The sequence below is a fragment of the Corvus cornix genome, chromosome 6 (genome assembly GCF_000738735.6).
Source record: "Corvus cornix cornix isolate S_Up_H32 chromosome 6, ASM73873v5, whole genome shotgun sequence".
Taxonomy (NCBI): Eukaryota; Metazoa; Chordata; class Aves; order Passeriformes; family Corvidae; genus Corvus; species Corvus cornix.
This window is the reverse complement of record NC_046336.1, coordinates 28,941,797-29,185,712: the sequence shown is the minus strand read 5'-3', so window position 1 is coordinate 29,185,712 and position 243,916 is coordinate 28,941,797. Positions and strand designations below refer to the sequence as shown.

Sequence of the window (243,916 nt, the reverse complement as noted above, 5' to 3'; positions counted from 1 at the left end):
GTGTTGCAACTGTATTATTTAGGGAAAATGGTAGCATATGGTGCCAGAGATAATTGCTGCAGCAAGAGATTCATACGCCATGAGCTGTCTGGAGCCGAAGCTGGAAGCTGAGTTTCGCTTCAGCTGTGGGAAGGTGTCAGAAACCAGCAGCAGTTTGTGCATGGAGCCTCCTGGGAGGTCTGTCTTCCCAGGAGGATGATTTGGGATGCAGAAACTGGCCCGGTACTTGCAACTTTTGCTGAAAGTAATCCAACATTTCAAATTCCCTTTGAAAATGAGCAGACAGGGAACAAACCATGATTGCAGAAATTTTGTGTTCCTTTGTGTTTTTCTTTTCATCTTCCTGTTTCTTGGAGAAGTAAACCTGGAGTCAGCAAATTTCATGATATAGACTGAAATATAATAGAAACATAGACTTTAAATAATTTGCAGGGCCTGAAAAAGAGCTCTACTTACTTCATTACAATAGTTTTCAGCTTGTGGCTCTTTTTGCTGATGTTCTGCTCTTTAGCAACAACAGCAAGGTAGTGCCTTTAGATAATGAAGCAATACTGCATTTTGAATGCTGACTTGTTTTCCCTGGAACAGCATCAAGAAAATGAAGAGGTTTAAGTGCCAGGTGGAGATTAGAGGAAGAAAATGAAATTCAAAACAGGAAGCAGAGAGAGGCAGGCTGCAAAACAACCTTCATGAGATTTCACTCCAAGAGAGGAATATTGACAGTTATTGATCTGTTGCCTGCCAGTCACTTTCAGTTCCACAAAACTGCCAAGGAATTGTGCAGCTTTCTGCAGGCTTTTCAAAAGCCTTTAAAAGAAAGATGATGCTAGAGGGTTTAATGGACTGGGAAGACTAAAAAAAAAAGGCCAGCAAGCAGTCTGAGCATTTGCCTCCCACTGTTTCATTGGGCAGTTCTCCACATGCCTGTAATTCAGCTGCCTGGAAACAGGCTCTGCTGAGCCACCTCAGGACACCAACACATCCCTTGCCAAAGATGGGCTCAGATAGAGCGAAGCAGCTCCAAGCCTGCCAGGTGCTGTGTCTGCAGCAGGAAGGAGCCTTGCCGTGACTCAGGGAATATCTGCTCAGGCACAGCTCTGGGCTCGTGTGTGCCTGGCTGCTGGAGAAGGAGCAGCTCCTGTGTGCCTGGCTGGCACTGGCTTGCAGACATACCCATCTCTGTCCCCAGAGCAGACCACCTGAGCAGCTGTGAGCAGAAACAGAGTTAGAGGGGACGCTGCTCAGCTGACAAGGGCTTGCCTGGCAGGAGATGTTGGGGCCTGTGTGCTCTTCCCATAGGCACAGCAAAAAGCAATGCAAGTAGCAGCAGGGGAGAGCTGCTTTCTTGTCAGGACAGCAACTCTTCCTCGCTGATAATTTAACTTGGCAAGTAGGCATGGTTGGCAATCAGATTGTTGTGATGAGGGATGTGTGGCAACCAGTCCTTATGTCTGTGCTATGACTTTTACCAGCTAAAATGCAGGAAAACTTACAGTGATACCGTAGCAATCAAGAAAGAGATGCTTCATTTCTTGCCAATGATTACCTAATATGAGATGCATTTTTCCATGTCTACTCTGTCTTGGTTGTAGCTCTTATTGCCATTTTTTCCTTTTGTTTGAGAAGCCCTATAGTTTATCTACCAAGTCCATATACTATAAAATGTGCAAATTTTCAGAACTTACTGAATTTATTGTTTAGAGAGGCTCATGATGAATTGGAATAAAATATACAGATGCTGTGTGTGAGATTAATACCTGCTTTGAAAGCCAGTAAGACAGGTTTGTGTGATGGAATCGCAGCCATGTGTATCAGCCCTGACTGTTTTTCGTGATAATTCAGGGATGCTTTTATGGGCTTAGCTCCCAAGGGTTCTCAAGGCTGAGGTGGTGCAACTGATGTATCACAGTATGACAGTGCCTTCTCAAAGCCTGCAGCTGGCATCAGCAGGGCTGCTTGCCCCGGTGCTTGCTTCTAATCCAGAGCCACCAGCGCCTCTCCAGCTGGATGTGGGCCACGGCAGGTCTGCCCACACCACACCCCACCGCAGCCTCCCGGAGGGGCACATGCTCCCTGCTTGGCTCTTGCCCACCAGAACGGGCTTTCTTGCCTGCTTAGCTGGGTGCTTGCAGACTCCTGAAGCTGAGACACAGATCACCAAGTTAGCAGAGCAGGCTGCTTGCAGCTTTGAAGGAAAACTTCAATGAACTCTGAAGCCTCAGTTAATTATTTTTCTTGCTGCTATTGTTTTTTACTGCTGCCGACAGTGGATTTACCTCTGCCCTCTCTCGGAGGGATCCTGCTGTTCCTAATGCTGCTGTAAAAAACCTTGTTTCTAAGGAGTAAAACTAAACTTTTCTGTTTTCCTTTCATGTTTATCCTTTCTCAGTCTTATTGAAACATCAGCAACCCTCACAAGTAGCCCATTCAGCAGCTGGAGGCCACGGCCCCAGTGAAGAGAGTACAAAGGGAGCCCCTGGTGCTGGTCCAGCCCCTCACACGCTCAGGCTGGGGCACTGCCTTTCCTCACGGCCCTTCCCCTGGGCCGCAGGGTGCTGGCAGACCAAAAGCTTTGGTTTTAATTTAGACGTGGCCCTTGAAGTCAGGCTGGCTTCTCAAAGCACCACACATCCTTGTCATATATCTCAAGTCCTGCTTTGATCCAGAGGTTGTGAAGGAAGGGTTGGAATTTCAGCTACACAGTATGAGCAGTTATCTGTTGAATTTGCGCTACCAGCAGCCTCCTGCTCTTTGTACAACTGCGATGCGAGGAGAAATCATCCCTCCGACCCGTGTTGTTCGGTACAAAAGGAAAACCCTGCCCGGGGCTTGGGGCTCCTCGCCGTGTCCGCGGTGGGGCTTGCAGGACCACCTCTCTGGCAAGCCTCGTGTGCCCTCTAGCTGCTGCGGGCTCCCAGGGAGCGGCGGCGTCCGCGTCCTCCCTGAGCCTCGCTGGAGCCGGCGGGCAGGACTTGAGAGCGAATTCCTCAATAATTGGAGTCAGAGGAGCAGTTGAGACCGAGAGGTTGATTGCAGTGGCTGCTGCCTTGTTTGCCCTGTGATGAGCCAACAGATAAAATTTGTGTTTGCTGCTCAGGTGCAGAATTAGTTGCTTTGGAAGGTATTTACCTACAGGTTACGTGTTCAGCTGAAGTGGGGAGAGTGATATATCGGCAGGATGACTCCCGTGGCATCTAGTGAGATGGAAAATGGAAATGTGCTGTGGGGCAGGGAGCAAAGAGTTAGAGAGTTGACAATTTTTTGTTTTAATTTTGTAATTTTCGCACAGGCCCTTTTGTGATGTGTTTCTCTGCAGAAGGAGATTGCTGCAGGCTCACCGGTGTGGTTAGCTACGGTGACTGAATGTGTCGTGCTTCTGTCTGTCCCAAAGAGACCCAGCAGAAGTGGGGGAGCTGCTCGTTCTCCAGCCGCCTTGCAGACACAGCGATAAAGGGTGTGAAGGCAGGGAGGGTGGGGAAGCACCGCTTATAGTGGCTGGAGGGCAGAGGATGTGAATGGAGCAGGGAGGGGATGTCACACCAAAATGCCCCCGGACCCTCTCAGCCGCGAGCACTGAACACCACGCTGCTGTGAGAGGGCACTCACACTGCTGATATAGGAGGGAACACATTTTCTTCTCTTTTAGCAGTCAGTGTTGGGGGCACAGCACCATCAGGCCCAGGAGCTCCTGTAAGTGCAGCAGCTTGAACAGGCTGAGCAGCCACAGCTGTGGTGAGGGGCACAGGTGGAGCTTGTCTGCAGAGATGAGGCCAGGCTGAGCCTGTGGGGTGGTGAGGAGATGCTGACCCTGCTGGAGCCAGCTTAGTAGGTAAAGAAAGCTCTAAACCACAGCATTATTCAGACCTCATAGTGGGATCTTGTGGAGAGGTAAGTGGGCTAAAATTCTGCACTAGTTTTTAAGTGATATTCCTTCTGGTGAGGAAGAGGGAATTATCTCTGCTATCTGTGCTGCACCAGTGTGGTGTTGGAGTAGCTGCTGCTTTTCTAGTGCTCCACCAAGGGGGTCTGCCTCAGCACCTCTACATTTTTTTGCCTTGTGTGTTTTGCTTTTGTTTCATGTGTACCTACTAAGTTTGTGTTAAAATCTCCCCCAATTACATTTTACTGCAACATTACTTTCTTCTTTAAGGCTTATTTCCCAGGACAGGCTTTATATATGAAAGAATTATAAAAGGTGTTGGGCTGAATTGCATCTTTGTATTCTAAGAACTGGATGGGTCCTTGCCCATATGTTGGCCAAAATAATTGTGTGTGTGTTACATAAACAAGCAGCTATAATGTGTACACTGAGGGCCACCTCATAGTATTTTCCTTGCTGCTGTGGCAGGCGGGATGGACGGCAGGTAGTAGGAATATCTGCAAACCTGCACTGCAAAAACCCACTCGAAAGCAAATATCGGGCCCAGGATCAGCGTGCCTCAGGAAGCCGTGGCATTGTGTCTGCTAGGTGCCATGGAAACATCTCCTGGTGGTAACACAGCCCTCAGCTTGTGTACGGTGCCTCCAGAGGGAAGTGCTGGCTGGAAGGAATCCACTTTTACTAGGAGTTAATTTCTACCTTCCACCAACTCTGGAGGGAAACCACTGATTAAGATGATGCCTAGCAATTATACTACGATAAGTTAAATACAGAGTGGCTGCTGTTAGCTTTGGCCAGGCTGCACGGATTTGTGGAGGGGAAGAAAGGTGATGGTGTCTTGCAAGCTGAAATACTGGCACTCTGCTGCAGTCTAACATGGGAGCAGGCGCCTCCCTTTCCATCTGCGTAAGTGAACTTAAATCTGGCTTCTTCAGTCCTTTCTCACACCCTTCCTCCTTCCTGAGAAGGCTGACTGTCTGCTGCATCTGAAAAGGGAAAGGGGAGGGATTTAGAGTAATGGTGCACAAAGATTTTAGAGGTTTTTTGTAACACCTTGCAGCTAATATATAAAAACGCTGTAAAACATGTTTGGTACATGCTGATATTAGTTCCTTTTAGGTAATTATTTATGCTTTAACACTAACATCAAATTCTAAGCTTGCCTGTGTACCGAAAGAGCAAAATGGGCTCGGGTGTTTCGAGTGCTGTGTGTGCTTTTGCCATGGCAGCAGGGCCGGCCTGGAGCTCCAGCTCATGGCTTTGCTGCAGGCGTGTGTGAAAAGCAGCTTCACTACAGCAGTTCAGCTTCAAACCCATAGGAAAACCTTTCCTCTTCCTGTCTGAAAACATAGTAGTAAAAACATTTAAGAAGAGGCTGGTTTCACAGTGCAGTGACATAGTGCTACAAAATAAAAAAAATTAAAAATTCCCCCCTTCAAATGAGATGTAGGTACTGTTTAAATAGTCCTAGTGCAGAAATGGTCAATTCAGGTGCTCCTGGTTTGGGCTTCTGCTCTCATTGCCTGGTAGGAACATGAGGACAAAAGGCAGCAGGCGCTGTGGGCCATGTCAGCCGCCTGTAAGGCGAGCAGGGGCCTCAGGGGAGGCGGGGAAGAGGCTGGGGCAGCCGCGAGTCCTTTCGGAGTGCCGGGCAGAGTTTCCCCTTTCCTTAAATATCCCTGAGGGATATCATTCTTAAATACATATTTAATATATATATTCTAAATGTACCTAAGCATATATTTAGATAGATATTCCTAAACACCCGCCCCAGGCAGCCCTGCTGGGCTGAGGGGCTGCAGAGCCGGCTGTCCCCACCTGGGGCAGCGCCCTGTCCTCACAGGGCCCCTCAGCCGCCCTCAGGGACAGGCACCCCCCGCCAGAGCCCACAAACTTCCCAGCTCGTGCTCTGCATCCTGGCAGGATGACAAAACAGCTTCCTTCATCAGACAGGATGAAAAGTGTAGGTTGTTTGTGATTTCTTATGTTTTTGCGTCTGTTGTTGGGGTAAGAAATTTGGAATAACTGGGTGAGCAGGCAGGACCCCCTTCTGATGCTTGTAACACGGCTGCTGCTTAAGTTCTTCTTCTGGTTCCTTCATGAACATTGCATTTTCTATCCTCAGGAATTAGGTAGAAATTCACAAATTTCATGGGGTTGGAAGGCTGTGCACCAGCACAGGGTAAGCTTTTTCCTGATTTCTGGGGCTTCTTTGAGGTGTAGTGACCCCTCCCTTTCCTGAACAGCACATCTGCCTCAACATGAGGCCCTATTTTCCCTGACTGTAGGTGTGAGGGGGCTTTACAGGAGTTTACCCCATCACAGGTTTTGTCTCAGCTAAACAGAAGAATATTAGTATTTTAAGAATATACAGTAGAAATAAAATTTATACGAAGATGCTACGAGGAAGACAAGAATTTTACTGAAGCAGTAGATCTTTGGAGGGTAAAATAATAAACCAGTCACTGTTTATCACTTGTCTGTTTTTATTTCCCAGAAATCATTCTCTTCTATTCAAGTTAGGCACACAACAAATAAAATTTCACCAGATCTACAGTTTAGTGGAGAAAGAAGCACATTTGGTGTTCCTCTGGAAACCCTTGTACAGGATGCAAATCAATGTGGGGTTCCTTCTCTCGTGACACAGATGGTGGAGTACCTAGAGGCGTTTGGTAAGTTCATATTTTTCCTGCTTGGCTTCTGAAAGCTGGTATTCTTTGCTTAAGCTGTACTTTTCAGCTGTAAATGCTGAAAACATTACAATTGTTACAATTGTTACAATTATTGTGCCTTCTTAAAGGGGCTCTTGCTTTTTGAACTCCAGTTCTCATCACAAAGATGTGGTAAAGCAACCACTGTTTACTGTTCTGCATTTCTTACACAGGTCTGGAGCGAGTCGGTATATTTCGAATTGGTGGCCCAGCAAATAAAATCAAGGAATTGAGGCAGAAGTACAATCAAGGGGAAAAAGTCGACCTTATTAATGATGGAGATGTTGATTCTGTGGCCAGTCTCCTGAAGCTCTTCCTGAAAGAACTACCAGTGGCTGTTTTTCCAGACAATATTTGTTCTGGCTTGCTACAAACTTTCCAAGGTACAGAACAGGCACCTTCCAAGCTTCTGTCCTTTCTCTGACAGTGACAGATAATGTGTTCATTGCACCTTCTATAAACAAGGTTTTGTGTTTCCTTAACCTGAGACTGATGTTTAATTGCTTTGGAGGGACCAGGCATCTATGACCTTGCCTTTTTTTGATTTAGTTAAGTCTTTTGGATTCCCTTCCTTCTCGTGGCAATGCATCCTGCAATCCAATCCTGCATTCTTTGAGAAAGCTCCTCTTCTGCATGCTGTCTTCTTAAAATTGTATACCTTACTAGTTCCTGGGATAACATTTTTGCTTTTAATGTACTCCCCACCTTAAAGCTGCTTGTGTCTTTATATAGCCACTGCCTCAGTTCTCTCTTTTCCAAGCTGAAGCCCTCTTTTTTATTTAACCTTCCCTGGCACAGGAGGTTTTCTGTACATCCCCGTTCTTATTTAGAACTTCATTTTTAGTTAGCATTTATTTCACCAGTCCTCCTATAATCTTCTTGGACAGCAGTGTGTGGAGCAGCACGACGCTTTCAAAATGCAGAGCCAAGATGTGTACCCACAGCCGTTCACTGCCTGGTTCCCCATCCATGCCTGTAATGGCCGAGCTAATGCTCTCGGTCTGCCCGGTGATTTTGACTGATAACTAATTCACGTGTTTGCATACAAATAAGTGGGTTTTGTGGGTTACTTTGCAGGCTGCTTTTGTTCAAAATGCCTGTGTAGGAGTTTACAAAGAAAGAGAAAGGAAGCAGTTTCACGAACTGTGAAAGTCTCCGAAGAAAGACCTACGGGGCTTTTGCAAGCACCTTTTTTTTTTTCTCCCCTGAACAGTCTTGCTGTCCTTTTTTAAAATTATTTTTTCCTCTCCATCCCCGTTTCCATTTCTCTCATTAATCAGTTGTGCACCACGGGCCTCGAGCCGCACAGAATGTATTTTTTAGGGCTAAAATTACCCTTAAGGGCATGATTTACTTACAAACAATGTCAAAGCTACGCAGATGTGTCCTGGTGATCTACGGCAAATTTGAGCATCAGCTGCCAATTATTGAGCAGTACTGTCATGTCAATTCTAATAGCCAGGAGACTTTACCCTACTGATACTGAACTGCTGATCAAACCGAGTTGCTTGTGAACCCCTTTTCTGCCTTTTTACCCTTCTCTGAAGAATGAGAACCAAGAAAATGTTAAGTATCCCCAATTTAGGTTTTTAAGCATCTCTTGTGTAACTACAGCTGCATATTTATAGAGCAAAGATGTTTTGAGTCTGAGAGCTACCAATTAGTCAGGAAATGAAGATGATGTGGGGCTGAAAGGGTACAATTTCTCGTTCCTCTTAATGAAAGCCATAGAGCATGTGTAAAATCTCTTGGGAGAGTCAAGGCTGATAACCTTGTACCATCTTTAAAGGCAGTTTTGAGGATTCAGGTACATGACTCCTGCCTGCAATTTCACTAAGAAAGCAGCTAGTGCTGGATGATTTTTCCATAACAGGAAGTATATCAGAAACAGTGTGTGTAAAACTTGATATCCAGAAAATCCATGGTCCTTAAATATTCATATGTGAAAACTTTTGTCAAAATTTAGTGTATAAAATCCTTGTTTGGGACGTATTTATTCTTCAATTTGCTCTAATATATTTTAAAACTTCCCTTCTTTCTTATATCTAATGGTTATGATGAAATTGTGTTGGTATGAGGAATATCTGTGTCATAAGTTTGGGTTTGGTGTTCCCCCCCCCCAGAGCACAAAGTCAACACAACAGAATGCATAGAGAACCTGAGACAATTGCTCAACTGCCTGCCCAAAGCCCATCAAAACCTTCTTCAGTTCCTGTCTGCTTTCCTGCTGAAGGTAGCAACCCACAGTGCAGTGAATTTCATGACTCTGGAAAACCTGGCCATCGTGTTTGGACCTGCTCTGTTCAAGTGAGTCCTCTCTATTTAGCTACCTCAAACAGCACAGCAAGATCACACCTCACAGTGAGGTTTTCTGTTGTAACTGTGTGTCCAATAGTCAGTGGAACATTTTAAAAGTTAAATGTTTATATGGTAAGTTATGGGCAGATGACAAGTGACAGGTTCTGAGCTGGCTGATCACTTTCATTCTGTTGGGCACTGACTAGACAGGTCCAGCCTCAAGTAAGAAACCATATGAAGAGGCATGAGGGATGGAGAGCTGTTTAAGGAGAACTGCTTCTCTTTTCTTAGCCAAGATAAGTGCTGGCTGTGGAGGCTACTTAGTTGTTGGATTTGATTCTGAAAAGCTCACCCTCACTTTGAGTTTGTAATAGCATTTGATATCAGAGAAATGAATCCCTGTTATCAAGAAAGAGAAGCAACTCATTCTGCCCTTGCCACTGAAATTCAAGTTGACATCCAAGTTGCCAGCTGAGCTTGCAAGCAGTGAGTGCCTGGCTGGAGCTAGAGAAGGCATGCTTGGGGTGGGTGATGGTGAGTGGGCACAAAACTGGAACCTAAAAGGGGAGTGGGACAGCATGTCATGCAAGTCAACGTGGTAAGAAAGAACAGCCTAGTGTGATCAGATAATAGGGGATTTCCCCCCTTCACTGTTGACATTAGAGGGTGTTAAAATATTTATACCTGTTACAATTTGTAAAGCTTTGTTTTAATGGATCATAGCCATGCCAGCTTAATATGAACTATAAGCCAATGTCACTTTGCAAAATGTGTATGCTAGCAATTAATATCTTCTATGCAGTAAAAAAGCCTTGTTATTCAGTTGGGTGGGGTTTTTTTTGTTTGTTTGTGGCAAGCCAAGTTCATTTTAAAAGTAGATATTCAACAAATTTGATCAGCATCAATGACAGGCTTTGTTTTGGGGAACTGTAATTTTAAACCTTGCTGCTGTTTCATAGGTCTCTGTATGTGGTCTCTGTTTTCCTGCACTGTGGGTTTATTACCAGGTGTACCAGCATTTGACCTTTGCAGGTGATAAAAGTTTATATCTTTAGCAAAAGTACAGCAAGGGAAACGAATCTAACAAGATGTGGTGTGGTTGGAGTGATGCCACTCTGTCCTCTGGGAAGAGGCCTCACCATGAAGGGTATTCAGCACTGGAACAAAACAGTTTTGCAACCAGACCCCAGGTTCCTTAATACCTTCATACTAAAGTTAGTAAATGAGTGGAGACAGAGGAGGTTTATTTATCAGTGTTTGGATTACTTGTGTGGTGACACTTATCAACATCGGCTGATGCTTAAAGGCCTTCACCAAGAATCTGTCCCTTGGCCCCCACACGAATTCAGAAAGCACTTCACCGACTGTCTCTCTTCTGCCATCAGGGGATATTTGCTGTCACCTGGGGCTTTAGTGCATGCACACCCATGCAAGGAGACTTTGTTCCTTTATCTCCACTCCCCAATTATCCCAACGCATGCCCAGCGATTCCTGTATCTGCACATAAGAGTCCCATATGCTCTCTTACTGATTGATGAACTGCTTCAGTTTTTAAATGTCCCACTCTGCTGGGACATGGCTCAGCTGCTTCTGAACATGTGCCTTTGCCTGGTTTTTAAAGTACATTCAGTGCTAAACTGAGTGCTTGTGGCAATGATCTGTCTGAGAAGCCTTGAAAGCAATCAGCATCGGGTTTCCCTGCCAGTGACCTGTCAAGACAACAGCTACCATAAATAGAAGTATGTCTGCACTATAAATGTTATCTTCACCTTTTTACAGTCATTCGGATTTCACCAGCTCTGGGAGACAACCCAGTAAATCTGGAGCTCATTTTTTCTTTGTAAAATATTTAACTGGTGCTGTGCTTGGTGAGTTATCTCCTAGGCTTATGAAAAATCGCCTTTTCGGTAGTTGGGCAGAGAGGAGGGCCTTGCAATTTTGGCACTGTCAGTGAGATTGCTCTATACCACTTCCTGCTGAGTGACCTGAGGCCTTCAGTGTTTCAGAATAAATCATTTGTGTTATCCTGTACAGCAGTGAAATTCAAGGTAGTCAGCTGTGGCAAATCATATCTGCTGACACAGGGAAAAAGCCATAAATATCCTTTATGTCTTTCAGAGCAAGAATTAGTGCAATTATCTGGCACATTATGAAACGTTTGGCAGCCAGAGCGAAGGAAATTGAGACATGTTGGGTAGTACTTGCTGTAGTTGTTCAGTGTAAATGTGAAGGTTATGGAAAAAAACACTTCTAATCTGCAGAAATGTGTGCTCTGTGCAATTGCTGGAATTAACCTTCTGGAGGTAATGTCAGCTCCACTTATGGCACAAATTCATAGCAGGTGTTAAAACTGTTCTTCATATATTCTGGCAATCTGCATTTTTGTGAAATTGCATCTTCCCTCTTTGACATTAAACAACTAAACTAAGTTGTTCATGAGCCTTTTCATATCTATTTATATTTGAGTGTAAATTCTGTTTATGATTATCACCTATCTCAATCTTTTGGCACTTTTATTTGTGGAAACCTGTCATACTTATAGTTCCACTGAAGTGACCAAGTAGGAATATTCAGTAGTTGGAACATGGAACCAATATGAGCCTTGGGAACACAAAAGAAGAATATTAAACTTTGTACATTGTAAGCCTAAACTGCACATACTTGGTGATTAGTAGCTGTTGTTATTGTAACACAAAAATTGTAAGGCTTAGCACAGGTATTATATTGAAAGTCTAGTTAGAGGATCATGGAAAACTCCTGGTTTTGTCCTCCTAGTATATATAAATGCCTAGGAGAAGCTATTGCTATACTTTTGTCAGAGATTCAACTGATGTTATTTAAATTTCCATGGATACTTTGTTATGCTTCATCTTGGTAAAGAGATTTTTGGTACTGGTCTCAGAAAGCAATTCTTGCATGAGTGCACAAGGTCTCCAGCCAGCCAGCTGTTTGCTTCTACTCACTTTGACTCATTCTTTCTGTAAATTTGCAGCAAGCCTGTGGCAGCAGGGAACCTTGGCAGACCTCCTGGACAGAGCCAAGGCAGGGGACTGTGTGGACTTTTTAGCCTGTGCTATGTGGCAAAGCAACTTTGAAAGGTTCAGGCTCACTCAAGAAAACCAGTAGCTAATTCCTGATGGTCAAGTTTTACTCGTTTCTTATTCATAGTGAGTGTTCTCCTGTGATTTGTAATACAACAGATTACAGGGCTTTTATGGGGAAGTGCAGAATATGCCTCAGTAGCTCTGCTCTTCCTGGGATCATGCGCCTGGATTTAGTAGTGTGGGAACCTGGTTCCCCTTTGCTGTCACCCCAATAATGCAGTTTCTGCTAGTGGCAGAAGTATCTGAGGAGGCAGGAAGTGATTATTTTACAAAATGAATTGAAAATCATTGTGGAAGGTGGCTGCAGAGAAAACCAAAAGTGTATTCTCTATATTTGGAATGCACAACTGTTGCCACCCATTAATGTCTGCTGATGAGACATTGATATTTGGAGTCAGCTGTCTCATCCCAGTCTATAGCTTAGATCTGTTTTAGGATGAAATGGGAACTGGGCACCCAAACACAGGCTGCTAATCAGGGAAAGGAGGACTCAATGAGTGGGCTGAGAACCATTTATCTTCCTGAACAGCTTGTGCAGTGGTAAGGAGTTAACAGCTGGTAGAGGTGGATTTGGGAGCAGATGTCTAAGCTAAAGAAAGAAGCTGAAAAAGAAGACAAAGCACTAAAAGTATTGCTTGTCTGGCCTGTGAGCTGAGGGTGTTGATGTTTGGATAAGCAATGAATAATCTCTTAGGACTGTTGTATGCAGCAAAGGCTATTGCTCAGTCAACCAGGTTTTACAAGCAGCCTTGTTCTTTGTGGAGAAACTGAGTCTGTCCCAAGAAAAATAGGAATCCAAGAAAGAGAAATGTTAGCTAATCCTAAAGAAGGAGCTGATGACACAGTGGTTCATCCTGTAATTCTTTCTACATTGTACCTAGCTATAACTCTGCTTAAACCTTCTGCTTTCAAAAGGAGCCTAAACTCAAGTTCTTACAGAAACAACAGTAAGTTTACAAAAGAGGAACATGAATGAAAGCAATTGGACTGGGTCCAATGTGTATATTTGTATTTTACAATTGCAAATGAATAATGAATGTACTCATTTGGCAAACAGAAGACTGGTGTATTTATGCTTCACATTAGTCTCCAGAGTTTTTGAATCTCTTGTTTAAATATTAATATTGTGCTGGGTGGACCTGAGTTGGTGCAGCATGGCTAGAGAAGCTCCATTAAGGCCACAGCATTTATGTAAATTCTCTCCAAGCTTCCAAACTGTTGTCACAGGTCCTTCAGGGGTTGAGATTAGAGTCCTGTATAAAGAATCCCTTCAATTAAATTATTCTGACTTGACAGGGATAGTACAAATTCAACTATTATTTATAAAAAAAAACCCCAAAAAATCTGGGGAGAGCAAGCAAGAAAGAAAAAACCCAACCCAAACTGAACGTGGTTAATGGGAATATCTGGAATTTCCACTGCATGATATGTCTGTGGATTTATAAGTTAATACACTGAAGCAGTTTGTTAACTAGGTTTTTTTCCCAGAGAGTTCTGGTAATAAGACATTCTAGTCATCAAAGTTCACCTTCATAAATGAAGGTAGAACAAAACCACTCTTTCCATCCCAATGCCAGTGAGCAGTGGCAGATGGGGCTTTTTTTTGTCTGTCCTTTTCATCCTTGATTTGGAGAACCTCATGTCCAAGCTACTGTCAGGTTCTAACTATTGTGCTGTGCTGCCACAAAGAGTCATTGTGTTGTGAACCATTGCAGCAAAGCTGGGGCTCTGTCACTGTGGAGGTCCCGGTGTTGTGAACACGCCAAACTCTGGTGGTCACTGTCCCAGCAATTTCTGCTTTGCTGAATTGTCTTGGGTACTGGGAGGGTTCCCTGTGTGACTCATGATTAGCCCCTGATCTGAGAGCTCCTAATCTTAATCCATCTCCTCTTCCCTCAGGATTCCTGTCAGTCCCTTGGCTTGTGAAGAACAAAGGCTTTACAATGGCCTCCTGCTGTATTTGCTTCAACACCAGGAGATGCTTTTTGTTGACCTGAACCCTTGTTTCTCACAGAGACACGCAGCTGGCCTTCAGGTAAGAAAGTTACAATAATTGATTCAGCAAGTAATCAAAGTGTTTCATTAGGTTGAAAACCAGAACTGGGAAAGTATTTGCTTATACACAGTGTAATTAATGACTTCAGCTTGTAGCCAGCAAGGTAAATATTCATGATATACCTAAGCTGGAGAGGAAACATGCGTGTTAAAATTCTAATTATGAAAAAAATGCAAGTGCAAAAGCAAAAGGTCAAGAAGAAAATCCCAAGCTGTTCCACTTTAAATATATTAATGTCAGGCTGTGTTAGATCAAAGCTACTGGATTTTTCCCCAAGTGAAGCACTTTTTATTTTATGTGTGTGTGTTTGTCTATACATTGGTGATGCAGGAAAGCAAAATCAGAGGTTTGAAACCCCTTTCTTCTTTTTTAGAACTCACTGTATATGTTCCAGCCTCTCCTTGAGCATTTTTTTTTCTAAAACATTGTTAGCACTTTGATTCCTTTTTTGCCTCTTTGCTGAAAACCTCCTGGTGGAAGAAACACGACAGACAAATCCTGGTTTAGAGAGAGGGTCAATATAAATCTTATTTTCACTATGTGATGTGGTGTATCATTGCTGCTTAACTTGAAATTGATTTTTGGAAAAAGACATGAAGGAAATGTTATAGCAAACCCTGCAGTTTAATACTGCACAGTGCAGTTTTGTGATCCTTGTGGCTCACGACGAGGCTGGCAGCAGTGTGCCAGGTCAAGGGATGGACTGTGGAGGAGATTTGCACTGCATGTAAATGTGGATGATGCTGTTTGTGTTTATGACTCCTTAATTTTCTAGCTTCTTTCTCCAAGTATCCCTGTTAAGGAAAACTAGCAGACTTCTAATACAAAGTCAGATTCAGTATTTAGAACACATTACATATCCCAAACAGAATATTGGGGCTGTAATGCTCCTTGGAAGCTTTCTTGGAAAATAAAACCCATACTGATGCAGGTAAAAAGAACAGAATATACTGATACAAGGATATTTCTAAAATATTGCTTCAATGCCACAAGACACAGCTCCAAATCTAACTGTAGGATTGTTTCATACTAAGACAGTGTTGGAGCCCACACTCCCAGCTCCCCTTTCTCTCTGAAGAAGTCCCATGTCACTACCACCTCTGGGAGTTTCTGAAACCAGTATTTTAACGAGCACACAAAATCAAAATATTAACTGTCCCAATAGATCTGCTTCTGTTTGCAAAGCTAGAGGAAGCATCAGCAGCTAAAAGAAATTGGAAAGGTATTAAAGAAGCCAGGAAACCTGGCTTTCACTTGCAGTGCTTTTGTTTTAGAACCAGCTTCACTCCCTGTTAATTCTGCAAAATGTCACAGTCTGTCTGGAATTGTGGTGATGTGGGAAAGAATTCTGCTGAAAAGCTCCTTTCAAGTTCTTTAATAAAACCTCAGACAAGGCATAGCCATGGGGCACTCTCCTGCTCTGAGGTAAGCTTATGAAAGAAGTCCCATCTGTGGGTGAGCAGGGAATTCAGTATTCTGTGGCTGATCTTGTTTATGTAATTTTTGGCAGGAAACGTAGCACACTGGATAGGTACCCTTCATCTTTCATAATGTAATAATTGCTCAAGGTCCACTAAACTAGAAACATCAAAGTTAGGTTTACAAACTAAACATATTAAAAGTCCATGTTTTTCTTCCAGTAAAACAAGCAAAAAGTGAAATGGCAAACCTGGCTCAGATCCCTTGTTGCATCCTGGAAATGAAACTTGTTTTCATTGGCTTTTACACAGATACTTGCATTTGGACTACTTAATCTTAATTGCTCTGATTTTGTTGTTGGGGTGTCTTTTTTTTTGTTGTTGTTTTTTTTTTTTTTTGTTTTCCACTTCAACATTTTAAGTTAACCTGAGCTCTGTCAAATTAAAGCCACGCCAATCTGGCAGGCATGCCATACAGCTGGCAAGATCTAACCTTCAGTTGTGTTGTTTGTGGGCTGAAGTGGGCAGATTGATTGTTCTGAGCAGAGTTCTTAGTGTCTCAAAGTGCCAGGAGCCATCCCACTTACTCTGTGTGTGCTGGCTTATTCAGACCAACAGAAGAATTCAGACTGGGAGAAGAATTTGCAAGTTTTTGAAAGGCACCAGTTTAATAGCTCAGAACTATTACCCTGGTCTGGATAGCAGACTATTCACAGCCACCAATTCTATCTAAAGATAGTGATTAAAAAGTTATATCCAAGCCATGACGTATTTTAACATGTCCTATTTTCCTGTATGTTGTATATATTTCTTTTGTCCTTTAAAAGAGAGTCAGAATGCTGTAAAATCCTGCCAGGCTGGGGTTTTGTGTCTGTATTTTTTTCTTAATGCATTTTATTTGAATTTTAATTTTATCCCCCCTCCACTCCACCACTCCTGAGAGTTCACTAGCATTAAAGCTGTCCTATAACCTGTCCTAGCTCAAAAGCTGCACTGGTACTAACCTGATTTTCATGTTTGGCTTAAATAATTCTTTAAAAATAGGTTAGGCACTGTGTTGTTTGTTTTTACCTGAGGCCTCTCTAGATAACTGTTTAACCTAAGGAATATCACCAACTGTGTTGGAGGTGTGCAAGATTATCTTAACTTCTGTAGTATAATTTAATTATGAACCTTGCTAATAGCAATTTGTCATCTCTGAATTTTACATTCCAGATAAAAGTTGAACATGGATTTTTTTTTTTTTTTGCATCTAGTCCAAGAATGTTGTTCTGTATCTTTTCTTTGTACAGAAGTCATAGATAAATCCTTCCTGATTTATGCACAGTACCTTTGTCTTGCAAACAAACAGGAGCACGACTTTCTGGGTGCCTACAAGCCACTGCTTGTCTCCATATTAAAGCATGGGTTTGGTTAGAAGAAATGCCTACACCCTGAGGAAAGGAGTCTCATTTCTTGTTCTCTTCTCTTCCTTTGTCCTCTTATGCATACTTCACTATGTATCAGCAAGGCTGCTCTCTACAATCTTGGAGCCCTTTCATGAAGGGATTGCAGAGATCCAGGGGGATGGGGAAGTGGAGCTGGACAGTATCCTGGACTTGCAGGTTGACCACAGACAACTCAGAATGAAATTCTGAAACTGTAGTGTGGTTTGGAGCTGGTCAGAAGAGTGCAACTAAATATTTCATGGATACTTTATCTACTCAATTTATGGCTTTATTGGGAAGGCTTTTGTGGTCTGGAGAGTTTTGTCAATCTTCTGGGTTTAGCTTTTTTCCAAGACAAAATGGATGTTTCAGCATTAACTCTGTTCTGTGAAAGAAATGTGGTGCCTCACTCGCATGTGAAGTTGTCATAAAATAGAATTGTGGTCTCTCAGCTGGAATCTCCTCAATGTGGAGGACAGCAATAATTTAACTGAAGTTTTACTTTGCTAATCCCATGACAATTCGTGTTGAATTAACTGAAACCTTTCAGAACAAATGAACAACCACCCAACCAGACATTATCTCATTATCTGAAGTTTCCAGGTTAGACTAAATTGTCTCGTCAAAATACTTTTTCCTGGATAGGGGAACATAGTTCCACTTCCTATTTGTGCTCTTAACAATTTTTCCTAAATTTAAAGTGGTAGAAATGTTGATTACTTTCTTTCATTTAAGTTTTTTCCTTAGCAATGGTATGTTTTAGTTGGTTTTATGTGTGAACATAGCAAGTTCTGCATGTACCATGTGAAGTGCCAGGAGATTTGTCAGTGTTTCTGTAGGGGTTGCTGTTACATTATAGAAGGACTTCTTAATATTTCCAATTCCACAGAAAAACTCTTTCCCCTAATCTTCGTAAATTTGCTAAAATATGGACCCATTAAACATTACATTTTAATTTTCTATTTGGGTACTGACCAAACCAGAAGACTGGATGAAAAATGCCGTTCTTAGAGATCAAAGTAGGACCTATACCCCCAAAAACATTGTGGCCAATAAATTGTAAAGATGTATTTCTTCTCTACTGGAAAAGCAGAGAAGAGTATGTTACTGACTGTAGGTATAAGGATTTGATGAAAATCTGCTGTAGGCTGGGGAAGTTTGACTTGAAACAGCTCAACTAGATGTGGCTGGAGTACTCATTACTCCTTCTAGGTGTTCAGTGCCAGAGCCTTGCTGCCTGTGGGTGGAAGGAGTAGAGCTTTTCTGTGCTGTGCCTGTGATCTGCAGCAGCCCGGCCTTTGTACTGGAGATCTGTAACTTGGAAAGGACAAATGTGCCTGCTCTCCCTTTGTGGGCAACTGCAGGGTGTGGAGGAAATGTCACTGGTTTAGTGTTTGCTCCAGCATTGCTGGGGCTTTCTCTTGGTTTGCTGAACCAGTGCTCTGGGACACTGCTGTCACACTTCAGCCCCCCAGGTGGGTTGTGCTGCCCTCTTTCCCTTTTCTCTCTTTCCCCTCCCCAGTACATGGAAGCTTTGGGGTTTTTTTTGCCTGGGTAAGGCTGCACTAGGAGGGTAGCTCGGCAGGAGAGGGTGTGCACTGTGTGACAAATGAGGACACCGCTGGCTGTGCTTTACTGTAACAAGCAGCATGAGCACAGGGGAGGGGAGCTGGTCAAGCTGAAATGCTGAGGCTTTACTTCAGTCAGTGGCACAAGAGCAGAGCTTGGGCAGTCCCACGAGCTGCTTACGCTGATCACTGGCTGTTATTTGATAAGGATATAAAGTGTGGGAGAAGGGAAGGTCTTTCTAAAACTGGTGACTGATACAGGACTTTCCTGGCTTGGAACATGGTTTTGAAGGCAGTGTGGGTGCAGAAACCAGCTCAGTGGGCTCTCACCTTTGTTACTTAGTCTGTGAATGTCCATTTTCAGTTTGGCTGAGAATGGAGCATATCAAAAGCTCCTGCCATAGACTCACAGAACTTGTATAGATTACAGATTAAGGATGTTTATCTGCAGTTTGTGAAGGGCAGCAATACCTGATGTGTTCACAGCAGCAGCCAGTTGCTTTGCTTACAAGCATCAGCTACACTACAAGGAAGAGGATTGTAATTAATCTGCTGGTGCACCCACCAGAATAACACGAATCTCTGCTTTGAGAGGATCTGTGTGGTCTTCCTCTGATGCTTAAAACATTTACCACAACGCCTGACCCAACTCTTAAGGTTTTCAGGCATCTCAAGGTAGCAGCAGAGGAAGGAGCCAGCAGCGTTTTCTTCCACGTGGTGTCAGCATTGTTCTCTCTCACTCCAGAGCTGTTCTTTCCTTTGAGCGTAACCCTTTAATATGTTCTGAGAACCTGTCTTAAAATTAGGTAGTACATTTCTATTTTTGTAGTGTATCAGAGCATCAACCTGTTCCTTCCTCAGATAATTAATTGATATCAGAGAGGCATGAAGGAAGGGTATGAATTCACCTCCAAGCCATTATGAAATGCAAGCCTTTTTTATTTTATGCTTGTGTCACCTTCCTTACCTGAGCAGGACTGCCAATAAAATCTCTTACCACTCTTGTGTTCCTTTTCTTTGGTGAGCCTGGGAAATTTGATTTGTTTGCTGATGATAAAGACTTACTGAAGAAAACATCAGAAGTGAAGTCTTTGACAGGAATATCAGCCCTTGGGAAATAAGCCTTTCAGTACAAATACTTCTTATGATACATAAGCATCAAATATTTCAGCATTTCGACTTGTCTTTGGCCATAACAGTAGGGTTATTTTAAACCCTTAGTGTCTTTTCATTTCATGCAAGGTTGGGTCTGAAGTGAGAAATGTTTTCAGAAAAAAAGGCAAGAAATGTAGAGTAAAATAAAAGCCTGAAAAAATATTCACTGCCAAAAAAAAAAAAGAAAATCCAACTTTTCTTTTAACAGTAGTTAACTGTGTTCATTTAACTCTAGTTAGTTCCAGAGCTGTGCAACAGTGAATTTAATATGCATGTTCTGAAAGCACAGTTTCCCCTCACGCTGCCTCTCCCACACCCGCCAGTTCCTAGACCGCTTTGTTCCTCTTTAATTAGTTTATTTCACCTACTCGAGCAAATACGCAAACATCCTTAAGCACTTAACGCCAATTGAGAGAAGAATAAGGCTGGCACTTATCGCCTTGCATGCAGAAAGGCTCGGCTGAATCTTGAAAGGATATTAGCATGTTAGAGCCTAATGCAGTTTCCCTCTCTCCCAGTTTATTTGGTTTTCTGCTGTAGAGTGGAGCCTGCAGGGTTTAATTTATTTGCTTCAAGTAAAAATGGAAATGTATGTTCGTGAGTCAGCGTTTTTGCTATATAGTTTCCAGAACTATCAAATGCTGGGTACCCCTTTATTCTGTTATGAGAAGGAAAGGGATGAAATATGCCTGTAGTAAAAATACAAGTGCAATTGAGCCAAAAACAAGGAAATGTGTGGTGAAGTTGTGTGCTACACCTGTTCTCTGGGGTCTGTAGTTAGAAAAGTTAAGTCCAAGTTGCTTTGATTTACTGATACATCTTCTTAAAAGAAACTGTGGAAAAAAACTGGGGAGGAATAAGTGAAAAAAGCATTCCAAGACCATTTTTAATTTAAGGGAACATTATTGCAGTTGGCTTTGCATGGGTTGGCTTCTGTGGCTGGTAATTCAGATGGATGCTTGAAGCCGAGGTTCTGCCAGCAATTTTAATCCTGACCTTTGAATTTTCACTGACCATCTGCTTTAATTAGATGTTGCCCTATTCCCTGGGGACTGCAGATGTGCTCACAAGGATTCTGGCTGGTAAAGGAATCATAGTGTGGGCCTTAGGCTGTTCTGCCAGGCGCTGGGGTAGTCAGCTGTGCCTGGAGATGGTTTTGCAAAGAATGCTGCTCAGGACTGAGATTTTCTGGAAGCTGCTAGGAAAACGAAATTCTTGAGGGGTTGATGCTGTTTGATCCACTGTTGCTTCCAGTATGCAACTGGAACTTTGCCTGGGAGCTGCTGGTGTCACTGGGTGCATGAGAGAGCAGCCACGGGAGCTCAGCTTTTGGGTAGCTCTTATGCATGGGAAGCTGAGCAGGGCAGAGAGCCAGATCTTCTACAGCTTCAAACTGGCCTCTGCTCCTTCTTGCCTGTGGAGGGGCTGAGAAAGGCTGAGGTTTGCCAAGGTGGACAGTGTTGGGACCTCTCTTCTGCCTATGCCAGGCAGGGGTCAGGGAAAGGCTGGTCCCTGTGCAAAACCTGCAGGCAGGGCAGTGGGAAAGCTGCACAAGTAGAGGTCTAGGTAGAGGAGGGCAGAAGATGTCATAGGGAGTCCTCTACAGGCCCTAAGCACTGTAACTTTAGGAGTTTTGTGTGTGTTCTTTCACTTCACCGAAGCCATTAAGCTGAATGGGACTACACTGAAAGAAAAAAAATTACTTTAAAGTAGAAAAAAAGAGAAAAGAAATAAAAAAAGAAGTATTTTGGTCTATTAGTGATTTATACAATAGCTTTAGTACTTTTGTAGAGTTGTAGTGGAGATCAAGTGAAGAAATTGTGACACATTTTAGTTCCCTGATTTTGAATTTTATTTCCAGACTCTCTGGGAATTCCATGGATAGCTTTGAGCGCCATAACTTTTTCCTTGGTCAATACAAGAGGACCACACAGCAACAATAGAGAGTGGGCTGGATTTGGGTATAGGGAGAACACTGCATCTCAAAATCATAGAGAAGCTATAAAAATATGTTTGTCTTCTGCATATTTTCACTAGGAAAGTATAGCAAGCAATCTACCACTTAATTACAAGAAATGATGGATGAACAAAATATTTTCTTGGTTAAACATCTGATCTGCTGCTTTACTTTTCTTCCAACTCTTGCTTTGATGTTGTTAATGTTTAGTTTAATTCCTGGCTATTTTGCTGATCATTTATATTCCATGATGCCTTCCAAGCTCAACCAAAATGCTGGTTAGGGTGGAAGATGGGAGAAGACAAAGACAAACTCTGTTTAAAATTAGTAATTAATGGACTGCAGAACAGTAAAGAGCTGTATCTGTTTAATTATCCTTTGCAACCACCAAGCACAGTTCATGTTGGAAGCCTAAAGAACTTGTGAAAGCTGGTGTTTACAGATCTGCAAGTTGTGTTCTAGATAATCAGCGAGTTGAGCCTTTCTCTCCTCAGTAATTTGTGTATTTTACCAAAATCTCCTTCTGGATCTGTCCAGAGCATGCGTTAAATATTAGCAGCAGCAAACACTGTTGACTTCTTTCCCAGTGTTTCTTATTCCCTGCATTCTCATGGTAACAGCCATTGCACTTGCTGACCAGGGAGAGCATAAGTAGATGAAGTCTAAAGCCAGATCCATGAAAATGTCATTCCTTATAAAGTCTCTTTGTTTCTGATGTCTTCAGCAAATCCAGATCCATGTAATTGTCATTCTTTATGAAATCAGTTTGCTTCATTATAGCAAAACAGGGAGGCGCCTAGTTCATTTGTACACTTAAAATTCACAGGTATGCTGTTTCTGAGAAGTGTGCTTAGGGATCTGCTAAACCATGATTTAGAAAAAACCCAAATCAACCAACCAAACAAAACCCCAACAAAACAACCAACCAAAACCCCCACACAAGTAACTTTGTGAAGCTTTGCTCTGATTTCTGTTTTCAAACCCTTTGCTGAGAACTTCTACCTGAGACACACATTTCTAAGTTATGCTGATGTTTTCCTCCAGTGAAGCCTGCTTTACTTCTTTAATGTAGAGAAGTTCATATTGAGTCAAAATCAAAGAAAAAAATAAAGAGACATTTATGTGCAGCAAAGCAGGGCAGCACTTTTTATACTCTTATTAAGCTGTCTCTCCCCAGGAGCTTGGCACTGCCACAAACACTCCAGAAAGAGAAAAGAAACTCTTCAAAGTGGGATATGGTAACTTCAATTACAGGACAGGTCAGCTCCTAAGAATACTGAGGGGAATGATGGATCTCTTCAACTTCTTCCCACTTAATGGATTCTACAATATGTAATCTTTCCTACTTTGAAATCTTTGTATAGCTTTGGATTTCTTTTTTTTAGTCAAAATTCACTTCAGAGTTAAAGGGTTGCTGCTGTCCCTGTATACTTTTCAATTGTGGCTTTTCAATTATTGAAAGGGAGAAAAAATGGAAAGTAATGGAAAACAGATGGAAAAATTAATTCTTTGACACCAACCTACACTTCAGTGAAGAAGCTGAGAGTGGCGTCCTCATCTCACCCTGATGCAGCTTTTCCACTCTGAACAAAATAGTAATTCTGGAAACAAGGTTTTTAGGTATTCCCTTTTCCTTTTCTCTTTTGCCCCCTCTAGCAATCCTTCTTCTTGAAGCTCAGTGTGTTATATACCTCTTAGAAACCACTGATGTTACAAAGTAGAACAAATGCTTGGCACTGGGGACATTCTTCATTTTTATTCAGAGAGGTTTTTATTTCCCGTTCCTTGTTATATTAAAACCAATGGGAGGAAATTTTAACTACTCCTACTCACTTCACACATCATAAACTATTGGTTCTTGGTCTAAAATGACACTAAAGCAAGGAGAAGTCACCTGCCTCTAAATTAGGTTTTATACTGATGGAGGTGATGTATATTGCTCCTTATAGAGAGGGATGGCAAAATTTCTTCCCTACTTCAACGCATCTCAAACTGATTCTGCAGGTCTTGTTGCAAAGCATGGGTTTTTCTTTTGGTTTTGATTTTTTTTTGTGTTTTGGTTTTTTTCCCTAGGAAGGGAAGCCTGTTCCCTTCCACTTTGAAGCCATTCCCCCTTCTGCCTTGCTCTTGTAAAAAGGTTCTGTCCGTTTCTCCTGTGGGCTCCCTTCAGGTACTGGAAGGCCGTAATTGGGTCACTGCAAAGCCTTCTCTTGGCAAAAAATAACAGATTACTGCTTTCTTCTGCTCAGCACATTCCACAGGGAAATTCCCACCGCAGCAGAAGCAGAGCACAGGTTCCATTGTGAATAGAATCACAGAACCATTAGGTTTGGAAAAGACCTCCAAGACCATAGAGTCCAGCCTTTAATAATGCTATGCCTGCCTCACCACTCTAGGTGGTGCTTAGATATTATCATGGGCAGGTTGGAATGTCTTCAGTGAAGTGGAACACGTATTTGAATCACATAACAGTGACTTTTTGACATTTTCACAGGGTGTCTGCATTCTTTCCTTGAGTAGACAACAAGTCAACAAATCCCAACCAAAAATGCTCACCGTCCAAGCAGAACTGCATGAGGGCATGGTCGGGCCAGCCCAAGAGCTGTGTGTAGGGGTGGTGCTGTTTTTCTTTCACGAATCTGATGCTCACAGATGCTGTGCAGAGCAGCCCTAAGCTGGGCAGCGGTGCCAGTGTGAGATCTGTGTTACTCAGGAGAGGGTTAAATCATGTCAGACTAGCTATTTTGTTAATGTGGCTGCTAATTAAACTAATTTAGCTAATGTAACGGCTTTCAGTTGTTCTGATAGGGTTCTCCTCACACTGGATACATACGTGTTCCTCAATGCGCTATGCAAGTACCAGTTGTTTTTAAATGATGAAGTAAAACAAATTCAGAGCAACCAACTGCACTGGAGATGTGGCCTCTCTTTAATGACTTTTTAAAAATTATTTGTAAGTAAGGTGGACAGGAGTTCAAAAGGGTGACTGCAGTCTCAGCTGAACCTTTGAATAAAAGCTCCAAAGTGCCAGGAAAAATATTGGATGAGGTTTCTTTGATATATTCTTTCTTACTGAAGAAAATATTTAAAAGAGAAAAGGAAAGACAAAAGGTCTGTAGTGCTTAAAAAATTCTTCTTAATCTTGCCCTCCCTCTTTTGGAGACTTATAACATGATCTGAGGCATAATCCAGAAAAACACGTCAAGAGTTGTTCATAAGCCTACAGCGTGTTGACATCAGCAAACTCTTATTATGGCTGTCATGTTCTCTATCCTGAAGCCTCGTTCTAATCTCCTGGCAGCATTCAAGCTCAGTGCTTTCCATTTTGATTGAATTAATTAGTGGAGTTTAGATGATTGCCCGATTCTGAAATTGTCAGAATTTTTATAGCAGGGTGTTTTTAAAGGCTATTTTTGCCCTAGTTAATAGCAAGTAGGACATCTGACTGCATATCTGTATTGTCTAAATTGAAAATACATGGCCCATTTGGAAGCAGAGAAAATGGTAAACAAGAGCTATATTTATGTACTTATCTTGCCTTTAAGTTAATCTCCTGTTACTAGTCTTGAGCCTTTCAGGTTGCCATAGAAACTGCCACAGCCTCCAACTGTGCTTCTCCCAAGACTTAATTGCATTCTGAGTTTCATGTGCTCTCTATTAACTGCAGCACCAGCAGACACAGGCACGCTGCAGAATGGGCTGAATTAATGGTTCAATATGATGTATGCGGTTTTTAATACTTTGTTTCTATATCCCTTTTCAAGTTTTTCTTCACCAGCTGGTTAAATTCTTCTGTAACGTGTAGTGATACCACAGGGATGGATTCTCTTTGCTGCCACTGTATTCTGTGTTTTCCAGTCTTTGATGCCATCAAAGTTAGCTGCAAGAGTCATTAGCTTTAAGGACTGGTTTCTTTTTCCCCTTGGAGAAGTCAGATATTCCTGAACTACTTTATCTCTGCTGAAGTTTTTCTGAGTCTTCTCCTTCACCTCTGAAGGCAGCATTGGAGTGCATACCTGCTGTCTCAATAGCTCTGGTAAGCTTTTCCTGACTCAGTGCTCTTTACCACATGATTTTTGCTTGTTCAGTGTGGGTCAAAGGCAGTTGTTCAGCCAGGCTTGATTTTAAGTGAGGAATACAAACTCATTAAAGTAGGAAATGAGTATGTCTGTATACAAGGTTTGATAAGGCTTTTCTGGGAATTACTTATTATTCTTGATGAAACTTCTTATCAGAATTGGACTGATAATGTGCCTCATTCAACTAGCAGAACAACATCTCAGAGATTTGGTTTCCTGCTTGGCTCTCAGCACAATGATGCTCTCAGTGCAAGTACAGTGTTCTTACAGATGCCATTCTGCTTTCAGTGAGCATGAACTCGGGGAACCAGTGGTTAATATCACTTTGTGCTCATTGGATTTAAATCCAGAACTGCATAACTAAAAAAGCAATCCCCACTGTTCTTGTCTTGTGAAAAAAGAGGAGAGAAAATGTTAAGCCCTCTGCCTCAGCTCTGCTTTGCTTGTGTCTGGTGGGTAAGAGATGGGGAAAAGGACTGACATCCCCGTGCACTGTTGCTCTTGGACCCAGGATGTTTCTTTACTTGTATTAATGCAGGCTCAGAGATGTGCTTTTATCCTCAGTAGAAAACACCCCACAGCTGGTGAAAGAACAAAAGCAGTGATGCTGAGAAACACGGCAAAGTGAAGATTTCACCAACACGTCACTTGAAAATGCTCATGCACGTTAAGTTATGCTTTTAGACACTGGCCTTCTGAACACAGCTCAGATATACCCATTGTAACTTTTAAATGTTATAAATATCCTTTAAAATCTGACCCTTTTGCTTATGTGTTTCATGTGGTTCATATTTCTTATTATTTTTGTAATTCTCCATAAGTGCTACTTTTCTTGAATTAAGTATTGGTGGTCCCCCATAAAAATTTTTGTAATGAAGTAAGCCAAGCTAGCTTGTCTGGCCTCAGCCTTACTACCAGTATTTCTCTGTGAATTTGTGGGGTAATTTTAGCTTTTTCAACCAGAAAGAAGAATTGGGTAAAAGATGAAATTATGACAATATTGCCAGGATCAATCTGAAAGCGTGAAGACAGTTTTCCAGCACTTCCCCCCCCGCATTCTCTTTGTTTTTTTCCCCAGATTCCTTTTTACATTAGCTACCTATTTTACGCTTCTTGCCACAACAGAGTGCACATTCTGTCTCAGAATTTAAATCTCTTCCAACCCATCTCATCTTTTCTTTTTATCTGCTCTGTGAGCTTGCATGTAAAAGAGTGCTGGGTTTCCCTGCCAGCTCTGCTCAAGTTACGTTTCCTGGATTGCCCTACAGAATGCCAACATACATTCTTAAAATCTGTGTGTGCTGGAGAGCTTCCTCAAACATTCTAAAAACACTTGCTTTGGGATGGGATTCATTTGGATTTGAATATAAAATAAGTATTGTTTGTTGGCTTCTTGTCATTCTTGAGAAGCCGAAGAGTTGCCGTGTCTCCAAGTTGTCTGTCTCAATGAGCTGCTTTCCAGGCAGTGACAGTGCTTCCTCTGCAGGAAGCACTACTCGCACTGTCTCTGCAGGCATTCAGAACAAAGACCTTGCCCATCAGCTGGACAGCCCAATGTGTGAGCACGTGGAAGGCTTGACACCAGTTACATGCAGCTCCTAGAAATCCCAGAAGAGAGAAAAGACTCATTAAAAGTGAGATGTGACAATAGCAGCTTGGTTTACTCCACTGTGGAGTGTGTTGCAAAAGCTTTTTCACATGAGCCCTAATTTCTTCTGATTTCTGTAGTTCCCAGTAATTTTAGGATGCTCCCAGAGTGTAGTGTGTTGGTAGGCTTTTCTACAGGCACGTGGCATCTTTGGAGTACAGGTGGCTGGATGTTTAGAGTATCCCTGGGGCCACATCAGCTCATGCAGTTGCGGTTAGGGATTGCTGCACTTTGTTGCAGAGTTGCGCTTACTGTTGTACTTTGCTTCTCCTGCCTTGCCAAAACTTTTCTTCAGGTACCTCTTGCTCATCCTTCCTTTCCTCTCTTGAGTTTGTATCACTTTATTTTTTGCTTTGTTTAGTGCAGCAAATATAGATTTCCTCCAGCTTGTACTGAGCAAGATGGGAGGTGATGCTGCATAGAATGTAGGCTCTGTAGGGCTAAACTTTTAAAATTCTTGAAATTTAGACCTATTATTCACTTTCAGTGTGATTTATGTCTCTCTACTCCTCATTTGTGCCTCCAGAATCAATCCCCAGTGAAAATTCTGCTTTCTGCTTTACCCCTGCTCACCTCAGTGGCCACTTAGCAGAAGGTTTCACCTATGAGTTAACTAAATGGGGCATTTTGTGTGTCCTTGCATGGCATGCAGTGGAAACATGCATGGGCCCTATTAATATCTGTTCTTACATAAACAGAACCAATTTTATTCAGTTCTGCAGCTAAGGAAGCACTGTGGGAACAAGACAGCCAAAAGCTTGGGAATTACTCTACAAGGAAGGATCTCAGTGTTTCTTGGCAAAAGCTGCTTATGCTCAAGGCTTTCTTGGTAAGAGCCAACAGTAACAAGGTCTTATTCTGAATAGGAGTCTAAATAGAATTTTTCTGCCTTTTTTGAAAGCTCACACACAGAAATCACAAAGTTTATTTCAAAGAAGGGTGATTTTTTATCTAGTTATAGCCAGATACTCAATTTTGAGGAGGGATTCTAATGAAAGAAAAGAGGAGTTGGAGTCCCAAATGGGGACTTATGGAAAATTCTCTTTTCTTTATTTACTTCCAAATACTGACAGGATGGAAATTTTTTTTCCTCCATTCTCTGTCTGTTGGTTTCCTTAACATAGAAAGACAAAACTGAAAGGCATATGGTGGCTTACTTAGCAATAATTGGATTACTAGCATCAGTTGCTATCAGAATTTTATTACAATAGCTACAGAGGTGGCTGAATTGTTGTAGATGGTCATATATAGAATGCCTTTTTGGGGGGTGTTGGAGACTGTAATAGAGGCATTAGATGGCATTAGATTCACAATGTCATAACTTCTAAATGCCTTCGAATTTTTTTTTTTTGCACATGTATATTGAATTTAAATGTGAAATGAGAACCTGTGCCTGGAAGGTCAGTATCTGCAATGCTGTGTCGTGCACACAGGTGCACCAGGGAATGTGGGGAACTCTCTTTGATAATGGTTTCTTAGCTGGGCTGAACACTGATAGCTCTGTGACTCTGATACCAGCACCGGAGACTCTGCCTGTTAAGCTGGTACCAGCACAAATGCCATTTGATGCTGGTGCTTTGTCTCAAGGGGTGCTGCTTCAAAGGTGTCTCTGGTCTCCAAAGACTGCCTCTGGCTGGATAATATTTCAGTGTAAAGATAACATCGTCAGAGATAAGAATAAGGAAAAGATGAATGATACTGTTTGTTCTTGGGTTATTGCTGTTTGTTTTCCCTGGGCTGGAAGATAGAATTAGGAGGAAATTCAGAACGAAATCTTGCATACTGAAAGCTGCTGCAGAGCTGGCAGGAACTGATATGAGAGGGCAGGGCTCTGCCTTATATCCTTCTCCTTTGTGCATTATTCTCCCCCTTCCTTCATGAAATCCTGTCTTCAGCCACCTCTAGCTTTCTGTTCTAATAACATGCTGCAGTGGGAACCTCAGACTGATGGGGAACGTGTGACCCAGTGTATCTGTGCACTGCAGAGGAAGAAGGAGCCTGTTCCCCTTGGCCTGTTTTCCAATTGCCCGTTCCCAATATGTCTTCATGTTATCAGTGGAAATATTTGTAGGAAACCAAGCAATCACTACTGAATGCACTGATCTTCAAATAAATCAGGATAGCTGCTCAATCTTTTGCATTCAGTGCACACTGCAACAGCTGATGTGCAACAAGGCTATTTGCTGAGACCTGCATACAAATGCAACAGTAAGGAGACACCAATCTGCAGAACAAAACTGAAAAAATTCACACCATATGTTCAGCACCACTGATAAAAATGAGCCATTTATTCCCAGGTCCAAAAATAAGTTTGTAACTCTATTTATGAACTTGTTTTTCTGGATCCAAACATAATAGAATGCAACCCATAATTTCTTAACTGCTCACAATTGCACCTGACCATCTGAAAGATATTTCTGAGGTCTTGGAAAAGCCTGTAAGAATCAGAGAAGGACCAAAAAAGCACAGAGAAAATCACAATAGTAAAACAATTAAAAGGCAATAACTTTTAAAATAATTGAGGAAGTATTTAAATTAAGAAATAATCTTGATTCCCATTTCCTGGGAATGTGCACTGTGCAAGGAAATAGAAGGTAATTATGCTAAGAAGACCTGTGGTAAAATCTTTAATTATAATCATTCAGAGAGAAGTTAATTAAAAGCACATCTTTAATGTAGCAGAATGGTTTTCCCTACATGCCACCATTTGGGACTGACTCTCTTCTGCCCTCTCTGTTATTTAGCTTAAATAGTAACAAATAGCTGTGAATGCAGTTCTAATTTTCTCTTATGTGCTGAACAATGGCTTGTGTTCCAGGAGGGGTTGTGCAGAAGGCTGTAGTCTTTCTGCAGGAGAAGAAATAGCCCCTCTCAGTCCCTATTGCTGTGTAAAGAAGTTACAAGAGTAACTGCAAAATTTGAATTTATGAGTTTCCTGGGAGGTGGCTTTGGCCATGCTTCCTTTTTTGCTCCTGTTTTCCACCACCAAGTGGGTCCCAGGTGTGCAGTATTGATATCCCTGTTGGTGGTCAATCTCCATAAGCTGCTGGTCTGGTACTGCACTCACAGCAGCTGCCAGCCTGCCTGAGCTCCATGGGGTGGGATGATTGGCCATGGAAATAATGTAAGGAAGTAGGAAGTGGAGATGTAAACACAGCCATGCAGTTGAAGTCTGGTGATGAAGGTGGTTTTTCAAATGCCCAGCAGGTTGACACTGCTTTTCTTTAAAGAGGGAACTTTGTGCCTACCTGAATGCCGAGCACTGTCAGGCTGCCACAGCCTTATGGTAATTAATCACAGCTTAGGAAGGAGAGCAGAGAGGGTTTTCTCCAGATTTTTTTTCCAGAAGTGATTTAAAAGTTTCTCAAAAGGTGAGGAAATTGACCTTGATATGAAAAATCTGTGGGGTAGGAACACACTCCTATTCCAGACTCTCTTCTCTATGACATGTCAGTGCCCAAATACTTGGCGTGTATGTTTTGGTGTTTGGTGGTTTTTTATTTTTAAGCCATGAAATTTGTTTCCAAATAATTTCTATGTCTCTTTCCCCAGCTAGGCTGCACTAAATGATTGCTAACAGGGGTAATATTTCATTTGGCTGCAGGCTTCCCAAATTAGAGTTTAGTTTATGGTGTTCAAAACCAAATCAGCCCCAACACTGTTGTAGATGTCCATGTTTCTGGCTTACAAACCCCACACCAGCAGTGAAATGCATCCTCTTTCTGCACCTTGCCCCCAAAAAGTCAATGCTAATGGACACAGTAAGGCAAATCAGTTCTGAAGCTTCTAGGTGAGACATTAAGAAGAACTTTTGAAAAGAGACTGGCTGAAAGAGAAGGGCTAGAACTCCTGCGTCTTCAAAATGTTTGTCTATCTGGCAGGCAGTGTTCCAAAGCAATTGTGTGCTCTGAGGCCATGTGTCAGCTGAAATTTGAGATGGGTGGAAAGCTGACTGTGAGGCTGGCTTGAACGGTAAGTGAACAGGACAAACACTTCCACCCTGCACAAGTTCTATGTTCAAGCTATTGTGCAGCAGATGCTTGAAAGCTGCTCATGAGAAGTCTGTGAAGAGCTGGAGGTGCTGGGATGATACAATCCATTGATTTTTTTTTTGGCAAAGCAAACCCTCTGAAGATGCTTTCTGAGCACCAGAGTGAAGTGCCATTACAGGGCTTTGTGTGGCAGGTCTGAGATGGGACAGAGAGGGAGGAACCAGGCCAAAGCAGTAAGGTAACATGTCTAAACTGAGGTTTTAATATGCATCAAACAGCACAAATTGAAAAATGGCTATAGACACATTTAATCAGGGTAATTGGAAAGCCTTTTTAGGAGTTTAGTTTGTATTACCCAGCTCAGTGTACAGAAATGATGAGTTCACATTGTATCAGTTTCAAGAGTTGATAATGCAGTGAGTGATTGCCTAGTTTTTATCAGCTCTGAGTGAAATTTTTCAATTTAAAAGTTGCTGTTTCTGTTAAAAGAACAAACATTTAAACATTTAGGCAGGTGGCAGGTTCTACAAACTGTCCACAAAATTAAAAATAACAGTATGTCATCAAAATTCTATCAACTGAGATAACCTCAGGCTGCTGGAAATTTCTGATCTAGAAAAGCTGGACTAATATGTTCTGGCCATAGGAAGAGAGAGAAGGCCCAGTCAAAACCTAACGTTTCTGCTTCTACTAATTTTTAATATTCTGTACAAAAGATCCATTAATAAATTTTGAGATTAAAGACTTAACTAATTGTGATAGTGAATACTTAAATATCTTCCATTTCAAGATATTTTTTTACTAATCTGTTTCTATCATAGGGTTTTCCTTTGGTAAAATAATGTTTATCAATATTATATATATTCCTTAAGGGTAAAATCATGGATATCTCTGCTCCAAATCTCCTAGGTTCTGTCTACAAGGTGAACTCTCAACAGCAAATGGCACACTAATTTTTCATTCTGCTTAAAATGCAGATAAAATATTGCCATTGAGTAATAAAGGTATAGGTTACATTTGTAAGATATACCTTAGTTCCTTTCATGCTAAAACAATTCAGCTCAAAGCATCTTGCTGGTGCACCAGCAAGATATTTATTACCATGGCAAATTTACTTACTACCTTCTTGATGTTACATGACCTCAGATTATTAAATGACTATCAAACATAATAATAGCTTTCAAAGAGCATAATAAAACTAAACATCTCTACAGTGCTGTGGAGTACTGCAATATAATCTCAATTAAAAAAAGTAAAACTGAAGTCTACAGGGATTCCTGTATGTTGTATACTCAGAGAAGATGCATTATTAAAATTAATGCATATATTGTTGAGCTCTGTTCCTCTTTGGAATGCAAATTCCTAGATCTTGGAAGTGCCAAGGTAGCTGCAGAGTAGCTGAACCTATCAGTGCCAGATATTGACTCAGATTTGCTGTACCTATAAGAAGCCTGTCTCTAGCAGGTGATCTCTCAAAAGCTGTGTTTTAATAAATTATCTCACAGCAGTTCATTTTGCTGTGAATTTTGAGATACTATATTCAGAAATGTGTGCAGCCTTTCTTCAAGACTTGGTGTTATATCTTCTCTCCCAACAGTGCTTTTATAATTACTTTCTTTAATAGGAAGCCAGAAAAATATTTGCCATAGCAAAGTTTAGCAGAACGAATTCAAGGTGTTATGTCCAAAACACCATTGGGAAGATTTTGGGTTATAAGGGTGTGCACTTTTAAAAAGTACTGGCTTTTCTTTAAATATTCCTGCCACTGAAGATGATGACTTTGAGGCTACAAGCTGGTGTTTTTGTATAAGTAGATGCTGGAAAAAAGTGTCCTCAATGCACTGTACTGATTTAAGTCCTCCCCTTGCCTTGCAGTTTTTTACTTAAAACTGTACTGTCAAACAAACGGCTTTTCTTCAGCATATTTTACCCTCCGTTCAAACAGCAGTTTGGCTAAATGCAATATGCAATAGCTTTGTGAACCACCCTGCAGTGGATTAACCATTGGTGAAAGAAGTAAAAAAAATTAGACCCAAAGCCCAACTTTAAAATGGAAAGAAAAAAAATCGATGTGTTTGTGCGTCTTTATCAGACACAAAATGTTTATTTTGCAGACTTGTTCTATTCTGTGGCTCCAGATTCTTTGGCTACAAGGGATGTATTTTTAAATTTTGAATGAGTTGTTAATTAGAGCAATTTCTTACACTAATTAACTGCAAAGATCCCTGGAGAAGTCTCTGTTCTTATGCAGAAATCCATGTGAGATTAAAAAACTGTGATGTGTATTTAGGGTGCAGTGACAGAAGCAATGAAGCTGTGAGTGCTGTGTGTTCATAGCTGCACCACTTCCACAGAGAGTTCATTTTCTTTGTTAGTACTGTAAAGTTCAGGAAGCAAATGCTTAGTGCCTCTTGTTGAAAAGGTTCCAGTGAAGACCATGCAATAATTAAAGCTGATTTTTCTAAAGGGAATTTGAACAAAAATAATGCTGACTCTTTAACCTAGGGGCACTGCAGGGGAAAGGGGAAGCCTAGGTTAAATCCCAGATGTTTAACAAAATATTGGAGCAAGCCCAGAATAAAATAAGGCAGCTGGATGGGATGGGATTAAATGTACTCACTCACTGGAGTTTGCAGGGGACGTTCCTAGGTTTATGACTGTAGAATAACTCAAGATAGAAGAGACCTCAGGAATTCCTGAGGAGGAGTTTTCCTTGCCCCAGAGTGTCTGCAGTGCTCAGACAGGTGTATTGGCTGGTAAATCCAGTGCACTGGGATGCTGGAAAGTGAGAAGTAGTACTTTTGAGCAACAGATTTAAAAAATTGCAATTTCTTATTTACAGTCAGGAAATTTATAGTGAAACTGGAATTTTTTAGCAGTATTAGGGCAGGAGATCAAAGAAAGCACGTGAAGAGACTTGGGGTCACAGGTGGGCATTCTCACGTGCCAACCCATTGATCTGAGAGCTCTTGAGCGCATTATCTTCCTTTTCAGCTGAGCATTATCAGCATTAGGGTTGTAAGTGAACGGAAATTGTGTAGTTCAGCACTGTGCATGAAATTCCTCTTGGCAGGCACGGAGTGCTTTGTGTGTGTGTAAGATTTGGGTCTTGCTTTATTTAACAAGGCACTTCAGTGCTTGCCAGCCTGCTTAGCATATAGAAGCTCTTGGAACTAAGCACATGCATGTTTTCCTCACTTGGGACTAAACCAGAAGTTTTGCATTTTCATTATAATTATTCTAAGGTTACTTGAGGCTTGATCAAGGTTACTTGATCACTTTTTGTGCTTGACAAGTTCCTCCTGAGTAGCTCTGATTAGGTAAGTAGCGGCTGTTTCACTGCTGTGCGATAAACACATGACAGATGTAATTGCAATAACACTTTTGTGTCTGTACTAAAAACTGGTGAATATTTGGAATTTTCTAATTTTCTAGTTGACGCAGGAAAAAATCACAAGGAACAAAAGGATAAAAAGTGAAAAGGGTATCAAAACTAGAACAGTTTTTCCAGTTTCCATTTTACATCGTTAACTGTCTGGGGTCCAGATAACACAAGATCTGATTCAAACCTCTATTATCTCTAAAATTTAAAATAGCACCACTGAGGTCTTTCAAAGGTAAAATGTAGTTCAATTTTAAATGGCAAAAGCTCCAGCTGGTTTGGGGAGAGACTTTTAAAATCCTTCCCATTTGGCTACTTTGGTGTTTCTTGTAAATGTCTCCTGTATTCAACTACGAACTCCTGCTGTTTTGTATTTGTATCTTCCATTTCTCATAATATTTACCAATTACAGGGTTGTCGCAGCTCTTATATTGTGTAAAACTGTGGGTGCCCTGCACAGAAGGGAATTTAATACATGGAATACATGACATTTTTGATGACCTCTGAGCCTTTGGATGCCTTTGAGTGACCGCTTGACCTTTTCTGTTACCTCTGACCACATGGGTGACCTTTGAGCTCTGGAAGACCTGTGACCTTTTGGCAACATTTTGAGCTCATCATGACCTTTCAGTGACCTTTGACCCTGCAAGACCATTTGTCCTTTTGCAATGACCTGTGTCCCAGGATGACATCAGAACTTTGGGAATGACCTCTGGTGTGTTTTCTGTTCGAATTTTGTTAGCATTTGTAGCTCCCTCACCAGGGCTATGCTGAGGTCTTGACTACAAGAACATTGCAAATGCTTAGAAGAGCCAGAAGTGCTGTTTATCCTCCCAAAAATAGCCCAGAAAGCACAAGTGAGCAGTGATCAAACTGGTCTGGAATTGCAATTCAGCCTTGTACATTCTGTTTCTTCTCTCCACAGGCAAGCAACAAAGAGGATGCAGAAAGAGACAGACTCACATTGCTAAGGTAGGATGAAAACATCCCTTATTCAACTGCTTCACGGAAACTTTTGATATCTCAAGAGAAATTTGTGTACTATACTACTCTAATGTAATGACAGTTGGTTTGTTGGAGATTTGCTGGAGGAATAACCTAAAGAGTGAAACTTCTCAAAGTCTTAATGCTGATGTGTATCAGCTGTAGACAGATAAATGCAGGCCATTGTCACCAGCTAACTCCCAAACAAATGTATTGTTGACTCCTGGGTGGGTGGTTTGTGTGGGTTTTTCCTCAGTATTCCTCTAAAGTTTTATTTTGCTTGTAAATCCCTACATCGTGGGTCATGCATTGGTATGACCTGAGGGGCCAGGAGGAACTGCCTGGTGTCAGAAACCATTTAACTCGTGTGGAGTTGCACCAGTTGGCAGATTTACAATCAGTAAATATAACAATAATTGAAATCCTTTGCTGTGTTTCTGTCCGAAAGACTTGGCTTTTATGAGACTGGCATTTCTCTAAGCAAACAGCATTATGTTATGCCCCAAGACTAGATTTCCTTGCATCATTTCTCCAGCACACTTGTCTGATTTACCACAAGGCCATAGCTTAGCAAAACAATTTCTTATGAGGAATATTTTTACTCATAAAATTCTAGAACCACAGTAATATCTTCCACCCCATTTGCATTTTGGACTAAAAATACGTGGACTAAGCTAATAGCCACTGGAAAATCATGGTACACATTCCAGTCTTTAAGATATTGAGATGTTGTGAGACCAAGTTTATTGAATTCTACAGTAAAACAGCTGAGGAACAATGTCATGGTTCAGAACAACTTCAAGTATTTCCCAAATATTTTGCACTGCCAGACGCTGCTGAAGTATCCCACTTAATATTCTGTTTGCTTTGCCAGTAATGCAGCAGATTAATAAACCACATTAGGTAGGAAATAGCTTTTTGAGAGAACTAGGAAAGATAATTCAAGGTTTTAGACAAAGCTATTGAAGCAGAAACAGGCTGGCATTTCCCAGAAGCTAATCAAATACTAGCAGAGCAACAAGGGAGCGTAACACATCATTTGTAAGTCAAAAGTCAAGAGAGAAGATTTAAAAAGATACTTTAGAAAAATACTGTTTCCATTTGCCAGCAGACAGTACCTCTCAAAGTCAAGCCTCTATCACTATAGAAATCACCAAGCCCCGTTGAAACAATCATCTGTTCTGTGAGGGAGAATCTTCTAAATCACAGTGATGGTTTAGGACTGGTGGAGGACCTGCACAGGCTCCTTACTCACTCCTGGATCTGGGACATGCGGTCAGGTTCAGTAGATAATAGAAATTCTGGGTGTTTTATTTCTACATTTTTTGATCACAGTCAAACTACTGGCAATTGTTTTTTTCTGGTCACACTGAATTTCAGTTCTTCCTGCCATGCACTGTTGATACGTAATGCTTTGGATGTCCATCTGGGTTATAGACAACTGAATTTCAGTAGCTGCAGTGAAAGGAGAAAAAAACCAAACCAAAACTGTGTGTGTAAATGTTTTTGATAAATGCTGGAGTATACCATCAGGGAGACAGTGAACACTCAGCTTCAACTCTAGTGGACCTAGGGCATTCTTCTCAGGGATTTAAGATCAAATCCCTTTGGATACAGAGTAGAATTAAAGCCAAATTTTCTGTCTTGAGTTTGTGCCCTATTTTGGATTTTAAAAAATCCTTTAATTCTCAAATATTTTTTGGTAAATTTGTGCACTATGATTTTGTCTCCCTAACTGAAATTTGTGCAGGACCCTAAGTTCTGTATTCTTGAGACATCCAGATTCACATTTCTCAGAGAACTTCATGTTCACTGGTGTGCATTCTTTTACAACCAAGATCTGGTGAAGGTCAGCAAAAGGCTTTTTTTTTCCTGGAACTCAACTTGAATATGCCATTCTTGAAAGCAATGCTTTTTTATTTGTTTAAGAAGTACTGTCAAGTGGGCTAATTGCTGATGTGAACTTCCTGACTTGTTTGTATTCATTTCAACAAAACTAAGTAAATGCCGTTGGTAAATACTCACTTGGCAAACCCTTAGGCCAGTCAATAAAGCTGTATCCCCAATCATTTGTTACTGTCACTCTGCTGAAGTGAAAATGCACAGTAATTTGTTTCTAGCAAAATAGGATGAACCAATCACTTGGCCATTTAGTTTGAGGTAGTGTCTTGTCTGAGCAGAGAAGGGAGCCCTTGAATGAAGTGAGCTCACCTCCAGCAAGCAGGGGCATTATTTGCCTTGAGATCCCACTGCTGGTCTAAAAGTATTATCCAATGCCAAGGTCACTTCTGAGAACAGCTTTTAGATGTGACAGTCTGCTCCCTGAAAGGTGTGTACTGCACAAAGACCAAAACCCATGGAATAAATGTGTAGGAGAGAGAGCTGTAGCCTCAGTCTGCTGTGATGGGAATAAGTATTGCAATCAAGAAGCTGCTGGGCGTATTGTGAAGCCTCCTGGTTCTAAAGCAAAATGTTGGTGTTTGGTTGCCATAAAATTACCTTTTCCTTAAGTCTAAGCACAAGGAATTGCTGCCCAGTTTCTCAGTAAATACATAAGTAAAGAATGATGCTCTCAAGAGTACATGATTGGGAAAGGACAGGAAGTCTACTTTACCTTTCCCAAATTGATGGCTAGTTCTGAACTGAGAGCAAGGCTAATTACCATGCACCTTCTTTCACGTCCCTGACGTGGAATATATTCTTTGTTGTTTGAAATGCATTTGTGCTGCTGCTTTTATAATACAGCAGTTTCAGAGCAAACGGGATGATGCTTCCCTTTTTCAGTTACTTCATGTGCTCTTGTATTCCAGAACTGAAACTTGTCCCAGTAATTTAACATTTATCAAATTCCTTTTATCATGAAAAAGTGAGGACAACTCACAGTTTAGGCTAGCAAGTTACGGACTTCTGTGACTTTAATTTTGTGTAACGATTGTTGTTTTTCATTTAGTGTTACACCCTTTTAAAGCAAATTAGTGTGATACCACAAGATCCCTGTCAACTGATTTTCTGCTTTGTTTCATAGAGGCTTAAGTTCATGGCATATACAAATCTCTTATCTTAGGAATCTGACATACAGAAGTGTGTTTGATACACGTCTATCTGTGTGCTTAGCAGGCAGTTTTAATCCCTACATTAAGTCAGTTATTAAGGGCAAATAAAAGTGCTTGTCTTGGGGGGCAGACTATTAACATATACAGGAATCTCAAAATGTTGCAGGATATTTTTCTTTTGGAAAAAAATAATTAAGGCAGATCCATCCTGTTGGGCTTTGGTTTTTATTGTTTCAGTGTAAAAGCTAATTATTAAATCTAATTAGATTTACCTGCTCTGCTGGCTAAATTTGAGAGTAACTGGAGGTACACCCTGTGTCTCTGTAACCAGGACAGTGTCACCAGGCTGGCTGTGCACTCTGCTAAACGCTGCTGAATCCAGCAGGCACAAATAGCACTGTTGTTGTTATGGGAAACTGGTCTTTTGTCCTGCCTGTTCCAATGCCAGTACAATCCTGCTGCCTTTTGGAAAGAGAAGTGCAGAGTAGCCAGAGGCCTTAGAATATAAAATATTTGTGATACAAAGCTGACATACCTTGTCACATCTATCAAGGATGTTTTGTCAGAAAGTGCCTAGGGATTAACAAACTAGCAGGTCCACAAGACAAGTCTGAAATGGATGAAGTGTGTTTTGAAGGAAGGGATCACAAGGCTGATGTTTCACTTCTCCTCCTTTGCTCTCCAGATACTCTTTTCATAAAATATGCAGAGGCACAATGGTAATTTGTAGTGAAGACCAAACATGGTAAAAATGACAAGCAATGGCAAGTGTGTGATAAAGCTTTTCAGGGTAGTTTTTCCTCTGATCTGATATTTCGTCTGTTCACACTTTGTATTTTAAACAGCTTTTTAATTTTTCCTCGATTCAGAAGAGTTGACCAAGGTTTGGAAATCTGTGGTTACACAGTAAGCTTGAGATACTAATGCCTCCCTACAATGGGATTACTTTTAGGGTTTTGCTTGGTTTATTTTGGTTTTTCTAATTTTTTTGATCTTCTCACAAAATATAGTAAATTAAAAATCTGGTTTTCAGATTTTTCTTGGTAGTGAGGTCAGTGGGGAAGACTTATTAATCAGTAAAAGCTCTCGGCTTTGCTTTAGTCTCCCAAAACCACTTTTTAAATTTTCTAGGTGAGAATTTTAGAGAAATTCACTGTTTTGTATGTTTGTCCACATGCATAGTCATGTCCACGGGATTACCTTGGTGTTGGTTGAACTGATGTAAAATTCTATGTGGAGCTTTCTTTCCTTTGGTTTTAAGAGTAGGTTATTTGACTTTTTTTCTGCTTGATACGAATTTAACTAAAGTAAACCTGATTAAAGGGCAATACATCCACATTATTTTGCACTAGCTTGACTAAATCGGCTTAATATTCCTTCCCCATGGTGTGCCAGCACTGCAGAGTGATGTGTAATGTGGTGTGATAACACTCTGTTGGCTCCCTCACATCCATTTAGGATGACCTGTTTCTATCACTGCCACTGCTACTCCACTGCTTACATTGACCTTTTGAAGTTTTGGGACTTTGTTTGTTTGTATTTGTTGTGTGGTGGTTTTGTTTTTCCCACAGTAATGTTTGTAACAGGATTTCTTTCTGTTTATGCAATCAGGCTGGTCAGGAGAAAGCGAGTGCAGTCATTTTGGGCACTGCCTGTGGGCATGGAGGGACAGATCCAGGCTAAGCAGACACAGTCACATCTCCTCTGATAGAGCCCATGAATGATTACAGGGAATGTGATCCACTGTCCAGAGCCAACACAGCTCTGCTGGGTACTGATACAGGGAATTTTTCAAGTGGTTTCAATGGGGATGCAGACTGAAACTATGGAACTACACTTTCTAAGTAGGCATTGTGCCAAAGGTCAAGGTTTCATTTCTAACTTTCATGTTAGGATAGAAATTAGAAAATAAATATTAGAAAGGAAAGAACTTTTGAGTATTTTTCAACCAAAGAGAATAGTTTCCATCCAGTAACAAGTGACATGTGCAAAATCCTTGCAAAGTGTTGCTGGCAATCATTGTAAATTGTAGCTCAGTGGAATTTTTTTCCAGCTTTGAGAGTTTGAGAGTAAAACCCTGCAGAAATTTTAGGTTACCATATTTTAATCTGCAAGTACAGTTCTCTGAATTTCCCCCATTTTCCCTTAACAGCAATCATTAACATTTGCTAACATCTCACCCTTTCTTCAGGGAGCATGACAGACTGAGGAAATAGCAGTTTTCCAGACTTTATGCCAGAGCAAAGTTTTACCTTAATTGCTGTCAAGCAGTTTGTTTCTCTCCCAGCAGTAAAGCAGGTGTCTGTATCTCAGTAGAGCAGTGCCATGGTAAATTGAACAAGGCAGGCACTAAAATATATCCCTGAGAGCTGAAACTGCTTTGAACATCCTGAGTCATTTCAGCTGTGTGGCTGGAACTGAAGAAATAGAATTACAGAACCTGTTTTCTTATTGATTTCTTATGAAAATAGAACTTATGTAACTTAAGATCTTTGGGTAGTCTATATAAAAAGAGAAGTCAGTCCAGTTTACACCAGGGACTATTTTGAGCTAGAAGATTCATAATTTCTCCTGTGTCTGCGGTTGGGCTTGCTTTGCTTTGTACTTAGAGTCTGTCTCTCCTATCAAACAGCAAGGTTTCATTGCTGGCATAGCCGTGCACCTGCCTAAACTGCTCCGGAATAACAGGGCTGCATTTCTGATCCAGCTGGTGATGTATCTTGACTTGGGCAGTAGATACTTCAGGGGTGAAAGGTGTATAAAGCACCACAGGGAAGCATTCTGTAGTGTGGCTGTCCCTCAGGCAGTGTTCTTTCACCCAGTGTGCAAGAAGCAATCAACCACTGAGCTGTTTGGTTTCCTTCCCATTCTGCAGAAAGGATGCCAGGAATCACTCATTTCTGGATGCAAGCACTGCCTTTTATACAAAAAGCTACCAAATAATGATACAGAAATGGGATTCTCAGAATCCAGAAATGGTCACTCACGCTTACACAACAAAATTCACAATGTGTATGCAGTGGTCTGGGTCCAGTTCATAATACTATCATTTGCATATACAAATTTCCCTAGGAGTGTAATTTTTAGCTTTATAAATGTCTAGGGTAACTTGAGATCATATTTTCATCCTATCTGCTCCCACGAAGTTATTATTTAACCTTATGCTCTATTAGAGTTTTGGCTTGAATCAATTGTCAATGAAATAAAGATTTCCAGTACTCTGTGCCTGGGGGCTCTTCATTGCTCTGTTGCTCTGGCGCCTTGTTCTCATGGTTTCAAGACCAGCTCACAGTCCCTGTGAACTTTTTGTGCATTTTTTAACATCATGTGACATCAGTATAAACCCAGGGGTTTTCCTAACTGGAGTTAGTTGGCAACTCTCATTTGAGTTTTACTTTTGCCAAGTGTAGCTGCTGATCGTATTTCTGTTCAGAAATATTTTATGATGGCATGCAACTTGCTAAGATAAAGCTGCATTTGCTCTTAGCTCTTCATAGTTCCTATGGGATAAAATTCTCCTCCAGAGAAACCATAAGCCAGTTATGTCAATGAGGGAAAAAAATCCAGAGGAACGGGGTCAAGAAGCACATTTCCAAGTCGGAGACCTTGTTGAGGAGAATATATTTCAAACACGTGTTAAATACACCCTAAATTACAGACTTGGATTCGTCTGGAACTTCAAATACCTTTGAGCCTTTTTTTCTTCTAAATTTTTCTTTCTTTTACTGCTGCTGAATCAAACAAAATCTGCCCATGGTGGGAGAATTGCTAATTGGGATTTTCAATTACTATAAAATTTGTCAGTGCTTTATGAAGTGTGCTGCTGTTATGTGCTGTAGTGACAGAGTAATTAAAGCAGATGCAAAATATACAAGAAGCCATCTCTTCCTGCATGTGCCATTGCTATGGGCTGTGTGTGGAGCAGCCCTTGGCTCCAGGGAACGGGGTCACTCTGATGTTAATGGAGGCACATTGTGCCAGCGTAAGCAGCTGTGGGAATGCAGCCTGGTACTGGGCTCCGCTTTTGGAGCTTTTCCTCAGCTTCAGAGGGAGTTAACAAGCAAATCGTTCTTCACACACAGAGGGGATGAAAGAAAGCGTCTCAAAGCTGATTTTATTTGCTGCTGAAACAAAGTTAAAAAGAAGAACTCTTCAACTACTTGAATTCATTTTAGCTTTCTACCCTAAATTTAGCATTTAGCATTTTTCATGACTCAGACTGCATGGGAAAGATGGAATGCAAAGATTGTTTCCTCAAATGAGAGCTGTCATATGGAATATTTTAGGTTTTGGGTTTGTTTTTGTTTTTATAGTCAAATAGGTTTTTATTTTGCTCTTTGTGGGATATATTATTGTAAGCAGTATTGAAGAGCTGTGTTGTCCATTGACTTTGCTGCTCTCCTGCAGATACATCTTTTAAAATGGTCTAGCCTGGGAAATAACAGATAACGATTTTACAAACTCCTTTCTCAGAAATGGCACTTAAGATCTGTGGTTCTCTTCTAGTGTGACATTAATGCTGTTTGTGGCACAGGAGGACTGTCAAGAGAATTTGAAAATTAGAGATATGAATCATCATAAAAACAGTGGTAATGATGTTTTCCATGACTGCTGGTCTGTGATGTAACTCTGGATCAGAGCATGCTTTATTACTGAGAATAGAAATTCAGTGGGATGGGAAAGAAGTTCCCTGATCCTCCTTGATGATTTCTTTGATACCACAAGCCATCTAGCTGTTTAATTCCATTTAATTATTTCAGAGTAAATTAGTAATTGAGAGTAATGGCACAAAAGCCTCTCTGCACAGGAGGATGAGAATGCCAGTTATTTATTGCAAAAAATTGCAAAATATTTCCAGAGAGGATGGACATGGCCAGAAAGGTGGTTCTGTTATTTCTCTCAGATTGCTGAAGAGGGAATTATTAGGCCAATAAATGAATTGCCAAGTTTCATGAAATATTCTGAATCTAGAGTCCGAAGGCACTTTTACAACACTAGCAATATACAAAGCCTCTGATTTTGCCTTATATTTTATTAAATAATTAATAATTTGCTCTAATATTTCAATGTCCCTGTATCTCCAGCATACTGGTTGGAAATGCTGTCTGTTTTGCTTTGGCTTTCTTGTGATCTGAAGATTCAGATATGGTTCACTTGAATGAACTAACTTAATTAAGTTTTTGGCTCTTTATGAAGTAATGAAATAATTTTGGTGGCCAACAAAAATAATATTTGGCATTGCTTTTCACGGTACACAATACTGTGAATATGTGATAAAATATTTTTGGGGGTAATTAAACGGATGAAGTCTATAAGGTTTTGGTATGACCAGTGGGGAATGCTATAGAGGCCCTTTCTAATTAACAGGGCAACATTTTGCTTTACCACTCAGCTGGTTTGAAGGCAAAGGGTTTACTCTGCAGAGAAGGCTCAGAAAATTTTTGTTACTAAGTAAAAGTCTCAATAACCTTTCCTCACATACCACAGGCTTATGCCTGGATGGAATAAGGGAAAGCATTAGTAAAAGCCCAGACTCCTGGTGAGGAAGAAGGAATTCTTTCTTTCAATATGACTTGTGCATGAAATATTTTAAGTGTTGTTTTAATATTTATGGTCAAATGCGTTTTGCATTTTAGGTAGTCTATAATTCTGAGAAACAGCTGTGAAACCTTTCTCACATATTGCCAATATCATCAATTCACTAGAAACTGCTCCCTTAGATACCATCCAACATCTGAGTCCTGCCTGTGCCACTCCAGTTGGAGCGGGTTGTCGTGTAAAGTCACACCAGCATAGACCTGTAATGGTGGACAAGTATACACTAAAAATACCCTTTCCAGTTTGTTGGCAACAGGAGGAAGATTTGGTTTTGGTTTAGAAGGGCAATTTTGTTTACTGCTTGGATTCTGAAAATGTTAGTGCTCTGTGGTTTTTCCTTGAGGCACATTGCCACTGAGGAAGCAAACATGGACTGCAGGCTCCAAAGTGGCACCTGGGCTGCTGGTGGGCAAGGCAGACACATCCCTGGCAGGGCAGCTGTGGCTGATGAAGGCTCTGGGTGTGGGGGTGGTGTGTTCAGGGCCCTGGACCTGAAAGGGGTTCAGACCTTGTGTCCAGGGCAGGAGGGGCACCAAAGCATTCAGTGGTCACACCTGGCTCAGAATGCTTTGTGTGTGGAGGGTGGGTGATGTATCTTGGTCCATCAGCAATTTAGTAGTTTAGGTTCTCATTTTTTTCCACGAGTGCTTGTTATTTTCTCTGATACTCTGATGATTTCTGTATGAAACACTGACACTCATTTGCTGCCACGTTTCCCAAAGAATGTTCCATTTTCATTCAGGGCTTCCCAAAGCTTTGGCATTTTTTTGTCATATATGTTGCATATAATTTTTTTCCAAGTAATACAGGGTTGTAATGAAACTAGAGTATCTCTCAAAAACAAAGATTATTTGCCTTCCATGTCCTATAACCAGGGCTTCATAAGGAATAACATCTTTTTAAAAACACCCCCAAAATGGTCTTCTTCCTACTACTTCACACTATAGCTGCCATAAAAGTGAACTTTCTGAATTTCTGTTTTGGTTTTAGTGTAATATGATGAAATTGGTATGTCAGCAATGGCATTTTTCTTCCTAGGTTTGAAGTCCAGTAGTTTTCCAGACAAATAGGATATTCCTGAGTTATTGGAAAATTCATGCTGAGCTACTTCATACTGGCTAACTTTGCATGTCACCTCTCATGTTTCTGTTGGCTGGCAAAAAATGGCTGTTATTTGCTCTTTCTATTTTCTATGCTATTATTTCTACTTCTTTTGACTCTTTCTCTGCAAAACACTAACTCTAGTAGCCTGCAAGTGGGAGACTTTAAATATTAAGAGGAAAAGACAGCTGATAATGTTCAATGCAGGCAAACATCCAATCATGCTCCTAAGATGTTTAAAATCAATTGTGATATCTAACTCGTTTTACGATTTTGAGAAATATTTTTATCTCCTTAAGACTGATAAGTGGATAATTTTTTCTTTTGTGAGCACAAATGAACAAATGCATTTTGTATTTTTTATCTTGGCAGTTCTATGAAGCAGAAAACACATGATTACAATCTTGTTGGGGTTTAGATTCAGCGTGAAAAACCTAAGGTGTCTTCAGAGAAAGCTCTGAAAAGTTTGCTGCTTATGCTTTTGACTTGTTTGTTCTAGAGACTGTAATAAACTGGTTACAGAAAAGAAAATATCCTCACTGAAATTCAGATCCTAGGTTTATTTTTGCTGGCTTATGACTACGTATTTTTTCTTCACAAAATAAAATCTGAGAAAGAGTTTTAGTTAAGCCCTTACAACTGTCAGCTTTCATCCTTTACCATTTGCAGGTTAAAAACGTAATTTAGTGACACAGAATCTTATTAAAACTGCATGCTGCAGATGTTTTCTCACGGCTAAATCTTTCCAGTAAAATCCTCAATGTGCCAAAATATTGCTTTTTTAAAGCTCCTCCCTTAAAAAATGAAATCAGTGACTCCTTCACCATCTGTCCTGAAGAGAATTAAATTGACAGAGGTTTTCAGAGCAGTAGCCAGAATGCCCTTCTCTCCCCCAGTTGTGTTTTGAATTCTGTATATTGTACTTCTTTTTAATTCTTTGCTGCAGAAAGTTTGCTACTTTTTTCAAAATTACAACTTTGTATAAAAAGTACTTCAATTTTTCTCAGCTGTTCAAACAACTGCGTCCCTTCATAGTCCATAGCACCCTGTGGGAATGGTCTGCATCACGGTTTCCAGTTTTTCTTGTGAGTTTTATTTTAAAGGGTTTGTTCAGATGAGCAAGGACTGCCCTGAAAGGTGGTAACAGAGTTTTAAATAAGCTGTATATAATTAAAATGGTAAATGGGAAAATTTGATGCAATGTTTTTTGAGAATATTTTCAGGCCTCAGTCTGGTCATATCTGAGCACCTAGGAAGACTTTACCAGGCTTGTAAAAGTGTAACGTGGCTCTGCTGGGAAAGCAGATGGTGCAGGAACGCAGTGGGTGGGCTCCTGGATAATATCCACCCAAAGCACCCAGCCTCAGGTGGCATGGAGCTCTAGGGAAAACACAGGGTGGTTTTGCAGTCATACTGGTGGATATTTTTGGGCTGCCAGGGAAGGGGTAAGTTTGCACCTCGCTCCTGCCAGGGCTGAGATGAGGTCAAGGAAAGGCTGCATGAGCCAGAGGTGCATCGAATTTATGGGTCCTCTAAGCACACATGCTCCAGGAGGAGAGGAGGTACCCTTGTCCTGCAATTTAATGTGTGATGGACAACTTGTTTAGTCTCCCATCAGTGGAACTGAAAGGTGTGAGGCAAGTTAATGAAAATATTATGAAGGGGTCACCAAGGAAATATGATCTTCTTCATACTTCATTTTCCCTCTTTGAATTAGATTCATTTGTCCATTTCAGTCTTTTTCCAATGAGTTTGCTCAGATTGATGACAAAACAAGCTTTATTTTAAAATACACCTTGAAAGCAGCAAGGCATTTTTCTTATTATATATTTGTAGAGTGCATCCATGACTTGATTTACATGAGATTTTTGTTCTAAAGGTTTCTGTTCTACGTGTCCACTTGTCTGCTGCTGTCTGGTAACTGGAACTGCTGTGAAATGAAAGGAAAAGGGCAGTTTAGGATTAGTGCAGCTGTAGAGACCCACATAAGTTATAAATATCAAGTTAGGAGCTGATTAAATACTGAGGAAAGCAGCCCATGCTGAGCTCTGGCCCCACTACAGCAAAGAACGAAGTGACTGCGGTTGTGTTGACCAGTTTAAAATTAACTTTATCTACACACTGCATTAGAGTTGCAGCAGTGACCACAGCAGATGTGGTCGCAAGTTTCCAGGTATGCTAGGAATACTTGGAAATGACCAAATTATAAATCTTTATGTTTATTTTTTTGTGTTTTTTCTTTAAAAATTGACTTCTTGTGTCAGTCTACAAATATTTTCATATTAATTGAGCTAAAGTCACACAAAGCTAATTGAGCTAATTAATTGAGCTAAAGTAACACAATTTTCTCTGCTTCACAATGCTAATACTGAATTGAAAGCAGCACTCTGACAACACTTGAGAGGGTGGTAAACTTTCATTTTGAGAAAGCTAATTACTTATATGTTGTTTATTTTGTTAGCCGCAGTCTCTCCCAGTTCAATTTTAAATTGGCCAAATTATATTAGCTCTTTATTGCCTGGTCATCAGGCTGAGATATTCATGTTTATCTGAAAGCGAGTACTCATGTGAATATCCACATCTAGAAAAATATACTTTAATGAGAAGGTTGCTATTTTTGCTTAATTTTAGGTGGACATTTGAGACATTTGATGCCCAGGCTGTTCTTTGTCATCTGAAATGCTACTGGAATACCCCTTATGTGCATCTTACTGTCCTGGTCAGCACAGGCATCTGAGCCGGTCACTGACTGCTGCTTTTCTCCCTCTGTGCTTCAAACAAGGATGTTCAGGGGAATTAAAATTTCTCATGAGCAGATGGCATTTTTGTTGCTCAATAGCCAGACATTTCAAAATTCTACTCAATCTTTCTTTCTGACTGCAGGGGAGCTCTGGGCTCTTTCTAAAGTCTCCCTTTCATATCCTGACAGAGAGCACAGCGATAGATTTATCCATCTGTGTCTACCTTGGACTTCTTGTTTTGTGTGTTCTTAATGTTATTACATCTTGCTGGTCAGGACAAAAAAATTTTTTTTTTGCAGAGAGATTCTTTCTCATGTTCCTGCAGACAAGGAAAGAACTGTTTTATTGGGGAGGGAGACGTTTTCATTGTCTTTTTTGCCTAATTTGAGGGATGATATTGACATTTCTGTGTATTGATCAGTTCTGGCATTTGTTATACTATTTTCCTAATGTTAAATACTGGTATTTAGACATATGTCAATACCTTCAGTTTATTTGCAGCTTTCTCTTGTGTATGTTAAGATGGACATAATATTTCAGCTTTTAGTGAAGCCTTAAAAACAATTGTTTAGTTGTTCAAGCCATGTTTTACTGTAGCATCTTTTCTAACACTATTAACATTGTTGTGGTTAGCTGAAGTACAAATTCCATTAAGAATAACAGCAGAGTCTCCCCCAGCAAAGAGTCTCTCTGTACTGTTCCAACCTCAAGGAGCTTACAACCTTCTGAAAGTTTCTAAAGTGATATCTAAAACTAAGGCAATAAAACAGGTTCTCATTAAAAAAATAGACGTAGTAACACGATGGGGCCGGAATGCCTTATATTATAAAGGTCTGTCAATTAGAGGCTGTTAAATCTCTCTTGATATCAAAAGGTGCCCAAAATCACTGAATTAATGAGAATCATCTCAGTATCACCAGGCCACACACTCAGGAAATAAGTGTCCCTCACTGAGCCAGGCTGGTGAGTGGCAATGATTTACCCGTGCACATTATTCTCTGACTCCCTGCCAATGCAATTTAAAGAATTATTTAGTACATGCTATCAATTATTGTATTTCTGTCTTGCTTAAAAAGGAAATACAGAGGCCAACTTAATTTAGCCCATGAATTGCCCAAGACAAGCAATGAAAATGATATCCCAGCTTGCAAATAAATAAATAGAAAACAGGAGGCTGAAGCCACAGGGGTTGTCAGCACCTTCAGGGGAGCCTGCATAAACCCATGGCTGGTTGTGGGCTGCTTTGCTGAAGGGTTGAGGTGCTGCAGATACATTGGTTGGGGTACTTATTGGGAGATATTCCACAGAAACAAAATGAAAAATTTTTATAGTAACTTTCTTTAAAGATTACTGGTTCAACATTGTCATATGAAGTTTTTTTCTATAATATCAAATATAGCGATAACTACAAAGATTCTCAAAAGAAACATGAGTGAGAAGGTAATTTTGTATACTTTTCAAAAAGCAAGAGTCAAAATGCATTGAAATATTGTAGTAAATTTCAGTATGATGTGCGGGATGTAATAAGCAGATTAATACTTAAGAATTAAGCTAAAATAAATTAACACGTGTAGGCAAAATAAATAAATAAAACCACCCAAACTTTCAGACTTGAATTCTGTCAAAGCTAGGACTGCCAAAAGTTCTGTTACACATACATATATTTTATCTGTACGTTACTTTTTCTTAGTGGTTGCTCCTCTTTGATTCTTTTCTTGATTTGAACATGAGGCAAATTGAATTACAGGTTTTTGACATAAGAACTCTTTTCTTATTTCCTTGACCCAGTACTGCCTTGGGTTAATGGCGGTTTTTTTTATATGCTAACTTCACTGTAAATCTCACTCTTTCTTGAGATGAGGTGGGTATAAGTTGGCTGAATCATAATTAATGAGCTGTAAAATTAACAAACTATAAATTGCTTCTTTAAATTTGGGATGCAATAAACCCCTCAATTTATCTATAATAAATATAAGGAAAAATGCATACCTGTACACATGTTGTCCTGGCTTGTCCTCAAACAGTGCATGATTTCTAGTTTTGGTAAAACTAAAATACCATCAAGGCGTGTGCTTTTTACTGAGAATCACAAGTGCTGTCACTGAACGACAGATAATTCACGTTGGGATTGTTTCCTTTGTCGTTTTATGCTCCTTTTCTACTGATTTCTGAACACTTCAGTGTCTTGCCAGATGCATTACTCACATAGAGACAGCAGCCTGTGCAGGGGACTAATGGAAAAATCTAGAGTGGTAGTGATGGCATGGGAGAGTCTTTGCCCTGGAAACAGGAGGGCACAACTCCTGTAGGAATTGTATCTGTAGGTGGTAATTTTGCACAAAGAACACATGAAAAACAAACTGGTATCAACAAATGATTCTATAGTTATTGTAAACATATTTTGTGCATACACTTGCACTCCTGTATTTACACAGAAATGAAATTGATAAGGGCCAGAATGGGAACATGTAAAAGTAAAATTCAGAAAATGTCAGTTTTCAGAAACTGCAAGGAAGAAGAAATTTCTCAAATAGTTTAGGACAGCTCGTTTTGCTTGGCAGAGGGAGTTATTTTAAAGTGTGTTTATTGTTTTGTCTCATGGTAGAATTGGTGAGACTGTAATTGTATGACTGCCACCATTCTGGCTTCCACTTAAAGCAGAAAACATTTACTTTCTTCATGGTGCTGGTAATAGAGAATGAGACACTTTTTGAAGTGTTTCACATTTTGAATATGGCAGTGATTTTTCTTCTACACAAAAGAAAGTGATTTATTTCTAGTGTCACATTTCACGTTCTCTGGTACAAATATGAACACTAACAAGCTGAGGGGTGCATGCAAGACTATCACAAAGTATCAGTGAGATATAAGTAAAGCCTGATTTTATTAGGTCAGCCAGAGATAAATGACTCCAGGACAACTGCAGAGGTCTCAAGATGTCAATACTTATTCTTTAAAAAAAAAAAAAAGAATAGAAAAAACTCCAACACCAAACCATAAAAGACAGCACGGCTGCAGTTCAAATGTTTTTCTTTGTCTACTTTTAAGGAGAGGCATTGTGGCAATGCTTATAAATGTGCAAAACAAATATCTGCATAATTCTGGATGTAGATTTAGACAATTGAGATACTCTAGGAGTCCCATTATTTTGCTTTGTTATTATCTTTGGCATAAACCCTAACATCTGAGTTGTGTGACAACAGGACCTCCTTGGAGTGTGTCCCTATTGCTTAGGAAGTCTCAGATTATTTTGCCACTCATCATGAATATTGATGTGCTATAGAAATAACCGTACTTTTCCCCCTATAGGGTTTAGCTCCACTGATCAGCAGCACAATGTTTTCCCAGATGTTATCGAATACAGTCAGGTAGAAAACTGTTGCCTTGTGCCTGAAGAGCTTTCCAAGGTCTGAAGTACTTAAAAAGGCACTGGTGATCTCTTGAGATCTTCTTTCATTTGGTTTGCATGAAGTCCATTAAAATAATTCTTTTTTGCTGAGAATGTGATGTCTGTTGTGAGGTAGCTTCATGCAGTCAGAGAACAGTTTAGGTTGGAAGAGACCTTTAAAGATTATCATGTCCAACTGTTAACCCAGCACTGCCAAGTCCACCACTAAGCCATGTCCCTAAGCACCACATCTGCACGTCTTTTGAACACCTCCAGAGTGGTGCCCCCACCACTGCCCTGGGCAGCCTGTGCCACTGCTTGACAATCCCTTCTGTGAAGAAATTTTTCCTAATGTCCAATCTAAACCTCCCCCGGGGCAACTTGAGGTCGTTTTCCCCTTGTCCTGTCACCTGTTACTTGAGAAAAGGAACTGAATCCCCCTGGCTACGCCCTCCTTCCAGGGAGCTGCAGAGAGCCAAAAGGGCCCCCCCTCTGAGCCTCCTTTTCTCCAGGCTAAACACCCCCAGCTCCCTCAGTCACTCCCCACCACACTTGTGCTCCAGACCCTTCCCCAGCTTCATTGCCCTTCTCTGGACACACCCCAGCCTCTCAGTGTCTTTCTTGTAGTGAGGGGCCCAGAACTAAACACAGGATTTGAGGTGCCTCACCAGTGCTGAGTACAGGGGGGCAATCAGTGCCCTGGTCCTGCTGGCCACACTGTCTCTGATACAAGCCAGGATGCCATTGGCCTTCTTGGCCACCTGGGCACACGCTGGCTCATGTTGAGCCACTGTCCTGTGGATGTTTGCTCTCAGGTTGCCTTAGGACTCTGGTGTGCACAGTGACATACTATAGCAGGTCATTTCTTTCAACATTTTCCAAAGTACTACTGTAAAATGTTACATATGGAGGTATTTAGAATCCAAAATCTTAAAGATAGACCAAGAGATCTGAAAATTTTGCTCACTCATGAGCTACTATATTTTATGTCACCTGCTGTGAAGCTCTTTGACCCTAAAGGTACTCATCACTTGAATAATTTTCTATCCTGAATTCACTTTTATGCTCCAGTGATGCAAAACTCTATGAGAAATAAATTTTATTCCAGCTGCAGTGAGGTAGCACAGGTCCTACTGGTGATCATTGTAGCTTTAAATGAAAAATTAGGGAATAAGTAAGCAGACTAGAGCTCTGAAGTTCTGCTTTATCAGTGGGGTTAAAAAAAGAACATCAAAAAAGCAGGGAGAATACATATAAGAAACCTAAATATATATGTGTGTGTACACATAAAAAAAAGAATCTAAACTTTTGGCTTATTAATATGATGCCAAAGATACTGTGATGAATTTCCCGAGTAATAAAATAATTTTGGTCATTTTCTTGCAGTCTTAGGAACTTGCATTCTGTTTTCGTTTGGCATTATGCTTTTAGGCGTTTTATTTCATGGTGTTGAAAGAATTACCTTATATTACTGTCTGTTAGAATGCCATCTATGTTCCTTTTCTAAAGTGAATGTTCTGCATTTTATATGTCTCTTCAGATGAGAGAGATCTTAAATATTGCTGAAAACAATTGCTCCTAAAGCATTTTTGCCTTTTATTGCATTTATAGTAATAGTGACTGTCCAGATATGATGCTGGTCACAGATTTTGCAACCCAATCTATGCCAAAAACTCCCTAATTTTTTCAAAGAGCTTTTATGAAGCTTTGAAATTCTTGGGAATCAATTGACCTAAGTCTTGAAAATGTGAAAAGTAATAAAACCTTTTTAATATTCATATTAATGAAACGTAAATTGCACAATAGATTTTGCATCTGTTGGTTTGACAGCCACAGCTGTGGCTTTGACCTCTGCTGCCCACTCTGAAGCATGTCAGGACTTCCCTTAGTGCAGCATGTGCTGTTGTCTTCTTCCTCCAGCATTTGGGACTAATCAGCTCTTACAAACAGAAACAGGACTCTCCTAACACAAAGGAAATGTACACTGCTGCTCTGATCTGACAGTTCATAATGTTTCAGGCAAGTGCTCACTTGAAAGCCAAAAGAGTAAAATGCAAGTACAATCTTGTTTTCTTCTCTCTGAATTGCTCCCTGTTTACTTCTCTCGATCTGTCAGGCTATTTTTCTGTTACATCAGCTGCTGTTTATTTGAGGTGTATGGTAAAAGAGGGAAAAAAACCTCCGGAAATACTTTATCCTGTAGTTTTCCTATACATTTCAAGCCATATTTTAGGTATAATTGAATGAATAGTTTCAGGATAAGAAATTACTTAAAAACTTTCCCATTTTCCCCCAAAGTGCACAAGGATTTCAGTATCAGTTTCTGTCTGCCTGCTCCCCAAAGACACTGCCTGTCTGTGTCTCTGGATTTCTTGCTTGCACAGAGCTGTATGTTCCTGTAGCAGGTCTGCTGTGGGTGCCAAAAGGGAAATTGAAAACCTGTTTCTGACCTGGAAATACTGGGCAGTGAGGAGGTGATAAAAATGAATGCCTGGCTTTCATGGAGTTATTACCATCCTTTAGCTTCTACTAAGGGAACTTTAAAATAGAAAACATTATTTTAGTTTGTATGGTGACAGGTTTTTGAGAAAAAGTGTAAGTGCCCCAAAGCAGAACAGAACAGAAAAAAAGATTTAATACATTGAATATCTAAATCTCTCCTTCCCACAGGTTTTTGCACAGATGGTCTTGGGGCAGTGCCAGGAACCTGCAGGTGCAGAAGGCCTTCCCTTAGTCCTCATTGCCTTCAAGCAGCTCTCAAACTCACAACTTTTTGAACCCTGAAAGTACATTGCTTTTTCCTTCTCAACAGATGAGGTACAAAGGTTTTGCCAGCCAACTAGAAAGCCTGTTGCTTGAAATGCTTTGGAACACTTTGTCTTACCCTGTAAGATACAGCCAGCTGAAGAAAAAGATGTACAAGTTATAGCAAGACTCAGAGCTGTTACCAATTGCCAGTGCTCTGCCCTACGGAAGGAGGTGAAGCAGCTCTGTGGTGTTGCTATAGAAGCTGCAGTTCTTGAGCATCATCCTGAGAGATACAAGGGCCAGGAAGGCTACTGTAAGACAGTGATTAATGCTGCTGTGTTTGTAAACTGATTCCTCACTGATCCCAAGGAAGCCTCTGGAGGTCATCTAATCCATACCTTTGCCTGAAGGAAAGGTAAACTACACTTAAACCATTCCTTACAGACATTTGCCTAACCTGATCTCCCCACCACAGATGGAGATTGGGCAACATCCCTGAAGGATTTACTCCAGCACTTAGCTAATTTGTGTCTCTCTCTCTTTAATCTTCAATTGCACATTGCCTTTTGTCATCTGTCATAGTTCCTTAGCTTTTGTGATGTCCTTATTTATAAGGCTTGAACTGAAAGTAAAACAGGGTGATTTGGACCTCCTAGATTAATATATGAAAGTGAGGGGCAAAAGAAAATACTTATTTCTTTTGCTTAATATTAACCAAATGATTTCTGCTAGTGTGTGGAATGGGTTAAATAGAGCTACTGTATTTCCAACTACCTAAATACATATGAAAAAATTCTGCTTCTGAAGCACATCATGCTGAATAATTTAGGGACTCTGGGACTGCATACTGTACATAAAGGTATTGCAGGGCATAATATATCATTAGCATGTATAGAGTCTGTAATTTGAAATAGAAAATATGTACAGTATCCTAGCAGGAAATACTGTATGCTTGATGAAAATTTCCTCTCTGAGAATTAGGGTCTTTGTCAAAATGACAGATCAAAACTCCAATGTGAAATTTGTGTTTCAATAAAATTAATGGGGCACGTCACTAGGACTCGAGAAAGCAGCTCCTGATGCTCTGATGGTGTAGTGGTCATAAATAAGTTGGATCAATTTCCCAGGGAACATCTAGACAGGCAGAACAAGTCTGCATTGCAGCACCTGGCAGCCTGGAGTGTGCTGGGCACGCTGGAGCCAAGGGGCCTGGCAGCAGCTCTGCTGTGGCTCTGGGGGATGTGCAGGCACACATTGCATGTGGGATGCAGCTCTTAATGCACAGAGCTGCACAGCTTTGGGCCTGAGCAGCTTCAGCTACCCTGCCATGGCCCACTGTGGCTGTGCTGGGCACAGCTTGCTGGAACTTCAAGTGTTTTTAGGCCATGCTGCTTATGGTTTTGTTATTTTCAACAAATATTCAGTCAAAAATCTTTATATCTATTAATAAGCAAGTCAATTTTGTGTTTCTCAGTGCTCATTGCTTGTAAGAGTGTTTTGTTAAGGCTTTTAGTAGGAGCTGGGAAGATGAGTCAAGGTTTTCCATGAGGGAAAAATCAATATGTGATTCATGTGATTCATCCATCTCAGAGGAATTATGAGTGAAATATTGAGTGAAAATGTGTATGGGACATCAGGTAGGCAGAACATCTCATTTATTTAACTCACTGGGAATAAACCATTCACCAGCACTTCTGACTTACGTCTGTTAAAACTAAACTTCCATCCTGAGCTGGATCTCACTTTATGGCCCTTCTGTTCATTGATCTATGCTGGATTTGCCCTAAGGTTCTTTATGCACACTGTATTATTCAGTGCTACTGAGCTCCATTAGAATTCTAATGAATACTGTAAAATTACTGGTAAAATGATGTTGGTCCTGAAAGTTACTGCAAGTAGTCAGAATATTAAACTCATTGCCACTGAGTTCTGGTACCAGTTTAAATCTTTGATGCTTTTAATGGTGAATATTAGAAAAACTGGATGCATCTATATTCATACCTATTTTTGTGACATTCTCTGTGCTTATGCAATGAACTGAGCAGAAGCAACACAATTCCACTGGTAACCTGGGCTTATTACTACTTTCTATGTCACACCAATCTAAATAAAGTATTTCACTCAAATGAAATTATAGTGCAGGATTTCTGTGCAAAATACCGTACAAATATCTGTTTAATAACCTGCTGAGGGAGGGCATTGGCTGCTTTGTGCTGTCTCTGTTGAATGGCACTGGGCTTTTCATTTTGTCTGACAAAGTTGCTGTGGAAAAAGGTTGGCACGTTTTTGCCTCATCCTCCAGAAGAGTATCTACTTGTTTCACGGGTGTGGTAAGACTAGGATGGGAGCTCAGGGCATGACTTTCCCCGCCCCCCCCCCCCCCCCATGAGTGATGAACACATTTATTGAACACACTTATACGTCAGGCTGCCTTCAGAAAGCAGGAACAGCACCTGAGCTCCTGAATAACTCTTTCAGTTCTAGGTCATCTCCAGCCAGGGGATGACTTGGCTGTGTTTCTGTTCAGCAATGTCTGTCTTAGAGCTCGACTGTGCCTTGTAAAAAGAATGAGAGACTGACTGAAAAGTGCAGATTTATGCATATTGCATTTGGTGAAAAAATGAGCCCCTAACTTCCCAAGTAATTTTTCTTTTACAAGATCATTGAAGCATTTCTGTAGTGTTTGTGGGCAATTGGGTGTCGCTAAACCAAGAGATGCATCTAGAGCCCTAATCCTCCCTTGTGTTGAATTAGGTTACAAACTGGAGCAGTTTAACAGGAGAGGTCAGGAGAGATGAAATCTCTGCAGCCCAGAGTTTGGGGTGAATTTGGAGTTAAACAGCTGAAGTTTGTATCCACACTCCAGGACAGACAGATTGAACTGTGGCTCCTGGTATAATTTGTGCATGAATTATGGGAATGGTAGGAGGTTGAGGGGCTGAAAGAGAGGGGGAGAGGGTAAGAATATATTTTCTTACTTTTTCCTTGTAAATCCCTGCATGGACAATTTCTTATTTTTTTCTCTTTAAAAAAATCTGCAAATGGAAATGTTTTATTTTGGATAAAAATAGGTACTGTGTTGGTACTTTTCACTTCTTTTTTCATCAGTTTGTCACTGATGACTAAGTGATAGAGTTCTGAGAAGTGTGGTTTTAGTTTAGCTCTAGAAACCCATGCAAGGTTTTCTCTTAAGCAGGTAACATCAAGGCATGATTTATTTCTGTCCCCTGGTTTCATCTGCCCATCTGTCCTATCTGTTTAGCCTCTATCATTGCAGATATGAATTTCTTCCAAACATTGAACATGCCAGAATTTCTGCTTCTGTTTTAAACTGAAAGCCTACAACATCTGCAAATTAGAGCTGGCAATAGGAGAGAATGAATTAAAATGAAATTCTCTCTGTGGCTGATATAAATCACAGTATAAATCTTATACCCATCTGAGGTAGTTGTACATGAAAAAGTCTTCATACAATCCTGTTAAGAAATGACTTTTTTTTTTTTTTTAAGTCAAACTAGTTTTTATCACATCCAGAAAGGAAAATGGGTGCCCAAAAAAAAAAACCTGTGGTAATTTTAATTTTAATCTGAATTCTTATCAGTGCTGTAATTATTTCTAATTGTTTCAAACTCTCAGAGGTTGTTATAAACTGTACTCCATAGAATATTCTCAACCCTAGAGTACTAGCAAACTGCCAGAAGATCAAAATAGGCACAAGAAAATAAGTCAGTTTCCCATACAATTAGCATTAGTTTTATCATGATTTGATGCAAATAAGAACGGCATACATAATTATACATACATTATACAACCAACTGATCATTTGCACATGCAGAAATGCACTTTGATGAAAATAAAAACAAAGGAGAAATGCAGATTGTGTTTTCTTGTTTGCATTCGTTGCTGTCTGTGTATCTATTTCCTAGGCTTGGAGTCCTCACTCTTTGGGGTGCTGAGGTTAAAGAGCAGTCCCTGGGCTTGGCTCCATGGTTGGAATTTCCAGATGGCTTTTTATGGTCGAGCATCAATTCAACGAAAAAGATGGCATAACATCCCTGATTTTTTTGAATGGAAGGCAAAATAAATCAAGCATATTTGCCAGCCCAAACCTCTGCTTGGAATAATTAGTTTGCAAATTTTCAGAGATCCTGCAGCCTATTTTTAAATATAGCTGGAAATGATGTCAAGCAGGGCAGTGTCTTTACACTGCACAGTAAGAAGGGGTCACTCACAATATGTCTCCTCTAAACAGTTTGGTTTGCAGGACTTTATTACAGGTTTTGGAAAAAAAATGGATTTCTCTGTGTCTATAAATACTGGAAAGATAAATTACCCTGGCTCTTATCAGTACTTCTTATTCTAGTCTAGTATTTCTGTTATCATAATTAATTCAGTCTGTGCTTATGGGAAACTTATCAAGATTCAGTCTTTTCGTTTCTCTGTCTTCTCTTTTTCAAGCTCAACACCAGACTGATTTCCCTCTCCTCTGTTTTCTTTCAGTGCCTCTTCTCACCCCACTTGACCAATTCAGGTTCCATCAGCCTTCTTGACAACCATGACCTGAGGTACTCGTGCTCTTTTCAATCTTTCAATGGGTTTTATTTCCGCTCACGCTCAACAATTCATTAACTTTTAATTTTTTTCAGGTGTAAGAGCAGTGCTATTTCTCCTTTTTTTATCTTGTCCTTAGCCTGGCTTTGATTCCACAAGTCAAAAGGCTTTTTAACATGCATGGTGTGTGGAACAAGGGGCGCTTTAGCAGGTTGTTGACCTGGTATCAGTAAACCAGAGAGCATCAGCACGTCCCTGCCAGGCAGCCACCTTTTTTTTTGTCCCCTTCAGTATTCTTAGACTGATTTTAAAGGAAGCAACACCACTTTCTTCATCCTTTCATTTATGACTCCAGTTCTTTTCATTTTGATCTTACTTTGAATAGCAACTGGAAAAAAATCTTCAAGCTCATATTCAATGTCTAGGGATTTAGCAAAGTCATGTTAGAAACAGTTCAAAGCAGCTCTATATGAAGTTGAATTCAAATAGTGCTGATATATTTTTGTGTCTGTGTGAGTAATAGAAGGAAGGCACTTTGCTATGCAGATGCTGGTATCTGAAATGGATTTACATGGATGTTTTATTAGATTAATGACAGGTTTTGAGATACTCGTAGCTGTGTGGTTGTTTTTAATCTTACAACTGGGTGAATTCTGAGGTCTTGCTGACCTAAGCAGTAGCAACAATTATATTCTGAAAACTGTGCACTGTGGAACCTTATATAGAAACACAGATGTCTGGATGGTGGTTGGAGTTATGGGAACTATGTGGTTCTTCAGATTCCTAGGGTGTTTCATGGCTTAGATGGCTGTTCTGCACCAAGAAATGGACTGTGCTGTCTACATCAATGCTGCAATGACAATTTAAAATGATGGCAGTGGTCCTACACAGGAAGCAGACTTCGTGTTTGTCTCCTTATCACTTGTGGAAGAACCAGGCAGTCTGCTTATAGATGAGAAGTTTTGAGCCTATTTCCTTAAAATCTTTAATTACGGAGGAGACACCTTAAGTAACAACTTCTAAGATTTGTCCTTCTGAGTGCCTGAGGAGACCAGCAACTTTGCAAGTGGGAGATGAGGTGGGTGAAGAAAATACGATGACTGTGTAGGAGACAGCAAGGCAAATTCAGGGTATCTGTACAGAACAGCAGAACTTTCTGTCGCAGAAGGTTAATTCAGCTCTGCGTCTCCTGGGAGCTCCATGGTGAGGAGTCTCCCATCTATTACGTGGATGACTCGGCAGCTTTCCAGGGAAATGCCTGGATGAGGCCTGGGACTGAGTGTTTCTGGATATTCTGTGCACATCTCAGGCCTGTGCCGTGGGAGCAGGGGAGCTGCACTGCTGATGGTGAATTCCTGTGTAACTCTCTGTATGACAGAGATCAAGAATTAAGAGCAAGGGTAGCTGCTGTGACTTTTCCTTTGCACGTTTGCACACTGTTGCAATGCAGCCAGGTAATAAAAGCCTGTCTGGGTAGTTGGCTGAGGTCTGCAGGAATTCCTCGTTATCTCTCTGAAATTCGTAGTAATTCTTTCATATGTATGTACAAAGTGTTCTGTGTGTAATTTCACTGCCATGGGAGGGAGCGTGTCCCGACCTTACTCTGGTTCTGCACTTGTGTTGCTGTGAAAAGAGATTGCTGCTGATAATAAATATTTCATTTTGTTAAGACTACTTTTAAACAACATCTGAAAAGGTCACTATTTTTGAGATTATATCTTAGACATGTGCTTCCAGTTTTGTCAAACTTTTCCTATTTAAGTGGAAAGTTATTTTTTGCACAGAGCAGAGGACATTATGAAAAATGTTGGTGATTACTCATTTCAAGTGGCATCAATGTTGTGACTCACTCTTTCATGGGCATCCTTCCCTACATTCATAATGGATTTTGAAAATTGGAACTGGCTTCTGCCAACAAAATGAAATATTAATGAATGCAGGGTTGCATAATACAGTTTTTGCATAGTGTAATTTTTCCCAGGAAATGAAATGACCACCTCTTAAAAATAAACTGGGGGAAATGCTTTATAGTCTTATTTTGCTGTGAGCCAAAAGGTATTTGGGTGAAACCTTGAATATCTGTGCATTGGCGTATTTGTTGTATACAGAGGCTCTGCATCAGATTTGATGCATCAGATTAAATGGTTCATGACAATGACTGCTGCATTAGCTGTAATCATTTAATCATCCTTTTGAGTATGGAACAGTTCCAGATCTGTCTAAAAGTATACACTGCACAAGCAAGGGAGTGAGGATGCTGAGGACAGTGGAAAACCAGGAGTCCATCAGCACATGTAAGTAAACAATTTCTGAAAAAAATGACATGGAAACATTCTTCCAGACAGCAGACAGAGATGCTTGACTGATCCCTCAGCTCTTGTCAATCAATCCATGAATCAGTCAAATTGTACTTTATGTATGGATTAAATTTAATCTGCCCTTGGTTACTGCCTAACCCTTGAAATGACAGCACGAACCTTTTGTTGTTACCTAAGGCTGTAAGTAGGGATTTGGGTCAAGGCCTTCAGCAACAACTTGGGGAAAACAACTGGATTTTCCACAATCAAGGGAAGGGTAACAAATAATAGCAAAGCCCATTAATCCTCTTTTCCATTAGTGGCAATGTCAGATAAAGCAGCTTAGTGACTCTTGAGGAATGTTACATGGATGATTTATTGCATGTGTAGTTTTAGATGTAGTGTAATTTTGAAACATGGTACCTCTACAGACTCACCAAGAGATAGAGTAGAATAGCAGATGAATTACAGCACCATATAATGGGCAGTTTCTGTACCTCTCTTCAGCTGATTTCCCAGCCTTTTCAGTTAGTTCTGGCTCCTTTGGGTGGATATGAGCCTCATTTGCTGCAGAGGCTGACAGGACACTTTGTGGTAACTGATGAAATTAAAAAAACCCTTTCTTTGATGATGCACTTGGAGAATGGGTTTCATTTGGTTACTTTTCTCCTGCCTGTTTCCTGTTTGCTATATGACTGTTTACAAGAATGAGCTAGTAATAAATTAGTCTACACCACAGCACAGATGTCAAGAGTAGTTATGGTTTTATAAACATTTTTAATACTGGGGATTCATTTTAATGGCGTATAAGGAGGAGTACTTACCCTGTATTGAAGAGTGGGCTGATAATGAATGAACTCTAAACTTCCGTCTCTATTACAAATTTAACATCCCTATTGATTTAAAGATGCACACTGCTTTATGCCAGGAGATGACTGTTCCTCAAGTTCTCCTTAAAAGCACTGCTGTTCCTGACCCCAGCTGCATTTGCTTCTGGGAGAGGCCTCAGCTACTTTTTTATTCTGCTGGAAATTCACTGCGCAAAACGAGAATGTGATGGAGCGATGAGCGTTGTGCACCTGCAGGCCTGGTGCAGGCACTTGACAGCAGCATGACTCAACCCTCCATCCTCCCAGCTTGGCATTCAGCTGGATCTGCCTTATGTTTGACTAAGAAATAATCTTCTAGGTTCTAGACAAATGCATCTTCCTAACACTTATTTACTACGTTTTATTTAAAGCTTTAAGATACATTTATGCATCGTTGTGGTTTGCTTAGACCTGCACTGTGATTGTGCTTTGGTACTCACTTTAAAACAGTGCAGTGCAAGGCAATTGAGGAAGAACACGCAGAAAGGATTTCAAAACTGGTTCTTTTTAAAAAGAGAGCTGTTAAACAGGTTAGTCAGAACTGTGAGTCACCCCAATTGAGTCATGCTTACTTTTTGGTGGCTATAGATTATCTGGTTTTCCTGTTTCTCCACGAAGCTGTGAGTAATGCTGTGGTAAGAACTGTACTGCTTTGGAGAATGGGTTTTCCCTGCTCTGCCAGAACACATTTATGCACTGGGCAGTTTATAAAGTCATTCTTTGGCCCATTCTCTCAAAACACTTGAGGGGCTGGTTGCATGATACAAGTGATGACAAATGGGCCAAGTGTACCATTGAGGGGAGAGAAAAGAGAGCAAGGGCCCTCACTACCAATCCATGATTGCCACCACTTCTGTGGGGTTAGTAGGAAATACTAATAGTTATCCTGGTTGGCATTATCCCTTTTGCACCCACAGGAACTTTGGGGTAGTTAATCAGAACAGAGGAGATCTGTGAGGACCAGAAAGAACGAGGGGGTGGGAGACAAGAACAAATATGCCCTGAGATGGTAACTGGGTTGGTGCCTCAATAACTGTTGGAGCCGAGTTTGGGTATGTTGGAGGATTTTTTTTCTATATTTGTAGTGAGCATGCATCAACACAGCTGTAGTGTTAGGCATAATCCCAGAGCCTTTACAACCATCATCCCAGACACTGAATTAGCAGTGTATGTATTGGCCAAGTGCTTTCAGCTTGGTGGCTACCTAAAATTAGTCTTAAACTGTGTAGGTGCTTAAATGTGGGTTTGAGAGCCTGGATTTGGGTTAGAGAGTGTAGGCTGTAGTTCTTCAAACTTCAGCATAGAGAGGGAAGATATTGTAGCTCTGAATATTCCTGAATATGCCTACATTTAGACTACAGTATTCATTGCTCTTTTTTAATAAGTACTGTCAGCATTTTTGTTAACATAAAAGCAAGATATCCTTTCCTTGTAACCTTTTAAAAAAAAGATATTACAGTCAGATTTTAAAGGATTATTTATTATTTTTCACTGGCTCTGCTTCTGAGAATTTTTATAAAGACTCTAATTCTCTCTAAAGATGGATAGCTCACCTAGAAATAGAACTTTTTTCCATGATTGGTATGTTTCTGATTGATGCTGCAGAACTGCTAGATGGAAAATATTATTAAAATTAGAATGAAAATGTCTTTCTTGTATTTACAACTCTCTCTGAGTAGTGTAAAACCAAACCCAATTTTCTCTAGTTTATCAAAGGGTCAGGGGACTTACAATTTGAGATAGAAGATGTGATCATGTCATTAAGAACACTCAATGTGCTTTACAAGAAAGGATTTAAATGCTTTAAAAGGGAAAAGTAATTTACTCTGCCCTTTTGAGAAAGATAGCAAAGTGGTAAAGCTGCTTTCTGCATAAATTTCTTTCCTACATGGTTCTGCTTCCTTTCAGCAGATCTATACTGGAAATATTCAAGTCACAAATAGTTTGCATTGGAACCAAATTTATGTGAACAAGGTCATTTGTTTGGTGTCAGCAGTTGTTGTGAAGTTGCACAAGGTCTTCCCAGAGAAAATGATTGCCTTCAGATTCTTTTTGAATCTTAAAAGCTGTTGCTAACCTGGGATGAGAACATATTCAAACAAATAACCGACTGAAAGGGAGAACAGTGCATTTTATAACTGAAGGGCTGAGTGCTGCCCTCTGTGTGCGCTGCAGCCCTTCAGTGAGCTGATTCTGGACACCCCTGTGAGATGTTCTGAGTCAGGAGAAGAAAGGTCTTCTGCTAAGTCTTGTTAAGTCAGGTTTGTCCTGGTCCTTGGAAGAGGACCTCCTCTTAGGAGTTGGAAACAAATACTGAATTAGTCACTGGGAAGAGAAGTGGCTGTTGTAGAAGCTTTCTGTGCTGCCAAGGACAGTAAATGCCCTGTGGCCTGGCTATGTCAGGACTCAGATCCTGGGATCTGGGGCAAGAGACTCCATTGCCTGAGGAAAGGGGATGTCCCAGTGGTCCTGGCACAGGACGTGTCTGCAGACAGGCTTGGGCTTGGTGCTATCTCAGGACGCCCCTGAGCAAGGGAGCCAAGCCAGCCCACAGGATAAACACACACACACACTTTAGCAGGAGGCAGTGCAGCAGGAGAAAAAAAAGGCAAGAGCACAGATGGTGTGTGGTTATGGGGATATTTCCTCGGCTTTGTGCAGAAATTAGGTCCAGTGTTCCAGTGACTGCCACAGGTTCATCTCCTCCCCAAAGTACCACTATACAAAAGAAAATCCTTCTAAGTAATGAGAAAATAAATTTGAATATGTGTATAAGACATTTATGCTTCATAACATGTGCCATTTTCTTGTATTTTCACTAGGGTTCTGGTTTTATGCCACAAAGTTGAATATTATGTAAGAGGATTTTATTATTTAATTTCTGTAGAGTGTTGTGACCAGTCCTGGATGTTTTACTGTGTTGAAAAACACAATGTGCTGAGAATGTACATTTGGGTGAAATACAATTTCCTCTGTCTTTCCCTCAATATAAAAGAAAAAAATACTTGGCTTACTGGAAAAAAAAAACCAACCCAAAACCAAATCCAACAAAACCAAAGCAACCTAAAATATATTGAAACTTAAACATATTCTCAGCCTTTGGAAGAACAAACTTATATTTATGCTGAGGAGCTATGGATTGCCCTGTTAAATTAGAATGGTACATGGTAGGACACAAGCACAGATCATAAGCCTGGATAGAAATAGAAGCCAAACAGAGGAGGACTACTTGCTAGGAGAAGAAATTAAAACAGCAAGGTAGAAGCTGAGCAGGAATTGACCACTGACTGTGGCTGCTAATATTTGGTGGCTTATTCACTGCATTTTGGTGAAATACAAGTGCAGGGGAATATAGTATAACTGCTGAGACTTTTCTGATGTCAATGGATGATGATATTAGAAAAGATAATGGCCTGAATCAGTGGGTTTCAAATGTCACTGCCTACACATTTTAGTAAATAGTAATTCAGAAAACAGCTTGGAAAAAAAAGTAGGATTTGTTACCATGCACTTTTCATGGCAGAAAGGAGAATGAGCAACTGGAGATTTATAAACCCCCACAAAAATGGATGAGCTAATGCCCAGAAGACCTCCCTCAGCTGCCCATCATAACTGTGTTTTACATTGGGACTGTTTGCTTATATTTGATGGATTTATTCTGGATTTTTCTTGTACCTTCCTATTATGTTCCCCAACATGAGTTTCCTTTCTTTTGTCTACCACATTATTTTCTTTTCTGACTTGTGGGCAGCTTTTCCTCTCTATGAGATTAAGATGGCTGGGAAGAAATATTATGTCTGAATTGACAGCCAGGAGTAAGTTGACTAAATTCAGCTCTTTGTAGGATTTTTCCATGGCTCAGAATGAACTCCAGAGGGGCCTGTGAGAAGCTGGATCTGTCTCGGGTTTATGTTTATATGATGTGTGTAGCAAGTTCAGAAAAGAGCATATAAATAAACACATTACATCAATTTTGACTTAATGACATCAGCTTCTTCTCTGACCATACTTGCCCTTGAAATTAATAAGCATTTGGCAAAGAAGTAACCAGATTCAAATGTATAAAAATACTGACTGCAGTGAATGGGGTTAAAAACCTCTCTGTGGGATCCCATGTCTTGTATAGTTGCATCTGATGTGTGCAAATGGAGATTCCTTGCTTTTCCCTGTTTCTGATGGAGGAAGTTAAATTCACTGCTAATCATCCCTGTGTTACTGTTCTTTTTCCAAAAGAAAAGTAGTTTTGGTTATTTATTATGACACAGGATACTTAAGTTACAGGTTTTACTTTTGTAACTGCATTTATTGCTATTCTCTTTCTGAATTTCAGTCAGCATTCCCAGTGTCACACAAACAGTAGTGGGTATTCAGAGTTCTCTAAATGTGATCTAAATACATAAATAGAAAGTAGTTTGTTAAGTGGCATAAGCATCATATAATGGTGTAGTTTTACATTTCATGTTTTGGGTTATTTTATACATTAATACTTCATAATCCGTCTGTATCAGTTAGATTTTCCTGCAGTGCAACAGAAATAGAAAATAGGAAGTAAGCTCTTGAGAAAGAAATATTCAAGGGCTTGGATGTTCTGTCTTCATACCCAAAATTCAGGCACATCAGGTCACAGGGGCCAGTCCTATTGGGCTATAAATACTGTGGGCAACAGGCCCTCTGGTACAGCTGTCCAGCCCTCTGAGAGCAGCCTGTGGGTGTTTCCTGCTCGTGGTCAGAGGGTAGAAACACCCATGAAGGTTTTGTAAACTAGAAAGAGGCAGACAGATTGCAAATCTGTCTTTCATGTTAGCTGACCTGTCCCTTAGATATCAGTAGGACTAATCAGTGAGGGTCATGTGGTGCACAGTAATGCCTAGGGGGAAGGTCAGGTGTCCTCTGAAAGCACGTAATTGCTGATAATGGAACTCTTTGACAAAGCTAATTAAAGAGGTTCTCCTATATGTCACTAAGATCTGAAATTAGACAGCAGTTGCTTTAGGTTGGTTTTGATACATGTCTTCTAGATTGGTATTGATTTTGTTTTGTATCATTCTGGCTTCTCTGCTGCTGGGAAGATAAAGCTCCAGGTGAGGCAAGGTAGTATGAGCTGGTCTGCTAGTTACATGGAGGAGAGTGAGCAAGATCTGCAAAGTACCTCGTAGGTGAGTGCATTACTACAGGCAGATGTGCAAAAACACAAATACTGAAGCCTTTGAGGTTTATGATTCTGTGAATGGATGTTTGGAATGAACATAAACATAAAAATTAAAGATATGTGTGTATTTTTCCTCATCTTGCAATGTTCAGAGGAAAAACTGGTTATGAATTAGTTCTGTATTGAGTCTAGCCTGACTGGTGTAAACCTGCTGGAAATAGTTTTGTCATCTGTGACGGTATTAAACTCACTGCAGCTGAGTAGTAGCTCAGTCAGTAGCACCACTTAGGCTGGTACAGCTGGGCTTATCATGCAGCCTTGTGAGTGCTGGATAATGATCCTTGGGCATCTTTACAGCGATTTTCAGCAGAGCTGATGGGACTCCATAAAACAACTTGTTATTTAATAACAAAATTAGAGGCACGGTTCTGTATTTCCAGCTTAGCACTCTTCCTCAGACCAGAGGCCTGTATGGAATCAGCTGATACTGGTTAAGCAGGAAACCAGGAGTGGTGTAGCCTTCCAGCAGAGCTTGGTGTGGGCTCCCTGCCCCAGCAGTTGGCTGTGCTGGTGGCAGCTCTCCCACTGCCACTGTTGGTGCTTGCTCAGGTATGTGCACCTGGGCTGCAGAAATGTAATCCAGTGATGGGACTGTAGTAGTCCACAATCTGCACAAAACTGTGTAGCTCCATGGTAATTTTCCCTTTAAAAGAGCAGGGATCTGTACCTTTTGAGCTACAGGGTAGATGGGCCCCCCTCAGTGCAAACTTGGGTGTGCTATGGGAGTGTGTATGGGATTCATGGGCCTGCTGCTTAGGAGGCTTGAGCCAGGAATTCTGTGCAGTTTGATTGCTCACTGAAATCTCTTCAGAAAATACACATATTCACAGACCTGAAGGTCTGTGCAGGTGCTCAAAGTTTTACCCAGCCCAACAGAAAGGCACCTTATGGGTCTTCCCTGGATTTCATTATGACAACTGTGTCTGCACCTACGCTCAGCTGGAGTCTCTTCCTGTGTGAGCCTGTCGGCTCATTTTAAGACACACAGCAAGATCAACTGAGTGCTCTTTCCCCCAGGCTCCCCCCTCTCAGATGATGTCCTAATTAGGTCACTAAGAAAATCAAAGATGTAGAAACTGGATTGAGGGCTCACAATCGGCTCCTACATATAATTGCTGTATTTTAGTTTAATTTCTCCTGAGATGTTTGCTGATGTTTCAGAGAATGTTGCCCATTAAAAGGCAGGCTGCTCATCAAGAAAGCAAGTCGGTGAACACATGGGTATTTTGAGCCGCAGCATGTAGCACTCAGTATTTATCACTACAGGAGAGAGCATGTGACTCCTCTCTCACATGGCAGCTCCTTGGTTTATGTCTTACAGATTGGAAAATAGCAAAATATCCTGCAGGATCGCTTTTGAAGAAAGGGAGAGGCACTGGAGCGATCCACAGTGCTAATGTTTTGCTGTGGAATGATTCCTGCCCTTATCCCTCAAGCAAATCCTGTGTGTGGGAAGACAACAGACTTGCTGAAGTCCGAACTGAGTTCCTGCTAAACAAAAGTCAGGAGTGGTGGCCTCAGAAGTAGCAGTGTGACCTGCCAAGGAGGCATATTCAATCTTTTCCTCAGAGCAGTGGAGCTGTGTTCTGTCCATGGCAGCAAATGCTGTGCATGCCAACAGGCGGGACTCAGTGCACCTCCTGGTTGGTACAACTGGAGAGAGGTGAAGGACAGCTGGAGCACTTCAGGGTATTGTTTCTTGGCAGGAGCACACATGATCCAAGAAAAACAAATTTGCTCAATATTTTTATGAGTCTCTGAGCTCAGCTAGGTCTGGCAGGGATGACTTGACTTCATCCAGAAAGACAGTAGTGGGGAGATCATTCCAAGTTTCCCTTTATTTGGGTAGTGGAACATGAGTAACTTCTTCCCCGAGCTGGAGGGCGTTGCCCTGGGCTCCTCATCCTGCAGTGTGCGTCACACTGCGCCTCTCACATCCCTCCAGGGTGCCCGGGGCAGCTCCCTTGTATGGCCTGACTGCACTGTAAATTATAATTGCCTTTGATGCAGCAATTCCAGCACAGGCACTCTGGACTCTGTGGAATAACAAATAATAATAATAAAAAATAGTCTGGCAATAAATGCTAATCACACCCTGTAGGCTTGCACTGAGTTTGTCATTAGGTAGTAGATATTACATGCAGAAATACTAACTTTCCCAGAACATTAGAGAGTGTAGGGTTCTTTGTAAATGTGTAATTTCCCCTTTAAAATACAGTTTATTTCCCAGTACAAATTCTTCATTATTCTGTAGTTCTGAGGTTGAAAGGCCTCATCATTTGTCTGAGTCAGAAATGCCCTTGAGAGAAAACAGTCATTTAGTGAAATGAGCAAATTCTGGAAACTGAGGCAAAGGTTCTGTTCTGCAGGTGAACCCAAAAAGCCACAAAACCTGCCGGGATGTGGGCGTGGGAGGTGGGTTTAGACACTTTTTAGACAACTGCAGCTTGGAGAGCTTCTTATTCCTCCTTTTTTAATGACATTTTGCTTGTTGTGCTCTCCTGTTCTGCTGAAGCCAGAACTGTTTCTGCCCACTTTTGTCTCACTACCTCTCTCTCCTTTTGCAGTCTTTGTAGGGCACTCACTGCCAGCTAATGCTGTTCTGAGCTTGTGAACATATAATTTATGTTGAATATTGTGTCTGTAACTTGCAAAACCAAGCTGGATGATGTGATTCCTGTTTCATTCTTCTTCCTGACCTAGCAGTACTTCTCCTGATGATACCAACCAAATAAAGAATGGAATTTCTATGACAATCTATTTGTCAGCCATAAATAGGCAATATATTAGTCAAACTTCCAATCTTAGTGAACAGCAACATATTTCTGAATCTTGGTATCTCCAAAATGTAGGTAGATGTTTTCTTTGGGGATCTCTGACATTTTTGTTGTTAGCTAAGGGCTGTCATGTGATGTTTACATTGGCTTGATCAACATTTGGCAAAAGAGGGTAAGAATAAAACTGGGTATAAAATGGGAAGCTTTTCCACAGAAAAAGTGTTTTTTCATAGACAGGATTTGCAAAAATATGAATCACTAAAACTGTTCAGTAGAAATAAGGAAAAACTGATTTTAAAGCCTTTATTTTCAAAATTTCAGAAATATGTATTCTAATGAATTTAAAATAAAAAAATCCTTAAAAGTTTATCTGCTATTCAGTGGGGAATTTCAAAGCTTACTTCACACATAGGTGTAGCTTTATTTTCATTGAGACTTCATGATGATGACAAGCCTGGCATGTCATCTGAATGTGGTGATGAAATACATCTGGCACTGAGAATTTCAGTGTGTTAAAGAGTGATGTTTCACAGCATTACAGCCCTAAATGGCTTGAATGTCATTACTGAAGAAAAGGAGGTAACAGCAGTTTTAGGTTTTCTCCGTGCATGGGACTTAGAAGGAAGCAGAGATGAAGGCTCAAGTATCTTTGGCTCTCCCTTGTGAGGCCAGAGGCTCTTTGCCTGCTCTGGTCTCACCCCAAGTATGTGGATGGGAAGCAGGTGGAAGAAGCTGGGGTCAGCCAATAGGGCCCAAGTCAACATCGCTGTTGAAATGAGTGTTTGCCCCTAAAGACAAATTATTTCCTTCTGGTAAAGGAAGAAAAGTAAAGTTATTGTGAGTCTACTGCAGTTCCTCTCTTGTGTTCCCCAGGAGCAGGGTGGCTCCATTTATCTGACTGGGACATTGTTCTGAAACAGGTTCCTGAGCTTGTCTGGACTTTACTTATGAGCATTTGTTAGTATTATTCCTGTTTGACACGAAATTTGGTTTTTGTTGAATGGTTTCACACCCTCACAAGAAGAGACTCTTCATTTACACTGATCAAGTGCTATCTTTAAAACTAGTGGAAGTCTGTGTAAAGAGCTTCCCTAAAGATATAGCAATCGCTGCTCAGCACCAAAGTCTAGACAAACAACAGAAAAGTGATGATGCTTTAAACTTGGTCTCAGTCCAAAGCATCCCTGTCTTACAAACTAATCTTCAATCATGTTATCTTATCAGTAATAACATCAAAGCCCCGCAGTGTGTTTGCAGTGAATTTGCAGAGGAATAGACCTTAACTTATGCACCCACAAATGGAGAAGTCCTGTTTGTAAGAGCACTCTCCATTCACTCCCTTTCTTCTGTGGGTGAGTGTAGGTACCCAGTCCTTCTTTAAATTCTACTCTAGCCAAGCTGTGATGCTTATCAGTGTGATTTTGTGATAAAATGTAGTGATTCCTCCATTACACGCTTGAAGTGCTAGCTGTGAACCTAGCCTGACCATTGAAAATCAATGGCCAAGAGTCAAGCACTTAAGCATTCTGGAATATATTCATTAAAAATAATATCACTTATTTTTAATGACACTACTTATTGACCATGTAAACTGAGCTTTTGAGTCCCACAACCTCTAGAAGCATACCTTTGTTCAGTTGCTGTCCTGCAAATAGAATAGCAATAAAGAAATTTATATTTGTATGGTCAGAGCAAAGGAACTGGAAACAGGAGGAGAAAAAAAATTTGAAATTTAAGTTTTAAAGCAGGATTTATCTGCTAACCATTAAATTTAGCTTTTCTGTTCACTCTTCTCTCACAAACCCTGCTCTCTGTAGGGCAGAAGTCCCTGCAGACTGGCTGTGATATTCTGATCCCCAGGTAATTCATGTCATTAAACACATTGACAAATGTGTACCAATATAAGAAAGAAAATAGCAAGCAGTGTGTGCGAGCAGGTAGGGAGGCTGGGACGAGGTGAAGATGCTTTGTTAGTGCTGTTGGTGAAAGAAAAGCGATTGTCAGGGCTGTGATTCCTGGCTGCCACTGCTGCCTGGGAATGTGTGTCAACACCACGCAGAGGCACAAGCTGCTGCTGCGGGGAGGAGGAGGAGGTGCCTCTCTTTATCCCCGCTCTGCTTGATGCTGGCGTCTCAGAGATGCCTTTGTCACAAACAGGAGTGCTCACAAGGCGTTGTTGTCTGCATTGCTTTCTCTCCCCCAGCCCAAACAACAACAAAATCCCATCTCTGCTATGTAGCAGTGAGATTATTTGCTGGTTGGGGTTGTTTTTTTTTTTTATTTTTGCCGCTGTAAGATTTCAGGATGATCCAAGATTGTATTCACTGGATTTGAGGGGTGTTGTTCCAGGGGGAATTCCACTGCTGCCTCAAACCCAGCAGTTTGCAATATCCTGAGCTGACCCTGCTGAATGTATTACGTCAGGTCAGAAACACTTTGTTGCAGGAGCACAGCAGCTATTCCTTTCACAGGAATGGTTTTATCTACTGCTTGCTGTTAGCTTCATAACCTTTTCCTACTTGAACCGTCCTTTCCGCCAGATTTTTTTTTGTAGAATCTCTTGGGGTTTGCCCATGAGCTGAGTATGCAAGAGACCACTAAACAAGAAAACCTCCAGACAACTTAGCTGGGCAACCCTATTTAAGTAATAAAACCCCCCGTGTTTGATGAGCCAATTACACAGAGCAAGCATTTAAAGGATAGAATGCCAAATGCTTGTTTGTAAACCTAAGCTTTTATTAGCAGCATTGTTACAGCTGTCAAAGATTGTGATCTGAGGTCTACCTGCACCCCTGCCTGAATTCTGAGTGCTGCTGGATGGGCTTTGTGAGTGTTGTAGGACTAATCCCTGTGGTTCCTTGATTATGAGCATGTGCAGAGCAGCCCAAGGTAGAGCTGTGCATGTAGAGCGAGCACACAGAGACGTGCTTAGCAATGCCATGTTTGTGCATGTGTTCCTACAACTGAGGAAGATACAGGGAGCCTGCCTGCCTTGCTGATTTATCTGATGTTTTCTTGTTTCTGTTTCAGCATTCAGGATAAGTCCTTCAACACGACAGCTTTAGCAGAGTAAGTGAACACTTTAAAAATGTCCTTATTTTTAAACAAGAATGATGAGTTTAGGTACCGTACAGAATAATTGTAAGTGGTATGTGAGAAGTCCCAAGCTATCTGTCATATATTTTGATTGTGTTTTCAGTAATCTAAATATATTATTGACTGTATGGGAAGGATTGCATAAAGCAGCTGTCTTTAAATGCTCTGTGACCATTTAGCAGTGAAATACCTTTCTTGGGAGAATATGTACTGGGTGCACATCACACATGTTTAAATGCATGATTTTCAGTGTGGGATAAACCTCCTGTTAAAATATTGCTCCTTGCTAGTACTGATGATCCCATCAAACACAAGCACGTCTGTTTTCTAAGGACACATGGTCTCTACTTACCACAAGCAGTTTTAGGAAAAAAAATTATCAGCAAATATTTAAAAATATATTATTTACACAGGCCAAGTACCAAAGACGTCATTTCTTTGTAATCAATTACATAAACTCCTTAGAAGGCCTTTTGTATATATCATAATCATAAGGATGTATGTGTTGATTTTTCTTGCTGTTTTACAGAGACAACAGAACAAGGGAGGACATTAGAAAGTTAGAAAGGCAAAGGCTCTAGGAACTATTGCACATGAAATAGTCTTTGTCTTATTTTAGTCTAAACCACTTCAATATTGGTGTTCTGTATATTATTGTTTTGCATGCTTTTGATTGTTTCAAAAGCTTTTGGGGAGGATTCTGCAGCAGTAAGGTGCCAAGCTGTTTTTCAGGAGGAAAATGATGTATGGATTTGTTTGTATATTAGGTGAGTTTTACACTGCTAAAATGCTCATAATTTAAACCACTCTGGCTGGACAGTGAGCTGTTTGCTGAGTGCTGTGGGAACAGGGTACATTCTGAAAGCAGGCCAAGTTGTAATCATCTGAGCCATCCCTAAGTGTTGTCATAACCACTACAGGAAAAGTAATATTTCAAAGGGATCTAAGGAATTTCCCTCCCTTATGCTGCTTTGCTTTATTTTCTTATATTTCCTTGCTTTATTTAATATTTAAATTTAGTCACACTTCTTGTGGGACTTGTGATTGGGGCAGATATGGAAAGATTGCACTGAAACTAATAAATCATGGAGGGGTTTTTGTTTGCTTGTATGCTTGTTTGTTTTCATTCCCTGTGTTCCTGTTAGTTAAGTGATGAATTGTGGTCTGTAAAATTCTGGGTTGCTCCCCCTTCACAGAGAAATAGCCAGACAACAGGTAATACATTTTTCATATTTTTTTCTTCTTCCCTTTTCTCTGCCCCAAAGTATATCCATTGTTTCCTGTAGAGATTCCGCTGGAGCGACCCCCAGGCCTGCCTCACCCCTGAGGTTTCTGGGACCTGGGGGTGATGGCTTTTCTCTGTGGGGGCTTCATGTTAAACCCAGGAGGGTATAAAAGCTGGGAGTGTGATGCCAGCCCTGCCCATGGGGAGATGGAGAGGGGTGCAGGGTGAGAGCCAGCAGAGTGGCAGAGCTGGGCTGGGCCAGGCCTGAGGGCTGGATCTCCCTCATTTCAGCTGTTGTTGGTTCTGGTTTGTGGGGTTTTGTGTTCAATCTTATATTTCCAAACAAAGGGGTAGAAACGTGCTTTTAGAAAACAAAGCGAGTGAACAATGACATCTGAAAAGCATTGTCCACTTGAACAAACTTGGTTTCCAGAGTTGCCCTTCCTAGGACTCGTTTGGAGCCTTCCCCCAAATCTTGTTTTTGAGAGCTGCTGAGGATACACAATTCTTACTGATTTCAGCACTCATTGTTTGTGTTGGCCATCTCTGAACACAGATGAAAATAGATTTACTTTTATTTAGCAGAAGAAAGAGAGAGCTTGCCATGCAAATTTAGACATCGTCATTTAACAGTTTCTGTCTTTATTTGTGGCAAAGGCAGGGCTTCCTGAATGATGTAAAGCCAGTGGCACAGCACTTTCAGGAGCATTTCTCCAGCCAAGGCGAGCGCCTGGGGGTGTGAAGCTCCCAGCAAGCCATGCATGCAGCCTGGTTTGGGAGCTGTTCACGTGAGCAGCTGAAAGGTCAAATCAGCAAAAGCAAGCAGCTTCCACACTGCTCTGAAATGGCTCCTATGGGAAGGTGAAAATGGAAGAAAGTTAAAGAAGCTGATCCCAGTAACCCAGAGACCCTGGAAGAGACACAGAGGCAGTACTATCCAGAGGCAGAGCAACACTCCGTCTAGGCTGGGATCCCACCTCTGACCCAGCTCTGGCCCATGCCATAAGATGGATAATGGATGTACTTACTTTTAAGAGTCATATCCATCAGTCAGTAGCTGGATTGGGCACTGAAGGGAAAGGATTATCATCACTGGTTTTGTCAAAAGACAGCTCCTACCCCATGTAAGCTTCAACCCATTTGGATTTCTGACCTGAAGCTGTTGTGGCATATTCTTGGATGGTTTAGGAGTGAGGAAGATGCTGCTGCAGTTTTTTGGTTGGTGGGAACTCTCTCTGCTACACAGCCACACACTATCAAAAAACCTACCAAACTCTTGAACATCACCCTATCAATTAAATACAGCTACAGCTGGACAACAAGACAAGTTATTGGTGAGAGGAAAGGAAGGTGTGCATGTTTGTTGTGGTATGTGCAGACAAGTGGCATGAACACAGAAGGTGCATTTCTTTAAGAAACCAAGGTAAAACCACTCCATGTTTTAATGATGGCTATTTGCACTATATCAAAAATTCATCTTTTTAAAAGTCCTGCTGTGGTCCTAGCCTCAAGCACTCTTGTGTGAGTGAGCTCTCAGCCTCCTGGTTATTATTTATTCTTGCACAGACAAAAATGTCTGTTGGAAATTTTAGAGTGTGTTGCTTCTGAACTTCCTCATGATCTTTTAAATTTTGTGATGGTCATTGTATTCTCTGACTCATTATTGCTTATCTTTCCTATCTACTGCCATCCAGTTACTCAAATACATTTTGTCACACTCACTTATGTTGTTTACAAGTTGTGTCTTGTTTTATGACTTCTATCAGTTGCTGGATGCTGAGTTAGGACTTCAGCTTCTCGAGATCACCTCCTTACAGTCAGCTCAGCTCCCCCAGTTAAGGAGTGTGCTCACACAGACTGGGCTGCTGGACTTGTGCTCAGCCATCCCTTGTCCCTCCAGAGAGTGTTCCCCATTGCCAAGGTGGTCCTTCAGCACTGAAGTCTGCCAAGTGAGGTGACTGGTGAGAGGAGGGGGGAGTGAAACTGGTGGCAGAGCTGCTTCCTCCCACTTCCTCTCTCTGAGGCACACGCAGGAGGGAGACTCTGTCCCTTTAGGGGATCCCTGGACTTTGCTGGCCATGGCTTGGCCCATGGTGCACACCCCACCTGGTGGCACCTTCTCCTTCTCCTGTGTCTGTGGTGGGAGCTCTGTCCATCCAGCTCCGACCTCGGCACTGTCTCCTCACAGTGCATTTTCTTTCTATTGTTTCCTGCCTCTGAAATATCCCATCTAGTTCTACAGCCAGGATCCTGGTTCCTTCCACCCTGGGCTTCCTTATTCATACCCCAGTGTGTCCTGTGCTCACACCTTACAGGGATAGGCCAGAGGGGAAGGTGTGACTGACATCCAGAGGCAACCAGATTTCTACAGGGAGTTTATACATTTTGCACATCAACCCCTGTCTTCCACCCATCACCCCACTTTGCCATGTGGGGAAAGCTGCACTCATGGCAGGAATATTGTGTGATTAGAGGGATCTGCCACTGTTGTTCTGTGCTCCAGTTGTGAGCAGCAAATTCTTTCATGCATATGCTGATGTATTCAGGAAGTGTAAACACTTGAGTGGCCCTTTAAATATTTTCTGCTGCAGTCTGGCTTTTGATATAGACACCAGCAGAAGACTGGTGGGAAAGAGGAATATATTAAAACTCTTGCCATCAAATTGTAATGCAGAGCTATGAATGTGTCACTTAATGTACTCTTCTAAGTGGGGCAGTTCTCCCAAAATTTAACAAGTCAGCGAAAGTACAGGCTGCTTCGCCCATAATGAAGAGATTCCTCTGCCAGAAAACTTCAAGGGATCCAGGCCTCCTTAGTGTCTGTGCCCTGTGAGTATGAACTGAGGGTGAGGAGAGGGCCCCAAATTTACCCCAGCAATATCAGGCTGGGTGTTGGCATATTTTAGGAGTGCATGCTTAAGGATGCATGTTTGATTGAAGAAAGACTGCTTGTGGGCTTTGCAGGTAAATCATCCTGCAAAGTTCAGCCATGCAGCCACAGTGTCATGTTCAGCCCTCACTGCTCGTACTTTAGCATATTTACTCCGACTTCTTTTGATTAGGCAGCCTTAGGACAATTCTGTTGTTTGTAACTTAAGGGGATGTAATTGATTATGATTGTTCAGGCATCTTAAAAAGTACTGCTAATTCACTTTTTAAGACTAGCTCTCACTTCATAATTTACTTGGGAATTCTTTTTCCTGCTGCACAAAGGGTGACTGCTCTATGATAGTTAATATTTTTGTGAGTTTGAGAGAAAAACATCCTTATTTGTATCTAATTATTTTTGGGATTAATGTGAAGTATACTATAAGCAATTAGAATACAGAATTTCTCGTAATTTTCCCATACTTTTTATGGTAACATCTGAACTCCTTGTAATTATTTCCATTTGTCTGAAAATGTTATACCAAACTGTGCACACTTAACATCTCAAACCCTCTTCTTCCTCTGAGATTTAGACTATCATGGAGCAGCTATGGCATTAAATGACCCTAACTAAGCTGTGAGGAGAAGAAGAAATGTGTTTATACTTTGAGCTGCACTGTCATGCTATTAAAAGCTACATTTCTGCAGCTGGCAGAAAATGAGCAATTATCTTGTATTCATTTTCAAGGTGTGACGGGTATTCAGACTCTGTGCATGAAGATCAAGCAGGCAGTTCCAGTCCCAGGTATTCTCCTATAAACTTTGTCTGAAATCCATTGGCAGCAAATGCAGCTGTGACTGCTTCTGTTAAATCATTAGAAAGAAGCCTTTCTTCTCAAATGAATGCAGAATTTCTGGGGTATTGCTGCAAAAGCTGTTAGTATTTCTGGGGAATGCATAGTTATCTTGTATACTTTTGTGTGATCAATATGATTAATTACTGTTGTTATTATATAAGTAAATATATTATGATCTTTATTCTTAACTTCATATACTCCTGTCATTCAGATGCAGCTCTTATGTTTATACACTGGATTTTACTGTACAGCAGCTGATACAAAGCAGTAATAAGCAGAGTTTTGCAACTGTGCAAGGATATGCTCATTGCTGAATGTGTCTGGGAAAACAAATCCTTCCAATTGTAATTTAACTGAAGTATTCTTGAGGCATGCCTCTCTCATGGCTATGTTAGCACATATTGATTTCTAGGGTATGCAGCTTAACCTTTCAGGAAGATTTTAATATCAGATTATACCTTAACATTAGCAGCACTTTTGCACATTGTTGGAGTGCCGATGGGCTTTAAAGCTGTAACTCTAACAACTGCCTTGGGGCACACTTGGAGAAGGCATGGGCAGCAATGGTGTTCAACTCCATAGGCACCCTGCAAGCATCCATCTGGATGCTGATGGGCCACAGATGGAAAGTGAGTTTGGCAGCTCAAAATCGTTAGGAGAAAACATTGAACTAACAAGTTATGCTTTCTGAAAAAAAAAAAAATCTCTGGGGGATTTAATTCAATGGCCCTTGACTCCCTCAGCTGTGGAAGTTTCACACCAGGAGAGCTAACCCTTAGGATGTTACCAGCTGAAGCTAACATCTGAAATCCCACCTGGAAACTGAGCTATGGCCAGGGATTTTGGAGCAGCAAAGCAGCCCAGCTCGTGCTGCCAACTCATCAGGCAGCCTTGCCTTCTGCATTGCGGTAACTTCATGGCGCCGTGGAGATGCTCCCGGCGGAAGGCACGAGACCAGGCTAAGGCTGGAGTGACTGGGTGTGGATGAGTCCCCCTGGAAAGAGCTTGTACCTTGTAGTCTGGGTGGGGATTGAAAATACCTGTCCCAGATCCCCGACTAAGCATCCATGAGTAACAGTGTCTGTTTAAGCCACCAGGTGTGCTCTTACACAGGAGGAGGTTTTCTCCAAACTGGGAGCACGATATTTGTCCCTTCCAGCCAAGCACATCTCCGGCTGTTCAGACCGTACTTTGAACGGCTTGCACCCTCCTTTTGTCCGAGGGCCCTCAAAGCCAGAGACTGTCCAAAGGGAAGTGTGCTGTAGGGACGATTATTGTATGTGATGATATTTTTGTGAGATTACAGTTTACTGTGAATCATTGGGTGGGGGAAGTCTTGTGCATGAAGAAGACAGTTTCAGATTTTATTTGGGGAATGTGTACTGTGGGGCTGAAGCCCAAGAGTGCCTCTAAAGCTAACATTTAAGTAGCTCCACAGTTGAGTGTGTAATAATGCTAACAGTAGTTTAGATCCGTTACTGATGTGCAGACCACTAAACTTAGTAAAAGCAATACGCCATGAATAGCTAGGAACTTGTTGCTCTTCTTCTTTCATAATGTTTTGACAGGTGTCTGAAATCCTGCCTGATGCATTTCAATTTTATTTTCTTACAGAGACGATGATAACAAAGAAAATTACCCGGACAACTCTGCTGTCTTAGAGGAAAGACAGCTGCCTTTGCAAGATACCCAGCAGCACAAGCAGCAGGTTGTAATTGACTGCGCTCTAAAGCCTGAAATGGGCAACTTAAAGCTGAGGAAACCTAAGCCCATTGCAAAGCTAGAAAATGGAAAAAGCCATGAGGAAAGTCAGGTAAAGAATTAAACTTACCAGGGATCAGTTTGTGGCACAATGTCTGAACAACTTTTGAAATGCAAAGATGGACTCCCTAGTAATTCATGTGATTTGAGACCCCACAATAATCTACCCTGATTTCCAGGGACCTGCAGTCTGGAACCTTCCTGTAATACCAGACAATTTCTTCCAGCCAGGGAATTGCAGGGAGGGTTGTGTTGCAACTGCTTTCAGCAGTGAGTGGAGAGCCTAGCTGAAGATGTGCAAATATTTCTCTTTAGTTTTCCTGTGTTTCCTTGCACCAAATATAAAAACTTGGTAGCTGCAGCACTTGATTAGATAGCTTCTGTTTTGTTTGTTTGATCAAGGATCTCTTGCACTGGCATTTTGGCTGCCAGTAGAGAGATTTCATAGTTTCCCTTCATCTTCTATTTTCTCATATTTAAATAGTAAGTCTGTAGCAGTGCTCCCCGCCCCCCATCTGCCTAGGCTGAGTTGTGGGGAGCAGAACCATAACTTTTGTAAAGGGTGTAAAGGAAGAGTAGAAATGAGGAAGCTTCTGCTGCTGTCTCTGGAAACACATTTGCAGTGTTGACTCTAGAATTACCCCTCTCAGCAACTGCTGAAAATGCCTCTGTTCTTCCCTGGTGCTTCCCAAGTCACGTTGGATGTGTGGTGTAAGGGGTAGAGCTCTGGTGCAGATTTAACCCCTCAGCTGGAAACATTTCATATCCAATATTAGTGTTGGTAGATTTGTTGTTCTGCAGTAGGCACAAGGCCTGACATCTGTAAATACAGATGTCTGTGTTTACATAAAATTGTGCATACCCAAATACAGATGTCTGTGTTTCCAGCTCTTCTTTGATGTATGATGTATGTGGCTACTTTTTGTCTCTCCTCCCGTCCAGGTTGTGGATAGAAATTTACAAAGCTCTTTCTGAAGTGCTTCAAAGCCATCATAGACTAGGATTTATTTTGGACCAAGTTTAGAATGGGATTTCATCATTTTAGACAGAATGTCTTACCTTCTAAGTGAGAGCTATCCTTCTGAATCCCTGAAGGAAAATGAAAAGCAAATGGCATCCCAATGGCATCACAGTCCCTTTCAGAATATCATATCAGACTCTTGCCCTAACCTTCCTGCCTGTTCTTCTGGAGCTCGTCCCAGAGACAAAGCAGTAACTGGGGGTTTTTTTTGCAACTGTACTGCATTACTAGGAAATATTATTTAACCTGCAGAGAGATGAGGTGTGCATGTTTATCAGCTGAACAGAAAAAATGATGGGAATTTTGCCCTGTGAAGAGCAAGTGGAAGCAGATCAGGAAGAACAGTCATGAAGAAGCAGTAAACAGGGCAAGGTCTGTCTCATAGGTCATCTGTTGCTTTTTCAGCCTCTTCAGAGCCCCCTGTGTGTGTCCTGCCTGTACCCCTCACCCAATGAAAGCCAACACAGCACAGATTTGCTGCTCTGTGACATTTTACAGGGCCCCAAGGGGTTAACTGGAGATGGTGATATTCTTTCATGGGAAACTTTTTGAGTATATAATTAGACTGCCATAAAATACTAGTGCAACTTAGGTATGCAGCCTCTGGAAGGAAAAACGGTGCCAGGCAGATAATTTTCACGTGACTCAAGGGCTTGAATTAGGAAGGACAGAAGTGATGGAACCCTGTAACTGCATGAACCTTCCTTGGTGAAACCCCTTGCCACCAAGCCATTTGCAGGGATAAATGATGTGCTCCCAAGCAGCTGATGCCCATGTGACAAACAGCATTTTATGAGCACATGCATTTATGAAAGAAAAGCATGATGCACTGTACATCATGATTAAACTGTTCATCCTTGTTTTCGTGGGATTATTGACAGAGCGCTTTTCCAGCAGTCTCCTACTTCCCCAGCCGGACTTCTCTGTGGCATCAGAAACAGGGACACCAGAGCAGTGACAGAGTCTCTGATAAAGGTGTTGCTGATAAGCCAAGGAACTGTTTGCTATTCACTCCTATGTGTTACAAGCCCATGAGTTGCTTTTACAGAGAATTGTCCCTTTAAAATTAGAAGAGGCTATGGGGAGATGAGTAAGTTTGCTGCATGTGTTGGAAGGATTAAAGTCTGTTTGGATGGGAACCATTTTCCTGTGCCTTTCAGTTGTGAGAATCCAAGGGGTTTCCATTGCAGAAAGGTCCCTGAGGGAACAGACCACTGTGATCAAGTACAGGAAAGATGGCCTTCTTGGGGATTTTGAGCTTCACAAGGCTCTCAGTCAGCTGAAGTGTGATTCCTGATATTTTTGGCACAAGTACAGCACTGTGCTCATGTGCCCTAGGTCTTCATGAAGAAAAGGTTATTAGATTTACACTGATGATTAACAAACCCGAGTGTAATAAAAGAGCAGCATCAGGTGACTTCACTTGACCACTCATCAGATGACAAAATGCCAGCAGAGTAAAGCTGTACTTTGCATGTTGCCTGCAGTTATTTCCATGGGGGCAGGAGCTGGCTCTGGAAGCACCTGTAACCTTTCCAAACAAAGGGGAAGAGAGGGAGCTGCTGGAATGCGGCTGCACCGCTGCACTCCAGCTCTTTGGTTTCCTCTTTCCCATGGTTCCAGGAGCTTCCTTAGCAATTCTGTAACACTAATCTATAGAAAATCAAATTAATTAGGATTTATTTGACTTCAAGAGGTGAGGAAGCATATGTCCAGAACATACTCCAGGGAGTCAGGGTGAAAACAGATGGTAAGAAATAGGAAGTCTTGGTCAGGAACAGAAAATCTGCTTTCCTTGCCCAATCCTTTCTCCTGTCACTCACCTTTGGTGCACAGTCATGAATATAGATTCTTAAATGAGTCATCCTCAAATTCCCTATTGATACTGAGACATATTTATAAAAGGACACTAAACTAATAGCTAATAGGCAGAGACAGTAAAAGTTCAGTTTTAAGGTCTTATAATCAAGGTAAATACAAAAATGAAATGGTGGCTTGACAATCAGTGCCTAGAGATGAGAATGCTGAAAAGTGCTGAGTTAAGTTTAGTGTTTTGAGTATAAATGAAGTGGGAAAATTGCTTGGGTGTCAAAGAACTTCCAATAACTTGATACTAAAACTGTGATTTTAAGTGCACAGTAATCAAAAACTGGAGGTGATGTTGACACACCAGCTGCACAAACCTGTGAACTCATCAGGCAGTCTGCAAGTTTTGCTTCGGATTCTGGGTATACTCTGTTTATGTTTGTTATGATGCAACTTCATTGTAGAAGTCACCCTCTTTAGTGAAAAAGAAACAGAAATGCAGTAGAAGATGGGACTCTGCTGCTGGTGCCTGTGACACATCAGGATTTCACTGCTCTTTAGAAAGAGGTTCCATCGAGGGTGTTTCCCTGGTGTTACTGGTTAACACACTAATGACATGATTTATCAGCAGCAACAGGGACATAAAAGAGAAAAAAAAATACATAAGCAACCCGAAACCACCCAAGTCCTCAAGCATCAAGCCTGCAAGCAAGGGTTTATTGCCAGCACATGTTCTTGTCCTCAGCTTTCCCCATCATCCAGCAGAAAGCACCTGGAATTGCCCTGTTCTCTCTGCCCTGCAAGTTCCCATCTGAACAATCCTATCCAAACTTCTGACTTCCATGCATCCAGCAAAGCTTTGGAACTGCAGCAAGGTCAGGTACATTGCTTTACCAGGGAAGGGAACTCTGTTGTTTCGCAGAGCACATTGTATTTTAATTTTTAACTATTAGACTAAAATATTGGATTACAAAAGCTAATAAGGACGTAGGGAAAAAGCCTCACTTTGATTATCACATTTTCAAAGATCTCCATTAACTTATTTCATTGCAATGCAAGGGAAATATTACAACCCATTTTATAGGTAAGGAAATTAGGATGTGTCAAACACATCTTGCCACAGCCCTACAACTGGTTTTCAAAAGCTTCGAGTTAAATGGATACTTTTTGCATTCCTATTCTTTTACTCAGTTTTTTGGACTAAATTGCCTTTTTTATTTTCTGTGTAGCAGATTGGGTGATGTGACTTTTTTCCCCCTCACTGCCTTTCTCTCCTCCCAGAGTAACACTCCATTCACAAAGCTACACATATTCTAGGGAAGGGAAAGAGGAAAATGGTTAAAATTTACAAATCTTATTTAAGTGAACTGCATTTGCCTTTGTCAGCCAGAATTTTTTTGATGATACCCAAGTAATAAAATCTTACTGACATGTGAGTAAATAATTTCTAATGTATTCTGTGTATAGAACCTCTTAGCTCTGAAGCTGACATCTGTTATTTAAGTAATAAACAGAAAATGGGCTACAGTCTGCTTTTGTTTTCCAGTGAAATAACATACTACTTTGCTTAGAACCTTTTATCCTCTGTGTTTTCCAGTTGTTTCCAGATTATTACCAAAAACAGCAAGGATCCACAATCAACATCTGGTCTCACAGAACAATTTTTTTCTGAAGCAAAATATTCAGCTAAGATTGGATTGGTACTGACAGGGCGCATTCAATTTTTGGTTTTTTTCCTCTTTGTGCAGGAGCTGGAGTGTGCATTGCCAGGCCTCTCAGAGTGGCAGGGGAAGGCTGCATCCTCAGCTAATAACTATGCACAGAACGTGGCTTTAAAATGCCAGGAAGCAGTCGTGAGATTCCAACCAAGGTAAGCCTTGGGATAACACAGCACATTTCACTTCTGATTAACTGTAGGAAAGGCTAATTCATTTGCTGCATTTTGCATAAAATATTCAGACTCCTGGCTCTCCTTGGCACTTGTATTCTATATTTATATGTCTAGGACTGTTAGGAGAAAGGGGAAGGGATAAAGATAAGAATGCAAATTTCATCATTCTTTAAACCCCTTACATCTGAAGCAGAAAGAACATCCTCAGTTCAGAAACTTCAGTTCCTCTGTGCCAAGTTTCAAAAATACTTCTCCACATCTTTTCTTTTCCCCCCAGTGCTCAATTGCCTCTGTTTCTCAGAGCTGCATTCCCATTGTGAAATGGGAATGGGAACCTTCACACCTGATTATATCAAGGGTGTCTATTGATGTGTAGTTTAGACTCTGGGTGCTTTGGCAACTGTGCTCAGTTCCAGGGCTGGGAAGGGCACTGTGTGTTCAGGTCAGGCATTAACCAAGCCCTGATGGCAGGTAACACAGCTGGTGATGAAGTAACTCAGTTCTGGTAAATATTGGAAGTCAGAATTTCTATCCTCATCCTTCATGGCCATGCAAAAGGCTAAAAATGGGGTTTCAAATCACTCAGCTGACCAGTGAAGGTGCGTCCTAAAAAATCTGGGGGCACTGCTTTACAAATTGCCCATGCTCAGGTGCTGGTTTGGCTCTGCTTTTCTGTGCACAGAGTTTTTGTCAGGTGAGCCAGGTCTCTGCTCTTTGTCCTCTGTCTTGTGGTGCATGACAGCCTTGGTACTCTGTGGCAGAGTCTCTGGCTCCCTTTGGAGGGTCTGGAGCAGCAGCAGTCCATCCCAGGGATGCTCAGTGGCTCAGGGCACAGCTGGTTGATAGCTAAAACTCGCTGGCTCCAAGGTTTGTTTGCAGTCAGGACTGGGACAGCAGTGACAGCTGCTGTCCAATGGCACTTTGGTGCCTTATGTGACATGTACTGGTTGCCTTCACCACAGCTTTTAGGAGGCAACATTGTAAATGATCTTAATTTGTGCTCTCAAAGGAAGGTCTAGCAGAATGAAAAAGCATTTAATTAGCTTGGACAACGAAGTGCTTTTGCCCTCCAATGCTTGTATGTGCAGTGGGGACTGCAACTCAGGAAGTGTTTCTAATTAGGAAGCCTGCCTTCTCTTTTTTTTGGCATTCCTCATGCGAGGAAAGAATCCCATGGATTTCTTGTGAAGAGGAGCTTACTGAGCGTGGTATCAGAGAGTCAGACCTCCCCAGTGGCTCTGCTGGTGGGATGTTGGTGTACAGGTAGGTAATAAAATAACTGGTTAATTTTGAAAGGAATGTGATGAAAGCACAGAGGCTTAAACGATAAGAACCAGAGTGGGGCGTGCATGAGTAAAACAGCAACCACAGCAAAGCTCCCCTGTCCACTTCAACAGTTTGGCCTTTGCAGTTTGCCCAGTATTAAACTACTGTTCACTATGCTGTTTACTCTTGTTCGACGCCACAGTAGCTCCTTAGAAAGCCTGCTATCCACAAGGGCGAAATCTGCTAAATAAGGAACTTTAAACATAGAGTAAACAAGCAGTAACGCGTGGTCTCTGGCCTCACGTACACAATGCACTCTTTATTTATTTCAACTGTCTTAACTGTCCTTGAAAGGACACTCCCACCACCCAGCTGTGGCAGGGCACTTCCACGTACCTGTGCTGAAGTTCCCAGTTTCAGTCTGAGGGTCGCTGTGTCTGCTGACTCCTCCTAAGGGTCACCACCAGCTGCCCCCTGCCTGTGCTGTCAAAGGAGAGGAGGAGAGGGGGACACTGCTGCAGGGGTGCCCCTGGGCAGGCTCTCTCTGTATATCAGATGTGTAGGCAGAGGACAGGAGAAGAAGGATTTATTTCTGTCTCAGATGAAGGATCAAGGTTGATTGTTTCTAGTGCAGCCTGTTGGTACTTCTGCTTTAACTTAGTTTCTGCAGGGGGCTACAACCTCTGCCATTTGTCTCATTGGGTCTAAAGGTCTCAATACCTCCAGACTCTACAGAGGTTTTTAAGAAATCTGTTCTGGTGAGTGTGAGGCAGCTAAAAACCAAATCATTTTAACTTGTCTAAATATGGATTCAAGACTGCTGAAATCTGAAAAACCTTTCAGTACAGTCCCTGTTAAGCAGAGAAATCTAAGTTTAGGGTATTCTAACAAGGGATGCTAATAAACAGATGTGTGACAGAGAACAGAACAGGCCATGTAAGAGCAACAATCCACAAAAATATGACGTAGAAGTGTGGATTGTTTCTTTGAGGGGTTAGTTTGATTTTGTGGTAACCACTGAAATAATAAAGGAAAGATTTTGTGACATTTGAGGAAAATGGAAGAGTAGACTTGGTGAGGAGATTTGCAGTCAGAAGAATGAGGGAATAGTGTCTTGTTTTTGGCTAAGCTGTACCTGGCCTGTGAAGCAAGGATTTCAATCTCAAGAGGTGTTTATCATGTATCAGCATCAATTTAGTAGATGAAACGTCATCTGCATGGAAGGAAACATTTTCATTTTATTTCCAGAACATGAATTTCTAATACTATTGCCAGTGATTACACTGAATACCGCTCTGGTCATTGTGTGTAGCTGGGTTTGGATGGGAGAGCAGTATAATCTGCACCTTTGGTAGATAAAAGCTATATGCAGGTCCTGGGAACAAATAAAGGAATTGCATTTTTTTTAAAGAGACTAGAAAAGCTGGTATGGAACAATACACATGATTACAAACAGCTGCTCCTGCCAACTGCCTTCTCAAAGGCAATCAGCAAAACTGGAGTGGGCTGCAGGCTGTGTGCAGTTACCTGAGCAGAGCCTGGTGCTTTCCTCAGATGCCTGTTACAGAGAGAGGAGGCTGAAACAAGGCACTCCTGGGCAGTGGGAAGGTCAATGCTTCAGCAAAGGCTGCATTTCAAGTCAGTGTGGAATTCAGAACTACACTATGGGGTGAAGTTTTCTGCCAAAGAAAAATTCCTGCAAGTTCCCCATCTTCACCATTCCCCAAATAAATTGGGAATGAAGTGGTTTCACTTAACAGGAATTATCTGGTCCCAGGGTTGATCCCTATTCTGTGATTCTATAATTCTATTTTTGGCAGAGGCTATAGAGTGGCAATTGTCAGACCTATGATTGTTCTTAGAAGTGGAAATGCTGGTAGCTCTGGGCTGCCCTGGATCTTGGGGTCAGCCAGAGTCTCCCGAGGTTTCTGTGCTTCCCTGAGGGGAGGCCAAGCTCTAGCAAGGCTTTCAGTATTTAAGTTTGCAACTCAAGTATCGTTTGAGACCACAGTTCAGGTGGGAACTCTTGTGGTTTCCAGGCTTTTTGCTGAACAGCTACAACTCAGGGATGAGTGGGAGGCAGCAGGGAAGCAGCAGAAGTGCTGATGTTCCCATGCAGACCTGCATGGGTGAGGCAGAGCCTGAGAGGCTGCATTTCCTCACCTGCACAGGCAGCCAGGTGAGCAGGGAGAAAGCTGGGAAATGATTGACTGGCTCCTAAGAACAATTTCTTCAGAAATGTTGGCATTAAAATACTGGTTCCAATGTTACTTGTATCAAGGCGTGGAAAAGTCTCTGAGCAAGCTTTTGGGTTGAAACGCAATTAAAGAAAAAAAAGCAAAAGGGGGGATGGGGAGAGGATAGAGGAGCAAGAAAAGAGCAGCTCTTGCTGCAGCCCCAGTAAGGACTGTGCCTGCTGAGTACGAGAGCTGCTCGTAGTAAGAATAACAAGTGCTGGCTGGGTTACATAAGGGCTGGGGCTGATGGGACAGACACTGCCACACTGGCTCTCTGTCTGACTTCCTATTCCAGCATCCAGGGACTGCCCAGGGAGTAGCCCTGGGCCCTTCAAGGTGGATTTTTCATTCCTTGCAGGTGTGGACTTTATGTTCACCCCAAAGACTGTTGCAGTTCTGCATTGCTTTCTGAGGAGTCATAGGTGTGCTTTTGAAGCATCCACCTGCAGCCGTGTATTGAGGTGTTTGTAGTTCATAATGCTTTTTGCCATTTGGGAAGGCCTCAGTTTTCCTGGTGCTGAGATGTGCTGTTGTGAACTCGTGTGGCGTAACTCTGGACAGGCTGAATCAGTCCCCTGGGAGGGAACTGAGACTTCCATTTATGAGCTGTTAACCTTCTAGGTCACCCTCATGGTGGAAAGGGTGGAACTGACTCCTAGACTGGACACATGGGAGGAGTATTGGGCCAGGATAGACTGAAGGTGAATCTGGAAAAGGAGTTTCATCCCACAGAATAGTGTGAGGTTGACGGGCAGGAGCACTTGTGGCATTGTGGTGCATGAACACATAAATTTCATGGGGTTGGGGTTAGCGTGATCACAGCTGGACTGGAGTGAGATTTGCAAATTGCAGAATGCAGTGCTCCTTTCTGGGCTTCGCAGAGGAAATGGGATGTGAATCTGCTTATGTTATCTTCAAACATTTTTCCTAGCTTTTAAAATGATGTGGTTTTATTTGCATTTTATACAACTTTAAAAGTGGTGTTGTGCATAATTCAAAAATTCACGTCCTGGTCTGTTTTTTAAACAGCACAGTGCTCATGCAAATTGATCTCCCCATTGAAGTCTGGTAGGAGCTCTGTTATGATAATTAGTATTTAGATGGGGTTTTTTTGTTATGTCCACAAGCCTCAAATGTGCATATTGCTTATTGCATCTTTGCCATCTCTGTCATGGAGAAAAGGATAATTCTGCCAAAGCCAGAGTCTATAAAGGAGGGTGAGAGACATATATTTGAGTAGTAGCCACAGAGAGAATTTAATTTTCATTAATTTACAGGATGTAAATTATACAAAATAAGGGTGCCTGCAATTATTCAAAATTTCATCTAAGGCCTGAAATAATTTTAATGTACTCAGCACAGATGGAAAACTAGGGCTTGTTCCTGCTGCTTTTGAAGTTAATGGATATTTTGTGATTGACTTTTAATGAGAGTAGGATCCGAACCATAGTTATTAATTTGTAAGCCCTGTGTTTCCTGGTGACAATCAGAAAACCTGCATTTGCCTAGCAGAGCAATTAATCTTGGTGAAAATGAAAAAGCACACCCCAAAACTCTCTGTATAGAGTAAGATCAGCTCAGCACATGAGACTGAAAATGTAAATGCTTGTCACACAGAAATACGAAAGCCATTACTCACCTTAATGATTTCAGTATCTCCAGAATCCAATGAATGCAGAAAGAAGAGCATCTTACTCCAGTGTTTTTAGTGTGAAAGGAACAGTAAACTGAAAGTTTAAATGCATCCTTAAAACAGCAAGCAAAAACATCAACCTGAACAAGAGAGAGGTGGTACTTCATGGCTGCTGTAAACCTTTCTCTCCAGAGTGTCAGACTCATGATTGATACAGCTGTGAAAGATGTAGAACTTAGTACAGTTCCTGTACAAAGTGTTGCTAGCATTTACTGTTTCTTTTTGTCTTTTTTAAAAATTAGTTTTGTTTTTATTTTATTAAGGAGAGTTTTTGCTGTGTTATGCACCCTGGAAGGTGTCATCCAAATGAGTACTAGAAGTGTACAAATCTGACACGTGTTGTTTTCATCCTTTCCTTCCTGTCTAGCTCCAGTTCAATGCAATAAATCACCCTAAATATTTTTTAGTCATTAGTGAATTAGTTCTTCAGCTGTTTGTAGCCTTGCAGCTGCCTCCTTACATGCTATCAAACCAAACTACAAATACTTCACTCTTTCCTATTAAATTAGTCCTTTTGTTGTTCTCATGACTCATTTCTGTTCCTATGTGAATTGCACATCTTGGATCAGATTTGGAGCCAAGTGGTTGTTCACCCTGGTGTAGCCGTGTCTGGTTTGCTGAGAGAAGTGGCATAGCCATCATTTCAGTCTTTAAATTTCTCATAAATCCAGGAAGAACTACAAAAAACACCTGTGCATTTGTCTGTACTGGTTTTGAGGTCTCTAGAGGCATTTACAGCTACTTGTTTTTGCTGGGATGACTCTGAGCCTGGTAAAATATGAATTATTTTGTGCAGAGGAGTCTGGGTTTTGTGTTGGGTTTGACCACGTCTCTGAGTGAGTCTCTAGGGGCCACAAACTTCACCACCTTTTCAGCACTGAGAAATCTCATTCTCTGAGACAGGTGCAGTTTTCTTGCTTCCCGTGAGTTGAGAGTCAGCTTGTGGTACACCCGTGTCAGGCTCTGACATCACGTGTGGAAAGCCTCAGCTCGTTTTGGGGAAGCACAGAGCAGTGGTGGGAGGCTATGGAGGTTGCTCACTTAATCTGTGGGAAGCTGATTTTAGACTTCAGTTTCATTCCTTGGGGTAGTGAATAATACTAATACTGACACTGGGAGCTGTGTGGGCCACATCTGCCTGGATGGGGCACAGCTCCTTGGTGGCCACAGTCAGAGGGAAGATATTTGCCCCTTACTCATGCAGGGCCTTCCTTTCCTCTTCCCACGTGGAGAAGCAGCAATACACTGAGAGAAAACCAGGGATGTGGACATCTCTGATGGCAGCAAAGTGACAATCACTAGAAAGTGGGGACATCTCTCTTGCAGGATTTCCAGGCACCTGGGGCCCTTCTGAAATTTGCAAAAGCAGAAAGCTGAAGACTGGGAACCTGAGATACCATCAAATTGAAATATGAAAAGATTTATTCTTTATGGCTGTGATATGGGAAAACTCTTGTTCCTGATTTAAAGCATGTGGGACACATTCTGCTTAGATTTAAGCATATGTTTGAGTTTTTCTTGGCTTTAACCCTGTTAGCTCACCAAGACACTGATCATGCATCTGTAGAACTTTTTGACATGACAGAGTGAGCCCAGATATTAATGTCATAGTTTCCAGGACTTCATTAACAGTTTAAATGTATTATTTAGGATTCCTGTAAAATCACTCTTGTTTTGAACGGGCTAGAAAATAGAGATGTTACTTTAATAGAAATGCTATTTTTTTACTAAAACAAACTTATTCTGTAATTTGTAAATTATATACACACATAATGAAAAGTTTGAGATATTTGCAGCACAGATAAGCAATCTATTGAATTAATTTTTTAAAATTTTGTTTTGTAGAATAGATCAGAACACAAGCATTTCACCAAAAGAAGCAACTGATCAATTTAACAGCTTAAATGAGGTAAGCTTAACCAAAAATTGAAATATGATGTTATAAATTTTGAGTAGATTTAAAAAAAAAATTTTTTAGGTCTTGGAATAATGTAATTGCTTAATAATCCTAGGTTAGCTTTTCAATGGATCATTGTAGTCATGTTTTTGGAGAGAAGCTTAAAAATGTGATATGAGACTGCTAGAATGGTTTAAAATCTTGAAGCAAGTTATTTTAAAACTTTTTAAAGCCAGCTTTAGACTGCTTTCTGTTTGTGCTCAGAAAAGAATCAAACAGTCAGTATTGACTGAGTGAAAGAACGTCTTTCAAGAACGTTTGATTTTTTCCTCGTATTACAGCTCAAAAGGGTTCATCCGTTAAATATGTTTTGTTTAAAAATAAGGAGTTCTCAAGGTTGCTACATCCTCCATAAATAAACTATGAACAGCGCAATGGAGGCTGAAAGGTGCTCAGGTTGTAAGATGGAAGGAGGGGAGAACTGAAGAGGGGAAGCAAGAGAAGCCAAATAATACCTGAGACACTTGAAACAAGCTGCTTTCACAGGGATTGTGCCAGGAGCACAGTGTGAGGGAAGCACAACAAAGCTGTTTGTGTGATTAGGTTGAACAATGGATGAGCCTGGGCGAGGTCCCCGAAGTCAGCAGTATCGTGGGAGGGGCAGGGGGTAAAGCCAAGCTTTGCAGTTATGCAAAGTGGGAAACCCTATAAAGCATCTCCCCGCACCTGAGGAATCTGCACCCCAGCACAGAGTCCACTCACACTGCAAGGGCAGTGGAGGACACCGGACTTACGCAGGGAGCAGTAGAGATTTTTAGTGTGGGCAAAGACAACACAACAGAAGCAGTGGGAGAAGAGAGCTGGGTGAAGAGAAGCCCATTTCTGACAAATCCTGGGAAAGAAAGCTTTGTTTCCATAATGAGCCAGAGAGCATCTGTGTCTATTAATAGATGCCTGACTTTCATTAGGGGAAGACCACAATGCGTCCTTTCAAAGCAATTCAGACCTAATCTTCTCCTTGCAATAAATTGTTTCCTCTGCATTTGTGTCACTGTTGTGCAGCTCACTGTAGCAGATCTCAATGCTGACAGGCAGGGCACATTCAGTGACCAGTACAAGGGAGTACACTCAGCCTCTGCCGAGCCACCTCAGGCCCTGGGAGAAATCATGAAGTTATTGTTTCTTTTGAGAAGCCCCACTCAAATATTCACAGAAGTTTCTGCTTGAAAGCTTCCATTTAAAATCCTTGCAAAAGATTCCTTAAAGGCTAAGATAAAATACTATGGTAAATAAATCAGTGTAAAATATTAAAACCGAGGATTAGATCAGAAATTAAAATAAATTGTTAATAACCAATGAGGAATAAGCAAGGGTTACAACCTGGTGCTTTCTTTTGCAAAATCTTAGATTGTATTGTGTCTCAGGTCTGCTGCAAACCCAAATGGACCTGTGCCATAAGAAAATAAATCCTCTTTCTGGAGTAGAGAAAATGGTGTCTCTCTTCACTGCTCACCCGTGGCATTATGCAGACCCAGGGCATATCTTGTTCTATCTTATTGTTGCTTGTTTGTTCCCCATAAAGGAAGTTCTGAATTGAAAATGTCACATGCCTCAAGGCACAAATATTGCCTTAACGGCTACTGCAGAGATTTATTTATGTCCGCATAAAATGTGCCTATCTTATTTTAACCTGAACTCTCGGATTAAAAAGCTGTTCCAGTGTGACATATAAAAGCATTAATTTCCTTAGAGTGAAAAAACTGAAGGGGGTGAAATTTGCTCAGTTTCTTTCCAATATGAATCACTTCAAAGGCTATTAAATGCTGAAAGCTTGGATTATTCTCCTTCTCTGCCCCAGCCTATTTCATAAATCCAGTAAATCCATCAATAAACTATAATAGAATAGCTGCCTTCCTGTCTGGGAGGCACAGGAGCAGGCCCAAGGGCAGGGTACAGGCATCCTTTTTATTCAGGAACACTGTGTGTGGGTCAGGATGAGATCAGTTTATGCAGAAAGCACCAAGCCTGGGCTTTGCTCCTCATCTCTGCTGTCAGCCTCCTGCCTGAGACTGGGCAGAGCTCAGGGGCACACCTGGGCCTTTTCCCTTTCCCTCAGTTCTTACATTTATCAAACCTTTGGATGTCCACAAGGATGAAACAAAGGATGCTGATAATAGCAATGCTTTATCAGGGAAACAAATTCCTTCTAAGGGCAGGGTCTCTCATTCGTCACATTGTCTTCTGTCAGGCTGTGGCCTCCTGAACATGCTGACCAACACATCCCACAGTGTTGATCCTGCTGGGCATGGCCCCATGCCATGTCAGGGTACTGCCTCTCATTGCCACAGCATTTTGGTGATGAACTGGGAGAATTTGTTCTGTCAGTGTCCCCTTCTCCAGGGGGATTTAACAGTGTGTGGCATTCATCTCTAGATGTAAGAGGTTATCTGTTATCTCAGTAATTCCTTACCCTGAGGCCTCCCCTCTTCATTTTCAATAATCACCGGTTCGAAGGAGCAATGGTCAGTGGAGCCCAGGCTTAGCTGTTTGTGGAGAAGGTGTCTCTATTATAGGTTGAGCTTCCTCTGGGAGTGGCAGTCCTTCTGTACTCCACTTTCTCCAGCAGCCAAAGCTATGACACTTCAGTGACTGTGTTTTCTTAAAGCATTATCAAAAATAATAAATAGGTGAGAAGGACCACACTGTTTCTCTTCCCATCTTCCTCCAGCTTCCTATGAATATCCTTATTTTACTATTGTTTGGAATAATGTACAGTGCTTTTTCTCTAGTGGAATTGGCTTAGCTGAAGATCTGTGAATTGTCAGTTGCTCTAAGAGGACATGAGAAGAGATAAGAAACCTTCGTTCAAGACAATTGTAATTGCTTCTTTTTCACACTTTCAGGATACCCTTCTTAAGAGAAAACAATATGGTTATTTTTCCAAGGCAATTTATGCATCCATTTTAGATATTAATATGTCCTTTCATTTGCATTAGCATGGATCAGGAATTACTACATCAGAAACACTCGTGCTAGGCACCAGAGTGAAGCTGGAATGAGCACCAAATCTGAAGTATTTGAACTGAGCTCTTTAGCTGATATAGAATGCCATAGCTTAAATTACTTCAGTTATACTGGATTTCCATGAGGAGCTTTCTCAAATTGATGATGGTGCCCACCACAGCCTAACTGTTCCCTCTGTGTATTTCAGCTGCTTGCACTGGCTTCTAACATGTTTAGCAACTTCTTTTGACCAGCCACGAGCAGAGGTGGCCCAGTTGGGATCAGGTCTGGCCATGGGAGAGTTGTGAGCAGTGTGTGCTGGTTCTGCCCCAGTGCAGATGTGCTGGCCTTTGTGCTTGGCCTTTGCTCTAAGCCATGTCTCCTGCCATGTTTTCCTGTAAATTTGTGGTGACTTTTCCTGGATAGTGCAACGTGGCAGTGCCATAACACTCAGATGTGGTTTAGGAGTAAGATGGGGTTGGTGGCACCCTCCACATTAATCCTCTCCCTGGTGACATCAAAATGATCAAATCTACTTAGTGTTTTTCTCCCTACATTAAATCCCTGTCAAGGGCACACTCATAAAAATAGATAAGGTATTTCTATTATTATTATTATAATAAAATGATTTTTTAAATGTTTTGGCAGTGGCTGGAAATTTGCTATCCATTCACCTTCCCCAGATGGGTGAAAAATATCATTCAGAGCAATCGAATATAAACCAGCTGGTGAATTACAGCATAAGCATTACTGAAGTATAATGCTTAACAGTGTAGTCTCTCAGAATGCTTTTACACTGAACTTCCCATAAATATTAATGTATCATAAGGAATACTGATACAAAGTGAATGTATTTTCTTGAAATGGGATTTTTCTTGTCAAATGCTTGAAGTAACAGTCCGTGAAGGTCAAGTCCTTTTGTCAGATATTCACTTATGTTTTCCTTATTGGCACATTCTTATGGTTTGTCATCTGTGTTCTCCCTAATTTTCATCAGCTGTTCTCATGGTAAGGTCCAGGCTGGGACCAGAGTCCTCACTGATTTGTAACTGGCATAGTCATTGTTTGCTAGATGACATTGATGACTGTAAAATTCTGAATTCTGCCTGTCTGTGATAATTCCACAGCTGCTTTGTTTGGGTTCAGCTGGGATGAGATACAGTGAGAAATGAGGCCTTCCCAAAACAGTGCCATGTGTATGATGCAAGCCAGCACCCTCCCCTTGACAAGGAAATTCACTGCTGTCTGAAAGATTTTTAGGGGCGAGAAGGTTTCTTTAATTTTCCTGAATTCTATAAAAGGAATGAAAATATAAAGGCAGAAAGTCTTCTCTGCTGTTCTTAGACAAACTGGTTTCTTTTTCTTTTTTCTTTTTTTTTTTTTTTTTTTTACCTAAAGTTATCCTTGGGTTTATAAAAGGAATGCCTTACAACAAAAATAATGCAAAGATGTATTAAACCACTCATTACATAGGTAATATATTGTTACACAAAGGAAATCAGGCCAATAAATGAATTTATTTTTCATTAAATGAATCAATACATTCGTTTCAGGTATTTGACAGAGTGGGGAAAGGAGTTTTCAAGGTATAAATTTGAGGAATTTTTTTTCTCTTGCAACGCAGATTATTTTCTTCAGAAAATGCCCTTCATAAATATGTACCACTAGAATGACTTAATGTTATACGTACATTCTGTGTGTGTCAGCTGTGTGGTTATTAGGACTGCCTTGTGTGGTTTTGTTTTATGTTTTAAGCTGTATTTCCCTTGAGATGGGGGAGCTGAATTCGTGGGGTGTGGGGAGTGACTCATTTTGCCCAGTCAGATGGTGATTAGGGCTTTCACAGCATTTACATCACAGCGAGATGCTTGTGTCAAATCGTGCAGCTCAGTACTGCATGCAGCATTCAAAATTCAAATCAGAGATGGACCACGCATGGCACAGAGGCTGGAAGGGATGTGATAGATAAGTGTCACTGTCACTGACTTGCCTGCAGCCAGTGACAATGATGTGTTGATATCACCTTTGCAGCCAGTGACAATGGTGTGTTGATTTCACCTTTGCAGCAGATCACAACTGATCTACTGCCCTGTAGAATCGGCAGCAGCCTACATAAAAGCCGTGTCTACATAACGAAGTATCTCTAAAGCAGCCAATTAAAAGATCTCTCTCCCAAGAATCCCATGAGTGAGCGTGTTCTCAGTAACTCTTTGTTCACTGCTGTGTACTGCTCTCACAGGCTGGAGAGGGAGATTTGATTTTTTATGAATGGTAAATGGGGAGGGACATAATGTCATCAGATCGTGATGTCAGCCCAATGAATGAAATACTTCCTTAATGTATTGCTTCAAGCCCAAGAAGAGGGACACCATCTCAGTTTGGCTTTCTAGAATAAATCGTCTTTTGCTGACAAAGTCGTCTTTCCCACGTGCCATGAATAATCCATGTAAATTGGGACTTAAATAACCAGGAGTCAAGAAACTCGTGGAATAGTGCACGTTTGTTCTCCCCACGTCCTCCTGGAGCTGGCAGTGGAACACCCCTTTGCCGGCGCTGCCGATGGGCTCCAGGAGTTGAAGAGCAATTGCTGATCCCTGTTGTTCTCTACCCAGCCCAATGTTCTGCTTTTGTCTGCAGAATTCTTTGTTGAAGCTGCAAGCCCTGGAAACCGATCTGTGCTCTGCGTTTCTGCCAGCCCAGGAGGAAACTCCCCAGCTGCCGGCACCCAAGGACACAGCCCTTTCTCCAGCCCAGAGCAGCGTGCAAGCTGATGGGGCCAGTTGTGGAGGTAAGCGAGCGTGCCATGATGTGTTCTCATTTGCAATTATAAAAAAGCCTTGTGACTTGCACTTTAAAATCAGGCTTGCAGCCCTCTGGGAAACAGTGCAGAGCTAATGCAAAGCACCATTTCCTCCTGCAAACGCTGTGTAATGTAAAAAGGGGTGATACCTGATAAAAGAACGGAAATTAATGGCTGTAACCCTCTGATTTTCTGAGAGGGAATTTTCCTTTTCAGACAGGTTTTAAGAATCCCAATTCTTTTATTTTTAGTTTTAATCTGTTATTTTTTCCCAAGTAAATTTACGCTCTTTACTTCCTATGTCTGTATTGTGTGAGATCACCTGCCATATCATGTAATTCTATTTTTGTCATTCTTTTTGTCAGAGCAATATCACTTCATTTCTCCTATTATTGATTTTAATTTAATGCATCAGCAGAGAGATAGCGAAGGTGAGTTTTACAGCATGTGGATTTTAATCATTCATGATCCTGTATTATTACCCAGCTGGGGAAACTGTGGTGTGTTATCTCTCCCTCTTCCCTCAATATGGAAATAAATAGCCCTAAGGCTCAGCACTATTTTTGTCAATTCATAGCTTGTAGTCACAGGGCTGGCAGAGTCGTGATGCTCAATAGAAGAGGAGTCACTGCTCGTGAAAAATAGGTCAGAGACAGTATGACTAATACATCTCACAGACAAGTGACATGAATACACAAATACCTAAATCGTGCACCATGTATGGTTCAAATGAAGGCAGGTAGGTCAGTAATCCCTTCACAACTGATGTTTCATATAACATATAAATAATAATAATAAGAAGAATAAAATGTGGGTTCAGAAGAACTTATTTTAGGAGCTGCTTGCTCAGCGTTTTCAGCAAGAAATAAGATTGAGTTATGTATCAAAAAGAAAAAATCTCACAGATGATACTGTTCTACTAAAAAATTCCAAAGTTTGAGGCTGGCATTGCAAAATTAAGGAACAATGTATGGAGAAGTCAGATTATTATAAAGATGAAGGATTGTAAAAATGCTCACTGTCCTGGGTTTTAGTTAACAAAAGAGAATGCCAGGCAAATACCTTAATAGCTCTTGGATACAGGTATGGAGCCTGGACTGGGGCTAACCTTGGTGTGGATCTGAAGCAGAGACAGGTCTCATTTGTGTGCTGCATAGGCAGAGACGTTCTGCAGCTCATCCAAAATCTGCACTGATTCCTTTCCTTTGTGGCAGGGTGGGGTTTTACTCCTTTCCCAGTAGTTTGCTGCATTATTTTGTTCTGGTGGTTTCATAGGTCATTGTTAGGATGGTTCCTAATTGTTCCCCTTACTTACTTTTTGCTGTTTTGATTGGAGATTTTCTTTTTATTCATGCTGGTAGTGACCCCTGCTTCCAATGCCCTCTCTACTCCTATTTCCCCTCTGCAGCCACATGGGGAAATGTTGCATGATGTAGCATTTCTCTCACACAGTTTTAGAGCATGCTCTGCCACTCCAGCAGTCCAAATTCGTGCTTCAGTTAAAGCTTATCTATTTAATGGGTTTTAATCTGCCCTCATTCCTGCTAACATCTGCTTTGTGGTTTGTGGCATTTTTACTAACTTGCCATTTTGCACAGACAGAGCTGGTCCTAATTCTGTCTCTTAAATTACTACTGAAATCTTCTGATGCGTTGAGCTGTCACATGGGACTACTGGCTGTTTGAGCTCCACCTCGGATGGAAGTCCAGGGTTTGTACCAGGCTGAGAAGAGAGTTTCTAGAGGATGTACCATATATGCTCCATCTCTAGTTACCAGCCTTTCCTCAGTGAATCAGGCAAAACAAACACAATTCTTTCGTTTGCCTCCCAGTCAACAAAAATTAGAAAAGTGTACATCATATGTATAGAGAATGAAGACAGAACAGCCCAGTAAGATGACAGGGTGCTTCAGGATGCAGATTTTAAGGGGATGAACAGTAACTTATCTCTGAGCAAAGTCAGTTTACTTTTGAATATGTGAAAACTGAATTAAAGTTGCCAAAGTGAGATCATAAAGAATTGTGAGGGGTGCATAAGCAAGTTTTTTAAAAGGGTAAATATAGAAAATTAGGGTGTAATTTCTGTAACTTTTGGTTATGAAATTACATCAAATATGTGCCTGCAGCAGTGAGCAGCTGAACCCGACTACAGGAAGTTTTAAATTACTTTTAAATTAAAAATCCTGATAGAAGCAATCATGTAATGCATTTAGGGCTGAACACACTCTATCTACTTATTATTTTTTCTATACAAGAAATTTGTGTGTATTATTGTTTTACTTGAACAATATCACAGGCATAAGTACAGACTTGTGCCATAGGACTTGCTATCATATGAAGTCCACCTGCTGAACCATGCTGCAGATCATCAGATACTAGAAGTTGACTTTAATTCATGTGGTGGTCCCCTGTCAGTACTAAGCTGGGTGGAGTAGATGAGATGGAATAGATGCTATGGGGCAACCCAGTGGCTTGGGTAGAGGTGGCTTTAATTTCCAGTTTTGGCAAAAAATAGAGGCTAAAATTAGACCAGGCACATGAAGACAGGTAGAACTTTGGTCTGTTCATGGGCTACTTGTAGGATAATGTTGAGTGTCTTGTTTGGGATCTACACAGAACTGGAATCAGGATGATGGCCTTAAGTGTTAATAAAAATGGGGTTTGTTAGAACTTGTCATCACCCTGAGATGTCCCACTAGAATGGTAATTGTGCCACTGAAAAGAATCAGTCTGAATTATTTGCTGACCACTTCTGACCATTTGGTAGTAAATTAACGCACTTCTAGTAGGTTTGGAACGAAACCCTTTCCTGGGCTACACCAAAATTGCACCAGTGTTCAAGCCTTGCAGAGCTTTCTGTCAGAAGGCCCTGGTGCCAAGGAAATGGAAGTGCCCTGCCCTTTGAGAAATATTCCCAAATTTATACGTCATGCAGGTTTTCTCCCTTTCATTTGCTAGGAGAATAAATGAACTTCCTTGAACTTTGTGTGCTTGGTTTTACACTGGAGCTGCAGCAGCCACTACTTGTCCTTTGCATTTAACTTCCAGGAGTGCTTAATCTTGAATGTGTGCATTTCTTCCATTTCTGAGACTGGGCTGAGCCTATAAAATTGTCTGGTTGTAGATGTCAGGGGGAGCAAATACCTGTGACCATATGGTTTATCAGTGATACAGCCTGTCTCCTGCAAGAAGAGCATTTCTAGGAAATCAGAGTTCAAATGTTGGAAAGTTATTTCCTTCACCTATCACACACAGACTGCCTGATCTTTTTATCACATTGTTTTCCTTTCACAGTGAGGGCACTGTTACTGAATACGACTATAAAATAATTTATTCCTTGTAATAACAGAACATGAAAAACTCTGCAACTGTTCTTAGTCAACCTATTTCACAGTGATTATGTGTTTCTTGAAGTTCAGAGATGGTGAAATTAAAGCAAGGGAAGCCAGGTTCTTCTCACTGACAATACTGTTCTTCAGAAAAAACCAACCCAGCAACAACAGATCAAAACCCAATCAAAGGTATTCATTTTTAAAAGTCTTACAGGGTAAGGAAAGAGTACTTTCCAAAAAGAGAGAACACTTTTGTTTGCAGAACATCAATTATTCTAGCCATTGTCACTCCCAGGACTTGTCAGTGCTCTACCTGTGCTTCTCCCTGGTGCCTGCCTGGGGGTCTCTCTGTGGGAGGATTTGAATCTCATACAAGATTTAGGAGATTTGGGTGCTGCTCTGGTATTTTGGAGAGCTGAATTTGACCTACAGAGTATGAAGTACTCAGAGGAAGGATGCAAGGTTAGAATTAATAATCAACTAGATTGTCTCATTGTGAAAATGCTTAATGTAATTATAATTGATGATGCTGTTAAAAGTAGATGAACTTATAAATACAAGAGTCACGTGTAACTTTTGCTTGACAGACTAAACTGTGATTATACAATATACAATAGGATTTTTTTTGTTGTCTGTAAAGCAAAAGCAGTTGGATAGTGCCCAATAAAATTAAATTTAAGCCATCGTAACTACTATTTTTTAGATAAACAATGGGTTTTTTGTTGCCATTCAGAGCTGGTTTTTCCCCACCGTCCCAGTGCACCAGTAGGGATTTGCAGTTTTGGTATCTGTTGGGAAGAGGGCAAATAAAATGTACTAAAAGGTTCCATTAAAATCCTGAAAGAAATACTCACTCAGCATGGGAATGTCATGTCCCAGGTGCAAAGGAGAAAATCGAAAGAAAGTGAAGGTGAAAGAACTTACCTAAACTTGCCAGTTCTTCTGAGACTAAATCCATGTACAGTTGTTTTTCCGTGCAGTTTTAGACTTCCAGTGAATAAAAAGATTCTGTGAAATGTATTAGGATGCATGACATACAGCAAATATAATACTGGTTAGAACTGACACACATGCTGCCTGGAAATGTGAAATAATAGATATAAATTAAAAGGCTGTATATATGAATGGGTTTAGAAAAAACCAATAACCTAGCTGGTGTAAAATATTATGTACCGTGGAAACTGCTGTAAGGGAACCTGAGTCAGAGCACAAACTTTGCTTTAGCAAAGCAAGAGAGAGAACTTTTGGAAAAGAATTTTTATGAGATTGTGGAGTTTCTCCCTAGAAAGTTTAATCTGTTTTAAATCCCAATCATCTGATGGCAAAAATATTGATTAGGTTAGATCATCCTCATCCATTTCAACTACTGAGGGTGAGGAAGAAGATTCAATGAATATTCTCTTCAGTGTGCTCAGGTACAGCACAGTGAAGATGAACCCCTGATATTCTGTAGGTAGGCAATGTAATGTGCCTTTTTTTTCCATGCTACCCATAAACAGAACCTGTGCAATGAGGCTCATCAATTCCTACCTTTTCTAGCTTGACCATTACTATAAAACAGATGTTGCCTTTTGAGGCACCTGAGGTGAGGTTTGTATTTGCAGTCTAAGACATTGTTGACATTGTACCACTCCTCCAAGGAGCAGCCACTGCCCACGACCTCGAGTAAATAAATTGAATGTTCTTGGTGGTGGTTGTTATTTTCATAATTTGTGTTCTTTGAGCCAAGGGTCTGTTACTGCAAAGCTGAAAAAAATCCTGCAGGATGCTGCAAGCAGCCCTGGAGGTTCTTAGCACCAGGACATATTATGTTTTTGACCTTCCTTTCTCTTCACCAAGGGAATAAATAATAAATCACAAAATTAAACTTATTGTGGACACTCATTGTCTTCTTCAGGAATGTGGCTTTCAAAAGCAAACAGATCTATGAAAATATAAGTAATGCTTCTATTCTGGGAAACTCTCCATCTTTACTTCATAGTTTATAAATACACCCACCCACCTCCTCCTGTGGAACTCAAAAAGGATTTATGTTAAGCCAGTGACAGTACTTCTATTTTCTCATCCTCAGTGCTATGTCCACCCTGCATGCAACACTTTGCTGATCTGTTTGCTGTTCACTTTGAATACTTATGCTTGGAATACTTTTGTAAGGATAGATTTTTATTGACCTAGGGAGCTCAACCCCATGTGAGTGACCCTCAGTCCACACTGATTTATACTTTCTTTCTAGAGCCTGTGCCAGCCCACAGGGACTGGCAGAATGACATGGAGAGCAGCCCACAGGAGCATCACTCCCTAGGGACCAGCCGACTGCTGTATCACATCACAGATGGAGACAATCCTCTCTTGTCACCACGCTGCTCTATCTTTAGCCAAAGCCAGAGATTTAATCTAGACACAGAGTCTGCCCCTTCTCCACCAAGTGCTCAACCTTTCATGATGTAAGAAAATCTATTTTAATTCCTATGTATTTTTAAACCTTTTTCTGCAATCCACAACCTTTGACTCTACGTGGGGCATTTTTAGTCATTGTTGCTTCATAAAAAGGAAATTTTCATATTGTGGCATATTTTGACACAGATAATTTGCAGCATCAGAAATAGCAACAAGTCTTTCCTCAGTTATAACAGTGTATAATATTGTTTGAAGTCTTCGTTAATTATAGTTAGCAAAGACAGTTTTAAATGTCAGTTAGTAATTAGTCTGACGAGTGAACAGAAGATAGACAGGGCTATCAAGGTATGATATTGAAAAATTCAGCTGTAATTGAACTAGAGCTCGAGTGACTGATGAGAGGTGACAGTGTCATAAATCATATGAACAGTCCATGTATGCGATTTCCAGAAACCAAGCTTGAGTTTCAGAGAGAAATCAAACTTCCTTAAAAGCTCATATACAGAGCTTTAGCTTCAGCTGCATACGGATAATAATCAGCTCTATTGACTTGCAACTGTAAATAATCAGAAACCAAACTGTCTTCAAAATGATAATGTTTATTCCCAGTAATAAAAAACTCCCTGAGCTTACTTCTACAAATCATGTCACCACAGTCTCCTGTTGTACTTGGAAGACTTGTGAATAAAGGTGTGGGTGTTAAATGAAAATACTGGATCAGGCTTTTGCCTACTAGATTAATTTTTTGAAATATATTCATAGATCCCAAGTTTAATTAAAAAAAAAGAGAAAATGAAAGACAGATGGTGAACCCATTAGAATACCCTAGGGGTACCTTCAAGCAAAAGCAATTATTTTATGCTTACTTTGTAAAACTAAGCTGTCTCTATCCTGTGAAAGAATAGAATAGCCATGAATTCTGCAGTGCTAACTAAGTGTTAAGCGTGTCTGAAAACAAGGCATGGTCCATTACAGCCAGCTCTTAGATCCCACAGCTTTGCTTTCGGCTTTTGCAGGCCAAGAAGTTCTTCTAGATGTAGCTGTGAAGACTGCAAAGAACCACAGACAGTAACACAACTTACCAAGCATCTTCAGAGCCTCAAAAGAAAAATTAGGAAGTATGAAGAAAAGTTTGAGCAAGAAAAAAAATACCTGGTAAGACAATAATTGAAAAGGAAAATACTCCAAAAGGGAGGCAAGGATCCCAGTGTATTTAAACATTCAAAACAATGTGAGATAGGGTATTTCTGATAAAATGAAATAGGAAAAACTTCAGCGAGGGAATAACTTTTCAGCATCTTTCAGTGTATGCAGTAGTTCTGAGACTAATTTACATTTTCTTTGGATTACCCTTGTTGTAAAATACCCATCTTTGAGAAGTGTGAATCAGTGAAACACGGCTGACCGGCTTGTGAAATAAAATGGTGCAAAAGATGAAAAGCTACTTATTCACTTTGTAGGAGTCATTTGGTTGGAAACTTGTTCTGCTGTGCAGATTCCTTCATTCAGGCAGACTCCTGTAAACCTCCAAAGCCTGGGGCTCAGTTGAAGCTGATGGCAAAAATCGGAGAAATAAAACTTGTGGGGGTTATCTGAGGTCAGTGGTGAGCACTGTGCTGGGAATTGTGCAGTATAAGAATATCAAAATGTGCCTGATGCTCAGGATGTGTACAACATGAAACAGGGAAGTTTGTGACATTTTCTGACTCTATTAAAATTAAGCAAATTATGTATTACCTTGTAATCCCATTAATAACTGAAAACTTAAACTTGTGAACTGTATGGCCCTGTGGTCATCTATGCTCCTAGGAGCACAATTTCATACCTAAACAACCCTCTAACTATGGCCAGAAAAGAAATTATTTCAGAAGCTTGATTTTACAAAACTGTTTTGCCATTTTAATTATCTGAGTTCTGAAGATTCAGTGTAAATTCACTTTAATTTGGAGGCAATTTCTAAATGCAAAAAACCCCCCTGATATACAAAGCCTTTGTTGTTTGTTTCTTTTGAAATCACTCTTGCACGGGATTTTTCATTTGATTAATTAAGCAGGTCAGTTGAAATTTTTAAAATGCTGTTTCCCAAGAGAATCCCTGTCCTGAAGCAAGGGCTTATTCCTGCAGGGGACAGAGAGCTTCAGTTACCCTCCTGGAAATCACTTAGGAACTTGACTAAAATTAGGTATTTGATCAATCCTTTTGAAGTCACTGAGATTATTTATCCAATTAGTCAGAGATTGAAACGTTCATTGCTGGGTTTTTTTGGGGATCAGAGACATGACACTGAGATCCTTGTAGCACTGTGTCACAACGGGGAGAGCTAAGCCATGACAAATTAATGCCATGATCAAGCCAGATGCTCTGCATGACACTGATAGAGTGCAGTCGGAACTCCGGACATTTTGTAGCATACTGGGGGTAGGGAGGGTTTTATCTGTGTGATCCTTTTACTGTCAGCTCCTTCTGTTTCTTTACATTCTTTCCATTTTCCTTTGCGTTCAGCCTTCGCATGGTGACAAGACTTCCAATCCTGAAGTTCTGAAGTGGATGAATGCTTTGGCCAAAGGTCGGAAGCAGCTCAAAGGTACATAATAGCTGGTTGTGTCCCTTTGTTGCTGAAGCTTTTGGAAGTGGGAGTGTACCTGGAACATTTTAAAGTCAGCTTTGTAACCTCACTGCTCTGCTTATTTTTCACAGTGTGCGGCAATAAGTGTCCCAATGGCAACAAAGATATTATGTGATATGACTTACCTTGATTCCTGAAAGCAGGGATTAAAGTGAGCCAGTTCAACCTTCATACCAAGGCTAGAAAGGGGAAGGGGGAAAAGCCATCGTCTCTCCCTCATCATTACAAACATTCATGCAAAGGGTGATGCTATTCTGTCTACTTTTATGAGAGTCTGAAACACAGAAGTTAAAAGTTTCCTTCTAATAGCACAAATGTAGGTGCAAATCTTTCTTTAAAACTGAGGATACACATCTTTAAGGATTTTATTTATTTTGATCATAAAACCAGGTCTTTCCTTGATATTAAATTTGGCCTTGAGGGTCAGGTTTTGCCCTTGACTGTCTGCATACCAGTCCATTAATGTCTGTGGGTGTATCACATGCTTTCCCTTGGGGAGTCTGTAGTCAAGACTGATTGATTATTTTTAAAGGCTATTTATAATTTATCTAATTTTTTTTTTGCCCTGTTATAAATGGATTCTCACTACTAAATAAATTGTATTATTATCTTTCATTTCTGTTCTGGATATAGCTAATAATATAGATATAGAGGACGTGATTGTGGTAAATAAAGAAATAGAAACCCATCTTTCAGTAAATTTCTTCTGGAAAGTTCTCCCTTGAGTACTATCCTGTATGATTACTAGACGAAGATGATGATTATTATTGTCACAAGTATTATATCCCCTTGAACTCTGAGTTGCAAATTGAGGAAGGGCAAATGAGAAGAAATGGCCAATACACATGGTTACATTTCTGAAAATTGTAGCTCTGACTCAACCCTTGCTTCTCCTATCCAGAGGGTCTGGCTTTCATAGATCTGCCTCACTTTCACACCCCAAATGCCTCAATCCTGTGACAACCCTTGATTTTTATTATCCTGAATAATGGCACTGCTTTCAAGTGAAGCCAGATCCATGAGGTTAACATGATAAGTACAATTGCAATGGAAAACACTCAAATGCTTGTAGGTCCTTCTTCAAGTATGCAAGGCTTGTCTATCCTTTCTAACTCTATGGGTTTACTAAAAATTACTGGTTTTCACCACAAAACTGGCCTATATCCTCAGACTGTCACAGCTAAAAAATTATGTTACTGTTTCTGCATGGATTTCAACAAATTTAACACACTTGGAGACATCAATCTCCTGCCTTGCCCAAGGTCCTTCACCAGACAGGCGTATGCTTGGAACGAAGTCTGGTTTTATGGGAGCTAATTCAGATTTTAATTCAATTTCCTTGTTGCTCTGTGCAGGTCCCTCGAGCTCCAGGGGCTTTGGCTGGGTGTCAAGTTAATACAGTCACACACTTTATCACATCCACGCAGGCGGCTGACTGGGAAGCTTCTGTCTTCTGCTGGGGTGCTCAGGTGTTCTTCTGCCAAGGAAAGTCATTTAAGAAAGTGGCTGCTTCTCCTTGTGAGGGCCACTTGAGCAACCTGGCTGGCATGGCAGTGTGGCCTCTGGAAGGGGAAGGGACAGTTTAAATTGCTCTAGGGAGCAAAAGATGTTACATGCTAAAGGGAGGCAGAATTACTTTCCTACATGTGTGTGGTACGATAATAATTGTGTGCAAGAAGCAGGAAAGTTTTGGTGTGTTTTTTCCTAGTAGTGTCAGAGGAAACTGCTTTGCAAATATTTCTATTCTATTTATTTGCCATGCAATTTGCCTTTCAGAGCTGAAACTCAGAATGTCGGAAGAGCAAAACTGTAGCTCCACAGCGCCCCAAAGAAATGAGCACAGTGAAAGCAGTGGGACCTCTAAAGAGGCTGGCACACAGGAGGCCACAAGCATGGAACCAGCTCCCTCCGTGGAGGAAACCATGGACAGTGTGTTGAGACGACTGAAGGAGAAAAGGCAACACTTCAACCTTCCTGAGACTATTAAGGTATTTAAGAAGCATGGCTGTTCCCTCAGAACTTTCTCACCTGAGGCAGATACTGGTGTGTGGCTGGCTCAGGGTGTGCACATCCTCTGTCTGCTGGCGCTGCAGTGCATTTTCTCTGTAGTGAGGTGGGAGCTCTAGTGCAGCTTCCTGAAGTGACTCTTCTGAGAAGAGTTGCTCAGGTGCAGAGGTGCAGAAGGCTTTTTCAAGCAGTGCTAATCATTTTTTGCTCAGAGATGCACATGTGAATCTGTTTGCCAGGCACTGCTGGACCCTGCCAGCAGTGTGAGAGACTTGAGGCTGTGTGCCCAGAACTGCATATCCTGGTGTACTGAAGATGGTGACAGCACAGGCACCCTGAGTCCACAGAAACTGTGTGACTAAAAACATTCCTGAAGATATTTTGATGATAAAGGTCCCCTCTCAGCTGAGAAATGCTAAAGCCTCTGCACAGTCAGTAGCATGCACTGAGGTGACAGGGACAGCACAACCACCCAGACTGCTTTGCTCTCCTGACCTTGTATGTTTGTGCTGATCCTGACTCTGCTCTTCCACGTTCTCAATTTCTCTTCTGAATGTAGGAGTAATAGTCTGTGAAACGTGATTGCTTGGCTGGGAAATTAGTTTTTGTTTTAAAATTAGTACATATATTAAAATTTAGCTGTGCCTTCACATTCCTGGCACACTATAGGGTTCTCTAAAACAATACGTACCCCCCAAACCCCCACTTTTCAGGGGGCTGTTTTTGCTGTCAGATGATGTTGCTGTTCTGATGCCATTACAGCCAAGCAAGACAATTCTGCCCTCAAAGGTACCTAAAATCCAAATGTTGACAGTAAGGTCTAGACTTTGGCTGGTGAACAAAAAAGGGGAAGGGGTGAGAGGGTGAAGAATTAAATGCTAAACTATGTGAGAGCTAAGAAATTATTCGGAGTGGATTTCAGTAGCAGAGCGTACCCAGCAGAGATAATTTTTAATTTTTGTTTTGCTTCTATTCTTGGTTCTTAAACAACCAGTTGCTAAATAAAAACCAGGACTGTGCATAACAATGCCATGCTTCTCAGATCTTGAGCTCTGCATACATGACTGATTTTTCAATTGTTTCTTTTTATATGCTACTTTTTTATAAAGAAAAATTAAATTGAAAAAGAGTTTCATAACCAGAAAACAAAAAAAGGCAACAAAACCTTGCTGTTCTGCATATAGTCCTAAAATACCAACAGTGCAGACTGTAGGATAATATTTTCAGTCATTAATTTTTTTTTATTAATGGAGTGAGATCAGATGACACCAAAACAGATGCCTGTGAGGAAATCCTGTCCAAAAAACTTTCTTATAAAAGTAAGTTGGGTGTGGGTATCTGTCCCACTCATTTTTCAATTTTTTGGACTTCTGATTTTCCAAGAAAACCTTCTAAATCTGTGATATAGCAGCGCTGACTTGAAATGTTCTCACAGACAATGAAGCAATGTAAATTAAATGTTTGCACATGACAATATATTTTTTTTTAAAAATCTTATTAATTTTCTTCTTGTTTTCTTGTGGAGAGAACTTGTGTTGTGAAAACTATCTGTTAGCAAAGGTGCTTGGTAATAGTTATCCAAAAGTGCTGGGGAACAGAGGCTTGAGCAGGAATAACATGAAATCAATTTGATCTATTTCAAAATGGTATATTTTAGTAGCTCCCTAAGCATAACATTAAAAAGATTGGATTTTGATTATGAGTCATCCTGGACTTTTGGGGGAGAGTGAGATTTGTGGCACTAACGATGTGAAATGAATCAAGGATATCTGTGGTAACAGCAAAGATCAAAGGCTTCATTTCAGCTACAAACAACTTTGTTGTTACTGTAGATATATTTTATGTGCAACATTTTGTTTTCTATATAACATTTAGATCCTGCACTAGAATCTGAGCTAGATTAATAGTAAGCTAAATAGCAGCTAAACGTTTCTTTTTTGATATGTAGTTATTTTGAGCAAAGATAGCATTTCCATAACAGCCTGCCAAGTTCTCCCCTGAAGGTCACTGTGGAAAGCCTCTAAAGCCTTGCTGAAACACAAATGAGAGAATGTGTGTCCTTAGAAAGGTGCAGAGTAAAATCCCAGTATGTCTAAAGAGCACAAACCACAAGATCTGAATAGGAAACAGCAGAATGTGGTTTCCAGAACAAAACACCCCTCTTGCAAACAAGCCTGTGAGTAAAGGTATTGAATGAGAAGGCACAGAGAAAATTGGGGTTGGCCTGTGAATGGCTCAGTAACCCACAAAGGAGTGAGCACTTGTTACACCTGTTTGTGTCACTAGCTCCTTGTGCAGGGAGATGGTGATTTATGTAATAGCTCACCTTGGGTTTAGGTACAAGGCTTTAGAAAAAAATAAAGATTAAGAGCATGAATGTAGGAGTTCAGGAGACAAAAGGCAAACAAACACACTTCGAATCGTAGTACTCAAAAAGGTGCACCAAATCCCCCCAAAAACAAACCCAAGACCCAGCTCCCAACTTTGAATCCAGTCCGAGTGTTCGGTGGCTGGGCTGCGATTGCTGCCTCGGTGCCCTGGGCGGGCAGCAGCTCCGTGCTGCCCAGCTCTGGCTCACCAGCCCTTCCCAGCGGGATAGGCTCGGAGCTGGCCTGACCTCGGCTGACGGGAACTGGCACCGCTCTATGGAGGTGTCATGGCACTCGTCGCCTTTCTTTAAACTTTTTCTTTCTAATTTTGTGTTAAATGCTGCTTTGTTATGAGCCACCACACATCCCCTAGTGGCAGACTAAGGCCCTGGGAACCTGACTCTGTGCCTGCAGGGAAACAAAGCACTGCCTTTGACAGGGTCCAGGCAGGCCCAGCCCTCACTGGACTGTCTGTTCTTCTGTCCCCAGAGTTTGTATTTTCTGTCTGGAAAAACAACACTGAGCTTGAAGGCATAAGCATGCAGGGAACAGAACAGACTAGTAAAGGAGATAACTGTATACAGCATTTTGTGTGCCTCTGTTCCAAGTTATGAAAACCAAACTACTACCTTATCTTTAGGTGAAGTCCCCCTTTTCTTTCTTCATATGTGGCAAACTTTTGCCTTCTGTTTGAATGTTTGCAGCCTGTCCCCCAAGGCTTTTTTCAGACTGGTTCCCTTTATGTATCTGTTTTCTCATCACTGACCCACTTCACTTCATCTTCTCCTTGGCTATGAAGCAGTGTTTCTATTTAATTATCATTGAATTTTCTGCTGCTGTATGTAGCCTAAAGTCCTAAGATGTCTCAGACAATTCTGCAGTTTGTGACTCCAGCTGCCTTCTCTGATTTTGAAATTATCAGCTGTTTCAAACTTAGCTGAATACCAACCTGTCTTGAGATTGCTAATAAAAGGAGCTAATGAAATAGGCTCAAATGCTAAGCCCTGTTGAGATCGTTTCTCTTGCGTAAAATCAATATTAATGATCGCCCCATTTCTTCCTAACCATTCAGCTGCTCCAGCCTTAATAGTTTTTGAAAGAATTAACCTTGTATTAATTGCAGAACTAGCAATAAATAAACAAATTAGCTAATTTATAATACTCCTGCATTCTAGTTAGCAGCTCATCTTTTAACATGAATGACAGACGATTTTACAGTGATTAACTCATGCAGACCTTTTAGGAAAATGTGGTTAGCAGTTCTGATTAATGGCTCTGTGCTGTTTTTGCGTTTGAGCATCAAACAAAATAGGTTTTGCTCCTCTTGAAGTTAATAGCAAGGTGCTCTAATATTAGAAGGGTGTCACTTCTTCAAGGCTCGATATATTTTTAAAAGTAGGGTCCAATTAGTGAAAGCATTTCTCCAAGTTGTCACTAAAAGCTGCCTCGTCATCAGCTTTCTGCAGAAAGGTCCCCTGTATGTGTGTGCCCCCGAGTCCAGGGTTCTTCACATCACTTCATCTCCCCCACACCTCTGAACACTGGGCCCTAGTTCAGGCAGCTCCATTGTGATCTGGCAGAGACTGTGGGAAATGACATTCACTTCATGTGCTCCTTCCTTGGTGTTCTGGCCCAGGTGAAATTACGCAGGTGTCAGGAGCAGATCTTGCTGGGGAAAGGGAGGAGACAAATACCTGTTACATGGTGTGCTCCCCACAGCAGACACCTGTACAAATACTGGTCATTCACCAACACTGAGAAATCAGTGTTCTTTTGGTACCAGTGATTCATATTGCAATTTTTGAACAGATATAAGCTATTTACCATGAATGGGTTGGGTTTGCATTGCTGAATCTTTCTGTTCTATATTCCTTATCAGCCAAGGCAAATCTATCTCTCTTTCTTAATGAATAATTAAAAAGTTGAGGAATGTCCTCTCTGCATTCTTCCATGTTTCTGAGTACTTTATCTAGAATGGTGGTTGTTCTCATTTTTTGCAACTAAACATATTTAATATATACGTAATGTAATTTTGGACTCTTTTCTTGCTAAATTAATGCCAAATCCCCATTGACCTCAGTGCAGACAGAAATAGAATTCATTATTAATGTTTATCTGGGAAGAAGAGATTATTAAACAGATATGTACCTGTACCCATGTCATGAAATCCTGACTCACAATCTTATAAATAACTTTTTCAAATAGGATATGACAAAAAAGCAAATGGCTTTGGAAAAAATCAATCTTCAGAAATGTCTACTATATTTTGAGAGTATTCATGGACAACCTGTAAGTATGCCATGGAAAAATAGATAAATTAAAAATTATCTAACATCTCTAACCAATATTTTTGGACTGGTATATTAAATATATTTAGATGAATTTTACACAGTTAACATAATTTTAGTTATTTCAAACTAATTTTCAGGTTTAAATGTTATTGCCTGATACTGATGAATTTGGTTTATATGTCAGAAATTAAAGTAAAATAAAAAGTGGCTCTGTATCTCTCTTCATGATTGAAAAATGCAGGATTTGATGATTAAGTTGGAAGATTACATATTCACAGCAGATTGGCTCTGCTATCATGTATGATTAGAATGCTTATCAGCTGAGGAAGGTTTTATATAGGGCACCATCCGAGACATGAACTACAAAATCACATGACCTGACATATGTGTTTTGCCTTTACTACACAGCAGGACTTAAACTCTTAATTAAAACCACTTCAAGGGACTCCTTTGCTGAATGTAGATGCAAACCAAAAAAATGCCTTAGTTGGTGAGATGATGATTTGAAAATTTGTCTACACAGCTCAGGAACTTCTTTTTGATATCACTGTCTGTATTCTTGTGACTGTCTCTGTTTCTGGATAGTAGTAGTTGTGGTAGAGGAAAAGGGAACTGGACCAGCATTTGTCCAAAAATATGTCAGCTGTTAAAAGTATGATCTGATTCTGATCCCATTTTTGTTCATCTTCTTTGGGCTTGGAATGAGAGCTGAGGGATGGAGTGAGTATACAAGAAGGGTATGAAGAACTTATGCTTCCTAAGAAGGAAAACAAAAAAGAAATTATTTGTGCTATGTAGAGGTAAGAGACTTGATTCAGAGACAGAAAAGAGAGTACCAGGGCACCTTTGTAGCACAGGGTTCAGAGAGGATGTTTTTTCTCAGGGCTGAAGCAGCTCTCTAACAGCAGCACTGAAACACAGTGGAATGTGCTGGGGCTGATACGTGCCCAGCTGATGTCTGGTGTGGCTCAGCACCATCTTTATCCAGACTTGCCTGAACAAGGCCAGAAAGAGGCCACTGACCAGGTTTAAAGCAAAACCCGATCTATTCTGGCTTGTTTGGCATTCCCTGGAGCCCTTATGTGTAGTAGTTAAATGGAACATGACGCCTGGGGAAGAGAAGTGGCCTGGCTGGAATGGGCAAGCCCTAACACTCTGCAGTGAAGTGTGGCTCTAGAAGTGGTCCCTAAGCACTCCATCAGCCAGACACGTGCAGTGACACCACTCTGGGTTTGCCTACTGTCCCCCTTGCTCCTGCTCACCAGGCATTTGTCTGTCTGAGCAGCTCTGGGCTATTGTCTGTGCTGTCAGCCAGTATGTGTCTCTTCAGACCTGCCATGTGTTCACTCATCTGAGCGGGTACACCTGGGCCTCTCTGCAGTGCCAAGAATCAGTGAAATTGCACCCAGAGGGTGCTCATAGGTGTGGGAGCTGATGAGCAGAGGCTGATGGTGGACAAGTGTGCACATGACCCTGTCTGGACATTTCATCAGGGAGGAAAATGTTACTTTGGCGGGGGGAGGGGTGTGGTGGTGTGGTTGGTTGGTTGCAGGGGTGTTGTCTTGTTTTCTTTTCCTTGAGGAATTTGCTAATTTTTTTTCCCCCCTTAATGCAGTAAGTCAACCTAGACCACAGCTAGTTTCCCTAAGGTTTATTTTTGTATTTTTGAACATTTGTGGCTGGACCAGGCTCTTAACACCTGATTTAAAATAATATTCTCTTCCAAATCCATGCTTCAAGTGCTCATGGAAGACTTAGAACAAAGTAAATGAGCAGATGGTAAATCCCAGCTGTGGAAGGCAGCTCTGGTGAGGAATGCATGGAGCAATCCTGCGTGGAGCCAGCCCCATGTGCAGGCTGCAGAGCCGTGTTCTTGGCACTCTCCATCCCGCTGGGCCCATGAGTGTATTGTCCCAGGCAGGCTGAGGCACTCCTGCTGCTGTCATCACAGCTAAGGAGGTGAGCTGGCAACGCAAGGCACAGCAGCAGCACATCTGAACTCCCACTGCTCTAGCAGCAGCCTCAGGGAGAGAATAATTTACCCTCTGCCTAGGCAGTGTGGCTCAAGAAAGTGAGGAAACCACACTGGGTATTCTCCATTAGAAAACAGATTATCATTTTCTTTTTTAGAAATTGTATGGATTAAATTACAGTTCCCATGGAATATCTATGGAAGCAAAATACACATCTGTTCATAGTCTTCTAATACCTTTTTCACTTTTACAGGAGAAATTAAGAACCTTTAAAATTTACTTTTTTTTTTTTTTAATTTTTGAGGGCAGTGTTTTGTTATGATTTCTCTTTAGGTAACTAAGCAAGAAAAGAGTCTCATGAAGCCTCTTTATGACAGATACAGAATTATCAAGAAACTTCTTGCTGCTCCATCTTTGATCACAACAATTGTAAGTTGGAAAAATTCACCCATTGTCAAGGAAACATACAAAACACTGTGTTTGATTTGTACCTGTATGTCACTTTGGCAGCAATAGAACTACTGATGTCCAAAAAACTGCTCATAGGCTAACACAGGGTATTGATATTTCAAACAGAGCAAATGTTCTGTAAAATGCAACTTCTATGCATGCCAGAAGTTCCAATGTACAGCAGCAGTTTCTGAGGCACAAACTTCAGTGGGCTGGGTAAGACACCAAAGGCTGGCATTAGTTTTCCATCGTGGCAAACATCTGCAATACAGAAGGAAGCCTCTCTCTTTCCTTGAAGGACTCTGCTGTCAATATATCTAACTTCTATATCTTATCAACAATGCTTTTATCAATTATGTAGCATGTAAATGCAATTTGTAGTACTTTAATAATATATTGGTGTAATGGAATAGTACTGGTCTCATAGTGGGTGAAGGCAGTGGAATCCGGCTACTTGGAAGTTAATTAGCACGTCTACCAAAAATACTAATTTAATAGTAAGTGGGGCTAGGTTGATTTTAAAAATTATTATTATTTTTTTAGATGACAGTGTAACTTTACATTTCTTTGAAAAATCCCAGTGCAAAGCTTTACACATTTACAGATGGGTATTTAATTGAAAAATTTCTCTGAAATTCCTTAGTGTTACTTGTGAGGAGCTTTGCCCTATGGCATTTTTATGTTTAAGCTTTCGTTTCAATAGCTCAAATTTTCTTCTGAGGATGGAGGAATGTGAGCAAGACACCAATATCAGTCTATTTTAGTAGTTAACGTTAGTAGCTATAAAATTGTGGAATGTCTCCCTCCAACTCTTTTTGCAGCCAGAACATCTGGATACAATGCACGCTGTAGATGGTATATAAGAGGAGTGCACGTTCCAGCCAGACTGCACTGCTTACATAAATACAGAATGTTAGTTAAATCTTTGCCATGTATAAGGGCTTTTGGGCAGACAGAAATAAGTTGTTGGCTGGAGATACTCGGGAGCAGGGCCAACTTCCATCCTTTTTACTCCTGGTGGGCAACACACAGTAACCCAGTGACCCCAGGAGTGCTTTCATGAACAACCTCAAGTAGACCTAGTATAATCTGTTTCAATTAATACATCCAGGAAGTCAGATCCTAATTCTTTATGTTGTCATACTATTAGCTGTAAGTGTTGTAATTTAAACAATTAATTTAATAATGTTTTGCATTTCCCAAGCAGGAGGAGGAAGACTCAGATGAGGACCATTCTCAAAGCAGCCACGAGTTATCGTCTGGTCCAATGTCTTGCTTCCCTGTTGAAGAGCACCTGTGTTACTCTCAGGAGGAGAGTGAGCCTGTACATATTTCACCTCTCGATGAAAAGAAAGTTTACAGGCAGACAGCCTTGTCTATGTCCAATTTACATGAGGCAACAATGTAAGTTCTCTCTTTTTTTTCTCGAAATGTTTTAAAACATTTCATGTATACTTTGTAAGTGAAATATGAGCCATACCTGTTGCATAAGAATATTCTATACCAAAGGAGTGATTCAGTGTTTTCTTATGGGAGAAGGAGATTCATTGTTTGGGCAGCATACCAGTGCTTTGAGCTGTTTATTCAAAAAGCTTTGTGCCAGCTCTAGGAAGAGAAAGGTAACTTGTTGAAGATTGTGCCTTCCAGGAACAGATATGTTCTCAAAGCTTAGGGGATGGTATCTTTCTTTTGTGTTTTGATTGGGATGTCTTAGATGCATAAATGAAGCTAACTAGAGTCTAACACAATTGAGAGTAAATAAAAATTACTTAGATTCCTATGTAACTCAACTATGTGTGCAATAGTTTGCTCATAAATAGTGGGAAGATATTTTCCATGCATTTTGTTACTATGCAAAAAAAAAAAAAAATTACCAGGAGCAAATGTCATAACAGAATTCTTTCTTTGCTTAAAATCCTTTTTCTCTGAACACTAGCTAAAACATGGCCTCCAAAAATGATGCTTCTGGGTACCACTAGCCTTTCCACTGCATCACAGTAATGATTGGGAACAGCTGCAAACAGGAGCAGGGCTTGGATGTTGACTTTAATTCAGTTACAGTATTTCCTCCTGTGAGATGCTGAGCCTGTCAACTCCATTAATTCCACAGAGATTTAAAGCCACTAGCACGACTCGGTCCTAAATGCTTCTCCTCCCCTGTAGACCAGAGTCTCTGCCTTCACTTTATTAGAAGGGCTGGAATACCAGTAAAACGGAAGGAGCACAGCTGTGTGTGGAGTGTGGTGGAATGTCTCAGGGCTCTGGTCAGTGCCTGCCATGGCCCCAGAGCAGAAACTCTTTGCTACCCAAATCCAAGGCTTTTGCAATCCTTCCAAGCAAAATGGGGCTTCATGTTCTTGTCTCTGTTTCACAGGCCTGTTCTGCTCGAACATCTCAGAGAAACAAGAGCTGATAAGAAGAGACTTCGCAAGGCTCTTCGAGAGTTTGAGGAGCAGTTCTACAAACAGACAGGAAGGTAACTCAGCAGCTCAACAGAGCCCTCTCTTATCCCCTTTGGGTCCTGGGCAGGGGTGTTTGTCTCTGCGAGGGTGAGCTGGCCAAAGGGGCTTGCGCACCTAAGGGCTGGAAAATACCCTGGAGCTGTCTGGTCTCTGGAGATGTCCATCTGTCTCCCTGCTTAGTCCCTTCAGAATGTGGTCATCCGTGAGGAAAGCCTGGATTTGGGGATCTTTCAGGACATGCCTGCAGTGGGTATAAACTCTACCCCAGCACAGGATATTCCCTGAGCTGAAGGGAGGCTGCTAAAAGACTCTTTCTGAGGATGTCAGTCTGCAGGGAATACACTTGGCAGTTGGGCCATTTTTGAACAGGAGATTTTAAAAACAGAAGCCTCTGTTTCTTTTACCCAGAATAAATACTGGCCATTTTTCACTCTGTTTTTTCTCCTCTTCATTTGGCAAACCTTTTTTGTTGAAAACCGTGGAGGATATGGGCACGGATAACAGTGGTAACTGGTAACAGTTTTCAAAGCACTGTTATGATTTCTCTGCATATTTGAGAATCAAGTAGTTATGCTTCCACAGCTGTCAGGAAAGTTGTCTTGTATATGAAAACTCAGTATTTTAAATATTATTTTATTTCTGTATATTAGAGCTTTTTGGCCCTGTCAAATTATCTTTAGTCATTTAAAGTCAGTAAAAAAAATCCAATCCTTATCAGTTGTTGCAGAATTAATTTTTAAGACTGTTTCTCTTCTTACTCATAGAAAGTGATGGTGCTTTTATTTGCTTTTCATAGGAGTCCTCAGAAAGAAGATCGGGTGCCAATGGCTGAGGAATACTCTGAATACAAGCACACAAAAGCCAAAATCAGGCTCCTGGAGGTTCTCATCAGTAAGCATGATATTTCCAAAACGATTTGAAGTGAATGCAATGCTGTGATATTATTCTCTAGGGGAAAAAAAAAAAAATCCAAACAAACAAACAAATGTTGAAAAAGAGAAAGTAATTTTACAGGTCTTGGTCTGCTGCACAGTTATTTGACACACTGAGATTTTTGATGCACTTTACCAATTATAATAGCTGGGATGAGAGAGGACAGCAATATGCAAGAATATTAAGCACGGGTGAGTGGACTATAGTATATATTTTTCCTTTTGAAAAAGCTTTGAAGTGCACTGTGAGAATGTTAAGAAATTAAAAGGACATTGAAGTAATGTAGATTCTCAGTTTTACCTGCCCCAAAAGTGTGAGGAAGTGCTCTACAGGTTTTTAGTACTTCTTAGTACATGATAATGTGCTACACTTCGTTTCCAGAATTAACATGCACTATAATTAATTAGTAATGTTGGCTCTCAAGGTCTTGATTCACTAGATTAAAAGAAATGACTTGAAGTGAGTGAAGGAAAAACTCAGAACATACTCTAGCTTTCAAGACAAAGTTGCCATTCAATTCCAGTGGCTTCAAAGAAAGGTGCACAGGAAGAACCAGTGCCAGGGCTGGGAGTAGAGCAGACTGATGCTGCTTATGCAAGAAAAGGCCAGAACACAACTGCCACATGGAACTATTTTATGTTTTAGAAATGAGAGAAAGTGCTTGACTAAATGAAATAGCTACAGGTTGCTGAGAAGAGATAGAACAGAGGTACTGGCTGCTGTCCTTTTCAGTTGTTCACAGAACCTGGCTCACAGAACTTAAAAGTCAGTAAAAATAGATCAACTGCGTGCTAGTTTTGATTTCTCTATTAACCTTTGCACTTTGGTTTGCCTGACGCTATAACATTCGCTTCTCTAACTACCAAAGCTTGTTTAGGCGCATGCACTTTGTAAAATGTTGAAGTACTTCTTGTGTTATAAATTGCCACATATATATATAAAAACAGGACTAGATTACTGCATTATGCTAAGATATTTTGGATAGATGAAGTACATGGTATATAAGTGAGTGTCACAGTTAACTGATGAGGACTGCTAAACTTCTTGTTTACTGAAAATAAGGTTATAAATAGTTATTTTTCCATTGGAATTACGCATCTTTCTTAACTTTCAGAGCACCACACTTCGTAATATTAAGGAGAATTGTCACTGTTTGTGATAGGCCATTGGTGTGAAAAGTGGACTAGTAATACAAGGACTATCAGCAGGTTTTGTACTAGAAATGAAAAGCAGGGATTCTGGGAAATACCTAGCCCAGACAGAAAGGAGGGAAGAATTACTTAGAGAAGAAAAAAAAAAAGGGGAGCAGAACCAGTTGAATCATGTTTAGTGTTTTGCTCTACCTGCCATTTTGTATTGACCACATAGTATAAGCAACCTGTTTTCTATCTTGGTAAGAAGATTTTGATTTTATAAAGCCTATTATGTACCATGTTTGTATTTATGTATGTAATGGCATGATTTGGAAGATGTACACATCTTCAAGTAGTTTGGAGGAAAAAATATGAACACTAAAAAAAGGAATTTTTTATTTTGCAGCTATTTGTTGTTTCAGTGTACTGACTTAATAATTTATAACTTAACTTTTATGAATCAGAAATGGTCTTCATAAATCTGTTTTAATTAAAGTCATCTAGAGCAACAGGAACAGATACAGAGCTATTTGAAGTTTACAAACTACATCTTTGATAAGGGAAAATGATTTAATGACATATGTATACAATTGATATTAAAATGTAATCTATATATTCTATATGATTGTATAATATTTTATACAATGGTACAAATAAAATATTTTTCTATTATATTTATTATGTCAAGACACAGTTTCTGTTTTCAGTTAGCTAATATAAATAACATAAATAACACTGTCAAACAACACGTTGGAAGTGCTGACATTTCTAGGCTCTGAAATTCAAATCATGCTGCAATTACAACCTTTCATGCTCTTCAGTTATCCCAGTACTTGTTCAGTAGTTAAAATGAATGCATATTTAAACACCATTTATAAGCCGTTATTTTTATTTCGCTAAAGCAGTTTATATAGGATTTTGTTATGTTTGGCAAGAAACAGAAAACAATTTTTGCAGCATCTAGGTATAAATGGTTGCCAGAAGGAAATCCAGGATTTCTAATCATTTAAAGCATTGGGGGAACAGAAGGGAGAGAGGGAGAGAAGAAGTACTAAGAAGGCTATTGGAGATTTTGAAGACTGGTGGTTGCTTTTGGTGACAGCGGCATGTGCATGCTTCCGACAGAACCCTCTGACTATGGAAATGGGCAACAGAGGCTTGAAGGCTCCTAAGGAAGGAGGGAAGTTTTAGCGTCCAACACTGATATTGCAGGTCTTGCAGCTGGGATCTTTCTTTGCATTTGCAGTAGACAAGCTCATTAGTTGGTGACCAGTAATTTCTGCAACTGTGCCAAGGGAGAGATCCACAGGATCAGTGTAAATTACTTCCAAAATAACATCCTGGGCATGATGGTAAACCATGACCCCGTCTTCTTCATCACAGGTCAGAAATTTGTTATCTTTTATATTTAGCTGAGGAAGGCGCTGCTTACAGAACTCGTCTCCTGGTGACCCCACGGGGGCGATCACGAGGATGACGTAGTGGTAGGCTGTGTACATGCAGTAGAAGTCTCCAAAGTACAAGTTAGTATTTGGGTTGAAGAGTTTTTCAGCTGCAATCTCATACCTGTATCTTCCATAGGGTGAATCTTGGGGTGGCTTCCCAGTGTTAAACTCAGTGTTGCAGCTAAAGAAGATGCCTTCCAGCTTCCCACTGATTGGAGAGCCATGGCTGCCACTGTTATCCTTAACAGAGGGCTGCATAGCATTCCCATGATGCTCTCTACAAATGAAGGACTGGTATTGATTATTTTGTAACACATGGTAAAGAAAAAGTGGGAAGTTAGGACATCATGCTGTTTGGAAATAGGACTGGAGGGACACAAAGGAAAACCATTAAACTGAAGGCTGTGGTTAGTGTCATGGTCTTAAGACCAAGAAAATCAAGTGACATCAGACTTGGGAAGAGTGAGAATCACTCCTGCTCAAGGGGAAAATCTGCTTTTCTAGGCTGCCTTCTCTGTCAGCTGTCTGGGTATTACATGCAGGCGAAAAAAAGCACAAACAAAAAAGCCCCCAAACCACAGATATCTTTAATTAGCTGATTTGTTCAGTCTTACACTTCATTTCTAACAATAAACATATGTTGAATATTGCAAGTCAGTCTCCATATGTTGAATATACTGTTTGTTAATATGTATTTTTAGCATAGGCAGTATATAGCTCATGTAGAAAACTGCCAGTGAAAGTTATTTCTGAAGGATGCTTTTCAGAGAGATAATAGGAAGGAATGTACTGTCTGCCACTGTCTTTTTTCTCCTCAAATGATCATTTCAATTCTAATTGGTCTACTGCTGACTTCAATCAGAGCAGAGCTGGGCACAGAGAATTAGGCAATTTGGTTAGTTTCCACTTTGGTTGGTATCCAGCTTCTGCAGTCGCTAATCCTAAGGGGAAAGAAAGACTAACTTCTTTTTTTTTTTTTTGCAAACTTAGCTCAATTTCATTCCAGTGAAAAGAAATGTACAATGCACAAGTGAATTTTTAAAACCCCAAATCCCAAAGTGCACTCAGCAGCATTAGACTGCTAAATTTAGGAGACCACTCCAAAACACCCTATCTAATCCTCCTTAGCACCTGAGATTTTACGTATAGCAGGGTGTTCCCCAGGACTTGTGCCCCACACATCTCTGGAAGTGCCCCAGTGGCAGCTTTGGCTCTCTTTGCACCTGCAACCACATGATACCTGAAAGGCAACCATCCCCTTTTGCAAGCCCTGCAAACACTGTATTTGCTAGGCACCCTTAGAACAATGCCTTTAAACTCACTGATATGACAGACTAAAAATGCATGAGGCTGTGGGGCTGGAGATTCTTATATCCTTCTCTTGCTTTGCTTTTACGTTTTTTTTTTTTTTTTCTTCTTTTCCTTATTTCCTTCTTTTAGGAGAGGGGAAACTACCCAAGGAAAGACTGTTCTCTCTCTGCTTTTAACTTGCACCAGGTCCATGTAAAATGGTGCTGTGTGGAAGAAGGTTTTGCTTGGTAGCAGTCAAAGCAAACAAACTCAGTGTGTGCGTACAAAACAGCTCTAAATCAATTCAATAATATCTCCAACTGTGATTATTTTTTTTCCATTATTTGTAATCTCCTCAGCAGCACATCTTTATTTTACTCTAAGATACATTTCAAAAGTTTTCTGGGCCAGTCAAATACTACCTAGTTTTGCCTCAAGCCCTATTTCATATGCCATTGATTGGAGTGGGGGGTATAATCAGTATTTTATGACTGAAGAGATTACTAGGGAGAGAAAAACCAAAACCAAAAAACCAAAAAAAAAAAAAAAAAAGAAAAAAGTTGAATGAGCTTAAATAACCACCTGGAACCTCGGTAAACTGAAAAGTCAGGCTTCCTTCCGAGAAAGTCTGTTCCATTTCTGTGGCAAGATACTGACATCCAGTGGCCAATTAGGCTAATTATAGGTCACCCTTTCAGGGGATCTGAGCTGCTTTGTGGCACTCCCAGCCCAGGTAAGCTGCAGTGACACGAACACCCCTTCTGAGCTCACATCTCAAACCCTCCATTTAGGGGCTGCTCCTTTAGCACCGGGAACAGCTGCCTGCATGCCGATGCTACCAGAGCTTTTCCAGGCTGGGTACTAGTGATGACACCGCAGAGACCATTGGCAGGCATGCTGACAAGGAATTTTCCCTAATAGGAAGCATGTGGTTAGGGTTTTTAACATAACATGCAGAAGGGTGTTTTGTGGAAGGATTAGCCCTTGTGACTGTATTAGCCAATTTCCAATCAAAAGAGGTAACCACCAGCCAGTTACTGGTAGTGTAGCTTCCCACTGGCCTGGTAAAACACAGCTTTTTGTCTCCAGCTCACTGAAACAAACTCATCTCTATTCGTGTCGAACCAAGAAAGACCTTAACAGGAAGAAGGGGAAAAGATACAGTGTGCAATCAATTAGAGTCACATTTGGCAGAACAAAGCCAAACCCACAGCTATAAATGTACCTCAGTGGCAATTTTCAGCACTAATGAACACAAAGGCAGATACACTATGATTATACAGCTGAAAACAACGCAACAAGAGAATCAAAACAGCACAGGCATTTCCCTTCTGTGGTATGTGGTATCTAGCCCAGGACGGCAGCAGTGGTTTATGAAGTCCTCAAAGAGCCTCAACAACTGCAATTCATTCTCTACCTCCACTGAGTTTTGCACTCACTTTGAGTTTTTGTCACTATGTGCAATAAAATAATCCTTCCAAAACACAGAAGGGGAAGAGCAAGCCCATGCCCTGCAATATACAATACACTCTTGGAATAAATCAGATACCCATGAGTACAAAGTAGGAATGTTGCCAAGGATGGTGGAGTCTGTTCTTTGAAGCTGAATTGCCTGGAGTTGTTTTAAAACCTTTCCATTCTAGGCAGGTACTAGTGTGACACTCACAGAAAACTGAAATTACATGGCCCAGCAGGAGCCCCATCTCCTGATGAATATTAAAGGATAGTCAGTGCAGCAGCCTTCCAACACACTGCTTACCTCTCATCCATGTTCTTCTAACAGGGGAAGGTTACCCTGTGTGGCTGCTCCTGCTCACTCAACACATGAGCTTTGACCCCTTCTATCAAAAAGTCTGCTTTTCTCTTGTACTGACACTTCTGGCCGTGTGTGGGAGGGCACACTGGGTCTCCAACAGGAACAGGGAACCTACCTCCAGCTCTCCTGCTTTTTCATTCCAACTGAAGCATGGTGTTGCAACACTGTCTAAACATCACTCCCTCTCCCTCCTCCCATGATCTATAAATTAACATTCAGATTGCAGAGTCTATATAATTGCATTTGGCTATGGAAATGAGATGGTTGTACGTGGAGAGCAAATATTTGAGATGGAACTCATGCAGGCAAATGCCTATGCACACCATTGTACACTCCCACTCTCAGTCACCTCACTCTCAATTTCTCAGTACAATAGAAATATTTGGCTACTAAACTATCCATTATGATTACAGATACTTTAATCAGGCTGGAGGCCCTATGAGTACCTCAGTTTCTGTTTCAAAACACAGACTTTTTTTGCCTAATGGAAGTTCTGCTTTAAGCAAGGTAAAAGAAATGAGTTGTATTTTATTCTTTTCTTTCTGAATGGGCTATAAAGCATACAGACATTCTGCCCTAGCTTTAGCACAGCTGTCTCCATTTACCTGTTTTCATTACTCCGCTAATTTGCCAAAGGACTATGTTTAGTTTCTTACCTGATATAATCAAAGTATTCTTTGTGCTGATTCCGATAAAAAACAGACAGTTTGAGCATACGGCCTGCAATCACTTCAGCTTTTTCCAATAGCTGTGTTAGGTGAACTTTTGAATAATCTGGAAAGGAAAGACAAACTGCTAGCACAGGGGGCAGGAAAAACCACAACACTCTCCAAAAGCCACAGAGACATGCAGGCTGAAAATTGGGAACTTTATTACTCTTACTGAGTAATACACATCACATAATGCCCCCAGTTTTCAACAGTGGCAACAAGCAAATCAAAGGGCAGGAGCAGGCATTTGTGATTCTCCCCACTCCTTCCCCCATGAAGACTCTGCAAGCCTACAGCAACTTTCAGCTCAGGAATTCCTATGCTAGAGCTGGTTTCCCTCTATTTGGGACTGCAGCAGAGCTCAGGACTGCCCTCTCTGGCTCCTATCAGTTGACAAACTGTTTGCTACAACATACCTTGTTGTGAGCCAACAACCAATGACAGAATGAACAAAGATTGCTCAGGAACCAGCTTAAATGGCTTCCCAACCAACATGGGATTCATACTGAGCTTGCCTCAAGTCTTCAGCTTTCAGACAGGCATGCACAGTGGCAGCAGATCATGAGCATTCAAAGGAAGCCTTATAAATCAAAGGCAGGCCAAAGTGACCCTTGGGACGGGGTGTGGATGGTGCTGAGGCTTTGCAGCATGCAGAGAAGACAGAGCAGCAGAATGTCTTAAGCTGTCAGGGAGCTGCTGTTCTACCTTTTCCCCACAGGTGCTGGTAGCCAGCAACAGGCACACAAGTGGCCCTTTCCTAGCCTGGGACAAGCAGTGGTGCTAGGCACAGCACTTTGGGACAGCCAAGTTTTGCGCAAGAAAAGGGCAGTCCAGCTGCCTCTGCTTGATGTGCAAACCTTGGCACAGACAAAGCCTAAAGTTCGAATTCCAGTCTCCAGGGGTGACTATTAGAGGCTACCAGCACAGTTGGCACTGGCAGGTGACCAGCCCAGCCTGGCAGCAGAGCCAGCATTCATTGACTCCAGCCTGTGGAGATCCCTCAGCAATGTTACCTGCGGTGCAGAACTCGATGATTTCACTCCACTCCGAAACGACGTAATCGCCATCGACCTGCTTGGAGGCCGTCTGCACTGCTACCGTGTACTCTGTCCTGGGGCTCAGGAACCAGTGCCCGCGCACGGTCATGGGCAGAGGAACAGCTTTGGCCACCAGCTTCGTGGGTACATCCTGACGCAAACGGAAGGACAGAACGACACACGAGTCAGCAGTGCAGCCAAACCAATCTGCCACCCCTTCCTCCACTGTTTTTGCAGTGTAGTCCCCAGCCCCAGGCTCTTCTCTGCAAACCCGAGTTACTGCCCACAGTTTGTTGGTGCAGCAAAGTGAGCAGGGGCAGAGGACAGTGGTGTAAGGCCTGTTCTAAGAGACATGGGGATACCTTGTATGTACAAATTAATGATTTGTTCAGTGACTGTAGCATAACACTATTATATATAGCCCTAATAAATAATTCAGACTAGGGCCTTTCATGCTTAAGCATGCAAACAAAGAAAGACATGCTACGAAGAACAAAGGTATCTTAATTTAAGAGCTTCTTGTGCTCTCATTGTTTTCTTTCAGCCAACATAAACAAAATTCCTCCTGCTGTCAATCAGTCCATCTACACTGCTGCTGCTATCTTCCAAACTAAATATCAACAGAGAAAATTAAAGACATTGCAGAGTAACTACAGCTGGTTTACATCTATCAAAATACCTTTCTGTACAGGAATAGCCAGAAGAAGCCAAACAGCTTGTGCCTATCACTGAACCTCTTGCTTTCTCCCCCACTGCCCTTTCAGATCCTCTGTTTTGCTCTTCCAATATATCATAGCCCCAGGATGCAACATAGAAAAATAGCTGCTTGTTGGAATTGAAATAGTTGATTTCTGCAGTACCAAAGACTTTGGTACAGACCACCAAGGGACAGAAAAAATTGAAGAACTGGACAGTCTATGCTAAAACTGTGGGTGAAAGGACTCAGGATGGACTTGAATGATTCTCTGTAGTGTACCTGAGGAGCTGAGATAGAATGAGAAATATTTATTATTGAATATTCACCAGTAATAACAGAACGGTAAGATGGCTGCCATGTGAAAAGTGGGCACTTAAAATGACATCCATAACTGCCCACCTATAAATACCAGTCCATGATCATCTACCTATGAATACAAGCATAGCAGTCCTTTAAGGAAAAAAGGAATAGAAGAGAGATATTTTCTGGTCATGATCTCTAAGCAAGGTCTGAAGGATTTTTTTCCTTGTCTTCTATTATGGAAAAAGATCTTTCTCCTTTTGTTTACCTATCAACAAAAAATATTCTTCAGTTTCTGTATTAAGAAACTGTAAAATTAGCAGCTTGGGATATTACAAGAACTGATGTAATTGAGTGATAATCAAGGGTAAAATTTTGTTGTCATGATTTCTCTTTTGTCAATTCTCATTTAAATCAGATAATAGTTAGGAGAAAACTTTATCTGAAAAGGAGACAGTTCTGCATGCTACAATGAATAATATGTAGAGAAAAACTACAAAGAAAAGAAAGGAAACAAATGACATTTAAAGCTACCACCCTGAAAGGCATCCCACTGGACTGAGTCTGCTACTGCTAAGGCAGCCAGCAGGTGCTACAGTTAACATCATTGGTCTTCCTGTCACCTCTTCTTTGGTTGTGGTAAAAACAGCTTCCACCTGGGTCAGATCTCTGTGCTCACACCTCAGTGGTGGCTTTTCCCCCATTAATTTTGTCAGTTTTCATGTAACATTAAAAGCCTTGTTGCCCCCAGGTGTCAAAGCCTTGCCTTCCAGCTGTGCATCAGGAACCTCTTTTAACTGTATCAAAAAAAAGGGGATGTCTACCAAAAAGAAAAGGGTAGAAAGAAGCAGGCAGACCACCACATTAAACTGAGGGGTTTATGTCTTGCACAGCTGGAGAGGAGGGGCAGGTGTGCTGCTTCTCATAGCTCTAATCTTCTGGTTTTTTTCTAAGCAAACACCTTTTTTTTTTTTTAAAGGCCACTATACAGAGAAAATGTTCACATTGAGATCCCTCTGGGAATTCTCCACTTCTCCCTTTCACATCTCTTCTGCTCAGCTCTCATTCCTGGCTGATCCACCAAAGAAGTGCAAAGTAAGTACTATGCCAGCTCAAGGAGAGCCAGGATTCTGGAGTGGCAGATGGCTGCTCCACTAGCAGCACCCACCAGACAGCTCTAAAGGTACCTAGCTGGCAATAATTTCTAAGAACAGCCTGCAAGCTTTGAATAACTAAGCGTCAAGGTGTATGAGCCACTCTACTCTCCTTTTTGGGAAAAGAGGCACCTTTCAGTCTTCAACTTTCTCCCATTTCACGTTACCCTTCTCTTTGCCAGGTCTGCTCATAGAACACATTTTGTGAACTCAGCACACCCAAATTCTAGTCCTAGTTTTGCTAAATATTTGAGCATTTTTCTTATTACATGGGAGTAGTCATATTTCCATATTTTAAAAAAGACAGGAGGTATACAAAATGAATTGAAAAGAAGATAAAATCTTATTACAGTTCTAGACTGTGCACACCACTACCAATACAAACCTTCTCCTTCACAGAGATGATGACAATAGGCATAAATAATAAGACTTTATACTCCCTAAGTATGCTGAATATACTTTATATATTTACCAACAGAAACAGTATTGAAAGGAGGAATCACTCACAGATGCTCTCCCAGGTACACAAGAAAACAAACAACTCCCTTTCCTGAGGAACAGCATGGATGTACCTATCACATTAAGTCTGTATCCCAAGTCACTTACAGCCCTCTGAGCAAACTGGTATTTAATGTTAATTCTGTATAAGTTAGAAAATGAGCTGGTCCTTTGGGTTATCACCTCTGAGAGAGATGGGCACTTGTAGTGCTTTACCCTACCTGTAAGCTATGTAAGGATGAATTCTCCTTGGACAGCCATCTTCAGGGTGCTGGATGACTCCTAGGAGTAAATCCCAATGCTCTTTTTTATATCTAGGCAGTAGGGCTCACTCTTTTCTCTCCAAAAAGCTCTGCTAGGAGAAAGGGCAGTGCTGTCCCTCACCTTCATGCAAAAGCTTTGTTAGGAAGTCAACGGATGGGTGGAGACTGAAGTCCCTGCTGTGAGGACTCAGCCCCGAGTGCTGCAGCTGCTGGGATATCAGCTCCTGCTGCTGAGCTTCAGCTGGGAAACTCCTATGGCCGACCTTAGAGGGAGGAAGGATGCTTGTCTCTAACCACACCTGGGCTATGCATTTGGAATTCGAGCATTTCAATTATCAACAAAAGTTCGTTCTAGAAGGTGTGTTAAAAACTGCTTAGTACAAAAGATGCATGAAAGCAAACACTCAAGTGCTGTGGCACAGAGTTGGAGTATTCAGTCTGTGCTTCACTACTGACCACCCTCTCTGCTCTCTGGATCTCTGTCATTCAGGCTTGGGAATAAAACCACCCAAAAATTACGCAAAAAAAATCTTAACCAATGCACTAACAAAATTAGTAGCAAGCAATTTTTAGTTAATTCTGACAAGACATCCAACTTATTAATAATTTTAATTGATAGATTTTAATCTCCTGTTCTTACAAAACCAATGACCTCTGTCCTTTGACTAAACATCACTGCACAGTAAAAAGCTAGGGAATTGCTGAGAAACACAAAATAAATCTAATAGCTTATCTTTATTATACTACAAATACAGTTTTCCCCATCCTCTCCATTTCAAGTCTAGTCTCATCACTGTGATAAAGATTTTGAAGTGTATGTGGTGTTTGCTCTACTAGGATGGCTCTAGTTTTCACAAAAATATATGTTCCAATTTTACACCAGTTTGCACGTGAATGAAAAAACATGTAGAATAATAAAATGAGTGAAATTAAAGAGAATCCATCGCAGGAAGCATTTACATTAGAAGGTATATTTCTTCCTGCAGTGTAAAATGGGAATTTCAATTCAAAGGCTGTCAGTCCAAAATTAGTAAGAGTAAGGAAAAAGCAAACGTACCCTACTTTATTTGCTATTACAGTTAAAAATGGGGCATAATACATGCCTATTAGAACATTAGGTTTAGTAGTGCTTCACACACTGGTTCCTAGCAACTGCAACACCCTGGCCAAACGTGCAAAATTCTCAATTTCAAGCAATAGTAAGTGATTTTTTGCTACTCTTAATGCACATATTACTTACAAAAAAAAAAAAAAGGTCAAATAAGAAAATTATACACCTGCTATTAACAGAAATCTCATGAAAAATACTCTCACAATAAAAACCCTCAGAGAAATTGGTGGGGGTATTTTCTGTTTATCCCACAGGCTTAGAAACCAACAGTTATTTAGGTGCTGATAAAATTACAGCCCTTGTATTTGTTTGGATGGCTGTTTGTACCTCGGCAAACCTTATCTTTTAGATAATGCCAACATTATTTTTAAGTTTGCAGAATGTTCTATCACATTCCATGTTTCTCTAGACATCTCAGTATTTCAACTGTTCTGAGGTCAAAGCAAATTTTGTTGGATTTGGTAAGTACAGATTCTGCAATGCCTTCAATATGTTCCTGCACCAGAGGCTTGAGGAAAGAGGCCAGATGAATATTCAGGTCACAGTGCTGAATGCTGCAAACTAGAATTGCTGGAAGCCTTCCTGAAGTGCATTAGAATTTGTGGCTCTTCTGTTGAAATGGCATGTGTTGCTCTCAGGAGTCTGTCACTGAACAAGGACAGGCAGAGAATACATACATTTTATAAATAATGATGAAAAACTAGTCAGGAATAAAAATGGCTGTCTTGCACTACATTGTCCAGGTTCCAAAGGTGCTTTGAAACGAAACAGAAAAGGTAATGTGCAGTTCTCTGCAAAACAAATGTATTTGTGTGTACATGCACATAGGCTGGAGGCAGAAGGTACTTTGAGTAAACCAAAATTCCATCAGATTAATCAAAACCCACCTTTGCTGGGTGTCCAATTCCTGTTTTGCATGGCTTGGCTTTGAAAGGTTAATAAAACATGGAGATTCCTCTGTTTAAAATCAAGTATTTGTGCCCTGATTTTTTAATGAAAATTACCTTGTGTTTGAATTTGTTGGAATTCTTGTTTTCTTTCTTGTTGAGATCGATGAAGTAATGAGTAATGCGATCCTTGGATTTAGAATCCATGTCCCAAGAAATCTTGAAGGAATCACACGTGATGTTACTTATTTTGATGTTGTGTGGGACTGGAAGCTCCTCCATCTCTGCAATCCCACTATCTTGTGATTTATTCCCTGCATAGAAAATAAGCACGGTTCGTTCAGTGAAGGACCCATTTGAGCACTGTTTTGTGTGCTCCAGTACAAGCACATCCCTGAACAGCCTTTCTCAAAGGCTCACAGGGAGTACTCTGGAGCCAGTGAGGTACAATTAGGCAAGTCTGGATGTCAGTGATGGAAAGCATTGGAAAGGGATGAAATTTCTCAGGTGAATAAGCACTAATAACATGTAAGCAGGGTGCACAGAGTGGCTGGCATCACCACCTGTGTGTGTTTGCAGGCTGACAGTACAAACCAGCTGAAGCTATCAAGTGCTCCAAGGTTCAGTTAAGAAGCCAGCAATGTCCACAGTTAACATCATGGCCCTATCCATATGTGTCAGCGAAATGAACACAAGCAGAAATCATATTCATCCTTAAACCATTTTTCAAGCACAAAGCACAGCCAATCTCTGCAAGGTTTATAGATGGTGGATGCATATGCACGTATGTATACACATATTTAAAACAGCAACTCCTTTGAAATGAAACAATTAACATTTTGATGAGCCACAGCAAAAGGTACACACAAGCAAACTTCATTTTCTGTTCTTTATTCTTCCCGTTTTCCCAGCTGAGACCCTGCAGTTTTCTTGGAAAGTTCTTTTTTAATGTCTCTAAGTACATATGGGAGATGAACAAATGACCATTGACTCCAGAAAGAATCACTGGTTTTAAATTTAGGTCTCCCCTTAGTTCCCAAGGCAACTTTATAGCTCAGCATCCCGTGAACATTAGAACTCAGAAATTTTAGGTGTTCTTGCACTTACATAAGACCCAAGCTATAAGTGAACAAATAGAAAAAAACCCAGAAAGCTGAGAAAAAATACTGGGTAAAAAAGAAAAAAATCTCAGTGATGTAAGAGAAGAAGTGAAGAAACAGAACAGAAAAAAAATGAATACTGAACATAGATAAGGACAGATAGAAACAAAGGAGAAAAAAAAAGCTAATGTCTATATGAGAAAGACATGAAAGCTCCCAAATTCTGGCCAGATGAGGAAGAGGGGAAACTCATGCAAGGATGTGGGGCAATGCATTGTCAGAATTATTCATAGTCACACCTAATTATAGAAAAAGATAGTATTTATACTTTCATCGTAACTGGTAAAAAAATGACAAAAAACTAAACTCAGACGTGTTTGGGCAGTAATAAAAGTAAAAAATTTACTTGGAAACATTAGGAACATTTCAGCCTCTCAACATACTCTGCCAAAGAATTATTCCAACCCTTCAATGCAGGAATATTACGGTTGGCCTGATTGTTCAAAATTCTCCTCATAGATATGTGAAGTTCAATCACAGAGTCTGCAAAATTCATAGATCTCCAGCTAGTATTGTGAATAATGTATTTTTACTGATGACTTCAAGAACTAATAAAACTATTTTTTATTTTTGTTTTATTTTATGCATTTACATCCAAAAGGTTGTCTCTTCTTCAAATATTCTATTGCTTTTTTTTTTTTTTTCTTTTTCACCTAATACCGAAATCAGTTAGTTCATGGTCTTGCTCAAAATGCCCCCCTATTTGTGCCATACACAATGACATTTCCAACAGCTGCACTGGCTGCAACAGACTCAGAAATACCAGTCATTACTGAAAGCTTTCTCTTCATATGAAAGATGTGGTAAGTGCTTTTCCCAACATGACATTTCAGAAAGCCAGCAGGGAGAAAATGGCACTGCTTTCTTTTGCAAGCAATTTGTATTTGAAAGATGACTGAAAGCTCTGCCAGGTACACTGAAAAGGCTTCGTGTGATCAGCTCTTCCAAGAGTGAGGCTCTGTGTTTAAGCAGAACATGGAGTGTTGCTGCTGAGGTTCTCAGAGCTGGAGAGCTGAACAGACTGAGACCCCAGCACACTGAACACTGTATAACGTCCTAAACATACATGTAGCCAGGAAACCCAAGCCATAAATCCACAATTCCTTAATGTGCAAATTATTTGCCTAAAATGAGCTTCTGTGTTCCAAACCCAGCCAGGGTGGTTTAAGCCTCGGGGCACGTGCAAAGTAGGAACGACCATTCACACAAAGTAACAGAGAGAAGAAAACATTTTGGAGAACACCAATGGCAAAGAGCAAAAGTACTCCTGGAAATAGGTATTGTTTTCTGTGCATTTCTTGGTATTAATATCTGGCACACATCTTCAGAAATCCGAACTCCCATTCCTTTCAATTTCCTTGCTTTTGAAGTGAAAAAATAGCTTAAGTAAATGTCAAGCAGAAAATCTCCGGATAATTCTTAGGGTTAGGGTAGGGGTTAGGGCTAGGATTAGGATTGAGAGAGTCAAAGAGCCTACAGCTCCAGGAACACTGGGGCATGCCAAGGCCATCCTGGCAGGGTCCCAACATTGCTGCTCCTACATCTTTCTGGTCTGGACCATCCATGGTGCTGGGGTTAGGGTTAGGGTAGGTAGTGGTTAGGGGCAATTGTTAGGTAGCGGGTAGTGGTAGTGGCTATGGGTAGTGGCTGGATAGAAAATTAGGTGATACAACACACATATTTTAGGGGAAGTACAAAGACAACAAAGAAAACTAAGCACACCTAACGTGATAAGCACCTGAAGAACCTCCACGTCTAACACTGGCTTTTTTCCCAGGACTGAAAGTTTGCTACAGAAGAGAAAGCCCAGATTCAGTGGTAATTGCTCTGTTCATCCAAACCATGTCTGTCTCTGCTCAAGCACCTCAAGGCAGCCTCTAGGTTGCTGGTATCTTTTTATGGGTGGGTGAGACACCCAGAAGCCACTGAATTAATTGGGAAAGACAAAAGCAGAGGGAAGCCCTGGTGATATCCCACAACCAGCGACTGGGAGGAAAGTCAGGGTAACCGTGGTGATGCCACTTCTGTGTCACCTCAATATTCCCCTCCACTGATGTAATTTCACTCATCTGAGCTGCTGTCACACAGAAGACGGTGCACCACGTGCTGGGTGTACTGTCTCTGGGAAGACACACAAGACATTAATCCCTGCAGTTACTTCTGTGAGGTGTCAGCTCCACGAAAACCTAGCAATGTGATAAGGGAAACGTGACTCAGGTTCGTGAGCCAGAAATAAGCAAGGCGAGACTGTACTCACTTAGTACAAAATTAAAAGCTAATGCTAGATTCTTTATATATTCTGGGAAGATACCTGACAATCAAAAGATGTGTAGATGAGAATGAGAAGCAATTTCTGAGACCCTGAAATATGAGGTTTATATATATACAGATACCAACAGCACATGTAATAAATACACTAAAGGCCACACAATATTATAACACTAATCATTTTTTTTTTAAAAATCTCACCTTATTCAGATCTTAAAATGCACGCACTGGGGAAATCAGAATGCGGTTTTCTCAAGTTAACACTTTCAATACAATGAGAGATATTAGCTATGGTATTTTGAAGTAGAAATGTTTGATGAGACAAGATCAACTTCTTAAGAGCACACAGATACCATGACATAAGAAATCCTCTTATGAGATGTGAATGTTAACAACTGAGAACAACTCATTTACAAACAGGAACTCCCATAACATGAACAGAGAAACCCTTACACCTTCTGAAATACAAAAGTTTCTACCTTTTCTTGTCTTGATAATTCAGCTGATAGGTTATATATCAGATCTGTAAAATATTGTAATTACAGAAATCTGATACAGACTGACAATATTTAAGTGCTGTAATTGAGACTGAATTCTCCAATTTACTGAGAAGGTATTTAATTTCCTCAAAAATTCCATAGAAGGAAGAAAACTTCATTCTGTATAACCATCAAAAATGACAGGGAAGTGCCAGGAAATTACATATTTTCATACTTTAAATTTAACTAAGCAAAAATACAGCCTCACATTTTTCTCCTGAGCTCTGGAATCAATGGCTCCCTGTCCAACTGCTGCTTATATAGAATTGTTTTACAGAGCCAGGACAATATGTCCTCACCAAGCAAATAATTAACCACAATACCAACAACGTCAATGATCATGGCAACACCTTGTTCAAGAGAGACACCGAAAGCACACAGAGCAAATACAAATGCAACGACATTCAAAAAATTATTAAATTGCTGCTGTTATTTGTTAGGCTGCGTATGTGCACTTCTCTAGGATAGCTATTCTATTTCAAAGCTCAGTCTTTTATCTGTAACCACAGAAGTAATGCTGATGTTTTGTTTGTGCCTCTTTTCATGTACAAAAGGAGGAGTGAAGAGTGTCAGACTCTTAAGTATCTCTCTCTCCTCTCCCCCAGAATCCTGGCAAACTACCTCCTGACAGAGATTTTATATTTATATAAGCATATTTAGGAATATTTTCTAAATAAGTAACCTTGTAAAACCAATTCCTAAATTAGATAAAGAGAGAATGCTTGACCCTAGAAATCCTGTTAGAGGGATAAACCCCTCTAAACCTTCTCCTCATTTCCTCCCCACTGTCTGATACTACTGTTGTGTATTTTCTAGTAAGAAATGTGCACTGTATCCAAAATTTTTAAAAATAGTTTCAAAAACAAAGCATTACTTAACTATAACATGAATATTTGTATTTACTGAGTGTTTTTGAAATGTTCATATACATTCAGATTCTCTTATCACTTGGTTTTAACAGCTTAATTTAGCTGTTTCCTGCTAGTCTAGGACATTGACTTCAGCAGGAATATTCCACATGCAAACGAAGAGAACACAACTGGACTCTGTGAGTAGAAATGTGCCTTCAGTACAGGCATCTTCCTCAGCTGAGAATGCCCCCAAAGTGTGCCCACATAAACAAAGCACTGAGCAATCTCTGGATTTCCTGGTTTCTGTGCTGAAAAATTTCTCTCAGCCCCTTACAAAGAACTCGATTCTTCCTCCTTCTCACATGGAGGATGAACGTACTCTACAAGTGGTGCCGTGATTCCGATTAGAGCAGCCCAATCTCTCACTCCTGCCATGACAGCGAGAGATGTGCGGGCTCAGTTCCCAGCGAGCAGGTCCCTCTCTCTCGCAGCCTGGTTCCTCAGTGCCAGCCTGAAGCCTGGCTCTGCAGGCAGCTCCCTGTGTCCCGGCAGCTCGCTGTGTCCCGGCACCCCCTGTGTCCCGGCACCCCCTGTGTCCCGGCCGGAGGTGCAGCACAGCGGTCAGGGGACAGTGCGTGCCCGCAGGAAACCACTGGGCACGGGCTGCGAGCCGGGCCGTGAGCTCCGACACCGACCCGGCCGAGTGCTCACGTGCCCTTGAACAAAAGCAGGGCTTCGTTTCCTCAAATGTGTGTTTTCCACCAACACCAGTGTGTCAAACCTGCCAGCTAGCAGCAGCAAACACAGGTACCATGGTACAGTTTGGAACATGGTTGTGCTGTCAGAACTGAAGGGCTTTGGCTCACAGCTCAGTCATTCCCTCAGCGGGCACCAAACGCAACATTATGTTCAATAGGAAATTAAGTGTATCTTTACAGAGAAGGTTACTATAATTAGTAAGCAGAAATTAAATAGCCCCATTATAACATTTCTGTGGAATATTAATTTTGGCATAGATACTAAATTCTTAACAGTGGATTTGTGGGCCATATGTATTCCTCCTAAGTTAATAATAAAACCCAAATATATCTTAAACATGACAGCAGAAACAGTAGCAAGAAAAAATCTGACAATATTCACTCCTGCAATAAGACCATAGATATCTGGAATGACACCTGGAATAAATTTGATACAAAATATGCATCTGCTAATCCCAAAGCAAAGGCTACTGCCCAAAAGATTTGATGCCTATGACTTGCAATGATGTTCAGGTACAATTTTCATATGATGTATGTGAAATATATATATATATACACACAGATATAGATATATGAATTTTCCAGACCACTGTGGAAACCACTAATACTTTTGCTATGCTAAGAAAGACAAAAACACTAACAAAAAACCTCACCCTTGGGCAGTGAGTCTCCTCAGGCTCACTTTGCATCCAGTGAAGAAAGGCAGTTTCCTAGATGGGATAATCTGAGTACCTACAGGTAGCTCTCACATTCAGCTTTGCCCTGGAGGATTCTAATTCTCTCCAGAGACTAGAGAGGGAGGTCACAGAAGTTAAGAGATAGCTGAAGTTACCCTTTACAATTACTTCCTAAATTACATTTGTCAATTCTACTGATTCTCATGGTGTAACAGCAATTTGCAAGATTTCTGACAGACAAAAAAGAAAAAGAACACGGGGATAAAAGGTATGTTTTACACTGTAGCCAATTTCTGAACTCTTTAGCAAAGAAATCTACATGTCACTGACTCAGAAATATCCTTTGGACTCACACTTAAAAAGGGATAAACTTTTCAAGAATAATTTCTCTGAATTTTTGTGTCAAATACATCAGAGTTCAACACTTATCCCCACAATATCTTTTCTGAAAGCACTGATAGGATCAACATCTCAGGACCATTTAAGCTTGAATGTGGATGAATTTATAGCTTGCTAACTGCAATCATAGATAAATTATTTAATAACTGTAATTTAATTAATTTTAAATAAAAATAAATAATGCATTTAATTGCATCATTAAACTAATTCCTCAGAATAATTGTTTCCTCTCTTGCTATTACCATACAGAAAATTCAGATATATCACTGTACATTGTCCTCTGTTGTTATCAGCCAAATGGTCTAGATCAGTGCCAATTCTTCCTTTGATTTTTGACCTATCCTTACTTGAAGCAAAAATTTAGGTAACAATTAGTGACATCTCCAGAAATACCTAAATGATGTGGAAAAGTCTTTATGAAATCAATGGAATTTAAGCCCAGTTACTCAAGAACTTCTGAAAATGTGATTGCAACTATGTTCACAAGTTTCACAAACACAAAGCATAACACAAAACCTGACTGCAAATCAGATCAATGGCTAAATTGGCAAGGCTGACCTTATTCTTTCACTAAGATTTAATTCTTATTTGATATCCTGACATCTTGGGAGTATTTAATATTTATACCTTACTCATTCAAAACTAAACCACATTTTCAGCCAAAGCCCTAGACTGAGTACTGAAATGGAAATAGATGCCAGTCCCTGTTGATACAATTACTTTTTTTAGAGCTCCCCTTACGCCTTATAGATAATTTTTGGAAGAATATTTTTATGAAAACTGGATGCATCTATTTTTCTATAAAGTACTTGGTGTCTCACAAGGCTGGGCTATTATTATAGAATTCTTCCTCTTTCCTTATTGCAATTTTATTACAAGTAAGTGGAGGAGTGTTAGCACAGTAATATGCTACGCTAAACACACACAGGTTCACACAAAATTTAATTTTCACTGTGTTAAAAACATATGGAGAAAATATGAAAAAGGAAGTTTCTTATTTTCAGAGGAAAATATGCAACTGGAAGGTTGCAAATAATCATGTAGGTACATATTTCTTCACTAAGGACCAGGAAAACTGTAAGACTGAAAAACCACCGAGGCTAGAAGATTAAATTGACATCCATGCTGTCACGTCTACTATTCCCTGTATCAAAGATGTGGAGATCTTTTGAGATCTACTGACCCTGCCATGCTCTAAGGACTGACTAAATCCTTGTGGTAGAGAGCTGAGAAGTGCTGGGATCTACTTTTATGACCCATGAATACCAAAACCAAACAAACTGAATTGGCCAGATAAGCTGAGACTGAGTGCAAATGTCATCACCATCCATCAGCATCTCTCTCCTCATCCTGTCCACTGACTCCTGCATGCAAAATAACTTATACCCAGTTCCCTCTGAAGTTCTCAGACTGCTTATATTAAACACAGCTTTATTTTTTATTGTACCCTGTCATGTAAAGCTAAACAAGCTTCTCTGCGACCTTCTGTGAAATGAGAGTTGCAGTGTGTCAAAAATAGCTCCAGCTGCACTCCAGCTCCTACTGGCAAACCACTGGTTTTCATGGCTCTGCCATCAGAGCCAGGCAAGGGCAATTCTGTCTTCTGGAAATTGAACAGGACATTATAGCAGGCCACAAACACTAAGCCACCCCAGCATTTACTCCTAATTAAATGCTCCCATTTTGTTCAGCACAGCGAGCTCGCTGTACATGGGTGGTAAGTGGCTCTTCTCAGCATGTGTTGGCTACAAGATACATTTGAAAAACAAATTTTAATTAAAATGTGCGTTTCTCAGTTGCTGAAAGGGAAAGAAGGCAACAAGGGATGTAAAAAGCTCTAAACCACCATCTAGGTTAATTTAAATGCCATTTAAAAATGAAAATGAACTTTGCAGCCACTTACATATACCAGAATTTGAGTATAATGCATACCTACAGTTATAGAGAATTCCAGATTGGGAAAGCAAGTAAGTATGTCAGAAACATCACTATAAAATCTATCCCAGATCAATCTATCACATGTACTTCATTCATTTAGCAGAACTCTGTGTTATCAGGTCTCTATTATTATCTATCTATTATTATCTATCTATTGTGAAATTCTGACCATACTTCAGACTGCAGTCAGGCCCATTTTGTGGTGTATTTTTGTAAGGATGCTACCTCGGTGCTGTTTTGCTGAAAACCGGGAGTAAAATTTTTCAGCAGACTCCCACCCTGTTGATTCCTAAAGGGGCAGATTTTGGAGCAGGACGGGATACGACGCTTTCAGTGGCATGAGGTTTGTCTCTTCTGGTGAATAAAATGTACAGCTGCATCTGAGACTGTGGAACTGCCTATGTCTCCAGGACAAAGGAAAACAGATCTCATAGATGAAGGCACTGACTGTATGACCCCAGACAAGTTGCTTGGGGCCAGATTCCGATCCAAGTTACACTGCTCTGGGTCACTGGCCTAATTGCTCCAGTGCTCTTCATCTAACACTGTAATTGAGGCAAAGCATTGCCCTTAGTTTTCCACTGCTTTTAATATTAACTGTGTATTAGAGAAGTGAGTGGCCTTTCATGATTTGTGCTTCCACATGTCACTAAACAAAAGAGAGAGATAAACAAACACTTCCATTTTAGTTTATTACTGTGAACCTCATTCATTATGGTTTACCTCATTCTTTGGCTGGCAACAACTTGTGCCATTTATTGCAGCTGTGTCTTCATCTAAACCAAAATGTGTTCTCTACTTCAAGTTAAGTCATGTGAGTTCAAATCTAGCAAGATGACGCAGCCTTGTATTCACATGAGCTTTAATGTGACCTGCCAGCTTGCCTGAAAACTGCAAGTGCCTTGATCACACGAGGATTTTTTTCATTTAAAATCCACTTCCTTTCAACGAAGGGAAGCCCAGACAGAAAGGCAAAACTCATCACTTGAAGGGCAGCAGAGAGAACTCAAGGCTGGGGAACACAGTTTTACTAAGCATTTTCCTTGAGAAAGTAGGGTGCTCAGCATGAGTGGGCTTTTGTAACTCTCTGGACACCCTGGCAGTCTGCAGCATGAATGAGCATTTCTTTACTTCAGCACACTGGCAATTGCTGTGTGCTTTTCACACACATCTCTTGTAAGGAATGGGATTTGGCTCTGGTTTACACCAGTTTGTGCTTTTTAGCTGTGATTTAAAATGTATTACATATTCACAAGAGTTCAGGAAATTCTACTTTGTAATTTGTACTGGTTTTTTTTACATTTAAATTGCATGCTTGTTTCAGAATTGTATGCTGGTTTCAGACTTTCTCTCAGGCCCTGACAAATAAAGGATATAGGGGTTTTGAGAGCCCTTTTTTTTTTGGCAGGAGTTGTTCTGTTTTGTTTCATTTTTAGCTGGTTTACTAGGGCAACCAAACATTGTCAAGGCCATGTAGGTCTGCCACTGGTTGACTGTTCCTGACTTTTGAACCTCTGACAAGAGCAGAGAGCTCACAGATAACTTAGGTTGCTGCCGGTTTCTTTAAGGCCGGCAAGCATGCAGAAATGAGAGGATCCTGCTAAACACTCCCTATCGAGAGGAAGGCTACAATGAGTTCAAGCTTTTCACCGTTACTAGAATATAAAGATGACACAGTTGTTAATATTGGAGTCAAAAGAAATCTTTCAGTAAAGTCTTCACCACATTGGAATTCACCCCTCACTCAGACACGGTATAGCATACTGGCTGCATATTTATTAAATGTCTCAGCTGTAGCTCATCAGCTTCCTGTCCTGATGGCATTAGTGACAGAACTCTCTTGGAGGTTATCTAATGAAAATTGTCTAATGAAGAGGAGAAAACTCAAAACAAAGTTTTGATGTAATTAAGTTAAAAGAAACCTACAACAATTCTAAAAACATCAGATTCAAATCCATGGTCCTTGATAATTTTCAAATTGCTTTTTTAAAAAAGCACAGCTCAGTTGGATACTTACAATAGTTTCCATTACAGATTTTTCTGTAGTCTTATTATGCAAGCTATCAACAGCCATTGGATTGCAACAATGGCACCAATCATGATCGTGGCAAGACAAAATTTGATTAGCTATAGAGGAATAGCTGCATAACCTTCTACAGATTCTCTATGCCAAACAAGTCCCCTTGGATAGGGTACTTAAAAAGAATTCATATTTTGCTTAGATTTTCATCTTTTGGATTTAGAGAATTTAAAAGCATCTCAAGGAATGCTTTCCAGATCCCACTCCCTACTATATGAGCTAATCTAATAAGCATACTGAGATACACTGAAGGATTTAGTTTCCCTCTCTGGCTTCCATGTCCAGCACTGCACACTTGCACTAGGGCTGACAGCCTCACCAGGCAGCCTAAGGGGCTCCCTGGTGGTCTGCTCAAGGAAGGAACACAGAAACCAGCTGAGCATTACAGAATATACAAAAATAGAAAAAGGAGAATCACTATTTTATTTTTTCACATGGAGATCCTGGTTCTTCCCTGCACTTGTCCAGTTATGACAAAGCACAGAGTACTCGATATGTTCCTACCACACAAGTCATGCTGGGCCCACCTGGCTACCTGATGTGTCACTAAACCTGAAATTAAACCCTCATGCTCTAAAAAGGCCGCCCTACACAGATCCCTGTACATCAAGTATGATTTAAGAGCTCCATGCTACCTAAACAGTGACAAAGTGAAGTACGGAAGTGACACATTCTTTGTGTCGGGGTCCCAAAGCATGGCACAGAGCTGTTCACAGACAGAGGAAACCAAGAATGGTATCTGGAGTTTCAGGTGCCTCCCTCTAGGGGGGAAAGAAAGTAACCTCTAAACCTGGGCAGAGGTGAGACAATCACAATAAATGGCATGAGAAGTCTTACTGCCCAAACCTGTCCTTTCATGAAGAGTAAGGTAGTAGCTGTAACACTGCCGAAAACTCCAGTCTGTTCCACACAAGAGGGACATAACTTCCCTGTCATCTACTGGATTCAGACTGAGGGGATTTTCAGTTCCTGTGATTAGAGATAAGTCTTGGAATTAACACTGGAAGTGTTAAGGCTAGAAATTCATCAGAAACATTAGCATTCTGAAAGTCACGTTTACCACTGAACATTTATATTAAATTACCAGCATAAAGTTCAACACGAAACTGTAAGTACATAATATTTACTTTATGTCATCAGATGGAAGATGGACCTTAGTAGCATTAAAAAACGCAACCTGCTGTACACCCTGTTTTTAATTTTATCCCTTCCTTTAGATAAACTCACATATAATTTCCCTTTACATATGTTGCATTAAAAGGAACAATGACACAGCATGAGTCACTCCACAGATACTTGTACACTAGGACTTACAGCTGGCCAAGACTGAAAGAGCCTTTTAACATCTTTTTATCCTGCTCATTTTGAAGTCCAAATGTTTTCAACTACGAGTACACATAGAAGTGAACTGTAAAAAAATGCTCAGAATGATCTTTTTAAAATGTTATTTCTAGCCAAGAAATAAATACAGATTACAAATACTGGTTAAATATATATAGAAATATATAAATCTGTCTTATAAAAAAAGACAGATTAAATCCAGATAAACTGCAACTTAGAAAAATTCCAAATGAGATGCCTATCTGTATGAAATAAGATGCAGTACACACACCAAAGACTAGGAGAATACAGTAGTTGTAAGAGCTTAATCATGCCACATTATGAATGCAAATTGGTTTTTACATAAAGTCTTACTGAAGCCAATGGAACAGCTCAGGAAAGAAATTTATGGGATACTTCTGATTATTACAAACCAAATAATTCTCCTAACAAGAAAATTCTAACAAGGCTTTTCCTAACAAAGCTTAATACGGCAATTCCTTCAACTGTGCTTCTCCTAGAGCTGCCAGCTGGGTCTGACTTTCTCCAGTATTGGAGAAATAAACTCCAGACTCCACTCCACACTTGGAACTAAGAAAGTGCAACCCTGCTAATACTTTCTGTCACTCCACAGGAATGAAAGAGCAACACCAAACTAGTTTTAAGGCTTCCCTTTCTTGGCAGCAGCTAGGCCTGTCAAGGCTCAGAGAAACAGTTGTTAGGTTATGAAAACAGTACAGCTGATCATTGCTTTTGGAAACATCCATGCAAAACACCTTGTTCATTCAAGCAGAAATAAAACAAGAACACTCTGAGAACAATAAAATAAAATTGACTAATGATTCAACTACAAACACCACTGTGAAAACTGATTCAGTTACAAATGCTACAATGAATTCTAACCAAATCTTCTGTGCTGAAGGAAAAAATTTCAAGGTCAAATAAAGAATGCTCCACTGTATAGCAAACCCTAGTGAGGAAACCGCGCAAAGCGATCCTGGAGCAGAGCTTTCTTTAGCTCCAACTACCTAAACACTGTCTTTGTTCATAATTTTCTATAGCAGTGATATGTTTTGTACACATATCCTGAATTGGCACTGTCGGTATTTAATTGGCAGTATTTCTCCAGCTATGCTTAAAAATTTTTGAAGAAAGTGGTCTGCAAGGAAAATGCTTAAAAATTCTGTCAAAAGAGAACAGAAGACATAGCTTAAGACTGTGGGCTGTGTTCAGCCAGAATTAAATATAGCCTTCAGGTCACAAAAAGCACGAAAGGCCATGCATGCTGGCAGAACAGAAGATGTACCTACTGTCCTGAGTGGTCTAAGAAAAACTCAGACTGGACGACTTTTAAAGATTACCTCCTCAGTTGGGGTGAAAGGTACTGCCACTACTTCAGCAGCACAAAGGGGACTGAAAAAGACCTTATTCAGAAAAGGCAGGGTCTCCAAACTGGCTGTTTAGAAGCCATGAACAATAAAAGACGGAGGAAATTACAAGGAATGGGTAAAGGAGGAGATCTTGCTAGATTTTGGGAGAAAAAATGGAAAACTAATGAGGCAGAGAAGTCCCAGAATGAAAAACCAAGGTCAGGAAGACAGGCTTCAGCAAGTCTTTGGAGACAACAGAACACAACAATGCCTGACTGGAACCCATTCAAAAATCAATGATGAAATACTAGAGAAATCTAAGTAAGAATATGATAGAGTCTCTCCTCAACACACCTTACATGACAGAAGGGATACTCTGCCTGTTCTAGAAGCTATGGCTCTGGAACCAGGAATCTCACCGGAAAGCTGCTGTAGAGACTGAATTGGCCTTCTGGGTGTACTCTGACCTGGATCATACAGGCAGAACGGCAGGGTAAATTGTGAATTTGGAAACATGAGCTCAGAACACTTCTTACAAGAGGTGGAAGAGCCACCAGATTAGTAGGCTGAGAATAAAATTGCTAGTAAAATAGAAAAATCTAGTTTAAGATGAAAGATAAAAGAGGTGAATTAGTAATAGCTTAACTTTTCCTTAATAAAAACAGCTTTAGCCTTCGAGATTTGCAGAAGATACGTGAAATTTTAAGTGAGGGTGGGCTTGGCTTCTCCCTCTAGAGGACTGCTTCTCAGAGGTTGGAGGGGTTAGAATTTCTCTTCCCTAAATGATTCCTCCTGCCATTGTACTCACTGAGAACTACTGATCTGCAGGGCTGAACAAGGGCTGGCAGAGGTGAGACTGACATATGGCAAAAGAGGTAAGGAGCTCAGGTGTCCACTGGGCTACCATAGAGCCTGTGGCTGGTTCCAGGCTTTGTGTCTTTGTGAATGATCTAAAGAGAGATCACATTTGTGCACTGCAGACAACATTAAACAGAAGGAGCTGCAAGCACAAATGGCTTAGAAGTATCGGCAGGAAGTGCTACAAGGGATTCTGTTACAGAATAAATAAAAGAATGCATCTGGGAACTCTAATCCGAAACAAACACAAAGAAGAAGGGACATACACAGGAGACACTGATGATTAAAATGCTTTAAGTATAAAAATGACTAGAAATTAACTACAAAAGCTACATTATATGTTTGAGTTTCATTCCTGCAATATCAGCACTGGGAAAAACAGTGATTCTTTTGGTGAATCTGGCATAATTACACATCAAGCATTTCAGTAGCTTTATAAGGGATCTCGTAGAGTTACAGTGAAGAATAATTGAATGAAAAGGGGCACAAATAGAATGGCAGGCAATATATAAATAGCTAATAATATATAACTTGGTCATTGCCAGACAAAATAGCTCATAATCAATTACACAGGTTTGAGTGTCATAAAGCTCTAAAAGAAGATGAGGAGAAAGAAGGAAGGAAAATAACCCTAAAAATTCATGAATATAAAGGAAGAATTTGGATGACTACATTTCTTGACACCAGGATATTGAATAGCCAGTTTCCAGCAAAGGCTCACTAACTGGAGACATCATTACTTGTGACATAAACCAAGACAGGATGAAATACTTGCTGAAGTGGAAGACATAGGCAAATCATTTGTCTTCTTCTCTTCCACAACTCTAAAGATCATTCATGAAGACTTGTTGCTTGGCTCCATTTAGTATTTTTCTGTTCTATCAGTGAGGAATATTACATGTGAAATCTTAGTCTCTGCCAAGCATGTAAAACAGTATTAAGTATTTTTCTTTGCAGCAAGAGAGCTTTTGGAGTGATGTACTAGATTTTAACTCCTACCTGAAGCAGCATTATTGTTTGTCACAAAAAACCCCCCGTCATCATAATGTTCAAGTTCAGCCAGGTTAGACATAATTTTTTGGAAGAAATACATTTCTTAGCACAGTTTGCATTTTGAAGAGAGTGAATTTAAATCTCTAAATTTGCAGCCGGGGAGAGGAAAAAAACAACAATAAACATAACTCTGAATTTTGTGTCCTATCAAAATATCACAAAAACAAGCACTTCTCTATTATGTTGGACACAGAAAACATGAACTGTGCTCAGAAGTGCCATAGTTTTTTAAGAAACCAAACAACTAATCATCAACAAAGATTCAGGACACTAAGAATTACTGTGAAATTTGGATCTCTCAATTGTCCTTCATGTGGGAGTCTACCTAGACATTCAATTTTTTCCCATCTCTTAGACATACATGATGACATTTCAGAAATAGCAGTGATACTGGTCCATAATGCCAAAAAGGGGATTTGAAGATCACATCCAGAGACTGGATGATGCCACTTCATCCCTTCTGTCTGAAAGGTGAATGTGTACACAATATGGCAATGAAAACCCCAATTAATGAACTACAGAAAAATCTCTCAGAATCCTCCAATAAGTCCAGCATGATAATAAACTCCTGAAATAAATTAGAAAACATGAGACATGCTCAAATAACGTGGAAAGCCAAAGATGCAAGCTGTTTACATAAACCAGAAATGACATCTTAGCTTATATGATGTAATGTTTTTATACAAGCCTTTTAGACTAAACAGTTGTGGTGGTGCCAAGTGTTTGGAAGGTGATGAAATTGATTGAAACTGGCCAAGACACCAGTTCCAGCCCTGATCCTGCTGCCTAAATACTATCTTCAAATATATGAAGACAGAAAAAAAGCTTTAAAAACACTTTAATGAGATTGTATAGTTCAAGCCATCAATGGTTAGAAAATACCAGAATGAAGCATAATTTAATAACCTGAAGTTGGGCACTTTGTTTAGATTATGATATAGCCTTTAACTGCATGGTTACATACTTATTTTTCCACATAAATTCTGACTCATTCAGCATACATAATGAATACTGCATACATAATGAACTATTTTTCTTGTAACAGTTATTTGCTGTTGTTCAGTGTGTAGTCCCAGGACTTATTTGCTACACATTATTCATATTCTTCTCTGAAGATAAAATTATGAATTTCATCATGGGTTTTTCCATGCACCTCATGTGTTTTCCAGGCTACTACAGTGTCTGTCTGATTAACATTCATTTGTTTATTTTGAAAACATTGCTGGAGGGGAGGCAGCAATATGCTTCCATTTAACACATGGAAAACTGAGGCACAGGAAAGTTACTTAAGGTGGTTAATGTTCTCTCTCAAAGCATTTTTTTTTAAGTCCTACTCTCACTGAAGTCAGCAGCAGCCATTGACTCTTGAGTACTCCATGGTACCCTTCTCTGCTGGCAAATGAACAAGGAGAATTTGGCATCCTGGGGTCGTGTGTGGCTCTGGAAGATGTCATGCACTGATACACACTGACCCTTCTCTGGTGGCCACACCAAAGCACAGCCTCTTGTGCCCTGGTCCTTGAACTTGTTCCTGTCCCACTTCCTTCTTCCCCAGTCATGCTTCAGAAGTCCTGTTCTTCATTCCTAAGGCTGTCCTTTCAGTCCCAGTCTCTCTGCTCAGCGAGTCCTAGTTCCATTCCTTTACTCCTGAGCTCTATGGTCCAAACTGCCCAGCAGGCCCCCTCTTGTAATTTTTGTCTCTTCTTTGCACGCAGGTCACCAGGTTTACTCTTCACAGGTTCCCAATCCTCATTCTTCAAATTAATCTAATCTGGGTGAACATCCCCTCACCTTTTCCTCCCAGTTTTACTTCCCTGGGCATGCTGCCTGAACTTAGATTGCCTTCCTTGCTCCTTTATCTTTTCCTATTCTCATTCAGGGTTATTTTGTCCACTTCTGCCCTCCCATTTAACCTAATCCCCAGCTTGCAAGTCTTTCCTGTTCTTCTGCCCTTGACCAGCCACTGCCTCCAGTCCGTTAGTGTCTCCAGATCCAGTTTTCTTGCCTGACTCCCTTGTCTGTGCATCCCAAGTTCCAGCATCCTCTTTGAAGGTTTGTTTCTCTGCTCTTCTTCTTTCTGCATTTTGACAGGTGTTGTTTTGATAGGTGTCTTCTGCTTTCCCTCTGTTTATGCCAACGTGAGAGCAGGGGGAGTGGATGACGGCGTCACGGCTCTCAGCCTGGCAGGACCCAGCAGCCAAAGTGCATCATCTGTAGCAGGAGCACGGCACAGCCACAGTTCAGCTTCGGGGAATTCAGCTGCTGACATCCAAGGCCGTTCTACCAAGCCTGTGAAAAGCTTGGTTTCTTCCAAGACTTAAGGTTTCCTGGCATCAGCTATATTTCCATAGCATTGGCGTGCTCATGACACAAAAGACATCCATCCATCTACTAAAGGTTTAATCCCCAGGTGAGGCTAATGCAAATTTTATAAAAAGGTCACCAGAATGTTCAGCACTGATTAAACATTCATTCCTGGCTCAAGTTTATAGAAGTATGGCTACAATGTTCAAATGTGGCAAAGGAAAATAACAAATGCTACACGTTTTCCTGTACACAGAGTGAGTTCAGGAGAGTCCTAAGGAACTACACTTTAGACTGAGCATCAGACTAACACTGAGCTGTGCTATCAGACCCCTGTAGGAGAATAAGAGCAAATAATGCAAGATGCTCATAACTGCCTTTAGAATGTTGCATTCACTTAGAACCAAACCATATCAGGAGATTTTTTCTAAAAAGAAATTTCCAAAATGCATACGTTTATTATCTCTTATTTAACATTTGTAAGTTTTTAAATTGCTTTGATTCATTAAGAGAGATGACAATGCCTGCAAAAACAACGCTGAAAAAACCCCAGAAAAAATCCATAAATAGTTGAACTCTCATGATGTTATTAATTGCTTACTCCAGTTTCTAGATTTGTGGCTCCTGTATATATCTCCACAGAAGGTATAATGCACTTTGCTGAATACAAAACATCTCAATATTAATTCTCTCATCTTAGAAAACAAGAAAAATATTTTGCTACATAAATTTTCCATTACTGCTTATGTTTTTACTGCAGCATTGCTTGCAATTCCAACTGTGTTGCAAAATTTGTCATAGTTGGATGTATAAAGTTATGATTTCACTGGCTGTCTGTACAGTTACTACAGCTTAAAGACCAAGGATATTTTCAGAATACAAATCTATCATATTTATAATTTACTATGTGTAATACATTGCTATTTATTGCAAGACTTTGTTTTACCTCAGTGATGCTAATCACCTTAAGAACCTCACTTTCTTCAACAAAGATACCCTAAAATAAACGCAAGTATTTATGATACAAATACACCCACGTAGACACTCAGGGATCTAAATGTATTGCATATACATTTGTACGCTTATCTCAAAGATGAATGCCTTCACCTTTGCTGCCTTGTTTTGTGTTCCCATTAAAACAAGCTTTTTGATGCATAAGTGCCACCTGTAGGAAATACTGGAGTGTGCGCAAGAACAGCCCTGTGCCAGCTGAGGCACTGAGTTGTCTCTCTCCCATCCCCAACATAGGCACCTCCTTTGGAAATTCAACCATGTACTGGGAAAGCAACGGTCCTGGATTATGGCAGCTTGCTTGATGAATTTAGTTTGTAAAGCCACATCTGCAGGAAAGTTGTTTTCCAGTGAAGTCTAATCAAAAATGAACTGAAATGAAAAATACTACATTTTTCCATTCGCTTGTCTGTATGACATTATTCCATAGGAATCGAGAAGTCCTTCACTATTGTATGTTAAACCAAACAGAGTTTGTCATGATAAACATGGACTACTTCACTACCATTACTTAGGGTACACAAATATGAAAGACTGCATAACTTATCTATTTTTATTTGTATCTACTATTAATTGAAAGGAATATATGTGAAAAGGTGTTTTAACAAAAACCCAGTCTAACCTCCACTACTATAAACACAGCTCAGTTTCCTGTGTCCTGTGGCAGTGAGTAAGGCATGAACGGATGGAAGTGCACATATCTAAATTAAAACATTAAAACAAAAAAATCAAAGAATTGCTAATGTAGCTAGAAAAAGAATAACTGAGACTTTTCAATACCTTATAATTTTTTTTTTCTATTACAAGAAAAACAAAGAGCTTACCAAAATTCAGCTTTTTAAATGTTAGAGTCTGCCTAGGTGAAAAAAAATGAAATATTTAATCATAATTTTTAAAAAATAATGGAGAAAACTGGCCTGACTCCCTCTATCAGCTTTAACAGTTATGCTCCAAAAATAGACTCACGACAAGGAAATAGTTTCATTAATTCAACTGTACCAATCACTGATCCAGTATCTCCGTTCCTTGGTACATTTACTAGGTAACATAAATTCCACACCCAAAGCACATTTTGCATCCAAAAATGAGAAGTTATTTTCAATAGTTCGATGTGAAATGACAAGAGAGGAATCATCTGGTATATGAGCACAAATTGTATGCCACAAATTATTTCTCTACGAGAAAATATTAGTTCATTGTTTGACAGTCAGTGCGCCTGTTTAGTTTTATCAATCACAGTTGTGTACAAACGACACGTCTCTCTTCTCCCCTAGTCAGCCTTCAGTGCCGCTTCGAGCACGTACACTTGTTTTGGCTGTCCCTCGTCACCACCTGACATTTATCTGCTTGCTTCAACACAGACAACCTTTAACACCCGCACCCGCGGCTCTGAAACCAAACTTCATCTGCCTGCGGGGTGACGGACGGGCTGACAGCCGCTGTCCCCAGGGCACTGCGGTCTCCCGCGGCGGGGCGGGCGCCAGGCGCGGCGCGGAGGGGAGCGGGCGGGAAGCGCGGCTCGGAGCCGGGCACGGCGCACCGGGCCCGCCGCCGCGCTGCTGTCCGCGGTGCTGAACCGCCTCCCTCTCGGCTTCCCCCCGCGCCCCATCTTGCCAGCCCCAAGCTCGGTCCGCTCGCCGCCCCATGGCTCTCACGAGCCACTGGCAACAAGTCTGGCCGCTTGCCCACGTCAGCCGGCACATCCGCCCGTGTATTTGAAGCACGGGAATTGCCCTATAATACAAAGGTCTTTGGAGACCGCGGGCAACAAAACCCCGCCAGGGCCACTACCCCATCCCTAGCTCCGGACTCTCCGCAGCGCGGGCTCTGGCTCTCGTTGCTGCCTCTCCCAGAACAAGCCCCAGCGTCCATTCCTGGCAGGGGCAGGGTTGTGCATCAGGCTTGCCCGGGGTAATCGCACTGCAACGCCAGGCACGGTTTAGGGAGCGGCGGTTTTCCCTCCCTTCCCTCCAGCAAGGTGCAACCTTCTCTTCTTCTTTTGTTCTCAATGGCAGGCGGGTGGCGGCGGCGGCGGGAGGGGTGGGGAACACTTGCACCTACAAATTCTTGGGGGATAACAAAGGACCATACGACGTGGGATTAATTTGCATTAGCATCCATGAGGGCAGCAGCATCTTACGTCTGCAGGGATTAGCCGCGCCGAGCCCGGGCTTACCGTCCCTATCGCAGAGCTGAATCGCCTCCAGGCTGAGGTTCTTGATCACCTCCTCGCAGGGGCTCGTGGGGCTGCTCATGGTGTGCGCCAGGCGCGGAGCCTCCATCGCGCCCCTCGCCGCTCCTGCTGTGGCTTGGCCGGGGGCTGGGGCTGGGGCTGGCCGGCTGCGGTGCAGAGCCGCGCGGCAGCGCTTCCCGGCGCCGCCCGGCTCGGCTGCGAGCGCTCGGCGGAGGAGGCGGGCGAGGAGCGGATTTGTCACCGCAGCGAGCCGGGGAGGGGGCAGCAGCGAGGCGGGTGCCCGGCGCGCCCCGGGATCCGCGTTTAAAGGGGCCGCGGCCGCCGCCGCCGCGGAACCGTCCCTTCCCCCTCCGCTCCTTATGTAACGGCGGCCGCGCCTCCACGGGAAGCTGCCGGGGAGTCCAAGCCCTCCGGGTCAGGCCCTGCGAACGGCCGGGTCGGGGTTCCAGCCGGCCGGCCTCGAGCACAGCTGCCCACCGCCGCGGCGTGGTTTGTTTCGAGGTTACCCCGTAACCCGAGAGAGTCGCCCAAGGCAAAACCACCCCCAAGCCACTGTTAGCGACTTCCCCTTCTCCAAGCGCGCAGCCCACCATGACTGCTGCGTGCAATCCCACCCAACTGCAAGGGCTCTGCCGTCCACTCTGATCCTTCGATTATGCAAGTATTTGCAGAAAAAAATATTAGCCGGATTTAGATTGATAAACATAGAAAAGATGGCAGGTTATTGATTGCAAAAGAGGGTATGGGAATTAGCCGTTTCTGGCTATCTGCTCTGCACACTTCCCACCTGCCCTTTTTGTGGGAAGGAGAAATAATCCACGTGGTAGCAGTGCCATTCCTATCAAGCTTTTTTGAAAAGCACTTATTTATCAGTTCCGAGCTTCAGGAACAAGAACAGGGCCAGAAAAGAAGAAAATTTAAAGAGTAATAGGCTAATAGATTAAACTGGTGTGTACCACTGCAGCATCATCAGGTGTGACAGCTCAGCTCCTTCCTCAGCACAGGCCCACAGGCTGGACAAAGGAGCAGCCTCTGGGCCTCAGGAGCTGCAGGAGTGCACTGCTTTCTCCAGGTCACAGACTGACTCTGGGATCAAGCTCACCGTGGTGGGATGGGATCACCAATTTCCAGACTGGAAAGTGTTTTGAGCCCATTTCCTACCACACATTACAACAAGCATTCCTGGCACCAGTTTGTTGTTTCACCAAACCAAAATTCACACCATTTAGCCATTGATCTTGAGACACCAGCACTGGCTGCTTTGAGAAACAGCAGTTCATTGCACACAGGCTCCCATCAAGACTGAGGCTGTGATGTTTCTTGGTCAGCATTGCATGACAGCAAATCCAGAGTCCCTAAAAGTCCCATTTCTCTTTCTGCAGTCCCAAGACCTCCCAGTGTCCTCTCAGTCCTCACTGATCTGGCACAGTAGCAAGCCCTATTGCACAGCTAGGTGTCTGTCATTCCACTACCACTGGACTTTGGGATCCTTCCATTTGTTATGATGGTTTCTGGGGACACTAATCTCAGAAAATGAACTCTGGTGTTGCCTTTCACAAAGCCACTGCCAAGTGCTGCAGCCTAGAAGCAAGGAATAGGTTTTAGGAGCTTGGATTCCTCTGACACCTTCAAAAACCTGTACATCCTGGGGAGAGAGTGCAATACTGAGCACCCTTCTGGGGCTGTGTACTCATTACACACACTTACACACACTTCCTTGCTCATCTTTTTTTTCCTGCCCTTTATTTCTCTGATGTTTTCCATCAGGATGGAAAATGTGTGCAGAGGGGTCAGGCAGGGGAGAAACGGAATGAGTGGGAAGGGAACCTAAAGGAAGAGAAAATGAAAAGGAAGTAATAACAGGAAGGGAGAGTGTGAGTCAATGGGGAGGTGGGAAGGGAGAGGAATATATGAATGAATGCGCAGACAGAATGAGGACAAATATAGAATCAGAGAGGGAAGAAATGAAAGTGGGTGAGACTGCATTCATCAGCTTTTAATTTTGTCTCTGACAAGCATTAATTCCCTGCACTGAAGCAAAACCTTTCTCCTTGATATTGCAACTGTTCTTAGCACACAGTCATCTCCTACGTAAGGCTGGAAAATGTCTTTCTCTGAAGATGGTGTATTTAGTCTCTCAGCCTATGTTCCACATTCATTCCCTTCCACAATGTGGCAGACGCTTCAGCAGCTCACACAATCTTGTTACTTCTTTGCTATAACATTATATAAAGTCCATTTGAAACAGACGCTGTTCTTGAATACTGAGAGAATTCCCATTTTATTCTCTCTGCCTCTATTTTATAGACCTTTCTCTCCTCTACTTCTTATTCTATGCAACTGAAATCAGGTTTTTAAGAACAGATGGATTTTGCATAGCTCTTTGAAAGCGGACAGCTTTGGGGGTGTTCCCATTCCTCAAAGGCCTCTCATTTCTCAGCTACCTTGTAGCAATTACCCCTGGCTGAGCTATATCTGTTTCTTTCCCCACACCATTACAATTTTTTTTTAAGAAAAGACTGATTAATTCTCCAAATACTGGCACAGACTCCAGTGTAAGTGTAGAGCAGAAAAATCTTTTCCATAGCTCCACTTTTCTAAATCTGGACCTGCCTGAGACAGTATTTTGCAGAGTCACACTTCAGGCTTCCTTCAGCCTATCACTCCTCCCATCACCTGGGCGAGGGATTAACATTTTTTAAAGCTCAAATTACTCCCAGGTGTGATTCCATGCAATCACTTGGCAATGAATTTAGTCCTAAGTATTTCAGTCTCAGAGCACACAATGCTCTCATGACATTTTTCTTACCTGAGAGAACTATACTCTGCTTGTCTTAACAAGGAATAGCATTGTCTGAGGCACAAGTTATGTTTGTGCCAAAGGATGACAGAGTCTCAGCATATAATCAGAAAATTTATTCTGTGACAGATTATCCCTGACAGTGTTTAGCAAAAAATGTCACATACCACAAATATGGGTCAACATTATGTAATGGAAAGCCTGCCAATGGCAGCACATCGGTAGAGACAGCAGAGGGTCATGTGTTTAGAACTGCAAAAGCTTGCAAAGAATTTGCCACAACAGCAACCTCTCAGACTTTCAACATTTAGATAAACAGAATCTTACCAACTTCTGCAGTTCAACAATGTGTCTGTTATTACAGTAACCTCACACAAGGAGAGAGAAGCAGCATTCCCTAGCGTTATGCACGTACCAGGAAATGTGAGCTGTGACACACAGCTCTTGCCTGACAAGGTTCAACAATCTCAGCTCTCCTGCCTCAGCCTGGCACTCACAGTCCCCCGGGTAGGTCAGCAAGATCTTGCTGCAGGGCTATGACTCTACAGCAGAAAGGCAGAGAGGCTGCCAGCCAGCTGGAGAGGTGTGTGGCTTCTTTCCTAAAAGGCACAAGCTCATTCATGCCCTAAAGCAAGGGGGAAAGGGGCTGTGTATTCCTTTCCTCCCCACAAACAAACCCTCCCCATGATTACGAAGTCCAGCCCCACCTGTGTTGCGCTCTGTTTTGGGAAAACTGCTGTGCGTTAGCAGCAGAGCACAGCACAGAGCTGGGCAACCCCATCCTCACTATTTGAAAACTCTTTTGTATTTCATTGTAGCAGGTTTTTATCTGCAAGTTATAAAAGAAACCCCCTTTCTCAGACCTCAGCAAGACTCAGAGTTCCAGCTCTGCCTTCCCACTTGGGAATAAAAAACGATGTGTTATTGCTCAGTGGACTGTGCAAGCATAGGGCAAAAAGGCTACAGACATGGTTTTCAGGAAAGAAAAACCAGAGAGGAATTAAAGACAGCATTTTGGGGTTTTTTTTCCTGCTGTTAATATGTCACTTCTGAGGAGAAAAGCAAAATATTAAAGGACAGATAAAAGGAAGGATCAAAATCAGTATGGAGGGACAGCTGTAAAACGTGCACTGACTAAACTTAGCATCTAATCCCTGAAGTTTCATGGGAATAAATTCTTTGCAATTTTTCAGTCATTCTCTGTCTTTAATGGACATGTCAAGTGTTTCAAGCATGCGAAGGCACATACTTGAGAATGATTATGTGCAAAATATTCTTGAAATACCATAGAACTGAAGTAAAATCCACAGACTGGTGACAGAAAGACAAAAAACCATCCCAAAACTTAAGACCCTAAGTGAAAACCATGACTCTGTAGAGTTAATGTGCAGTGTGACAAGCATCCTTTGCTAACTGAGACAGACATTGATGTATGACAATTTAGAGCACTAGGCACAGTATCTAACCAGGAACCTCTTTGTTTGTTCTCAGATAGCAAAGCAAGAGCCTCCTCAAATGCTCAGACAATAAGGATGATGGCAGAAGTCCCCCTTTTATACTCTAGGAAAATCCAAGGCAGAGCAGCAGTGTTTATTCTTAGCTCTAGAGTGAGTCTCCCTCCCTCCTTCTGCCAGGCACCCTGACACCAAGTTCAGCAGTGAGGCTACAGCTCTCCTGGAAATGTCTCTGCCTGCTGTTTTCTGCTTTGGTGTTGTTTGAGATGCTGGGAAGCCCCACAATTGCTGGGAACTCTCCAGTGAGGTGCATGCAGTAGCTCATACATCTCAAAATGTCTCTCCTTCCCTGTTCAGGGGACTTCATTTCAGCAATTGCATTCAGTTCACGCATTCAGGCTTCTCTTGCAAGGCCATAAAGCATACTTTAAAACATCAAAGATACAATTCTGAGGCAATCTTGTGACTTCTGGGGCCAGAGAACCTACTCATGAATCTGGAAAAATGGCTTCAGTGTAGGCAAAAGCTAGTCTACTACTTGGATTAAAGGACAATCAGTCTGTGAAAAAGGCAACCAAGGGCATATGAGGTAGAGATTCACTGCAGCACAAGTGGCACAAATGGGCTAACCAGAGTCTGACTCTGCCCAGTCTCCCAATACAGGAATTAGATGGTGTCAGTTGCAGTTAATAGCAACGGCTTCAGAGCAAACAAAAGGAGGTGGTACCTTCTGCAGTGGATCTAAGAGTTGTAAGACTAAAGGACAGTGCCAGTGCTAGAAATTTTTGTTCATTGAAGGGAAGGCTGGAAAAATTAATGCAAAGGGAATCCTTTACAGTTACTAAAACCACAAGAGACTCAGAATCCCTAAGCTGAAAACTAATGAAGTCCAGGAAGGAGTTACTGAAGACTGTTATATGTGCTTGTCATGCCTTTCATCTTCTGTAAACACCCATTTTCAGCCACTGTTAAAGGGACTGTACTATCCTGGGTAAGTCCTTGGTCTGACCCAGGACAATCACAGAAATGCCCAGTATCCAAACCTTCATTCCTTACCACCCACCACTGCCACACCACCCTCATTCACAAGGAAAACTTCAGAGTATGGAGCCCTCTGATGGTACCGGTTGGGTGTGCAAATCCCAACCTAATCTAAGCAACATAAACAATTAAAAGGGAATATTTCTGTCCGATAAGGAAAGATATCAAGGAAATTATAATTTCATTAATGCTATTGATGGTGCTGCTTTCTGATTTTCAGTTTTCTGATTAGCTTTATAAAGTCTGAATAAGCATCTAAAAAAGACAAATTCTTTCATACACAAAAAATTGTAATTGTAGTTCATAAAATTTATTTGTTCCCTAATGGGCACAAAGTACTGTTAATGCTTAGTGTTATCACTTACTAATTTCATTTTATGTTTAGCCTCCCTTTATGAGATCCAGAGTAACCTTAGAGAACAATCTGAACCTCTCTCCTCTGTGCTGTTAATCAGTCTTCCTACTTTTGTAACCACTTTCACATTTAACTAGTGCCTTATCCTCCAGATATTGGACCATATCTTGACCTTTAAAGGATACTACTGTCTGCTTATCCTTGACAATGCTGACTGCTATTCAGATTTACTTTCTGTCTACAGTTCAGTGGCCAGCCTTTGATACCTTTAAATGAATTTTAGCCCCAGCTGACTTGTTTCAGTAATTTCCTTAAGATATTATGTGGCACAGCATCAAATGCCTTCGTAAAGTCCTGATGTTGTTCTGTTCTCTGCTAATCTTCTGGCTTCGTCATAAAAGATGTGGAGGGATAAACATTCTAATTGGCCTGGCTTGGTTTACTGCAGTACACCTGTGCCATATCAGGGTCTTGTTACACTATTCATCTCCATACAAATACATTTCCCCCTTTAGCTGCACTATTTATAGTATTTGTTTCAATTTGGAGCCATGCCCATAAGACAATAGTTTCCATAGTTACTCTTTTTTCAGTTTTTAAAGACTTCTGGCATGCTGACACTTTATTAGTCTCCTGATACTTCCTCAATTCTCTCTGGGGTTTTTTAGAAACTAGCTGTTCCATCAGTTCTTTAAATACCTGAAGGGACACATCAGATGCACTTGTTCAAGTGATGATATTTCATTATGTATTTCTTAGTTACTTTTTCCCAGCAGTTCATAATTACATCAATGATTTCTTAAGCAAGCCATTATTTAAAGTTTAATCTCCTTCCCAATAAACTTCATGGCAAAAGTCCAATTAGTTTTAGGGAGAGTAAGAACTGGTCTCAAAATTTATCTCCTTATTACAAATTAATTACAATTAATATTTTCTTGGTCAAGTAATTTTGTGTTATCATGCCTTCAGGACTTAAAACACAGTATTTTCATGTTATTTTTGACCTCTTGGCAGCTGTTTCAGTGTATCCTCATGCTGTCCCTGTTTCTCTCCTGTGTACTAAACTTGGAATATAAAATCCTGTTTTGGTGACCCTCCAGTTTTCTGTTTCTAGCACAGTTCATATTTTAGTTTTACTTGTTTAAGTAGCCCGCAGTGACCCATTCTCTCTTCAGTGTTTCCCATTTTCCTTGGAAAAAGACACATTTCTGCTGGCTTTTCATTACAGTATCTTCTAATGTTCTCCCTACTGCCCTTCCCCTTTCCACAAAGCCTTTTCTGAAACTCTCTCAGCTGATCCTGTGAATGAGATTTTCCTCATATTACTAAACCCTTTCACTGGATAACCAAAACTCTTCAGATAGCCGAGAAGAAGGTACAGTTCACTGATAAAGTTAATGAAGAAAATCTAAGTGGTTAGTTCCTCAATGTCATCTACTGATCTCATTTTCTTACAGCTATAGAGCTATAAGCATTTTGCATAAGCACAGAAGATGGGATCTAGGTTGATGTCACTGCTTTTGTACCATCACAATCTGCTATGACTGAGGTGATGTGGCAACACAGGAAAGACACCATTGTCTCATCCCCTGCTGCTACCATGAACACAGTCAATTAACTGCTAAGGAAACACCAGGAAGATTGTGTTAAATCAGTGACAGTAGGAACACCAAGACTTTCCCTCTCCTTAGCTCAGAGACTGCATGAGTAGTGAGACTGATCTTAAATTTCTCTCATTTGACTCAGTCACTCACTACAAGTTCTTATACTGTTTTTCAGATCTATGATTATTTATATATACATTTTGCATTGACCCAGGCTGAATGCCAGGTGCCCACCAAAGCTGCTCTCACTTTCCCCTCCTCAGCTGGACAGGGGAGAGAAAATATACCAAAAAGCTTATGGGTTGATATAAGGGCAGGGAAAGATCACTCAGCAATGACTGTCATGGACAAAATGGAATTGCCTTAGATAAATTAATTAAATTTGCTACCAACCAAAATCAGAGTACGACAATGAGAAGTAAAAAAAATCTCAAAACCACCTTCCCCCACCCCACCCTCCTTTTTGGGCTCTACCTCCTCCCCAACCAGTGGTGCAGGGAGATCGGGAATGGGGGTTTTGGGCAGTTCAGCACAAATTGTTTCTGCTGCTGCTCAGGGAGCAGAGCCCTTCCCCTGCTCCAGCATGGGGTCCCTCTCACAGGACCATCCTCCCAGCTTCCAGAGTCCTTCCCACGGGCTGCAGTTCTCCATGAACTGCTCCAGCGTGGGTCTCTTCCCATGGGCTGCAGTCCCTCAGGAACAGCCTGCTCCACTGGGGGTCCCCCATGGGGTCACAAACCTGCTCCAGCATGGGCTCCCCTCTCCACAGGTCTGCAAGTCCCTCCCAGGAACCTGCTCCAGCGTGGGCTTGCCATGGATTCACAGCGTTCTTTAGGGCATCCCACTGCTCTGGCATGGGTCTCCTTCATGGGCTGCAGGCGGGTCTCTGCTCCCCTGTGGATCTTCATGGGCTGCTGGGGGACAACCTGCCTTGCCATGGTCTGCACCACGGGCTGCAGGGGAATCTGCTCTGGCACCTGGACCACTTCCTGCCCCTCCTCCTGCACTGACCTTGGTGTGTGCAGAGTGTTTCTCTCACATATTCTCAGTCCTCCCTTCCCTGGCTGCAAAAACTTCTGCACAATTAACTTTTTTTTTGCCTTCTTAAATATGTTATCACAGAGGCTTTACTGCAATTTCTGATTGGCTTGGCCTTGGCCAGTGGTGGGCCTGACTTGGAGTCGGATGACTTGGGCTCTGTTGGACATGGGGGGAGCTTTCAGCCACTGCTCCCTTAAGCCACCCCTTTAGCCATGCCTGTCCCCTCCCTGCTACCAGAACCTTGCCGCACAGACCCAATGCAATATGTGATCCACAACTGAAATGTCACAAAAATTCACCAGAAACAATTTCACATTAGAAACAGCAATGAACAGCTGTGTTTTCCATGGGTTTGCTCTGGTAGGAATGCACGTCCACCTAGCACCCATATACGGGCAGATTAGATAATGAGAATAGAGTATACAAATAGACGGTGAAATGAGCATTCATCTATAGCACTGTTTCTATAACAACATCCACAAGCATTTTAATTAAACCATGTTCTGCTCTGAATTGTGTCCTACCACTGTTACTTGTGTTCTGAATAGATGTCAGCCCTGCAGTATGATGTTTATTGATAGTGTAGCAATCCCCACAGATTTCCAATTGCTGTACATACACAGTGCCCTGGAGTGTTTAAAGTCAGTGGAGGAGTTGTAGCATTCTGTGAGACTTAAAAATCCTAGAACTGACTCAAAATCTGTTAGTGACTGATTCACTGCTCCTGCTTCTTAAACCAGGCTGCACAGGAGGATAATTGCAAAGGCCATCTTTAGCCTAAAGAGTTTATTTGCCTTAGGATCTTTCCACAGTCAGTGGAGAGTAGAAAAATCTTCATCTGTGTCTCAAAGGGAGTTCATTGTAGGTGCTCGAAGTTGCCCCAGAGGAAGCAGGGGAAGAAAAAGCTTCTGAGGCTAAATTTAGTCTTTGTGAATGCCCCCTAAATTGTTCCTATGTGTGTTTGCAAGAGCCATCTTTGATAACATGCAATATATTCTGGAGTGAGAAATGAAAACAGCAAAGAAGTATGGTAAAACTCTCTCTCCTGGGCTAACACAAGCTCCTCAGCTCCTTGTCCAAAGTTCAGGGGGCTTTATCTGCACATGCTGATAGCGACAAGGCTGCCTGCAAAGCAGAACAAGTGTCCAGGTGTTGCCTAATGACAGAGGTGTGACAGTGACAGCTCCTGTGTGATGGAATGTGGGTCTGTGTTCAGACTTGTCCAATCACTGGTTATCTGGCACCTGCTGAATTCACATCAAATGCTCATCATTTGTAAATTCTTTTTCTCTAATTTCCTCTCCTTCTTCCATGTTAACTGCCCACCCAGTATCTTACATTAGTTTTTTTAACCAAATTTACTAGGGTTATTTATGTAATTTTTCTTTTTAATACCAGTATTTTTCTTCTTCTTGATTCTCTCTGTTCTTGCTTTTATCCATTTTCAGTCTAACCTCACCTACTCCCATCTGTCTGAGAGCCAGCTTCTGATTAATGTATCTCCACATAAATTCAATTTAGCTATCAACAGTACATTTTTGGGGTTGATCATGTGACATCCACCTGGTTATTTCTGGGATGAGGAGGGAAAATGAAGTAGAAAGTAACAAAAAATTGTTTTCTATGTTGAAGCAGTTGATTTTAATTAGTGAAATTAAATTTCATTGGGTTTGTGTGGCAAATTTTTGGTTGCTACAGGGGTGACTCTGTGAGAAGCTGCTGGAAGTTTCCCCCAGGTGTGATGGAGCAAAGGCCAGCCAGCTCCAAGGCAGACTCACCCTGGCAAAGGCTGAGCCCATCCACATTGGTGGTAGCACCACCGGAATAACAGATGTAAGAAGAAGGAAAAAATCCTGTGCAAGAGCAATCAGAAGAGAAGAATGAGAATATGTGAAAGAAACAACCCAGCAGACACCAAGGTAGTGGAAAATGAGGGGGAGGAGGTGGTCCAAGCACTGGAGCTGAGATTCCCCTGCAGCCTGTGGGAAGGACTCCCATTGGGTAAATTCAAGGGGGACTGTCTTCTGTGGGAGGGACCTCATGCTGGAGCAGGGGAAGGGTGTGAGCAGTCCTCCCCTGAGAAGGAAGGAGCAGCAGAGAAAATGTGTGATGAACTGACCAAACCCCAAATTCCCCATCCCCCTGTGCCACTGGTTGGGGAGGAGATAGAGTAAATCAGGAGTGAAGCCAGGGAAGAAGGGAGAAGTGGGGGGAAAGTGTTTTTAGATTTAGTTTTTATTTCCCATTGTCCTACTCTGATTTGATTGGTAATATATTAAGCTAATTTCCCCAAGCTGAGTGCATTTTGCCCATGACAGTAATTGCTGAGTGATCTCTCCCTGCCCTGATTTTGACCCACAAGCCTTTCATTACATTTCCTCTCCCCTGCCCTGCTGAGAAGGGCAGTGACAGAGCAGCTTTGGTAGGGACCTGGTACCCAGCTTGTGTCAACCCACCACATAAATGTTCTGGTCTCTTGTCCTTAGCAGGCTACTTACAGTAGCTGCCAGTTGACAGGAAAGTCGTCTGTGTGGATTTTATCAATCTTAGAACGTATTGCCTGTCATGCTGTGGAAGTACTAATTTGTACACGTAAGTGACAGTAAAGTTTTCCAATATTAGATTGAGCACAGCAACAGAAGTAAGGGTGTGAGGTGGAGCTATCCAGTTTTGTACTTTAAATGCCAATCTAGATTAGCCCTACTATTTTGTAGCAATACTTTTTGCACTGTTTTGTTCCCTGCTATTTAGGGCAATAGCTACACTACTACAACTTAATTCCTTGCATTTTTAAAACAATCATTACATTTTTAAACATATTTTAATGCCGTAGCTCCATCAAATTAATTTAGAGGTTGTACCAGCTTAATAATACACACTCCTACAGTGATATAGCTACAGTTCATAAAAACTAAGGACAACTTTCCCCCTTAATTTCTGTGTACCACCAAACTGCTCCTGTCAGGAGTGAATTAGACCTGGTATTAAGGCAGTACTGTGTGTGTTTTTGGAGTAGAGCCAAATGTTCATGTATATTAAAACCTCTAGAAATGTATTGCTGCATATGTGTTTGCATTCATAAAATTTATCAAGCAAAGCTATTCAGAAAAGGACGATATGAAACAGAGTCAGCCTAAGGAGAGATTGACAACAGAAATATTTTATCACTGACCAAGGACTATCCTCATTTGTCTAATAGTGCAATAGAAATGAGTGCCAAATCCTCCATTCTCTGCAGTTTGACACCTGAGCAAAAATGCTCCATTACCACCTTTAACATTCTTTCTTGAAGTTGAATAATTTCTCACAATAAAATAGGTGAAACAAATGAGGTATAAATCAAGCTAAGTTCAAGGGTTAATGAGATTAGCAGCTATCAGATCCATCGGCTATCTATAGACTGACCACTAAGTCTTATGCCCTCAGGAGTTAATTACACAACTATCACAACATTGAAAATGCACATGACTGGCCTCTACCTGAATTGCAAACAAAACTTCCCACTCCCAGCACAGGAGCAGTGATGTCCAACAAAAATGTGACAGCAAATAATTCAGAGACAAAACACAGAAAAGTATTCCAGAATGTCTTCAGGGCTTCCTCCCATGCTTAGGAGGCATGAGGGATGCTCAGTGACAAATAAGACAAAAACTGGGAAGCCCAGCTGTCAAAGCAGAGGTTGGTCCCCTCACTCCTCTAACCAGGGAGTTCAAAACTGCTGTTATAATTAACACTTGTAGAAAATGATTTAAAAATGTGCAGTGATCATGATGGCTAAGGTGGGGAGACCCAAGCTCTCTGGGTCTTGGTTCTGCTTTAGTGCAGTGCTTCTGCAGCTGAAGCGGTGCCACGCAGCCCTTTTGGGAACAGTTGCTGTCAGCGAGCATTATGAACTCGCAGTCAGCCTGGACAAAGATGCTCATTCCCAAAGTGTGCCTGTTCGGCTGCAGAAGGCAAATGCCTGGAGCTAACAGGAATGTCAGTAAAGAAATAGGAGCAAGCTGTGGGGTTAGACAGTCACTTTGGGGGTTTGAGCTCTCATGCATGACAGCACTATCTAAATGGAAATAGTATGCAAACTATGAATTCACCCTGGAGTAAAACCTCCTTCCTGTATCTTGCTGGCAAAAACACTTTATCAACAAATACATTCGCACTGAAATAGATCATGCAACCAGCTTTGGAGAGAACATGTAGTCTTATCCCTATTTTCTCTTTTTGGATTTCTCCACCCTCTTGAGGGATGGTGGTCTGAACTCCTTATACTGTCAAACTCCCACTGACCTCAACAGAAAACAGCTCATCTCAAAACACAGCTGAGCAGAGCAGCCAGCTGCCTTTGCTTGAGCCAGCTGTTCCCAAACCGAGGTTGCAATCCCACATGCAGCTGCAAGGCAGGCAATGAGAGCAGGGTCAGTTCTCCAGCCTATTATGTGGTGCTTCCACAGATTGTGGGAGCAAAAGCTTTGCTACAACACTGATCATGGGTATCTTCTTTCACTGCTTTAAAGTTGTTTTCCCCTCTTCCTCCCCCTCAGCTAGTGATGGAGTCTTATTACTGCTTGATCCAGCTGAACCCTAAGGCAAAGTTTTCAGCACTGGGCACACTCCTGCAGAGAGAGTTTTGTATGAATTATAAAGTCAGGGCATTCAAATAGTACATCAATTCACTTCCCACAGGCTGTCTTCATGAATGCTTATTCATCTTGAAATGATGGTACTCTAAGAAGTCACTTAAGCTCTTAAGCTTTCCTGATCTCTTGTCACAACTTCAAGAACAACCAAAAGGAAGAACGCTTGGAAAGGCATAAAAACAAAATCCATAGTCAGAAAAATTTCTGTTGCTGCAACTGCTGCTAAATAAAGAGATCACTCCCTGCACAGATGCAGCATAACAGTATGTTCTGCTGTGTGGATCATAACAAACTTCGATTCAGTCATTTCTGCCACCAAAAGATTATTGCTGTGGTGTCCTCCTTGTTTAGGGACATAGGCAAACATAAAAGCCCCTCTGCACACACCCTTCTGGAGACTGCAAAGGAGAAGCAAAGAGATGTTCCCCACACTTCCATTGGGGGAGGGCTGCTGGCTATTTCTGCCAATCAAATTCTTATTCTGGCAGAGATATCTTAAAAATTATTTTTTGTTGTCATTACATGTAGCAGTATTGGTAACCTCTACAAAGCACTCTTGTGTTTCAAACATAACGTTACCACACAAACATGGGCTGTGCCGTTCCACAAAGGCTAAGCAACACATTTCTTACTGCCTTAAATCATGTCTTCCAGGCCTTCTGGAGATCAGAGGGGCTGGCACAGGGGAGCAACTAAGTGCAAGTCACTTGTAATGTTCTACCTGCTAACTAACGAGCAGACAAGCCCTGGCAGGCTGGCTGGAGCTGTGGGCACACAGCACTTGCTATAGCTCATTTCAGAAGGGTAGCACTGCTTTCCTCTCTCTCATGCCCTCTGCCACACGCCAGCAAGCAAACAGGAGCATGGGAGCAGCTGACCACTTCTGATGCCAAGGACTGTGTGCACGCACTGTAACAGCCTGTGCTCGCCAGCACTTCTCAAAGGAAACGAGAAGGCAGTGTTCCTCTCAAGCCTTGGGTAAGGGCAGGGAAGGGAGAGGGAAGGAACTCCCCCCGCCGTCCTCTTTATCCTGTCGTGGGAGCTAAGCAGAGCAAGCCAGATTTAGGAAAGTGTGTGAATGCGAGACCATGGCAGGTTGTCCCCTTCCACACAACACAGCAATTGAGGGAGTGCTGTCAGGGCCACGGCACCAGCTCTCCATGCAGAGTTCACATAGTCTGGGAAAGTGGGCAAGGTGGAAGCACAGGAACCCCTCTGCATCCTGATGCTGTTCCTTCCCTTCCTAGGGCACAGCACAGTGCCTGGGACAGACAAAGAAGCAAACACAGGGCAGAGGTGCTCTCATAGAATCACAGAAAATGCTGAGCTGGAAGGGAGCCACAAGGATCATTGAGTCCAACTCCTGGCTCTGCACAGGACTGTTCCCACTCTTAAAACCACTTTGCCCTTTTCTTCCCCAAAGTGCTTTCTCCTACTCACTGTCTTTGCTTACCAGAGGTTCTCGGGGAAAAGAAAAAAAAGGAAAAGACACAATGGGCAAATAAAACTTGCCATTTCCAGAGATCAGCCAGGACATGGTAGGGATGCTCCTCTCCTGTCCCCAGTCAGGGACATATAGAGAAACTGTAACTCTGAAGAGTCAGGAGACATCTTCTTGCCATGTACATCCCAACTGACTGTCCCCTCCCCACGCTGCCGTAACACTGGGTCTGCAGGATCACTGAACAGCAAGAGGCTGGTGGAGAGAATGGACTCCACACATTTCCATTGTTCAGAGGCAGTTTATGAATTGTTTGAGGACCTGTCCAGGTCAAGTTTGGTTCTATTTTCAGAGCTGCATAATGACTGTTGATGACATCTGCCCATGACTGGCAGCACACATTGATGAGTACTGTAAATGACCAGTTTCCAAATGTATAGCCACGTGTCTCCTTTCTGCTCCAGGCAGCTGATAAAGATCCACTGGTGGTAGCTGCTGTCTAATACGGTAAATGATTTTGGAGATTACAGTCTTCTCTTGTGTAATCTTCTTACGTAAGGACTGAGAAAGAAAACATGTGATGTGCAGAATTTGAACATCAAAACAGCAGTGGATTTGGAGCTCAACATTTTGAAAATCTTTTCTTACTATTCCAAGCTAATAAAAAGTCAACAGAAATAAAATTCACCCTCTTATATATACAAGAAATTTAACCAAGAGCTGCATCTCACCATAGAATCTTGTGTGATAATCCACTACGTGGTATTTAGCTAATCAGATGTTCAGTGAATAATATGGGAGGTAACTAAGCAAATCAATTTTAATTCTAAGTAAAAACTAAACAAAACCGAACAAAAAGCTTCAAAAACTGGAGCTTAGAGATTGCAAATGGGTTGTTCCTATGGTAGGTTTATGTTGGAGAAAAACATGTTGTTCTTCCTAACCAGCTACCTCATGGTGACATGCACATTTTGAGACTTTTTGCATGCTGATTTATGATTTCGAGCCACACTATTCCATTTGGTCTCCTCATGTGCTGCATCAGCAGCTCCTGCTGTGTGTTGCTTGTAGCTCCTTTTGCTCATTCCTCATAACTTATGCTTGTAGTAAAGACAGAGGGACTGACTTAAAATGTTTAAAATCTTAAAGGCAGAGAGTGAAGAATGTAAAAAACAAAACGAGATAAAGAGAACGGAAAAAAAGTAAAAGTAGCAGAATGAGTGGAAAATGCTGAGAGGCTCTTTTGTCCTGTTCATTCCTATCGATTACTGTCTGCTCTGTTCCTTTATCTGTCTTTGCTGTATCATGTGTCATACTGCAAGCTTTGAGAACACTGTGCTCAGATACAATGGCAAAGAGCCAACACATGCAAGACCTGAAAATACCAAAGAGATGAACAATGCTCACGGGTGGAGGCTGTTTGCAGTAATGTGAGAAATTTAATGCCTGGAGAAAAAAGGTCAAGATCAGGAGAGGGTCTGTCCTGTCTTTACTTCTGAGCATGAGGTATAGAGGGCTCACGGATTTACAGAACTCAGTAAGGGATGGAAGTTTTTCATTGCTTTTAGATGAGAGTTGTACCAGTTCTTAAAATAGCTGAGAAAATACTGGAAAAAACCCTCCACCAGCATTTGCTCAAACTTTTTAATAAATTCAGTCTAGCTGTTTGTCCTTCATATATGTTCTAACGAAAAAATGTGCTGGTGATGAGACTCACAGACACTGCAATCATTATGCAGATTATTTGGTGAAGGATTTGGAATAATGCATTGGTAAAGACTGGATTCCTAAAAGACAGAGGCAACTAATGAAATTTCACCTCTGCCCTGTTGATGCACTAGTAGTAAATGAAAGGCCTTATCCAGAGGGGTTTTTGTTCTATTCTAAAAGCTGTAATTCTGAAATTATTTAGTATTAAAATGTTTTTCCTGCTGGACCTGATCAGCCTCTCAAACGGAAAACACAGCCTAAACATGCATATTTTATCAAAAACTTGTCTCTTTTTCTTGCTGTTTGCATTTTTTTCCTTAAAATGCAAAATCTTGCTTGATGTACATTTCCTTGGCAGTAAGATCAAGACTGAACTCAAGGAAAAGCTTGTTAAAGCTCCTAACATTGGCTTTACAACGAAAAAACACAGACATAAATCCAAACACCATAGATGCAGCCATCTTATGCCCTTGCAGAATGGCTCTGGTAGAGACAATGTCCAAAGAGAGAGAGAGTAAGGAGGGAAAAAACCCCAGACTAGGGGAAGATCTATTGCATGTTCTTGTTTCATGGTGGAAACCCAGTAATGACACATTGATAATCTCTAGATCCAGTCAGTTGAGAAAATGAGAGTTTCCTGTGTTTATTACCAAATGAGAGCAGCCCTGTGACCACAAGCCCCACTGAGCTGTGTCCCTCTTGCTCTGTGCTGTTGCTGCTCACACCAGGGCTGCAAGTCTCCTGCTTTGCTGTGCTGTGCCCACCAAGTGAATCTGTTCATGTCTCTCACAGGTGCTACATCGGCATCCAAGTTCATCATTCTTTAGATAGACTCCTCAAGATAGCTCTGGAGAGCTAGTAACTCACCGTGTTACATACTTGACTGGAATTTCTAAAAGTCTTCTTTGTGAGGCAGACAATGACAGCAAAAACAAAACCAAAGCCAAAACCAAACAAACCAAAAACCCCAATGTTTTTAAACTATTTTGCTCTCATCACACAGAAACACAGAGCCAGGGGAGTTTCAAGAAGCTAACTTTTCGCTCAAATCTATCTTTTCTATTAAAAATCTTCGTAAGGTTCTTCCAGCGCTCCTCCTCCTTCCACTTGCTGTGTTGTTTTCAGTCCTAAGCAGTAAGTTGGCTGTCTGGCTCTCTTCATTCACTGTGACATTAGGTACTTAAGCCTAAGGCGCCAGCGTCTCTCAAAAGGTTGCACAGGGTGGCAACGCTTTGATTCGGAAGACAAAATGCATCCAGGCACACAGCTCTGAGTTTCACTACTTTCTTGACCTGTGCTGACAATCTGCCCTCTTTTTTTCTCCACTCCTAGGAGGGAGACATTCAGTCATCCAAATATTTCTCTTGGACACAAATACAGCTTAGTTGCAAAAGCCACTGGATGTATATGAACAGCAGACCCTATTTATAACTGTTCTGTGAGTGATAGATTGCCTCCAGGAGGGCTCCTCAGGTGGAGCTGAGCTGTTTGTGTTGGAGGCAGTGGCTGCACACCAGTGTTGCTTGGTGGTCACGAGATAGCTGAGCTTTCTTAGTGCTCCTATGTACATGCCCCAGTATACACTGTTATTTTAAAAGTCACTAATACTGCTTACTAGAATTCTGAAGGAAAATTTTTTTCCTCTGGTTCTACAAAGTTTTTGCTTTTCCTTCTGCACTGAAGTAAGTCATAGTTCTCCTTCTCCTCTCAACCCTCTTTTGCCAAGTTGCCTTTTTAATTCACTCACCTAATAACATAGCATACACAATATATTGTTGCTTATTTATAAAAAAACCTAAACATTTTCCAAGTAATAGAGGGTAAGGAAAACTGGAAGGATAAAATCTCTTATGAAGTCACCTAAGACAGAGATTACGTTCTTCCCAGAATGAGAGCACAAAGGAAGTTCACTGACTCCAACACAGGAGATGAAACAGAGATTCAGCTCAAATACCCTCAGTGGATAAGTAAAGAAGGATTTTCACAGGAAAGCTTTCTAAAAATAGATCTGGAGGTTGATGGCACTGTATTTCAACAGTATAATAATAACAATAATAATAACACCACCACCTTTATACCTGTTATGACACTATCTCAAGTAATTTAAAAATAATATGCCCTGAAACGATAAATAATTTGGCAATGATCTGGAGGAACACTTTTAGTGCAGCAAGCCCAGAATAAATTCAAGGAATGAAGTTATGAGTCTGAGCAGCAAAAGCCCTTCTGCTTTAAGAGATGTACATCTATCTATTACATGTAGATGTACATTGCTATCTATTTCTAGACATTGCTTCTAAGCTATCAAATATGTCCCTAAAATAACATTCCACCAAAACACAGATTAGGTCAGAAGGGAATGCTGCCAAACACCATCACAACACAGAGATCCTCCATGGCTCCGCTCAAGAGTAAATAGTTCCACGCAGCCAAGAGCACCCAACAAGAACTGCTGAAAGGATAAATTGTGGCCTACTCAGGTTTCATCTCTCCAGTAAATGTCCTACTGAGAGTAATAAAATATTGGATAACAGTGGATTACAAACATCAGGAGTTCTGAAATCATTCAAAGAGTGACACTCCAGAAGAACTCTTCTTGACTCTATACCCAAACTCCAGACAAGAGTGGTACTGTGACATTTTGCAAAGATGTTGGTACATGATTTAGATATATTTTTGTATTCTGTGTTTCTATTTCAAAATATTGGAAAGGATGTACATAAAAAGCTGAAGTTTTTTCCCTCACGTTTCAACGATTAGTAAACCACAGTATGATCTCTACGTGCTTCCTGTTCATCACAAGTCTACAGAACATAAAATCCCTTAGGAACAGAGAAAAATTATTATGCAATCACAGAAATAGTATGCACCAAATTAGGTTGATTTATTTACTTTTTAAATGTGAGAAGTATAACTGTCTTAGAAAATTGTGTCAACATCCTTAGAAGTAAAAAGGCACACAAATTTAAGTCTTGAATATACCCCTGCAGCATATTTTGGAGGCGAACAGGCAGAGACTATCTTAGATCTGAAATAAATACTTCTGAAGATGAAAACTTATCAGAAATGATCATCCCCTCCAGTTCTGTGCACTCGGGAGGGGAATGCAGCTCCCATGCTTTGACTTGTTAGTGAACAGAGCCTCATGGGCTGGAGCAGCACAGTCTGTGAACAGAAGGGCAAAACCCCTGTGCACAGTTTAGGTACAAATGCTGATTATGGAAGTCACCTTATCTTGTTGCAGAGAAGCACCATGCCTTGAGGAGCCTTCTGTAGCTGTGTGTCTCTATAGTGACCTAAGCAACGTGCCCTCCAGCAGCCGCTGCAGTAACCCCCCCTTGGGCGGGACGGGATGTGCGACCTGAGCAGCTGCAGGGAGACCTGCCCCATTACAGCTAAAAGAATAGTTGTCTGCTGTGTGTTCTGTGTATGAGTGCTCATTTTAATTAAGGTTTAATCTCCTCAATCTCTACACTAATCCTTGGTTCCCTATAATAATATTCCCACAGAGGACTCCAGGGTATTTTCTGGCATCGAACAAGTCTTAACTGATGGGTTTGTTCTGGTTTTACAGACTCCTGTGTATCCATCTTTTTTTATTTTCTGAGAAATATGTCAGGCAGAAAAAAATATCACTGTTTGAGCATTAATTGGATGATAATGGCAATTTATGGATTTGAGGAGGAGAAAAGGTGCCACTAGAGTGTGTAAAGTGGGCAGCTGGCACAGTAGCTTCTGCCAACGTTTGTGTCAGCGTGGGAGTACAGCAATATGGTAGCTGTTAACGTTGCACTCAATAAATATCTCATCATATGTGAAGATGTGACTAGCCTTTTAGAGGAAGAAGCTGAGTATTCTCTGCATCTGTGGCAGGATTTTAAGTGTAATCCCAACAAATCTCAGCAGGCCTTCATGTGTGCTTAAATACTGTACACGTAAAATTGCTTTCTTGAAATCTAGTGTATAGGGAAGCAGTGACATAATAATGAAATGATTCACACATTGAATTATCCAGAGAAAAACAGTGTAATGCTCAACATGGCACTTTTTCTCACTGTGTGACTTGGATTCTGTGTTATATATTTGTGCATCCACAAAAGCATTTAATTATTTCCAACTTTTTTTGTTGCTGTTAGAAATAGGAAGGGCATTAAGATTATTGTTTTAGGACTGAGGAAATTGTTTCTGTTACACACGAACTTTTAACTATTGGAGTTAAACAGCAAAATAATGATATTGTAGATTAAAATGGCACTACACATTTTTTGGGTATTTTTCTACACCTATTTCTTGCCATGAGGTTTCCTCCTGTGGATTTTCTACAATCCTTACACAATGATTCACTACATTCTTTTATAGGGAAAAAAATCTGGTGTTAGGGTTCTGTCTTCTACTCACGTTCTCTTTACATTTTGCCATGACAATTCTCTCTATGAGGAGCGTGCCCACCCTTTCTCCACCTTCTTCAAAAGCCTTTTTCCCTGCCTCCATCCACCACTGCTATTCTTCTGAGTGTCATCCCTACACAACTACTAATTCTGAACAAATCCCACAGCCCCATTCCCTTAGAAGGAAGTTCTCTATAATAAAAATTTATCATAGCATCAACAACTGAAACATCATCATTCTGAAGAGTCAAACCTACTGAGATTTTCAAGAATTTTTGTCTGTGAAGCCTCAAAAAGCTTGATTTATAGATGCAAGTAAAACAAACAGAACTGAAGCAAACTCAAAATATAGACTGCATAACAAAACATCCAACCAAATCACTTGTGAAACCAACTGGCTACACGGGTAAAGAAAATTTTTCATTTGGTGTTAATGATGCCTATTCACTCTCCAGCCAGCCTCCAAAATGAGGATTCTGCCCACAGAACATCACCCATGCATTTATTTTTACATTCACATAAGCATAGACTGTCTTTTATCAAAGAATTTGGGAATGTAAGGTGGTGTATGAAAAAAGACAGTGCTTTTTTAAACTGAAATGACAAATGCCTTACTAAAGTGCTTTGGCTACTATGATGGACAAAATGTTCGTATATATATAGAAAATTAAGTTTTATAGTTTCACATGCAAATATAAGAAGGGACATTCACACTTTCTTACTGAAAAGTTAATGACTTTCACATTTCCTAATAAAACACTTTCAACAAGCCTCATTAATGCAGCTGTTTACATTGACAGTTATTGGCATAAGCACACAAAAAGGGAAGATACTTTCTCCACCCTATTTCTTAAGCCTAAAAGCTTGAAATTTATGGCTGTAGAGAAATAGCAACACTGCCTCACAGCCAAACCCCAAGCATAAAATGGCACCTTCTGAATGAAAATGAAGGTCCTGGCATGCTGCTCCGGAAAGTGAGACATTAGCTAGCTGATTTTAGCAGCAGGTGGCCAAGAAAGACTAAGGCAGAGGCGGGTATAATTTTTTCCTGCCAGCATGGGGTCAGTCCCTCACAGAGGAGTGAAGAGCTCATGAGGATGGGCCAGCCTGAGGAAGAACAGGAGTGGGGAACCCGAGCACCCTGCAAAGTCACCACTTCTCTTCCAGTTGAACACAGGCTATACTGTGTTGCTCCCTCATTTGTATTTACCAAAGAGGTCAAAGAGCAGCCTCATGCTGCCATCTCCAGACTGGCAGGACAGCAGAGAATTTGAGGGGTGAATCTTCTACTTGCTCTCTCCCATGGTGTTCCCAGTGCCCCAAGCACACGGGAGAGCAGGAATCTGTGCACTCTCACACTGCTCAGAGGCGGCTGAGATCCAGCCCCTTGTCTGCTGCTTCCAGCTTGGGTTGCTCTGCTCCAGCAGATCCTACCTGGTGAGTTAGGCCTGGCTCGTAGCCAGTCCATGGGTGGACATCTGTCCTGTGGACGCTGGTGTGTGGTTTGTGTGTTTGATAATGACAGCATGAGGCTGAAGCCACGGCTGTGGTGGCCGGCTGTCCTCAGCCTGCCTTCCAAACCCCAAACAAGTCTTGGGAGAAATATCAATGGGGAAATACTGTATAACTGCATTTTGCATAGAGAGTACTCTGCCATGACACAGAGTGTGTTGTTTTGGTAAAATTTTCTTAATGAAGCAGTAAATCATGTTGTATCAAAATAAAGACAGCTGCAACTTATTACCCTACGTAACAAACTTTCCAATAAGAATTAAAATGAAAAAAAAAAAAAAAAAAAGTGAATCCAAGGATGCTGACCCGTGTGAGATTCATGAAAATGGAAGGTTATATTTACGAAATTTATAAAGCCAAGTACTATTCACTTTTTGTTTTATAGTGAACCACTACTCTGGTGGGGTTTAGAATCTTAAGGGAACTTGAAGCAAAACCACTCAGCTGCAGAGTAAAAGCACCTATTTCTTAAAACAGGTGCCAAAATAAATAGTCTGACATCCCACCCAGTAGAATAGAACATTTTGCACATATATAAATAAATAAAACTCCACTCAGAAAACAAGCAACAAATAAATAAATAAACTTTTATCCTTGAGCATCTGTGATCCAAAGGTATTCAAGTCCAAGAAAACAAAGCATATTTGAGCTTTGTCAAATACTCATACCAAAGAGCAGGTCTAACCATCCCTTCAGACGAGGGCACCATCTCTTAAATCTTATTTCCAAATCGCTTACATTTACAGATGGGAAACCCGATGAAATGGGACACAGTGAATCCCTTACTTGCTGATTTCAAGAAGGGAAACTTCTGATTTTGAAAATTCAGTTTGAGAGTTTTCTGACTTCATGGCTTAGGAGAAGATCAGCAATGCAGAAAAATACAATTGTATGTTGATAAATTCTGGAGACATGTGGGAACCAGACAAAAAAATGCAAGCAAAGTACAAATTTGAAGTAAAATGCATGTTGCATTTTTCCTCTTAACACGGGTATTCCCGCTCAACTCCCTCAGTCATTGCATACTCAGGATTGCATCAAGCCATTAATTGTACAGTAAATGCTCCTTTTGCTGCCCGTAGTATCACCACTCGCTACTTTCCGCATATCGGAGCATCCCATTGAATCCCATTTTCCCTTCAGGCAGTGGGTCAGGTTCTTCCAAGCCCCTCCACCCTAGTTTCTCTGCTCTCTTTAGCCCCTTCCTCTCCTAGTTGCTTAGTTCCCTCTCCTCCCTCTTTCCAGTCTCCCTCTGCCCCAGGAGTGCTGTACCTCGTGCACAGAGTGGCCGTCTGGTATCCTGGCTTGGGGGCTGCCTTTGCTCACGCTGGAGATGGCAACTTCTCCGTGGGCCCTTCCCGTCACTGAGGGCTCTGCACTGCCCTGCTGGTGCTCCTCCCCCAGCTCCTGCCAGTCCCCTCATTCGGACACAGAGAAGAGAGGTTTTGTTTAAAGTTGTGTTGGGGCCTCATGAAGGAATGGTCCTGCCCACTCTGGCCACTTGCCAGACTCCAAAGACACCTGAAGTGAAGGGTCAGTAGGGGTCCTGGGATATTACTATTCCCATCCCAAAGTCAGACGGGCATGAGCTTTGAGTTCTGAAGGCACTGTGTCTACCAAAATCCCTTTGCAGCCAGTGCTCTTGGTAACCTCCCAGTACCAGAACTGGGGAGGGTGAGAAGGGGAGAGGAGGAGGTGGCTGCACAGCCAGGCTTCCCCTGCTGCCACTGTCATCGCATTTGCATTGCAGGGAGATGATCTGGCTGTCTTTGTGTGGCCCTTTGGCAGGAGCCCAGCAGCATTTCTGTGCCACTGCTCACATTGTACTGCAGGAGTATAAACACAGGCTTGTCCACAGTGCTCTTAACAGCTCTGGAGGAAATCCATGATTGCCCAGGGTCAAATAGGCCAGAGAAGCTGGGCTTTCTGTATACCAGCTACTGTCCCTATCCTAATATCCTGTCTCTTGTAGGAATGTGGAAATTCACTGGTATCAGAGAAATAGGGCAAGGTAATATGATGTGACTGTGATCAATATTCTCATTCAGAGCTTGATGCTACAAAATTGTCTTTAATGCTCCACTGTTCCCAAAGACTCAGGCTGGACAGTGTTTAACATTTCTCAAGACCATGCCAAGGTGCCACAGAGATAAATAAATGAGGCAGAACATATATAATGTTTGAGAAGAAAAAAAGAGAGTTGCTAGTGTGAGGAGAAAAATTATTTTGAAGCTAGAAAATACCATCTCAACTAATCCTTTCCCTACACTATAAATATTTAAAAGCATAAACAATGTTATCAATACTCTACTCCTTCCTGTCCAATTTCGCTTTGACAGGGAGAATAATCCTGGAAAACACAAAGACAAGACCTTTCATCTACTTACAAGTCTTAGTACCCTACTGGCTGGGCACTATATATGAGCTCCTGGACCATTATGCTGACTTTGCACGGATTTGCATGACTGCACAAATTTCCAGGCCTGAGAACACAAGAAATAGATCAGAAAAAAATCACCAAGGTTGGTCCTCTCCAAGCTTTGAGATCTCTAGACTGGAAAAAAATCCTGTGTGCTTCCTGAACTTATTGCATGAGCTTGAATCCCTCTGGCCTTCCTTGCTGAGCTTTCTGCCTCCTACAGCCCAAACAAAGGCACAGGTCCAGTCTGCCATAAACATGGGATGTCCACCTCCCCCTGGGCCCCACCATGTTCAGACAGGAGCTCATGTTGCTCCTGCAGTGAACTCTGGGGAAATTCCAGCAGCTTTAACAGAAGCTGGTGTATGTCCTACAGCCCCAGATGACGTGGGTTTCTTTTCAGTCTCTCTGTTATCATTTAGGCAGAGCTGCTTTGCCCACAAGGAAAGCCCTTCCCTGCCTGTAGTATGTGGTACCTAGGAAAGTGTAGGTGGCAAGCAGGGCCTCCATGTGCTCCCCTTTGCTGGTCCCACAGTGGAGCAGGCAGAGGGGCGAGGCACACACAGTAGCACGCTCTCAGCTACTGCTTTACTTGCCTGAATCACAACATGGCATTTCATGAATAACCCCTTTTCCACAAAGACAAAAGAAGAATTTTGCTGCTGACGTCCCTAATGCTGCAGTGACCAGCTGATTAAACCCTTTGGAAATGCATGCAAATTATCTTTATTGCACTGACTTCAATGAAACTAGACAAACTTATACCCACTAAGAAATTAATCCTTATGTATTACTGCAGTAGTGTACTACTGGACAAAGAAATATGTATGAATATGAAAGAATAGAAGCTGTTACCCCATCAGATTTCCTAGAAAATCTCTCTCCTAGAAGCTGTTACCCCATCAGATTTCCACAGGACTATAAAAGTCTACAGGCTGCAGACTTTATTCTCTCTACCTTTCACCTGAAATTGATATTGTTTTAAACAAATGCAATCTTCATAATTTTATCCTATCCCAATTCAGTTACTATTTCCTGCTCTGCATTTAATTTTTAATAAGAAATTAAATATGTACCCTGATCAAAAAATCAATTTCCTTTTGAATTACCCAAATGTTAAAACTGCACTTCTGTGGCAAAGAGATGGCACTCTGATGAACAGAGCCATCTACAGAAATCTTTTTGATAATGGTGTCCTTCTTTCAAATCCAAACATTTCCTTGATGTAGAATACAAATTGAGCTCTAGTGTATAAGTCAGCTAGGATTTCAAAGTTGGCCTTTATACTTTGCCATTAATTAATTCCGTCCAAGAAATTCAAACAAAGATACAAACAAAAAAGTTCTCTAAATACATTACATAAGGCATTCAGAATATTCTAATTCATTCCCCTCCAGGAACACAGCAGAGTCAAAGAATAGTGTACACAGCATGTTTTGACTGTATAAAAAGCACTAGAAACTGTAAGAATAGTTTAAACCCCATTTATTTAAAGCTCTCCATTATAAGAGCTATTGTAGAGTATTTGCTAATCAATCTACACTTCTGAGTTCTAAACAATTGCAGGCTTAGTGTACTTTTCTTCACTTTCAGATGCAGGAACAAAGTTTCCCATTAAAAGGGAGGAAATGCAAGCAGAAGGCAGAAGACGTCTTCCAAAAATTACTGGAACTTCTGAGTAATTTAAATATTGGCTAGAAAGTCAGAAATTCATGTTTGTGATCTGAGAAAGAGCTATTATTTCCCAATACACCTCATGCACAGCTTTAAGTCAGGTAGAACAAGGATTTTCTCTGATACAATGAGGAAAGCCTACAAAATCAGGTGAAATTCATACAAATTACTCCAAATTTTTTATATTTCATTTTCTTGCAAAAATTATCATAAAATAACTAAAACAGAAGTTGAGAGTATGGGTCAGTGGTCAGTTGGCATAATGAGATCTTCCAAGCCGAGTAATCAAAAATGGTTTGTGCTTAGGAGTAAGTACCACAGCATGGAGTAAGAACAGAACAGGTATGCTTGTTCAGCATGAAAGTACATTAAGAGTTTTCTTTTTCTCAAGATTCACTTAATTCAGCTTGTATAGAAGCACAAGGGAAACTTATCCCCTCACACCTTTGGCATAACACTTAGCAGCACTCGTTCACCTGAAAACCAGATCAGTTAGGGGAAGAGGCAGAGTCACAAATACAATGTCAGGAAAAAGAAAAAAAAAAGTGAAAAATAGGCTTTGTTGTGCTCCTCACTACCCCACAATATGCCAGTGATACCTCCTCCCTTGTCCCTCCTGTGGTGGTGTGACAATTTCTATAAAAGGCCACTGAGCTCAGCTGAGACACGGTGCTATAAGCACCATTAACTTCTATGGGATTTGCCTAGGCCACTATCTCCTACTCTTAGCTCATTATTCTCTGGAGCCCAGAATACTAATTTGTGGCAGCTCCTTCTTCATGCTAGGATCTTGTATGGTCATTGTTTTTGTGTAGCCTCTATTTTCTCATCTCTCTATTTTCTTGTAATCTGGTTTACTGTGCAGTGAGACCTAGGAAAGTCCCACAGCAAACTGGATACTTTACAGCACTAAATTTCTAGCACTTGATTGTGAACATGCTGCATGAGAAAGCCAGTGTTTGACATCCTCTTCACTTTCAATTTTGAGACAGACCTACACTAATGGACAATATTAACAGAGTTTTAGGTTACAATAACTTGTAGCATTGCCTGAGACTGTTTGAAAAGATGCAGTTCCTGTAAAGGACAGAGATTAATTCCAATGCCTATATGGGCATAGAGAAGCACATATGTTTCTATTTTTCTTTTATCATGTTTGATAACTAAGACTAATGAATTGCTATATTTCCATCATGCAAATTTTGAGGGGTTTGGGGGTTGTGTTTAACATGCATTACAATTAGTGCAAGCTGTTTAAGTATTCATCAATGCCCTTTAGGCACTGAACCACAGGCACCGAAAGGCAAAAAAGAAAGCATTTCACTTACATATTGTAGGAATCAGCTACTGGGAGCAATCTAAATCCGAACCAAGAAAAGATCAATGATTTACTCTTTTCTCCCTGTAAGAAATTCCAAATGTCCTGATTCAGTCTTTTTAGTCCACCTGAAAACTGAAGACACAACTAAAACCATATTGAGACGAGCCTGAATGTATTGTCTCCCTCAGCTAAATATCCCAAACCCAGAGGAAGCTGATACCTGCATTCTCAGAGCTTATCTATCTGCAGAGCTTTGTAGTCTCTCATTCAAGAATTTGGATTTTCTCTGAGATATGTGGCTTGGAAATGAGTCTGGCACAATATAATCCCTTTCATTATGTAATTGGAAAGCTTATACCTTCTTTTAATATTAACATGGGTTTCAGAGAAAAGAGGAAATTCCACTTTTCTTAAGGAAACAAAGCCCATCTGATCCCAAATCTTTGCAACATACAGACATGTACATGAAAATTGGGCTTTGCCATTTGTCCATGAAAAGTAGCATCATGCGATGCTATCTGTATTTTTATTGTGATTACAATTTCTAGACCACATATTCTGGTGTGGTGACAGATGAATAGTTCCACAGCACAGCATGGGATGATGGCCCATTATACAGCTGAGGGTCTGTAAGGAAGGTTTCCATGACAGCATTCTGTGTATCATTGGTATTTTGGAAATAACATTCAGCTTTGATCTCTGACTTCTACAGGTTTTGCTGTTCCCATGAAACATTATATTCAAGCAGAAAAAAGGCCAGGGCTAGCATGAATATTTTACATACAGCCAGGAATGCCTGGAAGTGATATTCCTGTGATAAACTGTAGAGCTATGTGATAAACCACAGAGCTATTTGTTAAATGCACCTATTAAATATCTTTAATTACCTGTTCTACTCTCTGGCCAGTAACCGTTCTGTCTTGGGACTTGTTCAGAAGTTTTATACTGCTTAACAGGTTCAGACAGCTGGCATTTCCAGCCTGCTGTCTACATTAAAATATAGAATTTTTTTGAAAACGAAAACTGATTCAAAGCCCAAGAGAAGTTAGTTTCAACCCTGGGCCAAAAGAAAAGCTTTTCTATACATTAAAACATGATGATTTTTAAAGAACAGCATCTTGCTTCACAAAGCTGAGGATGAGTTTAGCACTGAATGAGAGGGGAGAGTTGGGACAGGAAGGGCCTTAAGAATACTTCACATTCAGATGTTCATAAAAGTTGTTCCAAGTAAGGTTATAATCTGTTTTGCAGCTGTTTATTCCTTCACATTTGGACAAGGATTTTCCAAGAGGTCTGAAGGAGCTAGCTGCCCAGTTCTTATTGAATTTCAGTAGCATTCCACCTCTTAACTCCAGTGTGCTGCTCTGAAGGCTGTGAGACATGAAACACAGCCTCTGTAATGAGTTTAAACGAATGGTGGGGATCTGTGAGTTTTCGAGAACAAGGCCACAGTACAGTCTTATCTGCAGCACAGGGAGAGATCCTGTGCAACTTTCTGCTGGTTTGGAACTGGAGACTTTTCTCAATCCACCCCTGACTCTGTAAAGCAAAATATACCATCACATTATGCATATTTGTCAGTAAGCATGTACTTAGAATCTATATTCAATAAAATATCTAACTGTTGCAGTCTGCTTAAGGAGCTTTTTTCTTAGCCATTTGAATTTCAAAGCATAGATAAAATTGCAGAAGGATTTTAATTGTATACAAGATCTGATCTTAGATAAACCATCTACATGGATTCTTAATCTTTTGTGAGCAGCCAGTACTTCTTAATCAGTGTAAAACAGAATTCAATAATAAACACAAACACTGAGCGACAATACAAAAGCATGGATTTTTCTAGTACATTTGAAGGTATAGCACAAAAAATTCTCTCTGATAAGGAGGAGAAGGCGTACTGTTTCCAAAGTGGAGCTTTTATGAATCAATTTCCCCACATGTTTTAGAGGATTATGAGTAAAATCTGAAGATGCAGAGAATGAAGAGTACAGCATTCCTCAGCTCTACTGTCATGGACAGAGAAGAGACCTACTCATGTAGTCCATTGCCAAAGTAAATCCCAAAGTGTTTTTCTGTATCAATGTAAGGCAGGAGCATGAGCCACTGGTGTCCTACTTTTCTGCATGCTCCTCCATTTCAAGCTCCAAATAAGCCAATAAAATATACTAATGTATGTTTCCATCCTTACAAATGCTTTCAGTAGTCTTGCACAGTATCAGGAAGGCAGTTTTTCAGGGGACGGCAAGGAAATGAGCCTTTTCCTCCTGTTTTGAAGAATGTACTGATTTATCTGTGAAAAAGTTGGGTGTAAAGGATCACCTGCTATCTTTTGATAACAGGAAACATGAAATCAGAGCTTGCACAGGAATCAACAAGATGTGCTGGTGGCACCACAGCTAACCCAGGACAGCACTTACTTTGCACTGAATCATGGTACTGCCTAATGCTTAATGCAGTAAGAATTTGTGTGAGAGACCAGGGCTGGGAGAAAGTCTGAGGCTCTTAGCACAACCCCAGCAGTGAGGGTACTACATGTGATAGAAATTTGCTGCTTCTCTAAATTTACAGCAAGGGAAGGGGTGAGATAGAGTCCCAAGGAAAAACACAGAGATGAAGCAGGGAGAGGCTAAGTTTATTGCACCAACCTGCTTCATCCAATGCTAGAGGAAAGCAATGCTTAATCATCTTCAGGGTTGGGTAGTATGCTCAAGAGAGATGCTTGGCTCTGGTAGTTTTCTTCAAAGGGAAAGGTTGTTGTTCTGAACTTGTAGCCAGATCTGCTTTGCTATCAGCTGTTTTCTACCCACAAGTCTCGTCTTACAGACTTGTTTCATGTTCTTTGAAAAGGTCTTAGGTTAGAGCACGGCGCTAATAATGCCAAGGTGGTGGGTTCAATCCTTGTACAGGCCATTCACATTAGAGTGGGACTTGATCATCCTTGTGGGTCCCTTACAACTCAGAATATTCTGTGTTTCTGTGATTTGGAGAAGTTTGGTCTTCTCTTTGGGGAAGAGGCAGTCTTCCATTTCTGAGGAATGCTAGTAGTCACAAGAACAAGTGATGGGACATTACTTGATAGGATGCCCCTGGAACGTGTGTAACTGCATGTAGTGCTGTCCATTGCTACCTGAGCCCATTTATGAGGTCCAAGCAGCACTTCCATAGGTAAGGGTTGTTACTTCACAAGAAAGAGCAAATGAAGAGAAGAAAAAAGTGCTGCTCAACCACTGTCTTCCCTATTTTTCTCACCAGGCTTTTGTTTATTCTGTGACAGTGTTCCCTATCCTTGCCTTAAGTACAAGAGAGTGAGGCTGAGGAGGACATGCATGAAGGCATTTGCAGACTGTTTACAGAAGCTGGAGAATTTCCCAGGTAAGCAGACACTGAGCCCACAGAGAAGGCTGGCACTTTGCCCTGCATCCCCAGCTCCAGGCACCCTTCTCACACAGAGGGGGGTGTGTGACGTGCCCCACCATTCTGATGACTGGCTCCTCTCTGTTCCACAGTCCTCTTGGCAGCACCACTTTGGAAAACACATTGTACAAAATGTGGGACGACTATCAAACAAACCTGCAGTCAAGGGCAAAGCAACACCATGTCAACAGTGAGTTTTGATTAAAAGGTGTTCCCAATCCAGCTGTGAAGGAAGCCAAAGATAATTTTTGACTTTCTGCCTTTCTTGATATCTTGGCAGCTGACAAGCTTTTGAGCTGGAGGAGGCTGCCTTACCTACAGGGACTGTCCTGCACAGGGAGGGCTGAGAAAGGGTGCAGAGGTCAGGTACAGGTAACATCCACAGGCAGAAAGAACAGCACTTTTCCACGAACTAGAGCATGTACGTGTGCAAAGCACTTAGATACATAATTTTTTTAATTATGTGTTGTAGGAAAGAGAAGGTAGATAGATCTTGGTAAGAGTTTTACTTCTGCTCAGAATGTTTTGGCAGCATGATAATGTGCAGTTAGCAAGTTTCCCTAAAATCAAAACCTTAAATCAATGGGCAATGTATGCCAGTATTTCTTCAGCTCAGAGATGGGTTTCTCATCTATGTTTTCTTTTTTCCTTTTCCTTACTGATGAAAATTGCAAGGAGCACTTGAGCTGTAGAAAATACATTGCAAACCCTCCCTTTTAAATAGATGCCATTTTATAGAAGCTGGTAAAGTCCTGGGGCTCCCTGGTTGTTTTGCTTCCTCTGCCTAACTGCAATGAGAGCCAGCTATGTAACATCTGATGCCTACAATTCACTCATCAGCAGCTATTCTGCTTTATTTTTCCAAAGAGAATACCACGCAACTCTAATCAGAGTTGATGTAGATCAATGTGAGCCTTTACTTCCATTATATTTAAAGGGACATACGATTTATTGATTTGTGTATCAAATTTTAGCACACGTGTTTTCTCTTTTGTCTACAGTCAATGCAGCAGATCTGTGGATCCAAATGTCAGTCAGTACAAAAACAGGGTAATACCAGGCAGATGATTAAGCAATGATATTGGCATAGGACACATTTATTTTATAATTTCAAGTTTGTAATATGTAAAGATGTCTACTTGAGCACAAAGTTAGAGCCCTGAAAAAGCGTTAACTCTGAATGTCCTTGCTTTCTGGGGGGTTTATAACATGACTGCTTGCTTGATTTAAACATGATGTCCTATTTCTAGATATTTGAAAATAATTTAAAACGAAAAGCTAATTAATCCTATTGTGTTGATAATTAGTTGAAGCAAGCAAAGAGCTGGTTTTTTTTAAACAAAGAAAAAGCCCACATTCTATGCTGCCACATATCCTTTGCTTAATATGCCTTTTTCTTCTTGTTTTTCCTGGACAATGTGGTCTGACTACACATCTGACATGAGCTTATTACTAGGGTCAGGAATTAGGTAGCTTTCACACCACTGGCCATGTACAGGCATGTACACGTTAGAGATTTAGTCTGACAACTGCCTAGGCTCCCTCTACAGTCCAAGCAGTAGGAAGGGCACCTCACTCTACTCCATCCTCAGCTCGAGATCCTCTCCAGTGACCAGCTCCACCTATACGGCTGACTTTAGTGATATACCTGAAATTTATAAAGCCAAATACAAAAGATATGGGTCCCAGCTGCAGTGAAAGCTGCAGGCTTTACTTAAAATCAACTCTGCTTACTTTCACAGGTTTGACCAGGCCCCAGTGCCTCCCCTCAGCGACTCATTACAGGTAACTTCCGTGAGATTAGTGCATTCTTACTGTCAGGCAAATGCAAAAGGGACTTGCTGAATCATGTCCTCAGTCTAAAAGACAGACCGGTGTTCACTTGTTCAGTCCCATATAAATTATATGCCATTCTTAACAGGGTTAATTAACACAGTATTAAGGACAAAACAAACTGACAGCTGTAGTGCCTCTAACATATGAGAGGGGCTTTTAGCGCCTTTGGCCTTTCGTGCTCCTTTCCTTGAAATGCAGAGATATCATTCGTATTTCTTTCCACTTGGAAACAAGGAAAAGAAACATGGAAAACAAGGTAATACTTATGATTGACAGCATGATTGTGCACTAAGGAGGCGTCATCAGTCACGAATAATTAATTTTTTCCAGGGCATACTGCACATCCATCATGTGTCTCCTGCATATTAGCAGTGCTGGAGCTGGGGACAGAGAACACCGGTTTTGCTTTTGCTGTGTGAATAAGGCCATGATCCTATGTGAATGACTCACTGCTGTTGTGTAAGCTTGTAAGCATCTTTGCGTGAAAGATGAAGGCATTTTAGATGAGCCCGCTCAAATCACTGCCATCCTCTCAAGCTTGAGGACATAGTTCTGAAGAAGACAGACTTGAAATGCAACAAGATTTGAGCTAATGTGTTACCGGAAAAGAAATCCACCAAAGATCAGCTAAGAAGTACTCTTTACTTCAATTCACAGTTCAGCTTGGCCATGGAAATGCCTCTGGTTAGGGTCTTTTTGAACTACAACTCCAATCATACAGCATTTCTGAGGAAAGGTGTGGGAACCGACAGCTGGACTGAAGGTCTCACAGGTATTGATTTGGACACAATCACTTTGTACCCGTGAAAATTCGGTTTGTACCCATAAGAATTCTAGCATCAACAGAAGCAAGAAACCAAAACAACAGAAGAAGAATGGGCAGCTGTTTGTGGGAAGCTGTTTATGGGTTTAGAATGGGTGTTAGTGGTAGGTGACCAATAATTTGTAACGTAGTAGCTTAGTAGCCAATGGACACACAGCACAAGTGCCAAGAAAGTGGATAAAAGAGGCTTTGTAGAATTAAAGATGCTTTTTGCCCCGAGCAGTTGCTGTGTGTCTGTATGTGTCGTGACCGCCTCAACAGCGACAGAAAGGTGTGGTTATTCTAAGTCCATTTTAGGGAAGTGGTAGGTCTGAAACACACATTAAAGGGAAGTTAAGTTTCATGGTAATATTTTAAAGAATTTGTTTCAAAATAGCAGATGGATTAATTTCTTCAATTATTATTTGCAGTTTTAAAGGGAAACTTTATTTCCCTGCCTCCAGTTTTCGCTGAACTTGACCTTTCAGGACTGATGTGTGCTCCTATGAAACTCCACAGCATTGCTATCATAGGCTGGGTACCAGCCCCTGCTCCTGTCCTCCTCTGCTCAGCCATATCAGCTGCTTGGACTGACTACCAGGGGAGGAGAGGAGCTACCCTGGGAGCCCACAGACTCCCTGCCTGCCAGGCCCTTTGCTCCAAGATCCCCCTCCCCTCTCTGTGGCTGCTGGCTGTGCCCCATATGTTGCCTGATGCATTTAAGAGGAGCTATTTGGCTCACAGGGCAGCACACATCACTTGCCTGGGAAACGGCAGTGTGTAGGGAGCCTGGGAAGAAGGGAGGTGTAGAGGTGTCCCATTTGCAAGAACTGGTACATTCCTTTGTCACAAGACTGAAAGTACATATGGCCTTTATGAACTTAGAGCTGTTATTTCTGGCACTGGTTCCCACTATCTCACTGGTCCTGGAAACCCTATTAGCAGGTACTGCACGGATTACATCAATCACAGCCAAACATGAAAAATCTTGCAAAAATTTATCATCCTGCCTATGTAGTCTTGCCCAAGAGATGACACAAGAAAGATAATACAAACTTGAGAGACAAAACTTGTTCAGCAGGCCCTTATTCTTTCCTCATCCAGGACAATGTGTTTCTCTGTTGGCTTTGCTTCCCTGGGCAACTGCACTGAAGCTGGAACACTTCCCTCAGGCAGCCCAAATGCTGGTTTCCATTTTGTAGGGCTATATAATTCGATTTGCTCTGGTGGTTCAAAAGGTCAGTGGGGAAGGGCTCCCATGGAGAGGAGAGCAAGCAGCTCTCGCTAACAAATGGGTGCTTGCCTTGGAAAATGGCACATGTCTGTTCACACGCATCCAAACTGCTAAAGCATCCCACCGAGAGCTAGCCTGCGACAGGAAGAGACTTTACAGATCTTTCAGTCACCAGGAGTAACACAAACAAGAGCCAGAAAAAACATTTTGCTTTTTAAAAGGGAATCATTATATACAGTGCTTGATAAAGTTTTTTGTACCAATTCGTGGAATCAGGAGGGAAAACAGGACCCAGTTGTTTGAGGAAAACATTCAGATGTAAAATGTGACCTCAGCTCCTTGGTGGTGATGTGACAGGATAGAGACAAAAGGATATTCAAAACACATGGCTAAGAAAGGGGAAAGAAAAGCTGAATCCCAACTGCTGTGTAAGGACAATCACCGTGTGTGAGTTGGAAGGGAACCACCCAGGTCCAAGTCCACAGCCAGGGAAAGAATTAATACAAAGGCAGCAGTTCTTGGAAAATTTCAATTATTGTGCATTGCTAAGGTAAAGCAAAAGCATTTTCAGAGCAAATGAATAAAGGTAAAACATGCTATTCTTTTTCACAAACAGCAGGTCAAAGCAGTGTTATTCCACAGGCACTGTGGATCACAAAGAAATACATTCCTCAGAAGTACTGTCCTGCCCTGCTCCTACTGGAATGAGAGAGCTCAGTAAGGGAGAAGAATTAGACCTATACGGGAAGCACCAGTCTGCTACATTTATACAGCATCTCTTATCATGAAGGGTTTGAAAGATATTTAACAAGCTCTGCAGTGTTCACAGGACCATTCAGCTACCGATGAATACAAGTTTCTCAATTATACCACAACAAGAGTAGACCCCTGTGCCTGGAAAGGCTCCCCAGTGGTGGGGCAGGAGAGCCCAGGCACACAGCATGTCCTCCTGGCACACACACGCTGCCCACTCGGCCTCCCGTGGTCACCCTGGCTGCACTGAGAGCACCCCGCAACATCACCACCACGTGAAATCTTACACAGAAACGCTCGGTGCTTTCACCTGCACACACCTCACTGCTGGGGGACACTTGTGTGCATGGCAGATGTTGGCCCTGCAGATCCACAGCTCCGGGAAGGGGAAGGGCCAAATCCACACTGGCTGGCAGGCAATGATGTCCTCGGTGCTGTATAATCCTCCTGCCCTCTTGAAAGTACACCAAAACCCAGCTGACCATAAGACTTTTCTGAATCACTGCTCCCTGGACATGGTTTATGGAAGAACTATGTGGAATGGTAGCTCCCAGAGCACCATCCTGGGCATAACCTACCAAAGAAGATGCACTACCTGCTGAGCTTGAGCAGGTTATGATTTAGAAATTATTTAGAGCTGAAGTTACCTGGAGGGCACTCCCAGCCTTTTTAGCCCTGTGCTTAAAATGTCTGTTTATGACCTCTTCCCCTCCCACCCAGCATAATAGGAGGTAATTTGTATGAAAAGCCAGATGCTCGTAGAGAATATTGTGAGGTCAAAATGTTTTATGCATGTGGTTGGAAAAAAAAAATAAAAGGCAGTTACTAAAATGTGGTTTACATAAAGTGCTCTTAGCATTATTTTTTTTAAAGGCACAGCAGTCCTAGAAATACTCAAGCTGGGTGGTCAGTATTTTTGTTTCAGTTTCAAGCAACTGGTGGAAAATAGGAACAGACAAGCCATGAAATCTTAAGCCTAACTTTGGCTGCTTTTCTGGCAAGAAATCACTGCTCAGCCTGAAAATGTTGCCATAGTCTACAAGAATAAAACTGCAGATCAAATGGTATCTCAGAGTATGTGTCAGTTTTGATGTACAAGGCCTTTATCATGAAGCAGAACTAGGAAAAAAGCCCAAAACCTCTGAGGGCATTGTGGCATTTTTTTTTCCCAGACAGTAACAAAACTCCTGAATGGCGCGACTTGTGGTTTGTGTCTTTGCATCAGGAACATGTGAATTTTGGTTTGTAATTATTCAGACACAGGACAGGAAGCCTAAACCAAGGATAAGTTTTATTTCTGCTCTGAAGCTGCCTTTCATACTTTCTTGAGATTGTTGAGGAATGGCCCTCAAATCCTGGAGTAATACTGTGTTCTCATATCAAGGTGCAAACACATTAAGAGGAAAATTTTGTCAGAAGCCACCTTTAGTCACTTCACTCACTTTCAACCTTTCTCTTCACCACTTTACAAATTAAAAAAATAAAAATGTTTCTAACAGCAGGGAAAGCAAAGTCCTTGAGAAATGACCCAGGAAAGAAACACTGCAGTGTTTAAAGAGAAGCTTAAACAAACACATATCAGAAATGTGTTTAAAGCTGCAGGAGCTCAGCCAGAGCTGCTACTTTGCAGCTGGGGAGGCAGAGGATGGCTGTAAGGCTGTCATAGCAGCACTTGAAGGTGAAAGAGCCCAATATCTCCTTTTCCACCCTCACCAAGGCAGGACCTTGGTTTATGTGCTGGGGGAAGTCCTGGAACTGACAGCCCCTAACCAGCCTAACGTGAAAATTTAACCCTACTAAGAGATGTTCTGCCCATTGCAACAATAAAAACCAAAGGAAGATTAAAAGGAGAGGAATCACCTGTCACCATAGGTTATGGGATGTTCAAAAAGCTTTGTAGGTTCAGCTGGGTTCAAAGCAGTGTTTAGCTACCCTGCTGACAAAATTGGGTTTCCTGCTTTCTTGTTTTGGGTATTTGTGTTTCTGCTGTAGCTCTGTCCCTTGCCTACATAGTGCCCATCTCTCTCCACGACCACGTTCCAACAAAAAGAAAGCTTGTGCATAGGAGAAATGACAGAATTCTACCTTGTCCTCAAAACCTTTCATCTAAAGCCTTGACTGTGTGCAAGAGGTACCTAATGCACCCAGGCAGCCATTTTCTGCACTCAGAGCACAGTCAGAGCTTCTGGGTTTCTAGAGTTCAGCTGTGGTTGATTCCTAATAAATGCTGCCGAGTTCCTTCCTCTGCCTGCAAAGGAACAGCTCTGTGTCCTCATTTTCACTACTAGGATGTTTTTGAAAAACTCCCCGTTATTTCATACTTTGAAAACATGCTGTTTCTTCAAGCATAAAATGTTGGCGCTGATAGACCCTGAGGGCTTTTCTACAGTAAATTGATCAGATTATTTTGTTTAAAACTATTGTTCTGAATACAATTAGAATTTCTGGCTCTTGGACTGTGTTCATTTTGGCCTCATCACAGCTAAATTCTGACTTGAAGCCCATATAAATATTTGCCCTTTTAGCATTTATTTTGATTCTAATCATACTCATAGTTTGGTTGCCTTTTTTTAAAGAAGAAAAGTACATATAAATCAGATTAAATAGATCACTTTGCTACAGTTTTGCCATGAATGCCTGTTCTGCAGAGCAGGACATCACTGCCAGATTTTTCCAGCAACCTCTGTAAACATTTACTTTACTGTCCTGTAATTGCTTTAACATGTATTTTCCTGCACAAGCTAGCTATTCACTATTAATTTTATTAGCAGGAAGATCCTGCCTAATGTTCAAACTCCAGAAATTTCTACACTCATTCTTGTTTACCTAAATACCCCAACTGGTCTGAGCAAATTTAGTACTGTGCTTTGCAAGCAGGCTGACCTCCAGCCCCAGAGCCTTGCAATGAAACCCCAACAGGTTTGAGGTGCATAGCCCAAGCCTATTCAGAAGGGAGCCATTTCAGCCTTAGGCACACAAATCTCTGACACTGATTTATCCAGGAACAGTGTTTTCGTATTCACTTCTGGAGGCAGATACTGGACGAATGGCTGGTAAATTATTATATGTCTGGCTAATAAAAACGGAGTGCAGGTTTTTCTAACAAAAACACAATTCATTTTTGGATGGACTTCAGCCTGTGGACTGACTTTCCCCACATTCCCAGGTGTGCTTTGGCATTTTGTAGTGAACTAACCCAGGACAATAAGATGGAGCCTTTTAACTTAGCTTGGCTGGTTCAGCTGAATAATTTTTCAGTGTGTTCACAGTGAAAAGTGCAGAGTGCAGGCACTCTCTTTTCACAGTGTACGTAACAAAAGTTAGCATTCACTGTGCTGTGAAGGCTGCACGCTGCTGTGCTGTGATGTTTCTGAGAGATAGGCAAAGGCACGGGAGGGGCAGGGCCAGCAGGCCCCAGCCCAGAGCTGCCAGCCTGCGGCAAAGTGCAGCTCCCAATCTGCCCACACCGTGTGCTTCATAGAGGATGTTGCACATTGCTTGAGACCACTTAGTTTAAAACATTGACACAGAAATTTATCACAATTAACATGAATTATTGCTAGCCTTGCCAGCTTCTGCAGTAGCCAGTGACTGCTTCTGGAACCTATAAAATTGTCTCAGTGCGATGGGTGGTTTATTGTGGTCAAGACAGAAACACTGGAAAACCTACAGTGTTGCTAACTCGGAGCAGCTGCTCTGCAAACACAGACATGACTTGGGTGACCTGGCTTTGGGGTTGAAAACACAGGGCTTTGCAGGAGGTGCAAATCCCAAAACTGAAATGTGAGAATCCATGCACCACAAATATTTTTTGCCATATACCACAGGTGCATCATGAGCTATATGAGATTCTCCAATGCATCACTCAAGATCTTATTTGGTGTCTTTGCTCTGAAAATACTTTTAAAAAACAAACCTCAGTACACAGGACAGCCCATTTTCAGCATTTAGGAGAGGGAGGAGGAATTTATCAGAAGCATATTTAAAGGAAGGTCCAGATTTTTCTAACTTTATAATTTTTTTTTACAGAAAATAAACCTATGTTTCAGCCAGGTCAACATATTATACAATAATGAATGCGCTGGAGTTCATTATTATAGGCAGTGATGTTTCTAGTGCTCTTTACTCAATATGAGTGTATCTATACTAGAAGGACATAACCAAAGGGCCAGATGGGAAAAAAAGAAGATATTTTAGCCAGACCTGATTATGAAAAGCTCCAGAACTGAGTCCAGTGACTCTTTGTTAGACTAATGCATGCTGTGCTGAAAGGCAGACAGTAAGGAACTGGATACTTCAGCAGAATATGTCACTTTCTTGGATATCTTTTTCCAGTTGCGACTGTTACTGTTAAACCTTCCTGTCTTACTACTTGCACTCATCTGGCTGCAGCTTCCAGCTGATGATCCTCCTCATGCCTTTCTCCACTAGATTCAAGAGCCCATTAGAACCCATTAAAGTATTTATATATTGTAATCAAGTTGCTCCTTAAGCCTCTTCTGATGTACTGCACCTTGAAAATCTCTCCCTGGAAGGCATTATCTCTAGTCAGTCTGGGAGTTCTTACCCCACTCTGCTTGCCTCCCAACTGTTGGGTTTTTATTTGTTTCCTTTTTTTTTTTTTTTTAATTTTATTTGTCCTGTTTTTAAAACCATGATCAGACTATCTTCCCCAGTACCAACTTACCAAGAGTATACAAAACTGTATCACACATTTTCTCCTATTTGTTATGCCTCCTTTAGCCATCTAGGGATTTTTTTCTCAGTGCTGAATACATATTAGGAGCTGCATATGAAATACTGTCTCAGTTGCCTGTTATATTCAGCCATAGACACAGTACCCCTTCCCACAGCTGTAGCTGGCAATCCTTGTTCCTAAAGATGAATTCTTCCACTGAATCAGTCAAACAGTTCAGGAGGTGGCTCAGATATCTCTGACACTCTACTCCTCCTGTTATTTAGTATTCTACTATGGTGTTATCCCATTTTTAATGCTTACTCTCAGATTATGGAGAAGCTGCACCTCCCATTGAGCCTGTGCACTAAGGTGCACTTTACAGACTTGATTTTGGAACGCTGATTGAAATATACAGCGCAGTCAAAAAGTAAACTTAACCCAGAGGTTGAAATCAGCTGTCTGACCACAAGAATTACACTGTTAGACTTCACTTCTCTGTGTCAGAAATCTTTTCCCTAAGATTTTTCTTGCTTTTCTATACAAAATGAGAACTCCCATTTTTGGAAATGTCATTAAGCAAATTCCCTGCTCTTACAGAATGATGGTGATTTCTTCTGCTCCTCTTTTGCATTTCAAAACTTTTAATGTGTGCTGTTCAATTTCCCCCCACTTCTTACTTTCTATGCCTCTAATTCCTTACTTTTTTTTCTCCTAAAGAAGATACACTTTTAGCCAAAACAACATTTTCATGTAGCCAAGGAATACTGGCTTTTTGGCCATGTAGAAAAATCTTAGAGATCTTTGAGATTTCTTTGACATTTTGTGTGCACATATGTCATATTTGTCATTATTTTTGTTCAGCCCTGATGAAGCAGACCTTGGGGATCAGCCACCATTGACAGCAGTGCTTGGGACTGGTTCTCTCCCCATTGGATCACATCCATTACTGACGTAATCAGAACGTGATCATCAGCTTCTGTGTAAGCACTGATTTCTGGCCCACCAAGTAACTCCTTTTACTCCTTATCAATTAGACTCCAATTGCAGCTACTGTGTTTAAAGAGCAAGAAATTTTGAAATAAAAATGTGCCTTTAGAATTAGTAGAACTTTAATAATGTTCCACACTGGGTGCCTAAGAACTATGACATATGAACTTAAGGGTCAAACTGGCCTTCTCCTGTAAACCTTAATTTTTTCACCACATTTTGGAGAAGAACTTAGGAAATTATGTATCATGTTTTCTCATTTTATTTATTATCCACAGAAGGTTCTCCACCAGTATCTTCTGATGGGCTTTGCAGCAGTAATCCATTTGAATCAGAACTAATCTCTTCTCATTCGCCAATGTAATTATACAAGCAAAGGTCTCTATAATACCCAATTAACAGACACATACATCATCAGAAAACTAATTCAGATTCATCCCCTTCCAGGTTCCTAATTTTCCCTAAACATTGTCTGATTCTGTGCAGACCAAATGCTTTTGAAAAACTTGGCAAATTAAATGGTTCCAGCTACCTCAGCGCAGATAGCTCCGTTCTTCATGGCTTAAAATCCTATCTGCAAAATCCATATGACTTAGAAACACTGTCATAGAAAAAAAAGATAAGCTTCTTATGGCAGTTTGAAAGTCATGTTAGATTACAGTGGAATTTGACTGTTTTTCTGGAGGAAATCCACATGTGTGTCAATTGTAGCAGCTAGGATTGGGTCTCTGGTTATTTTTGCAGTTGGGGTAAAGAGAAAATTCCCTGCACAAGCTAAAGGTGGGAGGGCAGCTGCTGTGTCCCTGGCAGCACAGCAGCCTGCTGGGCTTCTGCAGCCATGCCCTCACCTGTGCCAAGTGCTTTTTGCGCGAGTGAAGCGCAACTGGAAAACTGCTAAGCCAGAACCCTCCAAGGAGCTACCCTTTTACTGTGCCTTGGTGCAAAGCTGCGTAGTTTGTTTTATGAATGACTAGTACATTGCGTGACTATTTCTATTTTTATTCCCTGTTTCAGTTGACAGATTATATAAATGTGTTAGTACAGCTTTGAGTACAACACAAGAAAACTGAGTTTTCAAGCAGGTTATTCTGGAACATAACAAAGGAAACAGTGATCCCAGGGAAGAGCTAACATGAAGAGGTGAAAGCGGCTCAGATCAGCGTGTGAAGGTAAGATCAGGGAGACAACATGATCTATTTGGAATGTAATTTTTGCCTGTAATTGCCTTCTTTCATTCTCAGCACCGAGTGACACTAAGTGTGTGGAGAGACCTGATAAACATGAGTTGAAGAGAGAAGGAAATACAAGACACAGTAGTGTGCACTCACAACCCAGGGGGCCAACTGTGTCCTGGGCTGCATCAGAAGAGGGGCCAGCAGGTCTAGAGAGGGGATTCTCCCCCTCAATTCTGCCGCTGTGAGACCCCACCTGGAGCACTGGCAGTGCATCCAGCTCTGGGTCCTCAGAACAGGAAAGATGTGGACCTGTTAGAGTGGGTCCAGAGGAGGCCAAGGAGATGCTCACAGGGCTGGAGAGGTGCTCCAAAGGCAGGCTGAGAGAGCTGGGGTTGTTCAGCCTTGAGAGTGGAAACCAGTGTGTGCTTTGAGACCCTGTTGCCTGGTGAGCACTGGGGGTGATTTGTGTTTGAAAGCAAATTAGTGTTTAAGCACAAAAAATATGCACTGAGAATTACCTGCTTTTCAGCTGAGACAGGTAAGTAGGGTGCACACAAACCATGATGCGCAATGCTTGTTTTTCTGGAGACTGCATCAACCAGGAAACTGTTTCAGAATACCTGATGTAATCAGGCCTTCAGACAAGCACAGATGCCATCAAGCCGTGTCATGGAATTAAAGTCAGAGGTTAAACTGACAGCATAAAATGCAACAAATGGGCAAAGGAAGAGTTGAACACACATAATAAAAACATTATGGGAGATAATTTTATTGTAGCTAACGCTGAACAGGAACCTGCATCTGCACTGAAGCAGTAAAAGCAGTGAGGGAACACAAGCCCAGTGACTGTGACTGCAGACTTGCTGAACTCGTAGAGAGCCATGACAAGAAAGGTATAAGCACCTGATGCAAGATTAATGATGCTGCCTGCAGGAGAAGGTTTGAAGCAAAAACTGCCAAAGGAAGCAAGCAAGAACTAAAATGATATTACTTTAAATGTGTGTAAGCAAAGTACGTTGTCAAATAAAGAAGCCCTGGGAATACCAGAGGAAGTACCCTAGACGTTGGATCAGAAAACCCTGTATCACTGTTTCAGCACTTTGCCCTGCACCAGGAACCGTGAGGGAAGGACATTGACAAATGACTGCATGCCTGGACAAGTAAATCAAGTTTTCTACTCATGTATGCCGCAGAAAGCCGCAGCAAAGAGGTTCTTGTGTATTTTTCACCCTGCTGTGCTGTCTGCATTTTAGCGGGGAAGCCACAATTCAATTCAATAAAAAGGTGAAGCATTAATGTCAAAGTAACAAATAGGAGGTCCTAAGAAACAGGGTTCAGCAAAATATGTGCTGGAGCAGACAGATATCTGGCCTAATTTTTAATGCTCCTTTTAAGGCTTTCCCAAACCATGTTTATGTATTAGCCAGAGAGAAGACATAAGGTGAAATAAACATGGAGTTTGGTTTTTTTCTTTTAGTATATGCTCTGATCAAAAATCAAGATGAAATTTCTATGCTGTAATTGGCACTACTCAAAGCATATTTAGCTTTTGAAGTCAGTGATTAGTTGAAATATCACTCTTCTCTATGGCCTACAGTCACTCTCTAAAACAACAAGCTACATGGGTGATTTTCAAGGTTGTTGTTATTTTTGGCTGTTTGCAGAAAATTTTCAGCTATGATTTTTCAAATTGAACTGGACACTTTCAACTGTCATGACAAACTTTGGGCAGGATGTCTTGAATCCCCATCTCCTCCAGCCCTCATGCTGTCTGAAGGATTACCATGACCAGAAAAGGCTGATTTCCTTTCACAAGCTGCAGGCATGACAAGTCAGCACTGATTGCAAGGAATAGGAACAAACTCCTGCTCTCAGGCTAGTTCCTGATGGACAGCAGAAAAGGACTTTCTGAAACAGCCTCCTATTACAGCAGAGTAAAAAAAAAAAAGCTGTGTTAGTAACACAAATAAATTTGTTCTGCACCCACAGGGGAAAGAAAGCATTTTTTGCACATCTCTTGACAATTTTTTGGTAAATGCCTTGACCCCAAATATCACTATTCTTCTGTCCTCTTATGTTCCCTTTTGGCAGGTCTGTGCAGTCTGTTGGTGGTACACCCCTGCTCTGTTTCGTCAACTCTGTCTGTGAATGACAACTTGTTTTACTGGGGTGTGAGCAGCCGGTCATCTGGCAAGGACTCACAGAGACTCCAACCCAAAAAAGCTGATCTCTTCCTAGCTCCAAGCCTGCAAGGCTTTAATGAGGTCTTGTGGAGAAGCAGCAGCTATCAGAGATTCATTAAAGATGAGGACATCCTCACACAGCTACTAATTGCTCTAACTCACTAGATTGTGTTGTTTGTGAAAACTGGAGCCTGCAAAACGATTCTTTCAATTTAAATTTTTGCAATGCTTTGTGCCTGTTTTGGAACTTTCCCACTCTGCCCATGAATCCAAGCACACAACAGATTTCTTTTCTTTTTTATAATGACAGAAGAGAGTTATTCTGTTGGGGTTTGTGCATAACCTTGTCTAGATAAATATTGAACTGCTGAAAGCTATGGTATTGTTAGCTTTCTGAGAAATAATTATAAAGGTGTCATCAATACTATGTCCTGTATATTGTTTAACTATTGAAATACGACCTTTCTAAATATCCATGTGGAAAATATTTTGGTGCTACAGGTCTGAATAAAATCAGAGTTAAAGTCTAGCCTTTTAAGAAGAGATGTGCAAGTCACTACTGGATCAAAATGTATTTTCTCAGTGAAGTTAGAAAGCCTCTAGCATATATTGGTTTTGATCTCGTTAAAAAATATCCATTCATCTGCTCATGCTTTTCATGAATGCAATAACTTCCAGTTTACCCAAACAGGCCTTAGTTCTACCTTGTAAATTCATTAAAATATGGCACTTGTCATTCATAACCTACGTATTAAAGTTTATGTTTGAGGGTGTTTAAATTAAGGACTGTATAGATCAGAGCTATTAGCACCACTCACTTTGCTTAGAATTACATGTTAGAATCAAGCCAGTAGGTTTTGCCTCAAGTGTTGGAAAATTATCTCTCAAGCTGCATTTCTACAGACGGATAACAACCTGTGAAACCGAGGCTTAAGTAATTCCATTAGAAGCATTTGGGGATAATATTAGCAGAGAGTTTTGTAAATTAAACACAGCAAGAAGTTTTAGATCTCAGAGGGCCATGTTCAGAACAGGCAAATGGCAAGAGATGTGCACTTGCATCTGCCAGCTAAGCACGTGTGACATCATACCTATAAAAACTTACCTTCCACCCTGTCTTCCCCTCACCTGACCTGCTCACTCAGGCAGCACATGCACCTGACAGACACAGGGCTGATTGGTTTTGCTTGTTTTCCTGGGTTGTTTTCCTTCTCATGGAAATGTTTTGCAAATATGAATTGACACCCCAACTGGATTTTTCTAGCTTATTGTAAGAACAGACTTGAAAGAAGGGCAGATTCCCGATCTGAAGGAGGAACAGGGCTTTGCTCCACAGTGCAGATTTGCCTTGAAGTGTCTCACTGGGCCATCTGTGATCTCTGCTCTGAAGCTGAAGATGCTTTTGAAATAGCAGCTAGGCAGATGCCTCATTCAGATGCTGAGAGTCTGCACTGGTTTAACTGTTTCTAGAGAAAGAGCTGAAAAGCTCTCCTCTGCTGAAAGGCTGTCCAATATCCATAATGGAGTGATCATGGGTAACACTTTTGCACTACAGGAGGCTCAAACTGACGAAAAAGGTAATGTTTACATGAATAGATAACAGTGTGTGGTATGGGTCACAGCTATGAAAAAATCCTCTTTTCCAATGGAAAGGGCATCAGAAACCTCATGCCCTACTTGCAAAAATGTGAAATAAACACCTATGTGGCTAATAAAAAACGGCAGAAAAGCAAAACAAAGCTTCTGAAATACAGCTATAAAATATTAAACTACAGTTCATAAAGGTCAGGCTGTCCAGGTAGTCAACAGAAAGACTTGCACTTGTGGCTTTGGTGGCGCTGGCTGAGCGTTTAGCATCGGTCACTCACCAAACTGCTGTGCGGTGCTGGGTTGCTGCATCCCCTCAGAGTTGTGGCCCTGCTGCGACTTGGACCCCTGCTATGCTTTAATGCCCCCTTCCCACTGGATGATTTTGGTTTCCAGCTAAATCTATAGAAAATCTGTAATAGCTGAGAACTAAAATGCTTTTCATGGGATTTTGAATGTTTCACAGCTTTTACCAAAGGAGTGACAGGTCAGAAACAACACTCTTTGGAAAAGCAATGGTTATCACTAGCTCTCCTTTCCTTTCCTAGTCTCCGGGGGTCTGATAGTCTTAGGGAAAGCAGGATTTCCTTGCCTCTCTGGGTTTCTCACTGAGCTGCTGGATATAGCCAGAGTGAGAAAAATGCCATTGCTGCAGTGCAAGAGCTGCCTGGTGAGCTCTCATCAGCCATCATCAGCAGGTAGCCACGAGTGGCGTTGCCAGGGTGACCTCCTTGCCAGCAGCCTTGTCGTCTGCAGGGAGAGCCACAGTTTAGCCCTTGCTGGGTACAGCAATTAGATTTTGCAGCACGTTGCCAACAACTCCATACTGCAAGGCTTTAGTGAGCTCCCTGAGAAACGTGAAGCAGTCTCACATCCAAAATGGAGTTTTCAGTCCCATGGGAAGGTAGCCAGAGCTCCCAGGTGCAGCATCGTGCTGTAAAACATGTGTGGACACAACCTGCGGGGGGCATCCCACAGCAGACACACAGGAGCACCTAAGGGTGAGTGAGCAGCACACAGCTCCCCAGAAATCTCCTGGGAAAATCTGATTGTACGAGGCATTCAGTCAAAAACAGTACAACAAGCACACTTGCAGAATCAGCTTGCCACTTCCAAAGTGGGAGAGGAATGCTATCTCCCTAAGTATTCTGCATGGAGTGCAGTGGTGTCTTAGCACTTACTAAATGACTTCAACAGTGTTTTACATGCTCTTCTAATCTACTTGAAATGGCACATTTTCTTACAAACATTCAGCAAGGCTCCTCTCTTCCTGCTGCATCTTAGAAAGGCATGCACAGTCCCTTGAGACTGGGCTCAGGGCCTCAGTGTATGCTTTTATTGTATAAAAGTAGGTGACAAGCAAGCAAATACAGGTACTTCCAGAAATTATAAGGCAAACCCAAAAAACCTATGTTTTCAAGAGGGTCTATAAAGTGAAAAGAAACCACAAAACCCCCATGCAGTAAGACAGCAATGCAACGCAGGTAAGAGTAAGCACAGGGCTATTTCTGGGGAATATTTTAATGTAGCAGTCATGTTTTTAAACCTGTTCTAACCAGTGCTGAGAAAATCAAAACAGAATTGATGCAAAGAGGAGAAATGTGGTAGGATGAGTTAAGAGAATTAACATAGCTAATAAGAAGTATGCAGAATAAATTAACTGTGATAGCTAATTTATCTTCAATAAACACATTTATATGTAGGATTACATGAATGAAGGGGACAAGATTTTAACTCTCTGCAGGTAAATGTTCTCCCATTTGCATTTACACTGATTCTCATGCTGCTTTATCTACATTAAATTATGAAGAGGATGACAAGTACTTTTCGTCAGCAGTACTACAGAAGGAAGAGAGGTTTGTCCAGTCGCCAGAGATAATCACAAGCTCTGTTGCTCAGCTTCACCGTGCCTCCTCTTACATCTGTGCATGAGAGATGGGAGCTCTCAGCCTCCCAAGTAAGTTAGTACCACCACACTACAAATTAGAGGCAGGAGATGCAAAAGTCCTTAAGAAAGAGAAAGCATCTGAAGAAATAAAAAGACAGGCACGAGAAAGTGGAAACTGAATTTTCTTTGTTTCATTCCTTAAAAAGGTCGTGACCAGTGATATTTAATATTCTTCCCATACTGAGGGACAAAAGCACAGGTTAAAGGCTGCAGCAAGGAGAGTTCCCTCCTTGAGCCAGGCTCCAGATGCCCTAGAGCATGGTGCAGGAACCACAATAATTATCACAGACACCTCAAAACGCTTCTGTATAAAAGAAAGGGAAAACGGTTTTTACAACAACAAGCCTTTGCAGCTTGAGAGTCTGGTGTTCAAAATGAATATTCTGCCATTATAGTGGATGAGCACTTGAGTCCACTCATTTCAGTATTCAAGATACCATCTGCTGTCTTTGTTGGTATTTTTCTCTTCTCTCTCTCCTTTTAAACAGTAATTCTGGTTAACGATATGTCACCTTATATCAGTGTCTATGGCAGCCTATACCATGTACACAATGTGCTGAACATAAGCTGCAGGGTACAATTCCACCTCAAAACAACCCCTGAGAGCACCATGTCCTACAGCCAGCACTCGGCAGCCCGTACATCACCTTGCAGAATGATGATTAAGTCTTTGGCCACCAGAGGCAGGGTGTGGCCCCAGATGACAAAAAATTGAAAAAGCAGAGCACTACCAAGAGACACCATAATGATTTAGATACCTCCTGTGAATTCACAGAGGCAAGAGTAACTTGTCTTTTGGACTGATGTGAAGGTGCATGAAATCTGCATTTTGAAGGCTAACCTGTGCCTGCTCTCCAGAAGAGCTCTGTCTCCCAGCTGAAAAGCATACGTGGGCTGTTGGTGATCACCAGTTTGGCACGGAAGCCAGACTAAATTAATGGTTCATGAACAGCACGTCATGCTCATGTGAATTCACTGCAGCTACATGGTTTGTCTGCTGTACCATTTAGGATCATCCTCCCTGCACAGTAAATAATTTACTGTCCCCTTTTCAAAGAGGACTTCCTATAGTACAGAACACATGGAAAATCATCATGGCTGAAAAAAATCTAGATTGTGAAAGAGTTCTTGCACTTTCTGACTATAAATAAGTTATGTCCTATTCACAGGAACTTAGTGTAACTACAATATTTAGCTGCCATGCTATTCAGTATCATCTTGCCTGCACAGTAAGTAATTTATCTGTTTATTTCCACTGGGGATGTCCTATGAGCGAGTTTGAATGGCAGCTGATTGCATGCACAGTATGTATAGCCCCAGCAAGGATTAGCAGCAGCCCTGCAAGAGCAGCTCTGGTTACTGCTGCTGCTGGAACAGCTGAGAAGGGAACACGGTGCCTGTTGATAGGCTTTTTTAGGGGAGCATCCACAGCTTCATGTGTGCTGGGATAGGCCCCAGGATACCTTCAGCAACCTGCCAGCTCTCCTCAGTGCCTCAGGTGAGGCTGCAAGGGAGAAAACAATGGATCCACTGAGAGTAAAGTTTGCTCAAACCATAGTCATCTTTCAAACTCACTGTGAGGCATCTCAAGGGAGTGTTAGAAAGTCATTCACATATCTCTATGATATTTGATTTTTTTTTTTTTTTAATCAGATCACTGCTGTTTTACCAGGAATATCCTCAAGCATTTTGTGTGCTTGGGGTTTCTAACTCCTAGTCCTCACTTTGCCACTAAGTGTATGATCCTAAATAAGGAGCAATTATCTCTGACATGATTATATTTCCTCACTCCTCAAGGAGGCTGTGAGTCTGAACTAATGTTTTTAAAGCACTTTGCATGAAAGATTTTAGCTGCAGCTTACAGATTTGCCTGCTACTTCTTTTCCTTTTAACTGATGATGCATTTTTGTGCACCATGTTTGCTGTGTGTCTGTCACTGTGCTCTGTTGGCCTTCACCAAGATGTGTTTTATTCCAAGAACTCTCTCTGAAAATGGGACAAGTCCATATCCAAAGCTGGCTACCCTAAAGGATCAGGTCCCAGCTGCACACTTTATGCCTTAAGTGCTCCTGAAATCCCTTGTGGCAGTGCATGGTCTAATGTGCTTCTCAGAAGAATTAAGGAGAGTAGATTCTGTTGCTAGATGAGCAAATTAATCTGATTTAGAAACTTCATACATCTCTATTGCTTATAGAACATCACACAAAAATGCACAGTTGAATTAGCAGGTTACTAATGTGCTCCAAATGAGGATTTGTCACCAATGTAATGCAAGTCTTTTGAACATCTACACGAACTCACAGCATTCAGCACTTTGCATAACTTCTGAGTATACTGGGTTGGGTTTTAAAACATTAATTTGGACTGTGACTTCAACGACATCTGCTTTCTTCTCACAAAAGTTATTCAATTCAACTTAATTCAATTGAGCTACAACTGTTTATGCCAGTGTAATTAGGAGGAGAATCTAGCCTGATAAAATACAACATGACTTAGAAATTCAGTGCTTAGGCTGCACTTCAGAATACAGTTACATGATGAAGTACAGGTAGCCTTGCTTTCCTAGTCTGCCAATGTTACCAACTCAGACAAACAGCCAAGACAAAAAATACAATTGTTTGGAGACTTCAGAATTCCTTATTGACCTCCTTAATCAGCAAAACCAGATTTTATACTAGAATGGAAAGTAATGGTCCTGCCAAGTTCATTTTATTGACATTCTACACTTTTACACAGTATGTGAGTCCCCACTGGCTTGGAAAATTCTGGTGGCTTTTTATTGAAAGTAGTCTCAGTTTATATTAAATCTACAGAGACATTTGCCACTTCATGTACTTTGGAAGACATCTTGATGACTCTATTATTAGTTTCAGAATCATGAAAGTTTTGCCTTACAATGAGATGAATTACACTTAGGATAAGTAAAGCTGTGTATTTTGCAAGCAATGTGGGTTTCTCTTGTTGCTTGAGCAATAAACTGCTCATGGAACCCGGGCACAAGTCTGCCTGGAGGATATAATCAAAATGGATACTGTGCAAAAGCTATGCCAGAGTGCCACAGAATGAAAATTTTACTTCTAAGAAGAAGGCAAAATAGAAAAATAGGAAGCAGAGAAGAATGAAAATTTTTCTTTTGGTTTTGATGCTTGCCTGGTCACGTAATTTGAAGTGTTTTGCTTCACCTGAAATGGAACATTAAGCTTTCGTTCCTTATTGGATCTTTCCTTGCCTTTAACTTGAACAGTTCCATAACAGAATGATAAAAGTTCATTTTATTTGAATAGTCTCAGCCCGTATCCCTCCTTACACATGTTTTCTCAAGGAATCAAATCTAAACTAAACATGGAGACAGCTTTGTTTATGCACAGCTGTTTGGTTTTTTTCTGACCCTTGTTATCAAGGAAGTTTACTGTCTAAAGAAAAAAGGTTTCCTCTCCTAAGAATGCCATAATATACTTGTGCAGATTATAACAGGGAGCCTGGTATTAATTGTGCCACTAATTTGTCAGATTGAAACTAGGTGAGCAGAGATGAGCACTGGTTACTGGGCAGTAGAGTTCTAGTCTTAAACCTCAAACAGGCAAAAAGGCAGTCTACATCAGAAATATCCTACAGTCTGATAAACAGAGGGGACACAAGGAAAAGAGATTATATTCTAGGGGGAACCGGCACATATTGCACATTTCAGTGCACAAGAACCACTGTGCCCTCAAGATCACTTTAGTATGCCAGCCAAGCCTCTCTCTTTGGTACGGTCTACCGAGCAACATTGTACATGAGCTTAAGATGATGCACTTTATCATTTCGATGCAGTAAACAATTTTTTTACAGATTCACCCCCGAAAGAAAAATTAAATAATTTATCCTTACAATTCCTTCTTTCAAAAACAGTGTTAAAAAGAAATATTGACATTGATACCAAGGTTTAGCCCAGTTTCTTTAATGTTTTGGGCAAGCTTTTCCTGTGAGACTCAATTCTCCCTGCTTTGTCATCCTCCTAGAGATCTTACTCAAATAACTTGGGGCAGGAAAGGAAACAAAAAAACCCACACCATAAACACACACCAACAGCTATTCTAACTGCATAGCTGTGAAAAAGCACTCCCAATACCTGATTATAATCAGCTCAGAAAGCAGAGTTGAGAAAGAAACGGGCTCTTGTCCAACACATTTTGCATTCGAAGCATTTGACAGGTATTAGCTAAACAACCATTGTAATGTGCCCACAAGACAAGCAATAAATGGTTTTTACAGACAGAGGTAGGGGACAGGATCTGGCTGGCTTGCCAGTGGCCACTAGGAGAACAAGCTGCAGAACGCAACACAAACTCTGAATTTCCCAGCTCCACTCACCAGGAGCCCATTAGTTGTTTATTCACACTTAGAAAAAGGATTCACATCTCTTCTGGGTGCCAGCAGGAGTTAAGGCGTGGCAAGGAATACAGAGAGCCCACCTCTCCCCCATCTTTTGGTAGCACAGTTGTCACCAGGACCCCCTTGTCCTGCCCATGCAGGGGGTGAGCCCCTCCCTGCCCAGCCCGGCTCTGCCGCACGCACACAACCCTGGGTGCGACGGCAGCTGCTGGCTCGGGGCAGTTTGAGGTACCCCGTGGTACCTCAGCATTGACACAGCACACAGGGACGGGAGAATCCATCCACTTCAGAATATCTTCTGCATGTTTATTTTAGCCCTGAATTATGCAAAGCGGTGGGATTGAAAGGCTGAACCTGCCGGTGAATTGTGAGAGTCTTTGGAGAAGCAATTATTCTGCACTGACAGGCACAAATTTTAAATTGCCAGGGTTGAAATTATGGTACAATTCCAGCTATGTTTCTGGCAGTTCCACACCATCTCATTGAGAAATTGAAAAATAAAAGGTGACAAAGACTGCACATTTTCCCTCAAAATATAAATTATTCAATAATACTAAAAACACATGAGCAGCAGTCAGGGTTCCCACAATCCTGTGACATTCTTGTCTTTGGCAATTTCTATTGAATTCAACAGGAGACTCAAAAGTCTTCCTACCTGTCTGGCTTTTTTTGGTAATAGGTGGTTATAGCTGTAATAAAAAATATAACAGAACAGTCAAGCAAATGTGAAAAGCTAACACCAAAAATAACAGGCCTTGGCACAGAATATATTAAGAATGAAAAAAATCAATGTTTTTGTCTTACAACAATGTCTTGGGAATACTAATAATAGGTGACTCTTTCCTCCCTGAAATTACTTTTCCCTTCTTTGCACATGATCTGACACAGGACTTTTGTCTAACTGCAATATCTAGATGGAAAGTAAGTGAAAAAAGGAACCTTTGTCTGCTATTTTAAACACAGAAATTCTGTCTGTAGAAGGGATGATTAAAATACTCTGTGTGGCAACGATACATGAGTGACTGTCTCCCTGACAACAACGATAATGCTGATATGAATAAAAACCCAGGTTTACATAGAAGTTTGGAGTCTCAGGTCCTACAAACGTCAGAAGCAGCTAAGCAGCTGACCATTGAGTGTAGCTATTGATTCCTTAATTATTAGGTATGCAACGTTGATATTCTGTTTATTCTATTTTTAGTTGAGTTTTCTTTTTCTGTTGCTATTTCAGAAAAAATGTAACAATTCTAGAACTGTGACTCTAACAGCCTCATTTTTCCCAGTACGCCCTGTTAGATCCAAAGTCTGATACATTTATTGCTTTAAAATTTCTTAACTGATTCATTACATCAAGGAAGGACATTATTTGCTTTTCTTTATTGCCACAATACATATTTCTATCAACTAATTGCATTAGATGTTCACATAATTACCCCTCTCTTCTGGAAAAAAACCACACAAAGTTAATGTTGTGTAACTCTAGGCACATTATACAATTAGAACTTTTGAAGAGCTCTGACAGGAAAGGTGCTTTATTTCTGCAAAATATGGGATTCAGCTTCAGAGCCAGTTGCTTTTTTCAAGGTTTAAATCAAGCAGCATGCATCCATAGCTTCATTATGGCTGAGAAAGTATGTGTTTGTGAGCTGTAATCAATAAAGAAGCACTGGTTCCCTGAACTAAAATATATCTATGCATATAAATTGCAATCCAGAGGCTTCTCAGGCTGCACAGCCTCAGTGTTTTGCACCTGCCGAGCACTGGCTGAGGAATATGGGATTGTCTGGGACTGTCTGGTATGCTGGGGTGAGTACAGGCAATGCACCGTTGCAGGGGGCAATCATTCAGCAGATAGCGTGTGGGGCTGAGCAGCTGCAGCCAGGGTCCTGCCAAACCCTGGATGCTGAGATGTTCTGATAAACTAAGATGTCAAACAGCAACTGGAGCAAGGTCTCCCTCTTCTTCCAGAGCTATCCTAAAAACTGGGGGGAGTCAGGCTCTCCTTACAGCTTGTCTCTTATGTCCAAGTTGTATACAAATCAGGAATATAATGCACAAAACATTTGGGGTAAATCCACAGGTCTCCCCAAATGCTGTGCTGAGATTCCACCAGGCCCACGCACAGACAGAGGGATTATCTCTCAATCCCACCACGGTTCCTGCTCCAATCCCTACCTGTGCCAGCCTAACTGGGTTGGTAAAGAAGCACGACATGCAGCTCCCAGAGGGAAATGAGCAGGAGCTCTTACTGTGCTGCAGAGTTATAATTACACTTTCAGCAGCCTGGCTTTTAGGAACGTGCCCCTGGCAAGACAAGGAGCCGCTGGGCTGGAGCAGCTTCCCGTGCACTCGGCAGAGCACTGCGGGCACGGCGCTCACCTCGGGGCTGCTCCCAGCGCTGCCCGGAGCCCGGCAGGCTCCGAGAGCTCGGCACGGTCGCAGGAGACACGGCGGCCTCGGGGCTCTGTGCTCAGCACGGGATGGCAGTGAGGTGTGCAGAGCTGCACAGAAGAAGTCCTTCAGCTCTGCCTAGGCGTGGTGGTTGCGAACTACACCAAGCTCCCCCCATCTTTTTTCTTGCTTTACATATCACACGTCAGCAGACTGTTCCCAGAGGCCAGCAGGAAATCACACATCGTTTTCTTCCACTCCCAGCAGTGTTAGTCATATACACACAAACACGTAAGCTGCAGCAGAAGCAGGCTGACCCAAGATCGCATTCAGAAGTGCCACGAAGACACCGGAGACGGGAAACGACTCAAGGGGGGCACGTTGGCCCTTGCCGGCTGCAAGGGCTGGCTGCACAGCAGTGCTGCTGCCAGATGCTCGCTGCAGCCCAAACCTGCTCTCTGGGCCTTGCATCCAGGCAAGATCTCTGGAGGAGCTGCCTTTACAAAGAAGTTCCTGCAGCGATTGGTGACAAATGAGAAGGAAATTATCCATATGGCATCAACTGTCATTTTAATGGGCTACTTATCACACCATTGCTACTCATGTCTGCTACAGTAGCGCTCAGGTGCCTAATCGTTCTGAGCACTGTGCTAACACAGGGACAGGCGACTCCCTGCATGCTAATCATCTTTCACAAGTTATGCTGGATATTCCTTTAGTTATGGGGTGTGGGGAAAAACCTGTCTATAAATGCATTGCTCAATTTTCAGATACAGCTTTGATAGCAAAAGAAAAATAATTAGTAGCTTAGTCCCTGGCACCTGAAAATAGTAATTTGGCAAGTTTGCTTTGAATGCTTACTTCCAAAGTGTCTATTCAGAATACACTAATTTAATTTCTAGGAGATGACTAGAAGATAGAAAGCTAAAGCTTTTTTCCCCCCTTTGCTATGGAAAGGTACTTCAATCTAAAAAACCCTTGACATAAGAATAATAAAATCATACTAAAATTAAAGTAAATGAAGTTCAATTTTGAAATATTTGCTAGAAACAACAGCAATACATATTAATTTAACGAAATGAGATTTTCATTATTTTAATGAATTTAAATGCTACTGTAAATTTTTACAGTAGCATAAAAGACAGTAGTATCAAAAGATAACTACAGTATATGCTTGCTCGTGTAGCTGGTATTTTCAGTTGATTTTAGCATAACTACTACTGCTTTTCAAACCGTGCACAACTGGGCTTTACAAGGAGGTTTTGGCAATGCTTAGTCCAATTTAGTATAGGAGTCTCTCTCCCAAAAACCTGGAAATGGGAACCATGATGCTTGCAACATTTGTCTCTTCTGCCTTTAGGCTACAACTTGCAGCGTCACTTGTAGTCCTCTGGTCTTCCTAACCAGGACACAGTGATGGGACTCAAATCATTGGGATGAACGTCACGACAAAGTAAAAGCAAATGCTTCAGACTTGGAATTTTTTGCTATAAAGCATTCATGAAGGAATTCTGAAGGCTGAATTAATTCATTATAGCCATGTGATCACAGATAATTCACAATAAACAGGAGGAAAAACAGCAGAACAGATTGTTTGGATTTCTTTGCCAGGCTCTGGCCACAGCAGCCTTAGCCCTTCCATGTTTGCCTGCTTGGAGCACTTTGTCAAACTCAGCCGAGGCTGCAAAGTTGACAGGGATGGACGCTCTATTGCCTAATTCCCAATGGAGGACTACTGCAAGTACAGCCAGTGGAAGTTTTCCCACGTATTTCAAAGAGTGGCAGTGTTGTTATTCAGTGTGAACCGTGACCCAACCACACGCTCTGCTATTGCAGACCTATTAACGTTAAGTACATTGGTCCCTTGAGCATAAAAGGTTCTTCAATAAGCAATGAATGTTTTTCAAACAACTGTGAATGTTTTTCAAGAACCGCTGCACCTACCATTTTTTAAAAGAACAAAAAGGCTTCAAGTTTTCCTTAACAAAGAACAGCCATTGAGTTTTGTCCCACTATGCCCTTTGTTCCAGTTGATAAACACTTTCTTTAAAATTTCTTATTTGCCCATTCAATTTTTGTTTTTTTTGTGAAGGCTAGAAATCATTATTTTACTTCCATTTTATATTTGTGGCTACCTTATGCTGAGTTCTCTTCATGACAGGTTTTTATTTGAACCAAAATAAAATGGTTGTTTTATTTCCCTGATTGATCTAATTTAAAGTGATCACAGCTCCTCCTGCCCTTTCCAAGCTGCACAAATAAAGCCTTTCTGGTTTGCTCCCATATGATACTCCCCACATGTCAGTCATTACCTCATACCTAATCCTGTTACACATCTTCTTTCATGTACATGGGTGAAGAAGGCACCATATATTTTTTCAGGCTAACTCTTGCATAGGCTATCATCACACCACACATCTATCACAACTGTATTTTGTAAAACTGAACTATTTTTGCACTTACATTTTATAAATTATACTGCAAGTTTTGTGTCTACTCGTGCTAGTGGCTGGTGAGATCTATAAGGCAAATAGATTCCATTGATTTTGATGCATTCAGCTGGAGCTTAACTATGAGACTGAACATAGCATTTTAAAGATATTTTATTTTGCTAGGGAGGGATTTCCTTGGTCTATTTGTCTTAATATTGGATACAGGTTTAAAGTATTGGTAAAAGACCATTCCTTTTTTGAGCAAAAATGCAAATATCATTTGAGGAAATTAAACATTTCTATTAGAGTCTATAGAGACACCAGCACCAAAAATTTTGACTGGATCTACTTCTGTCTATAGCCCTTTTCATTTCTCATGAGTGGCATATTTAGATACCCTCCATCTTTCCAGGAAATAAGGATGACAGTGAAATATAAAACTGTGGGAGATCCTCTCATCACCGCTAATATGTAATTTCTGAACATCCTTGGTTAAAACTGCTGTTTTCAAAACAGGCTGATGCAGAGTGACGAAGAATTGCTTTATTTTCTCTGCTACAGTGAAGAACAGGCCTGTGTTAATTTATCTGGAATAAACATGCATACAGCCCACATTGTGCTCCGACACCGTTGTTTACAGTTGTTGGCTCTGTGTGCTTTGCTGTAGATGTGGCCTGTTACAGATGTGTGGGGCGTTAGAAAGGCCAGGCTTTGCTGGCAGCAGGAGGCAGCTCTCGCTCTTGTCTCTTAGCTATTTTCATTAGGTCTTATTCATGTGCCCCTGAGAGCGAGAGAGTCAAAGTCATCTGCCCGCTGGTTATTATGTTGCTGCACAAAGGGGTCCTTCAGCCTGCAACAGCAGGCTGAAAACAAGACTTGATAAATTATTGTGGCCCATCCTATTCCTATTTACTATCACTGCAGCTGTCTGAGGCTGAAGTTAACACCCACATCTGCAAATTACCAGGGTGTTTTTACACCCAAAACCAGAACAAAAGCTCCATGCATGGAGACCACATATCAAGAAATTCAAGCAAGTCTAAAGCTCTCTCATGTAGTTTCTTCAAGTGTTGGAAAGATCTTTCAACCACATTTAAAGTATTACTCCATGTTCAGTGCAATTTCTTTCCCCTGGTTGGTGTCACAAAGCTGAACATATCATTGGGCTCAAGTTTTAGTATTAATAGAAGCTTGTGTCAAAACAAGTACTGAAAACTACTTTAGCTAATTGTAACCAATTAGAAGACGCTGCTAGTCAGAATATAACCTGTCTCATGGGCTTTTCCTGTATGCCACAAACCCCAAAATTACTGTACCAATAAATGCACAAAATTTCCTATGGTCTGCAATATGAATGTATCCACCTTCAAGTGTGTACTGCGAACAACAGGTCACAGTACCTTCCTGGCTTACTGAAAATGAACCTACTGCAGTTATTTATATTTGTTAGAAACAAAACACACAGCACCTACCAAATGGAAATGAAATCTCTCCGTTGCTACAGGAGCAGCTATCACTGGGTAACTGACTGTACGTTAGAAACTACATTACTTTCAAAGCCGTATTTGCTTCTGATATGTATCTTTTCTGTCTGACATGATTCAAAGTTTTATCACATGCAAATCCCTACACCAAGGAAGACAAAATCAAATATGCAGTACAACGTCAGTTATGACTAGTCGAGCAGCAACACATAGAAAAGCATTAGGAGTCATCTCGAACTGGAGTTTGCAAAGCAATGCTGATGAGCAGGAGGCAGATTTCATGGGCTGCATTAATAAGGCACATTATTATTCCTTTTTCTTCAACCTTGATAAAGCCTCAGAATGGGTACAGTCCAGAGCCTGACACACCATTTTCTCTTTTGATTGTTGAGGGATTCTTTGTGTAATGTTTTAAGAAGATGTTACACAAATATTTCTCAGAGGTGAAGTAGATTGTCTTAAAGTTGTACTGAAGACTCTCCAGATGGTCCCTCCAAGTCCTATATAACACTATTTATATCTGTGAATATTAAGGATAGTCTTTCAGGTTAAAAATAAGCCAAAAGCAGTTGTAAGAAAGAATGCCAAAATAAAGCCAGAAAGCTATTGCTACACTAATAGATTTTTGTGCATTAACCTAATACTGGTTTTAATGACTGCTGCATTAAGCCTTTTCACAAAGATTGGTATTTAACAACTGCTTATAGATAACCCACACGTGCTTTAATGTACTCAAATTTAAGATCAAAAATCCTGTGTCCTCACTACAAACTCCATCTAATAATGCAGATCACTTTCCAGAACTTAATTATAAGATGACAGCCATATCCCTTCCTGAAAACAAAGGGCTTGATCATCCCCCGCTGGTGTTCTGCACTAAGGGCCTTTCTCTTTGGGCTAATTTTGGCAGAGATGGATGCTCTCTCTGCCCTGGCAGGGAAGGATTTCTGCAGGACCTCATGCACTATCACAGAGCCAGTCTGCCAGCATAACCCTAAATGGGGCTGACAGCTTTGTGCTCCAGGAGCGGGTGACCTTGTAGAAGCGGGTCTGCTGCGGCATTCCTGGGTGCTGGGAGAGGCGTGACCGCCTCTAGCCCATCCTGCCCTGATCCTCTGCAGCGCCGAGCGGAGCCCGGGCTGAGAGCACCTCTGCTGAACACACACCGACACGGGAGCAGCTGCAAGGGGCGGATGGAGCTGATTCATCGCTTGCCTTCGGGATTTCACAGGCGCAGCTCCAGCTTTCAGCCACGGCTGTACAGATGCAAACCAAGCCCTGATGTTGTCTAAATGCACCCTCCCTGCAAGCATCTCAGCCTGATTCAATTAACAGGTATAGGAAACATTTAATCTATCTCCCTCCTGCAGATCTATCATCCAGCTCCCCATAAACAAGCTCCCCGTTAGAGTGGCATTGTCAGCCCACACACAGACCTGGAGTTACAGCCCATGAGCACTGGTGAGTAATTTATTTTCCACATTTACCTACATGTGGATGTCAGGCTATCAGGTAACAAACCCAAAGTAGCATAAGATCGGTGCAGTTATTCAAACCTGTTAATAGAAAATAATCTCAGTGAGTAGTTTGCTCATTGCCTACAGAGGGAGGGAGTTGTCTAAGCAATGTTACAGCACATCTGGATTGAGGCTGCAGTTTACTCCTGCAAAGAAAGCATGAGGGTGCCTTCCTGGGACACAGCTTCTCGACCTGCTGCAGGAAGGACCTGTAGCTGTCAAGAGGCAGGAGGACGACAGGTTTAGTCTTAGGAGCAAAGTGGTATCAGCCATAGGGAAGAGGAATGAATCCTAACAAGACAATATGAGACACCCACCCTAAACAAAATACACAGCATGCCCAGCAGCTGAGCAGCAGGGGACAGAGGCTGGGCTGGTTTGGAGGAAAGGTGGCTCATCCTTGCCCTCATGGCAGCCCCAACAGTGTTCCAATTTCACAGCACTGAGGCTGCGGAGAGCTCAGCTGCCCTGTGACTGTGCAGTATGTGTGTCCACAGAGGTCCTCCTGGGAGGAGATGATGCAACCCCAAGGTCCCTTAGACCAGGAGCCAGGACAAGCGTTCTGGATCTCTGAGGTTTCTCCTGCCTCCAGTGTCCTCTTAACAAACCAGAGTGATTCCCCTGCTTGTGTGGGCTGCCCTGCTTCCAAGGCTGTGGGCAGAGTGCTCAGTTCACAGGGGAACTTGCACAGAGGTCTAAAATCTCCAACTATGAAATCATTCATATTAAAATTCTATAGGAAAAAAAAAGCTGAGTGGGAGAGTTGCTATCCCAGATTTATCAGAGGAGAGGTTTGAACTAAAATAAAACTTTTGGATAAAGCAAAATATGTAACTGGCTCCTTGGTAGGTCAGAGTATACAGTACACAGCAACCTGGTGGAAAGGGCTCCATGGATTCTGTTGCATTTACTGCTCAGCTTCTGAAATCCTGAAGTGGCTTCAGGGGAGCTTCTCTCCAGCTCATCTCCAGCTGATGATCATCCTGCCAACACCACAAAGTGAATTTCACCCTCTTTAACAGTACCCGATGCCCATTTTCCAGGAAAGAGCCTCTGTTTCCTGTGTTTCCTCCAGCTTTGGCAGTGCTGGTTGAGACCTGCCCCCACCCCAATGCCCTGGGGAGGTCCCCTTCACCTGAAACACGAATGCAGAGAATGTGAGATGTGGCAGATGAAGCCCACAGGAAAGAAAAGGCTGAGGGAGATGAGGGGTCCTACAGCACGATTTCACCAAGGAGAGTTTTGCACCTTAGAAATGCTGCCAGCCTTTCTTTCCAGCAGGCTTCAGGGGAGGGCTGGCCAGGGCCAGGAGATAACATTTGTTACAACTTGGTCCCTTCCCCAGAAAAGTCAAGGATGTTTCATGGACATGCTGAATTACCAGCTACTGGTCTGGATAACTCTCGACCTGAAAAATCAAATCAAACTTTCATTATCCAGCAGGAAAAAAAGAAAGCCAGCAAGGCTTTTCCAATGCCATGTCAAGGTAGATGGGAGATTTTTGTTAGAATATAGCACACATTACCACAACTCCTCTAGTTCCCACTGAGCTGAAGTGGCCTGAGATAGTCTGTGCTCAGCGTGAGAGATCTCTGTTTACAAAGAACCCGATATCCAGCATTTTCTCTATAAAAGCAATGAAAAGCACAAATTCTGGTTCTTCACACCATTTTCTGGACTTGCAGCTGCTTTGACACTGTTGCCAAAGGTGCAATTCACAGTCATCTCAGCCCAAAAAATGAGCCTAAGTCTCATATACTGCTGCTTTGATGCTCTGCACCTTTCTGGGTGTTTCACAGAGATCGCTGGGTGAAGCAGTGAAAAAGGGACACCTACAGTTAATACATCCCCTGTGAAGTGCGATCCCTGCTACAGCTTTGAGGAGTTGTTATGATGATTGTTTGCAGTAATTGAGCTCAATGGAGGCTTTCGTGTTCAGCACACTGCATCATCTCCAGGGAGTTTCCTTTACAGCACTTATAAATGAGAAAACAAGATAACTTTAGACTGCACAGCTGCAGGGTGCAGGAGGAGAGCGATAAAATAACACAGAATTAATCCATTCATTCAAAGGCCACTGAGTTGTAGTGCATAGATTTAATGAGGCTGGAACTCTAAATGGCTAACAATTAAAAAAAAATCATTATGCCTTCACACCCCACATCCAGCCTCCTCTGCTAATCTCCCAGGAACTGCAGCAGGCAAGGCTTCCCACATTTTGTAGGTCAGCACCTACTCTAAAATTCATCTGTTTTAGTGAAAATAGAGGGCAGGCACTGGGGACCTGCTCCTTGACCCCAGCTCTACAAAGCCACATAGTTGGAGATTATTGGGTTTTTTTTCCTAACACTCTGCATTTTGCACCTGGCAAGGCTGAAGTGCAGCTACACCACACAGGTTGAGCTAATGCTCCCCCTCAAAGCTGTGCCAGGCTCTTACTGGAGGCTGGAATGCCTTATGGCTGTTGGGATGAACTAGGAGCTCATGGTTTAGACACGTGCACTGCTCATATAGCTGTTGTAACTAAAATCAGGTAAAAGAGCAGTACACCTCCTTGGCTAAGACACTGATATACTGCAGGGTTTTCAGTTACTGGGAGAACACTGAATAGAGTAAATTTTTATGTGGTAACATCCTATTACTGACACAAACTCCTGGATGCTGTGGTGGACACAGTCCCTGGCCAGGCATGTGGCAGCCACTGGGTACCCAAAGAGCCAGAGCCACCTCAGATCCGGCCATTCCTCCCTACCCTTGTCCTCACCTTCCTGGGCACAAAACTTTTGCTTCCACGGAAAAATCCCCACAAATGTGTTTTCCCTCCTTGAGGAAGGGGAGGATCATCATAGGTGACAAGTAAGTGATAGAATATTTAGAGCAGAATTTTTCACAAATAGAATATTTAGAGCATAAGGCAGTTGTAATTCAGTCTGGTCAACCTAGGATAAGAACCTAAGCAGGATGGAAGCAGGGAAAGAAGCAAATTCTTTCTGAAAAAAATCAAGTTAATATGGCTCTTCAAATAACAGATGTGTATCGCAGGAACACTCAGGCTATTGCATCAGGGTGGAGATGGAGCTCTTCATCACATCACTGCAGTGCTGAGTCAGAGCCCACAAGTCACCACACTGCCTCATACTGGGCTGGCACCCTGAGCAACAGAATTCCTGCAGCACTTTCTGCAGGGGCAGCTTTCTGGACAGATTTCTGAGGAACTGAAGTCCTCCTAGGTTTTCAAATACATAATTCAGTCTTCATTTCTGTCTTGTACAGGCTTCTAAAGGTAGCTGATTTCAGTTTGAGCACAGTGACTTTCACACAAACTGAAATACCTGACATGAAAGCTGTTTCTATAAAACAGATTATTCCATGCATACAATGTGTTTATTTAGAACTGGTACTGTTACATATATATATAAAGATATGAAAATTTTCTCTACTGGCAGTATGATTGTCTCCATGTGTATTATTTATTAGTTTTAGTAGCAGAGAGGGCTACAAGGGTAGGTTCAGTGAGAAGTTACTAGAAGCTTCCCAATGTCCAAGAGAGACCTGCCACTGGTCAAGGCCGAGCCCATTCACAAAGGTGGTAGCACCACTGGGATAACAGATTTAAGAATGAGAAAAAGCCCTGCACAACTTCAACTTCAGTCAGAGAGAGGAGTGAGAATATGTGAGAGAAACAACCCTGCAGACACCAAGGGCAGTGCAGGAGGCACCAGAGCAGATTTCCCTTCAGCTCATTGTACAGCCACGGCGAGGCAGCTGTGCCCCTACAGCCCACAGAGGTCCACGGTGGAGCAGAGACCCACCTGCAGCCCATGGAGGACCCCCCACATACTCAGTACAGCATCCTGTCCTACACCACCCCATGAAAGGGCTTGGGGAAACAGAGACACCCCCTGCTCCCAGTGCAGCTCTCCAGCTGCCTCACACGTCACCCCTGCCACTGGAAGCCCCTAGGCTCAATGCTTGTGCTTTTGGAAATTAGTAATGCATCAAAGTCTCCCACTGCAACCTCTGCCATGGTCAGGTGCTCAGAGTTTTTCACAAAGCACTGAGGTCCTTATGTTTGGCTGGACTTCCACACCAGGTAATATCCCATAACAGAAAGCACCTCACACATTCACACACAACTTTCTCCAAGCTTTTTCACCAACTGGAACAAAACACTGCCTGGTCAGGAAGCACAGCCCATCTGAGGGATGCAAACCTCAAGTTGTTTATCTCAGATGTGTATCTTTCCAGTAATTTATCACTTCTATAATCTACTGCCCTAAGAAGGATTATTTATAATCCATGGGGACATTTTGTGAACTCCCAAGGAGCAGGCAAGGACTCATAGTATCCCACGAGTTGTGGACAGGCTGTGAGTAACCTGAATTATCTGAAATATCATAGCACCAAGTGACAACATAAATACCTAAAAAACCTGCTAGCAGGAAACAGTAAAAATACATAGAATATTTCCAGCATCAAATGAACAAAGTTGAATAAGCGTGCAAAGCCTGGAGTTGAAGGTAACTCAAATCTAGGTTTTGAAAATTATAGATTCTTCATTTCCCTAAGTTTAATCCTAGTTCAGATGGCTAGGTTATTTCTGGTAGCATAGCTTGAGTGTGCCAGACTTTCAGTCCATGCACCCAAGATGTTTTTACAACCTTAGCACAGCAGGTTGCCTAAGATCTGAGTTGGCAGTAGAGACAACCCATAACATAATGGCAGTCCCCAGCTGGTTTCTAAATATAGTTTAACTCTACTGAAGACTTAAGAACTTTCCTACAGAGGTTAACATCGTTTCTGTGCAGACTGCTGTAAAATAGATATATATATATACACACTCACAGAGGTAAACACACTCAGTGTAGGTGCATCTGACTCCATTAAAAAGATGTGCCCACTGGGCTGTGAATAGAAAAATTAATTCTGCATGAAAAGGCCCTTATTTGTCTTTTTGGTGACAAACCCTCTCAGATAGATGGGAAAGGTATAATTAGCAGTCTGCTATTCGAACACTATCACTCCCATACCCCAAACAACCTTTCTCTTTACTCTCCCTCTAGCTTCCTATTGTCCCAAGAAGTGCAATTCCTGCCATCAATGCGGCTTTACAGATGCCAAAGCCAACCCCACAAAATTGGGGTTTATCCAGATAAAAGCAAGCAAAAAACTGCTTTAAAATCCATTGCACAGTCTGTCCATGGTATTGCCAGCACAGACCTGAGAGGGGTGCAGGGACCCTGAATGAAGCACACTGAATACAACTAGCCCATGGGCGGGACTGATGGGCTGTGGAGATGCCCCAGGAGCTGCTCCCTTGCCTGGTGGGGACCCAGAGCACACAGACCATGACCAGTCCAGTGCACTCAGTATACCCAGGGATGTTGCCATACCTCTGCCATCAACATGTCTAAATCGTCATGATCTTTAGGGGGGTTTTTATTTTTTATTAAAAAAAAACCCCTAACACCAAGAGTTTAGTTTGTCCTCAGCTGGGATTTACTGTGATTTGTGTCCACATGCTACAGCAGACAGTTTGTCAAGACCTGTGAAACACAGAAGGGGCCTCAGTGTTTAACACAAGTAACACTCACTCCAAGTGTGTGGTTATTATGTGACAAGCAATATTGCTGCTGGGGGATGTTTGTTTTTAAATGGAGCATGGTTTACACTTCTTAGCAGCAGGCATGATTTCTGTTAAGCATTATATTTGCCCCAAAATTAGAATAATTTACTCCAGGGCACACACAGATTTACCTCAAACCTACATCTCTTCTGTGTTCTGTTCAGAGGGTGCCTATTTATCCCAGTACTTCTGAGTAAACCTCTTTAAATGAGCCATTTCCAAGAAAGGCTAAAGTTTCCTTTTGGTGCTGTCTGCAGGCTAATCCAAATAAGAGAAATACCAGTCTCACTATGGAAAGAGAGAGACGAGATGGAGAGAGCAGTTGAACACACTTCCCTTAGAGAAAACAAAGATTGGCTTGTTCTTTACAGTATTGTACAGTGCTTAGTGCTATCTTCATCTCGAACCATTCAATCTCTCTCTTCCCAGTGCTCTCTCCTCTTTAATAGCTCCTCACATCTATTTCTATCTACAGTCAGAAAAGCCAAGACTGAGACACAAGCAACTTCCAGCCTCCAGGTAATGCAACCAGCTGCTGTACACTGCCCAATGGGGCAACAAAGGCTTCTTTGTCCTGAAGCGCCTTGGTTTTGTTTTTAAAATATCTCATATGCTAATGACAGATTAAAGGAATAACCATGGGCTTGTCGGCACGTGGTCACATAACTCACTACTGAATGACCATGTCACTCTGGCAAGACAGTTCTTTCTCCAGTGGGGAAATTTTCAGGAGTTGCACAAATTCTCCATTTGCTGAGACCCTTTGGGCCCATGGCTTTGCACTGCAGAGGAACTGGGAGGTTTTCACTCAGGATGACAGGAGGAAATTATCAAAATGTTCCTTGGCAGCAGTGGAGCAGCACATCCAGCACCTTATGGCTGTGTGAAGGGGAGCTGGACCTGCTGACCGTAAGCAGCAAGACAGAAAAGCTGCTTTTGTAGCAAGACTCTTTCTTCTTTTGTACTTCTGCCCAAGCTGCTGCCAGCAGATACTGGCAGGGATTTCAATAGCTGTTTTGAATCAGTGCCTGGCAAAAGCACAGGCAGGTTGAACCTGAACATCCTCTATGGAGCTACACTGATGTTTCAGCATATTCCTGGTCTAGCTCAGCCCACAGACAGAGCTGCACTTTCCCATGTGTGAGATAAGGGAGCCTGAAGAATACATAAGCAGTGTGTGTATTTCCTGCCCAGTGCTGTCCTCCTTGTGCTCCTTCCACTGTTGCTACCATTGGGTACAGAGTTGTCCAAGTTTACTTCTGCTCTGCATCTATCCAGTTGTTCAGATGTTCACTGGAAAATGAGACAAACACAAGCCAACAGCTGGTATTTCCCTTTCAGACTGGGACTCCATTTTCCTCAGACCCTGAGGACAGGGACTGCTTTGAAGCAGATTGCCTTACTTGGAAAACCAAGGCCAGGTTAATAATATAATTGCTGTAGTTGAAAAGTGTCACTGGCAGTTAGAAAAAGCACAAAACTTCACACCCTGAACACAATTTTCTCCTGAGGAAGTCCCTGTGGTGTGCCGTCCTCTCTTAAAAGAAAATGTACCTTGACATTTTGCTGGCTGGAGGAGGCAGGGGATGGGAAGGTGGCAGTTCTTCTGTCCCAGCTCCTTTCTGCCCCATAGGGAAACAACTCGGTTCCTTCACCCCACTGACACTTACCAACGAGAGCAGAGTGTAGGTGGGAAGGTGAAAAATCCTTTTATACTATTTCATGCATAAGTACTGGGATTTGTCATGTTTTGATCATGGAAGTGCCACATCCAGGACTGCAGGGCAGACCCAGTACCCATCTCCAAAGATGAGGTGAAAGCATGCAGTATAGCTCCCTTTTCCCATGCTGCCATAGGGCTGCCCACATCCCCACCAGGCATACTTCTTTATGGCTCCAGGCAATGGTTTCAATTGAAATAGTGATTGCAATGTATGCAGAGTCACAGCAAGACTTGTGTCAGCAGCAATAGCCTTACACACTGACAAAGGGTGGCCCCTCCTTCCTGGCAGCAGTGGTAGGGGCTTCACATCAGCTGGAAGGAGACAAGAGGCTCCCTGCCCAAGTGCAGAACAGGAAAAAACAAAGGCAGAAGGAAAGAAAGTGGAAGATCAGAAGAAAAGCAGCAGGAGACTACAAAACCAAACGGGTGGCTGCCTGCATCCATGGGAATTTGTTATTCCCTAAGGCATTTCGGGAGTTCCTTCCCTAAAGCAGCACATCAAGGGACTGGATGAGAGTTGCACGGAGCCAGACCCCAGATGAGCGGCAGCCCCTCAGCCCAGGCGGGCAGCTCTGCAGCTCCCGCTGTGACAGGCCCAGCTGTGCCGCTGCAGAGCCCAGGGCCCCTGGCAGCAAGGGGCAGACGGCAGCACAGCCCGGTGTGCGTGGCCACAAGGGCTGATGTGTGACACTGCCTTTGTGAAGCACTGCAAGACCAACTGCTTGGGAGCACAAGCATTACCTAAAATGTCATGAAACTTCCAACCCTCCAAAATCCCATTTTCCTTCCATAGCTGTCTCATTTCTTTTTCATGCCAAGCATAATCTCCAATGGTGGTTTAAAGTCTCAGTTCCTCAAACCATGGGTACAGTCATCTAAAAGAGCAATCGCTATTAGCTGCTGTGCATCCCTCAGTACTTACTAAGCCAAGTGAGCACAGGACAGGATGCCGGGTGCCACGGCTTCCTCAGCAAGTCAGCTAACAGTGGCCTGCCTTTTTTCCCCCCATAAATGAAGGCCAAGATTGATTCCTCACTTCACTGGATCTTCCCAGATGCTGCCTCCCTTCCTGTTCCTCTGCCCATGTTGAGAGTCAACCTGAGAGACTGGTGCCAGTGGTTCAGACCTCTCAAATTCTTGCAAGTCAAAGCAAAATATTTTTCTTCATGTTGTATTTTATATGTGGAATAAATGCCTTTTGTGGTTATTAAATGCTCCCATAATGTGCTGACATTTAACCATCCCTTCAAGCTCTTTAGTTTACATTTTTAGTTTGACATTATCCCTTAATTCTTTTAATGAATTGTGCAGTTTTGTAGTGACTCGAGCAGTAAATCATACAGGCTCTTTACGGCTGGTTTTACAAAATGAGCTTTAAGGACAGCACAGGGAGAGGACCACATTGCAAAAAAAAAAAATAAAAGAAAAAAAAAAAAAAAAAAAGAAAAAATACAGATAGACAGTTCTGTTCCTGCCTGCAATTTTGACCTGGCCACTCACTGTCTATTTTCTCCTGTTCCTCTCTGACTTTCAGCCTTTGCCAGGGGCTCATGTGCTTGGAGGCAGCATATTGCACACCAGGCTGGTGAGCACACCCAGCCCTCCCTCCCTCCTGCTGCCCAACCTTTGCAAGTACAGTCTCCCTGCCTTTGCTTCCTAAAGTGTGCATGGCAGGTATTTCCTCATGCAGTTGGAGTCTGTACAGTCAACTTCTCTGTAGGCTCAGCCAGAATGGACAAACAGGATTGCAGGAGACAGAGGCAGTGGCTGTAGCATTGTGGAAACCTGTACACAGCCCAGGAATTGCTGGGTCCAGCCCAGCACACACCTGGAGTAACTTCAGCTCTTTCCAAGCACAGCTCAGTAGTCACCCAGATGATGCAAGACAAATTAATTGAGCAACGCAAGTACTTTGATGATGCCATAACACTTGGTAGAGATAATTAATACACTCTTCTGTGCAAGGAAACCACTGAAGCTTTGTATTCCCACTACAAGAATCAAGCGGAACAAGTTCTCAGTTTGCAAACCACCTTACACTGAATTGCCAAGAAAATTTCTGAGTTTAATAGCAGGGTTAGGATGCAGCACAGCGTGCTTAGCTGCCTGTGCAAGCTGCCTCTCTTTGACACCCTACAACCTGGGGGGAACCAGGTACGAAAAGGGGAACTATTTTGATCACGAAAGCAAAGAAACCACAGGACACAGAAAAATCTGTCTGAAAATTCCACGAGTAGCCAATCTGAAAGAATTTTGGTTACTTGCGATGCCTAGTATGTGAGCTGGGAAAGAAATTGAAAGTATAAAGTCCCTGTGGAATATTCAAAATGGGAATGTCACGTTCCCTTCTAAGAGCACCAAGCCACACCCTTTGTCCTTAGGCAGGTGGAAAGTCATGAGGAGGTAGCAGATTTTGGGAGACATGAAGATCTGACTGCCTCTGAGCTGTGCCATGCAATATCATTGTTGTATTGGCAAGATTATAGAGCATCCCTGTTCAGCCTGCAGCTGTGTGTATTACTGATGTAATTGAAAGCCAAGCCAGAAAGAAGATGAAAAAAAGGAGAAAAAAGAGAGCAAGAGAGAGAAAACAACACGTTTTAGTTTTGGCCTACGACACTTGGGACATTTTATATCAGAACAAGTGAGCATTTGTCTGGGGTTGGTCTGCATAGACACATCATCAGAGATGCATTTATTATTTATCCAAGCTCTGGGCCTAGAGAAAGCAAAAGGGTTATGTAAACCCCCAATTGGGATTTCTAGATCTTCACTTAGACATTTTCTGTACCAGCTTCCCGTGCAGACAGCCCACTCAATTAGAGAGAGAGCAGAAAGGATTCCTTCGTCAGAGAGTGGGTACCATTAAGCGCATGACTTCGAGCTGCTCTTGTGTAGCTGAACAGTAATTTTCCCCAAAGTGGAGATGGGAAGAGCTCTAACTACCTGCTGCTGGAAGGAAACTACAGGTACTACCTCCGTCAATACAAAGCTGTCCAAGACCAAGCAGCTCAGGTCTCTGCTCTTAATGGGAAAAGAGAAAAAAAGTGATGTTTCTGTCCACCCAATGCAGCCATCCTGGTGATGCATCTTAGGCATTTCCCACAGCCTAGACATTGGCCCTTCCAATCATTCTTACCCTGACAAGGCAGAGGCTAGGGAGGTGAAGGTGCACGTTGGATATAGTAAGGGTTTGAGAGCAGCAGTCTCAGTTCTTAGGAACAGTCATATGCAGCATCACAATATTTGGTACTTAGCTTTGTAAATGTCAGCTCATGGGAATTCAATCACACTTCAATAATTAAAAGCCTTTTGCTAATAACATTGGTTATGAAAGGGTAGGTCGCCAAATGAAGCTCACACTGTGTATCAAAGGTCAAAGAAGCAAATAATTTTTAATTGAATATGCATATTGCACAAACTGACTTCATGTAAAGAAATTTATAAGCAAAGATGAGAATTTGGTAAGTGATTCCAGAAATCAGATGGGATACATCTAGCCTTTAATTAATTATTTGCAATTAGAGAGCTCTCAAAAGCAACAGGGGACCATTCCCAACTGGCTTGGGAATTTCAGCCTAAACAACTCGGAGAAGACAAGAAATTTACACTTGCAGACTGAATATAATTTGGGCTTTGAAGGAACATTGCTGTTTACTACAAATCTATCCATTTTCAGTTTTCAGATAGCTCCAGGTACCGCACTTCTGCATTCCAGCTATTTATTTTGTGATTTTACAATCCTTATGGTTTCCTCCACCAGGAATGTAAAAACCCCACAAAACCAAAATCTGACAGACCAGACAGTGAAACAGTAAAACTGACTTTACACAATGTGTTGCGAAATGCAATGAACTAAACAAATAGAAAAGCAAGTGGTACATTTTCTTAATTTGTTTCATCTACCTTGGGTGTTGCTTAGAAAGCATTAGATAGGCATTTGCTAATAACTGTGTGTATTGCAGCAGATGGTTCTCCATTAAAAATCAGAGCTCAGACAGAGAGCTCTGGGAAGCCCTTGAAGAACTGAAGGAACTGTCAGTCATGTATTTGTGCCTCTCCAGCATTCAGTCCATAAAGCCAGCCTGTGTCAGCTGTATTACCCAAAGGATTGGCAATTCTCTCCTGTCTCTATCATGCTGAGGTATGGATCCTGTACAGGGAGCCTGTGGTCTGCAGCTTTTTCCTTTAACCACTGGTTGCAAATGGATGGTGGGAAGCAGCAGCAAAGCTCAGTGCTAGTTCCTGTGCTGGCCAATGACTGGCCATAAATAAATCAAGATAACAGACAAAGAGGTTCTTGACAAAGAGCATAAACTACAAGCTATGGCTGTAACAACAACACTTCTATTACATTTCAATCCCAGGGAATGCTGGACTGTGATTATGTCTCACCTCCCTGATTTCCCTGTGCTGGCTCACTGATGAATTTTTAAAACTTAATTTTGATGCAGTATCTTTGAACCTCAGCTTCATCAGACATGGTGGGGAGCTGAGAGACATCATCTGCCTCTGCACAAAAGGGCTCTTTGTGGTTCAGGATACAGAGTAACCCCAAATTGGCTGGAAAAAAATAAAGTGCAGAAGGACACCTGTGCATATCACCAAATGTGAAAGACAGTTCAAAGGTAAGAAAATGCTTTTCAGTGCCATCAGGGTAATGTGACTGGAAGCAGTCTGGCTTCCTGGGATGCCAGACCAGTGCTCAGTTTTGCAAGATCATTTGAGATCCAGCTCTCTCCTGCACTGCTGCCTTCAGCACCACCACCAGCACCTCCACTCACATCACAATCAGCCCTCCAACAACAGAAAGAAACCCAAAACCTACTCTAAGGGATCAAAGCAGGGGATATTGCTGCTCATCTACCTTTCATCCAAACCAGCACTTGGTGTAAGGGACTTAGCAGTGAACCCTGCCATGCCATACTATTGTATGTCAAGAGATGAAGACTAAATATACTCTGGAATCTTTTCAATCATGACATCAGAGCAGATGCCCTGGAGAACACTTGCCTCTTCCTTCTGTCACTGAAATGTTCTGAGAAAATGCATTTATCCCATTTGAAGCCAGCTCACAGGTTGGGGTGGGGAAGGAGAGGCTCTGTTCCTTTGTGCATGCACGCGCATTCTCTGTCTCGCCATATTTAAGATGCAAATAATCCTACTTGTATCCTGTATAAATGCAAAAGCAGATGACCTAATGATATAGAAGAATTACCTCTATTCCATGGCACAGAAAGGTCTGGCTGCTACTCAAGCACCTTGGCTCCCCTGAGCACACACTGCACTGCTGCTCTTGTACCAGGACTTTCTCAATTTGTGAAGAGCTTGGCCTAAGGTTTCCCTTATGGAAGGATTTCTACAAATCACAATGGAAAAACTTCCACAAATCATCCTTCACCAAGCACATTGTGACATATATGAGAGACTTCTTCTAGCCAAAGTCACAGACGTAAAGAACTCTGTAAAATTTCCTGAATTAGTCAGTGTAGCATCCTAGTGCCAAATCTGGTTAAACATAAGGTGTCCTCCTTAACAGAAAACCCAAATCACTCACAGGATGATTGTACCTGCTGCTCACATGCATTTTCTTATCTTAATGTCTGACTTCCAGACTTCAACCCAAAGACATAATTTCTCTAATAAAGAACTTGCAGAGTAAGCACACAAATGCTTCTAAAATATTTGGCTCTCTAGTTACTTAGTGGTGATATTTGAAAGGATATAAACCCATCCATATTTTTGGCTAAGCTATTCACAGCAGCTCCAAGTGCCAAAAAGATGCAGGTGTGTTTGTTTAAACACATTCCTGTGGCTTTCTTCTGAGCTGACGTTGTTTTTGGGTAACTGAGCTTTCACAACAGCATCCATCAGCTGTGACAAGACCCATCATGGTCAGAGCACTGAGGGGGAAACGGGGCCCCATGCAGACCCTGTGTCCCACGGAGCCTGGCAGGGAGAGGTGGGAACAGAGAGCTGCATGGACTGGGCCATGGCAGTGTGAAGGTAACTCCTCATGGTACAGCTCATTTTCCTGCCTGCACAGGTAGAGGTGCGTGTTTTTATAGCTGCTTTCACGCTGCAATGGCTGCACTGCTTTCAATATCTTCCCCAAAATAGTACAGCAGTACTTTTAGAGAAATAAAGCTGCCTTCCAAAGTTATATTATCTGTAGAAAGTCTGAAAAACTTTACATACCTGAGGAGGAGGCACATCTGCTCTGTAAGTAGCACTACATAGAGCACGTTGTTATTGAATAACTGTAGCACTGAGTCAAAAGCACTGCACCAGGCTGCAATCCCATCACACACCCTGCAGCAAGGAAAGTCATGCCTGTGACCTGCACTCCATTTTTTTTTTAAGTGCATCTTTAGTTACATGGTGCATTACCATGTCACCAATCACCTTGTGGACTTACAGCTTTGAGTAATCCAAAATGGACTACAACCAGTCTTATTGCTCTCTTACAAGAAAAAGGGTTTGTTATGTCCTAGAAGTTTTTACTTAAATCAAAATGTTCTAATGGTTGAGAACTGATAGTCATCATATTTGAGGTAAGATCTTTAATAACCAACTTTGAAACATTACTGTGCTGACCAAATCTTCTTAGTCTTTTCCCATGAATTACTCTGCTCCATAACCAGCAGTCTCCGACCTACAGGATTGTCAGAGCCAGGGTCACCATACTGGTGTCACTTTTGCCACTCTGTTCAGAAATGCTTTCATCATGAAAAAGTCAGCACAAAGTACTGAAAGCAAGAGAAGGCCCTGAGCACAGGTTGTCTCATGTTTCTGCCTTGAACCTGATGTGAGCTCTCAGATGCCCAGATGGTTTCCTGGCCTCAGGAGTTCCCTGTTCAGAAATCTGTTGAAATATTTATGCCCTCTCCCTGTTTCCCATGTGAAGCTGTGGGGTGTATGCGGGGCTTGGCAGTGGGGCAGGGACCTGCTGGCCCCACTCCACAGAAACCTTTCAAAGGAGGGGACATCTGTAAAGGTCAGCTTTGCAAATTACCTCCCCAAAAGCATCTGGGGCCCCAGCATGGCTCAGCAGAGTCTGACTCCCTGCAGAGGAGATGCAGTGGCGTTGCTGAAGTGAGGGGCAAAGCCCTGAGTCATCACCACACACCTCTTGCAGATAACAGGCTTGATATGCTTCATTACACCAAAAGCTTCAGCCCAGCCGCCAGGATCCATTTTGCAACCCAAAAATGCAAATGCAATTTCCCCATCTAGTGGTCCAGCAGAGTAAAAAAGCCATTTTTTCTCCTGCAGCTGATGGAGGAGTAAGTAGCATCTGGCAGGGACATCACCCAGCTGAGTGTTCATTCATCCACAGCTCTGCCCATCCCAGCAGCAGTAAAAAGCAGCAGAAAAACAGAGACAAACCTTACAGCAGGATGCAGGCCTGCTAAATAATAAAACCCCAAAACAACAAAAATTTAAAAAGCAGAAAAAGTAAACAAGCAAAGTATGCTCTAAAGGATGTATAAAGAAGCATATTCCTTAGGCGGATGCAGGACCTAGTCCAGTGCATTTTGAAACAATCAGGAAACTGGTCTGACAAAATATCAGAATTACCTTGGAAACTTTGACAAGCTGTTAGCTGCGACAGCAACAAAACTGCTTCCTAGAGTTCAAATTCTCATTCACTGGGTATAGGTCTGACAGCTGACAGCCAATGTTATTGGAGCAACATGCAGAAATAATAAACTAAATCCCTTTGGCGAGGCACCTTTCAGCTGCTGTGAATTACAGGTTTACATGGGCCATTCATTGCCATGATTCTCCTCACTGCGACGGGATTTAAAGCAATGCAGGATAATGGGGCAGCACTGCCTGGCCTTTCTCTCCTCCTTCACGGCCAGCTGGAATTCTCAAAGGTTATTGAGGAATGAAGGATGGGGCAAGAGCAAAAGCAGCCCCCACTGAAAGTGGTGTGGGGGCAGCAGTGCCCAGATACTTCTCTTGTTTCTCCAACTGCCACGAAGATAGAGGGTGGTACAGGCCACTCTCGTGCTTCCCAACACGAAGGGGAGAGGCTGACTTTTGGCACTATTGGGGGAGCAGAAATACTTCCCTCATGGCACAGCCCCACACAACAAGACCCCAGCCCTGCCTCCTGCTTGCCTCCAACCACTCACCTTTTCCCTGTGTCTGGTCCTCATAGCACTGAAACTAAACCCCATGCTGGAGATGTGCCATCCCTTTCCAGTCTAACCCCAAGCCACACTTCATTCCCTTTGTTTTCCACTTTCATTAATTACCCAAACACAATTTGAGATGAATAATCTGTGACATTAATGATTCAAGGTGCTTATAGCCAAGAGAATTTAGTATCACAAGCAATACAATCAAACACCCTTGATTTGCAGAACTGGACTGCATCTGTGCCCAAACAGATCCCAGTGTTATGCAGGATTTCTGACTTGTTCAGTTTTCTTTTGGAAAGAGTAGTCAGGAAGATATTTTTGCTTGACCCATTATGATTCCTAAACTTCCTCCTCTCTGTCATTTTACATCAGCAGCAGAGAAATTGTTTCTTATTTCCCATTTGGTTTTATGGATTTTCCATAGAGAAGATCCAGTGCATGAAAGAATGAGATACACCCACTTCTGTTATATAAAAAATCCACTTTTAAACATATTTCAACTTATCTGCTCCACACAGTTTATATGTAGTGCTTGGTCTGCTCACAAAAAAAAAGTCATAGCTTTACAGAGAATGAGATATCCCCATAAAGATCAGATTTCCTTTTAAGAGAAAGTCTAGCTAAAAATCATAAGAGAAAAGGAAATAGATTGGCCAAATAGATCCTGTCTATTCAGAGCTTTTATCTGGGGCTTTTCTGGACTACTCACTTTAATGTAACAGACAGCATTTCTTCATAACAACCTTCAGTTCAAACTGGCCGTAGCTGGGAAATAGTTTGATTCTTCAACAAGCCATGCAAAATACTTTGCTGGCAACTTTAACAAGGGAAAATCCCCTTGGGGTGATCTGGTCTGCACAGCCTGGGGAGAGAAGCTGCTTCTGGCCTGTGACTTCAGATGATTCTGGGCTTGGAGGATGTGAAATGCACATGAGACATCAGAGGTGGGGAGCAATGGGCATCAAAGGGAAAAAATTTCCCTGGCCAGCACACACTCCCCTGAGCTGATCCTTATCCCCGTGATCAGCTGTACTCATTCCTCACAGGGAGGACTTGGAGAGAAAGAAAGGGAGTGCTGCCAGATAGCTGAAGGGAAAAGCACAGCTAAATCTACATCCATTTTGTTGTAGCTGTAAAGAGGACAAGACAAGCCTTTTCAGGTTTTATTATTATTGGAAGAAGCAGAGGATGGGAACTTGGGGAACACAAGGATTTGGTGTGAACTTCAAGTACAGGAAGGTAATGATGGGAGTTGGGGTGGGGTGGGGCTGTAGTTTTTTGGTTTGGCTTTTTTTCAGAAAATTTAATTGCATACACACCACGGAAGAGAAATTAGAAGTTCATTCATATGCAAGGGAGACAGCAGAGCAGGCTCAGCTGTGAAAAGCCCAAGGCCAGTCGAAGCAGCACCTGGAAAAGCACAGGGTGCTGGGTGCCCTCTCATTTGCCAGTCTGGAAAGTGCCTTGAGAAAAGCGAGTTTCCATTCCATTTAGCTTTTAGAGACTCACAGATTCTCTGTATAATTCCCAGCACCCTCATTACTCACCATCTATCTCACAAGCAGGAGGGGAAACCTCCGGGAAGAGATGTCCCCCTGTGAGTGGTTTGACAACACAGATCACACCAGGTGGTTTGTACATTTCCAGTACAAGGCAGCTCTGAGTTTCTCCCAATGTTTTTTTGTTTTAGTGCTGTCAGATGAAGTTTTGTATGATGCTTTTCTGGAAAGCGCTGTCGAAGGGCCATCACCTTACACCTCTGAAACCACCAGGATCTCATTCCCCTCAAGAAGGAGGCTCTTTCCTCCTTCCCCTAAGCAGATGAATAATTCTTTCTCAAACATGCAGTTGGATTCAGAAGACCCACACCACTCTCTCCACAGAACATAAACAACTTAGCAAGCAGCCTGAAAACTTTCCCACACTGAGGTTGTCACCTTCTCCCCTCCCTGTCGGAGGATCACTCTGAAACCAGGACAGTAATTCAGTTTTCTGGCTCTCTCCCTTTTCACTCCTTCATTTAGTGTTAACAAAACACAACTGTGTGCCAAACACACAGTTTTCTGTGGAGAGGAAATGCATCTGGGACAGACAGAATCAGGAGCTGCAGCTCATTTCCCACAGGCCACGTCAGAGGGCAACACTCCCCCTGGGCCACCAAGCCTGGCCAAACCGCTGCCGCAGGCTCAGGGCAGAGTGTCCCGGTGGCTGGGTTGTGGAGGCAATACCACGAGAACTTCATGTGACCTACAAACACTGACACCAGCTGCCAGCAAGCGGGCAGGGGAGAAAAGACTGTACACAGTAAACGTGCCAGATGAAGCCCAGCCCACAACACCGCATGTCAGCTGCTACAGACTGATGGTGGTCATGTCTGGGAGTATCATCCAGCCCCAAAACAGGCACTGGGCCCTCCTGGCCTTCATCTTTGCTTTTCAGCTTGTCCTCAAAGAAGCTTAGCAGTCACTCAGTGCCAAGGGGTGCAGAGACAACTTTCTCTCAAGAACTGAAATGTCAAGAAGACACAAGAAAGCCTGGTTGGAGCCTTTCGCAACAGGAAGGAGGTTGTTACAACAGTAATTTACTGTGGTAGGTTTTGCAGCGTGATTGCAACATATCATTACACCAGTTTTATCCTTTTCCATTTGGCAGACGCCAATTCCTCCCCCTGTTCCTTACAGAGCACAAGCCAACATGGCTGCATTTCAAATGGTTTCAAACTCTGCCAATAAAAATATATAAAAAAACCCCCAACAACTGAAAAATTCTCACAATTGCATTAGCTTACCCAAAACTAATACATACTTATATACACACACGTGAGTAAAAAATATACACAGGTCAGCCAGCTTGAAAGGGTGGCACCATGAAATGGTGGGGTTGGTCTCTGTGAGTAGCTAAAACAAACAAAAGATAGGTTAAGTAGGAGCCTGAAATGAGATGGGCTGTGCAGGTCTCCAGGCAGATAAACTAACTCATGCTTAGTTGATAGCCTGCTGCCTCGAATGCTTTAAGTACTTTCCAGGCACAAAGAGAAACCACATGCCCTCTTGGTGAGACTTCTGTACACTGCAGACCATGGAATCAGAAGTCACAGGCCACAGGGAGAGCAGAGAAATCAATGTTCTATTGGTACCAGGGGGAGGGAGCATTCAGGAAATAAAATATTTACTGTGACATTTTCCCCCCACCCCCAGGATGATCTGTGCTCGTCCTGCAGACCAACAGTCCAGCGGTAGAGAGAGACGTGCTCATTAGGAGCCTGTCTTGGAGAGGCTAAAATGAGTATTTCAGTTGCTGAAGCTCATCCCTCTCCAGGCTTGGCAAAACAGAGATCTTTCCAATGAGATTACAGACCAACCACCTACAAGAGCCTCTGTCGTTTGTGCAACTAATATGTGGGGAAAGGCATTTTCTTCCCTTGCTATATTTTCTGGAGATGGCAATGGGGCAATTTTTGGGCATATCCCAGCTGGAGGAAGGTGCATGAAAGTCTAAATTCTCCTATTTGATCCCATTTAAGATCATTTGACTTGATACCTGTTTGAGAGAAAGACATTACATTAATATTCCCATCTAAGTGATGGGGAAAGAGAGAGTTGATATCAGCTCAGATTAGCTCTCACTTAATGGAAGATAGTCCTGAGATTTTCAGAGGATTGTTACAGTGGGGATTATTACGTAAAATTAGGACAATATATTAGTTTCTTAATTGAAGGAAAATAAATTGCTGCAAGGTACTGAGTTTATTCGTCTGAGGAGCTGTCTGTAATTCAACTGAACCAATGTAGTTCTCACTCAGGGAAGGGACTCCCTTTTAAAAGACATTAAAGAAAGTATTTGTGACAGTTGCAACCATTCCACAGTTTAGGTCTAGGGAACTGGCAAATAACATACAGTGATAAGGCTGTATTTGTATTCTAGATGTCAAACTTTGCTTGAGCTGCAGTGCAATCAAGAAACACTCATTTTTGCAATATATTATGTACAATTGGATTCATAGTGGTACCAGACTTTGAGGAGATGGTGGGGGAAGAAGAGAAGAAGAGAGAAGCAGCCACTAATCTTTCTTCCAGTTAAATTCTTGTTTATGATTTCAGTGGTGCAGCATAAGTAATAATGAGGAATGAAAGAATTTTTGTTTTCTCATTTAACAATGTGAAGCTTTGAAAAAATATTTGCATTAAAAATGGACTTCGATGTCTTGTCAGAACAATAAGCCCATTCTCTTAAAGGTCAGGTATTACACTTTCAGTTAAAAAAAAAAAAAAAAAATCTTCTTAATCCTAAGTGACTACTTCAAATGAAACAATAAATGACTTATTTCTTTCCATCCTTCTGCATATATTATCAGCAAAGAATTAATGAAAAGCAACTCCAGTGAAAAACCCTCTGAGGATTTCTTAAATGTGGATCAGTTCAGCACAGAATAGCAAATGCATCTGTGTGGTGAACAGAGTGAACAAATTTGCAGGAAACAAATGTGCAGAATGAGTAACTGAGCAGTAAGAAGGAAAAGCTTGCATGTTGTGTAATATTTCTGTATGAAATACATTTTAATATGACTCCTTCTATATGCAGATAGACCCTTCTTTCAATCATGAAAAACTGTTCTACAGTTCATTTCAATGATTACATTTCATAAAACAAACTATCTACTCCCTCGTGCTTTCTGTACTGTGGTGGGCCCCACTTCTTGGGCACCTGGTCAGCTGCTCTTGGGAAAAATCCCAAAAGCAGTTCCTTGAGAAGATAAATTTCACCCACCCAGCACTCGGGTTTGCAAAACTGAGCTTGATTCCAAGGGGAGGAGGGAGGGGAGGGTGTGTCTGTGCATGTAATGGTCCAGAAAAGGAAGATGGCAATTTACCATTATTTTCCTATACAATTCTCAGTTTGTTGAACACTATTGCAGAAGAGTTTCTTGCTTCTGTTCTGCTCAGGAATCCAAACATAATTTAAATATTCATGTCCATATTGCAACACTGAAAAAACTGATTTTTAAAAAATAAATAAATGGTTTAAGTCACAAGGGAGATGTCAAGAGGTTTTTATACCACAAGGTCCTTTTCTGATTATTTAAGAAAACTTCATTTTAAGCACTGTGCAGTCAATCTCTGAATGAAAGTTCTTAAGGAACTAATCCTTCAGAAATTAGACTTTTATGAAATCAGTGTATTTTTCTTATTAAACAACTGTTTCAGGTGCAATTCTCAAACTGAATGCAAGCCTATTAATATCAAGAGAAAACTGAGCAAACAGAGGCAGGTGTGAATATCTACTGTAGATAATCGGTGTGTATAAAACAAAATGATAAATTCTTTCAGTAAAATATACAAATACCACCAAGTTTGCAAACTATAGATCACCTCAACTGTATAAAATCTTTACCAGTGCTGGATCTCCATTGAATTAAATTGAGTAAATCCCTGATGTAGATGGAGTGAAGGTTTCTAACACTAAGAAAATTATATACAAGCAGAATAAAAGAAAATACCAACAGAAAGCTTTTGAGAAAATTCAGAGCAAAACCTTACATTAGAAACTAGGTTGAACACAAACCAAGATGGCACATTTTAAAATAGGAATGCACGCACTTCCAAATCCCAGAGGACTAAGTTGAGAAGCAAAAGGGATGGAAGATGCACTTCATTTACTTTACACAACAGCATTAATAAGATCATTTACTTGAAGCAACTGACATTTTATAAGGAAAACCCTACCTGGTGGTCATCAGGGAGGAAAATGGCACAGGATATCTTCATTAGTGGCACTGAGCAGACATTTTCAAACAAGTTGCCATAATGACCAGCTCCTACCTAAAAAGGCAATAGCTCATTTGGAACCCATCCCTGGGTTAGCATGGCTGGAGCTATTTCCTACTGCTATTGAACTTAAAATACATTTTTTTCAATACAAAGTCCTTGCCATTTTCATATATAGCTGCTCAGAACTGTAAGAAGCATAGTCCTACCACTCTGAATAATCCTGAGTAACATCTACTTGAACTGTCCCAAATGACTTGACACCTTCAGCAAATGCTGTCCCTCATTAGTCACCTGTTTTTCCACATAGCTGTGAGCTCATTAAACAGTGGACTGCTCTGCATTCTCAATGGAGATCATCTTCCCATGTGACGACTGGCCATTTGTTCCTCTCTTTTTCTATTTGTGTTTGTAAATCCATTAAAAAACCAACCAAAAGGAAAAAAAAACAAAAACCAAACTAGAATCATGTTATTCTACAACAGCTTAGCATCTATACAAACATGTGTTGAAGCCCTTACAGTAATTTTACACATCCATAGACACTATATGAAGTAGGTGGTTTTGTTCTTGACACCACCTTAAAAAAACTTAGGAAGTTTACCCTCTCATGGTGTGAGCTGCCATGCCTGTATGATTTCCATCTTTTTACTACAGCATTCCACTTCTACGAAGCTTTTGATATAACTTTTATTTCTATATTCTGATTTAAACTGGGTGTTTCTTTTCAAGTCCTTTGTTTATATGTGCAGTATTTGTTTCTTGTCCAGTTTTATGTGCTGTGATTGTCAGGGGCTATTTACTTGTAACAGAATTTGTTATTACCTGACAAATTTATTATATCCTATCATATTTAATCCTGGATTACAGGATTTTCATTATTTCAACTGCTTGTGATGTGTCACTTAGATTTGTGAAGTCTTCCATTCACAAGGGCTTTTCCAGTTTGAACAGGAAATGCATCTAAGCCTTGGAGAGTATATTACCACCAGAATAACTACAGCCAACCAGGCTCTGCTGAGGTGAAGCCCATCCCTCTTGCAAACAGTTAGTCCAAATGCTGTCCCACTTCCTAGGAGACCTAAACCCTGCATCCTAACACTACCTTTCCAATTGTGTATCCCCCTTTACTGTTTAGCCTTGGCTCTGCAGCTGGTCACACCCTGAGTGCCTCCGTGAGAGCACCCTTAGCATGAGGATGCAGCTCTCAAAATTATTCTTACCACCAGCCTTTCTCTCTCCCCTCCACCTCAGCAGCACAATGGTCACAGACAGAAATGGAAACACTATCAGATGCTTGGATGTCTTCATAACTGAGTTTAAAAAAAAAAAAAAAGAGAGAGAAGGTGAGGCCTCCTCAATCTAGGAAACTGCTGGCATAGCAACAGCAGAGAGGGAAATTGGTGCAGAATGTTTTTCAGCAGTAAATCATTATTTTTAAGGAGTCTAAGGGCAACCTTTCCCTGCTTAGTAGGCTTCTTGACAGAGGGCTGTCTGTAAGGGATAAGAAATACTGGTTCTTTGGCAATTTGGAACTAAAATTTCCAAAGTCTCACATGAAAAGTGGATTTTCAACAGATGATGTAGCAACTTCAGATCTGAGCATGAAATGCTAATTGAAAACAAGGTCAAGGTGACTCCCGTCTTTACAAAAAAACAACATATGTTCATTAAATATTAAATGAAAATATTGGCCAACAAGCTTGATTCGAGTTTTTAAAGAAACTGGGATAGTTACAGACTGAAGAAATGAAATTGGGATAATTTAATGTTTATGGATTTCAGTAAGAAATCTGATACACAGCTGTTTGATATCCTGAGGGAAACCATTAATTAAGTTGCCTTGCTCTGAAATGCAGTTAAATCGATACAAAGCAGACCACAGAGCTTCAGAAAAAAAAAGTATAATTGTAAACCAGAGTCCTCCTAGCACCTACTAGAGCTTTGACAGAGCAAGCTTAGGTCCTTCTGACTCTGCATAAGGGAACTGAAAAGCCAGTTTGGGAGAAGCTTCCATTTTCAAGCAGACATGGTGCTAAATACTCAAGGAACTGCTGAAAATGAGAGAAAGATCTCGAGATAGCAGAGCTAATGAAGCAAGGTTTGTGTGGGACATTGCCTGAACTACAGTGTCTAGGAAACAGGGAATCTGACTGGAACTCTGGCGGTCTTCAAAAACGTGACAGCAAAGACGATCTGTCTGTGACACCAGAGAACAAATTACACCTCAGTGCACAGGGGGATGCTATTGCCAAGTTACTCAGAAACTGGGCAGCTACAGTTGCCTTATTTTAAGGATTTCTGTGTCCAAGGTCACCAGCTAACGTTGCTGATATTTCCTGCTTTGTGTATGCAAGAGCTAACACCTTCCCTAGCACACACGTACGTATCTCTGAGTCTGAGCCCACGCAGCTCTGTCACTGACCTCGCAGTCAGTACTCAGGCTGCCAATACTCAGCTGTCTGTCAAAAACACTCAGCAGCCAAGAGGCAAATAATTGAAGAACAAATAGGTGAACTCAGCTATTAGTACTAGCCCCAAACATCTGGAGACTGGTTTATTGCTGAACTACAGCTGAGTCTGTGCCTGAGCTGGGTACAGATTGGGAAGTCCATGAAAACAGGTTTTCCTACCGAAGTTGCAGAACTTTTGTTTTGCAGTCACAGCAGAGAAGGTGGGAAAAAAATTTCATAATTTTAGGACATTATTCTCTAGCTAGAAGAAAATGGGGAAAACCAGAAAGAGATAAATGGGAAGTGAAGACTGTGTTTCCCCCTCCCAACTTTAAACTGCATTTTCTATAGTTATGAGAAAGGCTTGTGCTGGCCCAAACTCTATTTGAGCTTTAGGGGTTTATCATACATTTTACACTAAGATTTCTCCTGGGTGAAGAAGTTACACAATTCTGCTCTCAGTGATGGATTTCATATTCCCAACCTATGCTCCAAAGCCTTTGACACCAATTCACAGCGCATCACCAGCATGGTAGGAATTGCAGCCCCTATTGAGGTGCCTATTGGACTTTCCATCCTCATCTGGGTGAATCCTTGGCTGGAAACCACCAGTCTGCACCACTGCAACCCTCTGCCTCCCAAACAGACCAGTGCTGTGCCCTCCCCACAGAGTCCAAAGCCACTGAGGACTTTGGGCTAGTTTCCATACTTCAGGGAAAGAGCCTGCCCATAAAGGGCAGCACTTCAGCTGAGTAGGCTGCAAAACTTCCTAGATTCCCAGAGCTGCCTGAGGAGACAATCACAAAAGCCAAGTCCACCCTCCTACCCTCCTGGGAGGGTTTTCCCCAACACCCTCACCAGTGAGGAGGAGGAAGGCAAAGCAACAGACTCCCTGTCTCCCTCCACACCAGGGCCATGGCAGTCGCCAGTGCTGTGGCCATCAACTCCCTCCACAGAGAGAATTGTACCTTGGCAAGCTTGGCCTTGATTACAAGAATAATTTCACTCACTTGTCTCTCTAAAAGTTTAAATACTGTAGGTAAACCTTTAGAGTGATCCAGACTTTTATTAACAATATACTTCTAATGGATTTTCATAAGAACTGAGAAACAATTGTTATTAACACATCTGTAAATAGCTTATTCCTTTTCCTTGGGATATAATTCATTCTAGTGCATGCAGGAATGTGGCACCAGGTCCATGAAATTTCCCCAACATATGGGGGAAACTGGATAAAAACCAAATAGACCAGAAATTATTTTTTGTGCGTGAAAACGTTTGTACAATATTCACATGCAGGGTTTTTGTGTAGTTATTTTTCTTCTTCATTTTTGCCAGACTTATACCATTTCAAGGGAAGCAAAATGCACTAAAGAAACTAATACCGAAGTCCTGATGAAACACAGCATTTCGCACTCTCAGCTCTATTATGAATGACAATAAAACTGTCCTGGCTGATAACATGGGAATTTGTTCCATCCTTGACATACTTTCTGGAAGTGCAGCAAGTATCCCTCAAAGACCAACATGTTTTCATTGTTAACAGTAAATGTTTTCAGAAGCTGTGAGATCAACATATTACTGCAGTGCATAATTCACAAAAATCTCAAGTTAAAAAAGATCACAGGCTTTATATTTGCTCTGAGGCTTCACAAACACCACCACACTTGTTCTCAGCAATGGGTCTGCACTCGGTCCTGCACCACGGCTTAGGCTGACTCATGCCCAGTGGCACAGTTACAGTGCTGCCACCTTTGGATGCAGGGACTCCAAAGCCTGTTTGCTTTATAAGCAAGTAAATTTAGTTGCTAGTAAATTCCTGTCTGCTCAGGAGATGCTGCTGCTGTTCAGGGCTAAGGTGGAAAGCTCAGCAAGTGCACCTGCAGCAAGTGTAACTCCAAAAAAATCTCCAATGAGGTCTGTGTAACTGGATTTAAGCTCCTCACATCCTTATTCCATAGGGGAAAAAAACCCTTCAGAACTTTCTATGCCTTTACAGGCCCTCAAATCTTTAAAATGGTGCAAGGAACAAGCAGTCACAAGTAATCAAGCTGCTATTTATCTAAGGGGCTCCGATTGAAAGGTAAATGCAAATATCTTGATGATATTGTTCCTCAGGAAAAATTTGCCTAGTAAGAGTCCTCACCCAGCTCATGAAGTCACACTTGATAGAGATTTTAAGCAGAGAAAAGGTTCCATGTGCCCAAATTCCCAAGTTTTGTTTCACTTAAGTTTCAAAACAGTTCATGTTTGCATGCACACCAGTTTGAAAAGTCTCCATTAAAAAAGCCAAAAAACGCAAACCACCACTCACAGTTCTGCAATGTCTGTTAATTCAAAATCATTTTGTAAACAGCAGTAACATACGAGGTTGCTGAAATTTCATATCAATGGTTTAGTCAAGCTGTCATTCTCCAAACATATACTGACCAAATAGTTTTGGGAATGAACATCAGGAAGCTCAAACCAAGATGAAGGGAGGAAAAAAATTCAAGACTAAATTCTTGGATTTACTGAGGGTGGTTTATTTTCATTTTTGGGATTTGTTTGGATGGAGTTTTTTAAATATAAAACATTTGTTAGCTTATTAAATGCATTGATTTATTGCATTAAATTTTATTCTGTTGCCTCTTTATGATAAGGATGATAAAACAATGGAAATGCAGGCTTGGATAGGAAAACCCTCTTATTTTTTATCACCAAAATCTTCTAAGAAAAGTGAGTTCATTACTATGGAGACAAATCCCATTTCCTCCTGGGAATTAAGTGTCTACATGGCTTGAAAGCTGTCTGGCAAATTTCACCTGAGCAGAAGAACTGAGAACAGTTTTTTTTAATTTCCTGCTTTACAAAGAAAAAAACCCCAAACTATCCTTATATCCATTTGTTGCACACTTTATCTCATTTATTTTCAGGTAATTTCAACTTGTCAGAAGGCCACCAGGAAGGCAGGAAAACAGTGGTATAAGAGGCATATAAGATATATTAAAAGTATATGAGATGGAGGTCTTTTCATACACACGGGTGTTCCCTGGAACTTGGTAAAGAAATTTGCCTTTTATTATATGGGCACCCTGAATTGTTGAAATAGGGACGTAAGAACATATTTAACTTTTGCTGAAAGGACTTGAATAAATGCTTGAATTGGTCCCAGATTTTAATCTTTCTTAAACCTGTAAATGTTGGTAGGGGATCTGTTGTACCACAGGATTTAAAGAGCACTGGAGGATTTGCCCCTCTCACAGGTGAACAGCAGCCATGTGGTCCCTGGCAGCTTCTGTGCTTTAAAAAAACACCCACATCCTGTAACCAAAACTCTGCCCTGCACTTCTGCAAAATATCAGCTCGGATGGCACATGGGAAGGGCATAAGGAAAGGAGGAGAGAAAAACAACAGGGAAAGTACTTTCCTTTTGACTTTAGCTTTCCACCACATGTCACCCTAAGACCAAAACTTTGGGTGTGCTGGGAACACAAAAGCCACTGGCAAGCTCTTGCCTGCACCTTTGTCACTTGCTCTAAGCTAAAAAGCCTGCAGGTTATGGCCCTTGCTGCTGCACTGTCAGTGAAGCTTGAGTTACATTTACAGCCTTGGGATGGAACTGGAGTCGAGAACATTTCAGAGAGCTCAGAGGATTGAGCTCACAGATTTTCTCAACTCTGAGTCAGTTAAAATCCCTCATCAATGCTGAGAGCTGATGCTCTATGTACATCAATAGGATGCAAAACCAGCACTGAAATACTGAGTCTTGTGTCCAGATGTAGATCAAATGTTTTGCCAAGCTGTTGTGATCTCCAGCACAAATGTGGACAGCAGAAGCACACAGCACTGTAGCCTGAGCATCAGTCCTGGCTGCAGGGGTCTTGGCTCCATTAGAAGTTATTCAGACAAATATTGGAAATGTGACTGCAGTTGTAGGTAGATGGGATAAAATGGTCAAAGGACAACAGACCTTTGCAAGACCCAAAATAGTGGGGGTCAGGTTCTTTGAAAACAATCTGCTTTATGATGTCATGCAGTCACTTCTGCTTTGCCTTTATTTAGGAGCTGAACAAATGCAGCCCCTGTTGAGTACTGAGGCAGGAGCTTATTTTTTTGGAGCAGACTGAGAAATGGCAAAAGGTTTCTCAGATTCTGGAAACTCCAGGTTTCTGCAGTTAGAGGTCAAGAGAGCCCAGCTGATAAATTCAAGTGCATGTTTTTATCAGCCCCTCAGTGGGTGTTCCCCTCTCACATCAGCCCTCTCCCCCTGTGCTTTCCCCTCTGGCACGGGGAGTGGGGGGGACACAGATGTGCAGCTCTTCAGGGCAGGGGCTCAGCTGTCCCCTGGGGATGGGCTGGCCCTGCAAACGCACCACCTCCACACCCTTTGTGATGCTGTCAGAAATCAATACCAAGCAATGCTGTGCCTGCAGCCTTGAGATGGAAAAATAATAATAATAAAAAAAATCAATAGTCTAACAGACCCTGGCCAGTCCTGGTCTGCTGAAGAACAGGGGCAGAGAGAAGAGCTCAAGAACAAGGGAGCCACAGTGCAAACTTTACATTTTTGCACTAAGCAAAGCAGCAGGTAGACTCAGCAAGAAGGCCTGCTTTCCCTGCTTGAGAAAGGCCAAACATCAACAAATCTCAGCACCCATTACCAGGAAAGCTGCCACAGACCAACCCTGGTAAGGAGGAGCACAACAGAGCATTTTTCCCAAGGCAGCAGCAGCCCTGCTGAGCTTATAGGAACATTCTCAAGATCCTGCATCTCTCATCTGGCTGCAAAACCATCCACTTTACTGACAGCACTTTAAAGAGACACCTAAGACAAATATTAAGACAAAAAAAGATCTAATAAAACAAAGCATTTGAGTTTAAATTTAATTGGCTCCTAACAAGAGCAGATGCATACTGGGATCAGTTTCATTGGTGAGAAAAGGTTAAAATTTTTCCCACTCATATTTTCCATGTGTTCATTAAAGGTGGCAATAACCATACAGACTTCATAGTGGTTTTTCTTCTAGAGTGTAGGAGCGAGAGGTCATGTGCTGTCCTTCCTCAAAAGCATCATGATGCTTTTGTCTGGAAAGGCAAGTGGCCCCCAGGGGCTGAACAGACCCAGATGGGCAGTAGCTCAAACTCCAGAGGTTCCTGTCTTGCCTGGCCAGCAAACCAATGCCAGAAACCAGACTTACTCTTCACAGTTCTCATTGAAAGATGGGGTAAAGTCTTGCTCTTCCTGTGCTGAGAGAGTGCAGCTCTGCTGACGGCAGCGCTCAGTGTGTTCATGAGGAGCTGCTGGTTTTTCTCCTGTGTCCAAAGTCCTCTGTTTATTTTGAAACAGTGACAAAGTCTCTGCCGCTCTCCAGACAACGCCGTTGCCGTGTTAGTACAAAACATCCCCCCTTCCTCTGCCTCTGTCTGGCCACCCCCCCCCGCCTCTGCCTGTGTGTGACGGGTGGGAGGAGAGCGATTTCCTTTTGCAAAATTACCCCTCTAAATCCTTACCTCAGTTGTTTCTGGACAAGCCTAATGCTGCATACCCCTTCCAGCCACATAACTCTGCTGTTTTCCAAACTATGGCTTCCTTTTCTGGTCTGTGAGCATAACCCCAGAGCACAAGGCACTGCCCGCACTGTCCCAAATGCTCATCATCAACCAGCTCTTTGGGCTGGCAGGAACTTCTCCAGTTGTTCCCCCAGAATGCACAGGCGGAACTGCTCTAAAGGTGAAGGTCAAGGATTTTATACGCTCTGTGAATGTTTTCTCCTTATGTTCCTAAAATCATTCCACACTAAAAAAAACCGAAACAAACCAACCAAACAAACAACAAAACCAAAACCCATTCACAATTCGCAATTTCAATCCATTACATATTTCCAATGCTGAGCTTGTGGGTGTTTTACCAAGACAGAGATCAGAGCCTGAGAGGAGGAAGGCTGGCAGAGCTGCCAAGCCCTGTAAGAAGCTGTAAATGAGCAAACAAGATTATTCAAATGTCATGGGGCTGAAAGACAAGAGTATTTAAATGACTTAGAAAAACATAAAAGTAATTGAGATTTCTATCTGAGTGAAGCCAACATGAAAAATCCTCCATAAGAGACAGGGTGTATCACCTGCAGTCTCTTTTGGATATTATATCACAGGACACACATTCTACTCTTTATCACTTTCCATACAGTTACTTAAATTATAAAAGTGAACCAAAGCTAAAGCTCAAGGGAAAAAATTACAACAGCTGTACACATGTATTGGCCAGTGGGATAGAGAAAACTGAGCCTTTCCAGAGTAAAACACATGAGCTGGGCCAGAGCACAGAGCCCCTGTATTGGGCCATGTTGGGCAACAACACATCCCAAAGGCACATAACCGCTGATGTGGAATTTACACACATCACTTACACACCACTTCCTAAACCACCCTCGCTGGAAGGAGACACCACTAACTGTTACCCAAACTCTAGGCAGCAAAGGGCAAAACACTGCACATGAATCTTAATGAAGTTATTTTTCAGAGAAAATATTTTTTATATGCTTCATCATAGCAAAAGAATGACTTCAAGGTTTTTAAGGGGTGGGTTGGCTTTCGCCCAGGTTGCCAGGGTCCCAACTGCTGTTGGGTGCAGACAGCCTAAGGTGCTAGATTGGCATACAGAGCTCCCTTCCTCTCTTCTCCACAGCTGGCCTGTGTTTGTCCACAGCTCTGCCCCCATGGGAACAACCCTGCCACCGAGGTCAGGTCCTTTTTGGGAACCCTCCCCATGCAGGATCCTTGTCCACCTGCCACAGGAGGGCATGTTGGCTCCACACCTGCAGGCTTGTAGCCACTGTTAGCAAAACCCTTCAGGACCTCCCATTCTCACAGACAGCAACATAAAAAACACCTGTGCACCCTTAGCAGATGGCCCTTCACCTCTCCAGCATCCTCTGCTCACAACAGCCTCACAAGGCCTCCACATTGCCAGCCTTTCTCCCAGCTGCCTGCAGGTACCAAGGGACAATGGGACGCTGCTATGTTGAGGGTTTGAAGCCCTGGAGAAAACCCAGAGCAGGCAGGGCCAGACTTCTGCCTTCACTGGCACGGCATAGCCCATCCTCCCCTCAGCAATGGCAACAGGAGAAATTCAACACCGAGAAATGCTAAACCCCAGCCAAAAGCAAAAGCCAACAGAGCAGGCAGCCAGCAGGGTCCTGCAAGTATGCAATACGTGGCAGCGTGCTGTGTTTTATTAAACAGCAAGCACCTCACAACAGAAGAGCCGTCTCCAAAACGTTAATTTTCCTGCAGTTGATTAACTGTCCAGCATCCAGACTCACATTACCTCCGAGACTGAGCACGCGTGGGAGGGAAACTGGCAGCAACCGCCGGGAGCGAGTGCCAGTGTGCGATTGTGAAGTGCTCTCACACCACATTTGGGATTATTGCATTCCTTGGGGAGATGCCAAATACTCCCCCTGCCCCCCTTCCTAAGTTTTTCCCTTCTTTTTTGGTGGATGCAGATTAGGATGAGAGGAAGCGGGCGCCTGTTTGACTTTCAATCGGACGCTCCTGCCCTGATTCTTTCCGGCAGGCTGATGGATACAGACGTGCCGCCCACCCCCAAACACGTGCGTGCGAGGCTCTCAGGAGCCTCCCGGCTGCAAACATCTCTTTTTAATAGAAGTGCTGCCTCGTCAGAGCTGCTTTGCCATGTGTTTGAACACGGAAAGACCCCTCGCAGACAACAGCATTGCTATTTTGTTGTTGCTCGTTTCACTCTGCAAACAGGAATGGGACCAAGCTGTCCCCTCTCCCAGAGCATGTGGCTGCCACACACAATTGTCAGCCCCAGCAACAGGAACGATCTTGTTCCCGTAAGTCAACAAACAATGTTTAGAAAGGTCTGTGCTGTGGGAGGATTTCCTAACATAATAGAAGTCATCAGACTTAAAACACATGTCTGCTCTGGTGAATTTAATAAAGCAACAAGGCCGCATAGGAAAAAAGATACAAGAAAACAAGAACTTTCTCCTGATGACTTCATCCCTCAGGGGTCAACAGCAAATCAAGGGCAGCATTTGTTGGGAAGATGAAGCTCTGGAGATTTCTTGAAGAACTTTAAAGGAAACTTGTAGTGTTCAATACCAAAACCAATACTTTTCTTATTAAAAAGAAAAAAAGAGAAAGCCATCATTTTCCCAGCATTGTAACACAAGAGCATCACTCAAGCACAGAATGTTGCAACCTGTATCAAGGAAGGAGCAGTTTGTTCCACCTCTTTTTCACTGCGTGGGCAACACAGGAACATGTGGTAACATTGCCTCCACCATGTATTTTACTCAGGCAATACTAGGGGAGAACAACAAATGTGGTTAACTTTTGTAAAGGTAAAAAGAAAAAAGCTCTCCACAAAAGCCCCCAGACCACAGACCCCAAGCCCCACCAAGCCAAGAGTTTGAAGAAGTTACATTAGGGTTGCAGCAGCAATGGAAATTTTCCCCTGCCTGCAAAACAGGCAGAGAGGGATGGACACCCAAGAAAGGGTCACTGCACCACGTCTGTGTTCACCTCACACGCACTCAGAATAAAAAAGACACTTAGAAAATCAAATGGTGGATCTTTTTTCCATGTTCTCAACACAACTATCAAAATGAAAGCTGATCCTGTT

General features: G+C 41.6%; 2 protein-coding genes across 10 annotated transcripts; one reads left to right on the top strand and one right to left on the bottom strand.

Annotated features, from left to right (window-relative positions):
• Nucleotides 1–4,586: 4,586 nt before the first annotated feature.
• Nucleotides 4,587–120,058, top strand: FAM13C (family with sequence similarity 13 member C). Of its 8 annotated transcripts, none has more exons than XM_039553823.1 (23): nucleotides 4,587–4,786; nucleotides 6,378–6,552; nucleotides 6,765–6,974; nucleotides 8,715–8,898; nucleotides 13,893–14,028; nucleotides 35,601–35,647; nucleotides 73,022–73,060; nucleotides 77,929–77,985; nucleotides 79,652–79,850; nucleotides 84,374–84,495; nucleotides 85,684–85,779; nucleotides 91,558–91,621; nucleotides 97,250–97,400; nucleotides 97,778–97,843; nucleotides 102,977–103,187; nucleotides 104,157–104,295; nucleotides 105,643–105,724; nucleotides 107,543–107,754; nucleotides 112,348–112,431; nucleotides 114,740–114,835; nucleotides 116,064–116,260; nucleotides 117,231–117,332; nucleotides 118,115–120,058. In XM_039553823.1, the coding sequence occupies exons 1-23, from the start codon at nucleotides 4,757–4,759 to the stop codon at nucleotides 118,236–118,238; spliced, it is 2,823 nt and encodes a 940-aa protein (XP_039409757.1). In that variant the 5' UTR covers nucleotides 4,587–4,756; the 3' UTR covers nucleotides 118,239–120,058. The 8 variants fall into 8 exon arrangements, with proteins under 8 accessions (XP_039409757.1, XP_010399120.1, XP_039409758.1 ...); XM_010400818.4 differs by having other exon boundaries at nucleotides 4,588–4,786; nucleotides 116,061–116,260; XM_039553824.1 differs by lacking the exon at nucleotides 77,929–77,985 and having other exon boundaries at nucleotides 4,588–4,786; nucleotides 116,061–116,260.
• On the bottom strand, nucleotides 119,757–174,947 carry PHYHIPL (phytanoyl-CoA 2-hydroxylase interacting protein like). 2 transcript variants are annotated; one of them, XM_039553830.1, is made up of 5 exons: nucleotides 151,355–151,618; nucleotides 130,710–130,906; nucleotides 125,659–125,833; nucleotides 124,592–124,709; nucleotides 119,757–121,106 (listed from the first exon to the last, which is right to left on the bottom strand). In XM_039553830.1, the coding sequence occupies exons 1-5, from the start codon at nucleotides 151,458–151,460 to the stop codon at nucleotides 120,572–120,574; spliced, it is 1,131 nt and encodes a 376-aa protein (XP_039409764.1). In that variant the 5' UTR covers nucleotides 151,461–151,618; the 3' UTR covers nucleotides 119,757–120,571. The 2 variants fall into 2 exon arrangements, with proteins under 2 accessions (XP_039409764.1, XP_010399119.1); XM_010400817.4 differs by lacking the exon at nucleotides 151,355–151,618 and adding an exon at nucleotides 174,625–174,947 and having other exon boundaries at nucleotides 119,852–121,106.
• Nucleotides 174,948–243,916: the final 68,969 nt, after the last annotated feature.

Excerpts from the sequence above, each read along its gene's own strand:
- FAM13C (XM_010400818.4), top strand. The coding sequence starts at position 4,757 with ATGGGAGCAGGCGCCTCCCTTTCCATCTGC. Across the intron at positions 105,725-107,542 it reads AGGTCGGAAGCAGCTCAAAG|AGCTGAAACTCAGAATGTCG; the intron begins GTACATAATAGC and ends TTTGCCTTTCAG. Across the intron at positions 116,261-117,230 it reads AATTTACATGAGGCAACAAT|GCCTGTTCTGCTCGAACATC; the intron begins GTAAGTTCTCTC and ends TCTGTTTCACAG.
- PHYHIPL (XM_010400817.4), bottom strand. The coding sequence starts at position 174,775 with ATGAGGGGACTGGCAGGAGCTGGGGGAGGAGCACCAGCAGGGCAGTGC. Across the intron at positions 125,834-130,709 it reads CCAACAAATTCAAACACAAG|GATGTACCCACGAAGCTGGT; the intron begins GTAATTTTCATT and ends CGTTTGCGTCAG. Across the intron at positions 124,710-125,658 it reads CATCGAGTTCTGCACCGCAG|ATTATTCAAAAGTTCACCTA; the intron begins GTAACATTGCTG and ends TTTCCTTTCCAG.